Consider the following 288,358-nt stretch of genomic DNA (forward strand, 5'->3'; position numbering starts at 1 on the left):
GTCTGGACTTTCTTAAGTTTATTAGCCAGCCCAACTCCTTTAAAGAATGTATTACTGTTGCCAGCTGATTTTCGCAGTGTTGGGGGGAGGAGCCTATCACCAAAAAGTCGTCTAGATATGATACAATCAGGGTGTTTTGTTCCCTGAGATGAGCCATTATCTCCGCAATCAGTTTCGTGAAAATTCTTGGGGCTATGGCTAGACCAATGGGTAGAGCCGAGAATTGAAAGTGGAGTAATATCCCCCCGATGTGAACTGCCATCCTGAGAAACCTTTGGTGATCTTTGTGAATGGGGACATGGTAATACGCGTCCTTCAGGTCCAGGACTACCATGAAGCATTGAGGAAACAGCCTTTTTATAGATGACTTTATTGTTTCCATTTTGAATGCTTGAATCTCTAGGTAGTTGTTTAGGGTTTTCAAGTTTATGATCGTCCTGTAGGACCCGTCCGGTTTTTTTCTCAGGAATAGAGGGGAATAGTACCATTGCCCTCTTTCTTGTGGGGGAACTTCCAGGAGCACTCCTTTTTCCACTAACCCAATGACTTCGTTCTCCAATGCCAATTGTTCCTCTGCTGAAGACCTTGGAGATGTCATCATAAAGGAGGGACGAGGGTATTTTTGAAACGTCAATTTCAGTCCTGATTCTATTATGATTCTATCAGAATCCAATGACTGGAAGTAATTTTTTCCCAGGCCGAGAGAAAGAGTGACAGTCCCCCCCCCCCCCCCACCTGGGGCCAACCTTCATTGGGAAGGTTTTTTGTTATCGTTGGGATTTTTGTTAAAAATGAATCCCTTGTTCTTGTTTTTCTTATCTTCCCATTTCCCCTGGCCTCTCCCCGGTTTTTTACGGAAAAACCTCTTGCTCCGGAATGGCTTCCTATAAGAGGGGAAACTCAGGGAGGGAAAAAATTTCTTTTTATCCCCTGCTTTTCCCAGGATGTCATCTAGGGTGGACCCGAACAAAAATTCTCCTTCACAGGGGATGGTACACAATTTTGTTTTTGTTTGCAAATCGCCTGGCCAGCATTTAAGCCAGAGTGCGCGCCTAGCCGCGTTCGAGAAGACCGCTGATCTAGCAGCTAATCTGATGGAATCGGCAGAAGCATCAGCCAAGAATGCAGCTGCCCCCCTCATTACAGGCAAGGTGTTCAGGATAGAGTCCCGGGACGAGTTCCCTTTAAGCTGGCCCTCTAGTTGATCTAACCAAATCATTAGGGAGCGGGATGTGCATGCGGCTGCCACTGCCGGTTTTAGACCTCCTCCCGCTGCTTCCCAGGAACTTTTGAGAAAGCCGTCCGCCTTTTTGTCCATAGGGTCCTTTAGGACCCCCATGTCTTTGAAAGGGAGGGAGAATTTCTTTGATGCCTTAGCTATTGCGACATCTAGTTTAGGAGCTTTATCCCAGAAGGAGCAGGATTCGTCCTCGAAGGGGTACTTTCTTTTTGGAGTTAATAGTGACTTTTTTATGGGTTTTTTCCACTCTCTTTTAATTAGTGCCGATATTGCATCATTAAGCGGAAAGGCCCTCTTTTTTTTCTGCTCTAGACACCCGAACATAATGTCCTGAACCGATCTTTTGGGGTGGGAGTCTACTAGCCCCATAGTGCTCCTCACTGCTTTTATGAGGCCATCAGTGTCTTCTATGGGAAAACAACTGTGCCCTCCAGAGGAAGAAGAGGATGATGATGATGAAGAAGAGGAGTTAGAGGAAACTGAGCTCGAACTATCACTATCTGTATTTGATGTCGGGGACCTATGCCTGGTCTTCCTCCGTTTTTCCCCTTTTTTAGGGATCTAAACGTGTCTTCTACCTGATCCTTGATCAGGGTTTTTAGATCGGCTGCGAACCCGGGAAGACTTTCAGATACTGTTTGCTGTATGCATGTATTACACAGTCTCTTTTCCCAGGTAGATGGAAGATCTTCTCTACAAAGGGCACAGATTCTATGCTTAGTTTTTCCTAAGCTTTTCTTCCCCTATAAAAGAGACAAATAATAACCTTACTGCCTCTGACTTTCACGAAGATCACTTACCACCTCAAGGACCCATAAATACCGGTTGGGGATGCTCTGCGTCTGCCTTTTTCCCCGACGCCGTGCTGGACTCCTTGCTATGCTGGGACCTTTGGCGTTCTTTACCGGTAGTATCCTGGTGTCCTTTCTGTTGTCGCCGTTTTTGCTGCTGCGGCGATACAGGTGGTGGTGGTGGTGATTCTGGCAAGGGTGAAGCCGGGTCACTCATACTGCAGTTGGCGCTGCGGCTGGTGCTGCAGATGCTCTGCTGCTGTGGCGGCTGGCGCTGTGGCTTGAGGCTCGTACTGCTGCTCGAGGCTTGTGCTGCGGATAACGCTGCGGTGCCCCTGGTTAGCTGGAGCAGCACCCTTCTTATGTGGGAGATTCCCGCCGCTTTTTTGAACTTGCACCTGCGCAGAAACTTCATAGTGTCGGCGCGAAGTGCCGTTCGCTAGCGCCTGCGCAGACGTACCCCTGTCGGCGCCTGCGCAGATGCGCCCATCGCCTGCGCAGATGCGCCCATCGCCGGCGCCCGTGCAGATGCGCCCATTGCCAGCGCCTGCGCAGATGCGCCCATCGCAGATTCCACTGCCGGCGCCTGCGCAGATGTGCCCACCGCCGGCGCCTGCGCAGAAGCGCCCACCCGGCACCTGCGCAGCTCCAGTGCTCCTGCGCTATCGTGAGATCTGTGAGTCTCGGGCATGCGCCGTAGAGCCAAGATGGCGCCCAGAAAGCACATATGGAGCAGCCTGCCGGTCCTATGCAGCCCCTTAACGCGCAGCTCTGCACGCCGGGTGGCAATGCAGTGTGCAGGCTGATGCTTTTTCAGGGAGGGCCGCGCCGCTCCTCCCGCAACCACAGAGGGACCCCCCTGGATGTTGCCGCTGCTGCATCTTACTCGGGGAGGTGACCGCAAACTCCATGTCACCTCCCCCGCACACCCTAGAGGCCCACTAGCCCCAGCGGTGGCGCTTCGGGTAACCACACCAGCCGAGGCAGAGGGACCCCAGCTGCCTGAGTCGGACTGATTGGCTCCGGAATCCCACGTCGATCTTCTTCTGGTAAGTCCGTAGGTCTCCCATCAAGGACAGGAAACCAACTGATGTGGGAGAGTGGTGCCGCCTTTTTATCTGTAGGTTTCCTGTCCTTGGTGGGCGGATCCCCTCTCCCCGTGGTGCCGTCATGGGCGACAGAGAAAAAATGCTGCGGATCCGCAGGAAATCTGCAACATGTGCACATACCCTCAAGGTGCTAAAAAACACAATCAAGAAGTTTATTAACCATTCTGGAGTTTCACAGGAATTTTTGGAATGTGGAAAAAAATGAACATTTATATTTTTTCACAAGAAAATTACTTCAGATTCAAATGTTTTTATTTTGACAAAGGCAAGGGGAATAAATGGACCCAAAAATTTGTTGTGTAATTTCTCCTGAGCATGCCTATACCCCATATGAGGGACAAAATTACTGTTTGAGAGAACAGCTGAGCTCGGAAGGGAAGGAGCGCCAATTGACTTTTTGAATGCAAAATTTGCTGGAACAATTGGCGAACAACATGTTCCGTTTGGTGAGCCTAGGGGTGCATCTAGGGGGTGCAGTGATCATATTGACACTACGAGTGTGTCACATATTTTTATACCGTTGGGCAGTGAAGAAAAAATAATTACATTTTTAAGAACAAAATTTTGTTTTAGCCCCACATTTTACATTTTCACATAAGTGGGTAAAAATGGCGCGATAATTTGTCCTACAATTTCTACTGAACTTGGCAATACCCCACATGTGGCTGTACAGTACTGCTTAGCCATTCATAAGGTACCGTCACACTCAGCAACTTTGCAAAGAGAACGACAACAATCCGTGACGTTGCAGCGTCCTGGATAGCGATCTCGTTGTGTTTGACACGCAGCAGCGATCTGTGCCATCCCGCTGTGCCATCGCTGGTCGGAGCTAGAAGTCCAGAACTTTATTTCGTCGCCAGGTCGGCGTGTATCGTCATGTTTGACATCAAAAGCAACGACGCCAGCAATGCCAGACATGGAGATATCAACCAGCGAGAACGAGAAGTGAGTCGCTGTTACGTCACTGGATCGCTCCTGCATCGTTCTGGAGCTGCTGTGTTTGACGTCTCTACAGCGACCTAAACAGCGACGCTCCAGCGATCTAGTTTACGTCGGCTCGTTGTCTATAACGCCGCAGCGTCGCTGAGTGTGACGGTACCTTTAGAAACTTGGGTGGAACAGAGCGCAGGTTTTCCTAGAACAGTTTGTGGACTCCATATATAGAGCCCCTAATTGCTAGAAGAGCATGTGAGAGCAGGATTTATATTTCATCTATCCTGACTTAATTTTAGTTTCTTTCTACATAATAATAATCTTTATTTTTATATAGTGCTAACATATACCACAGCGCTTTACAGTTTGCACACATTATCGTCTTTTGGGCTCACAATCTAAATTCCCTATCAGTATGTCTTTGGAATGTGGGAGGAAACCAGAGTACCTGGAGGAAACCCACACAAACACGGAGAGAACATACAAACTCTTTGCAGATGTTCTTAGTAGGGCTTGAACCCAGGACTCCAGCGCTGCAAGGCTGCTGTGCTATCCACTGCGCCACTGTGCTATATATTTCTTTCCTTCCAAGATGGAATCCATGATCAGATAAGGGGGCTCAGGAATGCCTTTGTGTAAAGACATAGAGACCAGAGAAACGAAACTTAAAACCTAGTGTGACCCCTAGACCACAACCTGGATGTTAACAGTGTCAACTTAGCCAATTAGAAGTATGTATGCTAATGGCAGCACATATTTAGAGATAAGATGAGCCAATTGTATTGTTACAATGGATGAATACTAATGACCTATGTAAGATGATGTTATCCTATATAATAATCGCCAGTTGGACTTCCAGCGGCTGTCCCCGAATCCCATAGGGCACCGCGGCAGTGTCACTTGCGCAGGCGCAGTTTGTGGCCGCAAGGACTGCCTGTTCAAGTGACATACATGGTGTCTGGTGGTTGCTTGCCGGTGCTGTGGGTTTCTCCGGTGCCCAGTGGTGCTGTGTGGGTGTCCGGCGCTGCCCAGGGCTCTGCTGACATTTTGCGACAAGCCAGAGCCCCAGGCTCTGAGATTTCGGCGCTGAGATCTCTCGAGATCTTGGTCCCAAGATCACCATCTGCGCATGCTTCGTCCCCGGCAGCCATATTCCCACAGACCACCATACATGGAACCGTGGAAGCCTGGCCTGTCGCAAAATGTCGGCAGAGCCCCGGGCAGCACTGGACATCAACACAGCACCGCTGGGCACCGAAGACACTAGCAGCATCGGCCAGCAACTGCCAGGCACCTGGAGACACCCGGCAGCAGCACAAGAGCCCAGCAGCAGCACGCCACACATCGGAGCCCCCTTCATCCCTGCCTGCGGCCTGCAGCATCACCCCACTCCTGCCTCCTCCAGCAGCAACCCTGGGACCCCACTTCACCGCAGCCACCCCCGGTAAGCAATAAGATGCAACGATTATAAGAAGCACCACCATTTTATTAAAAAATATTTTTTTCTTATTTTTCTCCTCAAAATTTGGGGTGCATCTTATAATCCAAAAAATACGGTATGTTGGAAAGCGCAAACGGTGTGAGACATGTCCGCTGCTCCTGTCAGCACTAGTGATGAGCGAATATACTCGTTACTCGAGATTTCCCGAGCACGCTTGGGTGTCCTCCGAGTATTTTTTAGTGCTCGGAGATTTAGTTTTCATCGCCGCAGCTGAATGATTTACATCTGTTAGCCAGCTTGATTACATGTGGGGATTCCCTAGCAACCAGGCAACCCCCACATGTACTTATGGTGGCTAACAGATGTAAATCATACAGCTGCGGCAAGAAAAACTAAAACTCCGAGCACTAAAAAATACTTGGAGGACACCCGAGCATGCTCGGAAAATCTCGAGTACCGAGTATATTTGCTCATCACTAGTCAGCACCACTAAGCATACACAGATGTTAATTTCACCACACTCCCTATGCGATAGCATCGGGCCTATTTCTAATGAGGTAATAAATGAGAGATCTCCTTTGATTCTAAGGCTATGTTCACACGCTGCTGATTTTGCTGCAGATCCGCAGCGTTTCCGCAGCGGTTTTCCCTGAGTTTACAGTACAATGTAAACCTATGGGAAACGCAATACGCAGTGCACATGCTGTGTAAAAAAACGCACGGAAACGCAGCGATTTACATTCCGCAGCATGTCAATTCTTTGTGCGGATTCCGCAGCGGTTTACACCTGTTCCTCTATTGGAATCCGCAGGTGTAAAACTGCAGAGGAATCCGCAATAAATCCGCAGGAAAACTGCAGTGCATTTTACCTGCGGTTTTCACAAATCCGCTGCGGAAAAATTTCATAAATACGTGTGCACATATCCTTAATGTATTAGGGTGGCTCTTCCATACACGTATTTGAATTTACAGTTTAATTTGGAACAGGCACAACGTCTCAGCAAGTTCCACATAATGTGTTGATGACAAGCAGAATCCCTCCTCAAGTGACCCCATTTTGAAAATTATATTCTTTTGGGAATTTATCTACAGGTGTAGTGCTGACTTTGACTCCATGTGTGTTTTCCAGAAACAAGCAGCAATGAATGTTGCTGAGTGAAAATTGCAAACTGCCGTTGTAGTGACCAGTATGTTGCAGTCTCCAGTACGTTATGCCCAGCCCGTGCTTCTGGAGGCATGCACCTGTAAATTAGTCAGGCTCTCCTCGCTTCAGAAATGCCAAACTGGTGGACGCTATATGTGGTTTAGATACACTGTGGGGCATTTGTATTTGGGAGCACAGAATTTACTGAATTTCTTTTGGCGGGTGAGGAGCCATTTCGCTTTTCTAGAGCCTTTGTGCTACCAGTAACGTGGAAGCCCCCTATATTTCTGTTAACAGATGACAGACCTGAGTGGGGAGTGGGGACTTGCTTTTTTTGTGGACTGAGTTGAAGCTTTTATTGGAAACATTTTACATAACACTTAGGATCACAGTTATCTGGTGCTCTACGCTGAGCACTTACTTTGGGATTTCAATCTGCTCTGAGCATGATCTAGCAACTTTACTAGCTCTGGTGACCCAGATGTCATCATTGCACGACATGGAGTCATCATGGCAACAATGGGAACCCGCGTCACGCTGTGGGGTCTCCGATCCAAGGGCAGAGGGGCTGTCATCCATCTGCCTGCTCACGGAATGCTGCAATCATTTAGGGGGTTAAAGTACCGTGGAGCAGTGCGGGACTGCTCCTGGCAAAAAAAAATTATTACCATTATCATGAAGTACAATATGTCATGAAAAATACCTCAAAACCAGTGGGATCCGTTGAAGTGTTCCAGAGACATTATTGCATAAAGTGACATTGGTCAGAATTATAAAATTTGCCCTTGTCATTAAGGTGGTGAAGGGGTAAGGCTATGTGAACACGTTGCGGATTGGGGTGCAGAATTTTCCGCACAAAATCTGCATCTCCTGGCAGAAAACGCAGGTGCAGATTTGTTGCGGAATTGATGCGGATTTTGCGCGGATTTCTATAATGGAAGGGGTCAGAAACACTGCAGTTCCGCACAAAAGAAGTAGGATGCTACTTCTTTTGATCCGCAGCGGTTTTCATGAGGAATTTTCCGCACCATTGGCACAGCATTTTTTTTCTCTATTGATTTACATTGTACTGCAAATCACTTTGCGGAACTGCAGCGTTTCAGAGCGGAAAAATCCGCTGCAGATCCGCACTAATTCCACATCGTGTGCACAAAGCCTTAGGGTATGTTTCCACGGTCAGTAAACGCTGCTTGTTTGACGCTGCAGCGTCAAACAAGCAGCGTCCAGATGTTCCAGCATAGTGGAGGGGATTTTATGAAATCCCGTCTCCACTATGCGTGGAAACCCGCACGCGGCGGCCCTGCGACTCCGGACATGCTGCGCGTCTTTTCAGATCGCAGCATGTCCGTACACCTTGCGGGGACGCAGAGTCCCCGCAAGGCATATCACAGGGCCCTATGGCGAGGGGTGCGATGATCCCGGATGTGTACTGTACACATCCGGCACCATCGCGTCCCAGAAAGGGGGTGGGGCTTAGCGCCGAGCGGCTTCGCCGCTGCGGCGATACCGCCGCCCCTCCAGACCGTGGAGCCATATCCTTAAAGTGTTGAGAAAGGAGCAAAGTCAAGATGTTAGACTATGTTCACACAATGCGTTTTTTTTTTTTTCTGTAGGCAAAAGCTGCTCTTTTGACTGTAAAGAAGCTGCTTACAAAAAAGCAGGTTTTGCTGCATTATGTGTTGCCTTTTTTTGCTGCTTTTTATCAGGTACATTTCTCTCTTGTGCATGATGATAAAGGTTAGTGCATTAAAAAAAATGATGCAACTTCCTGAGGTTTTTGCACCAAAAATGCAGCATAATCTGATACCTGCATTTTTGCACTTACCCATTACTTTCTGTGGATGAAAAAACGCTGCAAAAACGTTGAAAAAGCACTGAAGGCAGTGATGTGCTGCAGTTTTCAAAATCACAGTTTTCCAATTCAGTAAGAAAAAAACAGTGTGTGTGTATTAGATTTCTGAAATCTCATAGCCTTTGCTGCTATAGTAAAATGCAGCTTAAAATTTGCATTAAAAAAGCAGCAACTGAACGCAACCCCACCAATGCAGCGTCTGAACATCGCCTTAGTGAGGTTATCCAATGGCACCAAACCCCTTAAATGTGGGATTTTTTTTGTTTTTTTCCTCTGAACCATTGATTTTAAACTGCCTGGTAGAAAAAGAAAATGTACGTCACTTCTCGGATGCGTCTCCTGAAGGAAACTTCTCCATAGGCTACTTTCACACTAGCGTCGTTTGCAATACATTGCAATGCGTTGTTCAGGAGAAAAAACGCATCCTGCAAAGCTGTCTGCAGGATGCGTTTTTTCCCCATAGACTAACATTACAGACGCATTGCCACACGTCGCAACCATCATGCGACAGTTGCGTCGTGTTTTGGCGGACCGCCGCCACAAAAAAAGTTAAATGTAACGTTTTTTTGGGCGTCCAGACCGCCATTTTCAACCGCGCATGCGCGGCCGGAACTCCACCCCCTCCTCCCCGGACCTTGCAATGGGGCAGCGGAAGCGTTGCAAGACTGCTTCCGCTGCCCACGGCGGGCATTTATTTCACAGCATGCGTCGGTACGTCGGGCCGACGCTAGTGTGAAAGCAGCCATACACACTGTCGTATAGAAGGCTGCAAAAAGAACAAAAAATAAATCCTCGAGGGAAAGTAAAACTCCCTAACACTGAGGCCGGGGTCACACTAGCGAGTTTTACGGACGTAAGAGCGCAGAAAATACGTCCGTAAAACTCGCCAAACAAACGGCACAATTATTCTCAATGGGGCTGCTCCTATCAGCCGTATATTACGGTTCAGTATTATACGGCTTTCTACGGCCGTACAAAATCGCAGCATGCTGCGTTTGTCAGCGTATTGCGCAAATAATACGCCAATGAAAGTCTATGGGGGCGAGAAAAATACGGATTCCACACGGACCAGCAGTGTGACTTGCGAGAAATACGCAGCGGTGTTAGTGAAAAGTCGGTAATTCAATTGCCGGCTTTTCATTTCTCCTTCACAAACCCGACATGATATGAGACATGGTTTACATACAGTAAACCATCTCATATCCCCTTTTTTTTTGCATATTCCACACTACTAATGTTAGTAGTGTGTATGTGCAAAATGTGGGCGCTGTAGCTGCTAAAATAAAGGGTTAAATGGCGGAAAAAATTGGCGTGGGCTCCCGCGCAATTTTCTCCGCCAGAATGGTAAAGCCAGTGACTGAGGGCAGATATTAATAGCCTAGAGAGGGACCATGGTTATTGCCCCCCCCCCTGGCTAAAAACATCTGCCCCCAGCCACCCCAGAAAAGGCACATTTGGAAGATGCGCCTATTCTGGCACTTGGCCACTGCTCTTCCCACTCCTGTGTAGCGGTGGGATATGGGGTAATGAAGGGTTAATGTCACCTTGCTATTGTAAGGTGACATTAAGCCAGATTAATAATGAGGAGGCGTCAATTATGACACCTATCCATTATTAATCCAATTGTCTGAAAGGGTTAAAAAACACACACACACATTATTAAAAATTATTTTAATGAAATAAACACACAGGTTGTTTTAGTATTTTATTGCTCTCTCAATCCATCAGAAGACCTTCGCTTGGCAAAATAATAAACCCACAAGATACATATCTTCCGATGATCTGTCACGTCCAACGAGGTAATCCATCTGAAGGGGTTGATTATTTTACAGCCATGAACTGCGCTAAAGCACTCGCTCGTGTCTGTAATCCCCGGGTAATGAAAGGAAATCTGAGTGATCTGTACTTACATTGAGTTGCGGTGAGGCGCCCCTGCTGGATGTTCTCATGAACTGCAGGCTTGGAAAAGTTCCCACGCTCGAGTTCATATGAGTTCATCCACCAGAGGGCGCCTCACCGCAACTCAATGTAAGTACAGATCACTCAGATTTCCTTTCATTACCCGGGGATTACAGACACGAGCGAGTGCATTAGCGCAGCTCATGGCTGTAAAATAATTAACCCCTTCAGATGGATTACCTCGTTGGACGTGACAGATCATCGGAAGGTATGTATCTTGTGGGTTTATTATTTTGCCAAGCGAGGGTGTTCTGATGGATTGAGAGAGCAATAAAATACTAAAACAACCCGTGTGTTTATTCCATTAAAATAATTTTTAATAATGTGTGTGTGTTTTTTAACCCTTTCAGACAATTGGATTAATAATGGATAGGTGTCATAATTGACGCCTCTCCATTATTAATCTGGCTTAATGTCACCTTACAATAGCAAGGTGGCATTAACCCTTCATTACCCCATAGCCCACCGCTACACGGGAGTGGGAAGAGAGTGGCCAAGTGCCAGAATAGGCGCATCTTCCAGATGTGCCTTTTCTGGGGTGGCTGGGGGCAGATGTTTTTAGCCAGGGGGGGGGGCCAATAACCATGGTCCCTCTCCTGGCTATTAATATCTGCCGTCAGTCACCGGCTTTACCACTCTGGCAGAGAAAATTGCGCGGGAGCCCACGCCAATTTTTTCCGCCATTTAACCCTTTATTTTAGCAGCTACAACGCTGAAATTTTGCACATACACACTACTAACATTAGTAGTGTGGAATATGCAAAAAAAAAGGGGATATGAGATGGTTTACTGTATGTAAACCATGTCTCATATCCTGTCGGGTTTGGGAAGGAGAAATGAAAAGCCGGCAATTGAATTACCGGCTTTTCACAGATATTGCGCTGAATTAAATATAAATACAGACTATATATATATGTGTCTCAATGACATATATATATATATATATATATATATATATATACTGTATATATGTTTTTCCGAACATTTGAGCACATAAATCCATTAGATGTCGGTTTTGCAAGCCTGCGCGAAAATCTCGCAGTACGGATGCCATACGGATTACATACGGAGGATGCCATGCGCAAAATACGCTGACACACCCTGACTACCGATCACTATTTTGGGAACATTTCTCCGTATTACGGCCGTAAAAAACGGACCGTATTGTCTTACGCTGAGTGTGACTCCAGCCTAAGCGTTTCCTAAAGTCGTTTCCAAACTCGTTTTTAAATTCTCTGAAAACCTCCCAGGTGAACAGAGCCCGGTGCGCACGTAGGCCAGAAGGGAGAAAGTGAATCACCATGCAAACCGCAATATGGCATTGTATACATTTGTGCAATTTGCGCCATGTCTGACACATTGTACGAGAAATCATTTTCAGCAATATGACGCGTTCAGCAGTTAGGGCGCGGTGACCGGACGCCGCCATGTCAGGGTATTTTGGCGCCACTGGCTGCGGCGATCACAGGGCGTGGCCTCTTCCTCAGCGGCGCCTTATAGTGAGTGGGCGGGGCGCTGTGGGAGAAGCGCAGCGGACATTGAGAAGACCGGACGTGTGACGGGAGAGCGGTAATGGCGGCTCTGGGCTGGGGAGGGACACATTGTAGGTGGCCTGCTGGTCTTTATAGGGCTGGGGAGGGACACATTGTAGGTGGCCTGCTGGTCATTATAGGGCTGGGGAGGGACACATTGTAGGCGGCCTGCTGGTTATTATAGGGCTGGGGAGGGACACATTGTAGGTGGCCTGCTGGTCATTATAGGGCTGGGGAGGGACACATTGTAGGCGGCCTGCTGGTCATTATAGGGCTGGGGAGGGACACATTGTAGGCAGCCTGCTGGTTATTATAGGGCTGGGGAGGGACACATTGTAGGCGGCCTGCTGGTTATTATAGTGCTGGGGAGGGACACATTGTAGGCGGCCTGCTGGTCATTATAGGGCTGGGGAGGGATACATTGTAGGCGGCCTGCTGGTCATTATAGGGCTGGGGAGGGACACATTGTAGGTGGCCTGCTGGTTATTATAGGGCTGGGGAGGGACACATTGTAGGCGGCCTGCTGGTTATTATAGGGCTGGGGAGGGACACATTGTAGGCGGCCTGCTGGTCATTATAGGGCTGGGGAGGGACACATTGTAGGCGGCCTGCTGCTTATTACAGGCCTGGGGAGGGACACATTGTAGGTGGCTTGTTGGTCTTTATAGGGCTGGGGAGGGACACATTGTAGGCGGCTTGCTGCTTATTATAGGCCTGGGGAGGGACACATTGTAGGTGGCTTGTTGGTCTTTATAGGGCTGGGGAGGGACACATTGTAGGTGGCCTGATGGTTATTATAGGGCTGGGGAGGGACACATTGTAGGTGGCCTGCTGGTTATTATAGGGCTGGGGAGGGACACATTGTAGGCGGCCTGCTGGTCATTATAGGGCTGGGGAGGGACACATTGTAGGTGGCTTGTTGGTCTTTATAGGGCTGTGGAGGGACACATTGTAGGTGGCCTGCTGGTTATTATAGTGCTGGGGAGGGACACATTGTAGGCGGCCTGCTGGTCTTTATAGGGCTATGGAGGGACACATTGTAGGCGGCCTGCTGGTCTTTATAGGGCTGGGGAGGGATACATTGTAGGTGACCTGCTGGTCATTATAGGGCTGGGGAGGGACACATTGTAGGTGGCCTGCTGGTTATTATAGGGCTGGGGAGGGATACATTGTAGGTGACCTGCTGGTCATTATAAGGCTGGGGTGGGACACATTGTAGGTGGCCTGCTGGTTATTATAGGGCTGGGGGGGTCACAGTGTAGGTGGCCTGCTGGTCTTTATAGGGCTACGGAGGGACACATTGTAGGTGGCCTGCTGGTCATTATGGGGCTGGGGAGGGATACATTGTAGGTGGCCTGCTGGTTATTATAGGGCTGGGGAGGGTCACAGTGTAGGTGGCCTGCTGGTCTTTATAGGGCTATGGAGGGACACATTGTAGGTGGCCTGCTGGTCCTTATAGGGCTGGGGAAGGGATACATTGTAGGTGACCTGCTGGTCATTATAGGGCTGGGGAGGGACACATTGTAGGTGGCCTGCTGGTTATTATAGGGCTGGGGAGGGATACATTGTCGGCAGTCTGCTGGCCGGTATAGGGTGAGAGAGGGCTGTGTAATTTGGTTTTGTCCAGCTATATCCCCCATTAATGGTGCCTCTGGCTGATGACAAGGGGTATTGTGTGGGGGAAAGAGCAGGAGGTCCGTTATGATAGGTGCATGCCTCAGTACTGCTGCAACTCCTCTTTCCTGCCTTCTCCCCATAGAGGAGATGGATATTTTAAATTTCCAATGGTTGATCTTTTTTTTTTTTTATGTAGATAAACCACTCTGAGGAGTCTGGAAGTGGCCCCTTCATAGAGGACATGGTGACTCTCGGCTGTGCTAGGGGGGAGTGAGGGAAGATCTGTCGGCTGGACAATCTTGTGTTTGGTGGTCTAGGCATTGCTTACTCTTGTGCTAGATTATTTCCGTTTTTTTTTTTTGAGAAACCGAAATGGTAATCATGCGTAAAAAGGATCCGATGAGTCCTCCAGTGATAATGGTGTCCATCTGGGTGCTGTTGTGAGACCATCTTTTAGAACCAAAGCACACGCTGCGAGCAGGACTTCTTGCCTAAAATGAATTTCTTTTGTCTGTTTCTAAGAAATGGAATAGAAAAATGTAATCTCAAGTAACCTGAGCCACACTGCTAGGGCTGAGCAAAACCTCATAATAAAATCTTGAATTACTTTTTTTCCTTTTTCTGTACTTGGTCTACATAAGCTTTACATACTAATCGCATTTGTAATTTTAATGCACAATATCCTACACTTCTCACTAAATGTTTTTTTATTTTTTCTCTACTTCACAACCACTGTTTTTTTTTGAGTGGAGTCTCAAACAGGATGTCACAGGAGGCTGGGGATGCACTTAGGCTACGTTCACATTTGCGTTGTGCGCCGCAGCGTCGGCGCCGCAACGCACAACGCAAACAAAAACGCAGAAAAACACATGCACAACGCTGCGTTTTGCGCCGCATGCGTCCTTTTTTTCATTGATTTTGGACGCAGCAAAAATGCAACTTGCTGCGTCCTCTGCGCCCGGACGCGGGCGCCGCAGGGACGCATGCGGCGCAAAACACAAGTGCGACGCATGTCCATGCGCCCCCATGTTAAATATAGGGGCGCATGACGCATGCGGCGACGCTGCGGCGCAGACCGCAAATGTGAACGTAGCCTAACTCCATTCAGCATGTATGTCCCTCCTGGAACAGGATGTCATGGGACAGCACTACAGTTAGTTTTTTCCATTGCCTCCTTCTGAAGATATTGTGGATCCTGGATGATTGGTGCTGTGGGAGATGAGTTCAGCGCCTTTTGGCCAGGATCACACGTGTGAGAAACTTGCATGAGTCTTGCATCTTAATACGTGGCACTGCCGCCGGCACTTGGACCGGAGTGTGCGACTGCATAGAAATACATGCAGCCGCATGCTCCGGTCCAGAGCTCCGCGGCAGTGCCGCCTATTGAGATGCGAGACTCTTGTGAGTTTCTCGCACTTGTGATCCCGGCCTTAGGCTACGTTCACATTTGCGTTGTTGGGCGTTGCGTCGGCGACGCATCAGCGACGCAACGCACAACGCATGCAAAACGCATTGTTTTGTGACGCATGCGTCCTTTTTTGGCATGTTTTTTGACACACAAAAAATGCAACTTGCTGCGTCTTCTGCGCCCTGACGCTTGCGCCAAAAAACGCATGCGTCACAAAACGCAACACAACGCATGACCATGCGCCCCCCATGTTAAATATAGGGGCGCATGATGCATGCGTCGCCGCGGCTGCGCCCGACGCAACGCAAATGTGAACGTAGCCTTACTCTGCTTCTACCGCCGCCATAGCTTCTGTGAAAGAAGATGTTAGTGTGCTTCTAGCACTGCCCTCAAACATGCCGCCATAGCTTCTTTAAGGGTATGAGCACACGTTCAGGAATTTTCACGGTTTTTTGCGATAAAAACGCATACATATGCATCCTATCATTTAGAATGCATTCCGCAATTTTTTTGGCCGCAAAAAAATACATTGCGGTAAAAAAAAAAAGCAGCATGTTCATTAATTTTGCGGATTTTTCGTGTTTTTCCAGCGAAAACTGCAAAAAAAACACATGCGGATTTCTGGCAAAAATGTCCGGTTTTTGTCAGGAAATGTCTGCAAGAAATCCTGAAGTGTGCACATAGCCTTAAAGATGTTGTAGGTTGATGAGACCGTCTTTAATTTAAGAAGACTTTAGTGACGGCTGTGTGGCGTCTGCAGCAGGGGGGGGAAGGCCTGCCTCTAGGACTGAAGAAAGGTATTTTCTGACAAATTACAAAACTGATTATTTCTGTAGTTACAGCACCCAGAACTAAAAGAACCACCTTGTCAGAATGCAGCATTACTGCTGCACAAGGTGGCTCTTTTAGTTTCTAACGCCTGGGGGGGGGGGGGTGACAGGTTCCCTTCAATAGTATTTTGTGTTTCTCAGTTTTTGGGGAGATAATCGATCTTTAGAATTGATTTGGTATGGCTGAAACATGCTTTGCAGAATGCCCTGTACTGCTCATATTTTATATCACATTGACATTGGTTTTCTTTTTGCAGATTGAACCATGGATTACATAACCTGTCCATATAACCCTGAGCACAAAGTCCGTGGGACTGAGCTGGGGATGCATCTTAGAGACTGTGAGGTAGTACTCATTCTTGTTAACACCTTTGTAGGGATGCAGCAAGTTTTAAGGCCCATTTAGATGGGTTCATAATTGGGAGCTAAGTGTTCAGACTCTCGGCCTGTATATCCTGCATTCTGCTGTGAATAGGTGATGTGTTGCCAGTAACCTGATGTGACTTACTCTGGGGTTTTATAGCTGAATCACAGACTTTAAGGGGAACCTGTCACAGTGCCAGGTCGTGGTTACTATTGCCACTTTGAGCGGTGAATAAATCCACACCACTATTGCTGTAAGAGCTCACACTTACCAACGTAAATAAAATGAGTTCGATGTTCCTGAAAAGTAGGGCAAGTGTCATACAGGTTTTAACTTCTCATTCGTATGACATGCATATTCAATGTATTTTTAAAGCGAACCGGTGATCATGATTTTGCTAAGGAAAATACAGGCATTGTCGGGCTGGCGCTGGTACATTAATTAAAATGATACCTGGGATGAAGAAATCAGTCTTGTGGTTTAATGTGTTTGCAGTTTGAGTTAATAAAATTCTTGTTCTGGGCAGGGCTGTGGAGTCGGAGTTAGTTTTGGTTGGAGTTGGTAGAAATGTACCGACTCCAGCTTTAAAAAAAATGTATTATTTCATAATTGAACTTTCATATGAATTTTATAAATGTTACTCAAATATATATGTTCTATCAAACTATGAACAACAGTGATAAGCAGTTCTGCTGGAGATAGAGACATTTCTTACTACTTGTGTGTCAGGCCATGTGCACACGTTCAGTATTTTTCGCTATAAAAACGCGAAAAAAACGCTTACATATGCCTCCTATTATTTACTGTGTATTCCGCATTTCATGTGCAAATGTTGCAATTTTTTCCGCGAAAAAATCGCATTGCGGAAAAAAAAGCAACATGTTCATTAAAATTGCGGGGATTCCGCACACCTAGGAATGCATTGATCTACTTACTTTCCGCATGTGGCTGTGCGCACCATGCGGGAAGTAAGCAGATCATGTGCGGTTGGTACCCAGGGTGGAGGAGAGGAGACTCTCCTCCACGGACTGGGCACCATATAATTGGTAAAAAAAAAAAGAATTAAAATAAAAAATAGTGATATACTCACCTTCGATGGCCCCGGAGTCTTCCCGCCTCTCAGCGGTGCATGCTGCCGCTTCCGTTCCTATAGATGGTGTGTGTGAAGGACCTGCGATGACGTCGCGGTCTTGTGATTGGTCGCGTGACCGCTCACGTGACCGCGGCGTCATCGAAGGTCCTGCACACACACACCATCTATAGGAACGGACGCCGCTGAGGAGATCGGCTGTCTGCAGGTGAGTATAACCATTTTTTAAATTTTTTAATTATTTTTAAACATTCTATCTTTTACTATTGATGCTGCATAGGCTGCATCTATAGTAAAAAGTTGGTCACACTTGTCAAACACTATGTTTGACAAGTGTGACCACCCTGTCAGTCAGTTTTCCAAGCGATGCTAGAGATCGCTTGGAAAACTTAAGCATTCTGCAAGCTAATTTCGCTTGCAAAATGCTAAACACGAAAAAAACCGGAAAAAAAAAATGCAGATTTCTTGCAGAAAATTTCCGGTTTTCTTCAGGAAATTTCTGCAAGAAATCCTGACGTGTGCACATACCCTCACTGTTCTCCACTGCCCTTATCTAATCTTATACTTGGTTAACCTCATGCTGCCCCAACCCCCCTACTTACAATGTATGAAACTGAAAGTGAAAATGTGTTGACAATTCTTAGTAGTAAAGCTCCTCCTCTAGACTAGATGTTTACTAGGTGTGAGTCTTCCAAGCATCTCACAGCTGCTACTCAGAAGAGGAAGACTGTAAGAAGTACTGTATTATCCTTTCAACAAACTTTGCATCAGTTAACTGAGTACATGAGGAATAACAGTATTAGGCTATGTCTCCACGTTCAGGATGGCCAGCGGTATCGCCGCAGCGGCGAAGCTGCTCGGCGCTAAGCCCCGCCCCCTTTCTGGGACTCGATCATGCCGGATGTGTTAACTCTTCACATCCGGGATGATCGCTCTGTCCCATAGGGCCCTGTGATATGCCTTGCGGGGACGCTGCGTCCCTGCAAGGTGTACGGACATGCTGCGATCTGAAAAGACGCGCAGCATGTCCGGAGTCGCAGGGCCGCCGCGTGCGGGTTTCCACGCATAGTGGAGACGGGATTTCATAAAATCCCCTCCACTATGCTGGAACATCTGGACGCTGCTTGTTTGACGCTGCAGCTCTGCGCAGCGTCAAACAAGCAGCGTTTCCTGACCGTGGAAACATACCCTAACTGACCACTATATCAGTTGTGCGACCTGGCAATAATTTTGTACAATTGTTTTTAGGAAAAACAATTGTCATTTCTATTGTGAATGCAGAATTAAAAACCTGAGAATGTCAAAGAAGCGTCACATTAAATCAGCTGTTTTCTCTTCGCCACGACAGCACCCACTTGAGAGAGGGGATCCGCCCCTTAGGAACAGGAAACCCTATGGAGAGAATAAAAGGGGCGGTCCCCCTCGCTCCCACAGTTGATTTCCTGTTCCTAAGGGAACCCATGGAGAAGAGGATACCTAGCCTGGATGCCGCCTGTGCGGTTTACCTGTGAGGACGGCAGGGGCTCCAGTGCTGGAAGCAGCGTCAAGGGTCCTGGTGTCAGTTTCCCCCCTCTGCTGGCAGGCTCCGTGAGGCCAGGGCAGGAGGTCGTATGGTTCACGGGCAGGAGGACGCATCAGCGGGCCTGCGGCAGGTAATTATGCTCCGGAGCGCAACGCCGCTGCAGGCGATATGCGCAGGTGTGTAACTGCCATTCAGCTCCCCTGGAGGTGAGGTGGAAGCGTCCAGGGTGAGAACAGGGCGGAGATGACGCCGGGCAGTGCGCACGAAATCCAAGATGGCCGCGACCCGGAAGTGGTGAGCACTTCCGGGTTCAACAGGAAGAAGATGGCGGCGCCCAGCATTAAAGGATGCCGGCGCTGATTCCTCGGCGTCCAAACATGGCGACGCCACCTCGGGACTCAGCGGTGCCTTCAGAGGACACAGCTAATTTTCCTCACAGCAGCGCAAGCAGCGGACGAAAATCCTCCACAAAGAGCGCAAAAGAGAAGAGATCTAACCGATCTTCATCTCAGCCTGTGCCTGCATCTCCTCCTCTACGGCTGGTACCTTGACCATCTGCTTCACTGGGGTGAGTGTGTACCCTCCCTATTAAGCTAATTATGGCCCCTCTTATTTATATACCATAGGCAAAAAGATCGGAAAAATCAAAGCACATACAATGTGCCTTATGTACCCAGCCCCTCCCGGATAATTATACAAAGAAAATGTGTTATGTCTGTATTGAGAAAACGGTACGGGAGGAAGCCTCTATAAGATCTGATGACATCAGACAGATGATTAGAGATGAGTTACAGGCTTTCCATAGTTCAGAAAGCATTCCTGAATCTAGGAGCAGAATGTGTAATTCGCCAAAGTCAGTTCATTCTTCTGATAAAGATGATACGGATGCCTCCCTGGAAGAGATTTCCTCAGAAGGGGAGCAAGATACGTGTTTTCCTACAGAGAGCATAGATAATCTGGTGAAGGCTGTATGTAACACCATGGGTATTAAAAGCCGTAAAGATCCTAAAACACCACAGGATATTATGTTTGCAGGATTATCTGAAAAGAGGCCTACCTTTCCCCTAATAACTCCAATCAAAGATTTAATTACTAAAGAATGGGAGAGCCAGGGGCAGAAAGGGTTACCGTCTTCATCAAAAAGACGTTATCCCTTTAAGGATGAAGACATGTCTATCTGGGCCAAAGCCCCAAAGGTTGACGCAGCGGTTGCATCCACGTCTAAAAAAATCCTTGCTCCCTGTAGAAGATTCCGGTTCCTTACAAGACCCACTGGATCGTAAGGCCGATACTTTGTTAAAACGGGCATGGGAATCATGTTCTGGGGCATTTAGACCGGCTATATCAGCTACATGCACTGCAAGGTCCATGTTAGTCTGGCTTAATGACCTGGAAGAGGGTTTAATAGGAGGACTATCCAGAGAAAAATTGATCGCTTCCCTACCCCTAATCAGAGGCGCTACAGCATTTTTAGCGGACTCATCTGCTGACTCAATTAGATTGGCGGCCAAATCAGCAGGCCTAACTAACGTGGTTTGTCGGGCCCTGTGGTTAAAAGGCTGGAAGGGGGACGCCCAAACAAAATCAAAATTATGTGGCCTTCCATGCCAGGGTGAGTACCTTTTTGGTACAAAGTTAGACGAGATCCTAACTAAAGCGGGCGAAAGGAAAAAGGGGTTCCCTAATAACTATTTTCCGTCCTATAGGAGAGCCTTCCGGAAGCCCATCTTTAATAAGAGAAGGGATTTCAAAAACCAAGACCACTGGGCAAATAAAGATAACAAACAAAGAGGCTCCTTTTTCGGAAAACGACCATTTAAAAGGGAAGATAAACCGCGTTAATACAGATCCACCAGTGGGTGGTAGACTATCTCATTTCGCCCCACAGTGGCGTGCTGTAACCTCCAACCCTTGGGCTACTAGCCTCGTAACCTCAGGCTTAATATTAAGATTTACCCGAGTCCCTCCGGACTCATTCCTATTGACTTCTGTGAAGTCTCAATCTCAACAACAGTTTTTGGAACAGGAAATAATGAATCTCCTTTCCAAATAGGTATTGGTGGAAGTCCCAGATCATCAGAGGGGGAAGGGGTTTTACTCCCCTTTATTTTTGATCCCAAAACCTGACGGATCATATAGAACTATAATAAATCTTAAAAAGCTAAACATCTTTCTAGAAAACCACACCTTCAAGATGGAATCGGTCAGGTCCGCGATTAAACTTTTATTTCCGGGATGCTTTATGGCAGTCCTCGACTTAAAAGATGCATACTATCATCTGCCAATTTATATCGAACACCAGCAGTATCTGCGTGTGGCGATAATGATTAATGGGCAAATACATCATTTTCAATACACGGCCATGCCCTTCGGACTGTCAATAGCTCCCAGAGTCTTTACTAAATTAATGTCAGAGGTGATGTCGTTTTTAAGATTAAAAGATACCCTTAAGGTACCTTCACACGAAACGACATTATAACGATATCGCTAGCAATCCGTGACGTTGCAGCGTCCTCGCTAGCGATATCGTTTCGTTTGACACGCAGCAGCGATCAGGATCCTGCTGTGATGTCGCTGGTCGCTGAATAAAGTCCAGAACTTTATTTGGTCGTCCGATCGCTGTGTATCGTTGTGTTTGAAAGCAAAAGCAACGATACCAGCGATATTTTACACTGGTAACCAGGGTAAACATCGGGTTACTAAGCGCAGGGCCGCGCTTAGTTACCCGATGTTTACCCTGGTTACTAGCGTAAAATGTAAAAAAAACAAACAGCACATACTCACATTGTGTCCCCTGCAGTCTGCTTCCTCCTCTGACTCAGCGCCGCAAAGTGAAAGTGAAAGCAGCACAGCGGTGACGTCACCGCTCTGCTCTCACTGTACGGCGCTCAGTCAGTCAGGAAGTGGACGCAGGGGGACGTGAATGTAAGTATGTGCTGTTTGTTTTTTTTTAGATTTTACGCTGGTAACCAGGGTAAACATCGGGTTACTAAGCGCGGCCCTGCGCTTAGTTACCCGATGTTTACCCTGGTTACCAGGGGACCTCGGCATAGTTGATCGCTGGAGAGCGGTCTGTGTGACAGCTCTCCAGCGACCAAACAGCGACGCTGCAGCGATCGACATCGTTGTCGCTATCGCTGCAGCGTCGCTTCGTGTGAAGGTACCTTTATAGTTCCATATCTAGATGACCTTCTGGTAGTTGGGAACTCCCCCTCACAATGTAAACAGCGCCTATCTAACACAATCTCATCCCTGCAGAAAATAGGATGGTTGATTAACTGGGAAAAATCCAGATTGTCTCCAACAACCCGTCAGACGCTCTTGGGTCTTATCCTAGACTGAGTGTCAGAGATGTTTTCTTCCTGAATCCAAACAGTCTATAATAATAAAAAAAAGTACAGTCGGTAATTAATAACCCTGTAATCTCCCTTAGAGATGGTATGTCCCTTTTAGGTTCTTTTACGTCGTGCATTCCGGCGGTTCCATGGGCTCAATTCCACACTAGGCGTTTACAGTATTTAATTTTACAGGAGGAGAGTAAATTTCAAAGCCATTTGGGTAGTCGTTTATACCTCCCATTAAACGTAATAGAGTCCCTCTATTGGTGGGTGGAGCTGGATCATCTAGTTGGGGGCAGTCCCTTGGGTAATTAAACCTTCAAAGATAATTTTTACTGACGCCAGTCCTACTGGTTGGGGGGCACATCTAGGGGACCAGATAGTTCAAGGCCAGTGGTCTGTTAATGAGTCAGATGATTCGTCTAATGTAAGGGAACTAAAAGCAGTTTATTATGCCATATGTAAATTCCTTCCGCAGTTACACGGAACTCACACAAGAATACTATCAGACAACATGACTTCTGTGGCATATATAAACCATCAAGGGGGAACGAGATCAGGAGCTCTCATGTCTATATCAAACGACATTCTTTCTTTAGCCGAAAAACATCTCCTTTCATTGTCCGCACTACACGTCAGAGGAGTGGACAACTCAAAGGCAGATTACCTCAGCCGTCACACTCTCCATCAGGGAGAGTGGGTACTCAGTCTGCGTGTCTTCATGATGATAGCCAAGAAGTGGGGCACTCCCGACATAGACCTTTTTTCAACAAGAGACAACAGACAGGTCAAAATTCGCTTCGTTATTCCTCTCCGACAACCCCGATATCCTGGATGCTCTCCAAGTTCCATGGACATTCCGGCAAGCTTACGCCTTTCCTCCATTAATACTCCTTCCAACTGTGATCAGGAAGATAAGAGAGGACACAGCGAACATAATCCTAATAGCACCATTCTGGCCCAGGAGACCATGGTTCTCCTGCCTCAGAGCCATGTCTGTCTCAGATCCGTGGATTCTTCCGGAGACTCAGGACCTTCTCTCTCAGGGTCCCTTCAACCAACCTCATGTGAAGGGCCTGCGGTTGACAGCCTGGTGTTTGAAAGGCAGCTATTAAAACTGAGGGGTTTTTCAGAGAGGTTGATTGATACCCTTTTACTTAGTAGGAAGAGGTCTACAACAACCATATATGTAAAAGTATGGAGAAAATTTCTAACTTTCTACCCTACAGCTCTGTCAGGAGAGATCCCTATTTCTGCTATTTTGGAATTTCTCCAGAAGGGTTGTGACTTAGGCTTATCAGTCAATACGCTAAGAGTACAGGTTTCGGCTCTAGGAGCCCTATATAGTCATAACATTGCGGGAGACAGATGGGTAGCACGATTCATTTCAGCATGTCAAAGGGCAGAACCAATCCAAATTCCCCACATACCACCATGGGATCTTAATCTAGTCCTAGAGGCCCTAAGGGGGAACCATTCGAGCCGATACACTCGGCCCACATAAAGTTTGTTTCTCTTAAGACAGCCCTTCTTGTCGCTTTAGTATCAGCCAGAAGAGTAAGCGATATTCAGGCATTATCGGTAGACCCTCCTTTTCTGTCAATATTCCAGGATAGGATTGTTTTAAAGACAGACCCTTCCTACTTGCCTAAAGTAGGGACTAAATTCCACAGATCCCAAGAAATCTTCCTTCCTTCCTTCTATAGTAACCCCACAAATCAGGAAGAGGAAAAGATACCATTCTTTGGATGTTAAAAGGGCCGTAATAGCTTAACTAGATAGAACTAGTCTCTGGAGGAAGAGCAGGGCTCTTTTTATTTCCTTTCAGGGCCATAACAAAGGTTCTGGTGTAACGAAGAACACGTTATCTCGGTGGATTCGGGATGCGATTTGCTTGGCCTATCTAGCGAAAGGAGAGAATCCTCCTGAGACTGTAAAAGCACACTCTACCCGGGCGATGTCTTCTTCCTGGGCTGAAAGAGCGGAGGTTCCAATAGAACTGATATGTAAGGCCGCAACCTGGTCTTCTCCTACTACTTTCTATACTCACTATAGATTGGACTTGTCTTCCTCATCTGACTTGTCCTTCGGTAGATCAGTTCTTAACACGGTGATCCCTCCCAAATGACTATCTCTGTAAGTCTCTCAAGTGGGTGCTGTCGTGGCGAAGAGAAAACACCGGATTACGTACCGGTAATGCTCTTTTATAGAGCCACGACAGCAGCCCTTCACTTCCCTCCCTAATAATTATTCTTTCATAGATGCACTGATAAGGGTGAATGGTTCTTGTAGTTAGCTATACTTAAGTTAACTAAAGATAAACGTTGATATTGGACTGCCTACTAATACTGGTGGGCGGTTCCTCTCAATCTCTGTAATCCAACTGTGGGAGCGAGGGGGACCGCCCCTTTTATTCTCTCCATAGGGTTTCCTGTTCCTAAGGGGCGGATCCCCTCTCTCAAGTGGGTGCTGTCGTGGCTCTATAAAAGAGCATTACCGGTACGTAATCCGGTGTATTTGAACATTTCACCGTCACTCAAGATAGAAAACATTGTCAGTGTATGACAAATGATCCAGACGAAAACAAATGCTGTGAAGCCAAGATCAGTGCATATTCAGGCAACGGTAAAAATGCTCCTACCAGAGTTTCTAATCTAAAGAGACATTTACAGCTCTTTCTTCGAGAAGTACTGAAAGCAGTGGATGAGAGAGACTGCATCCAAACCAATGAACCAGTGCCCAGCTCTTCCAGCCAAACAAAGGAGCAGAGAACTTTGCAGCCATCAGTTGCAAGATATTTTGTCAGTGACAAAGTTACTGTGACAATGACAGTAGATACATTTAAAAAACAGATCATAGAGCCTGTTGTAAAGGATAGTGTGCCTATTTGATTATTTTCACGACCAGCTTTTATGTGTCTGAATGGGGAAATGGCCCGCAAGCTTGGTGTTTCTCTGGAGAGCGAGTATTAGAAAATTAGTAATCAAAGAAGCTTTTAAACAAAAGGAAGAACTTAAAAAAAACTCTCAAGGGACGCTTTCTGTTTCTTAAAATGGATGCCTGCACACGTTGGAGTGAACTATTTAGCCATCGATGTCCAATTTGTTTGTGACAAAAATGAAATGGTTACCAAGACATTGGCAGTAAGACACCAAAGCTCATCACACCAGTGAGTTTCTCCAGGTCTTGGTGGAAAAGGTTCTGCAAGACTATGAACTTAAAAAAGAGCAAGTTCTTTCTGTCGTAACTGACAATGCTTCAAATATAAGTACTATTAAGCTAATGAATGAGAGTAATGATGGTGACCAGCAGCTAGAAGAACATTCTGGGTCCACAGACACAAATGTTTGAAATAGAGGAACACAGTATTGTAACTGAGGAGCAAACTGAAGTTGCTTCAGATGAACAGCAACATGATAGTTTAGATGATCTTGTTGAAACTGTGTCAATACGTTCTTTCATTCATCACATGCGCTGTGTTGTGCATACGCTACAGCTGGCTATAAGAGACAGTCTGCAAGAAGGACATACTGCTGCACTGATTGGCAAGGTGAGAAAATTGGCTACTGTTGCCAGAACCCCTAAAGTTGACTCAATTTTGAAGAGACGTGCTGGAAAAGGGGCAGTTATTGATCAAGCCACACGATGCGGCAGTACTTAGTGATTCAGCGCTTGGTTGAACTGAAAACCTTTCTTGTAGACATGGCTAACCCTCAACTGACGCTAAATGAAAGTCAGTGGAATCAGGTGACTGAGCTGGAAAAATTGCTAGAGCACCCATTTACAGTGACTAAAAAATTACAAGCAGAGGACTTAACTACAGGTATTTTCTTAAAGGAGTCGAAGAACCTGATGTTTCGCCTGTCCCAAAGAGGAGGGTTAATTGCAAGTGGCATTGCTACATCAATGAAACGGAGAGGAGCTACTATTACAAAATAATATTCTTTTGGCAGCTGTTTATGTAGACCCAATGCATCGGATTCTTCTAGATGATCAACAGCTGACTAAAGGAAAAGAAGCTCTGTTTGAAATGGCAGTAAGGATGAAAGGGTTGCAGAACAGTCAGGAGGAACAAGAAGAATTTGGTCGTCCTGCCACATCTTCACCCTCATCAACTGATGAAGAATTTAATTTCGAAAAATACTTGATCACAAGGACCGTGCAAAGCGTTCCCGCATAGTCATCCTCATCAAAGAACACAGCCAGTACATTTCAGCAGAATTTTTCATGTGCACTAAAGAAATTGAGAAATTTGACCGTTCATCAAAAATAACAGTGCAACAAGCGATTCCTCTGTATCCTGACATTGTCAGAGATGTTGCCCGAGTGGTTACTGCTTTGCCACTAACCCAAGTTAGTGTAGAGAGGTTGTTCTCTGCTCTCAAAATAATTAGATCAGATTTGAGGGCATCCATGAAGGAGGATCTGACAGAGGCAATACTTTTTCTGAGGACAAATGTATAGATTTCTTCTTAACTGCATAACAGTGTTTATTGCATATTTACTTACAAGAGTTTAGAAAAGTTTTATAAAAGTTATTTGCTATATTCTAATTGTATTCTAATAAATATAGTTTTTGCTCTAAGTGGTCTGATTACTTATATGATGGTGAGAAACTGAATAAGCACGATGTTAATATTTTACAACAGTAAATTTATTGTTACGAATTGGCCATTTATGAAGGAGCCGGAGCCGGAACCTGATAAAATCCAGGAGTCTGAGTCGCAACTGTGGCTTACCGACTCCACAGCCCTGGTTCTGGGTTGGACCTGTGGGCTAGGCTTTTTTGTGCTCTGGCCTCATTGTCATCCTTAGTGGCTTAAATGACAGGTCACTGAACGTTCAGTGACCTGCCTCCTACTTTAAATACTACGCCTGCGCATTTAATACTGTGATATAAAAAAAATTGGCTTCAACGAAATGGCTGCACATGTGCGGTAGCATCTATCTGCAAGTAGTTTTTTTTTTTTTCAATCTTCGCATGCGCCACCCGCCAGTGTGGGAGCACGAACAAGAAGAGGAAATTAATGCCTCTGACCATAGCAATGCTCACTCACTGGTCATCAGAAAACAGTGAGCAGTGCATGCACAGATTGAGAGAATTGCTTGCCAATAGATGCCACTGCTTGTGCGCCACGGCGCCATTTTGTTAGAGCTAGATTTTTATTTTTTTTTTTGAATGCCACAGTACTAAATGCGCATGGGCAGTATTTAAAGTAGAAGGCCGGTCACTGAAGGTTGACTGACCAGTCAATTAAGCCCATAGGAATGATAATGAGGCCAGACCACTCAAAAAAAGCACACCCTGAATTATTCTATGCAGTATTTCAAATAGGAGGCAGGACACTGAAGGATTAGTATATGAACATAAGGATGAATGACCTCGGGGAGATCAAAACATCCAACACCGCGGAGACGCAATCACGTGTTTCTCAACGCAGTGATCCAGAACACTGCCCCCATCCCTTATGGGAAATATGCAAATGCATGTAGAAAAGCCACGGAGACACCATCACGTGTTTCTCAACGCAAGCAATGAGTAGCCAGGTCTTTCACCGGGAAGGAACAACCACGGGAAGGGCAGCATCCAATAAAGGAAAACCACCCATGCCAAAACATGGTATCCTTTTCACTAGGCACTACTCTTAATAGCCAGTTTCCTACTCCACACTGATGAGGGGCAAATACCCCGAAACAGCTGTCTGTGGATGGATATCATGTTTTGGCATAGGTGGTTTTCCTTTATTGGATGCTGCCCTTCCCGGTGAAAGACCTGGCTATTCATTGCTTGCGTTGAGAAACACGTGATGGTGTCTCCGCGGCTTTTCTACATACTGAAGGATTAGTAACCTGTCAGGTAAACCCATAAGGATGAATAGCTGAACAGAGCACATAATAAAGCCCGCCTCTGGAGTACGAAAATCTTATTGACTGAAAACTACAAATACAAATTAACCCTTTCACGCTGCAGCCCTTTATGCATTTGTTTTTTGCTTCCCTTCTTCCCAGAGCCATAACTTTTTTATTTTTACATCAATGTGGTCATGTGAGGGCTTGTTTTTAGCAGGACGAGTTTTACTGTTGAACGACACCATTGGTTTTACCATATCGTGTGCTCAAATGGGAAAAAATTCCAAGTGCGGTGAAATTGCAAAAAAGTGCAATTCCACAACTGTTTTTTGGATTTTTTTTACCATGTTCACCAAATGCTAAAACTGAGCTGCCATTATGATTCTCCAGGTCATTATGAGTTGTTAGATACCAAACATGTATAGGTCCTTTGGATTTTTTTACCATGTAAATAAAAAAAAAAGTTTGTTTAACCCCTTAGTGACAGAGCCAATTTGGTACTTAATGACCGAGCCAATTTTTACAATTCTGACCAGTGTCACTTTATGAGGTTATAACTCTGGAACGCTTTATCGGATCCCGCTGATTCTGAGATTGTTTTTTCGTGACATGTTGTACTTCAAGTTAGTGGTAACATTTCTTCGATATTACTTGCGATTATTTATGAAAAAAATGGAAATATGGCGAAAATTTTTAAAATTTTGCAATTTTCAAACTTTGTATTTTTATGCCCTTAAATCAGAGATATGTCACAAAAAATAGTTAATAAATAACATTTCTCACATGTCTACTTTACATCAGCACAATTTTGGAAACAATTTTTTTTTTTGTTAGGGAGTTATAAGGGTTAAAAGTTGACCAGCAATTTCTCATTTTTACAACACCATGTTTTTTTTTAGGGACCACATCACCTTTGAAGTGATTTTGAGGGGTCTATATGATAGAAAATAACCAAGTGTGACACCATTCTAAAAACTGCACCCCTCAAGCTGCTCAAAACCACATTCAAGAAGTTTATTAACCCTTTACGTACTTCACAGGAACTAAAACAATGTGGAAGAAAAAAATGAACATTTTACTTTTTTTTGCAAACCTTTTACTTCAGAACCATTTTTTTTAATTTTCACAAGTGTAAAAACAGAAATTTAACTACAAATTTTGTTGTGCAATTTTTCCTGAGTACACCGATACCCCATATGTGGAGGTAAACCACTGTTTGGGCGCACCGCAGAGCTTGGAAGTGAAGGAGCACCGTTTGACTGTTTCAATGCAGAATTGGCTGGAATTGAGATCGGACGCCATGTCGCGTTTGGAGAGCCCCTAATGTGCCTAAACAGTGGAAACCGCCCACAAGTGACACCATTTTGGAAACTAGACCCCCCAAGGAACTTATCTAGATGTGTGGTGAGCACTTTGAACCCCCAAGTGCTTCACAGAAGTTTATAACGTAGAGCCGTGAAAATAAAAAATCGCATTTGTTTTCACAAAAATGATTTTTTCGCCCACAAATTCTTATTTTCACAAGGGTAACAGGAGAAATTAGACCACAAAAGTTGTTGTGCAATTTCTCCTGAGTACGTCGATACCCCATATGTGGAGGTAAACCACTGTTTGGGCGCACCGCAGAGCTTGGAATTGAAGGAGCACCGTTTGACTTTTTCAATGCAGAATTGGCTGGAATTGAGATCGGATGCCATGTCGCGTTTGGAGAGTCCCTGATGTGCCTAAACAGTGGAAACCCCCCACAAGTGATACCATTTTGGAAACTAGACCCCTTAAGGAACTTATCTAGATGTGTGGTGAGCACTTTGAACCCCAAAGTGCTTCACAGAAGTTTATAACGTAGAGCCGTGAAAATAAAAAATATCATTTTTTCTACAAAAATGATCTTTTTGCCCCAAAATTTTTATTTTCACAAGGGTAACAGGAGAAATTAGACCACAAAAGTTGTTGTGCAATTTCTCCTGAGTACGTCGATACCCCATATATGGGGGTAAACCACTGTTTGGGCGCACCGCAGAGCTTGGAAGAGAAGGAGTGTAGTTTTACTTTTTCAATGTAGAATTGGCTGGAATTGAGATCGGACGCCATGTCACGTTTGGAGAGCCGCTGATGTGCCTAAACAGTAGAGACCCCCCACATATGACACCATTTTGGAAACTAGACCCCTTAAGGAACTTATCTAGATGTGTGGGGAGCACTTTAAACCCCCAGGTGCTTCACAGAAGTTTATAACGTAGAGCCGTGAAAATAAAAAAATCGCATTTTTTCTACAAAAATGATATTTTTGCCTCCAAATTTTTATTTTACCAAGGGTAACAGGAGAAAATGGACCCCAGAAGCTGTTGTACAATTTGTCTTGAGTACGCCGACACCCTATATGTGGGGGTAAACCACTGTTTGGGCGCATGGCTGAGCTCGGAAGCAAAGGAGCGCCATTTGACTTTTCAATGCAAAATTGACTGGAATTGAGATCGGACGCCATGTCGCGTTTGGAGAGCCCCTGATGTGCCTAAACAGCAGAAACCCCCCAAAAGTGACCCCATTTTGGAAACTAGACCCCCCATGGAACTTATCTAGATGTGTAGTGAGAACTTTGAATGCCCAAGTGCATCACAGAAGTTTATAATGCAGAGTCGTGAAAATAAAAAATATTTTTTTTCCCACAAAAAAGATTTTTTTAGCCCCCAAATTTTTATTTTCACAAGGGTAACAAGAGAAATTGGACCCCAAAAGTTGTTGTCCAATTTGTCCTGAGTATGCTGGTACCCCATATGTGGGGGTAAACCACTGTTTGGGCGCACGGCAGAGCTCGGAAGGGAAGGAGCGCCATTTTGGAATGCAGACTTTGATAGAATTGTCTGCGGGCGTTATGTTGCGTTTGCAGACCCCTAATGTACCTAAACAGTAGAAACCCCCACAAGTGACCAAATTTTGGAAACTAGACCCCCTAAGGAACTTATCTAGATATGTGGTGAGAACTTTGAAAGCTCAAGTGCTTCACAGAAATTTATAATGCAGAGTAGTGAAAATAAAAAAATATATTTTTTTCCAACAAAAAAGATTTTTAGCCCCCAAGTTTTTATTTTCACAAGGGTAACAGGAGAAATTGGACCCCAAAAGTTGTTGTCCAATTTATCCCGAGTACGCTGATGCCCCATATGTGGGGGTAAACCACTGTTTGGGCGCACGGCAGAGCTCAGAAGGGAGGGAGTACCATTTGACTTTTTTAGCGCAAAATTGGCTGTCGTGTTTGGAGACCCCCTGATGTACCTAAACAGTGGAAACCCCCCAATTCTAACTCCAACCCTAACCCCAACACAGCCCTAACCCTAATCTCAACCCGATCCATAATCCTAATCACAACCCTAACGATAATCACAACCCTAACCCCAAAACAGCCCTAATCTCAACCCTAACCATAACCCTAATCAAAACCCTAAATCCAACACACCCCTAACCCTAATCCCAACCCTAATCCCAAACGTAACACTAATCCCAACCCTAATCCAAACGCTAACCCTAATCCCAACTCTAACCCTAACTTTAGCCCCAACCCTAACTTTAGCCCTAACCCTAACTCTAACCCTAACTCTAACCCTAACCCTAATTTTAGCCCCAACTTGTCTTCTCCTGCCGGCCGGCAGATGGCAGCAGATGGCGGGCGCACTGCGCATGCGCCCGCCATGATGAAAAAGCCGGCTGGCAGGAGAAGACAGAAGAGGACCCAGGGACCCCGGGTGAGTATGATAGGGTCCCCGAATCCCCCTATTTCTCTGTCCTCTGATGTGCGATCACATCAGAGGACAGAGAAATAACTGATCGCTTTTTTTTTTTTTTGCGGTCGCCGGTAAACTGTTAATTACCGGCGATCGCAAAGCAGGGGTCGGTGCAAACCGACCCCGATCATGTTCTTTGGGGTCTCGGCTACCCCCGGCAGCCGAGACCCCAAAGAACATCCGGGTGGCGGGCGCACTGCGCGTGCGCCCGCCATTTTTTCCCGGAAAAAAGATGGCGGCGCACATGGGGAGACACGAGGAGCACCGGGGGAGGTAGGTAAGTATTGGGGGGCTATTGGGGGCCATCGGGGACCACATTTCTCTGTCCTCCGATGTGCGATCACATCGGAGGACAGAGAAATTAAACGGCAAATCGCGTTTTTTTTTTTTGTTGCGACCGCCGGTAAACGGTTAATTACCGGCGATCGCAACTCGGGGGTCGGTAAAAACCCCCCGAATCATGTTCTCTGGGGTCTCGGCTACCCTCGGCAACCGAGACCCCAGAGAAAATCCGACTCTGGGGGGCGCTATTCACTTTTTCCACAGCGCCGTTAATTAACGGCGCTGTGGATTAAGTACCCTTAGCGGCCGCCGTTAAAAGGCGTATCGGCGGTCGTTAAGGGGTTAAAGAAAAAAAAATTGCGTTATTTTCCGGGAACTCTTATTTTTTGTGATCTGGGGCTGGGTGAGGACTTATTTTTTGGGTGCTGAGCTGATCACTATTCCACCCGCAGCTGTTAGGGGCAGATGTCAGCTGTTCAATGCCCGAGCCCACATCAAAGGGAGGGACACATGCGGCGTATGTCATGAAGGGGTTAAACAACCACAAGATGGATTTAATCATCCAAGGTATCATTTTAATCAGTGTAGTGGCGCCAATCTGGCGAAGCCTGTAGTTTACTTTGCAAAATCCTGATGACAGGTTCTCTTTAAATATTAGCTCACATCTGTCTACTTGGCCTTTACTGGTTATTAACAAGGAGTGACTACCCCCTCCAAAAAAAAAAACAGCAAAAAAACGATGTGGGGTCCCCCGTAACTAATAACCAGCAAAGGCTAGGCTGGCAGCTGCGGGCTGATATAATCAAAAGGTCCATGGATATTGACCCGCTCCTAGACTAAGAACATCGGCAGTCCGCTGCCCCAAAAATTGCCTGACCTTTGCGCTTGGCCTCCACTATTCCCACTTACCCTGAGACGGTGGCAAGTGGGGTAATAGTATTGGGGTTGATGTCAACTTTGGAATGTCAGCTAAGATCAAACCCAGATTTGGGATTCTAAATAAAACAAATGAAAAATACACATTTAATATCGCAACGTTCAGAAAACACCCAATCTATCAATATATAAAAATAGATCAGAAAACGACGTAACGAGAAACTAAAACGACAGTATTACGTTTTGTTTTATTGGTCGCTGCAACATTGCAATAAATTGTAACAATGGGCAAGCAAAAGATCATATCTACACCAAAATTACATCAATAAAATTGTCAGCTTGGCACACACAAAGTAAGCCCTCACCCAGCCCCAGAACATGAAAAAATGGAGCCGCTACGGGTCTTGGGAAAAAAATATCGCAAATTTTTTTGGGGGAACAAACTTAATTTTTTTTCCCACTATTTAAATAAAAAGCCTATACATGTTTGGTTTATATATGAACTCATAGTGACCTGGAGAATCATAATGGCAGGACAGTTTTGGCATTTGGTGAACATGGTAAAAACAAAACCCCAAGAAACAATTGTGGAATTATACTTTTCTGTCGCTTTATTTGGGGGACACAGGAAACCATGGTGTTATGCTGCTGCCACTAGGAAGCTGACACAATGTACACAAAAGTTATCTCCTCAGCAATGTTGGCTCATAGCAGATAAGCATTTTTGTTACAGAGCGGGGCCACAGTCCTGCAATGTGTAACACAAGGAATCAAGATCGCTGAAGAAAAGTTGTTAAAAATATCAAACAATATAAAAGTTCAAATCGCCCCCCCATTTTGCCCCATTGAAAAAAATACACATTTTGTATCGCTGCGTTCAGAATCGCCCGATCAATGTATAAAAATAAGTAATCTCATCGGTAAATCGTGTAATGAGAAAAAAATCAAAACACCAGAATTAAATTTTTTTTTTATGGTCGCTGAAATGATCAGGCGATAAAATCATATCTATCCCAAAATGGTATAAATAAAAACGTTGGCTCAGAGCGCAAAAAAATAAATCCTCGCCTAGCCCTAAATCGTGAGACGCAACTTTTTTTTTTTTATACACAAACTTCGGATTTTTTTTTTTTTCACCGCTAAAAAAAAAACTAACAAAAAACCCTATACATGTTTGGCATCTATGGACGTGTAATGACGTGGAAAATCACAATGGCTAGTCAGTTTTAGAATTTAGTGAATAAAAAACAATTGTGGAATTGCACTTTTTTTTTTTTTTTTTTTTTTTTTTTTTTGCAATTTCACCGCACTTAATTTTTTTTTACTGTTTTCCAGTACACTGTATGGTAAAAGCAATGGTGATGTTCAAAAGTAAAACTCGTACTGCAAAGAACAAGCCCTCACACAGACATAGTGCAGGAAAAATAAAGGCTCTGGGAAGGGGAGCAAAAAACGTAAATACCCCTTTAAGTACTTAAGAGCCTGTTTGAACACATGAACCAGAGCATCACTAGTTATCAGCAGCACATGTTCTGTTTACACAACACGATGTGCTGATGAACTATATTTTCTAAGTTTGCTTAGAAATAATTGCACCCAATGAGCATTTTGCTCCTACATGGTGTTTTGTGGTCTGTTTTGTAAAGCAATTAATGCCTACACAAGAGCTGTCTGGCGTTTGACCACAAGTATGCGATTTGCAGGCATGCAGTCAAGTGATGACTAGAAGTGTGCAGCCTCTCTGAATATAAGTGTATTGAGCAAGGTCTTATGCGTCTAGTTAAAATGTGACAGGAAATATGCAAATCACATACCTGTAGTCACATGACTGTCTGCTTCCAGCAGTGGAGAATCTTCACAATGCGCACTGTGAGGATGCACAAGTCTGCAGTCACTTAGTGACTGTGGACTTGTACCCATATTCCAGACAGCCCCGAATATTTAACAGGATGGCTAGTGTTCCCAATGATTGTCAGAAGCAATATTCAAGTTGTGACCATTCATTTCTTTTCCAAGTTTTGTATTTTTTGTCATTTTGCAGTTGCATTAAAGAATAAGTTATATATTGGTCAAGATTGCTTCTGCTGTAGATATTTAGTTTCAGTATCTTTATTTTAGAGCTTTGTAACCGTAAAGTCTGCAAATAATCGGCAAACCAAACAGAAGACAAAATGGGTTGCCATTTCTTTGAAAAGGGAAAAAGAGGAGGAACAAAGGAGGTTGGAACGGGATATAGAATCATTTGGTAAGTCTCCACAGGAAGTGAGTTTTGATTCACACTTGTATTGGACTACAGGTTTTTTTTTATTTCAGCTTTCTTTTTTTTTTTTAATTTTGCTTTAGAAATATTTAGTGTTATGACTATATCTAGTGTACCATTTTTTTTTCTTTATCTCTACTACATAAAATTCAAGAGAGGAAGGTGCACGTCAGCCAACAGAGTACCCCTGTTCATTCATTTCACCTTCACATAGAAGCACAACTTTCCTTCTGGCTAGTCTGTGACCTGTGCTGATTGCAGAAGTCTGCACACCCCACGGGAGCTTCCAACTCACAATATGAGTGTTCCCCCCCACCCCACACTGGGCTGTAGTGCTCTTGTTGGTGGCTGAGCTTCCAAAGGTGTTCCAGTCTCTAATGTCATGAAGCGTCTGCCTATTATTCTACATCTGGTACTTCTGACCACTTCATATGGGAAATTCAGACTCGCCAGCCACCCCACTTCAACATGGCTGATTGCATTCACTCTTTACCTCTCCCGTATGGATTCTGTTTTGTTCCATCTGGTCTGAAACCCCAGCCGGTGCGAGAACCAGACCTTTGCCAGACTTGAATTTGTACTCTGTCCAAGTTGTGAACTGCTTCCTGATACCTTGAACCCGTTGGACAACTTTTTTTTTTTTTTTTCCTTCCTTAAGCCTACTTCCCTTTTTTATTCAGGCATCATTGTACTCACTGCCCCTGAGAAGCACTTCAAGGGTTTTCATTCAAATCTATTTTTGTACTCCATTATGGCTTGGTCCAGCTTTTCCAGAACAAACCTGCTTAACAAGCAGATCTGACTCATTCTGGAAGGAGTCCCTTCTGTCATCACTTTCTTGTATCGTGGAGAATTTTTTCCTGTGGATATTCAGGATGCTTATCCCCTCATCTCAATTTTTCCTACTCATCAGAAGTTTTGCAGTCCACCAGTATTACTTTCATCTTGTGGCTCCTCCCTTTGGGCTAACTGCAATATTTTTTTTTTTTTTTATCCAGGCCACTTTCTGTTCAGAGAAATCTGGTAAGTCTACAGATCTCACTTTGGATGGAGAATCTATAAACCAAAGTCTTACCAGATTCCTACTTGGCTCTTAATTTTTTCTGGAGATGTTCGATACTGCCTAGGCAATAGTCCTTAAGACTATTTCATCCAGCCTCTCTCCATTTCTGCATGAAAGTACAAGGCAAGAGGGCAGTCCCCTTTGCTCATTTTCATACCAGGATACCAGGCCACCACCTCCAACAGTCTTTTATCTAGTGGCTGACTTCCCCCTCAAGTGTGCCAAAGCCTCTTTTCTTCACATTTATTGGCATATTGTGCTGACAGATGGCAGCTTCCAAAGCTAAAAAATGGCTTTCTGGCAGTTCTACGTAAAGGGCTATTGTGTGATCCATGTAGGGTTACTGCCCATCAGAGTGCTGGAGTCTATCCTTTTCATCACTGGCAGGACAATCTGTTGGGTCTTCCCATTTTGATCTAGATGGAAGATGCCACTGCCGTGGCATACATTACCTTTCAGGGTGGAACTAAAGATTTCAAGGTATCAAGAGTTTTGCCTGGGCAAAAAGTATTCCAATTTTCCAGGACGTCCCTCCTGACAGCACCATGGAGGATCTCCTCTTCCTCCTCCGCCTCCGCCTCGGTCACAGAGGCACTGCAGTACTTTGCTCTGCCCTCAACAGGGCAAAGTACGCCGGAGCCGCGGCGTAAAGACCCGAAGAGGACGTCATGGAATGAAGATGGGAGGTGCCGGAGCAGACCGGAGACACCCATCCGACCTGACCGCCCCTGGGTGAGTATAATCTAACGTCTTTTTCTCCCCTTTCAGGTAACATCGGGGGCTTATCTACAGCATTACAGAATGCTGTAGATGAGCCCCTGATGCCAGTGAGCTTACCTCACCAGCCATTTTGGGGGTGACAGGTTCCCTTTAAAGAGCCAGGTGGGAAATAGAGCTAAGCTCAGATGAGGATTCCTATCTTTAGGGATCTGAGCAGGAGGAGGGCGACGTAATTTCAGAGGAACAGGAGCGAGGTAGAAGATACTTGATCCTGTCGGAAGATACAGCCAACCTAGTCCGAGCTGTAAATAAAACAATGCAGGTCGGGGAGGTTCCAGAACCACAGTCTAGACAGGACTTAATGTTTGGGGGGCCTTGGGGCACAAAAGCTACGGGTGTTCCCAGTGAGTGACCACGTGCAGGCACTGGTCCTGAAAGAGTGGGAAGAGACTGAGAAGTGCCTTCTGATAATCCCTGGACTATAAGAAGCGGCTGCCGTTTTGATCCAAAGGAAATTAAGATATGGAAAGAGGTGCCCAAGAGTGATGTACCAGTGGCTAAGGTGGCCAGAAAGACTTCCATTCCCTTTGAGGATTCTTCTAGTTTAAAAGACTCTATGGATAGGAAGGCAAATAATCTGCTAAGACGAGCCTGGGAGTCATCAGCGGCCTTAAGACAAATATAGCCGCTACTTCAGTTGCTAGATCTATGTTTTTATGGATGGGGCAACTGGAGGAGCACTTGTCTAACAAAACCCCAATGGAGGGTATCTTAGCTTCCATTCCTCTCATGAAGTCGGCTACAGCCTTCTTGGCCTTTGCATCTGCTTAATTGGTAAGATTCTCGGCCAGAAATGGCTTGCTTTCCAACGTCTCGCAGAGCTCTGGTTAAAAACCTGGTCCGGGGATGGTGCTTCAAAAAACAAGCTCTGCTCTCTTCCCTTCTCAGGGTTAAGAGTATTCGGCCCTGCACTAGATGATTTTCTACAAAAGTCGGCTGACAAAAAGAAGGGGTTCCCGGAAGACAAAGAAGGGAGCAGCCCTTTCGTAGGCCGGGCATCTATATATAAAAAAAGAGTACAGGAACCAGGGAAACTCTTATAGGGGTCCCTACAGTAGTTCCCACTCTAGAGGCGGAAAGAGTAGAGGTCCAGGAAACAATGACGCTGTCTGGATTGGGGGGGGGGGGGGGGGGGCGATTCAAGCAGATCTCGGGTCACTCAGAATCAGTGGGTCATAAAGACCATATCAGAGGGCTATCAAATAGAATTTGCACCCCTCCCCGCCAGCGAGTCATTGCTCCCCTTACGGTAAAATCAGACTCCCAATTACGGTCAGACTTGGTAGATATAGCAAACTCAGCAGTTAGTGCCAGTCCTCTGGGCAGAAATAGGCTTGGGGCACTACTCCTCTCTGTTTTCCATCATAAAAGCACCAGGAGAGTTTCGCACAATTATGAACTTAAAACCCCTAAACGCCTGGGTCTCTTACATTCCGGATGGAGTCGGTCAGGTCCACCTAATAAAAACGCCCTAATGTGCAAAATAGACTTGAGAAACACCTACTATCAGGTTCCTATCCACCTGGCATCCCAAAGGTTCCTGAAATTTACGGTGAGGCTGCCAGATCGGACCTGCCACTTTCAGTTTCAGTGTTTTCCATTTGGCCTATCGTCAGCTCCTCTAATTTTCACCAAGCTAGTCTCAGATGGTAGCTTTTCTAAGAAACCTGGCAATAATCATCATACCATACCTGGATGACTTCCTAGTGGCGAACTCATCGGAAGAACTCCCAACACAGAAAAATCCATAGCGGTTATGGAATCCCTCGGCTGGATCATGAACAGAAATAAATCAGACCTAACAAAGGTGTGTGTGTGTGTGTGTTTTTTATTTTTTTTTTTTTTATAAATTTTCTTGGGAGTCCTGCTGTATTCCAGTCGCAGAACTTCCTCTTTGCCCCTGGAGAAACAAAGGACCTTGCGGAGCAGAGTAAAGGAGCTTATGAAAGGTTGTATCTCTATCAGGACAGTGATGCGAGTTTTGGGCCTCATGATTGCCTGTATCCCTTGCGTTCGCTGGGCTCTGTTTCATTCGAGAGTTTTACAGAGGGAGATCCTGGCTGTCTGGGATCGTCGCCAATCCTCCCTCGACGAGAAAATATTCTTATCCCCGTCAGGCAAGAAGTTTCTACTATGGTGGATTCAATTAAGAAACCTAAAGGAGGGTGTTCCTTGGATTACTTATCCAGAAGTCACAATCGCCACAGATGCCAGCAAGTGGGGATGGGGGTGCACCTGGAGGGAAGAATTCTTCAAGGAGAGTGGCCCATAAGCATACAATCCAGCTGCTCCAATTACAGGGAACTTTACGGAAAGCTCTAAGATAGTCAGGCCCAGCTGAGGCGTCGACGCATCAAAATCCTCACGGACAATATGACAGCGGTATGCTCCTTGCACCATCAGGGAGGTACCAGGCATAGAAGACTCCAGGAACTATCAGGGAAGATATTTTCCTGGGCGGAAAGAACAGTCTTATCGATAACATCCCAAAAGACTTTTCTTTTGGTATGTATCTTTTCCATCGGGTTCAGTGGAATTAGGACGTGCATCCACATATCTGTTGTGCTGTCGGCTATCTTCTAACACACTTATCGATTCCATCCATCTACAGGGATCCCGGAACATCGTCGCAGACTACCTAAGCAGATGAAAGATCTGGACAACCGAATGGGAGCTAAACGGGGAGATGTTCCAGGATTTTTTGCCATCGTTGGGGCAGGCCGCAGATAGATCTGTTCGCAACCAGAAAGAAGGCGGACAGGTTTTTCTCTGAACCCGTCAGGCCAGAGGGTGTAGATGCGCTGAGTCAGAATTGGGGAAGATCCCTCTTATGCTTTTCCTCCGATACCTCTCATTCCAACCATCCTCAGGAAGATTGAGCAAGAGTACTTCTTATTGTGCCCTATTGGTCAAGAAGGAGTTGGTTTCCGCTTCTAGGGATTATGGCAGAGAAACACCCGGTGCTGCTGCCACAGAGGGAAGATCTTATCCACCAAGGTCCAGTCTTTCACCAGAAAATGGGGAGGCTTCATCTGTCGGCTTGGATCCTGAGCGGGACATCCTGAGGGCTCGGGGATTATTGGACCAGGTGATATCCACAATCCAATCCAACCAAAAACCAGTTACAGCCGCAATCTACTTAAAAATCTGGAAGAGGTTCTGTCTGGGGGGTGGCAGGTCTGGCCTTTCTGGAAGATAGCCGGATATTCCAAGGGTCTCAGATTTTCTGCAGGCAGGCTTTAATAAGGGGCTTAGACCCGGTACCCTAAAAGTCCAGATCTCAGCCTTAAGTACCTTCCTCGACTATTCCCTGGCTTCTCATCCATGGGTAATAAGATTAGTCAGGGCAATTCAGTGTCTGTGCCCCACGATCAGGCAATCAGTTCCCCCTTGGGACTTAAATCTAGTTCTTCGGTTCCTATTCTGAGACCGTCATTTCTGGGGGTCAGATATCCCATCTTGCATCTAACATGAAGGTGACATTAGTGGCTATCACCTCAGCAAAACGGATAGGGGAAATTCAGGCCTTGTCCATTCGAGACCCATACCTCCAAATTTGGGATGACCGGATAATCGTGAAGTTAGACCCCTCCTTCCCACCAAAGTCCAGTCAGAATTTAAATCGGGAGATTGTACTTCATTCTGCGAAAACCCCTTGAACGAAAAAGAACGGGCCCTACATAACTTAGATGTTAGACAGGCGATCATTGACTACATTGAGGCCCACACGCAAGTGGAGGCAGGATCAGAGTTTTTGTTCTGTTTGGGTGGAAAAATTAAAGGAAAAAAAGCCTCCAAGTTCACCATCGCTTCAGTGATCTCCCTAGCGTATCAGTCGCTGGGCATTAGTTCTCCTGTAGGATTAACAGCCCGCTCAACTCTAGCGTTATCAACTTCCTGGGCAGAGCGAGCAGGAGCATCAGTAAGCCAAACTTTGTAGGCCCGCAGCCTGGTTCAGGCTAGACACGTTTTGTAAACCCTACAAACTGGACGTATTATCTAGCCAACAAACAGCTTTCAGGAGAATGGTTCTCCAAGCTGTGATCCCACCCTGAAGTTTCTTTGGTATTCTCCATGGTGCTGTCAGGAGGGACGTCCTTGAAAAAAGGATTAGACCTACTGGTAATTGTTTCCAGGAGTCCATCCTGACAGCACGGTTAGTTCCCTCCCTGATTATGTATGTCATATGTCTTATTATGATATGTTTAGGGCCTGTTTCACACGTCAGTGGCTCCGGTACGTGTGGTGAGTTTCCTCACGTACCGGAGACACTGACTCACGTAGACACATTAAAATAAATGTCTCTGCACATGTCAGCGTGTTTTCACGGACCGTGTGTCCGTTTGCAAAACACGGAGACATGTCAGTGTTCGTGGGAGCGCACGGATCACACGGACACATTAAAGTCAATGGGTCCATGTAAACACGTACCGCACACGGATGCTGTCCGTGTGCCGACTGAGGACCACACGGACCGTGCAGGAGACAGCGCTGTCCCCCCCTGCGTGTGGTGCTGAAGCCGGCATTCATTCCTTCTCCCCAGCAGCGTTCGCTGGAGAGAAGGAATGAAAAATCAAGGGGGTTTTTTGCGTTTAAAATAAAGTTCCGTAGGGGTGGAGCCGCATATTCATCCCTGTAATGAGCGGCACCACGTGACCGCTCACACAGGACAAGCTGCCGGCGCTGAGAGGAAGCATCGCGGGAGCTGGGTGAGTATTTTAATGCCAGCGGGCGGGCGCACAGGGGGTGGGAGGCGAGAGGTGACCAGGAACTTTATTTTAAACACACAAAAAATAAAAAAAACCTTGATTTTTCATTCCTTCTCTCCAGCGAACGCTGCTGGGGAGAAGGAATGAATGCCGGCTTCAGCACCACACGCACGGGGGACAGCGCTTAACTCTAGCGCTGTCTCCTGCACGGTCCGTGTGGTCCTCAGTCGGCACACGGGCGGCACATGGCTGTCGCACGTGAGCACACTGACACGGATAACTCCGGAACCAGAATTATCTGGACGTGTGAGACTGGCCCAATAAATGTGTTACGTTGCATCATCCATGGTGTTACTTGTTTAAAAGGGAATGAGGGTGGGGAGTGGCCTTTTAACCTCTTGTGTGCTTCCTGTGCCTGCAAGGAGGAGGAAGTCCTCCATAGTGCTGTAATAAATGGACTCCTGGAAACCTAATTATACCGGTAGGTCTAATCCCTTTTATTTCAGCTGTCAACATACCGGGAGTTATATAATTAACCCTTTCCAGCTTAGAAAGTGGCTTATCACTGGGAGAGTGGTACCTTCATGTAGAGGTCTATAGCTAGATTTGTTCTCTGTGAGACACTCTGGACATTAATTTGATAGCATTCAGACTGAACCACAATGTTCCAGAGCTCATGTCCAGATCCTGCGTCTCTTCCTCTGATGTGCTGGCTTTCCCATGGTCCCCCTTTCCCACCCTTATTCAGTCACTCAGTTTAAAAGCTTGGCCTTTGAGGCCACGGTTGTTGTGATGGCTTTGGGCCTCTTATCAGGTCATTCAGAATTAGTGTGCATAAACCTACCTTGTTGCATATCTTATCTGCATACCTGGTAGGCTTTTTTTTTAATCCAACAAAATGTTCCTATGTCGTTTTCCCTTTTGGTTGTTATCTCCTTACTGCTCTGTGACTACAAGGGCCCATCTGACTTGTTTGTTCTCTTCCAGAGGAACCTGGATGACTTTAAGCCCTTAATGGCCACCAAAATGTCTTTTTTTACTGACCTGAGATATAACAAAATAGCATCCACATACAGGTGACAATCCAGCAGCTGTCTTCTGAACACTATAGCTGACAACTTGCTGCATCAGCCACGATCATTGTTGGCACCGTCCATATCGGGTTAACCCCTTAGATGCTGCTGTCAATAGTGACTATATCATATAAATGGTTAACAGAGTGCAGGGGCTCCCTCTTTATCCCCATCGGCACCCTGAGATCATGATTGTGTGGTCCTGATATTTGCCATGGCAATTCACGACCAAATAACGGCCTTAGTCTGCCGGCTGTTGTAACCTGTTAAGATGTTAGCGACGTTTAGGTGGTAAAAATCAGCTTTTTCATTCCTGTCATGTCACTTTGCATTAATTACTGAAAATCACCTGAAGGGTTAATAAACTACCTGACAGCCGTTTTCAATATGTCCAAGGGTGCTGTTTTAAAAAGGGTATTTTAGAGGTTTACAATATATAGGATCCCCAAAGTTGCTTCAAACCTGTACAGGTCCCTAAATATTTTTTTGTAAATTTCCTTGACAAAAATGAATTACTACTACATTTTGAAACCCCTTCTTTCTTCTCTCTTCTTTCTCGCTTCATTGGGGGACACAGGTTACCATGGGTGTATGCTGCTGTCGCTAGGAGGCTGACACTATGCAAATAAGGAAAAAATAGCTCCTCGGCGGTATACACCTTCCGACAGGCACAGCGCTCCAGTTTGGCCTGGCATCTGCTCTTGGGGTCTTCACAAACGTCATGGTGGCGGTCATGGCCATCCTTCGATCAAAAGGGATTCTCATAATCCCTTATCTCGATGATCTCCTGGTCAAGGGCCCGTCTTGCTGAGACTGCGACCAGAGCCTCCAGATCACTCTGGACACGCTGATCAGTCTCTGTTGGATAATCAAGTCGACCCTAATTTCAACTCAGCGTCTCGTGTTCCTGGGCATGGAATTCGACACCATCCAAAACCAAGTTTTTCTTCCAAAGGAGAAGTTCTTATCTCTCCGGCAGGGAGTCAAAGCCCTAAAGTGCCCTGTCCCTTTTCCCCTGTTGCTCTGCATGAGAGTACTGGGGAAGATGCTTGCCTCCATGGAAGCAGTACCTTATGCTTAGTTCCAGTTCCCTCTCTAGTTGACCCTCCTGTCTACCTGGGACAGGAGCTCTTTTCCTGGATCATCCAGTTCGCCTACCCGCACAATATGAGGCAGTCTCTTACTTGGACGCTATCCGCCTCTGTCCTGCCCTGGAGGTCATTTCTTCCTCTCCAATGGCAGGTCATCACCACCGATGCCAGTCTTCAGGGTTGGGGAGCGGTCTTCCTTCATCTCACAGCGCACGGTTGCTGAAATGTTCAGGAAGCCCTCCTCCCAATCAATCTCTTGGAGATCAGGGCAATCCTTCTTGCCCTCCTCCGCTGGCAGTCCCTCCTCGTGGGCAAACCGGTCCGCATTTAGTCGGATAACGCCACAGCCGTGGCCTACATAAACAACCAAGTCGGAACTCGCAGCAAGTATGTCATGATAGAGGTGGCAAAGATTCTGTGTTGGGCGGAGAGCCATGTTCCCGCCTTATCAGCTGTCCACATTCCAGGGGTGGACAAATAGGAAGCAGATTTTCTGAGTTGTCAGGGGCTCGTGTCAGGCCAATGGTCTCTCCACCCCTCCGTCTTCAACCAAATTTGTCAGAGGTGGGGCGCTCTGAATGCCGACCTAATGGCTTCTCGAACAAATCACAAGGTTCCCCAGTACGTAGCCAGGTCCCGGGATGGCCGTCGGTTGCAAAGCACTTGTGGTCAGTTTCAGATGCCTTATCTATTTCCACCTCTTCCCTTGATACCAAGGATCGTAAAAAAGATAAAGGCTACTTTCACACTAGCGTTGGGCTCGGCCCGTCGCAGTGCGTCGGGCCGAGGTCACCGACGCTAGCGTTGTCTCCGCCGCACAACGGGGGCAGCGGATGCATTTTTCCAGCGCATCCGCTGCCCCATTGTGAGGTGCGGGGAGGTGGGGGCGGAGTTCCGGCCGCGCATGCGCGGTCGGAAAAAGCGGACCGTCGGGAGCAAAAACGTCACATGTAACGTTTTTTGCTCCCGACGGTCCGCCACAACACGGCGCAACCGTTGCACGACGGTTGCGTCGTGTCAATGCGTCGCAAATGCGTCGCTAATGTTAGTCAATGCAGAAAAAACGCATCCTGCAAGCACTTTTGCAGGATGCGTTTTTTCGGCAAAATGACGCATTGCGACGTATTGCAGTTAACGCTAGTGTGAAAGTAGCCTTATCTATTTCCACCTCTTCCCTTGATACCAAGGATCGTAAAAAAGGTAAAGGCACAGGGGGTCCCCGTTCTGTTAGTAGCTCCAGATTGGCCTCTGAGAGCCTGGTATGCGGAGCTAGTGAACATGGTATCGGACGTCCCCTGGAGGCTTCCAGACCGTCCAGATCTTCTATCACAAGGGCCCCTCTTCCACCCGAATTCTTGGTCTCTGAACTTGAATGTATGGCTGTTTGAGGCTGCAGTCCTAAGGGACGCAGATTTTTTTTCTTACAGCGTCATACAGACAATGATTAAGGCAAGAAAACCGGTATCTTCATGCATCTATCATAGGTGTTAGAAAACCTTCTTCCGATGGTGTGAAGACAAGTTTGTTTCCTTTGACATTTTCCCTTCCCTCAGTTCTTGGTTTTCTTCAAACGGGTCTCGACTCGGGCCTTTACCTAAGTACCTTTAAAGGGTCAGGTGCCCACTCTGTCCGTGCTCTTCCAAAGGGATCTGGCTTCCCTTCCCCAGGTGAAGACCTTCCTTTAGAACGTCGCTCACATAACGCCCCCTTACCATTCTCCTGTTGATCCATGGGATCTCAACCTTGTCCTGGGCGCCCTCCAGCGTGCGCCTTCTGAACCAATTCAGGACATTTCTTTCTCCCTCCTTTCATGGAAAGTGGCCTTGGTCGTCATCACCCCTATTAGGAGAGTCTGAGTTGGCAGCATTGTCCTACGGTTCTTCTTTCCTCAATCTGCACAAGGATAAGGTGGTCCTCTGGCCTGTTCCTTTCTGCCAAAGGTAGTTTAGGCCTTTCACATCAACGAGGACATCGTCCTTCCTTCTGCCCTTCTCCAGTTCATCCCTTGGAAAGATCTCTCCACAAGCTGGATTTGGTCAGGGATTTTAGTCTTATCTTTCTAGGACTGCTTCTTTTCGTCAGTCCAATTGTCTGTCGTCTATGAAAATCGTCGAAAGGGGCTCCCCACTTCTAAATCCACAATCGCTCGTTAGATTCGTTCAGCGGTTCTGGAGGCATACCGCGTTCAGGACAAACGGCCTCCTTCAGGGGTGAGGGCTCACTCTACCCGGGCTGTGGGATCTTCCTGGGCCATTTGTCACCAGGCTTCGGTTTTGCAGGTTTGCAAGGCCACAACCTGGTTGTCCCTTCACACTTTCGTGAGGTTTTACAAGGTGCACACACTCATGCCTCTGCTGACGCAGGCCTGGGTAGGAAGATACTGCAGGCGGTGATTTCCCACCGGCCGACCTAATTTCTCTTCTCTGCATACTTTTCCTATGGGACTGCTTTTGGATGTCCCATGGTAACCTGTGTCCCCCAATGAAGGGAGAAAGGGATTTTTGGTACTTGCTGTAAAATCTTTCTTGGAGCCTTCATTGGGGGACACAGCACCCTCCCTTAATGTTGTACCGTGTTGGCCAATGTGCTGTTGTTTTGGGTTGGTACATGGGTTGAGTTTGTTCATACTTGCTTCTACTACTGCTTTAGCACCAAATGAGTTGGCTTGTGCCTGTCGGAAGATGTATACTGCTGAGGAGGAGCTATTTTTTTCCTTATTTGCATAATGTCAGCCTCCTAGCAACAGTAGCATACACCCATGGTAACCTGTGTCCCCCAATGAAGTCTCCAAGAAAGAGATTTTACGGTAAATACCAAAAATCCATCTTTTACAAATGGTGCTGATTTTAAAGCAGACATGAGGGAAATGTCTCTATCGCTTGATTGGGGACACAGCAAACCATGGGTGTATGCTGCTGCTGCCGCCACTAGGAGGCTGACACTATGCACAAAAAAGTTAGCTCCTCCTCTGCAGTGTACACCCCACCAACTGGCACTAGGATAATCAATTTAACTTGGTGTCAGTAGGAGGTGGACATCGGTCTTTCACTAGACCCATATGTACCTCTGTTTTTGGCGTTTTCCAGTGACATCTTTTTCAGGTGGATCTTCTCCTTTACTACTAGAGGGGATACAGTGTGAACAGTCACAACTGTACTCCCACATAGAGACTGAGTACGGCGTGTACTGCCACTGTGTATCCTCATGTCTAGCCGGCAGGACCCAACTCCTAACACAGAATTGTTTTAAGTGATCCGTTTTTGGTCCTGGTCCATGTCTCCTACCCCCTCGCCCTCCAGAGCCTGTCAGTTTAAGGAAGCATGGACGTCCCTCATACTCCATTTCTTGGATGTCTTCAGGATGGAGAGGTACATTTACCTTTCTCTTTCTCCACCAGATTCCAGTCCAGAGCTGTCAGAGAAGATTCGAATAATGAAGAAAGAGGATAAAGATGATGAAGCTAAGACCTAGAGGAAGATGGAGGAAAACAGAAGAGGATAGATGGGTCTTGCCTTCCCTCCTCCCTCTTACCAAAATTTTTATTCAGTTTTCTACTCTATATGGGACCTTTTCCGCCTTTTTCTGGAGGTTACCTGACGTGTGATGTTTGACTTTGTCCTCAGTACTGGATCTTCGCTTCCCTGTCTGCCGGGTACCTTTTTCTGTACTTTCATAGCTAGCAAAGGCTATATCCGGGCCTCTGCGACTAATTAAGGCCCCGACTTCAGCGCGACCTAGTCCCGGTGTTTGGCCCTGCCCCCTTCCCAGTGTCGTCGGGTGGGCTTTACTCCCGCCCGGTGATTATGATCCTCTTCTTGGGCCCGTCGACTAGCTCCTACCACTCCATTGAGAGGTTTTCTCTGCCTCTTTGCCCCGGCGGTTTGCCACTCCTACTGCTCCATTGAGAGGTTTTCTCTGCCTCTTTGCTCCGGCGGTTTGCCCTGCCCCTCCTTCCGGCCTCAGTGAGCTGGCTTTTCATCCATCCATCTTTCTCTTTCTCTCTCCTCTCTTTTCTCTTCTCTCTCTCTCTCATATCTTAGTTGGACCTGCATCCTTGCTTGTTTCTCTTGGTCTAAAGCCTGGGAGCAGTTCTTCAGGACCTGCCATTTCCTGTGAGTATCTCTGCTCTGCAGACTGACACTCCTCAGCTCTCTGTTCCCTAACCTTCTGGCACCATCAGTTAGTGGGTCTGCTTCTTATGGCCATCTCTAAAGGAGAGCGCTCTCGCCCTCCTGCTTCCTCTTCTTCTGCTCTTGTCAGGGGTCATTCCATATCAAGTGATCCAAATATGAATATTTTTTTTACCTGACATCTTTAGATTTTTTTTATTTTTTGTTTTTATGAAGTACAACTTTAGTTAATTACAAATTAAAAGTTTAGAATTTTTTCCTTCATCAGTTAATTTTTGGCCTGGTATGGCTTTACACTTTTTATCATATCTCGGGCTAGAATTAAGATAGAGGTGGGAGAGGCATCATTTTTCTCAGAACGGTACCGGCTTTCATTTGATATGTCACAAGACTGTTTCTTTATATTTTGTTTTGGTGAAATCAAATTAAACATTTTGATGCGCAATTCTGAAAAAAACGTATGTTTTAAAATTGTGAAAACATGCATGTGTTATTTGTGTCCTTGTTTATATTTGTACAGGGATTCAACTTGGGACCTATCACATTTGTATTTTTTTTTAAGCCTTGAAACATCTGATTTTATGTTTGTGTGAGTTTCTTCCCTTTTTCTTTTCAAATTACAACTTGCTGCATTCAACATTTATATGTAACAATAAAGAAACACAAAAAATAAATACATCTTAATCATCATAACAACTTGCTCAGCATTTTCAACCTGAATGCATTGAACAAGCCAAAAGAAAAAACGTGATCATATCCTCAAGTGTGATTTTCTAAATACAGTCTGATCCTAATTATATGTTAAAAACAAGATTAAAAGAACCAATATTTTTACCACCTATTTATACATGGAACATTTTTTTTTTTCTACTATATCACTAAACATGTCATTTCTGAAGTGTTTAAGAAGAATAGTCCAGTAGTTAAATCCTCGTACTATAAAATATGAACTAATCAAACAATTAATAGTAGGTTTTTACACTGGCCTGTTATCATCAATGTGTCCCTTCTAGTGGGTGAAATGTCATCTTGTCCATAAGCGCTCACTAGCAATGGCCGTTTCCTTCTGTGTCAGAGTATGTGCGGCTGTCACGGTGCTCTGCTCCACCTGAGTTAATATCTGATTTTTGTAACTTTACAATGTCTGGTTTTCTTGGATACACAAAGGATGGCGCTGGACCAGAAGGTGCAGAAAAGTCACTTCTACGTCTTCATTTTCACAATCTTTGGAGAGTCCAATAGCCGCCAGCGCTGATCATATTCACAGGTCACATCACCAGTTGTCATCCATTGCCGATCTTGTGCTGCCTTCTACCACGTCATGGACGTCACTGTCTTTATTTCCACTACATGGGATGACAGTGCGGTATTGCTGAGTCCCTGTGATGGGTTCTGCTTCCTGTAACCGATGTTTTCACAAACTCTCCTCCTCCTCTTCGTAGTCCTGGTTTGTACAATACATGAACTGGATGTTGAGAATATTTTTCTCCCTCCATTTGAGGAGTTGCATCGGTGTTAAGATTTGGTGTGAATATGGCCTCTGGAGGCTGGAGCTGCCGGCCTGTCATCTGCTCTGCAGTCACTGTCTACCCCTGCTCATTCTCAGGTTGGGCCCTAACAAAGCTCCTCCTCTGTCCTCTCCTGCTTCTAAGCTCTAACATAATAAAATAATACCGTAATATCTAGCAATCATGGATTATTTGGTAAATCTAGACCCCACACTGTTAGACCACAGGCTGAACAGATCTGAGATCAAGATTTTTGAACTGACACTGTAATAGTTTTATTTTTTAAAATATGATCCCATCACGATCCCAGCTTTGTATTTTGGTGCAGAAGTGGCTAGGAGAATAACAGGCACATGTGAAGTTTTTGAATTTTTTAAATTAAATAGTTTTTTTCGGAAATGCGTTTTAAAGTTTTGCGCTTGCGTTCGCATAGGTAAAATATTATCAAAGATACTATTGTGACATATCTGGTGAAAGCCTGTACAGTTCTGAGTAGAATGGTGTTTATTTTGTTTCTCTATCTCTTTTCTAGCCTGAGTTATGGGGAGAAATGTAAAGTCAGGCAACACCGAAATTCGCACTTTTTCCGAACTTTGAAAATCAAAAAAAAAATATCTAGTTTTTTTTTTTTCTTCACATTTTGCATTCTCTGACACACTATTACCAAATAACAAAATCTCAAAAGACTAGTTTGGACCAAACGGCAAGTTGGTTACCAGTACACGATTTACGATTTGTTTACCTCAGTTCAATACTGAAAATCTCACAAGAATTAAAAATAGTGGTAAAAATCATTGGTTCAGTTGACATGGAATGACCCTCAGGCACTTTCTGCTCTTCATGTAAATGCAAACTCTCTTCAGGTCAGTCCTCTCCCCTCTGTCAGGACTGCGGCAGTCCCCCCGTTCCTGCTACACAGGAGTCCCCCTACTTCCCCAGTTGAGTGGTGTCCCTATCCGTGTGGGCTACCTCTGTCACAATCTGTTATGGACCTCACCAGGGTGTCCCAGACGCTGGTGTACATTCTTGACAGATCCTCTTCCTACTTCTGCCGTTACTAGCGGATCGCAGGACTCTCCGGCTGTGCCTACCAGAAAGGGCCGTAATAGATCTAGGCAGGGGCATCGTTCTACTTCTTTCTCCCGTTCCCTTTCTCCCCACGGTCTCTGCTGACGGACATCATTTTCCGACCCTCTTCCCCAGAGTCAGCCGTGGTCGTTTTGGATGTACTGTCTGAGGATTACTCAAATCTGGATTCTCATTGCACCTCTAATAGGAGAGACATGGTTCAGAGCCTCATCGTGGCAGTCAACCATACCTTTAACGCTGAAAAGGTGGTTTCGTTTAGACAGAATTTGAGTAGCTATTTTCCACCGAATGGGACAACCTGACCAGCCGCTTCCTGAGAGGGAAGCGCCTCGGTATTTTATCACTTTTCTCTCCTGAGCTCACTGGGAACTGGACCACTTCTCCGACTGTGGACCCTCCGGTTTCCAGACTTTCTACCAATATGGTCCTTTATCTCCCAGACAGAGCATCCCTCAAGGATACCAGCGACAGGCTCATGGAGTCCTTGGCAAGGTCAGCCTTTTGAAGCGGCCGCCGCTACATTGTGCCCTGCTTTTGCCTCCACCTGGGTGGCAAAGTCTATAGCCGCATGTGCATTCTTTCTGGAGCCCGACCGGAGGAATTGGCCGACCTCACGGACCAAATTACTCTTGCAGGGAAGTACATGGTGTCTGCCTCCCTTGACACCACTGCATGTGCTGCTCGGGTGTCCAGCAATATTGTGGCCATCCATAGAACCATTTGGCTTAAGTCTTGGCAGAGAAGTCCCTTACAGACTTGCCTTTCCATGATTCCCATCTGTTTGGCTCAGAGTTGGACCAAATTATTAGGGAGGCCACCAAAGGGACGAGCTCTCTCCTACCACTGGCCAAACCTCGTCATTGTCCTTTTGTTTCAGCACTTTTAACGTTTCTCCTTCGTTGGAGGAGTTCTCCCGCCAAGAGAAGTCACATGCTCCCAGAGTTAGGAAAAAGGTTTCCTTTAAATCATCTTCCGGGCATTTCTGTGACACGAGGGATAGATCCCCGAGGAACAGTCCTGGTGGATTTTCCTCCACGTGACACTTCGTGGATCTAAGATTGCTTAACAGAGGAGTTCCATTTTTGTCTTTTCAGGATGGAGTCTCTTCGTTCAGTAATTTCTTCCTCGGAACCGCAGTTTTTTTTTGTTCCATGGAAGCCTTTATCCATGTCCTTATTTCTTCAGGGCATCAGAGATTCCTGCGTTTTGCGAAGGACGGGTCCATTTTCATTTTGCAGTCTTTCCTTTTGGGTTATCGACCACAGAGTCTTGCTGAGACTGTGACAGCGGTTCTGCCCATTCTGTGGATCACGGGTTCAGTGCTCTTTCCCTACCTTGCCAGTGTTCTCATTATGGTTCTGTCCGTCATTATTGATTCCCTTCCATTCGTCCGGCTTGGACTCCTCCTTTGTAGCGCTCTCATCAGATCTGGTCAGGGCGACATGCATCTATCCGGCTAAGGCTGAAAGCCCCCCCTGCCTGCACCTCGGAACACGGGCTCGTGTGTATAGAGGCCTTTCAGCCTCCATGTGAACGATTGCTCACTGGATCCGGAGGGCAGTTGGAGGCTTACCGGGTCAGTGCTGAGCGCCCTCTCCTGGGTTTAAGGCACTCTCTACCTGGGCAGTGAGCGCCTCCTGGCGGTACACCTAGGATATCCGCTCTGCAGAGCGTTAATCGGTCCTCCATCCACTTGTTCGCAAAATATTTTTCAGAGTCCATGCCTAGGTCCATGCCTACACTTTAGCGGGTTCCAGCTTGGGTAGGAAAGACCTTGCAGGCGGTGCTGTGTTCTCCGACCTGATTGGAGAGGTCTGCTGTTCCCTCCCCTTGGGTACCGCTTTGGGACGTTCCATGATTTCCTGTGTCCCCCAATGAAGCGATAGAGAACTAGATTTTTGGTTGCTTACCGTAAAGTCTGTTTCTCGGAGCCTTCGTTGGGGGACACGGCACCCTCCCAAGTTTAACAGCTCTGTTTATTGTATTGTTACAGTTTGAGTTTGTTATCTTTCTTTTACATGTTGCTTCTACGGCTTTCTCACTGATTATCCTAGTGCCGATTTGTGGGGTGTACACTGCGGAGGAGGAGCTAACCTTTTTTTGTGCATAGTGTCAGCAGCATACATGCATGGTTTCCTGTGTCCCTCAATGAAGGCTCCGAGAAACAGATTTTACGGTAAGACTACTTTCTCACTAGCGTCGTTCGACGCACGTCGCAATGCGTCGTTTTGGAGGAAAAAACGCATCCTGCAAAGTTGCCCGCAGGATGCGTTTTTTCTCCATAGACTTTCATTAGTGACGCATAGTGACGGATTGCGTACGTCGCATCCGTCGTGCGACGGATGCTTCGTGTTTTGGCGGACCGTAGGCACAAAAAACTTTCCATGTAACGTTTTTTTGTCGAGTCCGCCATTTTCGACTGCTCTTGCGCAGCTGAAACTCCGCCCCCTCCTCCCCGGAACTCACAATGGGCAGCGGATGCGTTGTGAAACTGCATCCGCTGCCCACGTTGTGCTACATTAACACACTGTCCGTCGGGCCGACTGTTTGCGACGGCCCCTACCAACGGACTAGTGTGAAAGTAGCCTTAGCAACCAAAATTCCTGTTTTACGAATTTGTTTTTCTATGGTATGACTATCTGGATTAAAGGGATGATAACTCAGTTTGATATGTTTTGTGAAATTTTTTTTTTTTTTTTTAAATAAAATTGACCTAAATTTACCATTGTCACTAATGTTAATGTGCCATCTCAGAATCATTGGGATTTGTTGAGCATTCCAGAGTTACCACTTAGTGACACTAGTCAGACTTAAAAAATTTGGACTGGTCACTAAGGGGTTAAGGAAGCTGTGCACTCTGCTCCACACCCTTTCCTCTCCTGTGTCTCTGGTACCTTAACTTGTTTTTGGGCTCTTCAACCTTTTTTTGAGCCAATTAAGGACCTATCTCTGCTACTTCTCTCATTTTTAAAGAGGCTTTTCTCCTAGCAATCACATCCATCAGTTGAGTCTTTGAGCTGATGGCTTTTTTTAATGTCTCTTTCCCTTCCTTGTCCTTAACTTGGACAAGGTGGTTTTGCAGCAAGTTCCCAACACAGATGCCTTGCTTTTTTCATTCCTGAATGGTGCTCCACAGGCAGCTAGTTTCTTCTAGACAACCATAGCTTTGTTTAAGCTCCCATTCTGGAATCTTACTGTGCCAAGTGTAAAGTGGCCCAGCTCGCTATACCCCGATTGGTAAGGGTTTTTCTCGGCCTTAGGCCATCAGCTCTCTAACCGGCAACTGTTTAAGGCGGTCACTTGGTGTTTCATCCACTTTTCTCTAAAACTCAGACGCCTTAAAGTGTGCAGACAAGAGTCTTGACAGAATAATGCTGCAAGTGTACTGATTGCGGATTATTTTTGAATCTTTGTTCTAACGTTATCCCACACCTGGGACTACTGTGGGAATGTCACATGGTTTCCACATCCCCCCCCCCCCCCATCACATTGAGGTGTCCAAGAAATGTGAATTTTTGGTTTTGTCTAAAGATACACGGACCTGAACAATAAAGTTCGGTGTCCATACCGAACACCTGCTCGGGCACTGACACTGACTTCATCAGGAAGTCTGTGTTACTGTTCAGGTGTGGCCCCCTCAAACATTGGGTGTGTTGTGCTGTTATGTGCATGAGTGTGGGAAACACTGCTTCTGATTGTTAGTACAGTCAATCCCGCCAGTCAGACATCCGCGGTCCCCACAACTACTGCTCCCATCAGCCTGCTTCTGCTTCTAACAGTGAGGGCAGGTGGCGGCCAATGGAAGTATTCATCAGCCGGCGTCTGCGCTGTAAATTTTAAAAAGTGTGGGTCCCCCACCCCCCTTTTTTTGACAACCAGCCAAGCTAAAGCAGACTGGGGGGGGGCGCTGGTATTCTGAGGCTGTTGAGTGGCCATCTATAATTCTTCTTCCTCACCCCCCCCCCCCCCCCCTTACCTAATAGCAGCCCACAGCCGCCAAGAGAAGACACCTCTATTAGATGGACCATTTCTATGCCTGGCTCCTCCCACTTGCCCTGTAATGGTGGCAAGTGGGGTTCATATTTGTGGGGTTGAGGTCAACTTTGTATAGTCAGGTGGCATCAAGCTCACTTATTAGTAATGGATAGGCGTCTATAAGACACCTATCCATTACTAATTCTATAGTTTTGTAAATAAACACACCGCCAGAATAAAGTCTCTTATTTGAAATAAAACAAAACACACTGTTTACTTTTAAATAAAGTAAGTTATACTCGCCTAACGGCCATTCCATTGAATCCCTAGTCTCCAGTAATAAAACAAAAATAAAAGTAATAACCTTCACCTGTCTGTCGTTATGTCCCACGCCATGTTTGGGGGATAAACAGATAACAGTAAGATGCAACCGTCCAGGCTGAGAACCACTGGGGAATGAGCTGCTGCAAGCGCGGCATCCGTGATTAGCTGTGATGTCATCTAGGTTACCACCGGTCATTGAGACCGCATTCAAATCTGGGCAAATGAACTGCGGTAACCTCGGTGAGATCACCGCTAGCACAGTGAGAAAGTCTCATGTTGTATCGCTGAGCTCAGACTTTACCGATTTCTCACAGTGAACAGTGACACCACATTGTTTTTTTTTAAAATTTATTAAAATAATAAAAAAAATAGTAGTAGGGACCCCTCTAATCTTAATAACTAGCCTCGCTGAAGCTGACATCTGAGGATTGCAGCCCCCAGCTGTGAGTTTGGCCTGGCTGGCCGTTTTTCTTTTTTTAATTATTTAACAACTCTGGCTGAATACTCCCATCACCGCCGCCTGCTCTCGCTGATATTAGCAGCATATGTAGGCTCATGGGAGCAGTAGTACCATCAGCTGACGCCAGTGACTGGAGGCAAACTTTTTACCTCTGATTACAGGTGTGGGCTCACTAATGTCATTTGACAGTGTGGGAACCGCTGATATCTGACCGGCGGTAATGATTTTACTGCCGATCAGAAGCAGTGTTTTGCTGTGCTGTCATGCACATGACAGTTTGGAAAACACTGGATGTTCGGGCGCCCCATTCAAGTGATTATGGGGTCCGGGTACTGTTTTGGTACCCAAACGTTTTGTAACTTTTCGGACGGAACATCCAGTGGTCCACCCATTTCTAGTTTTGTCACTTCTTCTACTTTGTTACTGAATAGTTTGGTGCCAGTACGTGAGTCTAGCATGCTGAGGGCGGAATAAACTTTTTTTTTTTTTAATGTTGGTGTCTTCAGATAACATCCATGGTTTCCCTTGTCCCCCAGTGAAGGCTATAAGGCTATGTGCACACGTAGGGAATGGGGTGCAGAATTTTCTGCACAAAATCCGCATCTCCTGGCAGAATCTGCAGCTGCGGATTTTTTGCAGATTTGCCTCGGAATTGATGCAGATTTTTCCCACTGCTGATTTCTATTATGGAAGGGTGCAGAAACGCTGCAGATCCGCCCAAAGAAAGTGACATGCACTTCTTTAAAATCCGCAGCATTTCCGCACTGATTTTTCTGTACCATCTGCACAGCTTTTTATTTTATTTTTTATATTGATTTACATTGTACTGTAAATCACAGTGCGGATCTGCAGCGTTTCTGCTCGGAAAAATCCGCTTTGGATCAGCACTAAATCCTCATTGTGTGCACACAGCCTAAGAAAGAATTCAGGGAAAGTTCCAGAAATCCTCTTACTGTTGCTGCCCCTATTTTTACTGAAAGGCTGCAGCAGTAATGTGATGACTACAGGTTACTGACTACAGCTTATGTAACCTCTGCATCCAATCACTTGGTTTAGCAGTCATGCCTACACTACATCAGTGATGTGAACAATGTCTCATCTTTTCTTTCTTTTCTTTTTTTAAATACTGTAGACCCACAGGATCCTGAGAGACTACTGCAATGCCCGTATGATTCCAATCACCAAATAAGAGCTTGTCGTTTTCCTTATCACCTGATAAAGTGCAGAAAGGTCAGTGCATTTTAGAGACACAAAAATAATGTATCTAGAAGATCAGAAGTGCTGGGAGGTGGACCCATTTCACACAGCTATTTTTTTTTTTTTAATTTAGTTTACTTTTATGTACGTTATGGCTTGTAAGTATGTAACAAAAGGTTTTCTTCTAGAATCACGGTGGCGTTGCCAATCAGCTTGTCACCTGCCCTTTTAATGCCCGTCATGTGTTACCTAGAGGACAGCTGAGTTTCCACATTTCCAGATGCGATGACAAAGGCTGCATTGAACAGGACATTGGCAAGTCAAGCATTTATATAATTAGTTATGGATTTTCCCTTGAACAAAGTTCATTTTAATCAATAGATTTTAGAATAATAATTTCTACAATCGGATGTGTTTTTAAATTGAAAAAAAAAAAATAAGGTTCCTGTGCTGAGAATCTCTTATAAATGTGCCCATGCTGTGTACTGTGTAATGGCTGAGGCTTCTTTCACATTTCCGTCGGTACGGGGCTGTCACAAACAGTCTTACGACGTATCCGCTTCCCATTGTGAGTTCCGGGGAGGAGGGGGCGGAGTTCCGGCCGCGCATGCGCGGTCGGAAATGGCGGATTAGACGGACGGAAAAACGTTGCATTGAAAGTTTTTTCGTCTCGACGGACCGCAAAATCACGACGCATCCGTCGCATGACGGATGCAACGTGTGTCCATCTGTCGCAATCTGTCGTTAGTTCAAGTCAATGGCAAAAAAAAGGATCCTGAGGGCACATTTGCAGGATACGTTTTTTTGCCATAACCACGGATTGCGACGGCCCCCCGATGACGGAGATGTGAAAGAAGCCTTAGGCTACTTTCACACATCAGGTTTTTGCCATCAGGCACAATCAGTCAAATCTTGAAAAAAAAAAAAAAACAGATCCGTCGCAGATTGTGAAAAACTGATGCGACTGATCCGTTTTTTCGACAGATCCAACTAGCATATCCAGATAATTGGATTAAAAAAAAAAATTGGAGCATGCTCAGTTTAAAAATAAAAATGGAATCCAACTCCGGAATCTGACATTTTCCAGATCCGGCACCTTCCGGCTCCCATAGGCTTCCATTCTAGCAAAACGCTTAAATACTTCTGTATGGTTTCTGTGATGCCACTTTCCTGGAGACTTTAGTAAACCGGAGTCAAATGTCTGCTGTAAGGATGAAAATTGTATTTAACATTGTTTTATCCCTTTGTGTTAGGCTACTTTCACACTAGCGTTTTTCGGTGGACGTCGCAATGCGTCGTTTAGGAGAAAAAACGCATCCTGCAAAGTTTTCTGCAGGATGCGTTTTTTTCCCCATAGACTTACATTACCGACGCATTGCGACGTATCGCCACACGTCGCAACCGTCGTGCGACGGTTGCGTCGTGCTTTGGCACACCGCCGCCACAAAAAAAGTTACATGTAACTTTTTTGTGCGTCGAGACCGCCATTTTCGACCGTGCATGCGTGGCCGAAACACCGCCCCCTCCTCCCCGGACCTTACAATGAAGCAGCGGAAGCGTCTTAAGACTGCTTCCGCTGCCAACGTCGGGCATTTTTTTGCACAGTATGCATCGGTGGGACGGCCCCGTAACGACGGTAGTGTGAAAGCAGCCTTAGTTTGCAACATTTGCTGGGCCTTTTTTCGGTTAACACATGGCACTGTAAATGTTTGTTTTCACTTTCACCTCTATAATCCTTCACTTTCTGTCAACTCCCCTAATCCCTACACCTAGTGAGGAACTGTTCATCTCTTCCTCAATTCTCCCCATCCATCTCACCACCTCCTCAGAACTGTTCCTCAACATACAATCTTCTGTCTCCAACCACAGACAGCCACCTAATGCCCTCTCCTGCTCCCACCTGCTAACACTTTCTCTGCTCCTTCTCACTGCTGGTGATCTCTCCAAATCCTGGTCCTCCTCACCACATCCCCAGTCAGTTCTACCTCCCATCCACGCTCTATCGCAAATTTCCATAACCTCTCTAACCTTATACCCATTCGCCCAGCCCCCACTTCCCCAGTCCCACTAACGGGAGCTCTATGGAACGCTCGCTCTGTCTGCAACAAGCTTTCCTACATCCATGATCTTTTTATTACTCACAAACTTTCCTTCCTCGCCATCACCGAAACCTGGCTCACCCCTTCTGAAACAGCCTCTCCTGCTGCACTTTTGTATGGTGGCTTCCACTTTTCTCACACACCCCGCCCCAGCAGCAAGCATGGCGGAGGAGTTGGTTTTCTCCTGTCAGTTTACTGCTCCTTCACCCCAATCCTACTGCCACACTCTGTAACCCTCCCCTCCTTTGAGGTGCACTCTGTGCGCATCTACTCCCCCTCCAACTGGCTGTCATTTACTGCCCTCCAGGGCCAGCCACCATCTCCTTTGACCACTTCACCACCTGGCTACTTAATTTCCTTTCTGCGGACATCCCCACTATCCTCATGAGCGACTTCAACATATACCCATTGACACTTCCCTCTCGGCTGCCACTAAACTTCTATCTCTCGCTTCCTCCTTCGGCCTCACTTAATGGTCTTCTGCAGCCACTCACAAAGATGGTCACACACTGGACCTCATCTTCACCCGCCTCTGCTCCCTATCTAACCTCTCTAACTCACCTCTTCCTCTTTATGACCACAATCTACTCACATTCTCTTCCCTCTCCACTCCTTGTCTACAATCCCCACCCCACAAACTTGCACACCCTCGCAGAGATCTTGAACACCTCGATCTACATTCACTTTCTGAATCCCTCCTCCCTCTCACAGACATAAGTTCCCTACACAATGCGGATGATGCTGCCGCTCTATATAACACCACAATAGCTGTAGCTTTGGAATCTCTTGCTCCTCTCACACATACCAAAGCTCGCAAAATCAACAGACAGCCCTGGCACACCAGCCTAACCAAAGAACTGAGGCGAGCTTCCAGGGCTGCTGAGCGGAGATGGAAAAGATCCCACTCCAACGAGCATTCAAACAGTCCCTCACTACTTTCAAGACCACACTCGCCACAGCAAAACAAACCTACTCCTCCCTCCCTACTCATCTCAGCTGAAGACTGTGCCTCATTTTTCAAGCAGAAGATTGAGAACATCAGAGAGTTTTAGTCGACAACCCCCAGAGCCCTTCCTCCCAACTACCCAGCCTTCCACCTCCAAAACCAACTTCTCCACCATTACGATGGTTGACTCTCCACTCTACTCTCAAGATCGCATCTCACCACCTGTGCACTTGACCTTGATCTCTTCCCACTTCATCCCAACCCTAACCCATCTGTTCAACCTATCACTAACTGGTGTTTTCCCCTCAAGCTTTAAACATGCCTCAATCACACCTATCCTCAAAAAGCCCTCTCTTGACCCATCCTTTGTATCGAGCTATCGCCCTATATCACTTCTCCCCTATGCCTCAAAACTACTGGAACACGTCCATCTTGAACTGTCCTCCCATCTATCTTCCTGCTCCCTCTTCGACCGCTTACAATCAGGCTTCCGGTCACACCACTCCACTGAAACTGCCCTAACTAAGGTCACCAATTACCTATTAACCGCCAAGAGCAAGCGACACTGCTCTGTCCTCCTCCTCCGACCCCCGACCGGACATTCAGTGTCTCCCACTCAAACATCGCCTCACCTCGCCACCTATCTGTCGGAGTCCCGCAAGGCTCAATTCTAGGGCCCCTGCTCTTCTCCATTTACACTTTTGGCCTGGGACAGCTCATACAATCTCACAGTTCTCAGTATCATCTCTATGCTGACGACACACAGATGTACATCTCTGGACCAGATATCACCACCCTACTAACCAGAATATCCCTCAATGTCTATCCGCTATTTCATCCTTTTTCTCCGCTAGATTTCTAAAACTTAATATGGACAAAACAGAATTCATCATCTTTCCCCCATCTCACGCGACCCCCCCCCCCTTCCCCCCAACGAACCTATCCATTATTGTAAACGGCTGCCCAGTCCCACAAGCTCGCTGTCTCGGGGTAATCCTTGACACGGATTTCTCCTTCAAACCACATATCCAAGCCCTTTCCACTTCCTGCCGACTTCAACTCAAAAATATTTCACGGATCCGTACATTCCTAAACAATCTGCAAAAACCCTATTCCATGCCCTCATCTCCTGCCTCGACTACTGTAACCACCTGCTCTGTGGCCTCCCCTCTAACACTCTCGCACCCCTCCAATCTATTCTAAACTCTGCTGCCCACCTGTCCCCCCGCTATTCCCCAGCCTCTCCCCACTGTCAATCCCTTCACTGGCTCCCCATTACCCAGAGACTCCAGTTCTAAAGCCTAACCATGACATGCAAAGCCATCCACAACCTGTGTCCTCCATATTTCTGTGACCTCGTCTCCCGGTACTTACCTGCACGCACCCTCCGATCCTCACAAGATCTCCTTCTCTACTCCCCTCTTAGGCTACGTTCACATTTGCGGTCAGCGCCGCAGCGTCGGGCGCCGCAGCGGCGCCGCATGCGTCATGCGCCCCTATATTTAACATGGGGGCGCATGGACATGCGTTGTGCTGCGTTTTGCGCCGCATGGCCGCAAGCGTTGGACGCAAGAAACGCTTCAAGTTGCATTTTTTTTGCGTCCAACTTTCGGCCAAAAAGGACGCATGCGGCGCAAAACGCAGCGTTTTAGCATGCGTTTTGCCGCGTTTTTGTTTGCGTTGTGCGCTGCGGCGCCGACGCTGCGGCGCACAACGCAAATGTGAACGTAGCCTAATCTCCTCTTCCCACAATCGCATACAAGATTTCTCTCGCGCATCACCCCTACTCTGGAACTCTCTATGGCAACATATCAGACTCTCACCTACCATTGAAACCTTCAAAAAGAACCTGAAGACCTATCTCTTCCGGTACAACCTGCAGTAACCACCGATCGACCAAACCACTGCACGATCAGCTCTATCCTCACCTAAAGTATCCTCACCCATCCCTTGTAGATTGTGAGCTCTCGCGGGCAGGGTCCTCTCTCCTCCTGTACCAGTTGTGACTTGTATTGTTCAAGATTATTGTACTTGTTTTTATTATGTATACTTCTCCTCACATGTAAAGCGCCATGAAATAAATGGTGCTATAATAATAAAAAATAATAATGACACATTTATCGCCAGATGTCAGGAAGGTTATTCTGAGTGTGAAGTCAGGCAAAAGCCAGCTATGGAATTCAACTGCTCTGAGTCAAGTGTCACTTAAGATAAAGAACCAGGAAACTGACCTCACAACAACCAGACAGAAGTAATCAGTTTAAAGAATTAAAAAAAAAAAAAAAATGGAAAACCTTTTCGTCATCTAGATGTTTGAGCAATTACTGCTTCTGGACAGGTCCACTAAAGTTGACTAATTACCACTATTACAACTCTTGGAAGTTGCCGTGTTTTCATAAATTTGCGTTTAACTTATTTTTACAGCTGATGAAAAGAGTATGTACAAGAGGGATGTGAGCCCGAGTCGATGGAACTCTCCTCCCTGCAATGAGGACTGGGATAATGGTATGCAAAATAACCTTCATTCTGATTCTAGGGGGTGGGACACATAAAAACTCACTGAAAATGGTAATTTCGTAAGTTGGTTTGATTGACATTATAGGCCCGAGCCTCATTTTTTTTTCAAATTTGCCAGCGTCTTTGTGTACTTTAAAACGCTTCAACATATCCCAGTGATTCTGAGATTGTTTGGTTTTTCGGGACATGTTGTATTTCATGCTGGTGGTAAATTTTGATCAATATTTGTTTATGAAAATATTGAAGATATGACAATTAGAAAATGTCACACCTTTCATCAAATATTGATTTTCTATTCCCTTAACCACTTAATGAACATTCCAAATTTCTCCTTCGCCTCATTGGGGGACACAGACCATGGGTTGTATGCTGCTTACTACAAGGAGGCTGACACTAAGTTAACACAAAAACAGTTAGCTCCTCTGCAGCATACACACTCTTGCTGGCTCCCAGAGAACCAGTTCTTGCTTATTGTCCATAGGAGGCTCACGGAAGGGTCTGTATTCAGACCAAAAACTCTTCATTATTTTTTATTTTTACATTTTTTAATTTTATTTTACAATGGACGAAGGGGTGACGGATCCTTTCAAGTCTCCGTTCTCCCCGAACAATCAACATGCGAGCACTGAGAGTGTTGCCTCTCTGTATCCTCTCCTGCGACGTAGGATGCCACGCCTGAGCTGATTCTTAGGGTTGACGGGTCCCTTCAAGGGCACCGATCTTGCCACACCTTCAACGGACGACCACATGGAGTGTCGCCTCCATGTACCCTCTTCCACAGACAGGCCTATTGCTAGACATTCAGCCCTGTCCCATCCTAGGGGATTAACTCCTTGATGTACAGTGGCCCATACGTGGCGTCCGAGCTGCCCCCACTGTTAAAGCGGATGGCACAAGGAGGCGGACGGTACCTCGCCACATCCATATTATGGGATGGTGGATTGAGGTTTTCTTTATTGCTTCTTGGGGGACACCTAACCGTGGGTGTATGTTGCTGCTGCTAGGAGGCTAACACTATGCAAAAAAGGAGAAAGAATAGCTCCTCCCGGCAGTATACACCCACCGACAGGCACAAAGTACCTCAGTTTGTGCTTAGTGTCTGTAGGAGGCGGACTTGGATCTATCCCAGATCCGCATCTAATCCCTTTTTTCCTTACAGGTTTGTGTTTTATTAACTCTTCTTTTGTTTTTCAGATTCAGTTCTGGGAAACGGTGTTAGTTTCACTCTGCCTTCCCATCATAGGCGGCTGAGCGAGCAACTCAGGCTCGCTGGCAGGACAATATCCCCTGCTACCTTCAGGGTGCTCCAGGGCTGATTCGGTGGCTAGTCCTTTCCATTTCCCTCCTCACCCCTCTCCTCGGAGAGGGCTGAGAGGAAGATGGTGGTTGCCAGTGGCGACCTCCCTAGGGGGTTGATGCTGTCTTCTACACGGTCTGGAGACTGTACGGGAAGAAGGATCTTGGTATCCAGCGATCCTCCCACCCTTGGGCCCCTGGGCGATCCTCATCGATTATGGGACCGGACTTCTACCAGGTACAGGGGAACTGCAGAAGCCCTCTTAACTTTCAAATTTCGCACCTCTTTTTACCGCTATTCTCTCATCCCAGTGCAGGCCTTTCTTAACGCGCCTGACCTTATTCTGTCAGGGCGCACTCCCTGGCATTTTTACTTTTGCTCGCCCAAGTTAGCCACGCCCCCTCCTTGTGCGCGCTTTCTTGGCGTCTCCTCGGGCCAATCAGATGTCGTTCTTTACAAGGACATGCGCCCCCCTTGCCGCTCGTCCTATCTCATTGGCTTTATGACTAGGCCACCTTTCCCTCCTTCACACGAGGTCTCCTGCGTTCCTCCATCTTGGAAGCTGCAGCATCGCGTGCATCGCTCTGCCTGGATGGATTTTTCAGCTCGGGCGACATGGTAACCTGTCGCTGCGATCGCTGGACAGGGTAGGCTCTTGTTCTCGCTTTTTTCTATGGCCCTGGGTTTTCAGCTAGCCTCTCCTCCACAGTATCTCCAGAGACTCCTCTGGCAGATAGCACAACAGGCTCTACATACTTGTATGTCCAACTCTGCAGGGGCTTCCATCTCTAAGCCCACTATAATTCATTACTTAGATTATTAATTAAGAAAACTAAACGCTCTCATAAGGCATTTGCTATTCACCCTAAATTTAGAGCCATAGTTAATAGGCACAGAGTGCCCAGATAAATGCTTCACAGGACAAAGGCCTCTTGAAGCCAGGTATCCTTTTTCAGCTGATCTGAAAAAAGATCGGCCTAAATCTCTGTCCGTTAAATAGAAAGCTTGGCCCGCTCTGTTTTCGAGGCCTCAGGTTCGGCTCTCTATGGCTATAGTTTTCTGGTCAGAGACCTTGGCTAATTCACTTCAGAACAGCAACCTTCCTCCTGAGGCAGCGCACCTTGCCAACCAAATTTCCCGGGCAGGCGATTACCTGGTACATGCATCCTTGGATGGCTGCTGGTTGTGCTGCTCAGTCAGCAGCCAATGCCATCACTATATGGCCATGTTCACACATTCAGTATTTGTTCCACTCCTGGTTTTGGCTTACAAATACTGATGTAAAATACAGACCAAATACTTACTGTGTGAACGTGGCCTAATAAGGTCCTTATTGCTGAGAATGGAAGGCAGACTGCATCAAAAGTCTCAAACCTCCCTTCCTTATCAAAGCGGTCGCTTACTTGGAGAAAAGCTTGATCAGCTTATGTCCGATGCTACAGGAGGGAAGAGTAAATTCCTTCCCCCAGCAGAGACTTGGGCTTTCCTTTCGTTCCTCTCCAAGCTGGGCCACTACTTCGTTCGGTTCAGGACGTTCTCCATGAAGAGATGGGTGGAATTCGGGTCTCGTACAGACCTAACCAGCACTGGAAATCTTGACCCAAACAGTCGAGGCCTAAAGGACCTAAGTTAGCGTGAAGAAAATCTCTGGGACTATCGGCGCTATCCGGTTGACACCGGCAGGGTAGGCGGCCACCTACTTATCATTTGTCAGTAAATAATAGAGTTGTGGCATACATGTTACACACATGGAAGACAGAATTACAGTACATAAAAATAAGTACACCAATCAATATCACATGTGTGCATGTTAGGACATAATGGGGACAACTGCAAAAACAGAAATTCGAAACTCCACAAAAGCACCACAGTCAATAAGTCCTATAGAAGACTACCTTCATTAAATATGGATTAAAAACTTGTACAGTGGAAAAGTGTATATATGGGGGCAATGAAACACCATATGGCAGTACCAGTAATACACATAGGGCTACAAGGTGCCACCCACCGCACAAACACACCACACAATGCTATATAGATGACTAAGTCAGGCTGATAAGTAAGAAATATAGTTAATGCAAATGCCAATCAAAATATTAGAAATCAGCCACTATTCAAGATGATACCAAATAAAGAAATACATAATACCTGGCGTGCAAGGACGGTGAGGGGCCCGGAGCCCACCCCGACGCGCGTTTCGGAGTGCACAAGGGCTCCTTCCTCAGGGGGTGAGGAAGGAGCCCTTGTGAGCTCCGAAACGCGCGTTGGGGTGGGCCCGGGGCCCCTCACCGTCCTTGCACACCAGGTATTAGGTATTTCTTTATTTGGTATCATCTTGAAAAGTGGCTGATTTCTAATGTTTTGATTACCATTTGCATTAACCCCCCAAGGAATTTATCTAGATGTGTAGTGAGCACTTAGAACCCTCTAGTGCTTCATAGAAGTATACAACGCAGAGCCGTGAAAATAAAAAATAATTTTTCATTCCTCAAAAATTGTTTTAGCAAGCAATTTGTGGGGGTAAACCACGGTTTGGGCACACGTCGGGGCTCGGAAGGGAGGGAGCACCATTTGACTTTTTGAACGCAAGATTGGCTGGAATCAATGGTGGCGCCATGTTGCGTTTGGAGACCCCTGATGTGCCTAAACAGTGGAAACCCCTCAATTCTAACTCCAACACTAACCCCAACACACCCCTAATCCCAACTCTAGCCATAACACTAATCACAACCCTAACCCCCAACACACCCCTAACCACAACCCTAACCACAACTTTAACCCCAACACACCCCTAACCATAACCCTAACCACAAGCCTATTCTTAACCCTATTTCCAACCCTAGCCTTAATTCCAACCCTAAGGCTATGTGCCCACGTTGCGGATTCGTGTGAGATTTTTCTGCACCATTTTTGAAAAATCCGCAGGTAAAAGGCACTGCGTTTTACCTGGGGATTTACCTCGGATTTCCAGTGTTTTTTATGCGGATTTCACCTGCGGATTCCTATTGAGGAACAGGTGTAAAACGCTGCGAAATCCGCACAAAGAATTGACATGCTGCGGAAAATACAACGCAGCATTTCTGCACGGTATTTTCCGCACCATGGGTACAGCGGATTTGGTTTTCCATAGGTTTACATGGTACTGTAAACCTGATGGAACACTGCTACGAATCCGCAGCGGCCAATCCGCTGCGGATCCGCAGCCAAATCCGCACCGTGTGCACATAGAATTAGGCTAACGCTAACCCTAATTCTAACCCTAACCCTAGTTCTAACCCTAGTTCTAACCCTAGTTCTAACCCTAGTTCTAACCCTAGTTCTAACCCTAGTTCTAACCCTAGTTCTAACCCAAATATTTTCTTTATTTTATTATTGTCCCTACCTATGGGGGTGATAAAGGGGGGGGTTCATTTACTATTTTTTTTATTTTGATCACTGTGATAGGTTTTATCACAGTGATCAAAATGTACATGGAACGAATCTGCCGGCCGGCAGATTTGGCGGGCGCACTGCGCATGCGCCCGCCATTTTGGAAGATGGCGGCGCCCATGGAGAAGACGGACGGACTCCGGGAGGATCGGTAAGTATGAGGGGGTGGGGGGGGGGGTGGATCGGAGCACGGGGGAAGCGGACAGGAGGACGGGGGAGCGGACAGGAGGATGGAGGGGAGTACGGGACCGAACGGAGGACTGGGGAGGAGATCGGTGGCGGTGGGGGGGCAGATCTGGATTTCCAGCCATGGCTGATATTACAGCATCGGCCATGGCTGGATTGCAATATTTCACTATTTTCATAGGTGAAATATTGCAAATTGCTCTGATTGGCTGTTGAAAGTGCAACAGCCAATCAGAGCGATCGTAGCCACGTGGGGGCAAAGCCACCCCCCCTGGGCTAAAGTACAACTTCCCCTGTCCCTGCAGATCGGGTGAAATTGGAGTTAACCCTTTCACCCGATCTGCAGGGACGTGATCATTCTGTGACACAGCATATGCGTCACAGGTCGGATTGGCACCGACTTTCATGACGCATACATTGTGTAACAGGTCGCGAGGGGGTTAACATACCTTTTGCAAATCACTAATATTCACTCTCAGGCTTCAGCGGATGAGAGTCTGGGCAGAAGAATTCTGCAGGCAGCGGTGGCGCACATTTAGGCAGTTGTTGCATGAAGCCTAATCCCTTGTGTGTTTTCCCACCCAGGGACTGCTTTGGGAAGTCCCATGGTCTGTCCCCCAATGAGGCAAAAGACAAACAGGGATTTTTGTGTACTCACCATAAAATCCTTATCTTCGAGTCACTCATTGGGCACCCACCCTGTTAGCCTATGGCTTATATGGTTTTTTTGCCTGTTCTTTTAAGTTGACTTGCTGTCCTCTTCTATGTTTTTACTATTTGTTCCTACGGCTTTTGCACCGAACTGGCTCTCTGGGAGCCAACAAGAGGGTGTATTCTGCAGAGGAGGAGCTAACTTTTTTGTTACCTTGGTGTCCGCCTCCTAGTGGCAAGCAGCATACAACCCATGGTCTGTCCCCCAATGAGTGACTCGGAGAAAAGGATTTTACGGTGAGTACACAAAAATCCCTGTTTCTCGGTCTCCCATGACAGCACTACGGAGAGAGGGGATCCGCCCTTCGGGGACAGGAAACCTACAGATACATAAGGGCGGTACCTCTCCCTCGCATCAGTTGGTTTCCTGTCCCTGAACGGGGAACCTCCTTTCGGCGGTACCTGCAAGGAAGACGTCGTATCCACGGACCGGGACCGGACAGTCGAGTTCTGGCAGCGAGGAGGCTCCTGCCGCGGCTGGTCCGGCACCCGAAGCCGCCACCGCTGAGACCGATGGGGTTTTCAGGGTGAGCGGGGGAGAGGCCGCCGCCAGACTCCGACGGACGAAGGGGCGCTGGTCACCCGGAGCTCCTGTGCCGGCTGCTGCACGGGCCGGGTGTAGTAAGATGGCCGCCGCTCCGGAAATGCGGCATCAACTTCCGGGTCATCCCCGCGCGCATGCGCGGCAAGGTCTCCTCTCCCAGGGATGTGGCAGGACCGGAAGTGACGGAAAACGCCGGAGCTGGCGCCGGATTTAAAAAGGGAGATGGTGCACACATGATTGTCGCACTATCTCCCTTTCACTATGGAGGACAGCGATTCACAGCAGCTGCAGCCAAGGCAGCAGCATCATAAGAAAAATGACCCAAAGAGCTCCAGAAGTGGATCAAGCAGTCGATCCACACAGCGCAGCAGATCTGCTGCAAGGACTAACTCTCCTCCTCAAGAGGCTTCACTTCCAGATCCCGGCCCTCCTCCAGAACCGGTACCTGCCTCCACATCTGAATGGTGAGTGATCTCCGTGAAACTACACATTTCCTATAATAGGGCTCCCTCTTCTCCCTTACTAGGGTAAGAAGAGCCTGGAGAAAAAGAAAAATAGAGTTTGCCCCACATGTAACAAAGCTTTGCCGGCAACCTGGGGAAAAAAGCTTTGTAAATCTTGTATCCAGCGTTTGTTATGTGAAGAAACCCCTGACTTCGCTTCCGAACTTAAAACCATAATTAGATCGGAAGTTCAGAATGCCCTATTATCCTCCAAAAAAGGGAAGGAAAAGGTGAAGGAGACGGTATATGCTCACTCTGTCCGATCCTCATCTGAGGATGCGGACTCTGATGATTCCAAATCCTCCCTATCTTCCTCTGGCGAAGATTCGGGCCGTCACTGCTTCCCATTAGAGGAAGTGGACGCTTTGGTTAAAGCCGTCAGGGCCACCATGGGGGTTGAGGATCCCAGACCCGATAAAACGGCTCAAGACATTATGTTCGGAGGTCTGACACAAAAAAAGCGGAGAGCTTTTCCATTAAACTCCAATGTCCAGACACTAATCAAAAAAGAATGGGAGAAACCGGACAGGAGAAATTCTTCAGTACCCTCGCTAAAAAGAAAGTATCCCTTCGATGATGAGGCGTCCACTTCTTGGGACAAGGCACCCAAATTGGACGTAGCAGTAGCTAAAGCTTCAAAAAAATTTGCGCTCCCATTTGAGGATATGGGTACCCTCAAAGACCCCTTAGACAAAAAAGCAGATACCTTTCTCAAAGGGGCTTGGGAATCGGCTGGAGGTAGCCTGAGACCTGCAGTCGCAGCGACCTGCACCTCCAGGTCTTTGATGGTGTGGGTTGACCAGCTGGAAAGCCAGATCAAGGACGGATCACCCAGAAGTAAATTGTTAGACTCAATTCCTGCAATTAGAGCAGCAGCAGCTTTTCTAGCAGACTCCTCAGCGGACTCAGTACGTCTAACATCCAAGGCCGCTGCTCTCTCCAATGCGGCCAGAAGGACCCTATGGCTTAAAAGCTGGCCAGGGGATCTCCAAACCAAATTAAAGCTGTGTTCTATTCCATGCGAGGGAAACTTCTTATTCGGGGAAACCTTGGATGACATCCTCCAGAAAGCGGGAGACAAAAAGAAGGGGTTTCCAAATCTGGGACCAGCCCCATTTAAACAGTCCTTTCGGAATAGAAATTTTTTTCGTCGAAGACCTCCTAGAGACCAAAATAAATGGGAAGAAGGTAGAAGGCGAGATAGAGGCTACCTCTTTGGCAACACCTCCCGCGACAAAAAACCCACCAAATGACATTGTCCCTGCGGTGGGGGGAAGAGTCACCGCATTTCTTCCTGCTTGGAAGAAAATATCCAACAACACCTGGATTCTAAGACTCATACAATTTGGCCTAAAAATAGATTTCCTTTCCCTCCCCCCTCGAAATTATGTAATAACAAAAATGAGGTCTTCGTCGGTAGAGCAAGCGGCACTAGAGAAAGAGATTATCTCCCTACTGAAGAAAGCTGTAATTCAGGAGATTCCTCCTCAAGAAATGGGGGAGGGGTTTTTCTCCCCTCTGTTTCTAGTACCAAAACCCGACGGGTCCTTTTGGACAATTATAAACTTAAGAAACCTAAACAATTATGTAAGGAATCACAAATTCAAAATGGAGACAATAAAATCTACAATAAAAATTCTCTTTCCAAATTGCTACATGGTTGTGATAGATCTAACCGACGCATATTACCATGTGCCCATCCACGAGAATTCTCAAAAGTTTCTCAGGATGGCGGTATCCATAAAAGGGAAAATAAGAAACTTCCAGTACAGGGCCCTCCCGTTCGGGATTTCTATAGCTCCGCGGATATTTACAAAAATAGTAGCGGAGATGATGGCCCACATAAGGGAACAGAACATTATCATAGTCCCTTACTTGGACGACTTTCTTATTGCCAGCGACTCGGCTCAAAATTGCAGACATCAGAGAGACCGGGTAATGACTACTCTGACGGAATTAGGTTGGCTCATAAATATAAAAAAATCAAAGTTGGAGCCCTCTCAGGTACAGGAGTTCCTAGGGTTGACGTTAGACTCCCGGGTTCAAGAATGCCGGCTCCCGGGCCCCAAAAAAGACAAAATTTTGGCCATGATAGCACAAACACTGCAAAACCCCTCCATGACTCTAAGGAGGGCAATGTCTCTACTGGGGTCTCTATCCTCATGCCTGCCGGCGATACCCTTTGCACAATTCCACACAAGGGAGCTTCAGTGGCACATACTAGAATGGCAGGAAATTTTAAAAAACAATTTTTAAAGCAGGGTCACTCTAAATTCCTCCGTTATTCATTCCCTCCTCTGGTGGGGAAAGAGCCAGAATATTTCAAAAGGGATTCCTTGGGTACCCAAAATATCTCGGGTAATAACAACCGATGCGAGTCCCAGGGGGTGGGGGGCCCACATGGGAAACAGAGTGACTCAGGGCAACTGGTCAATTCAGGAACTATCAGCATCCTCAAATCAAAAAGAACTCTGGGCGGTGTATCAGGCTCTCCTGTCGTTTCTTCCCTACATACGAGGACATCATGTCCGAATTTTCTCGGACAATATAGTGACAGTAGCTTACATAAATCACCAGGGGGGAACAAGGTCTTGGTCACTGATGAATTCCTCCGCCAAAATTCTCCGCCTTGCAGAAACGAATTTACTTTCCCTTTCCGCACTACATATTCTAGGTTCAAAAAACGAGAAAGCGGATTACCTGAGTCGAACTCAGTTGAGACAAGGCGAATGGTCCCTGAATCAGTCTGTCTACAACCAGATCACGAAAATGTGGGGAACCCCAACAATAGACCTGTTCGCCAATCACAAAAACAAAAAAGTAAACAAATTTTGTTCTCTAAGCCCAGAAGGGAATCCCCAGGCTCTGGATGCTTTTCTCATTCCATGGACACACAAACTAACTTACGCTTTTCCACCAACCATTCTAATTCCGGCGGTCATCCGCAAGGTCAGAGAGGACAAAACAAAGATGATCCTTATTGCCCCATTCTGGCCAAAAAGGACATGGTTTTCCTGGCTAAGGATGCTATCGGTCTCAGACCCATGGGTTCTACCGAATCTGCCAGACCTATTACAGCAAGGACCGATCCTCCACACCCACAGGAGACGAACTTGCATTTGACAGCCTGGCTTTTGAACGGGAACTGTTAATAAAAAGAGGCTTTTCAGACAACTTGGTTGCAACATTATTAAAATGTAGAAAACCTATTACTACCAAAATATATGGCAAAACATGGAAAAAATTCTTGTCTGTATCCAAAGTCAAAATCCAGGACGGACCTTCAATTAATAAGATACTTGAGTTCCTACAAAAAGGACTGGAACAAGGATTAGCGGTTAGTACTCTTAAGGTGCAGATAGCAGCCCTGGGTGCTCTCTATAACCAGAATATAGCAGCCAACCCATGGATAATAAGATTCGTTAAAGCGGTAACAAGATCAAAACCTGTAGTTACCCAAAAGATGCCCTCATGGGACCTAAATTTAGTCCTTTCTGCATTATCTGGTCCACCATTCGAACCTATAGACACGATTTCCATAAAAACACTGTCACTAAAAACCATTCTTCTAGTAGCCTTAACATCGGCGCGCAGAATAAGCGATATTCAAGCCCTATCCTCTAACCCTCCTTTTACAAAAATATTGGATGATAGAGTTACTCTTAGACCTGACCCGGCCTATCTGCCAAAAGTGGCGTCTAAATTCCATAGGTCACAGGAGATATCCCTTCCGTCCTTCTGCCCGAACCCTAGAAATAGGAAAGAACAGAAGTTCCATAATTTAGATGTCAAAAGATGCCTAGTCCAATACCTAGATTCCACCAGGGAGTATAGGAAGGAAGGCTCTCTGTTTGTTTGTTTCCAGGGTCCCAGAAAAGGATTCCGGGCATCTAAAGGCACGTTGGCAAGGTGGATAAAAGAGGCAATAGCATTGGCATATTCATCTACGGGAAATGCGATCCCGGACGGTATAAGAGCGCACTCCACAAGAGCAGTTGCTACCTCATGGGCTGAGAGGTCAGAGGTTTCAATAGAACAGATCTGTAAGGCGGCCACCTGGTCATCACCGTCAACCTTTTTTAGACACTATAGACTAAATCTAGCCTCTACGTCTGACCTAACCTTCGGTCGAAGGGTTCTTGAGGCGGTGGTCCCTCCCTAAGCTTAGTCTCTGCAATTCTCTCCGTAGTGCTGTCATGGGAGACCGAGAAAGTCATAGTTACTCACCGATAACGGTGTTTCTCGGAGCCCATGACAGCACTCGCTTATTTCCCTCCCATCATGAGTGCGGTGAGCACCTTTAATTACATATGATTTATATAATGTATATATTACAATTTAGGCACGGGGTTCCTTTTTTTTGTTAAGAAATGTTATAATATGGTATTTTCTCTGTTGTAAACTAACCTGGAGGTCCTCCGATGCTCTGTAAACCAACTGATGCGAGGGAGAGGTACCGCCCTTATGTATCTGTAGGTTTCCTGTCCCCGAAGGGCGGATCCCCTCTCTCCGTAGTGCTGTCATGGGCTCCGAGAAACACCGTTATCGGTGAGTAACTATGACTTTTTAACCCCTTCCCGACATGTGACGGTATAGTACGTCACATGTCGGGACCCCCGCTTTGATGTGCGCTCCGGCGGTAAGCGCACATCAAAGTCGCGACATGTCAGCTGTTTTTTACAGCTGACATGTGCGCGCAATAGCGGCGGGTGAAATCGCGATCACCCGCCGCTATTAACTAGTTAAATGCCGCTGTCAAACGCAGACAGCGGCATTTAACTACCGCATCCGGCCGTGCGGCCGGATATGAGCGCATCGCCGACCCCTGTCACATGATCGGGGGTCGGCGATGCTTGTACATTGTAACCATAGAGGTCCTGGAGACCTCTATGGTTACTGATCGGCGGTGGCTGTGAGCGCCACCCTGTGGTCGGCGCTCACAGCACACCTGCATTTTAGCTACATAACAGCGATCTGATGATCGCTGTTATGTAGCAGAGCCGATCGGGCTGTGCCTGCTTCTAGCCTCCCATGGAGGCTATAGAAGCATGGTAAAAGTTAAAAAAAAAAGTAAAAAAAAATGTGAAAAAAATAAAAAAAATATAAAAGTTTAAATCACCCCCCTTTCGCCCCAATCAAAATAAATCAATTAAAAAAAACCCCCAACCTACACATATTTGGTATCGCCGCGTTCAGAATCGCCCGATCTATCAATAAAAAAAAAAAGCATTAACCTGATCGCTAAACGGCATAATGAGAAAAAAAATCGAAACGCCAGATTTACGTTTTTTTGGTCGCCACGACATTGCATTAAAATGCAATAACGGGCGATCAAAAGAACGTATCTGCACCAAAATGCTATCATTAAAAATGCCAGCTCGGCACGCAAAAAATAAGCCCTCACCTGACCCCAGATCACGAAAAATGGAGACGCTACGAGTATCGGAAAATGGCGCAATTTTGTTTTGTTTTGTTTTTTGCAAAGTTTGGAATTTTTTTTCCCCACTTAGGTGAAAAATAACCTAGTCATGTTAGGTGTCTATGAACTCGTACTGACCTGGAGAATCATAATGGTAGGTCAGTTTTAGCATTTAGTGAACCTAGCAAAATAGGCAAGCAAAAAACAAGTGTGGGATTGCACTTTTTTTTGCAATTTCACTGCACTTGGAATTTTTTTCCCGTTTTCTAGTACACGACATGGTAAAACCAATGATGTCGTTCAAAAGTACAACTCGTCCCGCAAAAAATAAGCCCTCACATGGCCAAATTGACGGAAAAATAAAAAAGTTATGGCTCTGGGAAGGAGGGGAGACGAAAACGGAAAAATGGAAAAAGCTCCGGGGGTGAAGGGGTTAAAATCTGACCATTGTCACTTTATGTAGCAATAAGGCTACGTTCACATTTGCGGTCAGCGCCGCAGCGTCGGGCGCCGCAGCGGCGCCGCATGCGTCATGCGCCCCTATACTTAACATGGGGGCGCATGGACATGCGTTGTGCTGCGTTTTGCGCCGCATGGCCGCAAGCGTTGGACGCAAGAAACGCTTCAAGTTGCATTTTTTTTTGCGTCCAACTTGCGGGCAAAAACGACGCATACGGCGCAAAACGCAGCGTTTTAGCGTGCGTTTTGCCGCGTTTTTGTTTGCGTTGTGCGCTGCGGCGCCGACGCTGCGGCGCACAACGCAAATGTGAACGTAGCCTAACTCTGGAATGCTTCAACATATCTCAGATTTTGAGACTGGTTTTTCATGACACTTTATGATAATGGTAATTTTAGGTTGATATGTTTTCTGTTCATAAAAATATCAGAAATTTGACAAATTTAAAAATTGGCAATTTTAAAACTTAGATTATCCCTTTAAGCCAAATAATCATACAACACAAAAACAGTAAATGCCATTTTCCCCATGCATGCTTTATATCAGCATCACTTTAAAAAGTTTTTATTTTAAAAATGTAGCGGTAATTTTTCAGTTTTGAAATGACTTTGGGGGTCCTATATATTAGAATCCCCAAAAGTAATACCATTTTAAAAACTGTACCCCTCAACATATTCAAAATTGCTTTCAGGTAGTTAATTAACCTTTCAGGTGCTTTTCAGTAGTTAATGCAAAATGACACGACAAACAGGTGGTAAAAATACATTTTTTCATTTCTAACTTGAGAAAAGGCCGATATAGCTGGAAGACTTTAAAGGGTATTCCCATCTCCAAGATCCTATCCCAATCTGTAGGAGGGGTAATAATATAAGCAAATACCTCCAAGTAGAAATATGGTATAATTTTTTTTTTCTAATTAGCTGTGTCTTTTCTCATGTGCAGGCATTGCAGGAACTTTAGATATTCATGGTTATGTCCACTGATATAGTGACAGCTAGTTGTTAGTGGTCGTATCCATGGATACCTTAAGGTCCTGCAATGCATGCGCATGGGGAAAGACATGGCGATTTAGAATAATTATACTACATTTCTAATTGGAGGTATTTGCTTATATTATTACACTACATATTGGGTTAAGAGAGATGGCAATACCCCTTTTAAGGCTGTTATTTGGCCATAAATTGCTATCACAAACAAGAGGACCACACAATCCCCGCACTGTTATCCATCTAGATGCTGTAGTCACTATCTACAGCAGTATTTAAAGGGTTCCTACGTTTGTCAAGGCTGATGCAGCAAGTTGTCAGGTACGGTATACAGCTGACAACTGCTGGATTGTCACATCTCGGAGGAAGCTATTCTCTTATACTGCAGGTCAGTTTTAAGTTGTATTGGTGGTCATTAACCCCTTAATCCTATTGGACGTACATCCCGTCAAGGTGACCTGGGACTTAATTCCTAGTGATGGGATAGTACGTCCAGTACGATCAGGCGTGCTCACAGGGGGAGTGCGGCCGATCGCGGCTGGGTGTCAGCTGACTATCGCAGCTGACATCCGGCACTATGTGCCAGGAGCGGTCACGGACCGCCCCTCAGCACATTAACCCCCGGCACACTGCTATCAAACATGATCGCAGTGCTCCGGCGGTATAGGGAAGCATCGCGCAGGGAGGGGGCTGCCTGCGTGCTTCCCTGAGACCCTTGGAGCAACACGATGTGATCGCGTTGCTCCGAGGGTCTCTTACCTCCTCCCTGCAGGCCCGGATCCAAAATGGCCACGGGGCTGCATCCGTGTCCTGCAGGGAGGTGGCAAAACAGCGCCTGCTCGGAGCAGGCGCCGGCAAGCCTCCCTGCTGTGCCCGTGTGATCACTGATCTTACACGATGCACAGCAAAGTGTCAGATCAGAGATCTGTCAATATAATGTGATGCCCCCCCTACCCCCCCCCACAAAGTGTGTGTGTGTGTGTATATATGTATATATATAATATATATCTTATTAATAATATTTTACATGATTTATTCACTCACCCTCAGATATCATGTGGATCCATGGAGGACGCCATACATATAAGTCGGCGTTCACCGCTGCTCAATGCGCATGTCACGAGCGCATCATCACAGCGTAATGGCCAATAGGGCGCTCTGTGTGGCATTTTCCACTTGGCGCATGCGCAGTAGCCCTAGGGACCGCCATATTTGTAGTGGCTACTTTACTTAGTATCTATATTGTCTGCGCTTGCGCAATAGCGCAAACTAAAGGCATTATAATAGCACCACTCATACCTTCGCTACATTAACCCCTTCCCGACCTGTGACACAGCGTATGCGTCATGAAAGTCGGTGCCAATCCGACCTGTGACGCATATGCTGTGTCACAGAATGATCGCGTCCCTGCAGATCGGGTGAAGGGGTTAACTCCCATTTTACCCGATCTGCAGAGACAGGGGGAGTGGTACTTTAGCCCAGGGGGGGTGGCTTCACCCCCCCGTGGCTACGATCGCTCTGATTGGCTGTTGAAAGTGAAACTGCCAATCAGCGATTTGTAATATTTCACCTATGAAAATGGTGAAATATTACAATCCAGCCATGGCCGATGCTGCAATAGCATCTGCCATGGCTGGAGACCCCGATCTGCCCCCACCCCACCCCACCGATCGCCTCCCCAGTCGTCCTTTTTGCCCCGATCTCCGTTCCGCTCCCCTCCTCCCTCCTGTCGGCTCCCCCGGTCCTCCTGTCCGCTCCCCAGGTCCTCCGATCCCCCCCGTGTTCCGGTCCCACCCCCCCATACTTACCTAGCTCCGATGTCCCTCCTGGTGTCCGGCCGTCTTCTTCATGGGCGCCGCCATCTTGGAAAATGGCGGGCGCATGCGCAGTGCGCCCGCCGAATCTGCCAGCCGGCAGATTCGTTCCTGCACATTTTGGTCGCTGTGATAAGTTCTATCACAGCTATCAAAATAAAAAAAATAGTAAATAAATCCCCCCCTTTATCACCCCCATAGGTAGGGACAATAATAAAATACAGAAAATATAATTATTTTTGTTTTTCGGTTAGGGGTACGGTTAGGGGTACGGTTAGGGGTACGGTTAGGGGTACGGTTAGGGGTACGGTTAGGGGTACGGTTAGGGGTACGGTTAGGGGTACGGTTAGGGGTACGGTTAGGGGTACGGTTAGGGTTGCACTTAGGGTTGCACTTAGGGTTGCACTTAGGGTTGCACTTAGGGTTGCACTTAGGGTTGCACTTAGGGTTGCACTTAGGGTTGCACTTAGGGCTAGGGTTGCACTTAGGGCTAGGGTTAGAATTAGGGTTAGAATTAGGGTTGCAATTAGGGTTAGGGTTGGAATTAGGGTTAGAATTAGGCTATGTGCACACGGTGCGGATTTGGCTGCGGTTCCGCAGCGGATTGGTCGCTGCGGATTCGTATCAGTTTTCCATCACGTTTACAGTACCACGTAAACCTATGGAAAACCAAATCCGCTGTGCCCATGGTGCGGAAAATACAGTGCGGAAATGCTGCGTTGTATTTTCCGCAGCATGTCAATTCATTGTGCAATTCCGCAGCGTTTTACACCTGCTCCATAATAGGAATCCGCAAGTGAAATCCACACAAAAAACACTGGAAATCTGCGGTAAACCCGCAGGTAAAGCGCAGTGCGTTTTACCTGCAGATTTTTCAAAAACTGCGGAAAAATCCACACAAATCCGCAACGTGAGCACATAGCCTTAGGTTTAGGGTTGGAATTAGGGGTAAGACTAGGGTTAGGGGTGTGTTGGGGTTAGGGTTGTGGTTAGGGTTGGGATTAGAGTTAGGGGTGTGTTGGGGTTAGTGTTGGAGTTAGAATTGAGGGGTTTCCACTTTTTAGGCACATCAGGGGGTCTCCAAACGCGCCACGGCGCCACTATTGATTCCAGCCAATCTTGCGTTGAAAAAGTAAAATGGTGCTCTCTGCCTTCCGAGCCCCGACGTGTGCCCAAACAGTGGTTTACCCCCACATATGGGGTACCAGCGTACTCAGGAGAAACTGAGCAACAACTTTTGCGGTCCAATTTCTCCTGTAACCCTTGGGAAAATAAAAAATTGCGGGCTAAAAAATTATTTTTGAGGACAGAAAAATGATTTTTTATTTTCACGGCTCTGCGTTATAAACTTCTGTGAAGCACTTGGGGGTTCAAAGTGCTCACCACACATCTAGATAAGTTCCCTTGGGGGTTTAGTTTCCAAAATGGGGTCACTTGTGGGAGGTTTCTACTGTTTAGGCACATCAGGGGCTCTGCAAACGCAACGTGATGCCCGCAGAGCATTCCATCAAAGTCTGCATTTCAAAACGTCACTACTTCACTTCCGAGCTCCGGCATGTGCCCAAACAGTGGTTTACCCCGACATATGGGGTATCACCGTACTCAGGAGAAACTGGACAACAACTCTTGGGGTCAAATTTCTCCTGTTACCCTTGGGAAAATAAAAAATTCAGGGCTAAAAAAAAATTTTTGAGAAAAGAAAAATTATTTTTTATTTTCATGGCTCTGCGTTATAAACTTCTGTGAAGCACTTGGGGGTTCAAAGTGCTCACCACACATCTAGATTAGTTCCTTGGGAGGTCTAGTTTCCAAAATGGGGTCACTTATGGGGAAGCTCCAATGTTTAGGCACACAGGGGCTCTCCAAACGCGACATGGTGTCCGCTAATGATTGGAGCCAATTTTTCATTCAAAAAGTCAAATGGCGCTCCTTCCCTTCCGAGTTCTGCCGTGCGCCCAAACAGTGGTTTACCCCCACATATGAGGTATCAGCGTACTCAGAACAAATTGGACAACAACTTTCGTGGTCCAGTTTCTCCTTTTACCCTTGGGAAAATAAAAAAATTGTTGCTAAAAGATCATTTTTGTGACTAAAAAGTTAAATGTTCATTTTTTACTTCCATGTTGCTTCTGCTGCTGTGAAACACCTGAAGGGTTAATAAACTTCTTGAATGTGGTTTTGAGCACCTTGAGGGGTGCAGTTTTTAGAATGGTGTCACTTTTGGGTATTTTCAGCCATATAGAACCTTCAAATTGACTTCAAATGTGAGGTGGTCCCTAAAAAAAATGGTTTTGTAAATTTTGTTGTAAAAATGAGATCACTGGTCAAATTTTAACCCTTATAACTTCCTAGCAAAAAAAAAAAATGTTGTTTCCAAAATTGTGCTGATGTAAAGTAGACATGTGGGAAATGTTATTTATTAACTATTTTGTGTCACATAACTCTTTGGTTTAACAGAATAAAAATTCAAAATGTGAAAATTGCAAATTTTCAAAATTTTCGCCAAATTTTTTTTCACAAATAAACGCAGAAATTATCGACCTAAATTTACCACTAACATGAAGCCCAATATGTCACGAAAAAACAATCTCAGAATCGCTAGGATCCGTTGAAGCGTTCCTGAGTTATTACCTCATAAAGGGACACTGGTCAGAATTGCAAAAAACGGCAAGGTCATTAAGGCCAAAATAGGCTGGGTCATGAAGGGGTTAAGGTTTCAAGATTACGATTTTTCGGCTACAGATAGTTTTTATTCATTTAAAGCAGAATGGATTTATCACAGAACCAACATACTAAAAAGATTTATTAGTGTGATATATTTTAATGCGGACATTCATGGACTATATACGATGCATTAATGTATCTTGGCTCCACGGATGATAGCGTATTATAGCCATCACCGTGAGCCAATAGTCATTCTGCCCCACCATTTTCCCTCCGGACTAAAGTGTTGCAGTCATGGCATCTATATGATACTGGCATCTATGTCCTGGTCCTTTTATTACATATCTAATGAACACTAGAAACTTTTACTCCTTTTTAATTCCTTTATTTTATTTTAATTCAATGAACAATCCACTCTGGTTATAGTAAGCCAATAGCCAAAAAAAATTTTTTATATTGTGGAGAAAATACTAATAAATAATGCAAAATGATAAAGAAATTCAAATCTTATTCCTCCATGGTGCCACATTCTCTCCGGAGAAAGTTTTTTCACAGAGAATACAATCTGAGGGGCAAAAAAGATACAATAAAATTACTGATATATAATCTATCCAATTTAAAACATCAAAGTCCCAATTATACATAGAGGGCAAGGTCAGTACATACCCCCTTATAACACCGTATGAATTTTAAAATCCACGTTTAGACCTTTTGGTTTGAGTGTGTTGAGCTCATAGATCCACCTGAGCTCCTTCTTTTTTAGAATCTGTTCCCTGTCACCACCCCTCCTCTGGACTGGGACCACATCTATTATCCTGCATTTCAGATCTTTCTCATGGTGATTACTTTCCACAAAATGTTTGGGGACTGGGAGGTCCACTCTTTTCTTCCTAATAGTATATCTATGCTGGTTCATCCGAACTTTAAATGCACATATTGTTTCCCCAACGTATAGAAGATTACATGGGCAGGTCAAAAGATATACTACATGATCTGTATCGCATGTCAGGAACTCCTTTATTTGATAAATTTTTCCTGATTCAGGATGCTCAAATGTAGGGCCTTTTATCATGTAGGTACAGTTGACACAGGACAAACAGGGGAAACAACCCCTTTTCTTTTTGCCCGTTAAAGTCAATTGGGGGTTCCTTACCAATGGCCCTATATCCGATTTCACCAGGTAATCCCTATGTTTTTACTTCTTTTATATGAGTACAAAGGTGGCACTGTAAACTCATTTATTTCTGGGAGACATCTACCCAGCATTCCCCAATGCTTTGAAATAATATTCTTCACCTCCCTACTTTCCTCCACATATGTACTAACAAAGGGGACCCTGTTTATCTGTTTTTTATTTGTTTTTTTTGTAATCAATGTTCTCCTATCTCTCCCTTTTACCTCTTCCTTAACAGACCTCAAAAGTTTCCTTGGATGCCCTCTCACTGTAAATTTTCTTATGAGTGACTCCAATGCTTCATCTACATCTTCCTCTCTTTTGACTATTCGTCGCACTCTTAACAATTGGCTCAGTGGTATTGACTCGATCATTTTACGTGGATGTTGACTGTCATATATTAACAAGTTATTCCTATCTGTTTTTTTGACAAAGTTTTGTGATCAGTTCATTATCCTTTTGTTGGACCAATACATCAAGGAATTGCATTTCTTTTGTTGAGGAGACTAATGTAAACTTTATAGTCTCGTCTATGGTATTGAGATATTGGTGAAACTCATCTAACATTTTTTGTTTCTGTCCATAGGAGGAGGAAGACGTCGTCTATGTACCTCCACCACACATTAACATACTGGAAGTGGTGGGATACATAGACGAAGCCCTCCTCCAGGACCTCCATAACCAGATTAGCATATGATGCTAAATCCAATTTTTTTCTTATTGCATTTAGACCTCTTTCATGCTCGATAGAAGTGTAAAGAGACTACGTCAAATGACGCCATAATTACCTCCCCTTGCAATTCTATATCTTCTAGTCTCCTTAAAAAGTCTGTAGTGTCTTTTATATACGATTTGCCTTGATTCACAATGGGGTTGAAAATTTTATCCAGAAATATACCCATTTTATTGAAAATAGAGCCCACCCCCGAAATTATGGGGCGCCCCGGTGGGTTATCTAGCGTTTTATGTATTTTGGGGATTATATATAGCATAGGTGTCGTAGGTGTTTCAACCCATAAATATTCAAACAATTGTTGATCTATGATATACATATTCAATGCTTCCTTAAGACAAATTTCAATTTCTTTACTGATGTTAAACTTTGGAACTCCATCCATCCTACAATATACGTCCGTATCGGCTAGCTGTTCACGTACCTCTGTCATATACATACACCTGTCCATGACGACGACAGCACCCCCCTTATCAGCGGGTTTAATGATGTCGCCGTTATGGACAAGCTCCTGCAAAGCCAAAAATTCATCCTTTAGAATATTAGGGTGTCTATATGTTCCCACCCTATTATTCTTTAATGTTTCAACCTCCATTGTGATCACTTTTTCAAATGCATATATATATATATATATATATATATATATATATATATATATATATATATATATATATATATATATATATATATATATATATATATATACACACACACACACACTCACCGGCCACTTTATTAGGTACACCATGCTAGTAACGGGTTGGACCCCCTTTTGCCTTCAGAACTGCCTCAATTCTTCGTGGCATAGATTCAACAAGGTGCTGGAAGCATTCCTCAGAGATTTTGGTCCATATTGACATGATGGCATCACACAGTTGCCGCAGATTTGTCGGCTGCACATCCCAAAGATGCTCCATACAAGGCAGGATGGATCCATGCTTTCATGTTTACGCCAAATTCTGACCCTACCATCCGAATGTCGCAGCAGAAATCGAGACTCATCAGACCAAGCAACGTTTTTCCAATCTTCTACTGTCCAATTTCGATGAGCTTGTACAAATTGTAGCCTCAGTTTCCTGTTCTTAGCTGAAAGGAGTGGTACCCGGTGTGGTCTTCTGCTGCTGTAGCCCATCTGCCTCAAAGTTCGACGCACTGTGCGTTCAGAGATGCTCTTAGGCCTACCTTGGTTGTAACGGGTGGCGATTTGAGTCACTGTTGCCTTTCTATCAGCTCGAACCAGTCTGCCCATTCTCCTCTGACCTCTGGCATCAACAAGGCATTTCCGCCCACAGAACTGCCGCTCACTGGATTTTTTTTCTTTTTCGGACCATTCTCTGTAAACCCTAGAGATGGTTGTGCGTGAAAATCCCAGTAGATCAGCAGTTTCTGAAATACTCAGACCAGCCCTTCTGGCACCAACAACCATGCCACATTCAAAGGCACTCAAATCACCTTTCTTCCCCATACTGATGCTCGGTTTGAACTGCAGGAGATTGTCTTGACCATGTCTACATGCCTAAATGCACTGAGTTGCCGCCATGTGATTGGCTGATTAGAAATTAAGTGTTAACAAGAAGTTGGACAGGTGTACCTAATAAAGTGGCCGGTGAGTGTGTGTGTGTGTGTATATATATATATATATATATATATATATATATATATATATATATATATATATATATATATATATATATATATATATATATATATATATATATATATTCCAATAAATACATTGTTATCTAAATAAAAAAAACTAAGTACACATATTTAGGATCGCCGCGTCCATAACGACCCGACCTATAAAACGGTCCCACTAGTTAACCCCTTCAGTGAACACGGTAAAAAAGAGGCAAAAAACAACCCTTTATGATCATACCGCCGAACAAAAAGTGGAATAGCACACTATCAAAAAGACAGATATAAATAACCATGGTACCGATGAAAAGGTCATCTTGTCCCGCAAAAAAAGAGCCGCCATACAGCGTCATCTGTGAAAAAATAAGTCATAGTCCTCAGAATAAAGCGATGCAAAATTTTTTATTTTTTTTTTCAATAAAATATCTAATCTAAATGAGGTACTGCTGTAATCGTACGGACCCGAAGAATAAAACTGCTTTATCCATTTTACCAAACGCGGAACTGTATAAACGCCCCCCCAAAAATCCATGAATAGCTGGTTTTTGGTCATACTGCCTCAAAAAAATCGGAATAAAAATCGATCAAAAAATGTCACTTGCCTGAAAATGTTACCAATAAAAACGTCAACTCGTCCCGCAAAAAAACAAGACCTCACATGACTCTGTGGACCAAAATATGGAAATTATAGCTCTCAAAATGTGGTAACGCAAAAAAATATTTTTTGCAATAAAAAGCATCTTTTAGTGTGTGACAGCTGCCAATCATAAAAAACCCGCTATAAAAGTAAATCAAACCCCCCTTCATCACCCCCTTAGTTAGGGAAAAATAAAAAAATGTGTTTATTTCCCATTAGGGTGGGGGCTAGGTTTGGGAATTGGATTACATTTACGGTTGGGGTTAGGGGTTTCAGTTAGAATTGGGGGTTTCCATTGTTTAGGCACATCAGGGGCTCTCCAAACACGACATGGCATTCGATCTCAATTCCAGCCAATTCTGCATTGAAAAAGTAAAACGGTGCTCCTTCCCTTCCGAGCTCTCCCGTGCGCCCAAACTGGTTTACCCCAACATATCGGGTATCGGCGTACTCAGGACAAATTGGACAACAACTTCTGGGTTCCAATTTCTCTTGTTACCCTTCGGAAAATTAAATATTTGGGGGACTAAAAAACATTTTTGTGGGCCAAAATTATTATTATTTTTTGTTTTCACGGCTCTGCGTTATTAACTGTAGTGAAATACTTGGGGTGTTCAAAGTTCTCACAACACATCTAGATAAATTCCTTGGGGGGTCTAGGTTCCAATATGGGGTCACTTGTGGGGGGATTCTACTGTTTAGGTACATCAGGGGCTCTGCAAATGCAACGCGATGCCTGCAGACCAATCCATCTAAGTCTGCATTCCAAATGGCGCTCCTTCCCTTCCAAGCCCCGACATGTGCCCAAACGGTGGTTACCCCCCACATATGGGGTATCGGCGTACTCAGGACAAATTGCACAACAACGTTTGGGGTCCAATTTCTCCTGTTACCCTTGGGAAAATACAAAACTGGGGGCTAAAAAATAATTTTTGTGGAGAAGGAAAAAAATTTTTTTTTTAATTTTTACCCTTCGCCACGACCGCACCCCACATGAGAGAGAGAGAGAGATCCGCCCATATGAACAGGAAACCTACAGAATAAAGAGGCAGTCTCCTCTCCCCAGTTTAGGTTTCCTGTTCCTATAGGAATCCCTGTTTACCATGCAACCCGCCTGCGCCGGTTCTGTGGAAACGGCAGGGGATGCGGTTCCAGAAGCAGCGGCGGGGGAGCCCCTGCTTGCAGCCTCCCCCCCTCGTCTGTCACACATCCAGGGTCCGGTCACCGCTGGTCCGCCCGGCTCCATGAGGATGCGCACGCTGCAGCGGCCGGCTTAACACCTCCGGCCGCCGCATGGTGACAGAGGCACGCGTCTAACCTGGAAGTCGCCGGAGCACTTCCAGGTTAGGTCCGGGGAGGCAGGCAATTCGGTGCCAGATTTAAAAAGCGGCGCTGGCGTCGGACCGGTGTGTGTGAGATGGCTTCACCGGCCGATGAAGCGCACCTGCCTGCAGCAGAACAGCGTTCTCCCAGCAAAGAGAGAAGCGCTAGGAGCAGCACTTAAAGTGGTAGTCGACCTCCAGAAAAGAGATCTACCACCAAGCAGAAGGATCACTTGCCAAAAAATCCGCCTACAGAACCGTTACCTGTCAGCTTGACTGGGTGAGTTTTTAAAAAAAGCCTCTTCCTATATGCTGATATGTTCCTCCTGTATACCCTTTCTCTAGACTAAGAGGACTCACAAGTCCAAGCACAAGGAATGTGCCTTATGTACGCAGCCCCTTCCGGATTCGTATGCTAAAAAGTTGTGCTCAGAATGTATCATGTTAACCTTACGGCAGGAGAATATAATGACTCCATCTGATGTTAGAGCCATAATCTGGGAAGAAATGCAGGGTTTGGCACATACAAGTAGCACCAGTACCCGCCAACCAAGCAGATCCCGATCTCCAGCAAGTTCAGAATCAGAGGATGTGCATAGATCCTCAGACGAATCTGGATCCCAGATGAGTTCATCCGAGAATGAAGGGGGGCTTTGCCTACCTAACATCAGTAATAATAATAAATAATAATAATTTTTATTTATATAGCCCCAACATATTCCGCAGCGCTTTAAAACTTATAGCAGCAGTATAGACAACTTAGTAAAATCTGTCAGAAGCACGATGGGGTGCCCAGACGAGAAAGGAAAAAAATCAGCTCAAGACATCATGTTTGCGGGGTTAGGACAGAAACCGTAGATCCTTCCCCGTCATACCCACTATTAAAGAACTAATTAAAAAAGAATGGGATAAGCAGAATACAAGAGGTTTCCTACCATCATCCTCTAAGAGACGCTATCCCTTCAGCGACGAGGAACTAAATTCCTGGTCAAAGGTGCCAAAGGTTGATGCCACAGTTGCTTCAACTTCTAAACAATCGGTCTTACCAGTTGAAGATTTGGGGGTCCTAACAGACCCGTTAGACCGTAAAGCAGAAGCCTTACTAAAAAGATCGTGGGAAGCTAACACGGGGGCATTCAGGCCAGCTATCTCTAGTACCTGCACCGCAAGGTCACTACTAGTGTGGATGGAACAGCTGGAGGAACAAATTAGAGGTAGAACTTCGAGAGAATCAATCTTACCGAAAATCCCTCTAATAAAAGAAGCAATAGCATTCCTGGCAGATGCCTCTGTGGATTCGCTACGCCTAGCAGCCAGATCATCCGGCCTAGTAAACACAGCCCGGCGAGTACTCTGGTTAAAAAACTGGAAAGAGGACGCACAGGCAAAGGCAAAACTTTGTGCGATCCCTTGCCAGGGTGAGTTCCTTTTTGGGAAAACATTGGATGAATTCTTAAATAAAGCGGGAGAGAAAGAAAGGCTTCCCTAATCAATCTCTTCCATCTTACAGGAGAGCCTTCAGAAGACGCCCCTTTACCAGAAACAAACCGTCTGAGACTCAAAGGGAGCGCTGGGAGACAAAGGATCCAAAATAAAAAGGTGCTCTGATTAGCGGATCCTATAATACGAAGTGTAGCCGCTGACCATGAAGTGGGCGGCAGATTAAAATTTTTCTTTCCTAAATGGAAACAAATAACATCTAGCCAATGGATTCTGGACATTATTCAATACGGGTTAAAATTGGAGTATGATCGAATCCCTTGAGATTCTTTTGTAGTAACATCACTAAAAGGACGGGAACAACAAAGGTCTCTAGAATCAGAGATCCTATCTCTATCTAAAAGAGTCTTGATAGAGGTTCCCCAAGGGAAGGGGTTCTATTCCCCTTTATTTTTGATCAATAAACCAGATGATTAATTCAGAACCATCATAAATCTCAAAAAATTAAATTTCTTTTTGCGTAATCATACTTTTAAAATGGAATCCATTAGTTCTACCATCAAGCTTTTGTTCCCTAGATGTGTCATGGCCGGGATAGACCTAAAAGATGTCTACTGTCATCTTCCCATACATGCCGAACACCAGCAGTACCTAAGGGTAGCAGTCATCCTGGCAGGACAGGTTCGTCACTTTCAATACGTAGCAATGCCCTTTGGGCATTCTATGGCTCCCCGCATCTTCACAAAAGTGATATTAGAAATGATGGCTCATCTACGCCAACGGGACACTTTGATAATACCCTACCTAGATGATTTTCTAGTAGTAGGAAATTCTATGCCTCAATGTAAGATTAGATTATCTAATACGATCTCGTCCCTACAGGAGTTAGGTTGGATCGTCAACTTCGAAAAGTCCAGGCTGAATCCAAAAACCGTTCAAATATTTCTAGGAATCCAGCTAGACTCCGTAAGTCAGAAACAGTTCCCTCCCGCAGTGAAAAAGACTGACTATACAATCAAGAGTGTCAGAGGCAATGGAAAACCCACACAGGACACTAAGGAAAGCTATGTCCTTACTGGGATCATTATCCTCCTGTATTCCAGCTGTGCCGTGGGCTCAATTTCATACCCGTCAATTACAGTATTAAGTATTGTCGGTTCAGGGAAAAGGACATCTGGAAAATAAACTAACACTTTCCAGAGATGTCATAGAATCCCTATCCTGGTGGCTAGATATGGAGCACCTTTCAAAAGGTGTACCATGGATAATAGACCTATCTAAGATAATTACCACTGACGCCAGCCCTATGGGGTGGGGTGCACATATGGAGGGTAGTCTGGCCCAAGATACCTGGGATCAGGCAGAATTAACATGTTCTTCCAATTGGAAAGAATTAAGAGCGGTAGAATACGCCTTAAATCATTTTCCACAGATTTAAGGAGCGCATGTAAGGGTTTTCTCGGACAATTCCACCACAGTGGCATATGTGAACCGTCAAGGTGGTACACGGTCAGGAAGTCTGATGACCATAGCAGCAGACATCTTCTAGCTAGCAGAGACTCATCTCGCATCCCTAACAGCCCTACACATCAGAGGTGTAGAAAACATCAAAGCAGACTACCTCAGTCGAAACATGTTACGCCAGGGGGAATGGACCTTAAACAGAACCATATTCCGAATGATAACAAGAACATGGGGTATACCACAAATAGATCCGTTTGCCACAAGAGACAAAGAAAAAGTAAAAAGGTTCGCTTCCCTGAACTTCATGGATCATCCAGACATGTTGGACTCTCTTCACCACCCTTAGAAGTTCAAACTGGCATACGCCTTTCCTCCGATGTCTCTGATTCCACTAGTGATCGGAAAAATCAGGAGGGAATGAGCAAGAGTAATCCTCATTGCACCTTTTTGGCCAAGGAGACCATGGTTCTCTTGTCTCCAGACCATGTGTCTGTGACCCATGGATTCTTTCATCAGACAAGGAGCTGCTGTTCCATGGCCCCTTTTTCCACCCGCAAGTGAAAGGTCTTCACTTGACGGTGTGGAATTTGAGGCAACTATAAGTTCAAGGGGGGTTTTCAGTGGAACTAGTAAACACCCTTTTACTAAGTAGAAAAAGATCTACCACCCTAATATACAGTAGGGTATGGAATAAATTCTTAAACTTTTATACAGTACCGTTCACTAAGCAAGTTCCGGTAACACCTATTCTAGAGTTCTTACAAAAGGGCCGAGAATTAGGGTTATCGGTAAACACCTTAAGAGTTCAGGTCTCAGCATTAGGAGCCCTATATGGATGCAATATAGCAGCTAATAGATGGATCTCCAGATTTATAAAGTCTTGTGAACGTAGTAACCCGGTCCATATTCCCAGTCTACCTCCGTGGGATTTAAATCTAGTACTGGAGGCATTAACCGGCTCCCCATTTGAGCCACTAGATTCCATACCTCTAAATGTCCGAACATATAAAGTAGCCCTATTGGTAGCCCTAACCTCAGCTAAAAGGGTTAGGCTACTTTCACACTTGCGTTTGGAGCCGCTGCGGAGGGCTGTAGACTTCCTCCGTGAAGCCCCGCCCCCCCCGCCGCTAGCTCCGCCTATTTCTGCATGCGGCCTGTGTACCTATATTTAACATTAGGTACGCAGGTCGTGCGGCTGTATGCAGATGCTGCCGTATGCGTTGTTTTGACGATGCGGAGACCAGCGTAGGACGCAGCTCGTAGCAATTTTTTTTTTCCGCATCGTCAAAACGACGCATGCGGCAGCATCTGCATACAGCCGCATGACCTGCGTACCTAATGTTAAATATAGGTACACAGGCCGCATGCCGGCCGCATGCAGAAATAGGCGGAGCTAGCGGCGGGGGGCGCGGCTTCACGGAGGAAGTCCACAGCCCTCCGTAGCGGCTCCAAACGCAAGTGTGAAAGTAGCCTTAGCGACATCCAGGCCCTATCAGTAGACCCACCTTTCTTACTAATATTTCAAGATTGGATAGTCCTATAACCAGACCCCTCATACCTCCCTAAGGTGGCATCCGCCTACCACAGATCACAGGAAATTTTTCTCCCTTCCTTTTTTGATTCACCTGTAACTCCAGAACAATATAAATTCCACACCTTAGATGTCAGAAGAGCCATCCTGACCTATATAGAAAGGTCTCAGACATGGAGGCAGAGTAGGGCTCTGTTTGTCTCCTTTCAGGGCCACGAGAAAGGACATGGGGTCACAAAAGCTACCATATCTCGGTGGATCAGAGAAGCTATCTGCTTCGCCTATGTATCAAAAGGCGAAAGTCCTCCAGTGGGTATAAAAGCACATTCAACACGAGCCATGGCTTCCTCCTTGGCGGAACAAGCAGATGTACCAATCCATTTAATATGTAAGGCCGCAACCTGGTCAACACCTTCTACTTTTTACAACCATTTTTAGACTTGATCTATCTACATCTTCTGACCTGACCTTTGGTAGAGCTGTTCTTAGTACAGTAATCCCACCCAGATAATGACTCTGAAAATCTCTCATGTGGGGTGCTGTCGTGGCGAAGGGTAAAAAGCCGGATTACTTACCGGTAATGCACTTTTAATGAGTCCACGACAGCACCCATTTACTACCCTCCCAAATTTTGCACAATTTCCTCCTTTTAAGCTCACAAATAATGGTTGTATAGAATTTAAGATAATTGTAATTGCTGATTGAGTTAATACTAAAACTTTGCGGTTCCCTTTATACTCTGAAAACTAAACTGAGGAGGAGAGGGGACCGCCTCCTTTTATTCTGTAGGTTTCCTATGGGCGGATCCCTCTCTCTCATGTGGGGTGCTGTCATGGACTCACTAAAAGAGCATTACCGGTAAGTAACCCGGCTTTTTATTTTCACTGCTCTGCGTCATAAACTGTAGTGAAACACTTGGGGGTTCAAAGCTCTCACAGCATATTTAGATAAGATCCTTAGGGGGTCTACTTTCCAAAATGGTGTCACTTGTAGGGGGTTTCAATTTTTAGGCACATCAGGAGCTCTCCAAATGCAGCATGGCGTCCCATCTTAATTCCAGCCAATTTTGCATTGAAAAGTCAAATGGCGCTCCTTCCCTTCCGACCTCTGCCATGCGCCCAAACAGTGGTTTATCCCCACATATGGACTATCGTCGTACTCAGGACAAATTGTACAACAACTTTTGGGGTCCATTTTCTCCTGTTACCCTTTGTAAAATAAAACAAATTGGAGCTGAAGTAAATTTTTTGTGAAAAAAAAATTAAATGTTCATTTTTTTAAAAAATTCCAAAAATTCCTGTGAAGCACCAGAAGGGTTAATAAACTTCTTGAATGTGGTTTTGAGCACATTGAGGGTGCAGTTTTTAGAAAATACCCAAGTGTGACACCATTCTATCATATAGACCCCTCAAAATGACTTCAAATGTGATGTGGTCCCTAAAAAAAAGAAAATGGTGTTGTAAAAATGAGAAATTGCTGGTCAAATTTTAACCCTTATAACTCCCTAACAAAAAAAAAATTTGTTTCCAAAATTGTGCTGATGTAAAGTAGACATGTGGGAAATGTTACTTATAAAGTATTTTGTGTGACACATCTCTGATTTAAGGGCATAAAAATTGAAAGTTGGAAAATTGCGAAATTTTCACAATTTTCGCCAAATTTCCGTTTTTTTCACAAACGCAGGTGATATCAAAGACATGTTACCACTATCATGAACTACAATATGTCTCGAGAAAACAGTGTCAGAATCACCGGGATCCATTGAAGCGTTCCAGAGTTATAACCTCATAAAGGGACAGTGGTCTGAGTTGTAAAAATTGGCCTGGTCATTAACGTGCAAACCACCCTCGGGGGTTAAGGAGATAAATCAGATGGTTAGATCACACAAAATTAATATTTCCAATAGGTCTACTGTACATCACAAACCTTTTTTAAACCTGTTTTTTGTTAGGAAATTTTGGCTCCAAATGTTTCATTTTCACAGGGTTAACGGGAGAAAATGGACTTCTCCGGAGTTCTTCCATACCACATTTGTGGTGGAAAACTACTGTTTGGGTTCATGGCTTGACTCTGAAGGGAAGGAACACCATTTGACTTTTTTAGCTCAAAATTGTCTGGCATAGTATTTTTTCCAGAGCCCCTGATGTGACTAAACAGTGGAAATGGCCTGCAAATGAGGCAATTTTGGAAACTACGCCTCTCGAGGAACTTGTCTAAAGATGTTGTGATAGCAGATTGGCTCATACACTGTCCCACAGTCTAGGGGTCCCAAACTATCCCTGTCACTAAGTTTACCCCTGATGGTGGGGGACGCCTGGGTCTAGTTCCCCACTTTGAGCCTGTGTAGCGCTAGTCTGTTAACCCCTTCATGACCCAGCCTATTTTGGCCTTAATGACCTTGCCGTTTTTTGCAATTCTGACCAGTGTCCCTTTATGAGGTAATAACTCAGGAACGCTTCAACGGATCCTAGCGATTCTGAGATTGTTTTTTCGTGACATATTGGGCTTCATGTTAGTGGTAAATTTAGGTCGATAATTTCTGCGTTTATTTGTGAAAAAAAACGGAAATTTGGCGAAAATTTTGAAAATTTCGCAATTTTCACATTTTGAATTTTTATTCTGTTAAACCAGAGAGTTATGTGACACAAAATAGTTAATAAATAACGTTTCCCACATGTCTACTTTACATCAGCACAATTTTGGAAACAATTTTTTTTTTTGCTAGGAAGTTATAAGGGTTAAAATTTGACCAGTGATTTCTCATTTTTACAACAAAATTTACAAAACCATTTTTTTTAGGGACCACCTCACATTTGAAGTCAGTTTGGGGGTTCTATATGGCTGAAAATACCCAAAAGTGACACCATTCTAAAAACTGCACCCCTCAAGGTGCTCAAAACCACATTCAAGAAGTTTATTAACCCTTCAGGTGTTTCACAGCAGCAGAAGCAACATGGAAGTAAAAAATGAACATTTAACTTTTTAGTCACAAAAATGATCTTTTAGCAACAATTTTTTTATTTTCCCAAGGGTAAAAGGAGAAACTGGACCACGGACGTTGTTGTCCAATTTGTCCTGAGTACGCTGAAACCTCATATGTGGGGGTAAACCACTGTTTGGGCGCACGGCAGAACTCGGAAGGGAAGGAGCGCCATTTGACTTTTTGAATGAAAAATTGGCTCCAATCTTTAGCGGACACCATGTCGCGTTTGGAGAGCCCCCGTGTGCCTAAACATTGGAGCTCCCCCACAAGTGACCACATTTTGGAAACTAGACCCCCCAAGGAACTTATCTAGAAGCATAGTGAGCACTTTAAACCCCCAGGTGCTTCACAAATTGATCCGTAAAAATGAAAAAGTACTTTTTTTTCACAAAAAAATTATTTTAGCCTCAATTTTTTCATTTTCACATGGGCAACAGGATAAAATGGATCCTAAAATTTGTTGGGCAATTTCTCCTGAGTATGCCGATACCTCATATGTGGGGGTAAACCACTGTTTGGATGCACGGCAAGGCTCGGAAGGGGAGGCGTGCCATTTGACTTTTTGAATGGAAAATTAGCTCCAATCGTTAGCGGACACCATGTCGCGTTTGGAGAGCCCCTGTGTGCCTAAACATTGGAGCTCCCCTACAAGTGACCCCATTTTGGAAACTAGACCCCCCAAGGAACTTATCTAGATGCATAGTGAGCACTTATAACCCCCAGGTGCTTCACAGAAGTTTATAACGCAGAGCCGTGAAAATAAAAAAATAATTTTTCTTTCCTCAAAAATGATTCTTAGCCCAGAATTTTTTATTTTCCCAAGGGTAATGGGAGAAATTGGACCCCAAATGTGGTTGTCCAGTTTGTCCTGAGTACGATGATACCCCATATGTGGGGGTAAACCACTGTTTGGGCGCACGGCAGGGCTCGGAAGGGAAGGCACGCCATTTGGCTTTTTGAATGGAAAATTAGCTCCAATCATTAGCGGACACCATGTCGCGTTTGGAGAGCCCCTGTGTGCCTAAACATTGGAGCTCCCGCACAAGTGACCCCATTTTGGAAACTAGACCTCCCAAGGAACTAATCTAGATGTGTGGTGAGCACTTTGAACCCCCAAGTGCTTCACAGAAGTTTATAACGCAGAGCCGTGAAAATAAAAAATCATTTTGCTTTCCTCAAAAAAGATGTTTTAGCCCACAATTTTTTATTTTCCCAAAGGTAACAGGAGAATTTGGACCCCAATATTTGTTGCCCAGTTTGTTGTGAGTACGCTGATACCCCATATGTGGGGGTAAACCACTGTTTGGGCACACGTCAGGGCTCGGAAGGGAAGTAGTGACATTTGAAATGCAGACTTTGATGGAATGGTCTGCGGGCGTCACATTGCATTTGCAGAGCCCCTGATGTGCCTAAACAGTAGAAACACCCCACAAGTGACCCCATTTTGGAAACTAGACCCCCGAAGGAACTTATCTAGATGTGTGGTGAGCACTTTCAACCCCCAAGTGCTTCACAGAAGTTTATAACGCAGAGCCGTGAAAATAAAAAATAATTGTTCTTTCCTCAAAAATTATGTTTTAGCAAGTAATTTTTTATTTTTGCAAGGGTAACAGGAGAAATTGGACACCAATGGTTGTTGCCCAGTTTGTCCTGAGTACGCTGGTACCCCAAATGTGGGGGTAAACCACTGTTTGGGCGCACGTCGGGGCTTGGAAGGGCGGGAGCACCATTTGACTTTTTGAACGCAAGATTGGCTGGAATCAATGGTGGCGCCATGTTGCGTTTGGAGACCCCTGATGTGCCCAAACAGTGGAATCCCCTCAATTCTAACTTCAACACTAACCCCAACACACCCCTAATCCTAATCCCAACTGTAGCCATAACCCTAACCACAACCCTAACCGCAACACACCCGTAACCCTAATTCCAACCCTAATCCTAACCCTAATCCCAACCGTAACCCTAATCCCAACCCTAACCACAACTGTAACCCCAACACACCCCTAACCCTATCCGTAACCCTAACCACAAGCCTAATCTTAACCCTATTTCAAACCCTAGCCCTAATTCCAACCCTAACCCTAAGGCTGTGTGCCCACGTTGCGGATTCGTGTGAGATTTTTCCGCACGATTTTTGAAAAATCTGCAGGTAAAAGGCACTGCGTTTTACCTGCGGATTTACAGCAGATTTCCAGTGTTTTTTTGTGCGGATTTCACCTGCGGATTCCTATTGAGGAACAGGTGTAAAACGCTGCGGAATCCGCACAAAGAATTGACATGCTGCGGAAAATACAACTTAGCGTTTCTGCACGGAATTTTCCGCACCATGGGCACAGCGGATTTGGTTTTCCTTAGGTGTACATGGTACTGTAAACCTGATGGAAAACTGCTTCGAATTCGCAGCGGCCAATCCGCTGCGGATCCGCAGCCAATCCGCTGCGGATCCGCGACCAATCCGCTGCGCATCCGCGACCGATCCGCTGCGGATCCGCGGCCGATCCGCTCTGTGTGCACATGCCATAACCCTAACCCTACCCGTAACCCTACCCCTAACCCTACCCCTAACCCTACCCCTAACCCTACCCCTAGTTCTAACCCTAACCCTAGTGGAAAAAGAAAAAAAAATATTTTCTTTATTTTATTATTGTCCCTACCTATGGGGGTGATAAAGGGGGGGGGTTTATTTATTATTTTTTTATTTTGATCGCTGTGATAGAACCTACCACAGCGATCAAAATGTACTTGTAATGAATCTGCCGGCTGGCAGATTCGGCGGGCGCACTGCGCATGCGCCCGCCATTTTCCAAGATGGCGGCGCCCATGGAGAAGACGGCCGGACACCGGGAGGGACATGGAAGCTAGGTAAGTATGGGGGGGTGGGATCGGAACACGGGGGGGGGGGGGGATCGGAGGACCGGGGGAGCGGACAAGAGGGCCGGGGGAGCGGACAGGAGGGAGGGGAGCGGACAGGAGATCGGGGCAGAAAGGACGACTGGGGGGGCGATCGGTGGGGGGGGGGCAGATCGGGGTCTCCAGCCATGGCCGATGCTATTGCAGCATCGGCCATGGCTGGATTGTAATATTTCACCATTTTCATAGGTGAAATATTACAAATCGCTCTGATTGGCTGTTTCACTTTCAACAGCCAATCGGAGCGATCGTAGCCACGGGGGGGTGAAGCCACCCCCCCTGGGCTGAAGTACAACTCCCCCTCTCCCTGCAGATCGGGTAAAATAGGAGTTAACCCTTTCACCCGATCTGCAGGGATGCGATCTTTCCATGACGCCACATAGGCGTCATAGGTCGGATTGGCACGGGTTTTCATGACGCCTACGTGGCGTCAAAGGTCGGGAAGGGGTTAACTGTATGGGGAAAACATAAACTAGAGACTGGGCAAAACAGATGCACAATAACACAGCACTCTCAGAGGCAAAAACACTAAGGTGCAAAAGTGTAGAGCCTGTGAGGTAACAAAAGCAACCACCAATGGAAAAGGAGAGGTTTCTTAACCCCTTCAGTTGCGGCCCTTTTTCGTTTTTGCGTTTTCGTTTTTCACTCCCCTCCTTCCCAGAGCCATAACTTTTTTTTATTTTTCCGTCAATATGGCCATGTGAGGGCTTATTTTTTGCGGGACGAGTTGTACTTTTGAACGACACCATTGGTTTTACAATGTCTTTTACTAGAAAACGGGAAAAAAATTCCAAGTGCGGTGAAATTGCAAAAAAAGTGCAAACCCACACTTTTATTTTGTTTGGCTTTTTTGCTAGGTTCACTAAATGCTAAAACTAACCTGCCATTGTGATTCTCGTCTAGGTCATTACGAGTTCATAGACACCTAATATGTCTAGGTTATTTTTTTTATCCAAGTGGTGAAAAAAAAATTCAAAACTTTGCTTAAAAAAAAAAAAAAAAAAAAAGTGCCATTTTCCGATACCCGAAGCGTCTCCATTTTTCTGATCTGGGGTCGGGTGAGGGCTTATTTTTTGAGTGCCGAGCTGACGTTTTTAATATCACTTTTGTGCAGATACGTTCTTTTGATCGCCCGTTATTGTATTTTAATGCAATGTCGCGGCGACCAAAAAACGTAATTCTGGCGTTTTGAATTTTTTTTCTCGCTGTTTAGCGATCAGGTTAATGCTTTTTTTTTTATTGATCGGGCGATTCTGAACGCGGCGATACCAAATACGTGTAGGTTTGGTTTTTTTGTTTTGTTTTATTTAGGATGGGGCGAAAGGGGGGTGATTTAAACTTTTATGTTTTTTACATTTTTTTTTCATATTTTTAAACTTTTTTTTTTTTACCTGTGCCATGCTTCAATAGCCTCCATGGGAGGCTAGAAGCTGGCACAACTCGATCGACTCAGCTACATAGCAGCGATCATCAGATCGCTGCTATGTAGCTGAAATGCAGGTGTGCTGTGAGCGCCGACCACAACAGTGGGGCGCTCACAGCAGGCCGGCATCAGTAACCATAGAGGTCTCAAGGACCTCTATGGTTACTGTCCTGACACATCGCCGACCCCCGATCATGTGACAGGGGTCGGCGATGACGTCATTTCCGGCTGGAAGCTTTAGTTAAATGCCGCTGTCTGCGTTTGACAGCTGCATTTAACAGGTTAATAGCGGCGGGTGAATCGCGATTTCACCCGCCGCTATTGCGCGCACATGTCTGCTGTACAAAACAGCTGACATGTTGCGACTTTGATGTGGGCTCAGCGCCGGAGCCCACATCAAAGGGGGATTCACGGCATGCGCAGTACATGTACGGCGCATGTCGTGAAAGGGTTAAACAGCATTCACAACATTTGTGGGATAACCACCAGTTATCCAGGAAGTGTCCACCTCCCCAGCCCAGGATAGACAAGCTATAGCTAGCATTACCTGCATAGTAAAGCAATCTTAAACAGGAGAACAGACATGACTGGTTCTTCTACAGCATATGACTAAAAGGATTAACAAGCTTGGCTCAGCAAAGATTTAACACTTGCTAAACTGCCTATGAGCTGCAGCTCTTAGGGTACCGTCACACAGTGCCATTTTCATCGCTACGACGGCACGATCCGTGACGTCGCGGCGTCGTATGATTATCGCTCCAGCGTCGTAGACTGCGGTCACACTTTGCAATCACGGCGCTGGAGCGAGGCCGAAGTTCCCGGGTAACCAGGGTAAACATCGGGTTACTAAGCGCAGGGCTGCGCTTAGTAACCCGATGTTTACCCTGGTTACCAGCGTAAACGTAAAAAAACAAACAGTACATACTTACATTCCGGTGTCTGTCCCCCGGCGTTCTGCTTCTCTGCACTGTGTAAGCACCATAGCCGGAAAGCAGAGCGGTGACGTCACCGCTGTGCTCGCTTTCCGGCCGGCAGGCGCTCACAGTGCAGAGAAGCTGAGACGCCGGAGGACAGACACCGGAATGTGAGTATGTACTGTTTGGTTTTTTTACGTTTACGCTGGTAACCAGGGTAAACATCGGGTTACTAAGCGCGGCCCTGCGCTTAGTTACCCGATGTTTACCCTGGTTACAAGCGAACACATCGCTGGATTGGTGTCACACACAACGATCCAGCCATGTCAGCAGGTGATCAAGCGACGAAAGAAAGTTCCAAACGATCTGCTACGACGTACGATTCTCAGCAGGGTCCCTGATCGCTGCTGCGTGTCAGACACTGCGATATCGTATGGATATCGCTAGAACATCACGAATCGTAGCGATGAAAATGGCACTGTGTGACGGTACCCTAAGTCACCACCCGAATCACTGCGCTGATTATAGTCATCAATGGAGAAGTGTCTGAATCTGTGGAGGATTGCACAGATACTGACGATGCCAGATACTTGCAAAAACCTGATTTTTCACAAGGGAAGAAAATTAACCACATCATTTGTTGTGTTCAAATATGTGGTCAAAGACTGTTGTTTGGGCACAAGGGGCAAGAGTGCCATTTTTGCTAGAATAGATTGTGGATGCCATATCACTTTGGCAGAGCCTCTGACCTGCTAAAACAGTAGAAACCCCCCACAAGTGACCCCATTTTGCATACTACCTCTCAAAGAATTACTCTAGAGGTGTAGCTAGCATTTTAAGCCCATTTTTCTCCACCAAGTTTGTAATTTTTAGAAGTACTAATAGGAGAAAATGGACCGTACAATTTGTTGTGCAATTTCTCCTGAATTTGCAGATGCCGCATATGTTTGTGGCTGGGAACTATTTTTCAGGCACAGTGCATAGCTTAGAAGGTAGAAAGCGCCGTATTATGGGGCAGATTGTGCTGGAATGGTTTGAGGATGCCATAGTACATTGGCAGAGCCCCTGGTGTTTCAGGATAGCAAGACCCTCTAAGTGACACCTTTTTACAAACTTCCCCTTAATGAAATCATCTAGCGAGATGAGCACTAAAGAAAAAACATATATATTCCCTCTAAAATATTATTTTTACACTTTCACAAGGAGAAATGGGTAGTAATGACCTCATTTGTTACACAATTAATATTGAATGTGGCAATTCCACATATGTGGCTGTACAGTACAGCTTGGCAACACTGAGATTCTGGAGAGACAGTGCGCTAGTTGCCTCCTGGAGCGCAGATTTTCCTTGAATCGTTTGCAGACTCTATATACAGAGCCCCTAAGTGATAGAAGAGTAGAAAACTCCCTCGATAGAGCCCAATTTGGATATTTATACCCCTCTGGGAATGTATCTACAGGCGTAGTGTAGTGGAGTTTGACTCAGTGTTTTCCAGAAATGACCAGCAATGCATGCCTCCCTCTGTCTTAGGCTACTTTCACACTAGCGTCGGCACCTCCCTCTGTCTTAGGCTATTTTCACACTAGCGTCGGCACGGGGCCGGGGCATACTGTGAAGAAAATGCCCGACATTGGCAGCGGAAGCAGACAAGACGCTTCCGCTGCTTCATTGTAAGGTACGGGGAGGAGGGGGTGGAGTTTCGGCCACGCATGCGCGGTCGAAAATGGCGGTCCCGATGCACAAAAAAGTTACATGTAACGTTTTTTTTGTGACGTGTAGCACTGCGTCGCAATGCGTCGCTAATAAGTCTATGGAGAAAAAACACATTCTGCAGACAAGTTTGCAGGATGCGTTTTTTTATCCACAACGACGCATTGCAACGTGCAGTGCACGACGCTAGTGTGAAAGAGGCCTTAGGGAATCTTCTGCCGGGGTTTCCATCTGAATTGTGTATTTTTTTTAATTATTTTTTTTAAAAAAGGGTTTTGCATCGCCATATTTTAAGAACAATTTTTCTGTATTTCTGCCGAGTTGTGTCAGGGATTGTTTTTTGCGGGATGAGTCTTAAGTTTGTACTGGTACCGTTTTCAGGGCATTTTTTTTTTTGATTGCTTACTATTTCAATTATTAGGAGGCAGAATGTACAATTACCAGCAATTCAATTGCCATTCACTGTGTAAAAGTTTTAAAAACTGCTTTATTCTTCAGGTAAGTCCTATTACAGCGGTACCACATGTATAGAATTTTTAGGGTTGTGTTTTTTTACCATTTTTTTAAACCATTTTTTAGTTTGAGAGCTGGAGCAGTATGGCAAGTTATTTTTCACGGAACAAGATGCTTGCTTTCAGCGATGCCATTTTTTAGTTTCGTCTTTAGTCATTCTATCTTTTTTTTTTTTTACGGTATGATGAAAAAGCATAGTGAGTTCTAATTTTTGCAGTTTTTTTTCCTTACATTTTCTCAGCCTTTTTATGGGATTTTAATTTGTCTGTTCACTGGTCTCATGGTACTGCAATCCATGAGATCTGTCTGATTACACACTGGCCCTGGCTGTTACTGCAAGAGCTCTGATTCTGATGTAATCAACGCCAAGCTCCCGTATGTGATCGTGCAGGGAAAATGCTGATATTTCAGCACCTTCTGCAGATCACTTGCTGTGACCGTTTATCAGATTGACTGTACACCGCAGGAAGAGAGCAGGTCCCTGCATCTCTAGCTGTGGCTGTCAGTGCAGAGCTGTCGCTGTGTATTTTCCCGCTGTGATAGTTTAACCCCTTCCCGACATGTGACGGTATAGTACGTCACATGTCGGGACCCCCGCTTTGATGTGCGCTCCGGCGGTGAGCGCACATCAAAGTCGCGACATGTCAGCTGTTTTTTACAGCTGACATGTGCGCGCAATAGCGGCGGGTGAAATCGCGATCACCCGCCGCTATTAACTAGTTAAATGCCGCTGTCAAGCGCAGACAGCGGCATTTAACTACCGCATCCGGCCGTGCGGCCGGATATGAGCGCATCGCCGACCCCTGTCACATGATCGGGGGTCGGCGATGCTCCTCCATTGTAACCATAGAGGTCCTTGAGACCTCTATGGTTACTGATTGCCGGTGGCTGTGAGCGCCCCCCTGTGGTCGGCGCTCACAGCACACCTGCATTTTAGCTACATAACAGCGATCTGATGATCGCTGTTATGTAGCAGAGCCGATCGGGCTGTGCCTGCTTCTAGCCTCCCATGGAGGCTATAGAAGCATGGCAAAAGTAAAAAAAAAAAGTTTTTAAAAATGTGAAAAAAATAATAAAAACATAAAAGTTTAAATCACCCCCCTTTCGCCCCAATCAAAATAAATCAATAAAAAAAACCAAAAACCTACACATATTTGGTATCGCCGCGTTCAGAATCGCCCGATCTATCAATTAAAAAAAAGCATTAACCTGATCGCTAAATGGCGTAATGAGAAAAAAATTCGAAACGCCAGATTTACGTTTTTTTGGTCGCCACGACATTGCATTAAAATGCAATAACGGGCGATCAAAAGAACGTATCTACACCAAAATGCTATCATTAAAAACGCCAGCTCGGCACGCAAAAAATAAGCCCTCACCTGACCCCAGATCACGAAAAATGGAGACGCTACGAGTATCGGAAAATGGCGCAATTTTGTTTTGTTTTGTTTTTTGCAAAGTTTGGAATTTTTTTTCACCACTTAGGTGAAAAATAACCTAGTCATGTTAGGTGTCTATGAACTCGTAGTGACCTGGAGAATCATAATGGCAGGTCAGTTTTAGCATTTAGTGAACCTAGCAAAATAGGCAAGCAAAAAACAAGTGTGGGATTGCACTTTTTTTGCAATTTCACTGCACTTGGAATTTTTTTCCCGTTTTCTAGTACACGACATGCTAAAACCAATGATGTCGTTCAAAAGTACAACTCGTCCCGCAAAAAATAAGCCCTCACATGGCCAAATTGACGGAAAAATAAAAAAGTTATGGCTCTGGGAAGGAGGGGAGCGAAAAACGAAAACGGAAAAACGGAAAAAGCTCCGGGGGTGAAGGGGTTAAATCCATGACTGGTACAGTAGCATGTAAAATTACTGTTATTGTGAATGGTTAAGCAAGTTAAATATTCAATTATCTGCAATTTAAAGATGACACCTTTTGTATTTTAAGCAACAAATAGTCATTTTTTTGCATTTTAAAAATTACAAAAAAGAAAATGGGCTGATGCAAAAGTTTACGCACCCTGCATGGTTGGTAACTAGTAGCACACGCTTTTGAAAGAATCGCTGCTTGTAAATGCTTTTTATAACCAGCCAAGAGTCTTTCAATTCTTGTTTAAGGGATTTTCATCCCTCCTTCGGAAAATTCTTAGTTCTGTGAGATTCCTGGGTCATCTGGCATGCACTGCTATTCTGAGGTCTAGTCACAGATTTTCAATGATGTTCACATCAGTTGGCTATGAGGGCCATTGTAAAACCTCCAGCTGGCTCCTTTTGAGGTGGTCTATTGTGTATTTCCAGGACGTCCCCCTGACAACACTCTGGAGGACGTCCCCCCTCCTCCTTGCAGGGACAGGAAAAACAACACGAGAGCTTAAAAGGTCCCACTCTGCCCCCTTTCCTTCAGTGTTTTTCCTGTTCCTGCATGGAGGGACACACGAGAGTTAGCAGAAGCTTACCGGACCGGAGGGCTCGGGGGGATCGTGCAGCTGATCCAATATCTTTCCCCCTCGTCGGTAGCCCAGGGCAGAAACTTCCCGGGTGGGAGTGCCTCTGCCACAGAGACCAGTCGAGCGGATGGGCTCCTGGGTGAGCCGCTTCCTCCCAGGGGGGGGCTCTTGGCTCAGGCGCCATGTTGAAGAGGCACCGGCGCCAGGAAGGAGAGGCGCAGGAACCCACATGTTCACACACGAGCATGGAGGGGTCAGCACTTCCGGAGGCAGCCGACCAGCGTGTGTTCCACTGCGTGGAACGCAGAAGTAAGTGGTTATAGTAGCTGAAGCGTCACTTCCGGTGACGTCAGCGGACGTCATTTCCGGTGACGTCGGCGGCCTAACAGGCGTTCCACGTTGTGGAACGTGGAAATAAGCATAATCGAGCGCCGATCCTTGTGCAGCGCATATCTGTCCAGCGTTCCACAAGCTGGAAGAGCGGCGGGCGCCAGATTTGAATTAAGTCGCGACCACAGGGATCCGCGGTAACTCAGTCCAGAGTCACGAGGTGGCGCAGGGACTGGAGCAGAGGTTCTGCAGTTCCGGAGACAAGGGGTGAGTGCAGCGGTGCTGCTATATCCTTCTGTCAGGGGATGTCACATTTACTGAGGCCTGATTGTTTCTTTTTGAACAGAGGATATGGAACTCAGGAGTGAGGAGGCCGGGGGTAAGTGCGCATAGCGCAGATGTACCTACTCACATGCTTGTAGACGCTAAGCAGTACCCATTCTTATGATTAGGATAAGGAGGTCCCGCAAACAACCCTCCCAACAACAAAAAAATCAGGCAAGGCCTTGGCAAAGTCTAGATGGTGCTCCATATGTCATGTAAAGCTGCCAGAAGCATATAAGAAAGATCTTTGCAAATCCTGTATCTAAAGTTGTAAGAGAGAAACAACCAACATTCTTATCAGAGATGAGGAGTCTAATTCGGGAGGAGGTACAAAGCTCGATAGCTACCATGGCACAGCAGTATCCTTCCAGCCCAAGTCCGAGTCGCAAGAGACCACGGATGGACCCAGAACAAGGGGATATGGATATTTCTTCTAAAGAAGAATCAGACTTTAGGAGTCTGGATCAGGAAGGAGAGCTGCCTCTAGGAGAACAGGATCAGGGAAGGAAGTTTCTCTTTCCTGTAGAAGACACAGAAGAATTAGTTCAAGCGGTGAGAAATACGATGCAGATGAAGGAAGAACCGCGTTCAAAGTCCAGACAGGATTTGATGTTTGGAGGTCTTGCATCTCAAAGACTACACTGTGTTCCCAGTGAGCGAACACATCAGACTTATGATACTGCAAGAATGGAAGGATGCAGAACGTAGACTGGTGATGTCCCGAGAATTTAAAGGCCGTCTACCGTTTGACCCAGAGGATATCAAAGCATGGGAAGAGATCCCGAAAGTCCGACGTACCTGTGGCCAAGGTTACAAAGAAAACGGCTATTCCCTTTGAGGATTCGTCAAGCCTCAGAGATGCCATGGACCGCAAGGCAGATATTCTCTTGCGTTGAGCTTGGGAAACATCGGCAGCCCTGATAAAGGCTAACATAGCTGCCACGTCAGTGGCCAGGTTCATGTATTTGTGGATGGGACAGTTAGAGGAACATTTGATTAATAAGACCCCGCGGGCTGATATAATTTCTTCCCTACCCATCATAAAATCTGCCACGGCCTTCATGGCTGATATGTCAGCGGAATCAGTGAGATTTGCAGCCAGAAATAGTTTATCTAATGCAACCCATAGAGCTATATGGCTTAGATCTTGGTCAGGAGATAATGCCTTTAAAAATAAGTTACCGTATATACTCTAGTATAAGCCGACCCGAGTATAAGCCGACCCCCCCTAATTTTGCCACAAAAAACTGGGAAAACTTATTGACTCGAGTATAAGCCTGGGGTGGAAAATGCAGCAGCTACCGGTGAATTTCAAAATTAAAAATAGATGCTCCATACCGTTAATTATGGCCCCATAGATGCTCCACATAAAGCTGTGCCACATATAATGCTCTGCACCGTTCATTATGGCCCCATAGATGCTCCACATAAAGCTGCCCCATATAGAATGCTCTGCACAGTTCATTATGGCCCCATAGATGCTCCATAGAAAGCTGTGCCATATACAATGCTCTGCACCTTTGATTATGGCCCCATAGATGCTCCATAGAAAGCTGTGCCATATACAATGCTCTGCACCTTTGATTATGGCCCCATAGATGCTCCATAGAAAGCTGTGCCATATACAATGCTCTGCACCTTTGATTATGGCCCCATAGATGCTCCATAGAAAGCTGTGCCATATACAATGCTCTGCACCTTTGATTATGGCTCCATAGAAAGCTGTGCCATATAAAATGCTCTGCACCTTTGATTATGGCCCCATAGAAAGCTGTGCCATATACAATGCTCTGCACCTTTGATTATGGCCCCATAGAAAGCTGTGCCATATACAATGCTCTGCACCTTTGATTATGTCCCCATAGATAGCTGTGCCATATACAATGCTCTGCACCTTTGATTATGGTCCCATAGATAGCTGTGCCATATATAATGCTCTGCACCTTTGATTATGGCCCCATAGATAGCTGTGCCATATACAATGCTCTGCACCTTTGATTATGGCCCCATAGATAGCTGTGCCATATACAATGCTCTGCACCTTTGATTATGGCCCCATAGATAGCTGTGCCATATATAATGCCCTACACCTTTGATTATGGCCCCATAGATAGCTGTGCCATATACAATGCTCTGTACCTTTGATTATGGCCCCATAGATAGCTGTGCCATATACAATGCTCTGCACCTTTGATTATGGCTCCATAGATAGCTGTGCCATATACAATGCTCGGCACCTTTGATTATGGCCCCATAGATAGCTGTGCCATATATAATGCCCTGCACCTTTGATTATGGCCCCATAGATAGCTGTGCTATATATAATGCCCTGCACCTTTGATTATGGCCCCATAGATAGCTGTGCCATATATAATGCTCTGCACCTTTGATTATGGGCCCATAGATGCTCCACATAAAGCTGTGCCATATATATAATGCTCTGCACCATTGCCCCATAGATACTCCACATAAATCTGTGCAATATACAATGCTGCTGCAAAAAACACATACTCACCTCTTGCTTGCAGCTCCTCAGCGTCCCGTCTCGGCGTCTCTCCGCACTGACTGTTCAGGCAGAGGGTGGCGCGCACACTAGTACGTCATCGCGCCCTCTGACCTGAACAGTCAGAACAAGAGGACGCAAAGACAGCGGCGCCCGGCGTGTGGAACGTGGACAAGTGACTAAGACATACTTACCTGCTCCCGGCGTCCCTGGCTCCTTCTCCCGGACAGCTGGTCTCCGGGAGCCGCAGCCTCTTCCTCTGTCAGCGGTCACCGTTACCGCTGATTAGATGAATGAATATGCGGCTCCACCCCTATGGGAGTGGAGTCCATATTCATTTCTCTAATGAGCGGTCCCACGTGACCGCTGAACAGGGGACGAGCTGCGGCACCGAAGACCGTGGGACGGGCAGGGGGAGCGTCGGGACTAGGTGAGTATGCGACACACTCTCTCCCCCTCACCCGTCGACCGTGACTCGAGTATAAGCCGAGAGGGGCACTTTCAGCCCAAAAACTTGGGCTGAAAATCTCGGCTTATACTCGAGTATATACGGTATGTGCCATCCCCTTTTCAGGATCCAGGCTTTTTGGACAGGCATTAGATGACATTTTAGAGTTCGCGTCGGATAATAAAAAAGGTTTTCCTGAGGGTAAACCTAAGAAATTTCAGCCCTTTCGGAAAAGACCCCCACCTCGCAAACAACCTGACTATAGAGAACAGTGGAGATCCAGCAGAGGTGCCTATAGAGGATCCTATGCTCAGAACAGAAGGGGAAGAAATTCCCTTTTTGGGTCGAGCTCTAGATCTAGGAGACTGACGCCATAGGTATAGGGGGCAGGCTCAGTCTTTTTCTGAACAACTGGAGACGGATCACAAAGAACTCTTATGTCCTCAATATAATATCCGAGGGCTACAAGATAGACCTTACACCTCTGTGGTGCGGGAGATATATCTCACCGACAATTGTGGCAAACAATTCTCCAATGTTCTCAGACCTTCAGAGACTGTTCAGCTCTCAGGTCATAGTATGGGTTCCCATATCTGAAATAGGCAGAGGTCACTACTCTTCCCTATTCTCAATCCCAAAACCGTCAGGAGAAACACGCACGATAATAAACCTAAAACCTTTAAACGTATGCGTCAAATACAAGAGGTTCAAGGATCTGCTGATACTGAGAGGAATCCATGCGTCCCTCAACTTTAACAAGATTCCCGATGCGGCATTGGCCACACAGCCCCAAAGCATGATGGAACCTCCACCAAATTTTACTGTGGGTAGCAAGTGTTTTTCTTGGAATGCTGTGTTTTTTTGCCGCCATGCATAACGGCTTTTTGTATGACCAAACTCCTCAATCTTGGTTTCATCAGTCCACAGGACCTTCTTCCAAAAAGAATTTGGCTTCTCCAAATGTGCTTTTGCATACCTCAGCCGACTCTGTTTGTGGCATGCTTGCAGAAACTGCTTCTTTCGCATCACTCTCCCATACAGCTTCTCCTTGTGCAAAGTGCGTTGTATAGTTGACCGATGCACAGTGACACCATCTGCAGCAAGTTGATGCTGCAGCTCTCTGGAGGTGGTCTGAGGATTGTTTTGACTGATCTCACCATTCTTCTTCTCTGCCTTTCTGATGTTTTTCTTGGCCTGCCACTTCTGGCCTTAACAAGAACTGTACCTGTTCTTCCATTTCCTTACTATGTTCCTCACAGTGGAAATTGACAGGTTAAATCTGAGACAGCTTTTTGTATCCTTCCCCTGAACAACTATGTTGAATAATCTTTTGTTTTCAGATCATTTGACAGTTGTTTTGAGGAGCCCATGATGCCACTCTTCAGAGGAGATTAAAACAGGAGAACAACTTGCAAGTGGCCACTTTAAGTAGCTTTTCTCATGATTGCATACACCTGGCTATGAAGTTCAAAGCTCAATGAGGTTACAAAACCAAAAAAAGTGCTTTAGTCAGTAAAAAGTAGGTAGGAGTATTTTAAAACAAGAAAATAAGGGTGCCCATACTTATGCACCTGTCAAATTTAGTTTGAATGCAGATTGCACATTTTCTGTTAGTACAATAAACCTCATTTCAAGGCAGAAACATTACTGTGTCCAACAGTTATTAGATATGAAACTGAAATAGCTGTTGCAAAAAAAAACTATTTTTATAAAACATTAAGCTTAAGATTAATAGGGGTGCCCAAACTTTATCATATAACTGTATGTATCGCCACATCCAGAGGGAACTGACCTATAACTGTCCCACTAGTTAACCCATTTAGTGAACACCATAAAAACACAATGCGTTGGAATAAAATGCGATCAAAAAGACTCAAACATGGTTCCACTGAAAACTTCATCTTGTCCCGCAAAAAAATAAAGCCGTCCTACAGCTCACCGCTCCACCAGTGGAAAAATAATTTTCAGCTCTGATTAGTGATGAAAAAATATTTTTTTTCTTTAAAATGCTTTGTGTAAAAGCGCCAAAACATTAAACTATATAAATGAGGTAGCACTAATCTTACTGACCCAAAGAATAAAACTCCCTTATCAATGTTTCCACACTTGAAATGACATTCCCACCCCCCCCTCCCCAATAAGAGAAATTCCCGAATTGCTGGTTTGTTCATTCTGCCTCCCAAAAATGGGAATAGTGATCAAAACATGTCTGAAAATGTTACCAATAAAACGTCAACTCGTCCCACAAAAATAAGCCCTCACATGACACTGGACCGAAATATGGAGAAATTCCAGCTGTCTGCATGTGGCTGCAACTACTAGTTTATGCAATAATGTGTCTCTAAGTGTGACAGCAGCCAAACATGAAAAATAATATAAGTACGGTATCGCTGCAGTCGCACCGTTCCAAAGAATAAAGTAGCCATATCGCTTATACCACACAAGGAATGGCATAACAAAAAAATAAAACAAATTCAACAGGAGGTGAAGATTTGTTCATTCTGCCTCCCAAAGATCACAGTAAGGCTCAGCACACATTTATCCTGCGCCGAGTGCTTACACTGGGGTTTCCGTGTAAATCTCTGAAATACGTGACTCTGACAGAACCCCCATCTGAAGATTTCCTATCACGAGGCAGATACCCGTCTTTTTAGGCTTGCTAAACTCCTTTGCCCACAGTTTTGTGCACTTCTGAGAAGGACACCTCTGAACAGAGGCCAGACTGACTCCAGAGTAACTCTGCCATAGTGACTGGATCCTTTGGGGGTTTTATCTGAATCCCATCACTCAGAAATTTAGATGGAATCCCTGATGTAAGTGCCCAGTGTAGAGCGCAGGATAAAAAAAAATTGTGAACTCAAACATTATGTAAAATGTTCCAAACAAAACCTCCATCTCAATCCAAAAAAGGCAATTTCCCACTCAGGTCTGTCATCTGTTAACGGAATTATTGGGGCTTCCACTTTACTGGTATACAAAGTCTCTGAAAAAGCAAAATGGCTCCTCGCCCCTCAAAAAAATTCTGAAAATTATGTGCTCCCAAAATCAAATGCCGCTCTCCCTTCTGAACCCCACACTTTACCTAAACCGCATATAGCGTCCACGTGTTTGGCATTTCTGAAGCAATGAGAGCCCGCCTAACTTACAGGTGCATGAGCTGAGCATAACATACTGGTCTCTACAGCGGCAGTTTGCAAATTTCACTCCGCAGCATTTGCTTGTTTCTGGAAAACACCCATGGAGTCAAAATTGCCACTACACCTGTAGATAAATTCCCAAAGGGATAGCATTTCAAAAATGGGGTCACTTGAGTGAGGGATTCTGCTCTTCTAGCAGTTAGGGACTTTGTATATGGAGTCAGCAAACTACTCTAGGAAAATGTGCGCTCCAGGAGGCAAATAGCACTCTGTCCCTCCATATGGCTAAGAGTGCTGTACAGCTACGTATGGTGTATTGCCACGTTCAGTAGAAATTAAGGGACAAATTATGGTGGCATTTTTACCTACTTGTGTAAAAATGTAAAATCTGGGGCTAAAATAAAATTTTTGTGGTAAAAAGTAGTTATTTTTTCTTCATTGCCCAATGGTATAAGATTCTGTGACGCACCCGGGGTGTCAATATGATCACTGCACCCCTATATGAATTCGTTGAGAGGTGTAGTTTGTAAAATGGGGTCACTTATGGATATTCTTCCTGTTCTGGCAACTCAGGGACTCTCCCAGTGGATCATGGCACCCGCAAATCCACTTTTTTTTTTTTTTTTGCGAGCCATTTCTCCATTAAGAGCTGTAAAAGCTGGTCGTGCAAATAATAATGGTACACAGTCCTTCACAACAAGCTCGATGAGCTGTCTTTTAAACACATCTGCTGTCATTGTTACAGTACTGCTGTCACTTACAAGATATTTTGTAACTGAAGTTTGAGGCACTCTTTGCATGGTGGGAAGTGCTGGTCTCTGGTTTCTTGGTGCTTCTGTGATTTTTTTTTTTTTTGTCACTCTTTGTAAACTTCTGGGTGTCAGCGTTGTAAATGTCCTTTTAGATTGGAAGCTCTTGAAGGAGCATTTTTTACCACTAACTGATTATGCACTCATTTTGTCATCACAGCATTTGTTTTCATGTGGGTCGCTTATACACTGACACACAAAATGTTTATTATCTTGAGTCACTGTGAAATGCTCAAATACAGCTGACTTCATAAGATGCTTCTTGGACATTTTGTAATTATGTAAAGTCGCTCTCAAAAGAATTTTTTCCTGTAAAAAAATAAAGTGTGTTGTAGTTTTTGCAAGAATAGGGAATCTTTGCATAAATCAATAGGACAGATAAGTATAAAGTTTGTAAAATGTGTTTTACTCTGATCTTTCAATGTCAAGGCTTGTCTCGGCAGGGTACAAGCTCACTAAATGCTTCACATCGTATTTCTTCAGTCTATGAAGAGGGGAGGAGGGAGGGAGCATGTTTCTGTTGAATCATATTCCAGAACACACACACACACACGTCCTCATCGATCATGCTAATTTTTTTTTTAATTTGAGATGTTAGAAAACATTTTTCCCCTTATATTCTATGTATAGTGTATATATGTAATCCGAGCAGCTAATTTTTCCAAACGTGCGCTAAGAGGAAAAACAAACTAAAACATCAAGCACACAGACAGCATGTACTGGACTATTGATTAAGGCACAGTTTATTGACAGTTTAGATATACTTGCCTTCCTTAATCCTGCTTTCCTGTTCACTCCAGAAATTCTGAGATGAATGTAGGCTTTCCTTCCCTGTTATTTTTTCCCCTTATCTGTAGAAGCGGAGCTTCACTACTTATCATGAACATTAACTGCAGCACAGATTCATTTCGGCTAAGTCTAGACCTTGGATCAGGAATAGAACAGACATTGATAGGACATTTTGTAACTTTCCCAAATTCTTATGAAAAAAATATTCCCCACAAATTGCATTGAACTACTGTACCCAATTTATTTTATACACTGCTCAAAAGAAATAAAGGGAACACTAAAATTCCACATCTTAGATATCACTGAATGAAATATTCCAGTTGTGAATCTTTATTCATTACATAGTGGAATGTGTTTAGAACAATAAACCTAAAAATGATCAACGTAAATCACAACTAATGATGCTCAAAATCAAAGAGGAAAATAGTTATAGTCTGATCCGATCCAACTTCAGTGGAAATGCCTCAAGACAAGGAAATTATGCTCAGTAGTGTGTGTGGCCTCCATGTGCCTGTATGATCTCCCTACAACACCTGGGCCTGCTCCTGATGAGGTGGCGGATGGTCTTCTGGGGAATCTCTTCCCAGATCTGGACTAAAGCATCCGCCAACTCCTGGACAGTCTGTGGTGCAACGTGACGTTGGTGGATGGTGCGAGACATGATGTCCCAGATGTGTTCATCAGGTCTGGGGAAAGGGGGGGCCAGTCCATAGCTTCAATGCCTTCATCTTGCAGGAACTGCTGACACACTCCAGCCACATGAGGTCTGGCATTGTCCTGCATTAGGAGGAACCCAGGGCCAGCCGCACCAGCATATGGTCTCACAAGGGGTCTGAGGATCTCATCTCGGTACCTAATGGTAGTCAGGCTACCTCTGGCGCGAGCACATGAAGGGCTGTGCGGCCCTCCAAAGAAATGCCACCCCACACCATTACTGACGCACTGCCAAACTGGTAATGCTGAATGATGGTGCAGGCAGCAGATCGCTCTCCACGGGGTCTCCAGACTCTCACGTCTGTCACATATGCTCAGTGTGAACCTGCTTTCATCTGTGAAGCGCACAGGGCCCCAGTGGCGAATTTGCCAATACTGGTGTTCTGTGGCAAATGCCAAGCGTCCTGCAGTGTTGGGCTGTGAGCACAACCCCCATCTGTGGACGTCGGGCACTCAAGCCATCCTCATGGAGTCGGGTTTCTAACCGTTTATGCAGACACATGCACATTTGTAGCCTGCTGGATGTCATTTTCCAGGGCTCTGGCAGTGCTCCTCCTGTTCCTCCTTGCACAAAGGCTGAGGTAGCGGTCCTGCTGCCTGGTTGTTGCCCTCCTACGGGCCCCTCCACATCTCCTGGTGTACTGGCCTGTCTCCTGGTAGCGCCTCCAGCCTCTGCACACTACGCTGACACACAGCAAACCTCCTTGCCACAGCTCGCATTGATGTGCCATCCTGGATGAGCTGCACTACCTGAGCCCCTTATGTGGGTTGTAGAGTCCGTCTCATGCTACCACAAGTGTGAAAGCACAACCAACATTCAAAAGTGACCAAAACATCAGTCTGAAAGCATTGGTGCTGAGATGTGGTCTGTGGTCCCCACCTGCAGAACCACTCCTTTATTTAGTGTCTTGATAATTGCCAATAATTTCCATCTGTTGTCTATTCCATTTGCACAACAGCATGTGAAATTGATTGTCAAACAGTGTTGCTTCCTAAGTGGACAGTTTCATTTCACAGAAGTTTGATTTACTTTGAGTTATATTCTGTTTGTGTTCCCTTTTTTTGAGCAGTGTATTTGAAGAGTCTGAGTTGGGTCCATTTTATACCGACTCTGACTCCGACAATCCGACTCCAAAGCCCTGCTTTGAGGGGTGCAGTTTTTAGAATGGTGTAACTTTTGGGTATTTTCAGACATATACAGTGGTCCCTTAAAAGAAAAAAAATGGTTTTGTAAATTGTTGGAAAAATGAGAAATCACAGGGCAACATTTAACCCTTATAATTTACTTAAAAAAAAAAAAAAAGTAGACATGTGGGAAATGCTGTTTAACTATTTTGTGTGATATGACTCTTGATTTTAAGAGCATAAGAATTCAAAGTGTAACAATTGCAAAATATAAAAAATTTTCACCTAATTTCCGTTTTCCGTTTTTCACAAATGCAAGTTATATCGAAGAAATGTTACAACAATCGTGAAGTACAATATGTTGAGAAAACCGTCTCAGAATCTGGGATCCATTGAAGTGTTCCAGAGGTATTGCCTCATAAAGTGACAGTAATCATAATTTTAAAAAGTGGCCTGGTCATTAACGTGCAAAGGAGTTAAAATTAAAAAAAAAAATTTAAAAAAATGCTTTTTCTTTGTATTTTAGGTAAGAAAAAAAAAAAAAAGCTTTTAAAGATCATTTCATCTCCAACTTGCTTAACTATTCACAATATTAGTCATTTTGACCAGCGGCGCCCAAACGTCTACATGCTATTTAGTATGTCATGATGCAGGAACGGATACCTCATGATGTGCTATGCTGGTCAGAAGGGTCTTAGTTGTCTCTTTGGTCATTTTATGTGGCTTTTTTTTTTTTTTTGACAGTCTGCTCTTTTAGCTGCTTCAAAGATTTGGAAGCGCTAAATGAGGTTATATAAGTCAATATATTCACAAGTGACATTGCAGTGCAAATTATAATTCCTGTTTTGTGTTTTTAGCTCTTTCATGCGAGTTCCAGGCAGAAAATACCTGAAAGACACCTCGTCTTACACAGGATCTCTACTCAAACATATAGCCAACGTTTTTCATTGCATTTTATGCAATAAAATAAACAAAAATGCAGAAGCTAATGCAAAAGGGGTGATGTTTTTTGTCCACTTTCATGGGTAGACAAGTACCAGATTTTAGTAGCCACTTGTGTTCTTGTTTGTATATTTGGAAAACACTCAAGAGATTTCAATACAAGACAATTTTCTTTCTGGCAATGTTTGTCCTAAAGGGAATAATTGAATCTTGGACCCAAAATTTGTGATATGGCATACATAAACCTATACTGCCCATCGTTCACTAAAGATTCTATACTTAACCCATTTCAGAAGTCATGTCATATATCTAGATAGTTATAAAGCAAAATGAGCGTTTACCCTATAGCAAGCAAATAATAATTGTACATGTAAATAACATGGGGTACTTATTTAATGCTATTTTGATCAAAAGGGCATAAAAGCCATCCTGCCATGGTAAGGTGTACCCATCACTGTCTCTAGGGTATTGTCAAATGACCTCAGTGTGAATAAGGGCAGGACAGGGTCCTAACTGAGACACCTATCCATAGGAAACTTTTCAGATGAAATACATAGCTCAGAAAGGGAAGACTTGCCCCCCTGTTTGTACAATGTATAAGATTACAGCAGAATCTAAAAACTGAGCTGGACTAGAAACTTGTATACGTGCAAAGTGTAAGGGCGTGATCACACTGTGGCCAATTCAGACCAACCCAAAGATGCAAAACAAAATGAGCATAGACACTACAAATAAGTACATAAATAGTGATAGTATATGTAAGTAGCATAGGTTACTTAGTTAACAATATTTTGGTCCAAAAAAGCATGTAGACTACATGTGTGCAGATGAGCATGTGCTCAGTGATTGGCTGCAGCACTGTTAACGTAATGTTACCGCTGGGGCTGGACTTGGCGAAGGTAAGCAAGTTTCTTTAAAACGAACTGGTCATTCAGCAGACTCTTCTCATACCTTTTAAGACTTCTTTTATTTTTTTTTAAACTGGTGATTGAATAATTAGAAAGCGCTTCTGAAGCTTCATAGTGAGAGAACACTGTAATATTCTATTCACCAGAGCTGCTTATTGAAGTTTGTCTATTGTGTAATGGCCATGAGTGTTTCTGGGCAATGCGCCTGCAGTGCACATCACCCCTTGTTGTTTTTTTATACAGAATTAGGCCCCTTTCACACATCAGTTTTTTGCCAACGGTTACAATCCGTTGGCTCGACAAATCCGTCTGATTGTGAAAAACTGAGGTGACAGATTCGTTTTTTCGATGGATCCGACTAGCGGATCTAGCTAATTGGATCGGAGCATGCTCAGTTTATAAAAAAAAGAAAAGGAATCAGTCGCCAGATTCCATCAATTGATGGATCTGGCGCTATAGGCTTCCATTCTAGCAAACCATGGACGCCGACTGATCCGTCGCTGTCCGTTTTTTCGACGGACACCAAAAACGTTACTATGTCCGTTGTCTCCCCCCGAGGAAGCCCACCCGAAACGTGCGTCGGGGCTGTCTGCTCCTGACCCTGAGTGAAAACTATGGGTAAGAATTTTGAACTGTAGTGTAGTGTTGTGGCAGCAAACCATTTGATGACTACTCTGCAGTGATATACTTGCTTTCTAGTGTAGATGCCAATAAGTGTGAGACTGCAATGTGAGTAGCTAGTATATATCTATCTATGTAGTGATTATTAAACACTGCAGAGGGACATTGAATGAATGATTAGATTAGGCACTAGCACTTTATTTCTATTGCTGCTAACCCTATGGCTCTACCCATCCACCGTATATATACTGTAATATGTAAAAAAAAAAAGGGACAGGTACTTCACTAGTGTTCCACATTATCCAGCTTTTGTCATTTATTATGTTTTGTAGTTTTTACAGATGTGTTAAATAAAGTTTGTTACCATTTTGGACAAATAGTCTCTCGTTTTTCCTTTTGTTGGTATTCTTTGAGATAATGGAGTGTCCTTTTAAGATTTGACCCTTCGTGCCACTTGGTATAGGGTTATGTTCATATGAGTATGTATTCTGTTCTATGGTTTCTGTTTTCTATGTCCGTTGACAAACCATTTTCGACGGATCCAGCGAACGATGGATAAAATGTGAGGCCATCCGTCGCAATCGTCGCTAATACGAGTCTGAGATAAAAACTGATCGTTTTTTTTTTTTCAAACTCGACGGATTGTGACTGATGGAAAAAAACTGATGTGTGAAAGGGGCCTTAACTTATTGCTAAGTAAGGGATACAAGTACTGTGTTTTTATCGCACAATGGCTTCTCTCTAACTTGCCTTAGTCTTTTCTGTTTTTAAATTGCTCGTATGTACAGTTAAGATGTGTGCATGTGTGTGTGTGTATACATACATTAATTTCTACCAATGTGTAAGACGCTTATGGAAATGCTTATTGTGTTTTAGATTTACAGAGTGAGGAAAAGGCCACATTCATTTGGGGTACACCTTCTTATGCAGGACCGAGGTAAGTGAAAGTGATGTATTTACTAGTTTTCGGTGCTCACTTTTGTACTTATAGCATGGACATCTCTCCACTATGCTGCACAAAGGAAAATAAAGAGAGCGAGCGACAAGCGCACACAGGGTGAGAGTATAAGTTGTCAGGGGAAGCTGAGAGTTGCTAACCTGACTAGACTGTGAATGGCACAGCTCCATTGTATGCCTGTAGAGTATACAGCTGCTGCAGTTGCGCTAACGGGTAGGAGATAATCCATCTGATTTATTTAGAGGAGATAATGTTTCTTGTTGACCGCACTGCTGTTTGAAAAGTAGTCATGCCACACGGGTAGTATCCAATAATGGCTTTTATGTGTTTCAAGTTAGTACCGAACACTCTTTTAAAAAATAGACTGCTCCTCAAAATATGCTGACACAGAAATAAATTTGTCATAACGCTACTTTTTTTATTTTTTTTATTTTTTTTTTTAAATAATTATACATTTTTATAGCGCCATTTATTCCATGGTGCTTTACATGTGAACGGGGCAAATATAGACAAGTATAGTAAACATGAGTAAAACAAGGCACACAAGTACAGGAGGAGAGGACCCTGCCCGTGAGGGCTAACAGTCTACAGGGGGGGGGGTGATTATACATTAGGAGAGGGTAGAGCAGGTAATGCAGCGGTTCAGCAGACAGGATCACTGCAGGTTGTAAGCTTGTCGGAAGAGTTGGGTCTTCAGGTTCCTTTTGAAGGTTTCTGTGGTAGGTGAGAGCCTCATGTGTTGGGGTAGAGAGTTCCAGAGCGTAGGGGGAAGCACGGGAGAAGTCTCGTATGCGGTTGTGGGAGGAAGAGCTGAGAGGAGTAGAGAGGGAGATCAGGAGAGGATCGGAGGTTGCCTTGTAGGTAGGTACTGGGAGACCATGTCACAGATGTATGGAGGAGACAGGTTGTGAATGGCTTTGTATGTCATTGTTAGTGTTTTGAACTGTAGCCTCTGAGCAATAGCAAGCCAGTGAAGGGCCTGTCAGAGAGGAGAGGCTGGGAAATAACTGAGACACAGGTGGATTAGTCGGGCAGCAGAGTTTAGGATGGATTGGAGTGCTGCCGGAGTGCTAGACTGGAGGCCAGAGTAAGAGGTTGCAGTAGTCGAGGCGGACGATAAGGGCATGCCCTAGTTTTTGTGGTTTCATGGTCAAGGAATGCACGGATCCGGGAAATGTTTTTGCGTTGGAATCGGCAGGAGGAGGCAAGGGCTTGGATATGTGGCTTGAAAGAGAGAGAAGAGTCAAGGATCACCCCGAGGCACCGAGCGTGCGGGACTGGGGAAAGTGCCCCTCCACCCGACCTGTCCCTTAATGTCAATGGCTGCTCAGAGTGAGGTGGGGGAAAGATGATGAATTCTGTTTTGTCCATGTTCAGTTTTAGAAAGCAAGCAGAAAAGAAAGCTGAAATAGCAGACACATTGTAGGATTTTGGTCAGTAAGGACGTAAGGTCAGGTCCAGATAGGTAGATCTGCGTGTCATCAGCGTAGAGATGATACTGTAAACCGTGAGCTGTCCCAGGCCGAAGGTGTAGATGGAGAAGAGTAGGGGTCCTAGAACTGAGCCTTGGGGAACACCGACAGACAGGAGGTGAGGAGGTGGTTTTGGAGAAGGAGACGCTGAATATCCTGTCTGTTAAGATATGATGAGATCCAGGATAGGGCCAAGTCTGTGATGCCAAGAGATGAAAGAATTTGTAACCGGAGGGAATGGTCCACAGTGTCAAAGGCAGAAGATAGGTCCAGGAGGAGGAGGAGAACAGAGTAGTATCGCTTGCTCTTGGTGGTTAGTAGGTCGTTGCTCACTTTAGTTAGGGCAGTTTCAGTTGAGCGATGTGGTCGGAAGCCAGATTGTAAACGGTCAAAGAAGGAAGCAGGAGGAGAGATGGGAGGACAGTTCAAAATGGACATGCTGTTCCAGTAGTTTTGAGGCATAAGGGAGAAGGGATATCGGGCGATAGCTGGACACAGAGAATGGGTCGAGGGAGGGTTTTTTTTGAGGATAGGTGTGATTGATACGCGTTTGAAGAATGAGGGGAAGACACAGTTTGTGAGAGAGTGTCTTCTGATTTATTCACATTGCGGGGCTGGGATTCATAGGCAAGGCGGCCGCACAGGCACAGTCAGCTAGACTGCATATGAGAACAGACGGGCAGCGCCCAAGGCAGGAGAAAAGAGCGCAGGCGCCGGCTCATTTCAAAACAGCGGTGAGGAGGCGGCGCCCGGCGCCAAGAAGATTTGAGTGACGGCTGTGTGGCGTCTGCAGCAGGGGGTAAAGGCCTGCCTCCTTGACTGAAGGAAAGGTATTTAGGACAAATTGCAAAACTGATTATTTCGGCAGTTACAGCACTTGAACTAAAAGGGCCACCTTGTCAGAATGCAGCATTACTGCTGCACAAGGTGGCTCCTTTAGTTAAAAATGCCTTGGGTGTGGGGGTGTGTGACAGGTTCCCTTTAAGGATGCTGTTGACTGCAAGATTGATAGTCTACTGAGGAAGTCTTGGGAGGCCTCGGCAACCGTCTTAAGGACAAATGTTGCATTAGCCTGCATCACAAGGGCCTTGTTTCTTTGGTTACAACAGTTGGAAGACAATATTAAGGGAGGTACCCCTAGAGAAGATTTTCTCGCCTCATTCCCCCTCTTGCTGAAAGCAGCAGGATTCCTTGCAGATGCCTCTGCTGAATAGGTCCAGATTCCTGCAAGATCTTCTGTGCTTTCCAACATTACGAGAAGAGTACCGTGGTTAAAGATGTGGAGTGGAGACATCCTATCCAAGTCTAAGAGGTATGCTGTATACTAGTGTTCCCCAACTCTGGTCCTCAAGAGCCACCAACAGGTTGTGTTCTCAGGATTTCCTTAGTATTGCCCAGGTGATCATTGCATTACCTGGAAATGCAAGAATTCCATCACCTGTGCAATACTAAGGAAATCCTGAATACATTACCTGTTGGTGGCTCTTGAGGACCGGACTTGGGGAGCACTGCTCTGTACCTGTCATAGGGGAATACGTGTTTGGTCCTGCCCTGGACGAGTTGTTGGAAAAGGTGACAAACAAAAAGAAAAGTCTTTCTGAACCAGAAAGCAGCCATTTTGCCGCCCACCCCCTACTCAGACGCAAATTCCTCCATACAGAGGAAAAGGTACATTGGGATGTTGGAGCTACCCGAAAAGAGGTAGAGGGAGAAGTATTTTTCAGAACCCATGTTCAGGAAGGCAATGATCCTGAACGGGTAGGGGGCAGGACTTCAAGCTTCTTTCCAAAATGGCGGGAGATAACATCAGACCTGCAAAACCTGGACTCTGTCAGGGGGTGAATAACGATAGTTTTCCTCCTCCCCCCCCCCCCACAGAGGCTAGAAGTAACATTGCCTCCTTCAACAAGGTTACGGGACATCTTAAAAGCAGAGCTCCAACAAATGTTATCCTCAGCTGTGATCTCTCTGGTTCCAGAAGGAGATGGACCTCAGGATGCATATTGCCACGTACCCATTCATCCAAGCTACCATTGATAACTGAGGTTTGCGGTCATACTATGCCAGGAAGTGCATCACTTCCAGTTTAGAGTCCTTCCCTTTGGCATATCTTTTGCTCGCCGAACATTCACAAAGATCATGGCAGAGGTAGTAGCTTTTATCAGGAATGGAAACATTTGCATCGTTTCCTACCTGGATGACTTTCTTATCATGGCTACTTCTATTCTGGTCCTAAGAACACATCTCCAGTCAGTCCTACATACCCTAACATCCTTAGGCTGGATCATAAAGCGGGAAAAATCAGATCTGACCCCATCATTAGACTTTCAGTATCAGAGATCCTCTCTTCCAGTCACCAAACAGTTAAATTTTAAAAAGGGTTTGGATCCTGAAAATACTAAAGGTGTTGCCATGTTGGTCCTAGGACCAATGACAGCCTGTATTCAAACAGTTCCCTGGACCCAGGCTCATATGAGGATCCTCCAAAAAATGTATCCTCTCTTGCTGGGACAAAACTTCAGAAGCACTCAGTACTAGACTCTCCCTTCCTCACCAAGTAAAAATATCGCTCAACTGGTGGCTCAGCCAAGAAAATCTGGCAAAGGGAATATCTTGGATCCAACACCCGGTCTCTTCCGTAACAACGGATGCCAGCAAAAGAGGTTGGAGAGCAGTGACATCGCAAGAAGTTTATCAGGGAACCTGGCCCAAAAAGATGGACGATCGATCCTCTAATTTCAGAGGAAGCAGTGAGAGAAGCAAAGTCGATACTTCAGGGAACCCATGTCCGAATTTACTCCGCCACAGTGGTCATGTTGTCCCATCTACATCAGGGCAGTACAAGATTCGATAGCCTACAACAGGTCTCAGGAAGAATTTTCCTTTCGGGCAGAACATCATCTTCTGTCCTTGTCGGCCCTTCATCTTAGTGGATCCGACAATATCCAGTCAGACTTCCTGAGCAGGATGGATCTAGATCCAGGGGAATGGAGCCTCTGTATGAAAGCTTTCCAGTCAATAACAAAGTGGGGTCACCCAGATATGGACCTGTTCACGAGTCGGCAGAATGCGAAAGTTTTTCTCCATAGGTCCAAACGAAACCCAATCAAGAGTGAATTCTCTCGTCCATGGAATTCCAGGTTGGCCTATGCATTCCCTCCAATTCCGTTATTGCCAAGGACTTTACAAAAGGTCAGAACGGACAGGGTCAAAACCATTCTGATCACCCCTCTCTGGCCAAAGAGGAGCCGGTTTGGGGTTCTGAAACTTGTCAGATCACGATCACCTGCACCAATGTCCGATTTGCCATCTGGCTCCTCACAGCTTACGCTTGGCAGCCTGGCTTCTGAAGCCGCAGTCCTGAAAGCCAGAGGCCTCTCAGATGCCATGATAAATACCTTGCAAAAAGCAGGAAAATGGTCATGAGTGCCATCTACTCCAAGTCATGGAAGACCTTCTCTGCATGGTATGGATCCACTCCCATTGATCCTTTCCACCCTGACATGGCTAAAATACTAGACTTCCTTCCGTATCTAAAGGACGAAGACCTAGTACCTTGAAAGTCGAGGTGTCTGCTCTGAGCTCCTACTTTATCCATCAATGGTCTACCAGGTTTTGATCAAAGAGGTTCACGACAGCAGCCTCTAGAATCCGTCCTTACTCCGCATCTTCCTACATATTTTTAGCACCTTTTGGTTTTCTCTTTTGTTCCTCCATCCCTGTTAGTTTTTATTAACAAATTACATTAAAATATTACCTATAATCTTGGTTGTATCATTTTTAGGTTGTATAATATTCCAGTGGATACACAACACCAGTATTACTGTTTGATTATATGCTAAAGTAAATACTACCAAAATTTCTATGGAAAAAGCTTGTAATTTGTACGAATGTGTAAAAACACTAAAGTGTATAAAAGAGGCTTTTCATCTCTTGTGCTGCTGCGCTCAGTGTAGATAGGGAGGGACAGGATTGTTCAACCAATGCATCATTTATGCAAAACTGTTTGGTTCTGTGCAGCATGTAAGAACTTTAATACCTGGGACAAATATTGTTTGAAGATGGTGTCCATTATCAGATTTGACCTAACTGTAGATCTGCTGCTTCTGGTCACGTCCGTGGTGGAATTGTTGGCTGTAATATGAACCCAAAACTCCCATCACTTTAGTAATGTTCTTCTAAAACGATCCTTTGAGCAGATTGATCCACCACCAATTTGTGTAATGGTGTCTGTCCTGTTTAGTTGTCCTGCCTGTTATAAACTTTGCTAGCTCAAAATCTACACAATACCCATTTTATTCTTTATACATGTTAGGCTTTTTTTTTTTCTTCCATTCATCATACATATATATACTTCACTATTTACATTTCTGCTCACCTCTGTATAGGAACAAATAATAAAAATTAAATGCCTGTGTATTTTCTTATTATGCTAGTGTAGAATAGACCTGCTGGGAGCACGGGGAGCTTGTGAGCATGTTTGATATGAGCCCTGGGAGCTTTACTGTAGCCTAAACCAGAAGTACAAATGTGATTATGAACAGAACCTTCTAGCAAATTGTAATGTAACGCATGTGATTTCTTGCTGTAGAATACCAGTAAAGTGGTGTTTTGTTTCTTTTTTCTTTCAGCACTGGTACTTTGATGGACCCAAAAAATGCTCTTGGTAATAATGTTCGTGCTCCTAAATCTCTCCCCTATGTCCTGCCATGGAAAATGAGTAAGCAACTATTTGTTACATCTAGCGAAGTAGAGCAGAGTCTTGTGGCTGTATACGCGTATGCTTTGGCTTGCAAAAGACTTCACCCTCATGGCATTTCTTTTACTACTTCACAACCTGGAATTTATTTATTTATTTTTTTGAGGGTTTGCATCAGTTCATGTAAAGTACATGCCCACAACTGTGAACATTTTGGTTTTCTTTTTATTGTGAAGCAACAACATAGGACAAAATAACTGAAAACTTAAGTGTGCATAACTGTTCATCCCACTAAGGTCAGTACCGTATTTTTCGTACTAAAATGGGAGGTGCGTCTTATAGTTCAAATGCAGGCTTATTGGCAGAGGTGTGGCAGCGGCAGAGGTGCGGGGATGATGAGGCACGGTATGCGGTATGGCGTGAGCAAGGTCCCTTCCACAGGTGAGACGACGCCGTGGCCCGGTATTAAAGGTGAGCAGCAGAGCTTTGTTTATCACTGGTTTCTCGGTGGCAGCGGCCATCCTCCTGAGGCCGCGCGTGCGCAGATTGAGTGCTCTGCTTCCTGGGGCTTCTCGCTGCTCGCCTTGGATACTGGGCCGCGGCGTCACCTCACCTGAGGTGACCGCACGCCTGCTGCCGCCGCCACAGCACTGCTGCAACCACCCCACCATGGACACCAGGCCGTGGCGTCACCCACCTAAGCAGGAAGGGACCCTGCTCAGGTGCTCGTCATGCCGCCCACCGCGCCTCAGCATCACCATACCTCTGCCGACACCATGCCTCCTGTGACCCCCGCTCTGCCACCGCCAGCCCTCAGGTAAGATACCTTAAATTCGGACAATAAGACAGACCCCCGTCTTATAAAAACAAAAAAAAAGAATTTCTGCAATTTTCACCCCAAATTTGGGATGTGTCTTATAGTCCGAAAATTACGGTACTTTGTAGAGCCTCCTTTTGCAGCAATTACAGCTGCAAGTCGCTTTGGCAAAGTCTGAGCTTTCCACTGGGATTTTTGCCCATTCCTCAATGCAAAACTGCTCCATTCCCTTCAAGTTAGATAATCTGTTTCCTCTGGTGAACAGCAATCTTCTAGTCTGACCACAGATTCTGAATGCGATTAAATGGGTATTCCCATCTCCAAGATCGTATCCCAGTATGTAGTAGGTGTAATAATATAAGCATATACCTCCAATAAAAAATGTAGTATAGTTTTTCTGATTTGCGATGTCTTTACTCATGTGCACGGCATTATAGGACCTTAGGTATCGATGGTTATGACCACTGATACAGTTAGTTACTAGTTGTCATAAACATTGATGACTAAGGTGCTGCAATGCCTGCACATATGAGGAAAGAGACATAGCGAGTCAGAAAATCTACTACGTTTATAGTTGGAGGTATTTGCTAATATTATTACGCCTATTACATATTGGAAAAAGATCCTAGAGATGGGAATGCCCCTTTAAGGTCTGGGCTTCAACTAGGCCACTCCAAAACATTTACATTTTTACCCCTTAGACTACTCGAACGTTGCTTTAGTAGTATTCTGTAGGTCATTCTCATTTGAAGGTGAACCTCCATCCCAGTCTCAAATCACTGACAGACTGAAACAGGTTTTGCTCAAGAATATCCCTGTATTTCACATCGTTTACCTTCCAAACCACCACCCCCCTCCACACCCACTCAGACCATTTTTTATGTTTCTGTTGGTAAAAAAAAAAAAAAAATCGCCACAGCATGATGCTGCCATCACCGTGTTTCACTGTGGGGATGGTGTTCTTGGGGTGATGAGCTGTGTTGTTCTGGCGCCAGACATGGGGTTTACCCTGGTGTGTAAAAAGTTCAATTTTGGTCTCATCTGACCACAGCATACATTTGGGGAGTCTCCCACATGTCTTTTTTGCAAATTTCAAAACAAGCCTTACAATTTTTGTGCAAGTTAAAGGCTTTTTTTTCTGCCCACTTTTCCATAAAGGCCCCCTCTACGGAGTGTATGACTTATTGCGATCATATGGACAGATACTCCATTTTTTGTTTGGGAACTCTGCAGCTCCTTCAGGGTCTGATTAAAGGGGTTTTCCAATGAACAAACGTTAATTTTATTCTCTAGATCGTGGAATGAAAATAAATTCCACAGTATTAAGTGATTGAAATTTAATGTTCCTGTGCTAAGATAATCTTATAAATGTGCCCCTGCTGTGTAATGACTGACTGTACAGGGACATGGTCTGATAATATCACATCTCCATGTTTGCCGCTGTCACACTAAGGCTATGTTGTTGACATGTGTTGTGTGTTTGCTGCGGATTTTTTGGGTAGTAAGAAATTTTCCTCAAAAAAGCAGCTTTCACTTACTGTTGCATTTTTGTCAGGGTACATTTCTCTTGTGCATGCTGATAAAGTTTAGTGGATAAAAAAAATCTGATTCTTGTTCATCAGGTTTTGGCACTAAAAACGCAGCAAAACCTGATACCTGCGTTTTTTCTACCACTTATTGCTTTCAATGTGTGAAAAACGCTCAGTGACATGTACTTGTCAAAAAGAACAAGCTGTGCATGAGGTTTCTGAAAACTCAGACTTTAATGGAACTGTAAAACGCAGCTGAAAATTTGCATAAAAAAAAGCAACGTGAGTTTTCATACCAAAAATTGCATCACCACGTTTTAAGGCTATATGCACACGTTGCGGGTTTGACTGGATTTTTTTTGTGCAGATTATGCATTTCTTGGCAGAAAACGCAGGATTCTGCATTTCTTGGCAGAAAACGCAGGTCAGAATCTGCGCTTTTTTTGTTGTGGTTATGTGGTGGGTTTTTTTTTGTTTTGTTTTTTTGCAGATTTGCTGCGGATTTCTTCCTTTTCTTTTTTTCTTTTTTTTTTTTCTTTTTTTGTACCCCTGCGGTGTTCTATTATGGAATGGATGCAGAAACGCAGCAAATCTGCAAAAAGAATTGACATGGTCCTTCTTTGAATCTGCTGTTTTCCATGCAGATTTTTCCGCACCATTAGCACAGCATTTTTTTAAATTTTTTGTGTCGACAGTCAGGTGAGGGCTTGCTTTTTTGTGGGACAAGTTGACGTTATTGGTACCTTTTTCTGACATGACTTTTTTATCGCTTTCTTTTTTTTAATGCCTTGGCGCGTTTAGTATAATTGATAAGGCAGCTTTATTCTTCAGGTCAGTACGATTACAGCGATACCACATTTATGTTTTGCCGCTTTTACACACTGTTTTGAATTTTTTTTCCCATCGCTTTATTCCTGAGAGCTAGAAGGGTTTTTTTTTTTTGCTTGCCGACTGAGCTGTATGGCGGCTCATTTTTGCGGGACTAGACTACCTTTTCATCAATACCAATTTTATTTACACTCGTTTTTTTATCATGTCTTTTTCCACTCTTTCCAGCAGTATTACGCAAACTTTTTTTTATTTTACATTTTATTTAATTTTTTTGTGTGTTCATTGAAAGGGTTTGCAACTGCGACCGTTTTGTAGATCAGGTGGTTCCAGACGCAGCGATATCAAGTGTATTTTTTTGTTTTGTTTTTTACATAAATATATATTTGTGTAATTTTTTTTTATATTGTTTTAACCCCTTTCTGTCATTGGACGTACTATTCCGTCCATGTGGGGTGGGCCCTACTTCCCAAGGACGGAATAGTACGTCCAGCGCGATCGGCCGCGCTCACGGGGGGAGCGCGGCCGCTCACGGGGGGAGCGCGGCCGGGTGTCAGCTGCCTATCGCAGCTGACATCCGGCGCTATGTGCAAGGAGTGGTCACGGACCGCCCCCTGCACATTAACCCCCGGCACACCGCGATCAAACATGATCGCGGTGTGCCGGCAGTATAGGGAAGCATCGTGCAGGGAGGGGGCTCCCTGCGGGCCTCCCTGAGACCCCCGCAGCAACGCGATGTGATCGCGTTGCTCCGAGGGTCTCCTACCTCCTTCCTCGCTGCAAGTCCTGGATCCAAGATGACCGCGGCATCCGGGTCCTGCAGGGAGGGAGGTGGCTTACAGAGTGCCTGCTCAGAGCAAGCGCTTGGTAAGCCTGCAGTGCTCTGTCAGATCGGTGATCTGACAGAGTGCTGTGCAAACTGTCAGATCACCGATCTGTGATGTCCCCCCTGGGACAAAGTAAAAAAGTTTAAAAAAATTTTCCACATTAAACAGTAAACACCGTAAGAAAGAGGCAAAAAACGCTTTATCATACCGCCGAATAAAAAGTGGAATAAAACGCAATCAAAAAGACTGATATAAATAACCATGGTACCGCTGAAAGTGTCACTTTGTCCCGCAAAAATAGAGCCGCCATACAGCATCATCAGCAAAAAAATATAAAAGTTATAGTCCTCAGAATAAAGCGATTCCAAAATAATTATTTTTTCTATAAAAGTTTTTATCGTATAAAAGCGCCAAAACATAAAAAAATGATATAAATGAGATATCGCTGTAATCGTACTGACCCGAAGAATAAAACTGCTTTATCAATTTTACCAAACGCGGAACGGTATAAACGCCTCCCCCAAAAGAAATTCATGAATAGCTGGTTTTTGGTCATTCTGCCTCGCAAAAATTGGAATAAAAAGCGATCAAAAAATGTCACGTGCCCGTAAATGTTACCAATAAAAACGTCAACTCGTCCCGCAAAAAACAAGACCTCACATGACTCTGTGGTCTCAACTATGGAAAAATTATAGCTCTCAAAATGTGGTAACGCAAAAAATATTTTTTGCAATAAAAAGCGTCTTTCAGTGTGTGACGGCTGCCAATCCTAAAAATCCACTAATAAACCCGCTATAAAAGTAAATCAAACCCCCCTTAGTTAGGGAACAATTAAAAAAACTTATTTATTTCCATTTTCCCATTAGGGTTAGGGTTGGGGCTAGGGTTGGGGCTAGGGTTAGGGCTAGGGTTAGGGTTGGGGCTAGGGTTAAGGCTACAGTTAGGGTTGGGGCTAAAGTTAGGGTTAGGGTTTGGATTACATTTACGGTTGGGAATAGGGTTGGGATTAGGGTTAGGGGTGTGTCTGGGTTAGAGGTGTGGTTAGGGTTACCGTTGGGATTAGTGTTAGGGGGGTGTTTGCATTAGGGTTTCAGTGGAAACCCCCCAATTATAACTGTTTAGGCACATCAGGGGCTCTCCAAACGCGACATGGCGTCCGATCTCAATTCCAGCCAATTCTGCGTTGAAAAAGTAAAACAGTTCTCCTTCCCTTCCGAGCTCTCCCGTGTGCCCACACAGGGGTTTACCCCAACATATGGGGTATCAGCGTACTCAGGACAAATTGGACAACAACTTTTGGGGTCCAAGTTCTCCTGTTACCCTTGGGAAAATACAAAACTGGGGGCTAAAAAATAATTTTTGTGGAGAAAATTTTTTTTTTTTTTTTCACGGCTCTGCGTTATAAACTGTAGTGAAACACTTGGGGGTTCAAAGCTCTCAAAACAGATGTAGATGAGTTCCTTAGGGGGTCTACTTTCCAAAATGGTGTCACTTGTGGGGGATTTCTACTGTTTAGGTACATTAGGGGCTCTGCAAACGCAATGTGACGCCTGCAGACCATTCCATCTAAGTCTGCATTCCAAATGGCGCTCCTTCCCTTCCGAGCCCTCCCATGCGCCCAAACGGTGGTTCCCCCCCACATATGGGGTATCAGCGCACTCAGGACAAATTGGACAACAACTTTGGGGGTCCCATTTCTCCTGTTACCCTCGGAAACATACAAAACTGGGGGCTAAAAAATCATTTTTGTTGGAAAAAATTTTTGTTTTATTTTTAAGGCTCTGCATTATAAACTTCTGTGAAGCCCTTGGTGGGTCAAAGTGCTCACCACACATCTAGATAAGTTCCTTAGGGGGTCTACTTTCCAAAATGGTGTCACTTGTGGGGGGTTTCAATGTTTAGGCACATCAGTGGCTCTCCAAACGCAACATGGCGTCCCATCTCAATTCCTGTCAATTTTGCATTGAAAAGTCAAACGGCGCTCCTTCCCTTCCGAGCTCTCCCATGTGCCCAAACAGTGGTTTACCCCCACATTTGGGGTATCAGCTTACTCAGTACAAATTGTACAACAAATTTTGGTGTCCAATTTCTTCTCTTACCCTTGGGAAAATAAAAAATTGGGGGCGAAAAGATAATTTTTGTGAGAAAAAAAATGATTTTTTATTTTTACGGTTCTGCATTATAAACTTTTGTGAAGCACTTGGTGGGTCAAAGTGCTCACCACACATCTAGATAAGTTCCTTAGGGGGTCTACTTTCCAAAATGGTGTCACTTGTGGGGGGTTTCAATGTTTAGGCACATCAGTGGCTCTCTAATTCAACATTGCGTCCCATCTCAATTCCTGTCAATTTTGCATTGAAAAGTCAAACGGCGCTTCCTCCCTTCCGAGCTCTGCCATGCGCCCAAACAGTGGTTTACCCCCACATATGGGGCATCGGCGTACTCAGGACAAATTGTACAACAGCGTTTGGGGTCCATTTTCTCCTGTTAACCTTGGTAAAATAAAACAAATTGGAGCTGAAGTAAATTTTTTGTGTAAAAAAGTTAAATGTTCATTTTTATTTAAACATTCCAAAAATTCCTGTGAAACACCTGAAGGGTTAATAAACTTCTTGAATGTGGTTTTGAGCACCTTGAGGGGTGCAGTTTTTAGAATGGTGTCACACTTGGGTATTTTCTATCATATAGACACCTCAAAATGACTTAAAATGAGATGTGGTCCCTAAAAAAAAAATGGTGTTGTAAAAATGAGAAATTGCTGGTCAACTTTTAACCCTTATAACTCCCTAACAAAAACAATTTTTGGTTCCAAAATTGTGCTGATGTAAAGTAGACATGTGGGAAATGTTACTTATTAAGTATTTTGTGTGACATATCTCTGTGATTTAATTGCACAAAAATTCAAAGTTGGAAAATTGCGAAATTTTCAAAATTTTTGCCAAATTTCCGTTTTTTTCACAAATAAACGCAGGTAATATCAAAGAAACTTTACCACTATCATGAAGTACAATATGTCACGAGAAAACATTGTCAGAGTCACTGGGATCCGTTGAAGCGTTCCAGAGTTATAACCTCATAAAGGGACAGTGGTCAGAATTGTAAAAATTGGCCCAGTCCATAATGTGCAAACCACCCTTGGGGGTAAAGGGGTTAAAAAACATTTTAACTTTTTTTTTCTTCGCACCTATATGGCACTTTTGTGTGATTACTGGTCTCCTGTACTGCAATACACATGTACTGCAGTTCAGGAACTGTCAATTTTACTGGCATATCACCTGTTAGGCCTCCTTTACACATCAGTGTCCCAGGCAGTACATGTGGTGACAGTTTTCACACATACCAGAGACATTTGCATAGGTAGACCCATACCTGCACAAGGGTCTGTGTATTTCCACTGACCTTGTGTCTGTTGGGAAAACACGCTGACATGTCCAGGTTTATTTAATTTTTTTTCTTTAATATCAGCACGGACCACAAAATGTCATCAGTGTGTAAGTGGATGGGACATCAGTGTGAAATGTACTGGCAAGCAGTACAGTCACTGATATTGTCCCAAAACTTGGGCTACAAACAGATAAGCTTGAAGTGTGGGCAGCAACTAATAGAATATTTAACAGTAAGAAATGCAAGAGTCTATATCTGGGCAAGAAAAATGAAAATTACATCTACAGAATGGGTTGAATAGAATTAAGTATACCCAGGTCTTTTTCACACGTGCTTTTGCTAATAGATCACAGGCTGCACATGAGTCAACCGTGTGAGGCAGCAGCAAAAGCACAGTTCTAGGATATATTAACCCCTTCATGACCCAGCCTATTTTGACCTCAATGACCTGGCCGTTTTTTGCAATTCTGACCAGTGTCCCTTTATGAGGTAATAACTCAAACGCTTCAACGGATCCTAGCGGTTTTGAGATTGTTTTTTCGTGACATATTGGGCGTCATGTTAGTGGTAAATTTAGGTCGATAATTTTTGCGTTTATTTGTGAAAAAAATGGAAATTTGGCGAAAATTTAGAAAATTTTGCAATTTTCAAATTCTGAATTTTTATTCTGTTAAACGAGAGTTATGTGACACAAAACGGTTAATAAATAACATTACCCACATGTCTACTTTACATCAGCACAATTTTGGAAACAAAATGTTGTTTTTGCTAGGAAGTTAACGGTTAAAATTTGACCAGCGATTTCTCATTTTTACAACAAAATTTACAAAACCATTTTTTTAGGGACCACCTCACATTTGAAGTCAGTTTGAGGGTTCTATATGGCTGAAAATACCCAAAAGTGACACCATTCTAAAAACTGCACCCCTCAAGGTACTCAAAACCACATTCAAGAAGTTTAACTTTTAGTTACAAAAATGAAATGATCTTTTAGCAACAATTTTTTTATTTTCCCAAGGGTAAAAAGAGAAACTGGACCCCAAAAGTTATTGTACAATTTGTCCTGAGTACGCCGATACCTCATATGTGGGGGGAACCACTGTTTGGGCACACGACAGGGCTCGGAAGGGAAAGAGCGCCATTTGACTTTTTCAATGAAAAATTGGCTCCAATCTTTAGCGGACACCATGTCGCGTTTGGAGAGCTCCTGTGTGCCTAAATATTGGAGCTCCCCCACAAGTGACCCCATTTTGGAGACTAGACCCCCCAAGGAACTTAAGTAGATGCATAGTGAGCACTTTGAACCCCCAAGTGCTTCACAAATTGATCCGCAAAAATGAAAAAGTACTTTTTTTTTTTCACAAAAAATTTCTTTTAGCCTATATTTGTTCATTTCCACATGGGCAACAGGATGAAATGGATCCTAAAATGCAGAGCGCAATTGGCTCCGTTTTTGCCCTCACAGCAGGCAGCGCCGTAGTGTACGCAGCATCCTTTTCTTATTAGCGCAGGTGTGGTATCGGTTTATTACATTATTTATTTATTTTAGACAGGGTTCAGCAGTCTGTCACCTCACCAGCAGCTTTATCTCCCCCTTCCCCTATTGTTCGGACAGTGCAGCGCCAGTGTTCACCCCCCCTCTTTTCGGATCCTATAATGTGTTGGGCAATTTCTCCTGAGTACACCGATACCTCACATGTGGGGGTAAACCACTGTTTGGGCACATGGCAGGGCTCGGAAGGGAAGGAGCGCCATTTGACTTTTTGAATGAAAAATTAGCTCCAATCGTTAGCAGACACCATGTCGCGTTTGGAGAGCCCCTGTGTGCCTAAACATTGGAGCTCCCCCACATGTGACCCCATTTTGGAAACTAGACCCCCCAAGGAACTAATCTAGATGTGCAGTGACCACTTTAAACCCCCAAGTGCTTCACATAAGTTTATAACGCAGAGCTGTGAAAATAAAAAATCTTTCTTTCCTCAAAAATTATTTTTTAGCCCGCAATTTTTTATTTTCACAAGAGTAACAGGAGAAATTGGACCACAAAAGTTGTTGTCCAGTTTGTCCTGAGTACGCTGATACCCCATATGTGGGGGGGAACCACTGTTTTGGCACACGTCAGGGCTCGGAAGGGAAGTAGTGACGTTTTGGAATGCAGACTTTGATGGAATGGTCTGCGGGCATCATGTTATGTTTGCAGAGCCCCTGATGTGCCTAAACAGTAGAAACCCCCCACAAGTGACCCCATTTTGGAAACTAGACCCCCAAGGAACTTATCTAGATATGTGGTGAGCACTTTGAACCCCCAAGTGCTTCACAGAAGTTTACAACGCAGAGCCGTGAAAATAAAAAATCATTTTTCTTTCCTCAAAAATGATGTTTTAGCAAGCAACTTTTCATTTTCACAAGAGTAAAAGAAGAAATTGGACCCCAATGGTTGTTGCCCAGTTTGTCCTGAGTATGCTGGTACCCCCCATATGTGGGGGTAAACCACTGTTTGGGCGCACGTCGGGGCTCGGAAGCGAGGGAGCACCATTTGACTTTTTGAACGCAAGATTGGCTGGAATCAATGGTGGCGCCATGTTGCGTTTGGAGACCCCTGATGTGCCTAAACAGTGGAAACCCCTCAATTCTAACTCCAACACACCCCTAACCCTAATCCCAACTCTAGCCATAACACTAATCACAACCCTAACCCCAACACACCCCTAACCACAACCCTAACCCCAACACACCCATAACCCTAACCACAAGCCTAATCTTAACCCTATTTCCAACCCTAGCCCTAATTCCAACCCCCTATGTGCCCACGTTGCGGATTCGTGAGATTTTTCCGCACCATTTTTGAAAAATCCGCAGGTAAAAGGCAATGCGTTTTACCTGCGGATTTCCATGTTTTTTGTGCAGATTTCACCTGCGGATTCCTATTAAGGAACAGGTGTAAAACGCTGCGTAATCCGCACAAAGAATTGACATGCTGCGGAAAATACAACGCAGCGTTCCCGCGCTGTATTTTCCGCACCATGGGCACAGCGGATTTGGTTTTCCATAGGTTTAGATGGAACTGTAAACCTGATAAAACACTGCTACGAATCCGCAGCGGCCAATCCACTGCGGATACGCAGCCAAATCCGCACCGTGTGCACAGCCTAATTCTAAGGCTATGTGCACACGCTGCGGAAAACGCGGATCTGCAGTGTTTCCGCAGCTGCGGGTGCGCAGCAGTTTCCCATGAGTTTATAGTTCAATGTAAACCTATGGGAAACAAAAAACGCTGTGGCCATGCTGTGGAAAAAAATGCGCGGAAACGCAGCGATTTACATTCTGCAGCATGTCACTTCTTTCAGCGGTTTTACACCTGCTCCAATAGAAAACCGCAGTTGTAAAACCGCAGTGAAATCCGCAGAAAAACCACGGTGAATCCGCGATAAATCCGCAGCGGTTTTGCACTGTGGATTTATCAGATCCGCTGCTGATAAATCCGCAGAGGACCAGAATACGTGTGCACATACCCTAACTCTAGTTCTAACCCTAACCCTAGTTCTAACCCTAACCCTAGTTCTAACCCTAGTTCTAACCCTAACCCTAGTTCTAACCCTAACCCTAGTTCTAACCCTAACCCTAGTTCTAACCCTAACCCTAGTTCTAACCCTAACCCTAGTTCTAACCCTAACCCTAGTTCTAACCCTAACCCTAGTTCTAACCCTAACCCTAGTTCTAACCCTAACCCTAGTTCTAACCCTAACCCTAGTTCTAACCCTAACCCTAGTTCTAACCCTAACCCTAGTTCTAACCCTAACCCTAGTTCTAACCCTAACCCTAGTTCTAACCCTAACCCTAGTTCTAACCCTAACCCTAGTTCTAACCCTAACCCTAGTTCTAACCCTAACCCTAGTTCTAACCCTAACCCTAGTTCTAACCCTAACCCTAGTTCTAACCCTAACCCTAGTTCTAACCCTAACCCTAGTTCTAACCCTAACCCTAGTTCTAACCCTAACCCTAGTTCTAACCCTAACCCTAGTTCTAACCCTAACCCTAGTTCTAACCCTAACCCTAGTTCTAACCCTAACCCTAGTTCTAACCCTAACCCTAGTTCTAACCCTAACCCTAGTTCTAACCCTAACCCTAGTTCTAACCCTAACCCTAGTTCTAACCCTAACCCTAGTTCTAACCCTAACCCTAGTTCTAACCCTAACCCTAGTTCTAACCCTAACCCTAGTTCTAACCCTAACCCTAGTTCTAACCCTAACCCTAGTTCTAACCCTAACCCTAGTTCTAACCCTAACCCTAGTTCTAACCCTAACCCTAGTTCTAACCCTAACCCTAGTTCTAACCCTAACCCTAGTTCTAACCCTAACCCTAGTTCTAACCCTAACCCTAGTTCTAACCCTAACCCTAGTTCTAACCCTAACCCTAGTTCTAACCCTAACCCTAGTTCTAACCCTAACCCTAGTTCTAACCCTAACCCTAGTTCTAACCCTAACCCTAGTTCTAACCCTAACCCTAGTTCTAACCCTAACCCTAGTTCTAACCCTAACCCTAGTTCTAACCCTAACCCTAGTTCTAACCCTAACCCTAGTTCTAACCCTAACCCTAGTTCTAACCCTAACCCTAGTTCTAACCCTAACCCTAGTTCTAACCCTAACCCTAGTTCTAACCCTAACCCTAGTTCTAACCCTAACCCTAGTTCTAACCCTAACCCTAGTTCTAACCCTAACCCTAGTTCTAACCCTAACCCTAGTTCTAACCCTAACCCTAGTTCTAACCCTAACCCTAGTTCTAACCCTAACCCTAGTTCTAACCCTAACCCTAGTTCTAACCCTAACCCTAGTTCTAACCCTAACCCTAGTTCTAACCCTAACCCTAGTTCTAACCCTAACCCTAGTTCTAACCCTAACCCTAGTTCTAACCCTAACCCTAGTTCTAACCCTAACCCTAGTTCTAACCCTAACCCTAGTTCTAACCCTAACCCTAGTTCTAACCCTAACCCTAGTTCTAACCCTAACCCTAGTTCTAACCCTAACCCTAGTTCTAACCCTAACCCTAGTTCTAACCCTAACCCTAGTTCTAACCCTAACCCTAGTTCTAACCCTAACCCTAGTTCTAACCCTAACCCTAGTTCTAACCCTAACCCTAGTTCTAACCCTAACCCTAGTTCTAACCCTAACCCTAGTTCTAACCCTAACCCTAGTTCTAACCCTAACCCTAGTTCTAACCCTAACCCTAGTTCTAACCCTAACCCTAGTTCTAACCCTAACCCTAGTTCTAACCCTAACCCTAGTTCTAACCCTAACCCTAGTTCTAACCCTAACCCTAGTTCTAACCCTAACCCTAGTTCTAACCCTAACCCTAGTTCTAACCCTAACCCTAGTTCTAACCCTAACCCTAGTTCTAACCCTAACCCTAGTTCTAACCCTAACCCTAGTTCTAACCCTAACCCTAGTTCTAACCCTAACCCTAGTTCTAACCCTAACCCTAGTTCTAACCCTAACCCTAGTTCTAACCCTAACCCTAGTTCTAACCCTAACCCTAGTTCTAACCCTAACCCTAGTTCTAACCCTAACCCTAGTTCTAACCCTAACCCTAGTTCTAACCCTAACCCTAGTTCTAACCCTAACCCTAGTTCTAACCCTAACCCTAGTTCTAACCCTAACCCTAGTTCTAACCCTAACCCTAGTTCTAACCCTAACCCTAGTTCTAACCCTAACCCTAGTTCTAACCCTAACCCTAGTTCTAACCCTAACCCTAGTTCTAACCCTAACCCTAGTTCTAACCCTAACCCTAGTTCTAACCCTAACCCTAGTTCTAACCCTAACCCTAGTTCTAACCCTAACCCTAGTTCTAACCCTAACCCTAGTTCTAACCCTAACCCTAGTTCTAACCCTAACCCTAGTTCTAACCCTAACCCTAGTTCTAACCCTAACCCTAGTTCTAACCCTAACCCTAGTTCTAACCCTAACCCTAGTTCTAACCCTAACCCTAGTTCTAACCCTAACCCTAGTTCTAACCCTAACCCTAGTTCTAACCCTAACCCTAGTTCTAACCCTAACCCTAGTTCTAACCCTAACCCTAGTTCTAACCCTAACCCTAGTTCTAACCCTAACCCTAGTTCTAACCCTAACCCTAGTTCTAACCCTAACCCTAGTTCTAACCCTAACCCTAGTTCTAACCCTAACCCTAGTTCTAACCCTAACCCTAGTTCTAACCCTAACCCTAGTTCTAACCCTAACCCTAGTTCTAACCCTAACCCTAGTTCTAACCCTAACCCTAGTTCTAACCCTAACCCTAGTTCTAACCCTAACCCTAGTTCTAACCCTAACCCTAGTTCTAACCCTAACCCTAGTTCTAACCCTAACCCTAGTTCTAACCCTAACCCTAGTTCTAACCCTAACCCTAGTTCTAACCCTAACCCTAGTTCTAACCCTAACCCTAGTTCTAACCCTAACCCTAGTTCTAACCCTAACCCTAGTTCTAACCCTAACCCTAGTTCTAACCCTAACCCTAGTTCTAACCCTAACCCTAGTTCTAACCCTAACCCTAGTTCTAACCCTAACCCTAGTTCTAACCCTAACCCTAGTTCTAACCCTAACCCTAGTTCTAACCCTAACCCTAGTTCTAACCCTAACCCTAGTTCTAACCCTAACCCTAGTTCTAACCCTAACCCTAGTTCTAACCCTAACCCTAGTTCTAACCCTAACCCTAGTTCTAACCCTAACCCTAGTTCTAACCCTAACCCTAGTTCTAACCCTAACCCTAGTTCTAACCCTAACCCTAGTTCTAACCCTAACCCTAGTTCTAACCCTAACCCTAGTTCTAACCCTAACCCTAGTTCTAACCCTAACCCTAGTTCTAACCCTAACCCTAGTTCTAACCCTAACCCTAGTTCTAACCCTAACCCTAGTTCTAACCCTAACCCTAGTTCTAACCCTAACCCTAGTTCTAACCCTAACCCTAGTTCTAACCCTAACCCTAGTTCTAACCCTAACCCTAGTTCTAACCCTAACCCTAGTTCTAACCCTAACCCTAGTTCTAACCCTAACCCTAGTTCTAACCCTAACCCTAGTTCTAACCCTAACCCTAGTTCTAACCCTAACCCTAGTTCTAACCCTAACCCTAGTTCTAACCCTAACCCTAGTTCTAACCCTAACCCTAGTTCTAACCCTAACCCTAGTTCTAACCCTAACCCTAGTTCTAACCCTAACCCTAGTTCTAACCCTAACCCTAGTTCTAACCCTAACCCTAGTTCTAACCCTAACCCTAGTTCTAACCCTAACCCTAGTTCTAACCCTAACCCTAGTTCTAACCCTAACCCTAGTTCTAACCCTAACCCTAGTTCTAACCCTAACCCTAGTTCTAACCCTAACCCTAGTTCTAACCCTAACCCTAGTTCTAACCCTAACCCTAGTTCTAACCCTAACCCTAGTTCTAACCCTAACCCTAGTTCTAACCCTAACCCTAGTTCTAACCCTAACCCTAGTTCTAACCCTAACCCTAGTTCTAACCCTAACCCTAGTTCTAACCCTAACCCTAGTTCTAACCCTAACCCTAGTTCTAACCCTAACCCTAGTTCTAACCCTAACCCTAGTTCTAACCCTAACCCTAGTTCTAACCCTAACCCTAGTTCTAACCCTAACCCTAGTTCTAACCCTAACCCTAGTTCTAACCCTAACCCTAGTTCTAACCCTAACCCTAGTTCTAACCCTAACCCTAGTTCTAACCCTAACCCTAGTTCTAACCCTAACCCTAGTTCTAACCCTAACCCTAGTTCTAACCCTAACCCTAGTTCTAACCCTAACCCTAGTTCTAACCCTAACCCTAGTTCTAACCCTAACCCTAGTTCTAACCCTAACCCTAGTTCTAACCCTAACCCTAGTTCTAACCCTAACCCTAGTTCTAACCCTAACCCTAGTTCTAACCCTAACCCTAGTTCTAACCCTAACCCTAGTTCTAACCCTAACCCTAGTTCTAACCCTAACCCTAGTTCTAACCCTAACCCTAGTTCTAACCCTAACCCTAGTTCTAACCCTAACCCTAGTTCTAACCCTAACCCTAGTTCTAACCCTAACCCTAGTTCTAACCCTAACCCTAGTTCTAACCCTAACCCTAGTTCTAACCCTAACCCTAGTTCTAACCCTAACCCTAGTTCTAACCCTAACCCTAGTTCTAACCCTAACCCTAGTTCTAACCCTAACCCTAGTTCTAACCCTAACCCTAGTTCTAACCCTAACCCTAGTTCTAACCCTAACCCTAGTTCTAACCCTAACCCTAGTTCTAACCCTAACCCTAGTTCTAACCCTAACCCTAGTTCTAACCCTAACCCTAGTTCTAACCCTAACCCTAGTTCTAACCCTAACCCTAGTTCTAACCCTAACCCTAGTTCTAACCCTAACCCTAGTTCTAACCCTAACCCTAGTTCTAACCCTAACCCTAGTTCTAACCCTAACCCTAGTTCTAACCCTAACCCTAGTTCTAACCCTAACCCTAGTTCTAACCCTAACCCTAGTTCTAACCCTAACCCTAGTTCTAACCCTAGTTCTAACCCTAACCCTAGTTCTAACCCTAACCCTAGTTCTAACCCTAACCCTAGTTCTAACCCTAACCCTAGTTCTAACCCTAACCCTAGTTCTAACCCTAACCCTAGTTCTAACCCTAACCCTAGTTCTAACCCTAACCCTAGTTCTAACCCTAACCCTAGTTCTAACCCTAACCCTAGTTCTAACCCTAACCCTAGTTCTAACCCTAACCCTAGTTCTAACCCTAACCCTAGTTCTAACCCTAACCCTAGTTCTAACCCTAACCCTAGTTCTAACCCTAACCCTAGTTCTAACCCTAACCCTAGTTCTAACTTTAGTGGGGGAAAAGATAAAAAAAAAAAAAAATTCTTTATTTTGTTGTTGTCCCTACCTATGGGGGTGATAAAGAGGGGGGGGGTTAGGGTTTTTTATTTTGATCACTGTGATAGGTTTTATCACAGTGATCAAAATGTACATTGAACGAATCTGCCGGCCGGCCGCAGATTCGGCGGGCGCACTGCGCATGCGCCCGCCATGCCATTTTGGAAGATGGCGGCGCCCAGGGAGAAGACGGATGAAAACCGGGAGTCTCGGTAAGTATGAAGGGAGGGAGATCGGAGCACGGGGGGGAATCGGAGCACGGGGGGTGGATCGCAGCACGGGGGAGCGGACAGGAGGACGGAGGGGAGCGGACCACCGAACGGAGGACTGGGGAGTAGATCGTGGGGGGGGGGGGGGGGGCAGACCAGTATTTCCAGCCATGGCCGATGATATTGCAGCATCGGCCATGGCTGGATTGTAATATTTCACCATTTTTATAGGTGAAATATTACAAATTGCTCTGATTGGCTGTTGCACTTTCAACAGCCAATCAGAGCAATCGTAGCCACGTGGGGGCAAAGCCACCCCCCGGGCTAAAGTACCACTCCCCCTGTCCCTGCAGATCGGGTGAAATTGGAGTTAACCCTTTCACCCGATCTGCAGGGACGCGATCATTCTGTGACACAGCATATGCGTCACAGGTCGGATTGGCACCGACTTTCATGACGCATACATTGTGTCACAGGTCGGGAAGGGGTTAAAAGAAGCAGTCTAGATCATGTGAAGTAATTATCCCCCTCTACTCCTCCTTGGTTGGATTTCATCTGTAATACTGTGTCCAGTTCTGGCCACCACATTAAAAAAAAAAATTGAAATACTGGAGCAAGTTCAAAGAAGGTCTACCAGGATGGTGACCACATACTGCTGAGTATGTCCTATGAGGAACGGTTACAAGATATGGGAACGTTTAGCTTGCAAAAAAGAAGGCTAAGAGGAGACTTGATAGTTGCATACAAATACCTGTAGGTATGTCAATGTAGAGGGGTCACTTTATTCTCTTTTGCATATGGAAACCAGAGAAGCAATGGGATGAAACTAAAAGAGGGAAGATACAGATTAGATGTTAGAAAGGGTGAGGGTGATGAATGAGTGGAACAGGCTGCTGCGAAAGCTTGTGAGTTCTCCTTCAATGAAAGTTCTCAGACTGGACAGACATCTGTCTCAGATGGTTTATTGCGTCCTGCACTGTTGAGCAGTGAGTTGTTCACGATGACCCTTGAGGTCCATTCCTACTCTTAACATTCTATGATCAGCCCTCAGCCATCCAAGAAATGGCACATCCATAAGATGCGCTTGGCCTCGTTCTTCCCACTTTCCCTGGTGTGGTGGCAAGTGGGGGAATAGGATTGGGGTGGATGGCAGCTTTGTATTGTCAACTGTAATGAAGTGGTGTCTATAAGATAAATCCATTACTAACCCCACAGCCATATGATAAAAAATGCACAGGAAGAATAAAGCCCTTTTTAATTGAAAGACCGTTATTTGACAAACTCCCCACCGTCTTTTTACCATTTATTACTGTAAAAATTAAAATAGAGCTCATTCCTCACCTGTCAGACAATCCATTTGTCCCACGAACGTCCAGCTCTGCTACATCTGGAATGCATGACTGAGCAGTGGCATGATATGACCACTCAGCCATGAATCCAGAACACTGAGCTGAGCTTGGGACTTGGCTTCAGTGATGAGTAGTAACCTCATAGAGGTTACTGCAGATCACAGCCAGCTGTTCCCACGCTCAGTTCAGTGTGATCCGGCCAATGAACTGCGGTAACCTTCATTACTTCACCACTGGCAGCGTGAGAAAATTGTGATGTGGCACATGGATGTCACATTTATGTAACACATGGGACAGCGCTGGTACTGGTTTCTCCAGTACCAGAAATATCAGGCCAAGTGTTGAGCGAATGTGCTTGGATACGGTGTTATCCGTACATGCCCGGTGGCTAACACGATCTTAAACGTTCTCGATTACTATGTTCTAGTCGATGCAGCTGCATGTCTTGCAGCTGTTGTAAAGCCACATAAGGGGTATATCTGCATTCAGCGAATTTCAGGGAGAAATTTTGGTGCCATTTTCCCAGTGTAAAAATGTAAAATCTGGGGCAAAAATTTAATTTTTGTGGTTAACCTCAATTAACTCATCTACCGTATATACTCGAGTATAAGCCGACCCGAGACCCTAATTTTGCCACAAAAAACTGGGAAAACTTAATGACTCGAGTATAAGCCTAGGGTGGAAAATGCAGCTGCTACCGGTAAATGTCAAAAATAAAAATAGATACCAATAAAAGTAAAATTGAGACAGCAGTAGGTTGAGTGTTTTTGAATATCCATATTGAATCAGGAGCCCCATATAATGTTCCATACAGTTAATGATGGGCCCCATATAATGCTCCATATTAAAATATGCCCCATATAATGCTGCACAAATGTTGATTATGACCCCATAAGATGCTCCATAGACATTTGCCCCATACAATGCTGCACATGGCCCCATAAGATGCTCCATATAGATAATTGCCCCATATGCTGTTGCTACGATAAAAAAATCACATACTCTCCTCTCGTCGCTCAGGCCCCTGGCACTTGATATAGTCACCTGTCCTCCGTTCCACCGCTGGCGCCGCTGTGTCTTCCGCATCCTCTGCACTGGCTGTTCAGGCAGAGGGGGCGCTCACACTTTTCGCGTCATCGCGCCCTCTGACCTGAGCGTCATTGCAGAGGACGCGGAAGACGGAGCGGCTCCGACGGTGGAACATGGGACAGGTGAATATGCCCCCGTTATACTCACCTGCTCCCGGCGCGGTCCCTGGTTCTCCGGGCGCCGGCAGCTTCTTCCTGTAATGAGCGGTCACATGGTACCGCTCATTACAGTAATGAATATGCGGCTCCACCCCTATGGGAGTGGAGTGGGGTCCATATTCATTACTGTAATGAGCGGTACCATGTGACCGCTCAATACAGGAAGAAGCTGTCAGCGCCCGGAGAACCAGGGACTGCGCCAGGAGCAGATGAGTATGATTAGACAGCTGCCGCTCCCCCTCCCCTGCCGACCCCTGGGAATAACTCTAGTATAAGCATAGAGGGGGCAATTTCAGCGTAAAAAATGGGCTGAAATTCTCGGCTTATACTCGAATATATACGGTAGTTAAATTTTTGTTTGTAAAATGGGGTCACTTATGGGGGATCCTGCTGTTCTGCCGCCTCAGGGGGTCTCCCAGTGGGTCATGGCACCCTCAAACCATAATGGTAAAATCTGCACAATAATGACTCCTTCCTTTTTGAGCTGTGCACTGTGCTTCAAAAGTAGTTCACGATTACACGCATGGTATTGGTGCACTCAAAATAAATAAATAAATGGACCTCTGTTTGTTGTGCAATTTCTCCTATTAGCCCTTATAAAAATTAATAATTTGTGGCTAAAACATTCTAGTGGACGAATGGTGTAAATTTCTGTGACACACCTGTAGTGTCAATATGATCACTGCATCCTTAAATGAATTCATTGAGAGATGTACTTTGTAAAATGACATAAATTATGGGGGGGTTCTGCTGTTCTGGTACCTCAGTTGCTCTGCTAATGTGACATGGCACCCTCAAACAAGTGCAGCAAAATCTGAACTTAAATATGGTGCCTCTTTACTTCTGAGGCACAGTGCAAAGCACAGAAGGGGTTTCCACCCACATATGGGGTATCTGCGTACTAAAGAGAAATTGCAAGACAACTTTGGGGTCCATTTTCTTCTGTTATCCTTGTGAGAAAAAAAAATCCTAAATAAAATTTGTGAGTTACTGTTCAATTTTTCCTTCCACATTGCTTCAGTTCAGGTGAAGCACCTGAAGGGTTACACTACTTGAATGTGCTTTTGAGGGGTGCAGTTTTTAAAACTGTCACTCACTTGTTGTTTTTCTGTCATATAGGCCCCTCGAAGTCACTTCAAATACGATGTGGTCTCAAAAAAAGTTTTGTAAATTTTAATGGAAAAATAAGAAATTGCTGGTCAACTTTTAACCCTAATAACTTACTAACAAAAAAAAAATTTGCTTAAGAATTGTGCTGATGTGAAGAAGACATGTGGGAAATTTTGTTTAACTATTTTGTGTGACATAACTCTGATTTAAAGGGAACCTGTCACCCCCCAAAATCGAAGGTGCGCTAAGCCCACTGGCATCAGGGGCTTATCTACAGCATTTTGTAATGCTGTAGATAAGCCCCCGATGTATCCTGAAAGATGAGAAAGAGGTTAGATTATACTCACCCAGGGGCAGTCCCGCTGTGGTCCGGTCCCATGGGCGTCGCGGTTCGGAGCCTCCCATCTTCTTATGATGCCGTCCTCTTCTTGTAGTCACGCTGCGGTTCCGGCACAAGCGTACTTTGTCCTGTTGAGGGCAGAGCAAAGTACTGCAGTGCGCAGGCGCCAGGCCTCTGACTTTTCCCGGCGCCTGCGCACTGCAGTACTTTGCTGTGCCATCAACAGGGCAGACAAAGTATGCCGGAGCCGCAGCGTGAAGACAAGAAGAGGACATCATCGTAAGAAGATGGGAGGCCCCGGACCATGACGCCCATCGTACCGGGACCGCCCCTGGGTGAGTATAATCTAACCTCTTTCTCATCTTTCAGGATACATCGGGGGCTTATCTACCTCGTTACAGAATGCTGTAGATAAGCCCCTGATGCTGGTGGACTTGGCTCACCTTTGATTTTGGGCGTGACAGGTTCCCTTTAAGGGCATTATTTATTATTATTATACATTTTTATAGCACCATTTATTCCATGGCGCTTTACATGTGAATACGGGGCAAATATAGACAAATACATTAAACATGATCAACAAACAAAGCACAGAAGTACATAAGGAGGGAGGACCCTGCCGCGAGGGCTCAGTCTGCAGGGGATGGGTGAGGATACACTAGGAGAGAGTAGAGCAGGTTGTGCGGCGGTTCAGCAGGATGAGGATCGCTGCAGGCTGTAGATTTGTCGGAAGAGTTGAGTCTTCAGGTTCTTTTTGAAGGTTTCTATGGTAGGCGAGAGTCTGATGTGTTGGGGTAGAGAGTTCCAGAGTATGGGGGAAGTCTTGGATGCGGTTGTGGGAAGAAGAGATAAGAGGGGAGTAGGGAAGGTCATGAGAGGATCGGAGGTTGCGTGTAGGTAGGTACCGGGAGACCATGTCACAGATGTATGGAGGAGATAGGTTGTGGCTTTGTATGTCATTGTGAGGGTTTTGAACTGGAGTCTCTGGGCGATAGGAAGCCAGTGAAGGGCTTGGCATAGGGGAGAGGCTGGGTAATAGCGGGGAGACAGGTAGATTAGTTGGGCAGCAGAGTGTAGGATGGATTGGAGTGGTGCCAGAGTGCTAGAGGGGAGTCCAGAGAGAAGGAGGTTGCAATAGTCATGGCGGGAGATAAGGGCATGCACTAGTGTTTTTGTGGTGTCGCGGTCAAGGAATGCGCAGATCCGGGAAATATTTTTGAGTTTGAGACGGCAGGAGGAGGCAAGGGCTTGGATATGTGGCTTGAAAGAGGAGGCAGAGTCGAGGATCACCCCGAGGCACCAGGCGTGTGGGACTGGGAAAAGTGAGCAGCCATTGACAATGATGTATAGGTCTGGTGGAGGGGTAGAGTGAGATGGGGGAAAGATGATGAATTCTGTTTTGTCCGTGTTCAGTTGTAGAAAGTGAGCAGAAAAGAAGGCTGAAATAGCAGACAGACAGTGCGGGATTTTGGTAAGTAAGGAGGTGGTCAGGTCCAGATAGGTAGAGATGGTACTGCATACCGTGGGATTTTATGAGCTGTCCAAGGCCGAAGGTGTAGATGGAGAAGAGTAGGGTCCTAGAACAGAGCCTTGAGGAACACCCGACTGACAAGGAACGAAGTGACAATGTTTGGTCTGTGACGATATCCAGGAGGGCCAAGTCTGTGATGCCAAGAGATGAGAGGATCTGTAGCAGAAGGGAGTGGTCCACAGTGTCTAAGGCAGAAGACAGGTCCAGGAGAAGGAGGACAGAGTAGTGTCGCTTGCTCCTGGCAGTTTCGGTTTAGTGATGGGGACGGATGCCAGATTGTAACCGATCAAAGAGGGAGCAGAAGAGGTGAGAGGACAGTTCAAGATGCACGTGTTGCTCCAGTAATTTGGAGGCATAAGGGAGAAGAGATATCGAGCGATAGCTAGACACAGGATGGGTCGAGGGAGGGCTTTTTGAGGATGGGTGTGATCTTGGCATGCTTGAAGGATGAAGGGAAGACACCTGTTGTGAGTGGTTGAAGAGGAGCGTTGGGGTTGGGATGAAGACCATGGAAAGGTTAGGGATGAGGTGGGATGGGAGCGGGTCGAGCGTGCAGGTGGTGAGGTGTGATCTTGACAGGAGGTTGGAGAGCTGATCTTCTGTCATGGTGGAGAAGCTGGTTTTGGAGGAGCAGTGTTGAGCAGCTAAGAGGGGCAGTTGGCGCTGTGGGCCATAGCTTTCTCTGATCGTATCGATCTTCTGTTTAAAGAAAGAGGCAAAGTCTTCAGCAGAAATGAGGGGAGGGAGGGGGTGCAGGGGGACGGAGTAGAGAATTGAAAGTGAGCTGTTTAGGGTTGTGAGACGGAGGATATTTGAGATGAGACATAAGTTTGTTTTGTGGCAGTGAGCACGGACTTGAAGCTGGCGAGGGACTGCTTGTATGCGATGAAGTGCTCGGCAGAGTGGGATCGCATGAAAATTAAGTTTGAAAATTGTGAAATTTGCAAAATATTTTGCTAAATTTGCATTTTTTTCTTCACAAACACAAGGTATATTGAAGAATTTTTACCACTATCCTGAAGTACAATATGTCACGAAAAAACAATCAGTGGCATCCGTTGAAGCGTTCCAGAGTTATTACTTCATAAAGTGACCCTGGTCAGAATTCAAAATTCATAGTAAGAGACCTAGCACTCAACTTTAGGTAAGATGCAGCAGGAAAAATTTATTGCAGCAAATACAGGAAAGCGTTTCGGTCAATTGTGACCTTCATCAGTTACAGGAGGTTATTAAATGAAAGCCGGTAACGGGAATTATAATCGCTCTACGATCATATATCAAAATTAGTTCAGCGTGGTTGTTGTAGGCAAACCTGCTATTTCTCGAGACAAGCGGTGGATGCAGTCGGAGAGCACTGCAGATCCAGGAATCTTCCCATTTGCTCATAGCAGGTTTGCCTACAACAACCACGCTGAACTTATTTTGATATATGATCGTGCAGCGATTATAATTCCCGTTACCGGCTTTCATTTAATAACCTCCTGTAACTGATGAAGGTCACAATTGACCGAAATGTTTTCCTGTATTTACTACAATAAATTTTTCCTGCTGAATCTTACCTAAAGTTGAGTGCTAGGCCTCTTATTATTAATGTATATCGTTTGGGAACCTGTCCTTAGCACCCCTTCTCTAGTAGTGCTCACGGTTAAATTTTCCAGAATTCAAATTTCAGGCCTGGTTATTAATCTACAAAGTGGCTCCTTCTTTAAGCGGTTAATTAAATTAGTGATGCATATGTGTAATATTGGCCTACCAAGGTGTGAGATTGGTCTGCCATTGAGTTGCTCAGGCATTGTTCAAAGTGTGAAAGTAAAGTGTCCTACAAACTTGGGTAAAATATTCCAGACCAGTTCACCTCCCTCAGTTGTTACATTTGTATGTGTATTCTTCTCATGAACATGTGTTGGTGACCTGCGTTCATGCTTATGTGGTGGAAGGAAATCTGAACTTGAGTTCCTGAAAAACGCAACAAAAACTGTTTTTGGTGCTACTACATTTCTGCCAAGAGTGCAGGTTTTGCTGCAGGAAAAAAATGCCTAGTGTTAACATAGCCTAAATGTATTCACATATTTTCCCTGTGTAATTTCACACTATTACTCACAACTTAATTTATGGACATCTATGGATTGATTTCTTTGCCTGTGTGCATTGGGTGGGTTGTTACTGACATCTGGTGAAAATTTTTATATATTTTTATTACATTTCATTCACTGAGGGACTTGAACATTTGTGCTGTATCATTGATGTAATACACTGTACTACTTTTATATTATGCCAGTTATTAAAATGCTGACCAGTCTAAGGCTGGTAATAACCCCTTCACGACCTTGGGGTTTACCAATTTTGCGTTTCCTTTTTTCACTCCCCTTCCCAGAGCCATAACTTTATTTTTCTGACAATATTGCCGTGGGAGGGATTAGTTTTTTGCGGGATGAGTTGTACTGTTGAACGACACCATTGGTTTAACCATATTGTGTGCTGAGAAATGGGGGGGGGAAAATCAAATTGCGATGAAATTGGGGAAAAAAAAGTGTAATTCTAAATGTTCATTAAATGCCAAGTCACATGTCGTTATGATTGTCCAGGTCATTAGGAGTTCAGATACTAAACATAACTTCTTTCTTTTATTTAAGTGGTGGAAAATTCAAAGTTTATAAAGGAAAAGATGGCACAATTTTCCGAAACCCATAGCATCTCCATTTTTTTTTTTTTTATTATTTTTTTTTTATTATTTTGTTCTGGAGCTGGGTGAGGGTTTTTTTTGCACTCTAAGATGAGGTTTTTTTTTATTGATACAATTTTGGTGTAGATATGTTTTGATCATGTTATTGCGTTTTGCAAAAGCATAATTGTGGAGTTTTGATTTTTTTTTTTTTCCTCGTTGCATAGTTTACCGATCAGATTAATTTACGTTATATTTTGATACACCGGGCATTTGTGAACGTGGCGATACCTTTTTTTTATTTTTTTTTTATTTATTACTAGCATCAGTAGTCTCTCTCTATGGGATACAGCAAGCTGTGATTATCGTATCCCTGTGCTACATATAGCAGGGCTTCAGCCCTATGTGTAGCTACAATGATCTGCTATGAGCGCCTGCCAAAGGGTGGTGCTAACAGCTGACCTGCACGGACAACCACAGGGGGTGTCCTATAGATCCCAGCAGGGGCGTAACTACCGCGGTCGCAGCGGTCGCCATTGCGACCGGGCCCCGCAGGTCAGGGGCCCCGGGCCGGCAGGTCTGAGCAGGGCCAGGCTGGCCATCGGGCACTTCTGGCAAATGCCAGAAGAGCCGATGCCAGTAGTGGGCCGCTGCACTGTTCCTCCCCCGGAACCCCCCCCAGTGCCGCCGCCGCATTTAACTATACCGGCGTCTATGACACCGGTATAGTTCAATGCAATGATGGGAGGAGAGAGCGTCATCTGACGCTTCCTCTCCCATCATTCCCCGCTCTGCCTCTGACAGTACATTGCGGGTGCGCGATGACGTCATATCATCGCGCACCTGCAGTGTCCTGGGCAGACTGCAGCCGCCAGGAGCAGCGCGGGCAAAAGGAAAGGTGAGGAGAGGTTTTTTTTTTTTTCTTTTTAACCGGACTGTGGGGCCATTATCGGGGGGGGGGGGGGGGGGAGATGAGATGAGATGTGGGCTGTGCTCTATATATCCCTGTGCGGGCTCTGCTGTATATACCCCTGTGGGGGCTGTGCTGTATATATCCCTGTGCGGGCTCTGCTGTATATACCCCTGTGGGGGCTGTGCTGTATATATCCCTGTGCGGGCTCTGCTGTATATACCACTGTGCGGGCTCTGCTGTATATAACACTGTGCGGGCTGTGCTCTATATACCACTGTGCGGGCTGTGCTCTATATACCACTGTGCGGGCTGTGCTCTATATACCACTGCGGGCTGTGCTGTATATACCACTGTGCGGGCTGTGCTGTATATACCACTGTGCGGGCTGTGCTGTATATACCACTGTGCGGGCTGTGCTGTATATACCACTGTGCGGGCTGTGCTGTATATACCACTGTGCGGGCTGTGCTGGATATACCACTGTGCGGGCTGTGCTCTATATACCACTGTGCGGGCTGTGCTGGATATACCACTGTGCGGGCTGTGCTCTATATACCACTGTGCGGGCTGTGCTGGCACCCAACACCATGTTGCAGTGCAGGAGATTCCTGCAACAGTCCGAGGCGTATCTAGGGGAAGCGGGGCGGGGGAAGGTGGGGGGGTTGCGGAGGCGGGGGAAGGTGGGGGGGGTAGGGGGGGGGCCCCATTTGGAAGTTCGCACCGGGGCCCATAACTTTGTAGTTACGCCACTGGATCCCAGGTTGTCATGCCTTCCCATCGGCACCCCCCAGTCATGTGATATGGGTGGGATTAGTGACGCGCTTCTGTCATGACCATGTTATAAGCCGCTGTTGGAGACTGACAGCGGCATTTAACATGGTAACAGCCACTGGTGAATCGCGATTAAATCAGCTAACGTGTTCTCAGCACCGGAACCTCCATGGAAAGCAGGGACACAGTCTATAACTTGTGTATATATACGTCATAGGTCGTGAAGGGGTTAAGATAATCTACTGTGCCATTGCTTTCTTAGCAACCAAGTGGCACCCCTTTTCCCATGACTGAAATGTATATCGCAACTTGAGAACCGGCACCAGGCTGCCACTTCGTATTCTTGTTACTGTTCAGAAACCAATTAAGATGCTCCAGAATTGATCAATTTTTTGAGGGCCAGAACTAAACGGCAACTAATTTTTATTACTGGTGAGTAACCGATCAGTCATGCTGCTAGATCTCACCTGCCAGAGTGCAATTCAAAGTATTGCTTTTCATCTACATTTCTTTGCATTAAATGTTTTTTCCCACTAGATGGCAGTGTACAAGCTCACATTTTAGATGAGATTTTGTAGTGCTTCTTAGGGTTAACATAAGGAGATTTAAAGGCCATGGAATGGTTCCATGGAAATTAAAAATGCTAATTTTATTCAAAAAAGAAGAGGACTTGAAGTCTAGTGCAGTGTTCCCCAACTCCAGTCCTCAAGAGCCACCAACAGGTCATGTTTTCAGGATTTCCTTAGTATTACACAGGTGATGCAATCATCACCTCTGCAATACTAAGAAAATCCTGAAAACATGACCTGTTGGTGGCTCTTGAGAACCGGAGTTGGGGAACACTGGTCTAATGCCACCTATAGAAAGTTGCAATACGAAGTCTGTCGATTCTTTAACAAGCCTTGCCACATGACTTGGTATAAAAGCCAAACCAAACACTTTATTTGTAGACCTGCTTCAAGGCGATATGCCCCTCATCAGTGCTATGCAAAAGGTTTGATTTGACTTCAAATTTGTGATTATGGAGTTGACTTTATGCTGGAAAAGTAAAACTGTTATCTAATGGACTAGAGCCAGTAAGTAAATGAGATACTGAAGTTTATACTTATAAAAATGGCTGCTGTGTGCTATAAAAAAACAAAAACAAAAAAACCCTGCTTATCCTTGAAGTCTCAACAGTGAAAGCCATGGAGGTTCAATACCAGTCAACTCCTCTGCCTCACTGGTCTCCCACTGATCAGATAAAGGGAACCTGTTACACCCCCCCAGGGCCTATTGAAGTAAAATAGCCACCTTCATCAGCACGAAGGCTGCATTCTGTGAAGGTGGCTCTTGCGTTTATCCTTAGGAATGCTGAAATAATCAGTTGTATAAATTTGGCGTCATACCTCTATTGAGTCAGGGAGGTATAATTTCTCCCTAACTCAAGCTCCTTGAAGCCATCAATTATCCCACCGGGCGCCGTCTCCTCTGTCGTGACGTCACGGCGCCTTCGTGTAGCCGAGACCCCAGATCCCGCCCCGCAGTGTGGTATGATGTATTCACACTGCAGGGCTGGGAATCTGATGCCTGCGCAGTGGAGCAGGTAACTTTGCTCCATTGAAGACTGTGCCGAAGTCTCGCGAGACTTGGGCACTATCTTCAAAGGGGCACGGTGATCCGATCCACTGCGCAGGCGCCAGATTCATAACACACTGCGGGGCGGGATCTGGGGCCTCAGCTACACGAAGGCGCCGTGACACTACGAAAGAGGAGGCCGCACCCGGTGGGGAGGATGATCGGCTGTGAGGGAGAAATCATACCTCCCTGACTCAATAGAGGTATGGCGCTAAATTTATAAAACTGATTATTTCAGCGTTCCTAGGGATGCTAAACGTAAGAGCCACCTTCACAGAATGCAGCCTTAGTGCTGCTGAAGGCGGCTATTTTACTCCTCTAACATAAATGTGCTATTAAATAATTGTATTCTCCGTAATAACATTGCTGGAGCCTTTGTTTCTGTTAGTTATTCCTCTACACTCTTGGAAGTGAGCCATCAGTGGTGATGATGGTACCAGACTGTAAGGACACTCACTGTATTCAGAAGGAATAATACACGGTCACCACGATGCAGCGTTAGATTCTCCACAATAGTTTAGTAAAACAGATGTTGGTAGGGTTGAGGCTTGATTATCAATGTGAAGAACTGTATATTTGTTTATTCTCGCATTTGTTTTCTTTACCAACTAATATAACATCCTGCTTCTTTCAGATAACCAGTTTTGATTCAGTATTATGTAAGTATACTTTGTGAGATCATGTAAACATGACATGAAGCTCCTGTGTCTGGGAATGAATTTTCTTTGCCTCTGCCTTTCTCTTTTGTATTGGTGTTCTTTGATCGTGTATTAGATACACCCAGGCATCTCAAACGCTCCATAGAATCCAGTGATGCCTTAACTTTTGTTCTCATGAAACATAAGAAGTCTGGGTGATGCTCCCATTTTATTCCTGCCCATAAGCTCCTTGGGCCAATTCCTTTTGAAACTTTTGCATCGATGACCTGTCCATACTTACAAGATCCATATTTTGGAACCAATATGAAGTACTTGGATATTGATATCCCATCCTTTAGGTTCTCATCAATATTCCTTTATTGGAGATCTTACACATTGCAGCCCTACCAGTCTGATCCTATTCACTTGTGTAGGGACCGAAATGCAGCACCTGAGGATGGTATGGAGCCATGCTATTTCTGCTCTGCTGCTGGACAACCAACCCTTTTTGCGTAGTCTCTAAAAATAAAAATACTTTCTAAAAATTTGTCATGAAGGGCCTTTTTGAAATGTGTATAAATTGTCTAAAATACTGATGGGTGTGTAATTTTGCTTCAAAGGAGAACCTGATTAAATTTTAAGATGACCAATCTTGTTCTTGTGGAAAATAAGCTGCTGCCTATGGGGTGGCAGTGGACACACACAAGGGGCCCCTATGGAAGAGCAATATGTGGGCTCTTTATCTTCCAGTATGTTTATGCACAACTCCACTTGCTTTGGAGATGGAAGTGGCCCCCATTACCTCTTAGGCCCTGTGCGGCTGCACAGCAATGTTATACTTGCCTTTTCTCTTGGGTCTGGCAGTGACGTATTCATCTTATCCCTTTAACCCCTTTCTTCCATCGGACGTACTATCCCGTTCATGTGACCTGGGACTTAATTCCCATGGACGGGGTAGTACGTCATACACGATCAGCTTATCGCAGCTGACACCCGGCACTTTAACCCCCGGAACACTGCAATCAAACAAGAACTGAGCGTTCCGGTGGCATAGGGAAGCATCGCGCAGGGAGGGGGCTCCCTGCGTGCTTCCCTGAGACCTTCAGAACCCGATATGATCGCGTTGTTCCAAGGGCCTCCTCCCTGCAGGCCCCCGGATCCAAGATGGCCGCGGGGTCATTCTGGGTCCTGCAGGGAGGTGGATTGTCAGTGCCTGCTGAGAGCAGGTGCCGGCAAATCTGCAGCACTGCCTGTCAGATCGCTGATCTCACACAGTGCTCTGCAAAGTGTCAGATCAGCGATCTGACTTTATACAGTTATGTCCCACCCTGGGACAATGTAAAAAAGTTAAATAAAATTAACGTGTAAAAATGTTTGTTTGTTTTTTTTTAATCCTAAATAAAGAAAAATACAATTTTTTTCCAAAAAATTAATTTCTTTCTGTACATAAGAAAAACAATAGTACACATATTTAGTATCACCACGTCCGTAAGGAACGGACCTATAAAACTGTCCCACTAGTTAACTCCTTCAGTGAACACCGTAAAAAAAACGAGGCAAAAAGCAATGCTTTATCATTGCGCTGAACAAAAAATGGAATAACCCGCGATCAAGACGGATGTAAATAAACATGGTAACGCTGAAAACGTCATCTTGTCATGAAAGAAACGACCTGCTATACAGGGTCATCAGCAAAAAATAAGTTACAGCTCTCAGAATAAAGCGATGCAAAAATAATTTTTTTATATAAAATTATTTTTGTTGTATAAAAGCGCCAAAACATAAAGATGTAAATGAGGTATCACTGTAAGGCCGGTTTCACACGTCACTGGCTCCGGTACGTGAGGTGACAGTTTCCTCACGTACCGGAGACACTGACACACGTAGACCCATAAAAATCAATGCATCTGTTCAGATGTCATTGATTTTTTGCGGACCGTGTCTCCGTGTGCCAAACACGGAGACATGTCAGTGTTCGTGGGAGCGCACGGATTACACGGACCCATTAAAGTCAATGGGTCCGTGTAAAACACGGACCTCACACGGACGTTCTCCGCCTGGGGTCCGTGTGCGTGCAGAAGACAGCGCTACAGTAAGCGCTGTCCCCCCCCACGTGGTGCTGAAGCCGCAATTCCTATGTTCCCTGCAGCAGCGTTTGCTGCAGAGAAAATATGAATAATAGATCTTTATTTTAAACACTGTCCGCCGCCCTCCCACCCCCTGTGCGCCCCCCCGCTGTTCAGAAAATACTCACCCGCTCCCACGTTGGCTGTCACTCCTTCCTCTCTGCCCCGCGCCTCCTACTGTATGCGGTCACGTGGGGCCGATCATTTACAATCATGAATAGTCGGCTCCGCCCCTATGGGAGGTGGAGCCACATATTCATGACTGTAAATGATCGGCCCCACGTGACCGCATACAGTGGAAGCCGCGGCCAGACCAGGAAGCAGCGAGGGAGGCGGGTAAGTATTTTCTGAACAGCGGGGGGGCGCACAGGGGGTGGGAGGGCGGCGGACACATAGATCTTTATTTTAAATACTATTATTCATATTTTCTCTGCAGCAAACGCTGCTGCAGGGAACATATGATTCGCGGCTTCAGCACGATGCAGAGTGGGTACCACACGCTCCGTGTGGTACCCACTCGCCAAACGGGCGGCACACGTGTGCCGCACGTATGGCCTACGTGAGTTCCCAGGCACACAGACACGGATAACTCCGGTACCGATTTATTCCGGTACCGGAATTATCTGGACGTGTGGGACAGCCCTAATCGTACTGACCCGAAGAATAAAACTGCTTTATCAATTTTACCACACGTGGGACAGTATAAACACCACCACCCCCCAAAGTTATTCATGAATAGCTGGTTTTTGTTCATTCTGCCTCCAAAAAATTGTAATAAAAAGCAATCAAAAAGTGTCATATGCCCAAAAATGGTACCAAAAAAACAAGAAAAAAAATTATAGTTCTCAAAATGTGGTGATGCAAAAACTATTTCTTGCAATGAAAAGCGTCTTTTGGTGTGTCACCTGCCAAACATAAACCCGCTATAAAAACCCACTATAAATGGTAAATCAAACCCCCTTCATCACCCCTTAGGGAAAAAAAATAAAAAAATTAAAAAAATGTATTTATATTTTCCCGTTAGGTTTGGGGCTAAAGTTAGGGTTGGGGTTAGGGGTGTGGTTATGATTAGGGTTAGGGATGTGTTCTGGTTAAGGTTGGAGTTAGAATTGGGGGGTTTCAATGTTAAGGCACATCAGGGGCTCTCAAAACGCGACATGGCATTCCAGCCAATTTTGCATTGAAAAGTCAAACGGCGCGCCTTCCCTTCTGAGCTCTGCCATGCGCCCAAACACTGGTTTACCCCCACATATTGGGTATCGGCGTACTCATGACAAATTGTACAACAACTTTTGGGGTCAAATTTCTCCTGTTACCCTTGGGAAAATAAAACAAATTGGATCTGAATTAAATTTGTGAAAAAAAAGTAAAAAAATTTTTTAAACATTTCAAAAATTCCTGTGAAACACCTGAAGGGTTAATAAACTTCTTGAATGTGGTTATGAGCACCTTGAGGGGTGCAGTTTCCAGAATGGTGTCACACTTGGGTATTTTCTATCATATAGACCCCTCAAAGTGACTTCAAATGTGATGTGGTCCCTAAAAAAAAAAGTGGTGGTGTAAAAATGAGAAATTGCTGGTCAACTTTTAACCCTTATAACATCCTAACAAAAAAACAAAAAAAATGGTTCCAAAATTGTGCTGATGTAAAGTAGACATGTGGGAAGTGTTACTTATTAAGTATTTTGTGTGACATATCTCTGTGATTTAACCCCTTGCCGACATCGGACGTACTATCCCGTCCGATGGCGGCTCCCCTGCTTTGATGCAGGGCTCCGCGGTGAGCCCGCATCAAAGCTGGGACATGTCAGCTGTTTTGAACAGCTGACATGTGCCCGCAATAGCGGCCGGTGAAATCGCGATTCACCCGCCGCTATTAACTAGTTAAATGCCGCTGTCAAACGCAGACAGCGGCATTTAACTACCGCATCCGGCCGGGCGGCCGGAAATGTCGTCGTCGCCGACCCCCGTCACATGATCGGGGGTCGGCGATGTGTCAGGACAGTAACCATAGAGGTCCTTGAGACCTCTATGGTTACTGATCGCCGGTAGCTGTGAGCGCCACCCTGTGGTCGGCGCTCTCAGCACACCTGATTTTCTACTACATAGCAGCGAACAGCAGATCGCTGCTATGTAGCAGAGGCGATCGAGTGGTGCCTGCTTCTAGCCTCCCATGGAGGCTATTGAAGCATGGCAAAAGTTAAGAAAAAAAAGTAAAAAATGTGAAAAAAATAAGTTTAAATCACCCCCCTTTCGCCCCAATCAAAATCAATAAAAAAAAAAAAAATCAAATCTACACATTTGGTATCGCCACGTTCAGAATCGCCCGATCTATCAATATAAAAAAAGCATTAACCTGATCGCTAAACGGCGTAACGAGAAAAAATATCGAAACGCCAGAATTACCTTTTTTTGGTTGCCGCGACATTGCATTAAAATGCAATAACGGGCGATCAAAAGAACGTATCTGCAACGAATTGGAATCATTAAAAACGCCAGCTCGGCATGCAAAAAATAAGCCCTCAACCGACCCCAGATCATGAAAAATGGAGACGCTACGAGTATCGGAAAATTGCGCAATTTATTTATTTATTTTAGCAAAGTTTGGAATTTTTTTCACCACTTAGGTAAAAAATAACCTAGTCATGTTTGGTGTCTATGAACTCGTAATGACCTGGAGAATCATAATGGCAGGTCAGTTTTAGCATTTAGTGAACCTAGCAAAAAAGCCAAGCAAAAAACAAGTGTGGGATTGCACTTTTTTTTGCAATATCACCGCACTTGGAATTTTTTTCCCGTTTTCTAGTACACGACATGGTAAAACCAGTGATGTCGTTCAAAAGTACAACTCGTCCCGCAAAAAATAAGCCCTCACATGGCCAAATTGACGGAAAAATAAAAAATTTATGGCTCTGGGAAGAAGGGGAGTGAAAAACGAACACGGAAAAACGAAAAATCCCTCGGTCACGAAGGGGTTAAGGGCATAAAAATTAAAAGTTGGAAAATTGCGAAAATTTTTGCCAAATTTCCATTTTTTTCACAAATAAACGCAAGTCATATTTAGGAAATTTTACAACTATCATGAAGTATAATATGTCACGAGAAAACAGTGTCAGAATCACCTGGATCCATTCAAGCATTGTAGTTATAACCTCATAAAGGGACAGTGGTCAGAATTGTAAAAATTGGCCCGTCATGAGCATGCAAACCACCCTTGGAGGTTAAGGGGTTAAAATAAACATGAGTGCAACTCCTCATTAGTGACGGAGGTGGGGATGTGTAAAATCACAGGGCCAAACAGTGCACTAAACCTAGTAGCCACTCCAAGCCTGCACCGAGCATAATAATCCATGTTTAAGTAAAGTCATATCAAAATGTGATGTCACAATAGATACAAGTATTCAGTATATAAAATATAGACTACATTACTGTCATATGGAATATACTTATGAAACTGAGCCACATGGAGCCCAATTTTGTCAAATTGTCTGGGCCACCCAGCTATGACAAGGGACTCTGTGATGTGACCCTTCATGCGCAAAACCTATAACTCTGCCGTTTCTGCTTATTTCCTAGAAAAAAATCAACCACATCCATCAGGATATCTCTGCCCAATCTCCTCAGTGCCTGGCTCCCTTTCCCTGCCGCACCTCAAACTCATTAGACATCTTTGAGCCTGTTTCAGAAGAAGTAGTTTCCAAGCTCCTCACTTCTGCTCGGCCTACAACCTGCAATAGTGACCCCATTCCTTCACTTCTCCTGCAGTCTCTCTCACCAGTGGTCACCACTCACCTGATTAAATATTTAACCTCTTTCTTCAGGTATCTTTCCCACCTCATTTAAACATGCCATCATTACCCCTTTACTTAAAAAGCCATCCCTGGACCAGAACTGCACGGCTAACTACAGACCTGTCTTTAACCTTTCCTTCATCTCTAAACTCCTGGAACGCTTGGTCCACTCCCGTCTGATCCGCTATCTCTCGGATAACTCTCTTCTTGACCCCTTACAATCTGGTTTCCGCTCTTTACACTCCACTGAAACTGCCCTCACTAAAGTCTCTAATGATCTAATAACCGCTAAATCCCAAGGTCATTGCTCTCTGCTGATTCTCCTGGATCTCTCTGCCGCATTTGACACTGTGGATCACCAGCTCCTTCTCCCTATGCTCCGCTCCATAGGCCTCAAGGACACAGCCCTCTCTTGGTTTTCCTCCTACCTCTCTGACCGCTCCTTCACTGTACCTTTTGCCGGCTCCTCTTCCTCTCCTCGTCCCCGGGGTTCCGCAGGGCTCAGTCCTGGGCCCCCTCCTTTTCTCTCTATACACGGCCCCTATTGGACAATCAGCAGATTTGGGTTCCAGTACCATCTCTATGCTGACGACACCCAATTATACACTTCTTCCCCTGTCATCACCCCCACTCTAATTCAAAATACCAAGGATTGTCTGTCTGCTGTCTCTAACATCATGTCCTCCCTCTATCTAAAACTAAATCTCTCCAAAACTGAACTACTTGTGTTTCTCCCTTCTACTAACCTCACTCTTCCCAACATCGAAATTACCCTGGAGGGTTCAACCATAACTCCCAAGCAGCATGCCCGCTGTCTTGGGGTCATATTCGTCACCGAACTTTCCTTTACTCCCTATATCCGATCACTCACTCGATCTTGTCACCTGCATCTCAAAAACATCTCCAGAATCCGACCTTTTCTCACCTTTGAAACTGCTAAGACTCTTACTGTCTCTCTTATTCATTCTCGTCTGGACTACTGCAACTCTTCTGATCGGTCTCCCTCTTTCCAAACTGTCTCCTCTCCAATCCATCTTGAATGCGGCAGCCAGGGTCATATTTCGGTCCAGCCGCTTCACCGATGCCTCCAACTGGTGCCAGTCATTATACTGGCTACCCATTCGCTACAGGGTCCAGTATAAACTCATCTCTCACCCACAAAGCTCTCCACATATTCTGCACCGCCTTATATCTCATCTCTGTCTATCGCCCTACACGTGCCATCCCCCGTAATTCGAACCTCGCACCTCCGTCTCCAAGACTTCTCTCGTGCTGCGCCAGCTCTCTGGAATGCACTTCCCCAGACGATCAGACTGATACCTAGCCCCAACCTTTTCAAGTGCGCTTTAAAAACCCATCTCTTCAAACAAGCCTACCACATCAACTACTCAGTAAACGAACTTTGTCCTGTTCCCTCCTTCCAAATATTATCTGCATGTGAATCTGCACCCTACTATTCATCTGTCCCCACACCCTCCATGCACATGATAACTGCACTTGATACTTGACTATTGCACTTAAACACACGGGCTGATGACCGGATCATGCAGCTTTATATGAAAATCCCTATTTATTATAATTGCTAGACCTGAAATAACAAGCACTTTTCACCTATTGTGTCCCCCCATTTCCTTGTAGATTGTAAGCTTGTGAGCAGGGACCTCACCCCTAATGTCACTGTTTAAATTGTCTTAACCCCTTCATGACCCAGCCTATTTTGGCCTTAATGACCTTGCCGTTTTTTGAAATTCTGACCAGTGTCCCTTTATGAGGTAATAACTCAGGAACGCTTCAACGGATCCTAGCGATTCTGAGATTGTTTTTTCGTGACATATTGGGCTTCATGTTAGTGGTAAATTTAGGTCGATAATTTCTGAGTTTATTTGTGAAAAAAACGGAAATTTGGCAAAAAATTTGAAAATTTCGCAATTTTCACATTTTGAATTTTTATTCTGTTAAACCAGAGAGTTATGTGACACAAAATAGTTAATAAATAACGTTTCCCACATGTCTACTTTACATCAGCACAATTTTGGAAACATTTTTTTTTTTTGCTAGGAAGTTATAAGGGTTAAAATTTGACCAGTGATTTCTTATTTTTACAACAAAATTTACAAAACCATTTTTTTTAGGGACCACCTCACATTTGAAGTCATTTTGAGGGTTCTATATGGCTGAAAATACCCAAAAGTGACACCATTCTAAGAACTGCACCCCTCAAGGTGCTCAAAACCACATTCAAGAAGTTTATTAACCCTTCAGGTGTTTCACAGCAGCAGAAGCAACATGGAAGTAAAAAATGAACATTTAACTTTTTAGTCACAAAAATGATCTTTTAGCAACAATTTTTTTATTTTCCCAGCGGTAAAAGGAGAAACTGGACCACGGACGTTGTTGTCCAATTTGTCCTGAGTACGCTGATACCTCATATGTGGGGGTAAACCACTGTTTGGGCGCACGGCAGGGCTCGGAAGGGAAGGAGCGCCATTTGACTTTTTGAATGAAAAATTGGCTCCAATCTTTAGCCCACACCATGTCACGTTTGGAGAGCCCCCGTGTGCCTAAACATTGGAGCTCCCCCACAAGTGACCCCATTTTGGAAACTAGACCCCCCAAGGAACTTATCTAGAAGCATAGTGAGCACTTTAAACCCCCAGGTGCTTCACAAATTGATCCGTAAAAATGAAAAAGTACTTTTTTTTCACAAAAAAATTATTTTAGCCTCAATTTTTTCATTTTCACATGGGCAACAGGATAAAATGGATCCTAAATTTTGTTGGGCAATTTCTCCTGAGTACACCAATACCTCACATGTGGGGGTAAACCACTGTTTGGGCACATGGTAAGGCTCGGAAGGGAAGGAGCGCCATTTGACTTTTTGAATGAAAAATTATCTCCATCGTTAGCGGACACCATGTCGCGTTTGGAAAGCCCCTGTGTGCCTAAACATTGGAGCTCCTCCACAAGTGACCCCATTTTGGAAACTAGACCCCCCAAGGAACTCATCTAGAGGCATAGTGAGCACTTTAAACCCCCAGGTGCTTCACAAATTGATCCGCAAAAATGAAAAAGTACTTTTTTTTCACACAAAATTTCTTTTAGCCTCAATTCTTTCATTTTCACATGGGCAACAGGATAAAATGGATCCTAAAATTTGTTGGGCAATTTCTCCTGAGTATGCCGATACCTCATATGTGGGGGTAAACCACTGTTTGGGTGCACGGCAAGGCTCGGAAAGGGAGGCGTGCCATTTGACTTTTTGAATGGAAAATTAGCTCCAATCGTTAGCGGACACCATGTCGCGTTTGGAGAGCCCCTGTGTGCCTAAACATTGGAGCTCCCCTACAAGTGACCCCATTTTGGAAACTAGACCCCCCAAGGAACTTATCTAGATGCATAGTGAGCACTTATAACCTCCAGGTGCTTCACAGAAGTTTATAACGCAGAGCCGTGAAAATAAAAAAATAATTTTTCTTTCCTCAAAAATGATTTTTAGCCCAGAATTTTTTATTTTCCCAAGGGTAATAGGAGAAATTGGATCCCAAATGTTGTTGTCCAGTTTGTCCTGAGTACGATGATACCCCATATGTGGGGGTAAACCACTGTTTGGGCGCACGGCAGGGCTCGGAAGGGAAGGCACGCCATTTGGCTTTTTGAATGGAAAATTAGCTGCAATCATTAGCGGACACCATGTCGCGTTTGGAGAGCCCCTGTGTGCCTAAACATTGGAGCTCCCGCACAAGTGACCCCATTTTGGAAACTAGACCTCCCAAGGAACTAATCTAGATGTGTGGTGAGCACTTATAACCCCCAGGTGCTTCACAGAAGTTTATAACGCAGAGCCGTGAAAATAAAAAATGTGTTTCCTTTCCTCAAAAATATTTTTTTAGCCCAGAATTTTTTTATTTTTGCAAGAGTAACAGGAGAAATTGGACCCCAAAAGTTGTTGTCCAGTTTCTCCTGAGTACGCTGATACCCCATATGTGGGGGTAAACCACTGTTTTGGCACACGTCGGGGTTCGGAAGGGAAGTAGTGACGTTTTGAAATGCAGACTGATGGAATGCTCTGCGGGCATCATGTTGCGTTTGCAGAGCCCCTGATGTGCCTAAACAGTAGGAACTCCCCACAAGTGACTCCATTTTGGAAACTAGACCCCCAAGGGAACTTATCTAGATGTGTGGTGAGCACTTTGAACCCCCAAGTGCTTCACAGAAGTTTATAATGCAGAGCCGTGAAAATAATAAATGTGTTTCCTTTCCTCAAAAATATTTTTTTAGCCCAGAATTTTTTATTTTTGCAAGAGTAACAGGAGTAATTGGACCCCAAAAGTTGTTGTCCAGTTTCTCCTGAGTACGCTGATACCCCATATGTGGGGGTAAACCACTGTTTTGGCACACGTCGGGGTTCGGAAGGGAAGTAGTGACGTTTTGAAATGCAGACTTTGATGGAATGCTCTGCGGGCATCATGTTGCGTTTGCAGAGCCCCTGATGTGCCTAAACAGTAGGAACTCCCCACAAGTGACTCCATTTTGGAAACTAGACCCCCAAGGGAACTTATCTAGATGTGTGGTGAGCACTTTGAACCCCCAAGTGCTTCACAGAAGTTTATAATGCAGAGCCGTGAAAATAATAAATGTGTTTCCTTTCCTCAAAAATATATTTTTTTAGCCCAGAATTTTTTATTTTTGCAAGAGTAACAGGAGAAATTGGACCCCAAAAGTTGTTGTCCAGTTTCTCCTGAGTACGCTGATACCCCATATGTGGGGGTAAACCACTGTTTGGGCACATGCCGGGGCTCGGAAGGGAAGTAGTGACGTATTGGAATGCAGACTTTGATGGAATGGTCTGCGGGCATCATGTTACGTTTGCAGAGCCCCTGATATGCCTAAACAGTAGAAACCCCCCACAAGTGACCCCATTTTGGAAACTAGACCCCCCAAGGAACTTATCTAGATGTGTGGTGAGCACGTTCAACCCCCAAGTGCTTCACAGAAGTTTACAACGCAGAGCCGTGAAAATAAAAAATCATTTTTCTTTCCTCAAAAAAGATGTTTTAGCAAGCAATTTTTTATTTTCACAAGGGTAACAGGAGAATTTGGACCCCAATATTTGTTGCCCAGTTTGTTGTGAGTACGCTGATACCCCATATGTGGGGGTAAACCACTGTTTGGGCGCACGTCAGGGCTCGGAAGGGAAGTAGTGACATTTGAAATGCAGACTTTGATGGAATGGTCTGCGGGCGTCACATTGCATTTGCAGAGCCCCTGATGTGCCTAAACAGTAGAAACACCCCACAAGTGACCCCATTTTGGAAACTAGACCCCCGAAGGAACTTATCTAGATGTGTGGTGAGCACTTTCAACCCCCAAGTGCTTCACAGAAGTTTATAACGCAGAGCCGTGAAAATAAAAAATAATTGTTCTTTCCTCAAAAATTATGTTTTAGCAAGTAATTTTTTATTTTTGCAAGGGTAACAGGAGAAATTGGACCCCAACAGTTGTTGCCCAGTTTGTCCTGAGTACGCTGGTACCCCAAATGTGGGGGTAAACCACTGTTTGGGCGCACGTCGGGGCTTGGAAGGGCGGGAGCACCATTTGACTTTTTGAACGCAAGATTGGCTGGAATCAATGGTGGCGCCATGTTGCGTTTGGAGACCCCTGATGTGCCTAAACAGTGGAAACCCCTCAATTCTAACTTCAACACTAACCCCAACACACCCCTAATCCTAATCCCAACTGTAGCCATAACCCTAATCACAACCCTAACCCCAACACACCCCTAACCACAACCCTAACCGCAACAGACCCGTAACCCTAATTCCAACCCTAATCCTAACCCTAATCCCAACCGTAACCCTAATCCCAACCCTAACCACAACTGTAACCCCAACACACCCCTAACCCTATCCGTAACCCTAACCACAAGCCTAATCTTAACCCTATTTCAAACCCTAGCCCTAATTCCAACCCTAACTCTAATTCCAACCCTAACCCTAAGGCTATGTGCCCACGTTGTGGATTCGTGTGAGATTTTTCCGCACGATTTTTGAAAAATCTGCAGGTAAAAGGCACTGCGTTTTACCTGCGGATTTACAGCAGATTTCCAGTGTTTTTTTGTGCGGATTTCACCTGCGGATTCCTATTGAGGAACAGGTGTAAAACGCTGCGGAATCCGCACAAAGAATTGACATGCTGCGGAAAATACAACGCAGCGTTTCTGCACGGAATTTTCCGCACCATGGGCACAGCGGATTTGGTTTTCCTTAGGTGTACATGGTACTGTAAACCTGATGGAAAACTGCTTCAAATTCGCAGCGGCCAATCCGCTGCGGATCCGCGGCCAATCCGCTGCCAATCCGCTGCGGATCCGCGGCCAATCCGCTGCGGATCCGCTGCCAATCCGCTGCGGATCCGCGGCCAATCCGCTGCGGATCCGCGGCCAATCCGCTGCGGATCCGCTGCCGATCCGCGGCCAATCCGCTGCGGGTCCGCTGCCAATCCGCTGCGGGTCCGCTGCCAATCCGCTGCGGATCCGCGGCCAATCCGCTGCGGATCCGCGGCCAATCCGCTGCCGATCCGCTGCGGATCCGCGGCCGATCCGCTCTGTGTGCACATGCCATAACCCTACCCCTAACCCTACCCCTAGTTCTAACCCTAGTTCTAACCCTAACCCTAGTGGAAAAAAAAAAAAAAAAAAATTCTTTATTTTATTATTGTCCCTATGGGGGTGATAAAGGGGGGGGGGGGGGTTATTTATTATTTTTTATATTTTGATCGCTGTGATAGAACCTACCACAGCGATCAAAATGTACCTGTAAGGAATCTGCCGACTGGCAGATTCGGCGGGCGCACTGAGCATGCGCCCGCCATTTTCCAAGATGGCGGCGCCCAGGGAGGAGACGGCCGGACACCGGGAGGATCGGTAAGTATGAAGGGGGGGTGGATCGGAGCACAGGGGGGGTGATCGGAGCACAGGGGGGGGGGATCTGAGCAAGGAGGGAGCGGACAGCAGGACGGGGGAGCCGGCAGGCGGACGGAGGGGACCGGAGGACTAACGGAGCACTGGGGGGGCGATCGGTGGGTGTGGGGGGGGGCACTTTAGTATTTCCAGCCATGGCCGATGTTATTGCAGCATCGGCCATGGCTGGATTGTAATATTTCACCAGTTTTTTAGGTGAAATATTACAAATCGCTCTGATTGGCAGTTTCACTTTCAACAGCCAATCAGAGCGATCGTAGCCACGGGGGGGTGAAGCCACCCCCCCTGGGCTGAAGCACCACTCCCCCTCTCCCTGCAGATCGGGTAAAATAGGAGTTAACCCCTTCACCCGATCTGCAGGGACGCGATCATTCCATGACGCATACGCTGCGTCATAGGTCGTTTTGGCACCGACTTTCATGACGCAGCGTATGCGTCAAAGGTCGTTAAGGGGTTAACTTGTATTGAATTTGTCTGTACTTGTCCCCGCTTAATTGTAAAGTGCTGCGGAATATGTCGGCGCTATATAATTAAAAATTATTATTATTATTATTATTATTAGCTTTTTTCTATCAGATGTACCCCAACTGTGTCAAAAGCCTGCAAATGTAAGTGTGTTAAGACCCAGCATCTTGTTCTGTCTGGAGATGAGGTGTCACTGTAAGAGGGGGAGTATACATTAAAAAGTAAAGGGGTCGTCCACTACTGTACAAACCACTTTACTTTGCAAAAACAGTTCTGTATTAACAGAAAGGCCACCTCCATCCTGCACCCTCCCCATACACATTGGGTAAATGTTTGCCTAAAGAAAGAGCTGTGTAATGTGCATGGTCCGCCTCACTCAGTATTAGGAGATATAACTGGTAACATGATTGGCTGCTTTGCTGTAATACTGATGTAAGATTCAACATCTCATGTTTGATATGTATTTTTTGCGTTTCAGAACCATGGACCCTTGAGGAGAAGGTTGATCTTCATCCGGCTTGTTGCTTTAACATGTGAATTTGTACCTCTAGAACTGTTAAGGTTTTTGTTTTTTAGAGGTATATCTTGTTTTTTTGGGACCACATTGCATTATTGGTGCAGATTTAAATACAGATGGCTAAAGCAATGGAGTCACGTGCACTCCAGATTATACATTTGTAAGTTTGTATGCAAGTCTGTTGTAATATCATTTAGAATTTCCCTAGGAGCATGGTCCTTGCCTCTAATGTATGGCAGTTGCATATGATTTATAGGAGCCGTTCATTTGCTTGCATACCATAACATTTCTGTTCAGATTCTGCCTTTGTTGAACATGTTTGTAAGCTGCCTTGTAGCTCTGCACCTGTATATTTTGGATATGTTAGGCCTAGACTAGAGGGCGACTTTAGCCACTAGTACTGATCGCAGACTGTTATCTGATGCTGCTTGCACATTTACTTCAGTTACTTTTCCATGTTGTAGATGTATGGAGTCGCATATCATTATTTAACAAATACCCAGCCCATAAAGTGTGCAATCAATACCTTTTTTAAAAAAATTTAAGAAACAGAAGGATTTTGTTTTCTACAATTTGGCTCTGTAGTCTTGAAGCCAAAGAAACAAGCATATTTAATCGTGTAGGAACGATTGACCACAATAGCAGGCAGGTCATAGAGCATAAGAGTCGGGTACATTGCACAGACTAACAGATCCTGCCTGCAGGAGTACAGGAAAAGACGTATATGGAAATCACAGGAAGGAATAAGGTTATTTTTCCTGTTTTTGCAGATAATTCTAAAATACCCTGTTAATTCTCCAGGGACTTGTTTGTAATTGTCATGGCCTCAGGAGGCAGGGGTTATCACAAATGCAGGCAATGATTTTTGGTTTGTGATGAGACTTTTGCCTCTATTTAAGGACACATGCGTGATGCAATTTTTTCCTTTTCTGTATGTTAAAACTTTCATTTGATCCTGCCCATTCACAAAGGCTAATGTATACAAGCTCACAGCAGAGGAGGAGATGATTACATGATTTGAATTGTCAAGCTGGTACGTTTTGAGTTTGTCCTAAAAGGTGGCTGAAGCAAAGTCAAAGCCCTTTAAATGAATGCATCTGGAACATGGCCTATAGCTACTAGTATCTGCAGCAGGACGCTCGGTCGCCTAATTCACATAGTGCAGAATGTATACCCAAAACCAGGAGTGGAACATACACAGAGAAGCGTGAGGGGAAGTTTTAATATTTGATACCAGTACAGTGCAAGTTTAGGATATTGTTGTTGGGGTACTAAAGGCTTTTTTTTTTAGAACACCCTCAAGTAAAAAATATATATATTTTTTAGTTTAAATGATGCATTCGCCAATTGTGTTCACTTTCTAATCTAAAAATTGCTAAATTAGTGACCTGTGGGCAGTCTATGCCTCAAGAGTTATTGCTTCTAGGAGCTGCAACAATTCAACATGTCTTGGAGCATGGCAGACTATCTACCTTTTGTATTTTTCCAAAGATTCACATATACGGTAACTACTTTTGGGCACAGATAAGTAATGTAGGAGACGTTATGGTGGCTTTAAATGGCTATATTTCTGCTTCAAGCAGGCTTTTAGTTTACAGCCAAGTACTAAATCATATCTTATTTTACTAATTGGGACACTTTCCTTTTGTTTAAAGCACCACTCCAGCAGTTTTATTTTTTTTTTTTCCCAGCACTGGAATGGCACTTTAAATCTAAGCCCCCCTGCCCCCATTCCTATACTCCTTTTCTGGCAGCTTCCCCTTTTTACAGACGCTGCTCTGGTCCTACGGTGCCATCTTGTGCCCATGACTTCTTATCGTCGAGAAGTTACATTAGAGCTTCCAATTAAAGTCTGAATGTGACATTGAGGCTCTGAGACTTGTATTGAAAAGTCCCCTCTGACACGCTCCAGTAGACACTGTTGCTGCAGACTAATTTAAAGCACCACTCCTGTGGTGCAGTAAAAAAATAAAATCACTGAAGTGGTACTTCACATTTGTCCTGTTAGGCTACGTCCCCACGGTCCGTAATCAGCAGCGCTTTGGATGTAGCACATGTCTGATGTGTCCGAAGCGCTGCCAGCTTTTGAGCACAGGTGGTTCTGCATGTGTTCATTGAACAGTGCAGAATCACCATGCCCAATACATTGTATGGGTGACATCTTGCGGAGACTGAGCGTCTCCACTAGATAAACAGACATGCTGCGGTCTGGAAAGATGTGCTGCATGTCAGTCTCCACAGGGAAGCCGCGGGTGCCAATGCGCGCATAATGGAGATGGGATTTCTTGAATACCCATCCACTATGGTGTAACATCTGAACGCTGCGGATGTACACACCGTCCAACCCGCAGCATTTACTGACCGTGGGAACATATCCTTATAGTACAGGATTTGATCTCTTCACTTCACTTAATGTATATTAAAAAACAAAACTGCAATCTGCAAGCTATACCCCATACATATGGTAAGATGAGCTTGCATAGACATATGTTCATATAGATGTCTATTAAAGGCTAAAAGTCTGCAGTCACTTTGACATCGGTTCACGTTGCGACTAGATGTTCTTGGCCTCACTCAATTTACTTGTATTGAGTGAGGCTGTGCACGTGTAGTTGGACTGTGGTTAAAAATATGCAAATGATCTACTTAGGCTTTATACTTCCCAGTCTTGCTGCTTATACCAGAGAATCTTGACAGCGTGTGGTACTTGGGCTGTGAGGATTCAAAGTCAGCAGTTCCATAGAATGACTGAATTCTTTTAGCAAAAGACTGGACAGCCCCTTCTAAGTTGTAGAGAGTTAGAGAAACATAAATGCTTTCTAAAAGTGAATGTCAGTAGGTTCAACCCTCCCATGCCAGCTATATGGGCATATAAATCATAAGAAGCAAAATAAAATGACACCTTGATATCTGCGATCTGATGCCTTATTCCAGATAATTCCATGTTTTCCTAAATGTAAATGAGCTGTTCTGCGCCATGGCCCATGCACTGATCTCCACGAGAATGTGCCAGTAGAGATTTATTTTGGATGAGTCGGTACCAGTGTGATATGTAATGACTAGGCTTGATCGAATAGCTTCAATAAGAGCTTATCTGAATAGCTATAGCGCTTACCAAATAGCTTCCTCGGGAGTCTGGATACCTGGAGCGCTCCAATAATCATCTGTTCGGTTCTGCAGCTTCATGTGTCGTGGCATGGACAGCCTGTTTGTTGGACTCTCCATGCAAGTGTTGACTGTCACACAGCTGCGACACCGAACAGCTGGTTATTGCGAGCGTTCCAGGTTACCGAGGAAGCTATTCGGTAAGCGCTATAGCTATTGAGAAAAGCTCTTATCCGAAGCTATTCGATCAACACTAATAATGACTGCTCTCCACTCACTGCAGAGCTGTGTGTGGTTGTAACTGACACGTCTGCAGATTTCTCGGCTTCCATCTTACAGGTACATAGGGTTGCAATACAGCAGAGCTGTGAGACCTGCAGCAAATGTGTTTGTAAGGAGACAAAGTATTGTTAAATGTCTTACACTGGTAACGCCCCTTGTATTTAAACTAAGCTTTGGAGGCAAATTCTGAGGCACATCAGTGTCCAGGTCATAGTCCTGAACAACCATTTACATATAAGAAAAATGTGTATTTCTCTGAATAAAATGGTAGCTTGATAACTGATCACAATGTCTTGATTCTAGTCTGCTTCCTATTATCATGCCCACCTAGACTGCTTAAAAGGGTTGATCCTACTGCCAGTTAATCCTATAAAACAAGGCCATGTCTGTCTGCAAGTTTTTTTGTGATTACATTAGTTCTGCCACATTTGCTTCATGGAAAAGTGTACTGCTGTTTCTAGAATAAAGCAGCCCTCTTTGTAATACTGTACAACCACTTGAAAATGTAACCACTGCTCAGAAGTCAAAATTTTAGCAATATATGTATTAGAAAGTTTTAGCAGTACCTTTGCCAGCACTATTGTAGGACATGTTAAAGACAGTCATTTATTTACTGAAATATGTTATTGTGGTTTAGGGACTGTTCAGTTTGCTAGGTTGCTTTTAAATCGTTAATTGCATTACAAGTTGCTGTCTAAAATCTCTAAAAATAAAACCTTTTATTTGATTTATTTTGGTTTTGAGTTTGACTACAGACTTGCTTGCTCCGTATTCCATTCTTAAAACAAATCACATCACTGCTATTGTCTAATCAATATTCACAAGGACTTGAAGCAAATTATTGGAACCTTGGACCACTTTTTTTTCTTTAAACACATTAAAAGATTATATTGTATATTTTAGTTTTGTTATAATAAAGATGGCTATCTGAGCCTGGAAAAACCCAATGTGTAAGCTCACTAGATAAAGCCACCATAGAGCAAAAGGTGTTGTTACCTTGTACATCTTGTGCTGTCATGACTTGCTGCGAGTGAGATTATCAATAAAAAAAAAACAAAAATCTGATTCTAAAACACGAGCAGTTTTCAGTGTCTTGTTGAGGAGGCGTCACTGAGTCACACTCTTGATTTGTTAAAAGGTGCGTGCCTCTTAAGGAATCCGGCACATCTGAAAAATGGCATATCCCTCGCCATAAATCTTACTCTAGTCCAGGGGTCCTCAAACTTTTTTAAATGGAGCCAGTTTGCGGTCCCTCAGACCATTGGCGGGCCCGGAATATAGTTTAAAAAAAAAAAAGCTATGAACAAATTCCTACGCACACTGCACATATCTAGTTTTGAAGTAAAAAAAAAAAACAAACAAAACAGGAACAAATACATTATTTAAAATGAAGAACAAGTAGTTAAATCAACAAACTTTCAGGTATTTCAATGGGAACTATGGGCCTGCTTTTGGCTAATGAGATGGTCAATGTCTGGTTCCATATTTCTCACTGCTAGTCGTAACAAGTGAAGCAGTTGTTCTTTCTTGACATCATGGTTTCCTTGGGATTCCAAATTGCTATTAGTAAAATACCAATATATATAGCGCTACAAAAACAATATACCAGCAATAAAATTGCCCACACAGAGACATACAGACTGCGCTGCCCATCAATGCAGTCTGATCAGTGCCCATCAATGCAGCCTTGCCGGTCAATATCCTTTCAGCCTCACCAGTGCCCATGTTGGTGGAACTCTGCCTTTACCTCAGGCTCAGACTGGTGTGGTCCCGAGAGTCCCCAATAGGCATCATGGTCCCCAATAGGCAGGTAAATGTCCCAATAGGCAGCATAGTCACCAACAGGCAGGTAAATGTCCCCAGTTGGCATGATAGACCGGACCCGGTGTTAAAAATAAAATACCAGTACTCGCTATGTCCCCTGCTGCTCTGAAGACTGCCTTCTCCTGGCGCAGGTGGAGTGATGGCATTCACGTGGTCTGTGCTGCATACGGAGGGTCGCTCTTCGTCATTCTGCCCGGCCCGCAATTACGGGGCCCGCCGCCATTGAACTGTAGTGAAGCTGGATAAATGTCCTCCGCGAGCCGCGTGTAAGCCCCCACATGGCCATATTGACGGAAAAATAAAAGTTATGGCTCTGGAAAGAAGGGGAGGAGAAATGAAAACTAAAAAAGCTACGGGGGTGAAGGGGTTGATCCCATAGAAAACTTATTGAGGAAGTTGAAGCTCCGAGTTGCCAAATGACAGCCTCAAAATGATTTAGAGATGATCTGTAAGAAGTGGACCAAAATTCCTCCTGACGTGCGCAAACCTCATCTACAACTACAAAAAACGTCTGCTGTGTTTGCCAACAAGGGTTTTGCCACAAAGTATTAAGTGTGGTTTAGGATCAAATACTTATTTCTCACTGCAAAATGCAAATTTATAGAATTTATACAATGTGATTTTCTGGATTTTATTTTTGATATTCTATTTCTCAATGTTAAAATTAACCTACCCTTAAAATTAGACTGTTCATGTCTTTGTCAGTGGGCAAACTTACAAAATCAGCAAGGGATCACATACTTATTTCCCCCACTGTATGTAATCAGGCAGTATATAGAATCAAAGATATAGAACAGTGTTTAGAACCAAACTAAAATGTATACATTGTTCAGAGACCATTCATGTGTACTGCAGCTCGGCTCTCATTCACTTCTATAGGAGTTGAATTGCAGTACTGGAGAATGGCCAGTATACAATGTACAGAACTGTATTGTTCCGGTTCTGTACACTATACTTCCAGCAACAACGTGACCTGCTTACAGCTAATAATTGAAGGTGATAGTTGTGGGACCGCCACAGATCTGATATTGATAACTTATCTTAGGGATAGGTCATAAATATCATTGTCTTGAACAACTCCTTTACTTAATAAAATATTGCCACTACTCTTTTGTCCTCAAAGTTCAAGCAAGGGTTTGTATAGTTTGGATAATTTTTCCAAACTGTCTAGTTATTACAGTTTGGCTACCTTTCTACTATGAGCATATCAATATCATGTCAATGCTGTATGCACATTCAAGTACTCCAGTCATCCCAACATGTATATGTGAAAGGGTGGTCCAAGATCTGCTATTTCTCCACCTGGGGACAAGGCTCTGATTGCCTGTCTATTTAAGGACAGCAGGATATAGAATTTGGCTGCTGTCACCATGTGGTTGCTCACTAGCCATTACTTCATAATCTCTTTATAAACAGACAAGAGGTGACAAAAGCTTCCTGTCTTATGTTCAACACACTGTACATCCAATAGTGGAAAGGACGTCTTTCTGTCTTGATTGCAGCAGTGTATGGCTAATATGCTTGAGATTGAGCAGAGCTGTCCCAGTGTGGGTGATTATACTCTGAAGCTTGGCAGGTGTCTGCCACATGAAAGCAATACAGTTCAGACTGTTTAGTAAAAATGTTCTTTATAGAAGTCTGGGGGTTCTGCATTGTGCAACTTATGTTTGCAAGCTTTGTCTAGAGAATGAAAAAGCAGACAAAAATGCGGTAACTGTATTCAGCTCATGGTACAGTTACTGTGGCACGTAAAAATGTGAGCACCTCTGGTCAAATTTACTATTGTGAATAGTTGAGCAAGTTGAAGTCTAAATTATCTCTATATGGATGAGAGTTAAAAATGACACACACTTTCTTTGTATATTTGGACAAAATATATATATTGTAATTTTATTTTTTATTTTAAAAATTACGAAATGAAAAATGGGCTGATGCAAAAGTTTGTGCATCCTGACAGATTTGTGTGCTCAGATAACTTTGACCAAGGTTTCAGATCTTAATTGGACTGTTGGGGTATGTTTCCACGTTCAGGAAACGCTGCGTGTTTGACGCTGCGCAGAGCCGCAGCGTCAAACACGCAGCGTCCAGATGTTACAGCATAGTGGAGGAGATTTTATCAAATCCCGTCTCCACTATGCGTGGTAACACGCACCCGGCGGCCCTGCGATTCCGGACGCGTCTTTTAAGATCACAGCATGTCCGTTTACCTTGAGGCGACGCTGCGCCACCGCAAGGTAAAACACAGGGCCCTATGTGTAGGGTGCAATGATGCCGGATGTGTGCAATGAACACATCCTTCATCATCGCGTCACAGAAGGGGTCGGAGCGGGTTTGCCGCTCTGTCCAAACCGCCGGCCATCCTGAAGGTGGACACATACCCTTAGGGTTATAGCTTGTTCACCATTATTGTTAGAAAGGCCAGGTGATAGGTTAAGATAAGGTTGGAAAACCAAGAAAAACTTCAGTGAGAGCTGCTTGTAGGATTGCTAGAGACGTAAATCGGAACCCTTGCTTGAGTGCAAAAGATTTTCAGAAAGATATACCAGACTCTAGAGTTGTGGTACATTGTTCTACTGTTCAGAGACACAAATATGGCTTCCATGGAAGTCATCAGAAGAGAACCTCTCCTGCATCCTCATCATAAAATTCAGCATCAGAAATATGAAAAAGAACATAACAAGCCTGATGCATTTTGGAAAAAAGTCCTGTGGACCGATGTTAAAATAGAACTCTTTGGCAGCAATAATCAAAGGCATGTGGAGAAAGAAGGGCACATAATTTCAGGAAAAAATATCTCGCCAACCATAAAGCATGGGGGTGAATATCAATCATGCTTTGGAGTTGTTTTGCAGTCAATGCACAAGGAACGTTTCATGGGTAGAGGAAAGAATGGATTCAATAAAATTTCGACAAATTCTTGATGCAAACAAAACCCCATCTGTAAAAAAGCTGAATTTGATAAGAGGGTGGCTTCTACAAATGGATAATGATCCTAAACACAAGTCAAAATCCACAATAGACTACCTCAAAAGCAGGGCCGGTATTAAACAAAGTGGGGCCCTGGGAAAAAGTTTAAAAAGGGGCCCGACCTGCTCACATATTGCACCATCATACAGAAATATTTCAGTTATATTTACATGCGCTGAATTCAGGCCGTTAAGTGAGCATGATCAACAATATTGACACAGTTCGACGCTTATTCCTGAGTTTCTTTACACTGGCTGAGGAAGAACGATGGGGACAGATAGTCCTCGATACAATATAATGCGAGTCCCATCTACTGCATATAGTATAATGCACATGGTATTTGACAGTATACTGCAGCCCCTCCTTAGAATATACTGCAGCACCCCCTCAGAGTATAATCTAGTCCCCTCAGAATATAATGTAGTCCCTCTCAGAGTATAATGCAGCCTCTACATACACCGTATAATGTAGCTCCCTCAGAGTATAATGCAGCCCTTTTATAGAACATAATGTAGTCCCCTCAGAGTATAATGCAGCCACTTAATAGTGTAATGCAGCCCCCCACACAGTATAATGCTGCCCCACACACAAAGTACAATACGCCTTCCACACACCGTATAATACAGCCCCCCCATACACACATAGTATAATACCTTGGCCATACTATTGACTTCCGTTAACCTCGGCCACACATAGTATAATGCATATACAATACCTTACAAAAACCAATAGTTCCCCACGCTGCTCCAGACTCTGCTCTCATCAGCTCCATAGCTGGCACCGCATGATGAATTGACGTCAAAGAGCGGACCTGCTGAATCACAAGCAGGGTGGGAGTGATGGGGGACGGAGTGTCAGAAGACACTCTCCCCCATCATTACTTTCAACTGTATCGGCAACTATGAAGCCGATAAGTTGAATGCGTGATGCAGGAGAGGGAGCGGCGCCAGGCTCCCCTTACGGGCCCCATAGCGGCCGATGGTGTGCCGCTATAAGTCTACGTTCACATTTGCGGTCGGCGCCGCAGCGTCGCCGCATGCGTCATGCGCCCCTATATTTAACATGGGGGCGCATGGACATGCGTTGCACTTGCGTTTTGCGCCGCATGCGTCACTGCGGCGCACGCGTCCGGGCGCAGAGGACGCAGCAAGTTGCATTTTTGCTGCGTCCAAAATCAATCAAAAAAAGGACGCATGCGGCGCAAAACAGCGTTGTGCATGCGTTTTGCTGCGTTTTTGTTTGCGTTGTGCGTTGCGGCGCCGACGCTGCGGCGCACAACGCAAATGTGAACATAGCCTTAGAGGCACGCCACTGGCTGGGGGCCCCTGGAGGAAAGCAGGCCAAAGGCAGCTGCCTGGTCTACCTGCCCCTAAGGCCGGCCCTGCTAAAAAGGCTCAAGCTGAAGGTTTTATAGTGGCCTTCACAGGCCACTTATCTGAACATCATTGAAAATCTGTGGCTAGACCTCAAAATGGCAGCACATGCAAGACAACCCTGGAATCTCACAGAATTGTAATTTTCCAAGGAAGAATGAATGAAAATCAAGTATTGAAAGACTCTTTGCTGGTTACAAAAAGCGTTTTACAAGCTGTGATACTTTCAAAAAAGGGTGCTACTAGGTATTAGCTGCGCAGGGTGCCCAAACTTTTGCATCAGCCAATTTTCCTTTTTGTAGTTTTAAAATGTAAAAGATGAATATATATAAAAAAAATCCGACAAAAATTAAGAGGCCACTGCGGGTATATTTTTGAGTAAAATGTAAGTTGTTCTTTTAGTCTATAAACTTCTGACAACATGTCTCCGAATTTCCAAGCAATACATTTTTTTATTTGACCATTTCTCCTTTTCAGAAAAAAAAAAATACAAAAACCGTGCTTTCAGACCTCAAATAATGCAAAGAAAACAAGTTCATAATCATTTAGAAACAATACTAATGTTTTAACTCAGGAAGAGTTCAGAAATCAATATTCTGTGGAATAACATTGATTTTTATTCACAGCTTTCATGCGTCTTGGCATACTTATTTCATGCAATAAAATGCAATTTAATTATTTAAAAATCATACAATGTGATTTTCTGTTATTTATTTTTAGATTCTGTCTCACAGTTGAAGTGAGCCTACGATAGAAAATACAAAACCCCCCATTCTTTGTCAGTTGTAAAATTTGCTAAATCTGTAGTGTATCAAATAGTCATTCTCCCCAGTGTGTGTGTGTATATTTATATATATTATATTATTTTTTTTAAGATGGCGCTTACTGCATGTGTTGTAGGACACTCGCTTAGCAACTGGATTCAGTCACACAGGCACGATTTTCTCCATTGAACAGTCCATGCGGTTTATTTGCACGTCGTAAACTTTTACACATCACACATATAGTTCATGGTACACAGCTTCTTTCATTGACAGACACTACACCCGCCAGTCCTCCTCTGACGAGTTCCCGGAGGTGTCCATGCACCGTATCAATGTCTCTACTCACATAGCATAACACGACATTAGGTTGCAGTCTCTAAACACACCAGACCATACTCCGTCCAGTTACTGTGGGTGACTGCACATTTCATAAACATCCATGGAACATCATAGGCACTAACAGTCTGTTCCACTGGCAGATACTCGTCTGCCCCTAACCCCCTTTATCTGGAGTTACCTTACAGGAGCTCCTGCTCCACACGCTGACTCATCAGTCCTCTTTCCCATGGAAGCTGCCTAACTGGGATCACCGTCTCGGACCATGCCTTACTCACCAGGTTACCCGACAGTTCCAGACCCACAGGACTGTAGCATCCCCAACACAGTAGCCGTCACAGGCTCTGCCGGACCATGGCCTCACCCCGTGCTCTTCAGGAATCCAGTCCTAGCCCCAGGACATACCAAGACAGAGGCCATCCATGTCTATGGCCTCTCCTTGTGCTATTCAGGAATCCGATCCTACTCCCAGGATCTTCCAACACAGGCCACTCAGGAACGCAGCCTCTCCGTGTGCTATTCAGGGATCCGGTCCACACACAGGACTTCCCAACACACAGGCCTACAGGTCCATGGCTTCTCCATGTGCTCTTCAGGAATCCAGTCCTACTCCCAGGACATTCCAACACAGGCCATCCAGGACCTTACACACTGACCAGACCTCAGTCACATCACTGTAGACACCCCCATAGGTGGGAGGTGTGTGTAGTTAGTTAGACCCGCACAGCTCTCCAACTAACCCTGTAAGCCTCCCTTATAAACTACACAAACACTTGTGGGACTACAGGTCCCAGAACAACATTACTAGCTTAATGCGCAGAGGACTTCCTCTGCGACATACCGGCCATTTACAATAATGCCGGTCACTTTCACCTTCACAGTTACACCTGCGACTGTCATGCACTCCCATGGCCTCAATACACCTCTTGAGAACATACAGCACCCCCTAGCTGTAACGGGGTCACTGCTTCACAATAAATATACTAGATGGAGGCAAGATGCTATCGCATTGGGAGGGTGGTAATGTCACGATAGGGTGGGCTTTGCAGCATTGAGAATCCCCCTCGTGCTCACCCACTTATCAACTCTTTCCCAATGTACTGACTTATCCCGTCTGTGCTCTCTTTTTTGACCTGTCTAGACCATGTGCTAGCCCCCTTGTCTGCTGTCTTTCTCCCTCCTGTGCTGTGTTCTCCCCTCATGTGCTGTCCCATTTGAGGTGTCTCCCCCTGTGCTGTCTCACCCCTGTGCGATTTCGCCTTCCCCATCTGCTGTCTTCTCTCATGTCATCTCTTCTTTGATCTGTGTATTACTGACATTACAGCAGGAGATCACAGAGGATACATTTTGTGAGGTAAAATATTGTTTAAAAACAATCAGTGAAATATTTTACCTGACAAAATTAATCTTCTGTGATCCCCTGCTGTAATGTCAGTATTGTCTTTTGCTTCCTCCCCTGCCCAGGAGATGTGGTATGCTCCATACATGGTCAGACCCAGACAATTTTTAAAATGAACTTTCGTTCGTGGGAAAACCCCTTAAGCCCCAAGGGTGGTTTGCACGTTAATGACCGGGCCAATTTTTACACTTCTGACCACTGTCCCTTTATGAGGTTATAACTCTGGAAGGCTTCAACGGATCTTGGCGATTCTGACATTGTTTTCTCGTGACATATTCTACTTCACGATAGTGGTAAAATGTATTTGATATTACCTGCGTTTATTTGTGAAAAAAAGGAAATTTGTTGAAAATTTAGAAAATTTCGCAATTTTCCAACTTTGAATTTTTATTCCCTTAAATCACAGAGATATGTCACCCAAAATACTTAATAAATAACATTTCCCACAAGTCTACTTTACATCAGAACAATTTTGGAAACAAAATTTTTTTTTTGTTAGGGAGTTATAAGGGTTAAAAGTTGACCAGCAATTTCTCATTTTTACAACAAAATTTACAAAACCATTTTTGTTAAAGACCACCTCACATTTGAAGTCACATTTAGGAGTCTATATAGCAAAAAATACCCAAAAGTTACACCATTCTAAAAACTGCACCCCTCAAGCTGATCAAAACCACATTCAAGAAGTTTATTAACCCTTCAGGTGCTTCATGAGAGCTAAAGCATTGTTGAAGGAAAAAATGAAAATTTAACTTTTTAGTCATGAAAACGATCTTTTAGCAACAATTTTTTTATTTTTCCAAAGGTAACAGGAGAAATTGGACTGCAAAAGTTATCCAATTTGTCCTGAGTACGCTGATACCCCATATGTGGGGGGGCACCACTGTTTGGGTGCATGGCAGGGCTCGGAAGGGAAGGAGCGACGTTTGATTTTTTTTCAACCTAAAATTGGCTGGAATTGCGATTGGACGCCATGTTGCGCTTGACGAGCCCCTGATGTGTTTAAACAGTGAAAACCCCCCACATTTTGGAAACTAGAGCCCCTAAGGAACTTATCTAGATGTGTGATGAGCACTTTGAACCCCCAGGGGCTTCACAGAAGTTTATAACGCCCGGGCGTGAAAATAAAAAAATCATATTTTTTCCACAAACATGATGGTTTAGTCCCCAAGTTTTTATTTTCACGAGGGTAACAGAAGAAATTGGACCACAAAAGTTGTAGTCCAATTTGTCCTGAGTACGCCGATACCCCATATGTGGGGGGGAACCACTGTTTGGGCGCATGGCAGGGCTCAGAAGGGAAGGAGCGCCATTTGACTTTTTCAAGCTAAAATTAGCTGGAATTGAGATTGGACGGCATGTCACGTTTGGTGAGCCCCTGATGTGCCTAAACAATGGAAACCCCCCACAAGTGACCCCATTTTGGAAACTAGACCACCTAAGGAACTTGTCTAGATGTGTGGTGAGAACTTTGAACCCCCAAGTGTTTCACTAAAGTTTATAACGCCCGGGTGTGAAAATAAAAAAAACCTATTTTTTGCCCACAAAAATGATCTTTTAGTCCCCAATTTTTTAATTTCCCAAGGGTAACAGGAGAAATTGGACTTCAAAAGTTGTTGTCCAATTTGTCCTGAGTACGCTGGTACCCCATATGTGGGAAAAAACTCTTTGGGCACACGTTGGGACTCGAAAGGGAAGTACTGAAGTTTTGGAATGCAGACTTTGGTGGAATCGCCTGCGGGCCTCATGTTCCGTTTGCAGAGCCCCTGATGTGCCTAAACAGGAAAAAAAACCCACAAGTGACATTTTGGAACTTGCGTAGATGTGCCTCCTTTGGAATGAATCTGTTTCCTGTAAATTAGTAGTGCATGGAGGTGTGGTACAATTTAAAGCAATCCTTCATACACAGGCTAGGTTTTTCGGGGCAGGTGTTGCATTGATGGATGGAGTCCTTGCATATTCCTCTTTTGTAGCACACTCTGCACCTTTTTTGCGGCTTACCTTTTCTTCCTGTTGGCGGGACCACCCCCGGAAAATGCTGACCTGGTACGATACCTGTACCTTCAGTTCCAGAAGTACTGGGGCCCGCTCCTTCCCTCGTGCCAGACATCAGGGCCTTAACCACTACCTCCTGGAAATGAAGGTACGACGTATCGGTGTTGTGTGCACATCGTGACAGCAGGAAAGCATTGAGCATTGCCATTTGTACAATGTGCACGGACAGCTTTTTGTACCACACCCTGGCCTTTCTCAAAGCACTGTACGGTTGGAGGAGTTGATCAGAGAGATCAACGCCCCCCATGTTTTTGTTGTACCCCAGTACACAAGTCGGTTTGCTGACCTCTGTAGAGGTACCCCTTACAGTGCTGAGGGCGCTGCCATCACTGTGTATGGTGGTCAATAGAAGGACATCCCTTTTGTCCTTGTACTTGACCAGCAGGTGGTCACTACATTGGGCTTTGCTCTCACCTTTTCTGAGAGTCTGCCCAAGTAGCGTCTTCAGGAGGCCTCTCTGATTTTTGCGGACAGAACCGCAGGCTGCGGTACCTCGCGCAGAGAGAGATTTGTAGAGTGGGATGCTGGTGTAAAAGTTATCGGTATAGAGGTGATAACCTTTGTCCAGCAGTGGGTGCACCAAATCCCACACAATTTTCCCACTCACTCCCAGGATAGAAGGACACTCAGGCGGTTCAATCCTGGTGTCCTTCCCTTCGTAAACTCTAAAGCTGTGGGTGTACCCTGAGGTACTCTCACACAGCTTGTAGGGTTTGATTCCGTACCTAGCCCTTTTGCTGGGCAGGTATTGATGGAATTTGAGCCGCCCCTTAAAATGAATTAAGGACTCATACACGCAGATGTCCCTTTGAGGCACGTACACTTCAGCAAACTTTTTGTTGAAGTGTTCGATGACCGGCCGAACTTTGAACAGACGGTCAAAGTTGGGGTCATCTCGTGCGGGACACCGTGCATTATCGTTGTAATGCAGGAACTTATGGATGGCCTCAAAACGCGTCCGGGTCATGACCATTCGGAACACTGGAGTGTTATATAAAATATCAACACTCCAATATTGCCGAAGTTCAGGCTTCTTCAGGATCCCCATGTGGAGGACCAGGCCCCAAAACTGCATCATTTCAACTGCGTCTACAGGAGACCAGTTAGAATATGATGAACCCGAGTTTTGTTCCAAAAATTGCTGAGCATACAATTTAGTTTGCTCCACCATGAGGTTAACGAAAGCCTCAGAGAAAAAGACTTTGAAAAAGTCTAGTTCTGTGAGGCCGGTGGTGTCAAACTTGATTCCTGATTCTGCCACAAAATCAGGAATCAGTGGCTCGTAATTTTCGGGTGGCGAGGTCCATATGGGGTCCACAGTGAGGTGCGCTGGTTCGTCTTCAGCAATGATGGACGCTTCATCAATGATGGGCCTTGCCTCATCTTCTGTCCTGCAGCGTCTGCGTGGCGGTTCCGCAGGGCCGGAGGAGGAAGATGAGTGGGAAGAGGATGAGGAAGAATCTGAAAAATAACGAAAAGTGGGATCCTCTCCCTCGCTATCAGTGTCGGGAGGCAAGGAAAGAATATGCCTCCTCCGCTGAATAGCGCTGTTGGGACGAGCGGGACTTTTTTTTGTAAGTGTGGTGCTTGGGTGTACTTTATTGGTAACTGTGTAAGTGTGGGGGGGATAGTGCTTGGTGAAAACTACTCTGAAAAGAAAAAGCTAAAGGGAAAAAAAAGCAAATAGGGAAAAAAAATACCTGTGAAAGAAAACTCTAAAACAGCAGGCCCTAGCTCTGATAAGTGAACCGCGTCACTTATCAAAGTTCGGCCGCTGCTGGGTGTGCGAACGGGGATGTGAAAAAAAACAGCAGGCACGAGAGCTCTGATAAGTGAACCACGTCATTTATCAAAGTTCAGCGGCTGCTGGGTGTGCGCACGGAGATGTGACGAAAAGAAAAGGAAGGCACGGGTTAGACGCGGCGGCTGGGTGAGCGCAAGGAGATGTGAAAAAGAAAAGGAAGGCACGGGTTAGATGCGGCGGCTGGGTGAGCGCAAGGAGATGTGAAAAAGAAAAGGAAGGCACGGGTTAGACGCGGCGGCTGGGTGAGCGCAAGGAGATGTGAAAAAGAAAAGGAAGGCACGGGTTAGACGCGGCGGCTGGGTGAGCGCAAGGAGATGTGAAAAAGAAAAGGAAGGCACGGGTTAGACGCGGCGGCTGGTTGAGCGCACGGAGATGTAAAAGAAGGAAGGCACGGGTTAGACGCGGCGGCTGGGTGAGCGCAAGGAGATGTGAAAAAAAAAAGGAAGGCACGGGTTAGACTCGGCGGCTGGGTGAGCGCACGGAGATGTGAAAAAAAGAAAAGGAAGGCACGGGTTAGACGCAGCGGCTGGGTGAGCGCATGGAGATGGGAAAAAAAAACACGGCAGGCACTAGAGCTTTGATAAGTGAACCGCGTCACTTATCAAAGTTCGGCGGCTGCTGGGTGTGCGCTCAGGTGTTGTGAAAAAAAAAGGAAGGAAAACGGCAGGCACAAGCTCTGATAAGTGAACTGCGTCACTTATCAAAGTTTGGCGGCTGCGGGATGGGTGTACGGAATTGGGCAAAGGGGGCTGATGAAAAAAAGCGAGCACGAGTGTTGATCGGTGAACTGCGTCACCAATCAACGCTCGGCGGCTGCTAAATGTACGCACGGAGGCGGCGCAAAGAGGGACGGAGTGGGTTAAAAAAGAGGGGGATGGGGGGATTGGGGGGGTGAAGAGAGATCGGGTAGGGGCTGTTAACACTTGTTTGTAGTCTCTTCTTTCTTCGGTTTTCTTTCTTTCGCTCTTTTCTAACGCAGGGGATTGTGGTGTTACAGGCTTCTGTGGCACCACAAGGCCCAGCAAGACAAGATCTGGCTGTGTGACCGCTCTGCAGGAGTCCTCAGCTAGAGTTTGGACCCCTGCAGAGCGGTCAGACAGTTCACCTGCAGGTGACAGACAGGTCACAGAGCGGTCACACCGCTGCTGTGAGCTGTCATTGGTGGGATCGAATTTTAACATCGATCCCACCAATCCCTGCAGGCCCTGGTGACCATGGCAACTGCCTAGGATCCCTCCCATCCCAGCCAGGTCACCAGCAGGGCACACAGCGGTCTCGACGTGAACGCCGCTGTGCCCTGTGATTGGCGCGATCGTCGATAGCATCGATCGCACCAATCAGCTCCTGCTGGGCCGGCACTAGTCTCTGGCCTGCAATCGGTGCGATTGCAGCACTGATCCAGGCTGGTACAGCAGGGTACAGCGCGGTAATACCGCCGCTGTGCCCTGCAATCGATTCGATCGGCGATAGCGCCAATCCGGAGGTCTTTTGCCGGTGCCTGGCATTGCCAGGCACCGGCCCTAGGATCGAGTACATCGGTACTCGATCCTAGCCTGGGACATCATTGTTTCAGCTGCCCCTATTGGCTGAAACAATGAGAAATGTTGTGATTGGCTGTTCAGATTTGAACAGCCAATCACAGCGATTGTGAGGCCTGGGGGGCGGAGCCAGGCCCTGGGATGCCGACGACATCTTCCTGCATGTAAGATGGCACCGGAAATTTAATGCGATCACCGCGACTTAAGTCGCAATGTCGCATTAAACAGTATGACGTACTATCCCGTCACTGGAAGTTAAGTCCCAGGTCACCTTGACGGGATAGTACGTCATATGGGATTAAGGGGTTAATGTGACCGGCTTCCTCTTTTGCTTTGTACGGCGTATGCAGTGTGTGGTGCGATGTTTTCCGCTCATGGTACCGCGCAAGAGGCTAGTACCACCAGCAGTTTCCATATTTAGACACCCATCACTTGGGTGTCCCAATATGGGGTCGGTGAACTTCCGCCGCTTGGAATTCTGGGATCCGGACACATCTGGACAGGATGTGAAGCCATTACAAAGTAAGTGTGCGTATATATACACACACATATACACACACACAACCCATGGCAAAAATTATGGAATCACCGACCTTGGAGAATGATCATTTAGTTGTTTAATTTTTAGAAAAAAAGCAGCACAAAACTAAAGTCATTTCAAATGGCAACTTTCTGGCTTTAAGAAACACTAAACGAAATCAAGAACAAAAAATGTAGTCCGTAATGGTTATTTTTTTTAACCAAGCATAGGGGAAAATTATGGAATCACTCTCCCGGCGTCTTCCTGCTTCACAGCACAGCGCCCATACCGTCCCTGGCATCACTGACCTTCAGCGTTTCACCCTGCGAGTATCTCGCTCTGCCACAACGCTTCATATTGTGCCGCATGCTCTCAGGCGCCTCGCGCTCCCGTTCCCTGGCTAGCATTACACCCAGTGTGTGGTTCACACACACCTCCTATGGTCTCCAGCTTCTACAATTGTATCTGATGAAGGTCTCACTTGTAGAGACCGAAAACGTTTTTATATGTTGAGCTGGATGCACCGAAATAAAAATCTATTTTGAATTTTGCAACGAATTTCTCCTGAGTGCCAAGTATATTTTCAGTTACATTTACGGGTTGGATCCCCAAACTTGTGCACCTCTCAAGAAAACCCTGAGTGCCGTGGTCACCTTTTTCCCTTTCTGACATTAGACGTACTATCCCGTCGTGGTGGGGTGGGCCCGTATGACCACCGACGGGATAGTACGTCATACGCGATCGGCCGCGCTCACGGGGGGAGCGCGGCCGATCGCGGCCGGGTGTCAGCTGCATATCGCAGCTGACATCCGGCACTATGTGCAAGGAGCGGTCACGGACCGCCCCCGGCACATTAACCCCCGGCACACCACGATCAAACATGATCGCGGTGTACCGGCGGTATAGGGAAGCATCGCGCAGGGAGGAGGCTCCCTGCGGGCTTCCCTGAGACCCCCGGAGCAACGCGATGTGATCGCGTTGCTGCGAGGGTCTCCTACCTCCTTCCTCGCTGCAGGTCCCGGATCCAAGATGGCCGCGGCATCCGGGTCCTGCAGGGAGGGAGGTGGCTTACCGAGTGCCTGCTCAGAGCAGGTGCTGGTAAGCCTGCAGCCCTGCACAGCAGATCGTCGATCTGACAGAGTGCTGTGCACACTGTCAGATCAATGATCTGTAATGTCCCCCCCTGGGACAAAGTAAAAAAGTAAAAAAAAAAATCCCCACGTGTGTAAAAAAAAAATATCCTAAATAAAGGAAAAAAAAAAAAAATATTCCCATAAATACATTTCTTTAGCTAAATAAAATTAAAAAAACAATAAAAGTACACATATTTAGTATCGCCGCGTCTGTAACGACCCAACCTATAAAACTGCCGCACTAGTTAACCCCTTCAGTAAACACCGTAAGAAAAAAAAAAACGAGGCAAAAAACAACTCTTTATTATCATACCGCCAAACAAAAAGTGGAATAACACGCGATCAAAAAGACTGATATAAATAACCATGGTACCGCTGAAAACGTCATCTTGTCCCGCAAAAAACGAGCCGCCATACAGCATCATCAGCAAAAAAATAAAAAAGTTATAGTCCTGAGAATAAAGCGGTACCAAAATAATTATTTTTTCTATAAAATAGTTTTTATCGTATAAAAGCGCCAAAACATAAAAAAATGATATAAATGAGATATCGCTGTAATCGTACTGACCCGACGAATAAAACTGCTTTATCAATTTTACCAAACGCGGAACGGTATAAACGCCTCCCCCAAAAGAAATTCATGAATAGCTGGTTTTTGATCACTCTGCCTCACAAAAATCCGAATAAAAAGCGATCAAAAAATGTCACGTGTCCGAAAATGTTACCAATAAAAACGTCAACTCGTCCCGCAAAAAACAAGATCTCACATGACTCTGTGGACTCAAATATGGAAAACTTACAGCTCTCAAAATGTGGTAACGCAAAAAATATTTTTTGCAATGAAAAGCGTCTTTCAGTGTGTGACGGCTGCCAATCATAAAAATCCGCTAAAAAACCCGCTATAAAAGTAAATCAAACCCCCCTTCATCACCCCCTTAGTTAGGGAAAAATAAAAAAATTAAAAAATGTATTTATTTCCATTTTCCCATTAGGGTTAGGGTTAGGGCTAGAGTTAGGACTAAAGTTAGGGCAAGGGTTAGGGCTAGGGTTGGGGTTGGGGCTAGGGTTAGGGCTAGGGTTAGGGCTAGTGTTACGGCTAGTGCTAGGGTTAGGGCTAGGGTTGGGGCTACAGTTAGGGTTGGGGCTAAAGATAGGGTTAGGGTTTGGATTACATTTACGGTTGGGAATAGGGTTGGGTGTGTCTGGGTTAGAGGAGTGGTTAGGGTTACTGTTGGGATTAGGGTAAGGGGTGTGTTTGGATTAGGGTTTCAGTTATAATTGGGGGGTTTCCACTGTTCAGGCATATCAGGGGCTCTCCAAACGGGACATGGCATCCAATCTGAATTCCAGCCAATTCTGCGTTGAAAAAGGAAAACGGTGCTCCTTCCCTTCCGAGCTCTCCCGTGTGCCCAAACAGGGGTTTACCCCAACATATGGGGTATCAGAGTACTCAGGACAAATTGGACATCATCTTTTGGGGTCCAATTTCTCCTGCTACCCTTGGGAAAATACAAAACTGGGGGCCAAAAAATAAGTTTTGTGAAAAAAAGAATTTTTATTTTCACGGCTCTGCGTTATAAACTGTAGTGAAACACTTGGGGGTTCAAAGCTCTCACAACACATCTAGATAAGTTCCTTGGGGGGTCTAGTTTCCAATATGGGGTCACTTGTGGGGGGTTTGTACTGTTTGGGTACATCAGGGGCTCTGCAAATGCAACGTGACGCCTGCAGACCAATCCATTTAAGTCTGCATTCCAAATGGCGCTCCTTCCCTTCCGAGCTCTGTCATGCGCCCAAACAGTGGTTTCCCCCCACATATGGGGTATCAGCGTACTCAGGACAAATTGGACAACAACTTTTGGGGTCCAATTTATCCTGACACCCTTGTGAAAATACAAAACTGGGGGCTAAAAAATCATTTTTGTGAAAAAAAAAAAAAGAATTTTTATTTTCACGGCTCTGCGTTATAAACTGTAGTGAAAAACTTGGGGGTTCAAAGCTCTCAAAACACATCTAGATAAGTTCCTTAGGGGGTCTACTTTCCAAAATGGTGTCACTTGTGGGGGGTTTTAATGTTTAGGCACATCAGGGGCTCTCCAAACGCAACATGGCATCCCATCTTAATTCCAGTGAATTTTGCATTGAAAAGTAAAATAGCGCTCCTTCCCTTCCGAGCTCTGCTATGCACCCAAACAGTGGTTTACCCCCACATATGGGGTATCATCGTACTCAGGACAAATTGCACAACAACTTTTGTGGTCTAATTTCTTCTCTTACCCTTGGGGAAATAAAAAAATGGGGGCGAAAAGATCATTTTTGTGAAAAAATATGATTTTTTTATTTTTACGGCTCTGCATTATAAACTTCTGTGAAGCATTTGTTGGGTCAAAGTGCTCAACACACATCTAGATAAGTTCCTTAGGAGGTCTACTTTCCAAAATGGTGTCAGTTGTGGGGGGTTTCAATGTTTAGGCACATCAGGGGCTCTCCAAACGCAACATGGCGTCCCATCTCAATTCCAGTCAATTTTGCATTGAAAAGTCAAATGGCGCTCCTTCCCTTCCGAGCTCTGCCCTGCGCCCAAACAATGGTTTACCCCCACATATGGGGTATCAGCGTACTCAGGTCAAATTGTACAACAAATTTTGGGGTCTATTTTCTCCTGTTACCCTTGATTAAATAAAACAAATTGGAGCTGAAATAAATTTTGTGTGAAAAAAAGTTAAATGTTCATTTTTATTTAAACATTCCAAAAATTCCTGTGAAACACCTGAAGGGTTAATAAACTTCTTGAAAGTGGTTTTGAGTACCTTGAGGGGTGCAGTTTTTAGAATGGTGTCACACTTGGGTATTTTCTATCATATAGACCCCTCAAAATGACTTCAAATGAGATGTGGTCCCTAAAAAAAATGGTGTTGTAAAAATGAGAAATTGCTGGTCAACTTTTAACCCTTATAACTCCGTCACAAAAAAAAATTTTGGTTCTAAAATTGTGCTGATGTAAAGTAGACATGTGGGAAATGTTACTTATTAAGTATTTTGCGTGACATATGTCTGTGATTTAAGGGCATAAAAATTCAAAGTTGGAAAATTGCGAAATTTTCAAAATTTTCACCAAATATTCGTTTTTTTCACAAATAAACGCAAGTAATATCGAAGAAATTTTACCACTATCATGAAGTACAATATGTCACGAGAAAACGATGTCAGAATCGCCAAGATCCGTTGAAGCGTTCCAGAGTTATAACCTCGTAAAGGGACAGTGGTCAGAATTGTAAAAATTGGCCCGGTCATTAACGTGCAAACCACCCTTGGGGGTGAAGGGGTTAAGAAATGAAGTTCAGTCAGTCTGAAAAAATGGGCAAACTTTGAACGTGTTAATATAAAATATGTACACTGGCGCCTATTCACCTGAAAGGGCAGAGTAGAGTGCTTTTTCGGGAGCTGCAGGTGGTTGCAACAGGTTCTGTGCCAACCCTGTTAAAAAGAACAACCAAGTAGTGAAAGATAATTTGAACCACTGCGCTACCCACGAAAAGAGCAAAAAACCTGACTTACTTGGTAAGGAATCAGTTATTGAATATAAGAGCTACTTGTTCCGTTAGAAGAGGGATAAAACCTGATTGTAGTATATTACTGAAAGGGATATCATAAGGTCAATGAAATAGATGTAAATATGATAGTACAAATAGATAATAGAGGATGTTGTATATACACCCTTACTTGTAGTGTAAAGCTGTTATGTGCTATACTGAGAGGTGTTCCTGTGTGGATACTAATATTAATCCTTCCATAGGCTTAGGAGATATTTCTGAAAAGAAATAGTATATAGCGTATTATAGAACATAAATATACAACCTCAACTAAATATTAGTATAAATATCGATTCAGACTACTCACTGCTTATGTAGGGCTCTGGCGGCTGCACCTGTAGTGCTTGCTTGCCGCAGTGTGGTAAACCGGTGCTAATAGGGAGAGGGATAGAATGGCGATGTAAACGATCTATCGTGATGTGAACAATCTGTCCTAGAGCTTAGAGAGAACTAGCGATGTCCAAGGATTTAGATAGTCTGTTCACTCACCATATACTTGCTGGAGTCAGCGCTTGTATGTGTAGTTGGTAGCGCTGATAGCGTCCGGCAATTGGTGGTGCAGGGTGATACCAAGGGTTTCCTGCAGAGGCGCGTCCTAGCGAGAGCGCAGGAGAGCACCAGCGCCTCGCGTGCCCCGGCCGGAAGCAACGCTGAGGATGCGGTGGTGAATTGGGGGCGGAGCTGAGGTGACGTCACACAGAGTAAGGACCGGAGCGTGGTGGAGACAAGCTGCCTACGCGTTTCGAGGGTTAACTTCCCTCTTCGTCAGGGCTATGTCTCCACTATAGGGATCCGTCCTTAAATAGTCGCCTAATTGCTAGATAAGCGCCCTTTGGAACCCCTGATTGATGATTGGCACCATGATTAGAGCTAATTGCTCGCATTTAGTGATCCCTGATTACCAATTAACCTGATGGTTTGAGCTAAAACTGCCGGATAGTGGGTTATTATTGATTGCTATTAATCCATAGTTATGGGATAAAATGGTAGAAGGAACCCAGGGCTCTATATAATCATAAACGATAAATACTCCTACATATACCATTAGGTGTTTATATAAATACTAAAAAGACTTTTATTGATTTATAGATTAAAAACTGCTATGCTTGGAGTAGATGTGAATTATGTAAAAGTTAAAATTAATTTTTAACCTTTTAAAATGATAACAGACCAAAAATATATAAAAATAGTATATAATAGATGATAGAGATAACCGAATATCACATCTAGCCATCCCCTATATTTATTAGAGCCTAAGGGGATTAGCAAGATTTGAATATGGATAAAAAATATTTTTTGTAGTCCTGACGATAATCATGTAGATAACTCATGAAGAAGTCGTGTAAAAATATACTTATGATGTATAACTAAAAATGTATGATAGTAATAACCTCTAATCACACAACCCGCTTGCATATCTCCGCTAATATGTATAATGAGGTTATAGGGGAGGGGGGGAATCCCAACAGGTTTAGGGATTCATTGTGGTACTTTATGTGATCCAATACGACAATACCACCCCCCTTATCCGCCGGGCGGATTATAATATTGTTGTTCTCCTGTAATTGGATAATAGCATTTCTTTCGCTAGCGTTTAAGTTATGTGGAGCATATTTGGATTTCTTTTTGTACATTTTTTTAATATCTGTAGTTACCATGGTTTCAAAGGCCCGAAATGAGTTAGAGTACTCATTAAGGGGATTGAACATGGATGGACAAGCTAAATTGGTATGGACATACTCCGTGGGTAGCTGATTTAGGGTAGAAGTGGCGGTCCCTGGGTGGTTATTACTCTTTTTGAGAAAGTATTTTTTAAGAGCTAGATTTCGTAGGAATTTTTTTATGCTTATATATAAGTTGAAGAGTTTGGCTTTAGCCGTCGGTGCGAACTTTAAACCTTTTTGTAAGAGTGTTTGTTCATTCTGTGTCAATATATATGAACTAAGGTTGAAGATCTTGAAGAATTGGATCACATAAAGTACCACAATGAATCCCTAAACCTGTTGGGCGACACAGTAACATATAAAAAAATGACTTTTGATCCCACATCAAAATTTATGAAAGAACTTAATACATTGGCTGTAAAAGGGAAAACTTTAGGTGTCTTAAATAAAAAAAAAATACCAATTTATAAACAACAGAACCCCCTCTACAGCCATATTTTATCATATTCCTAAAATACACAAGAGTATAGATAATCCACCAGGAAAGACCCATCATATCGGGTATAAACTGTTTAACAGCCAACCTATCCAGGTACGTGGACACCCATCTACAAAAGTGTATGTCACTACTACCTGCATACTTAAAGGACACCACACACACTCTACAGATTTTGGAAACAATAGAATGGAGAAGCGGCCTTATCTTGGGAACTCTGGACATCAAGTCCCTTTATACTGTAATTGATCCATTAAAGGGTTGTCAATCGGCAGAATTTTTTCTGAACAATCTAGGTACCTTTAAGAATACACAAATCCAGTTCATAATTGAGGGCAATGAGTTCATTCTAAAACATAACTATTTTCTATATGAAAAACAGTATTATCTGCAAACTCATGGGACCGCTATGGGTACGCGGTTCGCGCCTAGTTTCGCAAACCTATATGTAGGAAAGTGGGAGCTCGAGTTCATCTATAAGAACGGTCATCTCCGAAAAGGCCTTCAAATTTGGCACCGCTTCATAGATGACATCCTCTTTATCTGGAATGGTTCACTAATGGACTTACAAATTTTTATTTCCAGTCTCAACTCCAATAACTATGGCCTGGAGTTCACGCCCACCATTAGTCATACTAGCTTTAATTTTTTGGATCTAACTATTTGTGTAGAACAGAACAAATTAATCACTAAGGGCTTCCACAAGCAAGTGGATTCAAACAGCTACATCCATGTTAGCAGTTGCCACTTGCCAGTATGGCTTTCTAATATCCCAAAAAAGCCAATTTCTGAGAATCAGAAGAAATTGTACAGAAGTTGAGGATTATCGTAGGGAAAGTGACTACTTGGTAGCACAATTTGAGGAAAAAGGTTATGATATATCCACTCTTAATAAAACAAGAACAGAAGTAGAAACCATGCCAAGGGATTCCTTAATTCACAAAACCACAACCACTTGCTATCCCCCTACTATACAAGAACAAATAGGGCAAGTCCCAATAATAACGCAATTTCATTCAGGCCATAGACGTTTCATAAACATTATCCACAAGCACTGGCCCATTTTGAAAGGGGACAAGTGTATTGGTGATCTGTTACCTACAAAACCCAAGTTTGTTTATACCAAAGCACAAAACTTGGGACTCTTATTTGCATCAACCACGAAATCTGTACTTCCCATCAAAAATCTTAATAACAAAAGGCAGACATGTCTAACTGATCCCAAAGTGAAACTACAAGGTTTCATGCCATGTGGAAAATGCACATGCTGTAGACGAGTCTCTAATAAGAAAGAGATCCGCACCAGTTTTAAGGATGCTAACGAAATGAATGAATATCCCATCCATGACTATATTACTTGCCAGACCACAGGGGTTATTTATATATTAAAATGCCCGTGTGGAAAGATCTATGTAGGCCATACAAAAAGAAGACTAATGGATAGGATTAATGAACATTTCAATAACATCAGTAAGGGGTTCATAGGACATCCATTATCTCGACATTTTTTGGAACAACATAATCATTCCATCTATGGAACATCCTTTTGGGGCATTCAAGTGGTCCCACGCAATTCTCGAGGGGGTGACTATATTAAAGCCATGTCTCGTGTGGAGTCCAGATGGATATTCACCTTAGATAGTCTGGCTCCGACTGGCTTAAACCAAGAAATAGAACTATATGCCTTTTAAATTCCCCCCCCCCCTCCCCTATAACCTCATTATACATATTAGCGGAGATATGCAAGCGGGTTGTGTGATTGGAGGTTATTACTATCATACATTTTTAGTTATACATCATAAGTATATTTTTACACTACTTCTTCATGAGTCATCTACATGATTATCGTCAGGACTACAAAAAATATTTTTTATCCATATTCAAATCTTGCTAATCCCCTTAGGCTCTAATAAATATAGGGGATGGCTAGATGTGATATTCGGTTATCTCTATCGTCTATTATATACTATTTTTATATATTTTTGGTCTGTTCTTATCATTTTAAAAGATTAAAAATTAATTTTAACTTTTACATAATTCACATCTACTCCAAGCATAGCAGTTTTTAATCTATAAATCAATAAAAGTCTTTTTAGTATTTATATAAACACCTAATGGTATATGTAGGAGTATTTATCGTTTATGATTATATAGAGCCCTGGGTTCCTTCTACCATTTTATCCCATAACTATGGATTAATAGCAATCAATAATAACCCACTGTCCGGCAGTTTTAGCTCAAACCATCAGGTTAATTGGTAATCAGGGATCACTAAATGCGAGCAATTAGCTCTAATCATGGTGCCAATCATCAATCAGGGGTTCCAAAGGGCGCTTATCTAGCAATTAGGCGACTATTTAAGGACGGATCCCTATAGTGGAGACATAGCCCTGACGAAGAGGGAAGTTAACCCTCGAAACACGTAGGCAGCTTGTCTCCACCACGCTCCGGTCCTTACTCTGTGTGACGTCACATCAGCTCCGCCCCCAATTCACCACTGCGTCCTCAGCGTTGCTTCCGGCCGGGGCACGCGAGGCGCTGGTGCTCTCCTGCGCTCTCGCTAGGACGCGCCTCTGCAGGAAACCCTTGGTATCACCCTGCACCACCAATTGCCGGACGCTATCAGCGCTACCAAATTACACATACAAGCGCTGACTCCAGCAAGTATATGGTGAGTGAACAGACAATCTAAATCCTTGGACATCGCTAGTTCTCTCTAAGCTCTAGGACAGATTGTTCACATCACGATAGATCGTTTACATCGCCATTCTATCCCTCTCCCTATTAGCACCGGTTTACCACACTGCGGCAAGCAAGCACTACAGGTGCAGCCGCCAGAGCCCTACATAAGCAGTGAGTAGTCTGAATCGATATTTATACTAATATTTAGTTGAGGTTGTATATTTATGTTCTATAATACGCTATATACTATTTCTTCTCAGAAATATCTCCTAAGCCTATGGAAGGATTAATATTAGTATCCACACAGGAACACCTCTCAGTATAGCACATACACACTTACTTGTTGTGTAAAGCTGTTAGTACAAATAGATAATAGAGGATGTTGTATATATCTTATTTACATCTATTTCATTGACCTTATGATATCCCTTTCAGTAATATACTACAATCAGGTTTTATCCCTCTTCTAACGGAACAAGTGGCCCTTATATTCAATAACTGATTCCTTACCAAGTAAGTCAAGTTTTTTGCTCTTTTCGTGGGTAGCGCAGTGGTTCAAATTATCTTTCAAAACTTTGAACGTGTCCCCAAGTGCAGTGGCAAAAACCATCAAGCGCTACAAAGAAACTGGCTCACATGAGGACCGCCTCAGGAAAAGAAGACCAAGAGTCCCCTCTGCGTTTGAGGATAAGTTTATCCGAGTCACCAGTCTCAGAAATCGCAGGTTAACATCAGCTCAGATTAGAGACCAGGTCAATGCCACACAGAGTTCTAGCAGCAGACACATCTCTACAACAACTGTTAAGAGGAGACTTTGTGCAGCAGGCCTTCATGGTAAAATAGCTGCTAGGAAACCACTGCTAAGGACAGGCAACAAGCAGAAGAGACTTGTTTGGGCTAAAGAACACAAGGAATGGACATTAGACCAGTGGAAATCTGTGCTTTCGTCTGATGAGTCCAAATTTGAGATCTTTGGTTCCAACCACCATGTCTTTGTGTGGCGCAGAAAAGGTGAACGGATGGACTCTACATGCCTGGTTCCTACCGTGAAGCATGGAGGAGGAGGTGTGATGGTGTGGGGGTGCTTTGCTGGTGACACTGTTGGGGATTTATTAAAAATTGAAGGCATACTGAACCAGCATGGCATGCTATTCCATCCGGTTTGGTTTAGTTGGACCATCATTTATTTTTCAACAGGACAATGACCCCAAACACACCTCCAGGCTGTGTAAGGGCTATTTCACCAAGAAGAAGAGTGATGGGGTGCTATGCCAGATGACCTGCCCTCCACAGTCACCAGACCTGAAACCAATCAAGGTGGTTTGGGGTGAGCTGGACTGCAGAGAGAAAGCCAAAGGGCCATCAAGTGCTAAGCATCTCTGGGAACTCCTTCCCGGACCATTCCCGGTGACTACTTCTTGAAGCTCATCAAGAGAATGCCAAGAGTGTGCAAAGCAGTCTTCAAAGCAAAAGGTAGCCGGCTACTTTGAAGAACCTAGAATATAAGACATAATTTCAGTTGTTTCACACTTTTTTGCTAAGTGTATAATTCCACATGTGTTAATTCATAGCTTTGATGCCTTCAGTGTGAATGGACAATTTTCATAGTCATGAAAATACAGAAAAATCTTTAAATAAGAAGGTGTGTCCAAACTTTTGGTCTGTACTGTGTGTATATATATATATATAGATAGATAGATAGATATAGATAGATAGATATAGATAGATAGATAGATATATATATATATATATATATATATATATATATATATATATATTACACACACTGCTCAAAAGAATAAAGAGAACACTAAAATCCTACATCCTAAATATCATTGAATTAAATATTCCAGTTGTAAATCTGTATTCATTACATGTTGGAATGTGTTGAGAACAATAAAACCTAGAACTGTTCAACGTAAATCACAACTAATATTCAGTGGAGTTCTGGAGTTGGAATGATGCTCAAAATCGAAGTGTAAAATGAAGTTACAGGCTGATCCAACTTCAGTGGAAGTGACTCAAGACAAGGAAATGATACTCAAGTAGGTATGTGTGGCCTCCACGTGCCTGTATGATCTCCCTACAATGCCTGGGCATGCTCCTGATGAGGCGGCGGATAGTCTCCTGAGGGATCTCCCAGACCTGGACTAAAGCATCCGCCAACTCCTTGACAGTCTGTGGTGCAACGTGACATTGGTGGATGGTGCGAGACTTGATGTCCCTGATTTGTTCAATCGGATTCAGGTCTGGGGAATGGGCGGGCCAGTCCATAGCTTCAATGCCTTCATCTTGCAGGAACTGCTGACACACTCCAGCCACATGAGGTCTGGCATTGTCCTGCATTAGGAGGAACCCAGGGCCAACCGCACCAGCATATCGTCTCAGAAGGGGTCTGAGGATCTCATCTCGGTAACTAATGGCAGTCAGGCTACCTCTGGCGAGCACATGGAGGGCTGTGCGGCCCTCCAAAGAAATGCCACCCCACACCATTACTGACCCACTGCCAATCTGATCCTGCTGAAGGATGTTGCAGGCAGCAGATTGCTCTCCACGGCATCTCCAGACTCTCATGTCTGTCACATGTTCTCAGTGTGAACCTGCTTTCATCTGTGAAGAGCACAGGGCGCCAGTGGTGACTTTGCCAATCCTAATGTTCTGTGACAAATGCCAAGCGTCCTGCACGGTGTTGGGCTGTGAGCAAAACCCCCATCTGTGGCTGTCGGGCACTCTGACCAACCTCATGGATTCGGTTTCTAACCATTTGTACAGACACATGCACATTTGTAGCCTGCTGGAGGTCATTTTGCAGGGCTTTGGCAGTGCTCCTCCTGTTCCTCCTTGCACAAAGGCTGAGGTAGTGGTCCTGCTGCTGCTGGGTTGTTGCCCCCCTACGGCCCCCTCCACATCTCCTGGTGTACTGGCCTGTTTCCTGGTAGCACCTCCAGCCTCTGGACACTACACTGACAGACACAACAAACCTTGCCACAGCTTGCATTGATATGCCATCCTGGATGAGCTGCACTACCTGAGCCACTTGTGTGGGTTGTAGAGTCCATCTCATGCTACGAGTGTGAAAGCACAGCCAACATTCAGAAGTGACCAAAACATCAGCCAGAAAGCATTGGTACGGAGATGTGGTCTGTGATCCCCACCTGCAGAATCACTCCTTTATTGAGTGTGTCTTGATAATTGCTAATAATTTTCATCTGTTGTCTACTCCATTTGCACAACAGCATGTGAAATTGATTGTCAAACAGTGTTGCTTTCTAAGTGGACAGTTTGATTTCAAAGAAGTTTGATTTACTTGGAGTTATATTCTGTTTGTGTTCCCTTTATTTTTTGAGCAGTGTATCTATCTTTTCTAAGTATGTAATCTAATGAATGCTGTTGGAGGAAATAGCGCAAAAATGGGGAATAAAAACCACATTTATTAAATACATTTGGACCTTCAGTGATTCAGCAGCGCAGAACAAAACCACTCTTTCTCCCATTACTTCTAAGTATGTAATCTATGCTTTCCTGTTGGGTCCCGCTGTGATTTTACTGTACATGTTTTGAAGAATATTTCCTTTGAAAACTGTGTAAAAATGATAGAATTGCTCTATGTAAAAAGCTCATGTTAAAATCGAATAGTAATCGCTCTGCATTCAGATGAAAATCTGATGCTAGGTGTTAAAAATCAGATTGTACTCGCATGAAAACATGACACTCGTCCAACTTTGCAGGAACAAAATCGGACCGATTTTAACACCTTAAAGACCAGAGGTATTTTTGGTTTTGCATTTTAATTTTTTGCTCCCCTTATTCCCAGAGCCATAACTTTTATTTTTTGGGGTCAAAATGGGCATATGAGGGCTTGTTTTTTTGCGGGACGAGTTGTACTTTTGAACAATACCATTGTTTTTACCGGACGAGTTGTACCAGAAAATGGGAAAAAAAATTCCAAGTGCGGTAAAATTGCAAAAAAAGGGCAATCCCACACTTGTTTTGGCTTGTTTGGCTTTTTTGCTAGGTTCACTAAATGCTAAAAATGGCTGTTATGATTCTCCAGGTCATTACGAGTTCATAGACCCCAAACATATTTAGGTTCACTTTTATCTAGGTGGTAAAAAAAAATTGCGTAATTTTCTGATAACGGTAGTGTCTCCATTTTTCGTGATCTGGGGTCGGGTGAGGGCTTATTTTTTGCGTGACGAGCTGACGTTTTTTCTTTTCCCCATGACTGCACCTCACATGAGAGATGGTATCCACCCCCAGGAACAGGAAACCTATAGCAGAGATAAAATAAGGGGGCGGCACCTCTCTCCTCAGTTTTGGTTTCCTGTTCCTGCAGGCAGATGCCTGTAGCAAGCTCCATACCTTCAGGGGGATCTCCCTCTGACGAAACCGGTCCAGAGGCCTAGGTTCATAGTGGGGGGAGAAGCAGCTGGGCGCGGTGGTGCACGCCTGCAATCCCAGCCGAAGGGCGCTGTCAGATGTCGCGCTCATCCGCTCACTGGACTCCCCGGAGGCCGCTCTTGTCGGAAGGATGGGCCGGGAGGAGGCGTGCCCATCACAACGCTTGCGCCAACTGAATGGGTGACGACTTCCGGTTGTGCCAGAAGTGATGTCACACGCCAGAGTGAGAGGGTGTGCTGGATGCTTCCGGGAGGGAGTCATTCTAGGGGCACGCACACCGCTCCTACTCTAAATAAAAGGGCAGCGCGCAGTACATACAGCGGCAAAAAGCCTCAGGAGACATGGCAGAAGTACGCACACCGGAGGATGAAAGAAACCCGCAGGCTACCGTGGTATCCAGGGGGTTTGGTGGGTGAGTGCCTTTGTAAGGCAAAAATCACTGGTAGTGATGGCCCTATAGCATGTTTTGTATTTTGTAGGGTAAAAAAGCCACGTCAAAACAGAAAAATAGGGCATGTGCTTTATGCAGGGAAACCCTCCCTAGAACATATGATAAATGGATCTGTCACTCCTGTATTGATAAGACAGTAGCCGAGGAATCACTATCCAAAGTATAAAAACCATCATTCGAGATGATGTGAAGATAACAGGGAGGGAGCAGTTAATGGAGCAAGCGGCATTCAGCTCTGAAAAGCCCACCCCTCCCCGATACTTCTAAAAAAACAAAGTCCTGATATAGATTCAGAGGAAGAACCAGGAGAATTAACTCCCTCTCAGGTGTCAGACCTGGACTCCTCGGATGAGGAGTATGGCCACCCTTATTTTTTGTCTGAAAATATCGGGGAATTAGTTAAGCTGGTCAGGTCCACTATGGGGGTCGAAGCGCCCAGAGAACAACGCACGGTACAATATTCCATGTTTAGTAACTTAGAATGGAAAAATCGCAAGGTTTTCCCTTTTCATGACAACCTGCTACATTTAATTAAAAGGGAATAGAAAAAGCCTAACACGCCTCAGACGCTTTAACGTAAATACCCATTTGATGAAGAGGTCTGTGAAAAACAGGAAAAAGCTTCTAGACTGGATGCGGCTATCGCCAGTACATCTAGAGGAATATCCCTACCGTTTAAAGACATAGGTGCTTTAAAAGACCCCCTTGACAAAAAAGCAGATGCCTTTTTAAAATCCGCTTGGGAGGGGTCAGCATGGTCATTTAAACCTGGGGTTGCTGCCACTTGCACATCTCGTGCTATGGTCAAGTGGCTTGAAGAATTAAGTGAACAGATAAAAAACAAATGCCCAAGAGAGAGGCTATTGGAGGCAATACCCTCCTTACAGAAGGCGGCAGGATTCCTAGCGGATGCATCTGTTGACTCCGTTCGATGTGCCGCCCGTACGTACGCCATATCTAATTCAGGGCGCAGAGCACTATGGCTAAAAAACTGGGCTGCAGATTTTCAGTCAAAAGTAAAGCTCCGTTCAGTCCCTTGTAAAGGTCAGTACCTCTTTGGGAAGGCGTTAGACCAACTTTTGGAGAAAGCGTCGGATAAGAAGAAACTTTCCACCACCACCCTTCTCTAGGCGCTGTTGGGGTGATACTCGCTTGTCCTTTCGAGGATCAGAGAATAGAGGTGGCGAGGGACGCTCTCAGACGACAGGTCCATGCGAGGAAAACCCTGGAGGAAAGATAGGGGATTCCTCTTCAATAAGCCTCCCCCTAAATCACACTTCAAACCTCAATGACGCCAAAAATCCAGTGAGGGAAAACTCTGACATTTTCTCCACCAATGGTCAGCATTACCGGCCTCACAGTGGATAACCAATTTGTTATCCGACTAAGTTTCCTCAGACCCCCGCCGCGGAGGATGATAATCACTCGAGTGGCCAAGAAAAACCAAGCCACACTAGAAAAAGAAGTTCAAATCATCCTACAGAAAGAAGTGCTGATAAAGGTACCAAATACGAGAGGGGTTCTACAGCACCCTTTTTCTTACACCAAAACCAGACGACTCAATGAGGTTAATATTCAACTTAAAAGCATTAAACCGATATATCCGGGTGGAGAGTTTCAAAATGGAAACTTTAAAGTCAGCAGTAAAGCTACTCAATCCCGGCTGCTACATGGTGGTAATAGATCTAACCAACGCTTATTACCATGTACCAGTCTGCAGAGAACACCAGCAGTACCTAAAGTTGGTAGTGGAGATTGCACAAATTCCCACTCACCTACAATATCAGTGTCTTCCCTTCGGGGTCTCGGTAGCCCCTCGTATATTTACAAAAATAATCTCCGAAATGGCGTCCTACGTGAGGAAGGAAGATATACTGCTGGTACCCTATTTGGACAACTTTCTTGTTATGGCAGACGACAAACAAAAATGTGCAAAGGCAGTCACAAGAGTGCTAGAAGTACTGACCAGTCTAGGCTGGATAATGAATTTCAAAAAGTCAAGACTAAATCCAACTCAGATACAGGAATTCCTGGGGATCCGACTGGATTCAATCAAGCAAGAATGTGTCCTCCCAGAGAGAAAGATCTGGACCATTCAACAAAAGATATGGCAGGTACAGTCGGGTCAACCCATCTCAGTAAGATCGGCAATGTCACTCTTGGGCGTCCTAACAGCGACAATCCCAGCAGTCCAGTGGGCACAAGCCCATACAAGGGAGTTACAATGGCAGATCCTGTCCGAACAGGCAGCGGATCCATACAACTTAAATCGAAAGATTCTCCTATCGCCATGGGTGCAAAAATCATTTAAGTGGTGGCTGAGCATCAAAAACTTAAGCAACGCTCTACCTTGGTCAATTCAAAACCTGGTAGTATTAACTACAGATGCAAGTCCGTTAGGTTGGGGAGCACACCTGTGAGGCCAAATTCTGCAGGGTCCATGGGAACCCTCAATGAGAGCGGCATCCTCCAACCTAAAAGAGTTAACAACTGTAAGGCAAGCACTTCTTCATGCAGGGAAAGAAGTCCAAGGGAGACATGTCACTATACACATATCCAAGCCCTTTCCACTTCCTGCCAACTTCAACTCAAAAATATTTCACGAATCCGTTCATTCCTCAACCAAGAATCTGCAAAAACCCTAGTCCATGCCCTCATCATCTCTCGCCTTGACTACTGCAACCTCCTGCTCTGTGGCCTCCCCTCGAACACTCTCGCACCCCTCCAATCTATTCTAAACTCTGCTGCCCGACTAATCCACCTGTCCCCCCGCTATTCCCCTGCCTCTCCCCTCTGTCAATCCCTTCACTGGCTCCCCATTGCCCAGAGACTCCAGTACAAAACCCTAACCATGACGTACAAAGCCATCCACAACCTGTCTCCTCCATATATCTGTGACCTCGTCTCCCGGTACTTACCTACACGCAACCTCCGATCCTCACAAGATCTCCTTCTCTACTCCCCTCTTATCTCCTCTTCCCACAATCGCATACAAGATTTCTCTCGCGTATCACCCCTACTCTGGAACCCTCTACCACAACACATCAGACTCTCGCCTACCATCGAAATCTTCAAAAAGAACCTGAAGACCCACCTCTTCCGACAAGCCTACAACCTGCAGTAACCACCGATCAACCAAACCGCTGCATGACCAGCTCTATCCTCACCTACTATATTCTCACCCATCCCTTGTAGATTGTGAGCCTTCGCGGGCAGGGTCCTCACTCCTCCTGTACCAGTTATGACATGTATTGTTTAAGATTATTGTACTTGTTTTTATTATGTATACCCCTCCTCACATGTAAAGCGCCATGGAATAAATGGCGCTATAACAATAAATAATAATAATAATAATACTGTACAATATATATAGCTTATATAAAACGACAAGGAGGTACAAGATCAACATCCCTGATGGCGGAAGCCAAAGAGCTGTTCAGATGGGCAGAAAACAACTTGTTGTCCTTATCAGGTACGCACTTGAGAGGAACGGACAATTTTGTGGCGGATTTTTTAAGGATTTTTTAAGGATTTACAGCTAGTAGCCAGGCTGAGTACATGTGGGGGTTGCCTGGTTGCTAGGGAATCATCACATGTAATCAAGCTGTCTAGTAGCTGTAAATCATTCAGCTGAGGCGATGAAAACTTAATCTCCGAACACTAACAAATACAACGAGCGTGTTCAGGAAAACCCGAGCAACTAGTACACTCGCTCATCACTAGTCGTCACGTATTACGCCAGGGAGAGTGGTCCCTGAATCAAGAAATATTTGGGAAAGTCTGTGCCATCTGGGGCATGCCAGATGTGGATATGTTCTCCACAAAGGAAAATCAGAAGGTAAACAGATTCTACTCCCTAAATCCAAATGAACACCCGGAAGGAGTGGATGCACTGCTGCACCACTGGAAGTTTCACCTGGGGTACGCATTTCCCCCCCCAATTCTATTGATCCCGATAGTCCAAAAGAAGATTTGGGAAGACAAGGCGCGAATAATCCTTGTTGCGTCCTTTTGGCCAAGAAGGGCATAGTTCATATGGCTCAGACGCATGTCTATCTCGGACCCATTGATCCTCCTGGATATCCCAAATCTGCACCAGGGCCCAGTACTACATCCTCAAGTGCAGGCTCAGACTGGCCCTCCGGAGAACCGGAGGATTCTCCGGTGGGCCCAGGCACTGACACCTGCTGGCATACTGGCCAGCAGCTGCCTAGGGCCCCCACTGCTACAGGGGCCCCTTGTCAGTGGCTATAGGGCCCCTGAGTCAAGGGGGCCCACCCTGTGCCAGTAGCAGCAGCTGGAGACAGGATCCTGTGCCCGCTGCTAAAGTCAAATGAATATTCACTCTTCCCCATGCCCCTATGGGCGTGGAGAGGCGTGAATACCATTTCTCTTTAATAGCGGGCAGCGTTAGCCGCAGGGTGCAGCTAACACTGTCCGCATGTAAAGCGGACCACACACACACACTCACAAACTACCGCGCACACACACACGCAGGCACACAGAGCAGCTCACCTCCCGGCGTCCTGCTTTCTGTCTGAGACAGCCCAGCTGGATGATGTCATCATCCAGCGTGCTGCTGTCTCAGTCAGAAAGCTTCCAGGAATCCAGCGAGGAAGAGGCTGCTGCTAGAATGAGCTGCTGCTGCAGGGAGGTGAGCTGTGCTGTGTGCCTGCGTGTGTGTGTGAGTGTGTGTGTGAGAGAGTGTGTGAGGGTGTGTGTGTGTGATGAGCTGCTGCTGCAGTGAGCTGTGTGTGTGTGTGTGTGGTGAAGGACAGTGATATTGGTGGGGGAGACAATGATGGAGGTGATGGGCAATGATGGTGGTGGGAGGAGACGGTGATGGGCAATGATGGTGGGAGGGAAGACAATGATGGAGGTGATGGGCAATGATAGTGGTGGGGAGGAGGCAATGATGGAGGTGAGGGGAGGCAATGATGGAAGTGATGGGCAATGATGGTGGGAGAGACAATGATGGAGGCAATGGGCAATCATGATGAGGGAAGGAATGATGGAGGTGATGGGCAATGAGGGTGAGGGGAGGCAATGATGGAGGTGATAGGTAATGATGGTATGGGAGGCAATGATGGAGGTGATAGGCAATGATGGTGGGGAGGCAATGATGGAGGTGATGGGCAATGATAGTGGTGGGGGGAGGCAATGATGCAGGTGATAGGCAATGATGGTGGTGGGGGGAGGCAATGATGCAGGTGATGAAATGGGCAATGGTGGTGGGAGGCAATGATGGAGGTGATGGGCAATGATGGTGGTGGGGGAGAGGCAATGATGGAGGTGATGGGCAATGGTGGTGGGAGGCAGTGATGGAGGTGATGAAATGGGCAATGATGGTGGTGGGGGGAGGCAATGATGGAAGTGATGGGCAATGATGGTGGTGGTGGATGCAATGATGGAGGCGATGGGCAATGATGGTGGTTTGGGGAGGCAATGATGGAGGTGATGAATTGGACAATGATGGTGGGGGAGGGGCAAAGATGCAGGTGGTGGAATGGGCAGTGATGGAGGTGGTTGGGGAGAATGATAGGGGTGGTGGGGGAGACGGCAATGATGGAGATGGTGATGAGAACAATGATGGGGGTGTAGAGGGGCTGCATTATACTTTATGAGGGGGCTACATTATATTCTGTGGGGGGACTGCATAATTCTCGGGACTACATTATATATTATGGGGGCTACATCATACTATGTGAGGGAGCTACAGTAAACCCTATGGGGGGGCTGCATTCTCACAGTTGACTACATTATATTCTGTGATGGCTGCATTATACCCTATCAGGGTGCTACATTATATTCTATGGTGGGGGACTGTGTTATACCTGAGGGGGTTGCATTATATTTTGTGGGGTGCTGCCTTATATTCTATGAGAGGGGACTGCTTTATATTTTATGAGGGGGCTAAATTATATTCTGTGAGGGGGCTACCCCAACCCTTGCTACATAATTAAGATGTGAATTACCTTATTTTATACCCTATTAGTGCTTTTTACCGCACAATTGGTGGTCTTGTATCTATTTCTATGTAGCTACATAGTGGACCCCAAGAATGATATTCTCTGGTGGGCCCAAGGTGCTCCAGTCCGACGCTGCTCAAGTGCACAGACTCCATCTCACCGCCTGGACCTTGAGAGGAGACTTTTACTAGCAAGAGGTCTTTCAAACCCTTTGGTAACCACTTTGCTCGCTAGCATAAAGAAGATAACAGTGGACAAGTACCAAAAAATATGGGAAAAATTCCTGGAGTTTTCGGGACCACAGTTGTCCAATTCGAGTCAGAAAGTCCCGGTAAAGGAAATTCTAGAGTTCCTTCAAAAAGAGCTGGAAATGGGGTTATCTACTAACACCCTAAAAGTGCAAGTCTCTGCCCTGGGTGCATTGTTTGACCGAAAACTTGAGGATCACCCTTGGTTCTACAGGTTCATCCCAGCCTCCTTTGCAGCCAGACCCTCAAAATCACTACCCAAGGTAGCTCCCTGGGATCTAAATTTAGTTTTAAATGCCTTAACTTCTTCTCCTTTCGAGCGTCTTACTTCTATTGCAGTAAATGCCTTGACATTCAAAACAGTGCTACTGGTTGCCCTGACGTCAGCTCGGCGTATCTGCGAGCTGCAAGATATCTCTGTAAATCCCCCATATTTCTGGAGGACAGAGTAATCATAAGAACTGACCCGGCCTTCCTTCCAAAGGTCAATTCAAAATTTCACAGGGACCAGGAAATAATTCTGCCCTCAGTTTGTGTCAACCCAAAATTCCAGGGAGAAAAACCTCCTATTGTCTAGATGTCAAGACATTGCCTACTCCAATATCTAGAAATCTCGAAACCATGGCGCCCTTTATGTCTCCATCCAGAGGACAAACGGGGAAAAAAGCTTCAAAATCAACTATCGCACGGTGGCTTTGTATGGCTATTTCACTGTCTTATTCTTCCTGAGGTCAGACTCCTCCACTAGGTGTAACGGCTCACTCTACAAGGGCCATAGCCATGTCCTGGGCTGAAAGGGCGAATGCGTCTGTAGAACAGATTTGCAGAGCAGCAGTATGGTCTTCACCCTCCACTTTCTTCCGCCACTATAGGCTAGATCTAGGGCTCTCAAATCTAGCCTTTGGAAGAAAGGTGTTATCTGCTGTTGTCCCACCCTTGTAGTCGTTTCTATTTCTTCCTTTCATGTGCGGTGTCATGGTGAAGGCAATAAATTATAATTACTTACCAGTAATTTGATTTTCCAGAGCCACGACAGCACCGCGTAAATTCTCGCCCTATCTAGGTGATGGTTGTGTGATGCATGAGGAAAAAAAGAAAAAGGGGGTAAAACTTTTTATTAAACATGGTGAATAAGAGTGACTTTGTTTGTTAGGTGTCAAGTTCCCGCCTCTGCACAGGGAGAATCTCGAACCATCTCCACTGCAGTCTCCCATTCTTCTCCAGCCACAGTGGAGTCTGCTCAGCGGAGACATCGGTCCCAGTGTCTAACTCAGGCTAATACTGGATGACTGGTTACTACTGCCTTTCCAGACTCTGCCATTGTAGCCTGTACTGATCAGCGGCGAGCAGACGTCTCTGGGACTTAAGGTACCTTCACACTAAACAACTTTACAACGAGAACGACAACTATCCGTGACGTTGCAGCGTCCTGGATAGCGATCTCGTTGTGTTTGACACGCAGCAGCGATCTGGATCCCGCTGTGATATCGCTGGTCGGAGCTAGAAGTCCAGAACTTTATTTGGTCGTCAGGTCAGCGTGTATCGTCGTGTTTGACAGCAAAAGCAACGATGTCAGCAATGTTTTACATGGAGCTAACGACCTGTGAGAACGATAAGTGAGTCACCGCTACGTCACAGGATCGCTGCTGCATCGTTCTGGAGCTGCTGTGTTTGACATCTCTACAGCGACCTAAACAGCGACGCTGCAGCGATCGGCTCGTTGTCTATATCGCTGCAGCGTCGCTGAGTGTGACGGTACCTTAACTCCTGCTTATTCCATTCTGAGCTGCCCAAAGGAAGACCTCTCAGTGGAGGTCTGGGGTCACATGCTCAGGTACTGCAGCAGCTCCTATTGATCCTCTAGGAAGGTCCTGAAGTTGCTCAGTTACTGTAGCAGTTCTCATTGGTCCTCTAGGAAGGTCCTGAACTTGCTGCAGCTATAAAAGGTTTGCATGGCCGCACGGCCATGCGCTAGTATACACTTGTAAATGTGTGTGTGTTGATGTGTGAAAGTCGTTCATTAATTATCCCCTCCCTTGTGTATGACTGCTCGCGTATGGTGGATGATTGCTATCTAGCGCCCGACTTGCTATCAGCACGTGACACACAAAACAGCGTCAAATTGCTGTGTCTGCCAGTGCGGCGCCGTGCGATTTCACAGCGCTTTCCTTGCCCAAGCCTTGGTGAATAGTGGCGTCCGCCAGAGCGGCACCGCACGCACTCCCGTGCATTTAAATTATTATTTCAGTTACGCTGACACCCCAGTTGCGGTGTCGAGCGCAAGAGGTCTAGTTGTACTCTAATCTCGAGTCTAGGGGTAGAGTTCTGTGACTCCTTGCTTGCGCTCTTTGTGCGGTACGGTGGCCCTGTGATGTAACAGGGTTCGCTTTCTTCATACTGGGTGAAGGTAACCCGTGTGTGAATCCGTATTGTACCGCCATATAGTCCGTCATTACTTAGCAGCAGGTTCCATCTCTGCACGGTGGACCCCGGGCTGCAAACACACCTTATTCTATCTTTCTAATTATTTGGTGCGTTCCGCTAGCCCTAACATTATACTAGCGCCAGGGTCTGGCTAGTGATGACGGACAAACAGCAATCCTTGCCGTACATCCAGCAGCTGGAGGGTAGGTTGGTGGCTCTCGAGCGCACAACCTCAGCTGTGGATGCAGTTGCTGTTCAGGCTGCTAGTGTGGCTGCAGCAACCTTGTCCACTGCCACCCCTGTCCCGACTCTATCTCGCCTCCCGCTGCCCTTCTGGTGACAGTAAATCTTGTAGGGGTTTCGTGACCCAGTGCTCTATACATCTCAAGCTTCTGGCCGCACGTTTCCCCACAGAGCGGGCTAAGGTGGGATTTATTGTGTCTCTCCTGTCGGACAGGGCGTTGGAGTGGGCTACTTCTGTGGGAGCGTGGCGATCATGTAGTGCAGAGTGCTCCGTTGTTCCTGAGCACTCTAAAACAGGTCTTTTTAGGACCTCGTGTCACCCATGATACGGCGCTCCAACTGTTGGCTTTGACTCAGGGCTCGTCCTTGGTCAGCCATTTTGCTGTCCACTTTCACACCCTAGCATCTGAGCTGGAGTGGTCGAATAAAGCCCTTATTCCGATATTTTGGAGGGGGCTGGCTGACCACGTGAAGGATGCTCTGGCCACTAGGGAGATTCCCGCCACACTGGAAGAGTTAATAGCTGTCTCCACTCGTATTGATCTCCATTTTCACGAGCGGAGGTTAGAGCGGGTCCAGTGTAGGCAGAGGTTTCGGCTGGCTCCTACCTTCACCAAACCTTTGGAATCTCGAGTCCAGGCCCCTGAGTCACATGAGGCTTTGGTAGTGTCATAAGCGGGATCTAAGTCCCGGACCGCTCGTGCACTCCAGGTTTGTCATGTTTGCCAGCAGTCAGGACATCTTGCCATCAGATGTTCCCAGCGGTCGAGGAAACGTCAGCGTCTAGTGGTAGTAGGTGGAGGTACACTAGACACGGCGACGTTTGCCTCCAAATTGTCCTTTAACCCTTTCGCGACATGCGCCGTACATATACTGCGCATGTCGGGTCCCCTGCTTTGATGTGCGCTCCGGCGGTGAGCGCACATCAAAGTCACGACATGTCAGCTGTTTTGTACAGCTGACATATGCGCGAAATAGCGGCGGGTGAAATCGCTATTCACCCGCCGCTATTAACCTGTTAAATGCCGCTGTCAAATGCAGACAGCGGCACTTAACTACCGCATCCGGCCGGGCGGCCAGAAATGACGTAATCGCCGACCCCGTCACATGATCGGGGGTCGGCGATGCATCAGGATGGTAACCATAGAGGTCCTTGAGACCTCTATGGTTACTGATGCCGGCCTGCTGTGAGTGCCCCCCTGTGGTCGGCGCTCACAGCACACCTGCATTTCTGCTGCATAGCAGCGATCTGATGATCGCTGTTATGTAGCAGAGCCGATCGGGCTGTGCCCGCTTCTAGCCTCCCATGGAGGCTATTGAAGCATGGCAAAAGTGAAAAAAAAAAGTTTTTAAAAATGTGAAAAAAATATTAAAAATATAAAAGTTTAAATCACCCCCCTTTCGCCCCATCCTAAATAAAACAATAAAAAAAAAAACCTACAGATATTTGGTATCGCCGCGTTCAGAATCGCCCGATCTATCAATTAAAAAAAAGCATTAACCTGATCGCTAAACAGCGTAGCGAGAAAAAAATCCGAAACGCCAGAATTACGTTATTTTGGTCGCCGCGACATTGCGTTAAAATGCAATAACGGGCGATCAAAAGAACGCATCTGCGCCGAAATAGTATCATTAAAAACATCAGCTTGGCACGCAAAAAATAAGCCCTCACCCGACCCCAGATCACGAAAATTGGAGACGCTACGAGTATCGGAAAATGGCACTTTTTTTTTTTTTTAAGCAAAGTTTGGAATTTTTTTTCACCACTTGGATAAAAAATAACCTAGTCATGTTAGGTGTCTATGAACTCGTAATGACCTAGAGAATCATAATGGCAGGTTAGTTTTAGCATTTAGTGAACCTAGCAAAAAAGCCAAACAAAAAACAAGTGTGGGATTGCACTTTTTTTGCAATTTCACCGCACTTGGAATTTTTTTCCCGTTTTCTAGTACACGACATGGTAAAACCAATGTTGTCGTTCAAAAGTACAACTCGTCCCGCAAAAAATAAGCCCTCACATGGCCATATTGACGGAAAAATAAAAAAGTTATGGCTCTGGGAAGGAGGGGAGCGAAAAACGAAAACACAAAAACGAAAAAGGGCCGCGGCATGAAGGGGTTAAGGGGACAATTACTATAGGCTCATTTACCCACTCGGTAGAGCTCTGTGTGGAGGGCAATTTTATGTCTTCTGCCTTCGCCCAACATCACGCAATTCCCCTGGTAATGTTAGCTCAACCAGTAATCGTACGAGTGGTAAATGGGTCAACATTGCCCTCACAGATAACACACCAGACCATCCCTTTTTCTCTGTCCATGTCACCATCTCATCAGGAAATTATATCTCTGCTCGTCATTTCTGAGGGAATTGATGAGTTCCTGTTAGGAATACCTTGGCTACGGTATCACTCTCCTCATATTGAGTGGTCCACAGGCAGAATTTTGGGATGCGGTGAATCTTGGGGGGGTAGATGTCAGGGAATGTGTTCAGGTTGCTACTACTGAGGTACCCGCAGATCTATCCTCTCTCCCCAAGCAATATTGGCCCTATACGGACGTGTTCTCCAAAAGAGCTGCGGAGACCCTTCCGCCTCACCGCCCCTATGACTGTCCTATTGACCTCTTGCCTGGTGCTGAGCCTCCCCAGGGTCGAGTCTATCCATTATCTCTCCCAGAGATGGAGGCAATGTCACAGTACATCCAGTTAAAGCTGGCAAGAGGATTCATTAGGAAGTCAGTGTCACCTGCAGGGGCTGGGTTCTTCTTCATGCAGAAGAAGAACGGGGAACTACGTCCATGCATAGATTACAGGGGTCTTAACGCCATCACTGTTAAGAATAAGTATCCTCTGCCCCTGATATCTGAGCTCGTTGATAGGCTTCGGGGAGCAAAGGTATTTACAAAATTAGATCTGCGGGGTGCTTACAACCTGATTCGCATCCGTGAGGGGGACGAATGGATGACGGCTTTTAACACCAGGGATGGGCACTATGAATATCTGGTGATGCCCTTTGGGCTCTGTAATGCCACAGCCGTTTTCCAAGACTTTGTGAACAACATCTTCCAGGATATGCTCTCCACCTCGGTCGTGGTCTATCTGGATGATATTCTCATCTACTCTCCAGATATTGACTCCCACCGGAGAGATGTTTGCAGAGTCTTCGACCTCTTACGGGCAAATTCCTTCTACGCAAAGTTGGAGAAATGTGTGTTTGAGCAGGAGTCCTTGCCTTTCCTGGGCTATATTATCTCCGCCCAGGGATTGGCTATGTATCTTGCCAAACTACAGGCTGTGATGGACTGGCAGGAACCCCATTCTCTTGAAGCGGTGCACCGCTTTATGGGGTTCATTAATTACTATCACCAGTTCATTCCACACTTCTCAACTTTGGTAACTCCCTTGGTTGCCCTCACCAAGAAAGGAGCAAATCCCAAATTGTGGTCTGAGGAGGTCTCCAAGGCCTTTCACTCCATTAAGTCACACTTCGCTAGCGCTCCCATCCTACATCGCCCCGATGTAGATACGCCATTTATAATGGAGGTGGATGCCTCATCCATTGGTGCTGGAGCAGTCCTTTCCCAAAAGGATGCTGAAGGTTGGAAGCATCCTTGCTTCTTCTTTTCTAAGACCTTCTCACCAGCGGAGAGGAATTATTCCATCGGGGACAGGGAGTTGCTAGCCATGAAGTTGGCCTTCTCAGAGTGGAGACATCTCTTGGAGGGGGCTCATTTTCCCTTCCAAGTCTTCACAGACCACAAGAATTTGGTGTACTTGCAGACAGCCCAGTGGTTAAATTCTCGCAAGGCCAGATGGTCCTTGTTCTTCTCCCAGTTTCATTTCACCCTCCATTTTCTGTCCGGGGAGAAGAACATTTGTGTTGACGCTCTCTCTCGCTCTGTTGTATCATCTGAGGAGGAGGAAGAGAAGCCTCGGCTTATTGTCCCCACTGAGAGCCTGAGAACTGTGGCCCCAGTTTCGCTAGAGCCTGTGCCTCTGGGCAAGACTTTTGTACCATCCAGCCTGTGTCCGGAGGTTCTCTCTTGGGCTCAATCATCCAGGGTGGGTGGACATTTTGGGTCCAAAAGGACATCTGAGCTACTGGTGAGGACATACTGGTGGCCGCATATGGCTCGTGACATCGCAGACTATGTTCGGGCGTGTGTCTCTTGCGCCAAGAACAAGTCTCCTCGGCAATGGCCAGCTGGGTTGCTTTACCCCCTGCCAGTAGCGGACAGGCCCTGGGAGATGGTCAGGATGGATTTTGTGGTGGGCTTACTCAAGTCTCGTAGTTGCACCATTATCTGGGTGATCACTGACCATTTTTACAAAATGGTGCACTTGGTGCCTCTTCCATGGCTACCTTCTGCACTGGCTCTGGCAGTGTTGTTCATCAAGCATATCTTTCGCCTACACGGTATGCCGGACAAAATTGTCAGTGACCGGGGTCCCCAGTTTGCATTGACTTGAATCTCTCCTCGGCATATCATCCTGAGACAAATGGGTTGGTTGAGAGGGCCAACCAGACCCTGGTCACATATTTACGACATTTTGTTTCTGCCAGACAGGATGACTGGGCATCCTTGCTACCATGGGCAGAGTTTGCGCTTAACAACGCCGTAGCCGACTCCACCGGTCAGACTCCATTCCTCCTGAATTACAGCCAGCATCTGTGTGTCCCTGTGCCCATGCCCGTGTCTTCTGCCGACTCCAGGGTGGCAGACTGGGCTGTGGATGCACGGGACATTTGGTACCGCACTCAGGATGCCATTCGGGCCTCCAAGGAGAGAATGAGGACCTCCGCCGATGCACATCGGTGCCCCGCTCCAACCTTTGCTCCTGGCAACTTGGTGTGGCTCTCCGCCCGTAACATCAGGCTGCGAGTTGAGTCCACTAAGTTTGCACCTCGCTACTTGGGTGCCTTCATGGTCCTCGAACAGATTAACCCTGTTGTCTACAGTCTGGCCCTTCATCAACGCCTAGGTATCACCGACACCTTTCATGTGTCCCTCTTGAAGCCCGTATACATGTCCCGGTTTTCCGTGTCATCTGCCGGGGCATCAGGTAAGTCTACGGACGACTGCGAGGTGAACGATATTTTGGGGTGCAAGGTGGTACGTGGCAAAAAGTTCTATTTGGTGGATTGGAAGGGTTATGGTCCAGAGAACAGGTCCTGGGAGCCTGCTGAGCACGTTCGGGCTCCACAGCTGCCTTCGAGCGTAGAGAGGTCCAAGGATGGGGGGGTATGTTAGGTGTCGAGTTCCCACCTCTGCACAGGGGAGACCTCAAACCATCTCCGCTACAGTCTCCCATTTTTCTCCAGCCGCAGTGGAGTCTGCTCAGCGGAGACATCGGTCCCAGCGTCTAGCTCAGGCTGATACTGGACGACTGGTTACTACTGCCTTTCCAGGCTCTGCCATAGTAACCTGTACTGATCAGCGGTGAGCAGACATCTCTGGGACTAAGTCCTGCTTTTTCCCTTCTGAGCATGCCCAAAGGAAGACCTCTCAGTGGAGGTCTGGGGTCACATGCTCAGGTACTGCAGCAGCTCCTATTGGTCCTCTAGGAAGGTCCTGAAGTTGCTCAGTTACTGTAGCAGTTCTCATTGGTCCTCTAGGAAGGTCCTGAACTTGCTGCAGCTATAAAAGGTTTGCATGGCCGCACGGCCATGCGCTAGTATACACTTGTAAACATGTGTGTTGATGTGTGAAAGTCGCTCATTAATTATCCCCTCCTTTGTGTATGACTGCTCGCATAAGGTGGATGATTGCTATCTAGCGCCCGACTTGCTATCAGCACGTGACACACAAAACAGCGTCAAATTGCTGTGTCTGCCAGTGCAGTGTCTTTCCTTGCCCAAGCCTGGGTGGTTAGTGGCGTCCGCCAGAGCGGCACCGCATGCACTCTTGTGCATTTAAATTATTATTTCAGTTACGCTGACACCCCAGTTGCGGCGTCAAGCGCAAGAGGTCTAGTTGTATTCTAATCCCAAGTCTAGGGGTGGAGTTCTGTGACTCCTTGCTTGCGCTCTTTGTGCGGTACCGTGGCCCTGTGACTTAACAGGGTTTGCTTTCTTCATACTGGGTGAAGTTAACCCGTGTGTGAATCCATATTGTACCGCCATATTGTCCGTTATTACATAGCAGCAGGTTCCATCTCTGCACGGTGGACCCCGAGCTGTGAACGCACCTTATTCTATCTTTCCAATTATTTGGTGCGTTCCGCTGACCCTAACATTGTTAAAATGAATATACATGTGAACTAATTAGGCAGTTACCTTGCATACTCTGAAACAAACTGAGGAGAGATGTGCCGCCCCCTTCTTTTATCTGTGCTACAGGTTTCCTGTTCCTGGGGGCAGATACCATCTCTCATGTGCGGTGCTGTCATGGCTCTGGAAAATGAAATTACCGGTAAGTAATTATAATTTTTGCTTGCCGAGGTGACGTTTTAATGATACCATTTTGGTGCAGATACCTTCTGTTGATCGCCCGTTATTGCATTTTAATGCAATGTCGCAGCGACCAAAAAACATAATTTTCGCGTTTTTAATTTTTTTTATATCTGCGCCATTTAGCGATCAGTTTAATCCTTTTTTTTATTGATAGATTGGGCGATTCTGAACACGGCGATACCAAATATGTGTAGGTTTCATTTTTTGATTGTTTTATTTTGATTGGAGCGAAAGGGGGGTGATTTGACCTTTTATATTTTTTTAATTTTGTTTATATATTTAAACACTTTTTTAATTTTGGCATGCTTCAATAGCCTCCATGGGAGGCTAGAAGCATGCACAACTCGATAGCCTCTGCTACATAGAGGTAATGCACAGATCACCTCTATGCAGCAGAACTGCAGGCTTGCTATGAGCGCCGACCACAGGGTGGCGCTGTGAAGGGGTGTACGGCAGAGCAAGAAAGGACAACAGGCCAAGAGATGATTCAACAGATTTATTACCAAGAACACTGGAACAACACATGCAGGTAGATCTACAGAGTCCACAATTAGTCCAACGGAACAGGTTCGGGGCACCTCCCGATAATCCTTGTGCCAGCTAACAAAGCAATAGTCCACACGAGTCCAAGGGATCCCAAAACAATCCCACGAACGACGAGATATGTCCTCAGCTCAAGTCTCGCCCCGTTCGCCTCCGCAGTCACAGATGGACATGGGGTCTTGCCTCAGCTAAGAATCCCCACTCCTTCTCCTTCAAAGGTCAACTCACATCTGATCTCAAAAATAAGAATGAATTGTCTCCTGGAATCAGCCCAGGAAGGGGGTAGGGGTCACACCTTCTATTCAATGGTTGGGTCCACCAGAAGATTCTAGACTGGTAGGCTCCACTTAGGGTACCATTACACAAAACAATTTACCAACGATCACGACCAGCGATACGACCTGGCCGTGATCGTTGGTAAGTCGTTGTGTGGTCGCTGGGGAGCTGTCACACAGACAGCTCTCCAGCGACCAACGATGCCGAAGTCCCCGGGTAACCAGGGTAAACATCGGGTTACTAAGCACAGGGCCGCGCTTAGTAACCCAATGTTTACCCTGGTTACCATCGTAAATGTAAAAAAAACAAACCGTACATACTCACATTCCGGTGACGTCACCGCTGTGCTCTGCTTTTACTTTCCGGCCGGCAGTCAGTCAGTGCGGGAAGCAGACGGCTAGGGACCTGACGGACACCGGAATGTGAGTATGTACGGTTTTTTTTTTTTTACATTTACGATGGTAACCAGGGTAAACATCGGGTTACTAAGCGCGGCCCTGCACTTAGTAACCCGATGTTTACCCTGGTTACAAGCAAACGCATCGCTGGATCGGTGTCATACACACCGATCCAGCAATGACAGCGGGAGATCCAGCGACGAAATAAAGTTCCAAACGATCTGCTACGACGTACGATTCTCAGCAGGGTCCCTGATCGCTGCTGCGTGTCAGACACAGCGATATCGTATGGATATCGCTGGAACATCATGGATCGTGCCGTCGTAGCAACAAAAGTGCCACTGTGAGGCGGTACCCTAAGTCTATCCAGTATGTGCATTTGACTAGCCACCTGCTGTGAGGAAGAATGGCTATTCCTTCACTAGTGGTGTTGACAAAGCTTAATTACATTATAGCTTAGGGCTGCAAGTATTGGGGGAAGGAGACAGGTTAAGTTACATACATCCCATGGCATTGCAAAGTGTACAGTAAATACAACCAAAGAGAAGTCGCACCACATCATGACATATTATACAAAATACAGGACAAGGAAAAAAGTACATATCATGACAGGCGCTCATAGCAATCTGCCATCAACAACCTTAGAGGTCTCAAGGAGACCTCTGGTTGTGATGGCAACGCACCGATGACCCCCGATCACGTGACGGGGTCAGCGATGCGAGTACGATCGGCCGCGCAGCCGGGAGCGCTTGTTAGATGCCACTGTCAAACTCTAACTAGTTAATTGGCGAGGGCAGATTGCGATTCTGCTGTTGAAAGCAGCTGACATGTCGCGGCTTTGAGGTGGGCTCACCGCCGGAGCCCACCTCAAAGCACGGGATACTGCCAGCTCACGTACTATTCCGTCAGCTGGCAGAAAGAGGTTAAGGTCTGGAGACTGGCTAGGCCACTCCATGACCTTATTGTGCTTCTTTTTGAGTCACTCCTTTGTTGCCTTGGCTGTATGTTTTGGGTCATTGTCTTGCTAGAAGACCTAGCCATGACCCATTTTTAATCTCCTGGCGGAGGGAAGGAGGTTGTCACTCAGGATTTTACAGTACATGGCTTCATCCATTCTCCCATTGATGTGGTGAGGTAGTCATATGCCCTTAGCAGAGAAACACCCTCAAAGCATAATGTTTCCACCTCCATGCTTGACAGTGGGGACGGTGTTCTTTGGGTCAGAGGCAGCATTTCTCTTCCTCCAAACACGGCGAGTTGAGTTAATGCCAAAGAGGTCAACTTTTGTCTCATCTGACCACAGCACCTTCTCCCAATCACTCACAGAATCATCCAGGCGTTCATTGGCAAAACTTCAGACGGGCCTGCATATGTGCTTTCTTGAGCAGGGGAATCTTGCGGGTGCTGCAGGATTTTAAACCGTTTTGGCGTAATGTGTTACCAATGTTTTCTTGGTGACTGTGGTCCCTGCTTTCCTTGAGATCATTAACAAGTTCCCCTCGTGTAGTTTTGGGCTGATCTCTCACCTTCCTCAAGATCAAGGATGCCCCGCGAGGTGAAATTTTGCATAGTGCTCCAGATTGATGTTGATTGACAGTCATTTTGTTTTTCTTCCTTTGCACCAACAGTTGTCTCCTCACAAGCATCTTACTTATGGTTTTGTAGCGAATTCCAGCTTTTGCAGTTCTATGATCTTGTCCCGGACATCCTTAGGAAGCTCGTTGGTCTTGCCCATGTAGAGGTTAGAGTCTGACTGATTAATTGAGTCTGTGGACAGGAGTCTTTTTTAAAGGTGACTATGTAAGACAGCCGACTTTATTGCAGGTAACAAGTTGATTAGGAGCGTCTAACTGGTCTGTAGGAACCAGAACTCTTAATGGTTGGTAGAGGATCAAATACTTATTTCTCACTGCAAAATTCAAATAAATTTATATAATTTATACAATGTGATTTTCTGGATTTTATTTTTGATATTCTCTCTTTCAATATCAAAATTAACCTACCCTTAAAATTGTAGACTATTCATGTCTTTGTCAGTGGGCAAATTTCCAAAACAGCAAAGGATCAAATACTTATTTCCCCCACTGTACAAAAGGACTCTCTGTTGGCATATGTTAGAGAAAAGCAGCACAATGAATATTCTCGGATTATGCGTTTAGGATGCTAAATTATTATTATTATTATTTATGTTAGAGAAAAGCAGCATTTAGGATGCTAAATTATTATTATTTATTTACATAGCACCATTAATTCCATGGTGTTGTACATGAGAAGGGGTTACATACAAATTTATAGATATCGTTTACAGTGAATAAATTTACGATGACAGACTGGTGTAGAGGGGAGAGGACCCTGTCCTTGCGGACTTACATTCTATGGGATAATGGGGAAGAGACAGAAGGTCGGGGGTGCACCAACTTCGGGGGTATGAGGCGGCAGCTCGGGTGGTGGTGAGGCGGCAGAATGGTTATTGCAGGCTGTAGGCTTTCCTGAAGAGATGGGTTTTCAGGTTCCGTCTGAAGGATCCGAGGGTGGTGGATAATCGGATGTGTTGAGGCATGGAATTCCGGAGTATGGAGGATACTCGGGAAAAATCTTGGAGGCGGTTGTGTGAGGAATGAATAAGTGTGGAGGAGGGTAGGAGGTCTTGTGAGGATTGAAGATTATGTGAGGGAAGATATTGGGAGATTAGTTCAGAGATATAGGAAGGGGACAGGTTGTGGATGGCTTTGTAGGTCAGGGTTAGTAGAGCCAAACCTGATTTCTCAGGTTTTATACATACATGCCAACATACATAGATAGCATTATAAATGTCTGAGTAGATTCATATATTTCATATTCTTCCAGGCAAATTATCAACACAAAAAAGTGTGTTCAGTTGCTGAGACAGGTTCCATTAAGAGAAATTAAATATCAGGTACTCTGCTAAAGATATCATCCTTGTACAGGGTATATTAGTTACACGGAATATACTGAAAGAGAGCAGATTAGGTGGTTTATCGCACATGGCCGACAGGGTGCGGAAATAAGAGTGTCTAGAGAGAATGAGGTCATGTTTTCCATACAAGTATAAAATCTTAGCTCATAGAGGTTGAGGGTAGGGTTGAGCGAAACGGGTCGATCATTTTCAAAAGTCGCCGACTTTTGGCTAAGTCGGCGTCTCATGAAACCCGATCCGACCCCTGTGCTTGTCGGCCATGCGGTACGCGACTTTCGCGCCAAAGTCGCGTTTCAATGACGCGAAAAGCGCCATTTCTCAGCCAATGAAGGTGAACGCAGAGTGTGGGCAGCGTGATGACATAGATCCTGGTCCCCACCATCTTAGAGAAGGGCATTGCAGTGATTGGCTTGCTGTCTGCGGCGTCACAGGGGCTATAAAGGGGCGTTCCCGCCGACCGCCATCTTACTGCTGCTGATCTGAGCTTAGGGACAGGTTGCTGCCGCTTCGTCAGAAGCAGGGAGAGCGTTAGGCAGGGTCCACTAACCACCAAACCGCTTGTGCTGCAGCGATTTGCACTGTCCAACACCACCTTCGGTGTGCAGGGACTGTGGAAGCTATTTTTTTTTTTTTTTCCCCTCAGCGCTGTAGCTCATTGGGCTGCCCTAGAAGGCTCCGTGATAGCTGTATTGCTGTGTGTACGCCACTGTGGAAACCAACTGCTTTTTTCAAAGCACATATCCTCTTGTTCCTTTCTGCACAGCTATCTTTTTTGTTTGTCCACACTTTTTATTTAATTTGTGCATCAGTCCACTCCTATTGCTGCCTGCCATACCTGGCTTAGATTACTGCAGGGAGATAGTAATTGTAGGACAGTCCCTGTTTTTTTTTTGTTTTTTTTGTGGGAGATTAAGATTGGCATTTCTGCTACAGTGCCATCCCTGTGTGTGCCATCTCTCACTGAGTGGGCCATAGAAAGCCTATTTATTTTTTCCGTGATTTGTGTTCTAAATTCTACCTCAACACAAAAACACTACATCAATCAGTGGGAGAAAAATATTGGCCTCAGTCAGGGCTTGTGTGCCACTGCTGTGTGTGCTATCTCTCATTCAGTGGGCTATAGAAAGCCTATTTTTTTTTTTTTTTTTTTTTTAATATTATTTGGTTTCTAAAGTCTCCCTGAAAAAAAAAAAAAAACCTAAAAAAACAGTGGGAGAGTAATATTGCCCTTTCAGCTTGTGTGCCAGTCTTGACTCCTGGGTGTGCCACCTCTCTCTCTCATTCAGTGGGCCATAGAAAGGCTATTTTTTTTTTTTGTTTTTTTAATATTATTTGGTTTCTAAAGTCTCCCTGAAAAAAAAAAAAAAAACATAAAAAAACAGTGGGAGAGTAATATTGCCCTTTCAGCTTGTGTGCCAGTCTTGACTCCTGGGTGTGCCACCTCTCTCCCTCTCATTCAGTGGGCCATAGAAAGCCTATTTATTTATTTTTTTTAAATATTATTGGGTTTCTAAAGTCTCCCTTAAAAAACAAAAAATACATAAAAAAACAGTGGGAGAGTAATATTGCCCTTTCAGCTTGTGTGCCAGGCTTGACTCCTGGGTGTGCCACCTCTCTCCCTCTCATTCAGTGGGCCATAGAAAGCCTATTTATTTATTTTTTTAAATATTATTGGGTTTCTAAAGTCTCCCTTAAAAAACAAAAAATACATAAAAAAACAGTGGGAGAGTAATATTGCCCTTTCAGCTTGTGTGCCAGTCTTGACTCCTGGGTGTGCCACCTCTCTCTCATTCAGTGGGCCATAGAAAGCATTTTTTTTTTTTTTCCTTGATTTGTGTTCTAAAATCTACCTCAACACAAAAACACTACATCAATCAGTGGGAGAAAAATATTGGCCTCAGTCAGGGCTTGTGTGCCACTGCTGTGTGTGCTATCTCTCATTCAGTGGGCTATAGAAAGCCTATTTATTTATTTATTTTTTTTCTTATTATTTGGTTTCTAAAGTCTCCCTGAAAAAAAAAAAAAAAACATAAAAAAACAGTGGGAGAGTAATATTGCCCTTTCAGCTTGTGTGCCAGTCTTGACTCCTGGGTGTGCCACCTCTCTCCCTCTCATTCAGTGGGCCATAGAAAGCCTATTTATTTATTTTTTTAAATATTATTGGGTTTCTAAAGTCTCCCTTAAAAAACAAAAAATACATAAAAAAACAGTGGGAGAGTAATATTGCCCTTTCAGCTTGTGTGCCAGTCTTGACTCCTGGGTGTGCCACCTCTCTCTCTCATTCAGTGGGCCATAGAAAGGCTATTTTTTTTTTTTGTTTTTTTAATATTATTTGGTTTCTAAAGTCTCCCTTAAAAAACAAAAAATACATAAAAAAACAGTGGGAGAGTAATATTGCCCTTTCAGCTTGTGTGCCAGGCTTGACTCCTGGGTGTGCCACCTCTCTCCCTCTCATTCAGTGGGCCATAGAAAGCCTATTTATTTTTTTTTTTAAATATTATTGGGTTTCTAAAGTCTCCCTTAAAAAACAAAAAATACATAAAAAAACAGTGGGAGAGTAATATTGCCCTTTCAGCTTGTGTGCCAGTCTTGACTCCTGGGTGTGCCACCTCTCTCTCATTCAGTGGGCCATAGAAAGCATTTTTTTTTTTTTTCCTTGATTTGTGTTCTAAAATCTACCTCAACACAAAAACACTACATCAATCAGTGGGAGAAAAATATTGGCCTCAGTCAGGGCTTGTGTGCCACTGCTGTGTGTGCTATCTCTCATTCAGTGGGCTATAGAAAGCCTATTTATTTATTTATTTTTTTTCTTATTATTTGGTTTCTAAAGTCTCCCTGAAAAAAAAAAAAAACATAAAAAAACAGTGGGAGAGTAATATTGCCCTTTCAGCTTGTGTGCCAGTCTTGACTCCTGGGTGTGCCACCTCTCTCCCTCTCATTCAGTGGGCCATAGAAAGCCTATTTATTTATTTTTTTTAAATATTATTGGGTTTCTAAAGTCTCCCTTAAAAAACAAAAAATACATAAAAAAACAGTGGGAGAGTAATATTGCCCTTTCAGCTTGTGTGCCAGTCTTGACTCCTGGGTGTGCCACCTCTCTCTCTCATTCAGTGGGCCATAGAAAGGCTATTTTTTTTTTTGGTTTTTTTAATATTATTTGGTTTCTAAAGTCTCCCTGAAAAAAAAAAAAAAACATAAAAAAACAGTGGGAGAGTAATATTGCCCTTTCAGCTTGTGTGCCAGTCTTGACTCCTGGGTGTGCCACCTCTCTCCCTCTCATTCAGTGGGCCATAGAAAGCCTATTTATTTATTTTTTTAAATATTATTGGGTTTCTAAAGTCTCCCTTAAAAAACAAAAAATACATAAAAAAACAGTGGGAGAGTAATATTGCCCTTTCAGCTTGTGTGCCAGTCTTGACTCCTGGGTGTGCCACCTCTCTCTCATTCAGTGGGCCATAGAAAGCATTTTTTTTTTTTTTTCCTTGATTTGTGTTCTAAAATCTACCTCAACACAAAAACACTACATCAATCAGTGGGAGAAAAATATTGGCCTCAGTCAGGGCTTGTGTGCCACTGCTGTGTGTGCTATCTCTCATTCAGTGGGCTATAGAAAGCCTATTTTTTTTTTTTCTTATTATTTGGTTTCTAAAGTCTCCCTGAAAAAAAAAACAAAAACATAAAAAAACAGTGGGAGAGTAATATTGCCCTTTCAGCTTGTGTGCCAGTCTTGACTCCTGGGTGTGCCACCTCTCTCTCTCATTCAGTGGGCTATAGAAAGCCTATTTTTTTTTTTTTTTTTTTAATATTATTTGGTTTCTAAAGTCTCCCTGAAATAAAAAAAAAACTTAAAAAAACAGTGGGAGAGTAATATTGCCCTTTCAGCTTGTGCGCCAGTCTTGACTCCTGGGTGTGCCACCTCTCTCTCTCTAATTGTGGGCCATAGAAAGCCTTTTTTTTTTTTTTTTTTTTAATATTATTTGGTTTCTAAAGTCTCCCTGAGAAAAAAAAAAAAATAAATTAGGTGGGAGATTAATATTGACATTAGTGCTTGAGTGACAGTCCTGCGTGTGTGTCATCTCTGTGATTTTGTGCCACAGAAAACAGAGTGTGTAACATTGTGCCTGATTTTCCTTGTGGTCTCACCAACCTGTTAAGGGATATTGAAATCATACTGAAGTTATAGCTCACCATGTAAGTTGTTTGACAGCAACAAATAAAGTTACTTTGGTTAAGATTTTAAAATAATGAGGAAGTCTGGTGCAAGAGGTCGTCGTGGGCGTTCATTGTCAGCTGGTAATGATGGTAGTGGTAGTGGAGCATCAGGTGGTCGTGGGGATAAAAATATTCCACCTAAGTCTGGAGCTGTGGAGCCAGTTTCGTCGTCAGGCTACACAAGGCCTCGAACGCTCTCTTTTCTGGGAGTAGGAAAACCGCTTTTAAAGGCGGAGCAGCAACAGCAAGTTTTGGCTTACATTGCAGACTCAGCCTCTAGCTCTTTTGCCTCCTCTTCTGAAACTGGTAAATGTAAAAGCAGCGCGTCGCTTGTGGATGTTCACGGTCAGGGACAAGTCGCTTCCTTGTCCTCCTCAGCAAAAACTACAACAAGAGAGAAGGATGCAGCAGGCGACACAACGGGTCACTCCATGGAGCTCTTTACACATACCGTCCCTGGCTTAGAAAGTGAAACATTTAACAGGCCATGCCCATTACAAGTATATTCTGACATGGAGTGCACTGATGCACAGCCACAGCCAGAGTACTATGCTGCTCCTTTGACTCAGACCACCACATTGCCCTCTCAGGGTACAGATCCACAATCAGACCCTGATGAGACTATGTTGCCCCGCCACGAACGCTATACCACCGACCGACACAGTGACACAGACGAAGTTGCACACGAGCTCGAAGAGGAGGTAATAGATGACCCAGTTATTGACCCCGATTGGCAGCCATTGGGGGAACAGGGTGCAGGCGGCAGTAGTTCAGAAGCGGAGGTGGAGGAGGGGCCGCAGCAGGCATCAACATCGCAACAGGTTCCATCTGCCGGGCCCGTATCTGGCCCAAAACGCGTGTCAAAGCCAAAACCTGTTGGAGCACAGCGTTGCCATCCGGTTAAAGCTCAGTCTGCAATCCCTGAAAAGGGATCCGAGTCTAGGAAGAGTGCAGTCTGGCATTTTTTTAAACAACATCCAACTGATCAGCGCAAAGTCATCTGTCAAAAATGTTCAACTAGCTTAAGCAGAGGTCAGAATCTGAAAAGTCTAAATACTAGTTGCATGCATAGACACTTAACCACCATGCATTTTCAAGCCTGGACTAACTACCAAACGTCCCTCAAGGTTGTAGCACCCTCGGCCAATGAAGCTAGTCAGCAACGCAACATCCCTTCCGTCACTGTAAGGCCACCATTTTCCGCACCACCGGCAGTATCTGTGCAGGTTTCTTTGCCAGCCAAAAGCAGTCAGGGTCAGGGAATCACCAGTTTTGTAGGAGGAAATATTGCATCTAGGGCACCGGCGGAAACAATACCGTCTCCAACCGTCTCTCAGTCTGCCATGTACACCGGCACACCCGAAAGTTCCACGATCTCCAGCTCTCCAGTCCAGCTCACCCTACATGAGACTCTGGTTAGAAAAAGGAAGTACTTATCCTCGCATCCGCGTACACAGTGTTTTAACGCCCACATAGCTAGACTAATCTCGTTAGAGATGATGCCCTACCGGTTAGTTGAAAGCGAAGCTTTCAAAGCCCTGATGGAGTACGCTGAACCACGATACGAGCTACCCAGTCGACACTTTTTTTCCAGAAAAGCCATCCCAGCCCTGCACCAGCATGTTAAACAGCGCATCGTCCATGCACTCAGGCAATCTGTGAGTACAAAGGTGCACCTGACTACAGATGCATGGACCAGTAGGCATGGCCAGGGACGTTATGTGTCCATCACGGCACACTGGGTGAATGTGGTGGATGCAGGGTCCACAGGCGACATCAATTTAGGGACAGTTGTGCCTAGCCCACGGTCTAGGAAACAGTTGGCTGTAGGCGTTCGCACCCCCTCCTCCTCCTCCTCCTCGTCCTCCTGCAGAAGCTACAGCTCTTCCACAGAACGCAGTCTGCCAACCACTCCATCGGCAGATGACACTGTTGCACACCAGTTGTCCCATTATGGGCCAGCTACTGCCAAGCGTCAGCAGGCTGTATTGGCTATGAAGTGCTTGGGCGACAACAGACACACCGCGGAAGTTCTGTCCGAGTTCTTGCAACAAGAAACGCAGTCGTGGCTGGGCACAGTAGATCTTGAGGCAGGCAAGGTAGTGAGTGATAACGGAAGGAATTTCATGGCTGCCATCTCCCTTTCCCAACTGAAACACATTCCTTGCCTGGCTCACACCTTAAACCTGGTGGTGCAGTGCTTATTGAAAACTTATCCTGGGTTCTCCGACCTGCTCCTCAAAGTGCGTGCACTTTGCTCACATATCCGACGTTCGCCTGTACACGCCAGCCGTATGCAGACCTATCAGCGGTCTTTGAACCTTCCCCAGCATCGCCTAATCATAGACGTTGCAACAAGGTGGAACTCAACACTGCACATGCTTCAGAGACTGTGCGAACAGAGGCGTGCTGTTATTTATTTGTGGGAGGATACACGGGCAGGCAGTAGGATGGCAGACATGGAGTTGTCAGGTGTGCAGTGGTCTAAGATACAAGACATGTGTCAAGTCCTTCAGTGTTTTGAGGAATGCACACGGCTGGTTAGTGCAGACAACGCCGTAATAAGCATGAGCATCCCCCTAATGCGTCTGCTGATGCAAAGTTTGACGCACATAAAGGAGCAGGCGTCTGCACCAGAGGAAGAGGAAAGCCTTGATGACAGTCAGCCATTGTCTGGTCAGGGCAGTGTACAGGACGAGGTAGCGGACGAGGAGGATGATGGGGATGAGTATATTTTTAATGCCGAACCTTTCCCGGGGGCACAGGAAATTGGTTGCGTGTCACGGCCGGGTTCTGGTTTTTTGAGGGACACAAGTGACGTAGATTTGCCTGCAACTGCCCCTCAACCAATCACAACCGGAGATTTGACAACTGGAACTTTGGCCCACATGGCGGATTATGCCTTACGTATCCTAAAAAGGGACACACGCATTACGAAAATGATGAACGATGACGATTACTGGTTGGCCTGCCTCCTTGATCCACGCTATAAAGGCAAATTGCAAAATATTATGCCACATGAGAACTTGGAACTAATATTAGCAACCAAACAATCAACTCTTGTTGACCGTTTGCTTCAGGCATTCCCAGCACACAGCGCACGTGATCGTTCTCACACGAGCTCCAGGGGGCAGCAGACTAGGAGTGTTAGGGGTGCACACATCAGAAGTGGCGTTGGACAGAGGGGTTTTCTGACCAGGTTGTGGAGTGATTTTGCTATGACCGCAGACAGGACAGGTACTGCTGCATCAATTGAAAGTGACAGGAGACAACATTTGTCCAGTATGGTTACTAACTATTTTTCATCCCTTATCGATGTTCTCCCTCAACCGTCATTCCCATTTGATTACTGGGCCTCCAAATTAGACACCTGGCCAGAATTGGCAGAATATGCATTGCAGGAGTTTGCTTGCCCGGCAGCAAGTGTCCTATCAGAAAGAGTATTCAGTGCTGCAGGTTCAATATTAACCGAAAAAAGGACTCGTCTGGCTACCCAAAATGTTGACGATCTAACATTCATTAAAATGAACCACAACTGGATTTCGAAATCTTTTGCCCCACCTTGCCCGGCCGACACCTAGCTTTCCTATGAAAGGCTCTTGCCTGTGAATTACTTTTCTAATGTCTAATTTGCTGCAGCTGATTGTACAGCATACGACATGTTTACACCTCCCTAAATGGCCAAACTCCCCACACGGGGCCATGGTATCGCGACTTGGCGCAAGCACCCGTGAGACTGCTGTTTGTCTGAAGAGGTGGGTGTGCTCGCTTTTGGTTGACGGCATTGCTACTGGGTCCCTCATAGTACAATGTAGTGTCTCTGGCGGTGGTGGTGCGCACCCAACGTCAGACACACCGTTGTAACATGAGGGGCCCTGGGGCGGTCCCGCCGGCCTCTAGAGAGTTCCCCCCTACCCCAGCTCAAAATGTGCTCTACCACATGCAAAATTATGTCGCACAGCTCCACCAATCTTTAGTCTATTCGCTGACATCATTCAATGTCTGGCACTGACAATACAAATTTGTAGACATCTATGATGCAACTTAAAGTAGTCTGTGTCTGTGTCCTATATTGGCACCATTAAATAGTTACTGCCAAATTACTATGTCAGAAACTCAGCAGATGAGCCCACCCCTGTACCTAAGTATGCCACCTTTTTTTTTGTTTTGGTTGTTTTGCGAGACATTAACATCTATTTATATTTTGGGAGTACTGGGACAGACACTCCTTGCACTACTCCTCCACTCACCACCAAGCTGCCCGTGTATCCATGTAACCGCTGTAAAACTGCCATGAGCCTATTGTTTGTTATTTTAGGCCTTTGAAGCCTGTCTGCGGTCCCTCCTTCCACTAGTCCTCCACTGACCAGACCACTGCTGCCCGTGTACCCCTGGAACCAATTATAAAGTGCCTACAGCCAGCCCATTTTTTTATGTTAGGCCTTTGAAGCCTGTCTGCGGTCCCTCCTTCCACTAGTCCTCCACTGGCCAGACCACTGCTGCCCGTGTACCCCTGGAACCAATTATAAAGTGCCTACAGCCAGCCCATTTTCTTATGTTAGGCCTTTGAAGCCTGTCTGCGGTCCCTACTTTAAATACTCCTCCACTGACCACCAAGCTGCCTGCCCGTGTATCCATGTAACCGCTGTAAAACTGCCATGAGCCTATTGTTTGTTATTTTAGGCCTTTGAAGCCTGTCTGCGGTCCCTCCTTCCACTAGTCCTCCACTGACCAGACCACTGCTGCCCGTGTACCCCTGGAACCAATTATAAAGTGCCTACAGCCAGCCCATTTTTTTATGTTAGGCCTTTGAAGCCTGTCTGCGGTCCCTCCTTCCACTAGTCCTCCACTGGCCAGACCACTGCTGCCCGTGTACCCCTGGAACCAATTATAAAGTGCCTACAGCCAGCCCATTTTCTTATGTTAGGCCTTTGAAGCCTGTCTGCGGTCCCTCCTTCCACTAGTCCTCCACTGACCAGACCACTGCTGCCCGTGTACCCCTGGAACCAATTATAAAGTGCCTACAGCCAGCCCATTTTTTTATGTTAGGCCTTTGAAGCCTGTCTGCGGTCCCTCCTTCCACTAGTCCTCCACTGGCCAGACCACTGCTGCCCGTGTACCCCTGGAACCAATTATAAAGTGCCTACAGCCAGCCCATTTTCTTATGTTAGGCCTTTGAAGCCTGTCTGCGGTCCCTACTTTAAATACTCCTCCACTGACCACCAAGCTGCCTGCCCGTGTATCCATGTAACCGCTGTAAAACTGCCATGAGCCTATTGTTTGTTATTTTAGGCCTTTGAAGCCTGTCTGCGGTCCCTCCTTCCACTAGTCCTCCACTGACCAGACCACTGCTGCCCGTGTACCCCTGGAACCAATTATAAAGTGCCTACAGCCAGCCCATTTTTTTATGTTAGGCCTTTGAAGCCTGTCTGCGGTCCCTCCTTCCACTAGTCCTCCACTGGCCAGACCACTGCTGCCCGTGTACCCCTGGAACCAATTATAAAGTGCCTACAGCCAGCCCATTTTTTTATGTTAGGCCTTTGAAGCCTGTCTGCGGTCCCTCCTTCCACTAGTCCTCCACTGGCCAGACCACTGCTGCCCGTGTACCCCTGGAACCAATTATAAAGTGCCTACAGCCAGCCCATTTTCTTATGTTAGGCCTTTGAAGCCTGTCTGCGGTCCCTACTTTAAATACTCCTCCACTGACCACCAAGCTGCCTGCCCGTGTATCCATGTAACCGCTGTAAAACTGCCATGAGCCTATTGTTTGTTATGTTAGGCCTTTGATAGCCTGTCTGCGGTCCCTACTTTAAATACTCCTCCACTCACCACCAAGCTGCCTGCCCGTCTATCCATGTAACCGCTGTAAGGGTATGTGCACACGTTGCGGATTTCTTGCAGAAAATTCCTGAAGAAAACCGGAAATTTTCTGCAAGAAATCCGCATTTTTTTTTTTGCGTTTTTTTTCCGTTTTTTTCGCGTTTTTTTAGCATTCTGCAAGCGTAATTAGCTTGCAGAATGCTAAAGTTTTCCCTGCGATCTGTAGCATCGCTTGGAAAACTGACTGACAGGTTGGTCACACTTGTCAAACATAGCGTTTGACAAGTGTGACCAACTTTTTACTATAGATGCAGCTTATGCAGCATCTATAGTAAAAGATAGAATGTTTAAAAATAATAAAAAAAATAAAAAAATGCTTATACTCACCCAGACATCTCACCGGCGTCCGTTGCGTATAGCTGGTCTGTGCGCACAGGACCTCCCGTGACGTCACGGTCACGTGAGCGGTCACATGACCGCTCACGACCAATCACAGGACAGTGACGTCATTCGGCGAGGTCCTTCAGCGCACACCAGGTACAGAAACCGAACGGCAGCGTGCGAGGAGGCGGCAAGACATCGAGGGTGAGTATAGGACTGTTTATTATTTTATTTCTTATTTTTTGACCACTTATATGGTGCCCAGTGCGTGGAGGAGAGTCTCCTCTCCTCCACCCTGGGTACCAACCGCATATAATCTGCTTACTTCCCGCATGGTGTGCACAGCCCCGTGCGGGAAGTAAGCAGATCAATGGACCCCTAGGTGTGCGGAATCCCTGCAATTCCGCATTTTTAATGAACATGTTGCTTTTTTTTCCGCTATGCGATTTTTTCGCGGAAAAAATCGCAACATTTGCACCAAAAATGCGGAATACCCTGTAAATAATAGGAGGCTTATGTAAGCGTTTTTTTTCGCGTTTTTATCACGTTTTTATAGCGAAAAAACGCGAAAAAAACGCTAACAATCCTGAACGTGTGCACATGGCCTAAAACTGCAATGAGCCTATTGTTTGTTATTTTAGGCCTTTGATAGCCTGTCTGCGGCCCCTACTTGCAATACTCCTCCACTGACCACAATGCTGCCTGGAGTGCCTGCCTGTGTATCCATGTAACCGATGTAAAACTGCCATGACTGCCTACTGTTTGTTATTTTAGGCCTTTGATAGCCTGTCTGCGGCCCCTACTTGCAATACTCCTCCACTGACCACAATGCTGCCTGGAGTGCCTGCCTGTGTATCCATGTAACCGATGTAAAACTGCCATGACTGCCTACTGTTTGTTATTTTAGGCCTTTGATAGCCTGTCTGCGGCCCCTACTTGCAATACTCCTCCACTGACCACAATGCTGCCTGGAGTGCCTGCCTGTGTATCCATGTAACCGATGTAAAACTGCCATGACTGCCTACTGTTTGTTATTTTAGGCCTTTGATAGCCTGTCTGCGGCCCCTACTTGCAATACTCCTCCACTGACCACAATGCTGCCTGGAGTGCCTGCCTGTGTATCCATGTAACCGATGTAAAACTGCCATGACTGCCTACTGTTTGTTATTTTAGGCCTTTGATAGCCTGTCTGCGGCCCCTACTTGCAATACTCCTCCACTGACCACAATGCTGCCTGGAGTGCCTGCCTGTGTATCCATGTAACCGATGTAAAACTGCCATGACTGCCTACTGTTTGTTATTTTAGGCCTTTGATAGCCTGTCTGCGGCCCCTACTTGCAATACTCCTCCACTGACCACAATGCTGCCTGGAGTGCCTGCCTGTGTATCCATGTAACCGATGTAAAACTGCCATGACTGCCTACTGTTTGTTATTTTAGGCCTTTGATAGCCTGTCTGCAGCCCCTACTTGCAATACTCCTCCACTGACCACACCAATGCTGCCCGTGTACCCCTGGAACCTATTTAAAAGTTCATAGAGCCTAGTTATATATTTTATTTACTATTAATAAGGCCATGATGGACTATGCTGTACCACGCTACAAGCTAACCAGTCGACACTTCTTTTGCGAGAAAAGCCATCCCAACCCTCCACCAGCATGTAGAAGACCGCATTGTCCATGCACTCTGGCAATCTGTGAGTACAAAGGTGCACCTGACAACAGACGCATGGACCTGTAGGCATGGCCACGGAAGATTACGTGTCCATTACGGCGCAATGGGTTAATGTGGTGGATGCATGGTCCACAGGGGACAGCCTACTAAGTCTGTCTGCAGTCCCTAATTCAAATTGTCCTCCACTGTCTAAATCGGAGCTTCCACCTTCTGGCTTTCGGCCTATAGTATCAGAAATTAAACTGCATTTGGCCTTCAACTTTGGTTAGGGCCTACTAACGGCTTCTGCCCCTCCCTGGTGTTGCCCTCAACTAAATAAAGCTGAGCTTCAACCTTCTGCTCCAAATTACCATTTTAAAAAATGCAATAGGCTTTTCCGGCCTACTAAAGGTGTCTGTCTGTGTGCCCCTGCCTGGTGTTGTCCTCAACTAAATAAAGCTGAGCTTCAACCTTCTGCTCCAAATTACCATTTTAAAAAATGCAATAGGCTTTTCCGGCCTACTAAAGGTGTGTGTCTGTGTGCCCCTGCCTGGTGTTGTCCTCAACTAAATAAAGCTGAGCTTCAACCTTCTGCTCCAAATTACCATTTTAAAAAATGCAATAGGCTTTTCCGGCCTACTAAAGGTGTCTGTCTGTGTGCCCCTGCCTGGTGTTGTCCTCAACTAAATAAAGCTGAGCTTCAACCTTCCGGCTCTCATTAAGTGGTTTTAAAAAAAAAAAAAATGGTGGTTAGGGCCTACTAACGGCTTCTGCCCCTCCCTGGTGTTGCCCTCAACTAAATAAAGCTGAGCTTCAACCTTCTGCTCCAAATTACCATTTTAAAAAATGCAATAGGCTTTTCCGGCCTACTAAAGGTGTCTGTCTGTGTGCCCCTGCCTGGTGTTGTCCTCAACTAAATAAAGCTGAGCTTCAACCTTCCGGCTCTCATTAAGTGGTTTTTAAAAAAAAAAATGGTGGTTAGGGCCTACTAACGGCTTCTGCCCCTCCCTGGTGTTGCCCTCAACTAAATAAAGCTGAGCTTCAACCTTCTGCTCCAAATTACCATTTTAAAAAATGCAATAGGCTTTTCCGGCCTACTAAAGGTGTCTGTCTGTGTGCCCCTGCCTGGTGTTGTCCTCAACTAAATAAAGCTGAGCTTCAACCTTCCGGCTCTCATTAAGTGGTTTTTAAAAAAAAAAATGGTGGTTAGGGCCTACTAACGGCTTCTGCCCCTCCCTGGTGTTGCCCTCAACTAAATAAAGCTGAGCTTCAACCTTCTGCTCCAAATTACCATTTTAAAAAATGCAATAGGCTTTTCCGGCCTACTAAAGGTGTCTGTCTGTGTGCCCCTGCCTGGTGTTGTCCTCAACTAAATAAAGCTGAGCTTCAACCTTCTGCTCCAAATTACCATTTTAACCCCTTCCCGACATTTGACGTACTATCCCGTCGAGGTGGGGTGGGCCCGTATGACCGCCGACGGGATAGTACGTCATAGCCGATCGGCCGCGCTCACGGGGGGAGCGTGGCCGATCGCGGCCGGGTGTCAGCTGCATATCGCAGCTGACATCCGGCACTATGTGCCAGGAGCGGTCACGGACCGCCCCCGGCACATTAACCCCCGGCACACCGCGATCAAACATGATCGCGATGTGCCGGCGATGCAGGGAAGCATCGCGCAGGGAGAGGGCTCCCTGCGGGCTTCCCTGAGCCCCCCGCAGCAACGCGATGTGATCGCGTTGCTGCGAGGGTCTTACCTCCCTCCCTGCCTGCTCCAGACCCGGATCCAAGATGGCCGCGGATCCGGGTCCTGCAGGGAGGGAGGTGGCTTCACAGAAGCCTGCTCAGAGCAGGCACTGTGAAGCAGCCTGCACTTCTCTCAGATCGGTGATCTGTCAGAGTGCTATGAAAACTGGCAGATCACCGATCTGTATTGTCCCCCCTGGGGCAAAGTAAAAAAGTAAAAAAAAAAATTTCCAAATGTGTAAAAAAAAATAAAAAAAAATATTCCAAAATAATGAAAAAAAAATAAATATATTATTCCCATAAATACATTTCTTTATCTAAATTAAAAAAAAAAACAATAAAAGTACACATATTTAGTATCGCCACGTCCGTAACGACCCAACCTATAAAACTGCCACACTAGTTAACCCCTTCAGTAAACACCGTAAGAAAAAAAAAAAAAAAACGAGGCAAAAAACAACGCTTTATTACCATACCGCCGAACAAAAAGTGGAATAACACGCGATCAAAAAGACTGATATAAATATCCATGGTACCGCTGAAAACGTCATCTTGTCCCGCAAAAAACAAGTCGCCATACAGCATCATCAGCAAAAAAATAAAAAAGTTATAGTCCTGAGAATAAAGCGATACCAAAATAATTATTTTTTCTATAAAATAGTTTTTATCGTATAAAAGCGCCAAAACATAAAAAAATGATATAAATGAGATATCGCTGTAATCGTACTGACCCGACGAATAAAACTGCTTTATCAATTTTACCAAACCCGGAACGGTATAAACGCCTCTCCCAAAAGAAATTCATGAATAGCAGGTTTTTGGTCATTCTGCCTCACAAAAATCGGAATAAAAAGTGATCAAAAACGGTCACGTGTCCGAAAATTTTACCAATAAAAACGTCAACTCGTCCCGCAAAAAACAAGACCTCACATGACTCTGTGGAGCAAATGTGGAAAAATTATAGGTCTCAAAATGTGGAGACGCAAAAACTTTTTTGCTATAAAAAGCGTCGCTGGTTTCACACTTGCGTTTTTGTCTGCAGCGTTTTTTGCACAAAAAAACGCATGCGTTTTTTCCCTATATTTAACATTGAAAACGCATGCGGTTTTTTTGTACGCGTTTGGTCGCGTTTTCAAACGCATGCGGTTTTTTTCTGCATGCGTTCATTTTCAGAAATACAACCTGCAGTATTTTCTTGCGTTTTTAAGCACATGCGTTTGTTTGCGTTAAAAACGCATGCATTTTTATCGAAAAAAACAGAAAACACACTGAAAAGCCACCCACCACCATCAAGGTGATAGAGATCCAAACCCTAACCCTAACTCTACCCCTAACCTCACCCCTAACCGTTTAATGAACATTTTCTGACAGTCATAGTGCCACGTATTTCAGTGCCACGTATTTCAGTGCCACGTATTTCAGTGCCATGTATTTCAGTGCCACGTATCACGTATTTCAGTGCCACGTGTTTCAGTGCCACGTATTTCAGTGCCACGTATCACGTATTTCAGTGCCACATATTTTAGTACCACGTATTTCAGTTGCACGTATTTCAGTGCCACGTGTTTCAGTGCCACGTATTTAAGTGCCACGTATCACATATTTCAGTGCCACGTATTTCAGTGCCACGTATTTCAGTGCCACGTATTTAAGTGCCACATATCACATATTTCAGTGCCACTTATTTAAGTGCCACGTATTTCAGTGCCACGTATTTCAGTGCCACGTATTTCAGTGCCACGTATTTCAGTGCCACGTATTTCAGTGCCACATATTTCAGTGCCACGTATCACGTATTTCAGTGCCACGTATTTCAGTGCCACGTATTTCAGTGCCACGTATTTCAGTGCCACGTATTTAAGTGCCACATATCACATATTTCAGTGCCACTTATTTAAGTGCCACGTATTTCAGTGCCACGTATTTCAGTGCCACGTATTTCAGTGCCACGTATTTCAGTGCCACGTATTTCAGTGCCACGTATTTCAGTGCCACGTGTTTCAGTGCCACGTATTTAAGTGCCACGTATCACGTATTTCAGTGCCACGTATTTCAGTGCCACGTATTTCAGTCACGTTTAGGGTTAGGGTTAGGGGTAGGGTTAGGGTTAGGGCTAGGGTTGGAGGTAAAGTTAGGGTTGGGGCTAAAGTTAGGGTTGGGGCTAAAGTTAGGGTTAGGGTTTGGATTACATTTACGTTTGGATTAGGGTTGGGATTAGAATTATGGGTGTGTCAGGGCTAGGGGTGTGGTTAGGGTTACCGTTGGGATTAGGGTTAGGGGTGTGTTTGGGTTAGGGTTTCAGGTAGAATTGGGGGGTTTCCACTGTCCAGGCACATCAGGGGCTCTCCAAGCGCGACATGGCGTCCAATCTCAATTACAGCCAATTCTGCGTTGAAAAAGTAAAACAGTGCTCCTTCCCTTCCGAGCTCTCCCGTGCGCCCAAAAAGGGGTTTACCCCAACATATGTGTTATCAGCGTACTCGGGACAAATTGAACAACAACTTCTGGGGTCCAAGTTCTCTTGTTATCCTTAGGAAAATAAAAATTTGGGGGGCTAAAAATCATTTTTGTGGGAAAAAAAAGATGTTTTATTTTCACGGCTCTGCATTATAAACTGTAGTGAAACACTTGGGGGTTCAAAGTTCTCACAACACATCTAGATAAGTTCCTTGGGAGGTCTAGTTTCCAATATGGGGTCACTTGTGGGGGGTTTGTACTGTTTGGGTACATCAGGGGCTCTGCAAATGCAACGTGACGCCTGCAGACCAATCCATTTAAGGCTGCATTCCAAATGGCGCTCCTTCCCTTCCGAGCTCTGTCATGCGCCCAAACAGTGGTTCCCCCCGACATATGGGGTATCAGCGTACTCAGGACAAATTGGACAACAACTTTTGGGGTCTAATTTATCCTGTTACCCTTGTGAAAATACAAAACTGGGGGCTAAAAAATCATTTTTGTGAAAAAAAAAAAAGAATTTTTATTTTCACGGCTTTGCGCTATAAACTTTAGTGAAACACTTGGGGGTTCAAAGTTCTCAAAACACATCTAGATAAGTTCCTTGGGAGGTCTAGTTTCCAATATGGGGTCACTTGTGGGGGGTTTGTACTGTTTGGGTACATCAGGGGCTCTGCAAATGCAACGTGACGGCTGCTGACCAATCCATTTAAGTCTGCATTCCAAATGGCGCTCCTTCCCTTCCGAGCTCTGTCATGCGCCCAAACAGTGGTTCCCCCCCACATATGGGGTATCAGCGTACTCAGGACAAATTGGAAAACAAATTTTGGGGTCCAATTTATTCTGTTACCCTTGTAAAAATACAAAGCTGGGGGCTAAAAAATCATTTTTGAGAAAAAAAAAAAAAATTATTTTCACGGCTCTGCGTTATAATCTGTAGTGAAACACTTGGGGGTTCAAAGCTCTCAAAACACATCTAGATAAGTTCCTTAGGGGGTCTACTTTCCAAAATGGTGTCACTTGTAGGGAGTTTCAATGTTTAGGCACATCAGGGGCTCTCCAAACGCAACATGGCGTCCCATCTCAATTCCAGTCAATTTTGCATTGAAAAGTCAAATGGCGCTCCTTCCCTTCCAAGCTCTGCCATGCGCCCAAACAATGGTTTACACCCACATATGGGGTATCAGCGTACTCAGGACAAATTGCACAACATTTTTTGGGGTCCAATTTCTTCTCTTACCCTTGGGAAAATAAAAAATTGGGGGCAAAAAGATCATTTTTGTGAAAAAATATGATTTTTTATTTTTACGGCTCTGCATTATAAACTTCTGTGAAGCACTTGTTGGGTCAAAGTGCTCACCACACATCTAGATAAGTTCCTTAGGGGGTCTACTTTCCAAAATGGTGTCACTTGTAGGGAGTTTCAATGTTTAGGCACATCAGGGGCTCTCCAAACGCAACATGGCGTCCCATCTCAATTCCAGTCAATTTTGCATTGAAAAGTCAAATGGCGCTCCTTCCCTTCCAAGCTCTGCCATGCGCCCAAACAATGGTTTACACCCACATATGGGGTATCAGCGTACTCAGGACAAATTGCACAACATTTTTTGGGGTCCAATTTCTTCTCTTACCCTTGGGAAAATAAAAAATTGGGGGCGAAAAGATCATTTTTGTGAAAAAATATGATTTTTTATTTTTACGGCTCTGCATTATAAACTTCTGTGAAGCACTTGGTGGGTCAAAGTGCTCACCACACATCTAGATAAGTTCCTTAGGGGGTCTACTTTCCAAAATGGTGTCACTTGTAGGGAGTTTCAATGTTTAGGCACATCAGGGGCTCTCCAAACGCAACATGGCGTCCCATCTCAATTCCAGTCAATTTTGCATTGAAAAGTCAAATGGCGCTCCTTCCCTTCCAAGCTCTGCCATGCGCCCAAACAATGGTTTACACCCACATATGGGGTATCAGCGTACTCAGGACAAATTGCACAACATTTTTTGGGGTCCAATTTCTTCTCTTACCCTTGGGAAAATAAAAAATTGGGGGCGAAAAGATCATTTTTGTGAAAAAATATGATTTTTTATTTTTACGGCTCTGCATTATAAACTTCTGTGAAGCACTTAGTGGGTCAAAGTGCTCACCACACATCTAGATAAGTTCCTTAGGGGGTCTACTTTCCAAAATGGTGTCACTTGTAGGGAGTTTCAATGTTTAGGCACATCAGGGGCTCTCCAAACGCAACATGGCGTCCCATCTCAATTCCAGTCAATTTTGCATTGAAAAGTCAAATGGCGCTCCTTCCCTTCCAAGCTCTGCCATGCGCCTAAACAATGGTTTACACCCACATATGGGGTATCATCGTACTCAGGACAAATTGTACAACAACTTTGGGGGTCCATTTTCTCCTGTTACCCTTGGTAAAATAAAACAAATTGGAGCTGAAATAAATTTTGTGTGAAAAAAAGTTAAATGTTCATTTTTATTTAAACATTCCAAAAATTCCTGTGAAACACCTGAAGGGTTAATAAACTTCTTGAATGTGGTTTTGAGCACCTTGAGGGGTGCAGTTTTTAGAATGGTGTCACACTTGAGTATTTTCTATCATATAGACCCCTCAAAATGACTTCAAATGAGATGTGGTCCCTAAAAAAAAATGGTGTTGTAAAAATGAGAAATTGCTGGTCAACTTTTAACCCTTATAACTCCGTCACAAAAAAAAATTTTGGTTCCAAAATTGTACTGATGTAAAGTAGACATGTGGGAAATGTTACTTATTAAGTATTTTGCGTGACATATGTCTGTGATTTAAAGGCACAAAAATTCAAAGTTGGAAAATTGCAAAATTTTCAAAATTTTCGCCAAATTTCCATTTTTTTCACAAATAAACGCAAGTTATATCGAATAAATTTTACCTTTAACATGAAGTACAATATGTCACGAGAAAACAGTGTCAGAATCGCCAAGATCCGTCAAAGCGTTCCAGAGTTATAGCCTCATAAAGGGACAGTGGTCAGAATTGTAAAAATTGGCCCGGTCATTAACGTGCAAACCACCCTTGGGGGTGAAGGGGTTAAAAAATGCAATAGGCTTTTCCGGCCTACTAAAGGTGTCTGCCCCTCCCTGGTGTTGTCCTCAACTGAACAAAGCTGAGCTTCCACATTCTGGCTTTCGCCCTATACTATCAGATATTAAACTGCATTTGGCCTACTAGTGTGGTTAGGCCCTTGAAACAGTGTCTGCTGCTCTTGGGTTTGCTACTCCACTGAACAAAGCAATGCCGCCTGTTTAGTCCTGTTACCAATTTTGAACTGCATGTAGCCTACTTTATTCTTTGGCCCTATATCTGTTTCCTCCTCATCCTGCCCATTGCCCAGCCACTGCTAAATGAGTCTGCTGGTACATTGACCTAGACCACTACATTCCCCTTGTACTCTACACAGCCAGAATCTGACCCTGCTGAAAGTAAGGTTCCCCTTCCCGCATGTTATACCACCTTACACAGGGACAAAGAGGAAGGTGCAGATGAAAGTGCAGGTTCCTTCATCAGGTGGGGGGGCATACTCATTGGCGACGTCACTGGCACAGGGCCCCTCAGAGTACGCAAAAGTGTCGCTGCTGGTGGGAGGCGCCCCCGCCATGCAAACACACCGCCGTACTTTGAGGGGCCCTGTGCCAGTGGCAATGCGAACGAGTGGGCCCCCCCCTGCTTGCTCAGGATCACAGCACTTGCAACTTTTAAATACTTACCTTTCCCTGCAACACCGCCGTGACGTAGTCCGCATTTCCTGGGCCCACGAAAAACTTGAGCCAGCCCTACTCCCCCCACAACTTTCCCCCAATTCCCTATGCCCAACTATTATTATACAGTTAATTAAGATTGGCAAGCTTCAGAAACAAGAATGGATGTTTTTGGCATTAAAATGGGCACTGTAGGTGTTTTCCTGGCCTCCACTCACTGCCGACTATGCTTCCCCATTGACTTGCATTGGGTTTCGTGTTTCGGTCGATCCCCGACTTTTAGCGATAATCGGCCGACTGCACTCGACTCGACTCTGGACAAAATCGGGTTTCCCAAAACCCTACTCGATCTTAAAAAAATGAAAGTCGCTCAACCCTAGTTGAGGGTACATGCAAACCTAAACAGAGGGAGAAGGAAAGACAAAGGCATGAGGCGGAGGGTTAGAGGTCGAAAGTTTAGAAATATAAAAGTACAACTCTATTCCTGTGTTCTTTTTGGAAACTTTCACCAGCTAAACCTTTTCTACCATTTTTATAGCATGCTGTATATTGGTAAAGAAATCTGTTAACTAAAAGTGTACATAATAAAAATAAAGTTTGACTAAGATAACCAAAAGAATATGTAATGATGAATATTCTTGTGTCAAAAAAAGACAAAGAAGTTTAAAGGAGTGATAGAGAGCCGCGGAAGATCGACTTTAAGTCCCTTCAGGTCCCTGCAAATTTGACTGATTTAAACAATCTACGATTTGACTCGTGAGGATCACCTAAAAAAAATCCTCAGCGCCATGTCACATATTGCTGAAGACTCAAAGAGAGGCATCCCCGTGATACTTTGCAGCTAACACATAGCATGGTCTAGCCCAGCCAACTAGGGTGTACAAATGCAGCCAGTATAAGATCGGGGCTGACCAAACAGCATTATTTTAAGCTTTTACAGTGTATAGATAGCGGTCAAAGCAAACCACTCATTCCACATAGGGAGAGAAAAAGGCGTACTCTGGTGGTGTACTACTGCAGGGCTGAAGAACATTGAAAATAGCAGTCATAGTCTCAGTTTGTGAATAATAATCCAAATATTGAAGTGACATATATAAGGAAGTGCTGTACCTGCATAATCTTTAAGGCCATGTGCACACGTTAAGTATTTTTCGCGTTTTTTCCGCGTTTTTTCGCTATAAAAACGTGATACAAACGCGAAAAAAATGCTTACATATGCCTCCTATTATTTTTAGTGTATTCCGCATTTTTTGTGCAAATGTAGCCTTTTTTTCCACGAAAAAATCGCATCGCGGAAAAAAAAGCAACATGTTCATTAAAATGCGGAATTGCAGGGGATTCCGCACACCTAGGGGTCCATTGATCTGCTTACTTCCCACACGGGGCTGTGCCCACGATGCGGGAAGTAAGCAGATTATGTGCGGTTGGTACCCAGGGTGGAGGAGAGGAGACTCTCCTCCACGGACTGGGCACCATATAAGTGGTCAAAAAATAAGAACTAAAATAAAAAATAGTCCTATACTCACCCTCGATGTCTTCCCGCCTCCACTGCATGCTGTCGCTTCGGTTCCTGTAGCTGGTGTGCGGTGAAAGACCTGCCGATGACGTCACTGTCCTGTGATTGGTCGTGAGCGGTCATGTGACCGCTCACGTGACCGTGACGTCACGGAAGGTCCTGTGCGCACACACCAGCTATAGGAAGAGGAACGGACGCCACTGAGGAGATGTCTGGGTGAGTATAAGCATTTTTTTATTTTTTTTATTATTTTTAAACATTCTATCTTTTACTATAGATGCTGCAAAAGCAGCATCTATAGTAAAAAGTTGGTCACACTTGTCAAACGCTATGTTTGACAAGTGTGACCAACCTGTCAGTCAGTTTTCCAAGCGATGCTACAGATCGCTTGGAAAACTTTAGCATTCTGCAAGCTAATTACGCTTGCAGAATGCTAAAAAAACGCGAAAAAAACGCAAAAAAAAAAATGCGGATTTCTTGCAGAAAATTTCCGGTTTTCTTCAGGAAATTTCTGCAAGAAATCCTGAACGTGTGCACATACCCTAAGTGTGACTGTGAACCTTAATATCCACATCACATTTTTTTAAATTCTTCACACACTGCAAAAAAGAGGCCATTATTAAGCCCCTCAGCGCTAAAATTTGGTTGCTTAACCATAATCATGAAATCATAGCTTGTGTGTCACAAAAAGCATGTTTTCTATATTGAGAGAGGGGCTAGCCATATTTTTTAAGCCTAAAAAAAATCTCCACAATCCATAAGGGTATGTGCACACGTAGAATGGACCTCTGCGGATTTTTCTGCAGCGGATTTTAGAAATCCGGCACTGCGTTTAGAAAAGGCACTGCGTTTTACCGCAGTTTTTGTGCGGATTCCACTGCGGTTTTACACCTGCGGATTCCTATTGAGGAGCAGGTGTAAACCGCTGTGGAATCCGCACAAAGATTTGACATGCTGCAGAATGTAAACCGCTGCATTTCCGTGCTTTTTTTTCCGCAGCATGGGTACAGAGTTTTCTGTTTTCCATAGGTTTACATTGTACTGTAAACTCATGGGAAACTGCAGCAAAATCCACAACGTGTGCACATAGCCTTAATGTAGACAAACTGTCTACAACACAAAGTATGCTCATTGTAAAACAGATATGTATTTTTTTTGCACCTTTATTTGTATAATAGTCCATTGATAAACCCATAAATGCCACGCAAACCGCTGTTGGTTACCACTATAGATGATCGGGTGATCGGCGGATGTTTGAGTTTGCCGAATATACAGTAAAAAGTTCCGTTTGGGTCCGAATTTGACCTCAACCTTAACCACAGACCTGAACCCAATAGAAGTTAATGGGGACCCGAACTTCGGTGGTTTAAAATGGCTGCAAATGGTCATAGTCAGGGCTTTGGGACTGCAATAGAAAGCTAAATGGGAGCAGGACGATTGCTCTGCAAGCAAATGTGGATAAGGAGATGACTTAAAATAACAAAGATAAAAAAAAAAAGAATAATCTTGAGGTCCAAGTGGAAAAGGAAGTGGACGAGGCAGGGGAGTAGGTAGACAAGGCATTGGAGGAGGTATCCAACACTGTTTTGTGGGGTATTTTTTGTTTTTGTTAGAGAACTGACGAACTAAGTATTTAAGCTGAAATCTCACTGATCCCATTCATACAGGGAAATTTGGGACCCTCAAATTTGGGATCGGACACTCAGGGATCATATGACTATTATCTCTCATGTTATTTATGGGACAACTGATTAATTAATCTGCAAGAAATCATCGTTGATTTTGTTAACAAGAAACTTATCCTACGTCAGAGCTGCAGAAAGTGAATGTTTTTTTTCCATGATCTGAAGTTCCCGCATGACAAGCAACAAAGAAACAAGCTCAGCAGTCATGGTCAGAATAATCTTCGGTCTCTTATGTCCTGACACCCTGTGTCCTGTCGCCACTCACTTCTCACTTTCCTCTCTTTAGTCTTATAGCAGTGGGATGACCTAATCAGTTTCTCTGTTCCAACCTGTCTTGCATCTATTTCACACATCTCTAATTCTGTTTCCTATGTCCTCCCACTGTCCGGACTCAATCTCCACCTGCCGTTTGCACTGCCTGATGTAACCCTTCCTCACCTTCATTATTTTGGTATTCGTCATCCATTTATCCCATGCATCTAACTTGACCCTATGTACTATAAAAAAAGGAATATTCAACCTTCGGACTTGTGATTCTTATTACGGAGGAGGAATAATTCTACAGAATGACTGACTGCTATTTGATCTGCCTTCTGTCTTATATAGCATCGCTCTCCATATTAGGAGGCATGTTCCATGCTGCCCCTAACACCGTATTTGGCTTTTGAAGTATAAATCCTCTATCCAAGTAACCAGCCAAGTATTACTAAATCGCAGAAATAACGTTCTGCAGAAACTTGGCTTGCATCGAGCTTGAATCATCCTGACTCTGCGAAGTGTTCTTGAGAAATTGTAAGGGATATTTTGTAAATGAAAACATATATGGTAATTTGTCTTTAATTTACTGCTTAGTATATGCATGTATTTAGTTTAAAGAGTAACAGGCATTTTATACATTGTTTTTTTTCCATTAAACAATAGTACACGTCAAAATAAGACATTTTGTAATTTATCTTATCCCAGAAATCTGCATCTTTCTCCTCCTGGTCTGATCTTTCACTTTGTACAGTCTGTATTCAATGAATACACTTTATCATATTCGTGAGATAGATGGCATTCAGTGCTTGTAAGATTCTATGGAGAACTGTAACTGTCCTTTCAGGAGAACTTGCAGCAGAATGTGTCGGCCTCTAGCTCCTCCTGCTCCTCTTCTCATAGAATTTTAAAGCACCAACTTCCATCTTCTATCTCAGTAATGGTAAAATCTGTCTTCACTGAATACAGATTTTAAAAATTTTACCAATCAATTGAGTGAATGATCAGTCCAGAAGGAAAAAGAAGGAAATTTCTCTTAGAAGATATAATACAAGGTTGCTTATTTTCGTGTTATATTGATTCATTAAATAAAAATTAAAATGACGGAGATTCTTTTTTGTTAAACAGATCAGACATGTTATTAATTGCGACTGATCAAAATTGCACTATGTACAACCTATTTCAGTTGTAAGAATTGGGGAGGATGTATTAAATAATATGAATGCAAGGGATTGGTGGGGAAGTAAGGGCAGGTTTAAAAATAATAAACGATTTCTGCTCAACAGTTATCATGCTGAATTTTTGACAAACTGAAACCCTAGACTTGGCACCAATAGAGCTTACATTGCCCTTTACGTACTCCTATTGATGTTTATGCAAAAAAACACCAAATGTAAAAACAGATTTTGTCTATTTGTTTTCAGTGGATAAAAAGTTATTTTATATATTTTACACTGAGCAAAATTGGATAATGCATGGGAAATCGGACATGATTGATGGCAACTTTAATCCTTCAGCTTCTCACTGATCGGTGACTTGTTGCTAAACGATAATATTGGAACATACGATAAGTCAAGAATAAGCAGCAAGTGCAAGCATTTTTTGTAAATAGAGTAAAAAAAATGAACAAAAATTATGATATTCAAATCGCTATATTTCTCGTATTTAAGTTTGACTATATCAGTCAAGAAGCTCAGATCAATTCTAGTCATTTTTAAAAGGAAGTCTTATGTAAATAGATCTTACACATTGACATAAATTTCATATTGAAAACCTATAACAGGTTATAGAATAATCAAGTTAAGGGGAACTACTCTTGGTGAGGGTATAGGCCATATAGGCAAGATTGCTGATGTATGTAACACGCTGTGGAAACTCAAGGTGCTATTTAACCCCTTCATGACCTTGGATGGCTAGGAATGAATTCCCGGCTTTGCACATACTGAGTATGTCCTGGCGATTTTGCATGCACAGGAGCTGTGGATGAGCGATCGCAGCCACTCCCAGCAGTTTGACCCCCTAAATGCTGCAATCAATATCAATTGCAGCATTTTGAAGGCAAAGCTATCTGCCCTCTAATCGACGCTGCCACAAAGTCATCGTGGGGGCTCAATCGTTACCATGATGTTCCGATATCGTCATGATGACATCCGGGTCACCAGGCACTAGCAAGCTAGTGTGAGAGCAGACTGACAGTTGTAATGCATTGCAATACTGGTGAATTGCAATGCATTATAACAGCAATTGGACTGCTGAAAGTGAAAGTCCCATAGAGGGACTAATTTAAAAAAAATTGTAAAAAATACTTTTTTAAAAATCACAAAATATTAATAAAAAAATGGGGAAAAAAAATTTCAGTAAACCCCATAAAAAAAATAAAAATGGGGCAAAAACAATGCTTTTTCATCATACCGCTGAACAAAAAGTAGAAAAAACACGATCAAAAAGACAAATGTAAATAAAAATGGGATCTCTGAAAATGTTATCTTGTCGCAAAAAACAAGACGCTATACAGTGCAAAAATAAAAAAAGCTAAAGCTCTCAGAATACAGCGCATGAGGAACTCCGTAAAAAATAAAACCAGTTCTTGACCTGCTGTTGATTTGTTCATTCTGGCAAAGATCACAGTATGGCTCCGCTCACACCTATCCTGCGCTCGCCGCTTACACCAGGTTTTCCACATAAATCTCTGAAATACGTTATTCAAACGGAATCCCCAACGGAAGATTCACTACAATAAGGCAGATGGGGAAATTGTGCACGCCGTCTGGCCTATGATTCTCCAGTATCTGTCTAAGTGTGCATAAAACTGCTGTCTGCCACAGTTTTGTGCACTTCTGAAAAGGACAATGTTGAATAGAGGCCAGATGGAGTTCAGATTGACCCTGCTGCCTTATTATATTAATAATAATCTTTATTTTTATATAGCGCTAACATATTTTGCAGCGCTTTACAGTTTGCACACATTATCATTGCTGTTCCCGATGGGGCTCACAATCTACATTCCCTATCATTATGTCTTTGGAATGTGGGAGGAAACCCTTGCAGATGTTGTCCTTGGTGGGATTTGAATCCAGGACTCCAGCACTGCAAGGGGTACTGCCCACATTATATTGAATGGAATGTAAATGGATAGCGTAGAGCGCAGGATAAATGTGAAACAAAGTGTTATGTAAAATGTACCCAACAAAAGCTTCAAATCCATTCACAAAAACATAGCCCCCACTCCGGTCCATCATCTGTTAATGAAGGAACAGATGAATGACCTCGGAGAGACCAAAACATCCAACACTGCGGAGACACCATCACGTGTTTCTCAACGCAGTGATCCAGAACACTGCCCCCATCCCTTATGGGAAATATGCAAACGCATGTAACGTAAGCTGCGGAGACACCATCACGTGTTTCTAATCATCTGTTAATGGAAATATAGGGGGCCTGCACATTACTGGTAGTACATAGGCTCTGAAAAAGCGCTATTGCTCCTCAGCCCCCCAAAAGAAATTCAGCAAATTCTACGCTCCTAAATCCAAATGCCCCATCCCTTCTGAAAACCAGAGTGCCAAAACCACATTTAACATCCACATGCTTGGCATTTCTGGAGTGATGAGAGCCCACCTAATTTACAGTTGCGTATCTCCAGAAGCACGAGCTTGGCACTACAATGTACTGGGTACTACAATGGCAGTTTGCAATTTTCACTACTGCTGCTTGTTTCTTGAAAACACCAGTGGAATAAAAATCATCACTACACCTGTAGATAAATTCCCAAAGGGATATAATTTCCAAAATGGGATCACTAAAGGGGGGATTCTGCTCTTCTAGCACTTAGGAGCTCTGTATATGGAGTCTGCACATGTCAAATATGGGACAAAAATGTTGGTGGTAAAAATGTAATTATTTTTTCTTCACTGCCCAATGGTATAAAATTCTGTCACACACGCGTGGTGTCAATGTGATCACTGCACGCCTATTTGAATTCATTGAGAGGTGTAGTTTTTAAAATGGAGTAATTTGTTTGGAGGGAATTCTGCCGTTCTGGCACTTCATGAGCTCTGCCAATGTGACATGGCACCCTCAAACCATTCCAGAAAAATCTAAACTCCAATATGTCATTTCTTCCTTTCTGAGCTTTGCACTGTGCGACGAAAATAGTTTTAGACTACAAACGGAGTGTCAGTGTACTCAGGGGAAATTGAATAACACATTTTGGTGTGTATTTTCGCCTGCTATCCTTGTCAAAATGAGAAAAATTGCGGCTGAACATTTTTTGTGAGAAAAATAAATTTCATTTTTGCATATCAACGTTGTAAAATTCTGTAAAGCATCTGTTACATTCCTTGAGGGGTCTAGTTTGCAAAATGGGGTCACTTGTGGGGGTTTCCACTGTTTGGGCACTTCAGGAGCTCCCTAAACAAGACGTGGCATCTGCTTTTGATTCCAGCAAATTTTACATTAAAAAGTCAAATGGCACTCCTTCCCTTCCAAGCCCTGCCATACACCCAAACAGTAGTTTTCCTCCACATATTGAGTTTCAGCGTACTCAGGAGCAATTGCACAACAAATTGTAAGGTGAATTTTCTCCAATTATTCTTGTGAAAATGCAAAATTTGGGGATAAACGAATATTTTTCTTGGAACAATATGATTTTTTATTTTCACAGCTCTGCGTTATAAACTTCTGTGAAGCACCTGGGGGTTGAAGGTGTTAACACATTAAGATATACAGTATTCCTTGAGGGGTCTAGTTTCCAAAATGGGGTCACTTGTGGGGGGGGGGTTTCTACTGTTTAGGCACATTAGGGCCCAAACGTAACATGGCATCCGCTAATGATTCCTGCAAATTTTCCGTTCAAAAAAATCAAATGATACTCCTTCCCTTCAGAACCCTACCATGTGCCCAAACAATAGTTTTCTCCCACATATGGGGTATTGGTGATGTGTAGACACAGCATTTTATCTTAATTAACCAGACATCTATTTTCAGCAAGCCAGGAATAGCCTGTTATCTATATGTTGACTTTTGAATTTGTGTTTCTTTCTGGTTGGTCAAGAAACCAGACTTTTGCTTGTGTAAGCCTTTAATATTGACTTGTAAGTAGACAATTTGTTGTAATATACTGTGCTCTTATTTTATCCTGCATGACTAGTGATAAAGGGTCATGGAACAGTGATGTTTGCTAATATGTTGATTACACATTGTCCAGGTCAGCTAATTTGTTGACTTTAAACTAGAGAAGGAAAAACTATACAAATAGATTAAATAATCAAATAATGCGACAAAGTCTCATCACCATTCTCCCCCTTTACCTGTGAATACTGAAAAAAGGACACTTGTTAACTCTAAAAATAGGTTATATGCCTCTGTATGATGAGACAGAGATTCAGCCAAGACATCCAAAAATCCAAAGGACCAGAGACTCTTTATAGGACAGCTGTCAAGACATCATGGCTCCATCACGAGGGACACAGATTTGTCATTCTACAGGATGCCAGCTTAGGTGACCATGGCTCCGGCTGGAAGAATACAGATCTGCTCCATTGAGCATTGCTGAACCATGAATATGTTTATGAAAGCCAGGTTGTGACCCTCCAGTCATCTGGCCTTGTACCTCAATGGATGTCATCTTCTTAAGTTTGTCGTTACCTTCTCTCTGTGTGTGTGCCACAGGTGGGGTAGTCAGCAATGAAAGCTGAAGCCAGATTGTGACCCTTCGGTCAACTGGCCTTGTACCTGATTTGACTGTCATCTTCCTAAGCTAGTCGTTACCTCCTCACTGTGCATGCCACAGTTGAGTAAGTCGGTCCTGGAAGCTCGGAAGTAACAGCTGCTCTTGGTGAGTCAGCGTAAGGGTGAGATGCTGTAATGTGCACCATCTTGGGTATTTTGCTTGGACTGTTCTACATGTTATCTGACTGTTTTGTGCTTCAAGAAAGCATTGCCACACTGTTTTACCCGTACCATGTGTTGTCTGTAGCATTACGATCACGTTAGAAAGAGAGCAGGTGTTCAGTGGGATGATCCCTGGTCTATGAGGTTTCAGCTAGTGGACAAGGGCGCCTGCTGAACCCTCCGAGTTATGTGTGCGGGCTGAGTGTTACTCTGATGGGCATTGAGAATCTGGAATTCAGCCACTGCCCTCTGCTGCTCACTAAGACTTGTCAACATATGAAAGGTCGAATTCCCCCATGTGGGCAGGTCACAAAAAGGTCGGTGATGAGGCAAATTAAAGCGCTGCTGCTTTGAAGCCAGAAAGGTGAAAGCCTGAGATAACTTTCAGAAATGGGTGCTGACATGGCGTACCTTGGCAAGTAGGTCAGGCAAGTCGGTATGTTTTTAAAAACCGCTGTACAACCAAGTTCAGCAGCAACATGCTGCCACTTTGCCAAGGCAGTGCTGCAGAGCTGCCACTTGGGAGTGATGGGGAGGCTAGTTAAGCTGAGGATGAGAGACAGGAACTGAAATATGAGGAGACTGAAACCTTGTTGGAAGTTGGGCCTGCTATTCTTGGTGTGGGTAAGACGAGTGATTTTCCAGACTCCACCAGGTTCACCCAGTGTGAGGTTTGGGAAACGTAGCATCCCAGTCCACAAGAGCTTGTCTACATGTCTGTGGTTAGGTGGACCTTCCCTGTGATTGCATTGGCAGAGCATGGCTGATATTGTGTAACACGTGCTTATGTAACACTGAGATGGTACACCAGGAAAAAAAGTGGCAGCTTGGGATCGAGTACTGTGGGGCTGCCACCGCCAAGAGGTTGCCTAAAGACTCAGTTCCCACAAGCAGAAATGGCAACATTTGCAGGGCTAGCAATCTGGCAATGTGGATGTTTGGCATTTGGGCCTGTGGGTGCATATTTCTGCTTCCTGTGAAATGTATGGGGCATGGACAACTGAACGCTGTGCTGGGAAAATGACCTGGACCTACTGTGGTGCTTGGCTGCCATGTGCTTCTGCATGCTGATGGTGCTCTGGTTAGCAATGTTCTTGCCCCTTTTCAGCTTGGTATGGCAGATGCTGCAAATTACAGTTGTTTTTTCTGAAGGACTTTCAGAAAAAAAACTTCCATACCGGGGAACAATGCACCCTTGGCCTGTTATCTAGCTGAGTGAGGGGCTCTGTCGAACAGTTGTATATAATTTATACAATGTGATTTTCTGGATTTTATTTTTGATAATCTATCTCTCAATGTTAAAATTAACCTACCCTTAAAATTATAGACTGTTCATGTCTTTATCAGTGGCCAAACTTACCAATTCAGCAAGGGATCAAATACTTATTTCTCCCACTGTATGTCATTTGTTGCGCTTAGGTAGTGCTCTCTTGTGTTTTTCCCCTTTTTCTCAGCCTCCTGCAAAATTTTCTTGCACCATATTGCGCTATATAAATAAAAATTATTATTATTATTATTGATAGATACAAGGAATTTGTACATTACACCTCTGTGAGTTTACTTGTGAAAAATAAAGCCAGGTTTTTTAATTTAATAAGCATTTTATTAAATTAAAAAACCTGGCTTTATTTTTCACAAGTAAACTCACAGAGGTGTAATGTACAAATTCCTTGTATCTATCAATAATAATAATAATAATTTTTATTTATATAGCGCCAACATATTCCGCAGCGCTTTACAACTTATAGAGGGGTATATAAATAAGCGGAGCTCCTGGATAGGGCTGTAACCCTGATGAAGAAGGGCGCTTTCCCTTCGAAACGCGTCGGTCAGCTTTTTTGGTCCTAGTGAGGCTCCGTTGGTCAGTGACGTCACACGCTGCTTGTCAGCGGCGGCCATTTTTTTCTTTCAGTACAACCAGGGACGTCTTCGGCCGGGACGTTCCCTGGCTCTGCACTGAACAATTACACCTGGCATCTATCCAGGCGGCACGAACAGCCGTGCACCTATTCTCAAGGTGCCACCCACAGGTTATCCTACCTATACACCTACCGCGTGCAGCGGTGAGGCGCCGCACACCATTTCCGGTATCCACTACGAACAGCGAGGTGAAAGCCTGGTAATACAGCCATCATCCCATAACTACATCTCCATATGGTAAGAACCAGTATCTCTTGTAGTTATTGTAGCACACAAATGTCATTAATCTATTAGTATACGGACATTTTTGGTTACTCTTGCGGGAGTGTATATACATACCGGTGCACATGCATTTTTTGTGAGTGAGCAAGCAGCTTGACAGTATGAGTAGTTTTCTATTCGGCTTGTGATAAAATACAGTGGATAGTTTTGTTCTTTGTTGTACATTTTCTTAGTCTGGCTACACTTTTACATTTAGGGGTAGTTCTCCCCTTTCCCCCCCCCCCCCCCTCCCTCCTGATCTGTTCCCAAGCGCGGTATCAGTTGTTATATGTTATAGAGGGGACTTGTACAGACAATAGACATTACAGCATAACAGAAGTCACAGTTCAAAACAGATACCAGGAGGAATGAGGGCCCTGCTCGCAAGCTTATGTGTAGGTAATTTTTTTTAGCTATCAGCTTTCTTACATACGGCTACAGCAGACTCAGGAAAATTACTGGTAAATAGTGAAGTTTGCGTATATCAGCAAGCTTTGTGCCAGTTGCAAAACTGCTAGATAAATATAGCTCTGGCAAAAATTAAGAGACCATTGCAAAATTTTCAGTTTGTCTTATTTTTCTCTTTTTGAGTAAAATGTAAATTGTTCTTTTATTCTATAAACTATTGACAACTTGTCTCCGAAGTTCCAAGCAATAAATTTTGTATTTATTTTCTGAAAATGAGAAATGGTCAAAATAACAAAAAAAATGCATTGCGAGCAGACCTCAAATAATGCAAAAAAAAAAAAAGTAGTTAATAATCATTTAGAAACAACAATACTAATCTTTTAACTCAGGAAGAGTTCAGAAGTCAATATTTTGTGGAATAACCTTGATTTTTAATCACAGCTTTCATGCGACTTGGCATGCTTTCCACCAGTCTTTCACACTGCTTTTGGGTGACCTTATGCCACTCTTGGTACAAAAATTTAAGCAGTTCTTTGTTTCATGGCTTGTGACTATCCATCTTCCTCTTTATTACATTCCAGAGGTTTTCAATGGGCTTCAGGTCTGGAGATTGGGCTGGCCTTGACAGGGATTTGATGTGGTGGTCCTTCATCCACACCTTGATTGACCTAGCTGTGTGGCATGGCACATTGTCCTGCTGGAAAAAAACAGTCCTCGGAGTTGGGGAACATTGCAAAGCATACCACATCATCTGTAAAACACGGTGGAGGCAGTGTGATGGCTTGGGCATGCATGGCTGCCAGTGGCACTGGGTCACTAGTGTTTATTGATGATGTGACACAGGACAGAAGCAGCCGAATGAATTCTGAGGTATTCAGAGACATACTGTGTGCTCAGATCCAGCCAAATGCAGCCAAACTGATTGGTCGTCGTTTCATACTACAGATGGACAATGACCCAAAACATAAAGCCAAAGCAACCCAGGAGTTTATTAAAGCAAAGAAGTGGAATATTCTTTAATGGCCAGGTCAGTCACCTAATCTCAACCCAATTGAGCATGTATTTCACTTGTTAAAGACTAAATTTCAATGGCTGCACTCAACTGTACTAAAGCGAGGAAATGTGCGATACATGAAATGTGAATAGCATAATGGCTTGTGAAATCTATGAAAAAAACACATGAGATGCTTATCACAAGATTTGGCAAAAAAATGTGAGCCCATCCACCAAACGTCAAGGTAATCTCAAAACGGATGGGTACCTGACCTGTCTGCCTAGTGTGAACACTTACCTCTGGCTAATAACATGGTAAAGCCTGCATTTATAGGAAGGTCGGAACCAACTGTGTTTGGATGTAATTAAAATCAAAGCATGGTGAAGGGCGGGGGCGTTCAAGTCAGAAAAAATAGTATATAGTAAATATAGGTAAACCGACTGAACAGCAATCTAGTCTGAACTGGTGCATAACCAAAAAAGACTTACATAGCAAATAGATCAATGGCTGCACTCAACTGTACTAAAGCAAGGAAATGTGCGATACATGAAATGTGAATAGCATAATGGCTTGTGATATCTATGAAAAAACACATGAGATGCTTAGCACAAGATTTGGCCAAAAAATGTGAGCCCATCCACCAAACGTCAAGGTAATCTCAGATTGGATTGGTAAACTTCAGACAGAAAAGACCACAAACAAACAGCAACTCAAAACCACCGCAGTGAAGGCCTGGCAGAGCATCAAAAAGGAGGAAACACAGCGTCTGGTGATGTCCATGAGTTTGTGACTTCAGGCAGTCATTGCCAACAAAGGGTTTTCAACCAAGTACTAGAAATGAACATTTTATTTAAAATTATTGAATCTGTCCAATTACTTTTGGTCCCTTTAAAACAGGGTGGCACATGTTAAGGAGCTGAAACTCCTAAACCCTTCATCCAATTTTAATGTGGATACCCTCAAATGAAAGCTGAAAGTCTGAACTTCAACTGCATCTGAATTGTTTTGTTTAAAATTCATTGTGGTAATGTCTATAACCAAAATTAGAAAAATGTTGTCTCTGTCCAAGTAAATATGGACCTAACTGTATGGTTAGCAGGGCAAACGTCAAAAGTACACCTACAAGAATGCTATTGACATTGATGCACTGCTGCTTCAGGGAACAGTTGTTCCCTTTTCATTGCTCTTCATTGTGACATGTGTAAGTGCATACAGTGAGAGTGTAGAAGCTATGTAGCTTAAAGGGAACATCAAGGCAAAACGAGAGTCCTTAAATAAAAAGGTCAACATTTTTAAGCCTAGTCTCCATGACCATCAGCTTACAGCTCTATAACATGGATGCTAGTAGCATTACAAGGGTAAATAAAAATATCTGTTCTCCCCCTCAAAAAAATCCCCAATGCAAATATACACAGTATATTAAAGATATCTTCTGGTACGGCCCGCAGCTACTTTGCCCGTTTTTTTTGCCGCGGGATCTTTAAGGGTATGTTCAACCCTTAAAGATCTGCAGCGTCCAACCCACAGCGGCCAGGTGTTACCACTATGCGTGCATGGACACCTTCGGCTTACCTACGGAGATGGACGTGCGGCACATCTTTCCAGACTGCAGCATGTCAATTTATGTAGCTGAAACACTCGGTCTCCGTTGTGTAAATTACCCATACACTTTCATTAGATGCGGTAAAACCGCATTATCTTCCTAGTCACATGTGTATTAAGTGCTTATTATGCATGTGTACTAATTTAAATAATGGTGTACCTTGTTTTAGCCGAAAGTACACGTATGCACTGCAGTTCTCGCAATCAGCTGATCGCAAGAACTGCAGTGCATGTCACCGTCAGGGACTGAGCTATCTCCAGTCATCAACTTCAAGCTCAGCTGTGTTCTGGCATAATGCCACCGTTCAGCCAAAGGCATCCAGATGTAGCAGAGCTGAACTCGTCATGGGACAGTATGTATATCTTCTCGTTGGTCTTCCCCCACCTACATTGACATATTCTAACTAAAGGATAGGACCATCCCGTTTGGGGTACACTTTATCCTGATGGAATGGCTTTTATAATTTTTTTGATCAAAAACTGTTTACTAAGTATCCTATGTTCGTTATATGTATTATTACTACTTACTTGCCTAATGCAGGGTACATGCTAATTTTTTCTATCTTACGTTATTTCTATTAAATGGCCACAGTGTAAACATTCTCTTTTACATTGCATGTATGCCAACTTGTGCTCAAACTCATGTCTTTGGTTTTAATTTACAAGGGGGCAGTATCAAATATGTGTGCATCTTCACAAGATTCTTTTAGTTCTGTACATTCTGAGAGCATACATTTGTGTTGGGAATTCATGGCTCTTTACAAGTTGTTAAGAATTAAGACATATACGGAGCAGCCTATCAGTAAACAGAAAATATTTTTGTTACTAGAAGACCATCATGCTGTCTCATGCAGCTACCACAAATGTCCATCACAAATGGAAACATTTGGATCTTTCAATAGGGTCATATATGCATTTGCATTGGTAAAACTAGAGAACAGGTGTTGGGAGGCATAGGCACAGCTTCAGTTGTCCATTTTGGCTTGTGGTATATGGAAAAAACCTGAAATGACTGAACATCTGCATCTCAATATTGATACCCTACATTAGCTAGCATTCAAGCTTTCATAGTGATGACAGCATTGTATATATCTGTAAAATTCTTTTATAACTCAAAAAAATAATAATTTCCTGAATGTGGGTCTCCTAGAGACAAGGAATCCTTGAGGAGTATAAAGAAGCAGCTTTGAGAATTGCAATGTCTGATAAGCTTCACAGACAATAATTATTCTTTCCTCCGGGAACCATATATGTTTTAAGCATTTTCATCAACACTAGACAATTCTACAGATCATTGCTCCTTTAAACAAATGTTGGCATTCTGCTGCAGACAGCAGCCCGGAACAGCACTGTTTATCCAGCATGTCTTGTGTATAAACCCAGCTACATCTGTTCGGGCTCTGTGTCTGTGGGTCTCTTTGGCCCTGTCCAAACTGACATCTGTTAGGCTGCATTAACAGAGCTGAAACATTCCTTGAAAGCTTTGACCACCTGCAAGCTAAGGCTCCCTATGACCATTATTTAGAACATCTCTTCTATATTATTGGGCCACCATGCCTCAAAAATCAATGCTAGAAGTCCCATCACTATTAAAGTCAAGAAATATATAAAAGCAAATATTTTTACTTAAGATACCTTGCATAAATTAAGTATGAACAATTCGGCTTAATAATTCGAATGTACTTTAGTTTATGCTGAGTACAGACGGATCAGCTGGTAATACGTGCAATTCCTGAAGAAAAAGATGTAGCACAAAATAAAACTCAACCAAGGAACTATAGACTTACTTATAAAGAACAGAAGGTACACGGCATTCTTAGAACGTGTGATGAGGTGCCCAAGTTGGGTATCCTGCCCGTATCATACAGTATTAAACAAACTTGGCACTCAAAAAGCCACAGCGATGCGCTCTCACCCTCCACACGCTGATTCACACGTGTTCCTGCTTCCCCTCAGCATTCAGTTCTGATGAAGGTCCCCAGCAGGACCGAAAACGTTTAACATCTGTAAATGCACAATAAAAGGAACTTTTTTGTCCTCACAAAAATACTGCTTTTTGAGTGCCAAGTTTGATTAATGCTATAGACTTCCTTACGTTATATTCACGTATGACATGCATTCACAACAACCCCATACAAAATCTACTTTAATTTACCCTAAATATCCTCCCTATCGACAACACCACTTTTTATTATCTCAGCGCAATGAGTATTTTCCTTAAGGCTCTCCTCAAACAACATTTTAACCTATATATCAGAAGCACATTGACCAGACATATGCCAAAAGAGGGTTAGTAAAGATAACCTTCAACTTTTTTTAAAGGGAATATGTCAGGAGGGTTTTGCTATTTCATCTGAGAGCAACATAACATAGAAGATGAGAGCCTGATTCCAATGATGTGTCACTTGCTCAGCAGTTTCCTGTTGTTTCAATACAATCAGTGTTTTGTCAGCAGGAAATTGTCACTAGATCTCACATGCAGACCAGTCAGGCTGATCTGTGTAACCCTGCCCCTGCCATTGATTGGTAGCTTGCTGACAATTTACAGTGTACACCAGAAGCTGACAATTAGGGGTGTGGGTGTGGTTATATAGAGCTCAACATTCTGAGAACTGCTACATCTACTGCAGAGAAAGCAATCATTCCAAACAAACTGCACAAATCATCCAAGTAAGTGACACATAGCTGGAATCAGGCTCTTTGCCCCTACTTCATGCTACTGTCAGATTCCATAGCAAAAACCTGCTAACAGATTCCCTTCAAAGGAAAACCAACAGCTGTACTGTACAATGACTATATAGAGATAAAGCTGCTCATGCCTGGGGGCATTGAGCAAATATTTACACCAAACTTTGGGAGAAAAAGTAAATTCTTTGGGAATTTTCATAATAGTCCTGAAGTTTAAAGATTTTTCTGTATTTTCATGACTATGAAAATTGTACATTCACACTGAAGGCATCAAAACTATGAATTAACACATGTGGAATTATATACTTAACAAAAAAGTGTGAAACAACTGAAATTATGTCTTATATTCTAGGTTCTTCAAAGTAGCCACCTTTTGCTTTGATGACTGCTTTGCACACTCTTGGCATTCTCTTGATGAGTTTCAAGATGTAGTCACCGGGAATGGTCTTCCAACAATCTTGAAGGAGTTCCCAGAGATGCTTAGCACTTGTTGGCTCTTTTGCTTTCACTCTGCGGTCCAGCTCACCCCAAACCATCTCGATTGGGTTCAGGTCTGGTGACTGTGGAGGCCAGGTCATCTGGCGTAGCACCCCATCACTCTCCTTCTTGGTCAAATAGCCCTTACACAGCCTGGAGGTGTGTTTGGGGTCATTGTCCTCTTGAAAAATAAATGATGGTCCAAATAAACGCAAACCGGATGGAATAGCATGCCGCTGCAAGCTGATGTGGTAGCCATGCTGGTTCAGTATGCCTTCAATTTTGAATAAATCCCCAACAGTGTCACCAGCAAAGCACCCCCACACCATCACACCTCCTCCTCCATGCTTCACAGTGGGAACCAGGCATGTAGAGTCCATCTGTTCACCTTTTCTGCGTCGCACAAAGACACGGTGGTTGGAACCAAAGATCTCAAATTTGGACTCATCAGACCAAAGCACAGATTTCCACTGGTCTAATGTCCATTCCTTGTGTTCTTTAGCCCAAACAAGTCTCTTCTGCTTGTTGCCTGTCCTTAGCAGTGGTTTCCTAGCAGCTATTTTACCATGAAGGCCTGCTGCACAAAGTCTCCTCTTAACAGTTGTAGAGATGTGTCTGCTGCTAGAACTCTGTGTGGCATTGACCTGGTCTCTAATCTGAGCTGCTGTTAACCTGCGATTTCTGAGGCTGGTGAGTCGGATAAACTTATATGTATGTATATATGAATATATATATATATACTAGATGGTGGCCCGATTCTAATGCATCGGGTATTCTAGAATATGCATGTCCACGTAGTATATTGCCCAGTCACGTAGTATATTGCCCAGTCATGTAGTATTTTGCCCAGTCACGTAGTATATTGCACAGCAACGGAGTATACAGCTCAGAGCCACGTAGTATACAGACTTAAAATAAAAAATAAACATATACTCACCTTCCAAAGGCCCCTTGAAGTCCTGGCCCTGTGTGCGGTGCACGCGGCAGCTTCCGGTCCAAGGGTTAGTATGAGTGCAGGACCTGTGATGACGTCGCGGTCACATGACCGTGACGTCATGGCAGGTCCTTCTCGCATACCATCCTTGCCACCGGAACCTGCTGCTTGCATGGAGCGGTCACCGGAGCGTCGCGAGTAGCGGGAAATTCGGCGGATGGGGAGTATAGCAGGTTTTTTTCTTTTTATTATTTTTAACATGACATTTTTACTATTGATGCTGCATAGGCAGCATCAATAGTAAATACCGTATATACTCGAGTATAAGCCAACCCGAGTATAACCCGACCCCCCTAATTTTGCAACAAAAAACTGGGAAAACTTATTGACTCGAGTATAAGCCTAGGGTGGAAAATGCAGCAGCTACTGGTAAATAAAAAAAAAAAAATAGATACCAATAAAAGTAAAATTAATTGCGACATCAGTAGGTTAAGTGTTTTTGAATATCCATATTGAATCAGGAGCCCCATATAATGCTCCATGCAGTTTATTATGGCCCCATAGATGCCCCATATAATACTCCATGCAGTTCTTTATGGCCCCATAGATGCCCCATATAATGCTCCATGCAGTTATGGCCCCATAGATGCTCCATATAATGCTCCATGCAGTTATGGCCCCATAGATGCTCCATATAATGCTCCATGCAGTTATGCCCCATAGATGCCCCATATTATGCTCCATGCAGTTATGGCCCCATAGATGCTCCATATAATGCTCCATGCAGTTATGGCCCCATATATGCCCCATATAATGCTCCATGCAGTTATGGCCCCATAGATGCTCGATATAATGCTCCATGCAGTTATGGCCCCATAGATGCCCCATATAATGTCCCATATAATGCTCCATGCAGTTATGGCTCCATAGATGCCCCATATAATGCTCCATGCAGTTATGGCCCCATAGATGCTCCATATAATGCTCCAGGCAGCTATGGCCCCATAGATGTCCCATATAATGATCCATGCAGTTATGGCCCCATAGATGTCCCATATAATGCTCCATGCAGTTATGGCCCCATAGATGTTCCATATAATGCTCCATGCAGTTATGGTCCCATAGATGCTCCATATAATGCTCCAGGCAGTTATGGCCCCATAGATGTCCCATATAATGCTCCATGCAGTTATGGCCCCATAGATGCCCCATATAATGCTCCATGCAGTTCTTTATGGCCCCATAGATGCCCCATATAATGCTCCATGCAGTTATGGCCCCATAGATGCTCTATATAATGCTCCATGCAGTTATGGCCCCATAGATGCCCCATATAATGCTCCATGCAGTTATGGCCCCATAGATGCCCCATATAATGCTCCATGCAGTTCTTTATGGCCCCATAGATGCCCCATATAATGCTCCATGCAGTTATGGCCCCATAGATGCTCTATATAATGCTCCATGCAGTTATGGCCCCATAGATGCCCCATATAATGCTCCATGCAGTTATGGCCCCATAGATGCCCCATATAATGCTCCATGCAGTTCTTTATGGCCCCATAGATGCTCCATACAGCATTGTGCCACATGTAATGCTGCTGCTGCAATAATAAAAAAAAAAATCACATACTCACCTCTCGTCGCTGCTCCTCAGCATCCCGTCTCTCCGCACTGACTGTTCAGGCAGAGGGCGGCGCACACACTAATACGTCATCACTCCCTCTGACCTGCACAGACACTGCAAGAGGACGGGAAGACGGAGCGGCGCCCGGCAGATGGAACGCGGACAGGTGAGTATGAAATACTCACCTGCTCCTGGCGCTCCTGACGCTGTCCCTGCCTGTCCCATGGTACTGCAGCTTCTTCCTGTAATGAGTGGTCACTGGTACTGCTCATTACAGTAATGAATATGCGGCTCCACCCCTATGGGAGTAGAGTCCATATTCATTACTTTAATGAGCGGTACCACGTGACCGCTGAATAGAGGAAGAGCTGCAGTTGTGTTGTGCAGAAGTCTGGTGGATACACAGCAGATAGTCCTACTGAATAGTCTGTTAGAATTTGTATTATGGCAAGAAAAAAGCAGCTAAGTAAAGAAAAACAAGTGGCCATCATTACTTTAAGAAATGAAGGTCAGTCAGTCCGAAAAATTGGGAAAACTTTGACAGTGTCCTCAAGTGCAGTGGCAAAAACCATCAAGCACTACAAAGAAACTGTCTCACATGAGGACCACCCCAGGAAAGGAAGACCAAGAGTCAACTCTGCTTCACCAGACTTCTGCACAACACAACTGATGGTCCCAACACCATTTATAAGGCCAGAAATCTGAATTATTAAACCTGACAGGGCACACCTGTGAAGTGAAAACCATTCCCGGAGACCACCTCTTGAAGCTTATCAAGAGAATGCCAAGCGTGTGCAAAGCAGTCATCAAAGCAAAAGGTGGCTACTTTTAAGAACCTAGAATATAAGACATAATTTCAGTTGTTTCACGCTTTTTTGTTAAGTATATAATTCGACATGTGTTAATTCATAGTTTTGATGCCTTCAGTGTGAATGTACAATTTTCTCAGTCATGAAAATACAGAAAAATCTTTAAATGAGGTGTGTCCAAACTTTTGGTCTGTACTGTATATACAGTATATATATATATATATATATATATATATATATATATATATATATATATATCTGTGTGTGTGCAGTGACCTTATGTATAGGTATTGTGTGACTAGGAACATCTGTCCTGAAGGCTGCAGGTTCGCACCCAGGTGTTAATATGTATTTTCCAGGGACAAGTAGAATTCTGTCTCCAATCTCACCAGGGGGTCCTGCTGGAAGCCAAGAATAAAAGTGACATTTGACACCTCCTATTTCTTGGAAGAGAGATGTTAATTACAGCCTGATAGCATCTCTGTGAGAGCTGTTACACAAAGGATCTCAAGAGAAAATAATATATTCATTGGGGCGCTTGGCCGTGGTCCAATCAAAAACCAAGCAATTATGATATTAACCTGAGGGGCTGGTCTAGAAACCTGACCTCCCGAACAAAGCTATAAATTAGACCTGTATACAGAGAAATGTGTTCACATAATGGGGGCAGCCGAGCTGGTGTGATCCAATCTACATTCATCCTACCCTCAGGGAGCAGAAAGCAGACTACCAAGTTAGATGATTTCTGTAAGTTTTCTCCTGTTATTTTATACTGTTTTGCATAAGTTGTATGTCTTTTTATTATCATATTATTATAACTTTTTCTTACTGTAAGCATTGAACCTTTTTGTATTAAAGTATAAAACTTTAACAAGTTGAACCTTGAATGTTCTTAAAGAATCCATAGCCTAAGGTGTGTGAGCCTTATGAGTGGTAGACATTATTAGTATTAATATTTCCAGGACTCATCGCCCGTGTGTTCGATGAGTGGTGGCAGCGTGTATGAGCGGGTGTGTGGCCTGGGTCGGTGTGTGATTTATGCTCCCATTATAGCATAGGACAGAGGTTGAATGCTGGACTGAGAGAGGGGAGATAGATTAACCCTTTTAGGCACAACCCAAGTCACGTGCTGAGAGCGGGCACGTGACAAATTAGTTACACCATGGAGTAGGGATCCGTGACAGGTAGTTTTAGAGAAGTTCTCTTTTCTTGAAGTATTTTGAACAGTTTTTGAAGTGTTTTAGAAGATTTTTTTTCTTAAAGCTTTCGCACCATTTGATTGAATTGTGCCTAGTTTGCAGCAGATTCCATTAGTAACCACTTGAAATATTGTGGCATTCACTCCCTTATTTTCCATCAGGTGTTTGAAATCTTAAGCTGGGACATGTGCCTAAAGCACTGAACATACATAAAAACATTTCTAAGCAATTTTTTTGGCATTTTTTGGACTAAGCCTGCTCTAAAAACCTCAGTGTGCTCATAACCTATGGGTGTGTTCACATTGAGATTTTTGCTGAGTTTATGGAGCAGAAACTTTCCAACTCTCCAATCAAAACTTCAAACACTCAACAAACAAACTCAGTGTGAACACACCATTAGAATCCATACATCATCTGGACTTCCTCAATGAGAATCATAATAATACCCTCTCAGAGCTATTTGAGAGGTGTAAATTGATTATGGTATTCCATTTGTAATATTGGTTTATTCATCTGTGGGATAGCCACTAATGGGCCCATGACAGGCTTGGGTTGCTACCCCTAAATCAACAATCGCTACAACCATAACTACTGTTTTGGAGTCAAAGTAATAAAAGATTTTGAAGACTCTTTATAATACTTCTCTATCCTTAACTTTTCTCTGGCTAGCACCCCTATGGGGTAACATTTAATTACTCACAGGGTTTGAATCCCCTCTGACGTTCTACACATGGATTGTAGAAGGTGTCACTAGTTCTCAACACAAATTTAACGTAGATGGCGTTATTCCTTTTCCTTTTTCCCACTCTTCAGGATAATTTCCATCTCCTTTCCAAAGAAGTGTTCTGATTCCTACAGCTTAAGCATTTTATAACCTCTCTGTTAAAGAGTACAATCGCGCCATACTCTCTTACCCCATTTAGATAATGAGGTCGCATAAACCCCCATTCATCAGGCTCAATCTTACTCCTCTATACCCACCTAAATCACACTATCCATAGACATCACCTTACCTATACTTCCCGCTGGGAATCCAATATTGGCTGCAGGAGACAAAGCCGTACTATATATTAGCATTTCAGAAACAAATATACGTGGCTGTGCTTGTACAGTCAGTGGCTGATACATCTTGCTCACAGTTTGGCAGCATGTATCAGCTGACAGTTTCCCTTTAAATAGGACTTTTTTTTATCTCTTAGGAACACTTACCTTTCACCTCACCCCTTTCCCTCCCCTTCCTTTAGTTCTCCCTTTAAAGTCCTTCTGCATTTTTTGTCATTTTGTAATGCTACACCATTATTTGTTATAAAACTTTAAATAATAAGTAACAGTTAAAAAAGAAAGTTTCCCAACAAACAGGTTTCCTTATCCAAGACAACGGCAATCTCATGTATTTAATAGCGGCTGATAAATCCTCGAGCCTTCTGACTCACGCTTTAATATTCAGTATGATATTATTATTATTATTATTATTTATTGTTATAGCGCCATTTATTCCATGGCGCTTTACAAGTGAGGAGGGGTATACATAATAAAAACAAGTACAATAGTCTTGAACAATACAAGTCATAACTGGTACAGGAGGAGTGAGGACCCTGCCCGCGAGGGCTCACAATCTACAAGGATGGAACAATGTATCAACAGCCAGAAAACAGTTCACCATAACAAAATGTAACATGTCTCACCGGGATTACCTATTATGTACAACAGCCTGCAATGTCCTAGGCAACAGGTCACGGTAAAGTACCAAGGTGTCCTTAATTGGAAGCCTGGTAGGAATGCGTCCAAAGAAACTTGTTTATGCAGATACCAATCACTGTGATTAAGTACAGACTATCATGTTAGTTCTATTTGACAGCAATGCCTTGATCAATGAAGGATAACCTAATAATGTTTGTAATACCCGAGGACAGTCCAACGATATCTGAGTCATATAAATCAGGCAGATATAGCCAAGTCCTTAACCATTTAAGGGGTTTTTCTGTTTTATGCAAGTCATGACACATCACTGTATAATCACAGGGTACACAGCTTGTAAATCTTCATAACCACTATGATTTATGTTTACTGTCAGTAAATTGCACATTTTTTTTCCACCAAGTGGCATAAAGCACCACTTCACCTTGTATCACTGCCGAAGCTCCCGTTGATTTGCCGGATCCCTCCAGTGTTGATGGAGTGAATTTTCAAGGGTGTCAGATTCCCTTTAGTAGTATCTCTATATATAATTGTCTAAGGGTTTTTCCGTCTGTCTGTCTGTCTGTCCTGGAAATCCCGCGTCTGGCGGCCTCGACCAATCAGCGACGGGCACAGCATGGCGACGATGATGTCATAATGGAAATCCCGCGTCTCTGATTGGTCGAGGCCCCCAGGCCTCGACCAATCAGCGACGGGCACAGTATCGACGTAGATGTCATAATGGTTGCCATGGCGACGATGATGTCATAAAGGTTGCCTCGACCAATCAGCGACGGGCACAGTCTGCCGCGAATTCTGGAATCATCATTGTCCAAATACTACGGGGACATGCATATTCTAGAATACCCGATGCGTTAGAATCGGGCCACAATCTAGTCTATATATAATTGTCTAAGGGTTTTTCTGTCTGTCCTGGAAATCCCGCGTCTCTGATTGGTCGAGGCCGCCTGGGCCTCGACCAATCAGCGACGGGCACAGTATCGACGTAGATGTCATAATGGTTGCCATTGCGACGATGATGTCATAAAGGTTGCCTCGACCAATCAGCGACGGGCACAGTCTGCCGCGAATTCTGGAATCATCATTGTCCATATACTACGGGGACATGCATATTCTAGAATACCCGATGCGTTAGAATCGGGCCACAATCTAGTTCTTTTTATACACATTGATAGCATATTCTTAGGAATGGCCTTCTCTATTGAAGTCTGTATAAACTTGGTTTATAGTTAAACTTGTATTGCAGATAGGTGCAGGAGCTGCTTTTTATTTAATAGACTATTCTGCACTAGCACATTGGCTAAAATAGGTCCGTTTGCTGTCGATATACTCTTGCACTCGGAAGCCCCATATAATGAAAACATAGTGACCTAAAAGATCCTTAAGAGCTGACCAAACTGAGCTGACGTAAAGGTTTCCCCATTTACTAATTTACTGATACTGTAAAACTGGGCAAATGGTAACCCACAGATCGCTGGAGGTTTGATCTCTGGGTCCATGATGAGGGTTCTGAAATGCTGTTAGAATGGAGTTGTTGCTGCCGGTTCAACCACGATGAATCCTCATCACAGTCGGAGGCAGATGAGTTTCCCCTGTGTCTCCTTCGTGGTGATGAGGATGAGATGGTAACCAATAAGACCAGGACTTCTCAATTGTAGGTTTTTGGGGGTAATTTGAGGACTGTACAATGGGCATTTGACAATGTGACTGTAATAAATGGGGTCTTTCAAGAGCCAGGGGCAGACACTAGATTTCTTATTTGGCTTTAAATGAGGAGCTGCTATATCAGGTCACTAAAATGAGAGAGGAAGTGATAGAACACTTGTTAGTACCAGGTTCCTATAGACGTAAGGTATTAGACCTGGCCCATTCAAATGTCTTGGGTGGGCATCTGGGAGTAGACAAAACTCAAGAGCGGGTGTTCCAGAGGTTCTACTGGCCTGGATGTCACAGAGATTGTAAAGTACGGCTGGTCCTGACCCACCCATCAGCTAACTGTTCCCGTATCCCACTTCTGGAGTCCCCTAGTGCCATTGCCTATGATAGATGTCCCATTTAACCAGATTGCTATGGACCTTGCCCTTAGTTAAGTCCACCAGTGGGCACCAATATATCCTGGTGGTGATGGAGTTTGCAACCTGGTACCTGGAGGTGGTACCACTGAGAAACTCCTCTGCCAGGAGTATAGCCCAAGGGCTAGTCCATATTTCCTCCCGGACAGGCGTGCCAAAGTAGATCCTGACAGACCAAGGAACTCCTTTTATGTCCAAGATGAAGGAGTTGTGTAAGGCTCTCCAGATTACACAACTGAGGACGTCAGTGTACAAGCCACAGATGGACTGCCTGGTGGAGAGGTTCAACAAGATCCTAAAGTCAGAAGGCTTCAGAAGGTCATGGAGAAGGATAGCCGAAACTTGGACTGGGATTGCATACTCCTGTACTTGTTATTCTCTATAAGGGAAGTTTCACAGGCCTCTTTGGGGTTTTCACCATTCAAGCTGCTATACAGACAGCACCCTCGGGGCTTCTGGATATTACAAAGGAGACCTGGGAAGCAGAGGTTACTCCCCACCGAAGCATCATTGAGCATGTGGTCTTTAAAGCACAAGAGGCCTAGGCAAGGGTCTGCAATAGGGCAGCAAGGCTTAGACAGTTTAGCCCTGAAGACTGGGTGTTGGTGTTGGTACCCACAGTCGAAAGTAAATTTCTGGCCGAGTGGCAGGGGCTATTATTATTATTATTATTATTTATTTATTTATATAGCACCATTAATTCCATGGTGCTGTACATGAGAAGGGGTTACATCAAAATACAAATATATCTTACAGTAAACAAAACTAACAATGACAGACTGGTACAAAGTGAAGAGGACCCTGCCCTTGCGGGCTTACATTCTACAGGATTATGGGGAAGGAGACAGTAGGTCGAGGGTTGCAGTAGCTCCAATGGTGTTGAGGTGGCCGTGTGGTCTTTGCAGGCTGTAAGCTTCTTTGAAGAGGTGGGTTTTCAGGTTTCTTTTGAAGGATCCAAAAGTAGTGGATAACCGGATGTGTTGGGGCACTGAATTCCAGAGGATGGGTGATATTCGGGAGAAGTCTTGGAGGCGATTGGGTGAGGAGCGAATAAGCGTGGAGGAGAGGAGGAGGTCTTGGGAGGACCAGAGATTAGTGTGGAAATATATGGAGGAAAAAGGTTATGGATGGCTTTGTAGGTCAGTGTTAGTAATTTAAACTGGATACGCTGGGAAATTGGGATCCAGTGAAGGGATTTGCAAAGAGGGGAAGCAGGAGTGTAGCGAGGAGAGATTAATTAGTCGGGCAGCACAGTTAAGGGAGGGGTGCGAGAGTGTTAGAAGGTAGGCCACAGAGGAGTATGTTGCAGTAGTCGAGGCGGGAGATGATTAGGGCATGCACGAGCATTTTGGTAGAGTGTGAGTTGAAGAAAGGACGGACTCTGGAAATATTTTTGAGCTGGAGGCGACAGGAGGTGGCGAGAGCTTCGATGTGCGGTTTGAAGGACAGGGCAGAGTCAAGGGTTACTCCGAGGTGGCGGATTTTGGGGACAGGGGAAAGTGTGATTTCATTTATTTTGATAGATCAGGTAGGGAAGATATGCGTGATGGAGGAAAGATAATGAGTTCAGATTTGTCCACATTGAGCTTGAGGAAGCGAGAGGAGAAGAAGGAGGATATGGCTGATAGACACTCTGGGATTCTGGAGAGCAGAGAGGTGACATCTGGGCCAGAGAGGTAGATCTGAGTGTCATCGGCATATAGATGGTACTGGAAGCCATGGGACCTTATGAGTTGTCACAGGCTGAGTGTATAGCTTGAGAAGAGTAAGGGTCCTAGGACAGAGCCTTGGGGGACTCCAACAGAGAGGGGCCGAGATGAAGAGGTAGTATGGGAGTAGGAAAAGCTAAATGTGCGGTTGGCACATATATATAAGGTAGTTGAAAAATTGAGTGACGTAAACTACAAGGTTTACCAGCCAGGGAGAAAAAAGTCATGCCAAGTGTACCACATCAACCTGCTTAAACTGTGGCATGACAGGGAATCAATGGAAGCTACATGTTTGAGGTCCAGTCCTGAAGCCAAGGTCAATGATGTCACAGTGGCAGAAACGACAGTGCTGAAAACCGTTTCAGCGGAACCGAGACCTGTTTTCAGAGTTTCCAGGAAGTACGCGCATTGTTGAGCGTGAGGTCATGACGAAACCACATATGCGGGTGAACCAAAAGCCATATCGAATCCCCAAAGCCCCCAGCAAAGTGATTTTGAAGTAGGTGAAGAGAATGTTGAGCTTTCGCGTCATTGAAGATTCAAAGACCGGCTGATCCAGCCCCATTGTCCTTGTGCGGAAGCCGGATGGAGAGTGTCCTTTCTGTAATGACTACAGGAAGCTACATGAGGTGTTCAAATTCGTATACAATGCCCCATGTCAATTAACTCATTGAGAGGCTGGGGTCAGCCAGATACAGCACAACTCTGAACCGAACGAAAGGCTACTGGCAAATTATCCTGTCCCAAAGTGCGAAGAGGAAGACGGCCTTCTTTACACCTGATGGGTGCTTCCAGTATACCAGGATGCTGTTTGGGCTACAGGGCGCAGCAGCTACCTTCGCGAGGGTCATGGACCGGATCCTAGCCTCTCACATAAAGTACACCACAGCTTACCTGGACGACATTGTGTTATTCTGCCAGGATTGTAGAAGTCACCTGCAGAAGGTCCAGGCAGTACCTGGATGTGCTGAGGAAGTCAGGGTTTACCATAGCACACGTCTTTGGGTTTATCTGGAAATAAGAGGCAAAATACTTGTGCTACATTGTTGAAAGGGGTGAAATAAAGCTGCAAGTGAAAAAGATGGCGACAATCCAAAATTGCTTTATTGTTTTGCCCGAAGGGCCGTGTTTATTTTTACTTTTATGCCACATGTATATAATACACCAGTGGAAGATTTAAAGGGACAATGTTCTTGTGTCTACCTCCGTGTGCAGCCGAATAAGCAGATCTACCACAATAGTTACGAACAAAATACATCAGCACACTGCACTTAAAGCATGCATGAATTCTACTATTCCTATAGACATAAAAACATGAGGTGGTTTATTTACTGTGGTTATCAAAAAGTGTATAAGCCATCAACCAACCACAAGGTGACTCATGGATGGACACTAACTCTAGTGATTCACCTGTTGGGGAAGGGATAAGATCAGGCTTGGCTTTAACCCCTTTCTGACATCAGACATACTATCCCATCGAGGTGACCAGGGCCCATTTGACCATCGACGGGATAGTACGTCATAGTCGATCAGCCGCTCTCACGGGGGGCGCGCGGCCGATCGTGGCCCGGTGTCAGCTGATTATCACAGCTGACACCCGACACTATGTTATTTTTACGGCTCTACATTATAAACTTCTGTGAAGCACTTGGGGTTCAAAGTGCTCACCACACATCTAGATAAGTTCCGTAGGGGGTCTATTTTCAAAAATGGTGTCACTTGAGGGGGTTTCCACTGTTTAGGCACATCAGGGGCTCTCCAAACGCGACATGGCGTCCTATCTCAATTCCAGCTAATTTTGCATTGAAAAGTCAAACGGCGCTCCTTCCCTTCCGAGCTCTGCCATGCGCCCAAACAGTGGTTTACCCCCACATATGGGGTATCAGCGTACTTATGACAAATCATACAACAACTTTTGGGGTCCAATTTCTCCTGTTACCCTTGGTAAAATAAAACAAATTGGATCTGAAGTACATTTTTTGTGAAAAAAAAGTTAAATGTTCATTTTTATTAAAAAAACATTCCAAAAATTCCTGTGAAACACCTGAAGGGTTAATAGACTTCTTGAATGAGGTTTTGAGCACCTTGAGGGGTGCATTTTTTTTAGAATGGTAACACTTTTTGGTATATTCTATCATATAGACCCCTCAAAGTGACTTCAAATGTGATGTGGTCCCTAAAAAAAATGGTGTTGTAAAAATGAGAAATCGCTGGTCAAATTTTAACCCTTATAACTTCCTAACAAAAAAAATGTATGGTTCCAAAATTGTGCTGATGTAAGGTAGACATGTGGGAGATGTTACTTATTAAGTATTTTGTGTGACATATCTCTGTGATTTAAGGGCATGAAAATTCAAATTTGGAAAATTGCAAAATTTTCTAAATTTTCACCAAATTTCCATTTTTTTCACAAATAAACGCAAGTCATATCAAAGAAATTTTACCACTATCATGAAGTACAATATGTCATGAGTCAGTGGGATCCATGGAAGATTTCCAGAGTTATTACCTCATAAAGAGACAGTGGTCAGAATTGTAAAAATTGTCCCGGTCATTAACATGCAAACCACCCTTGGGGGTTAAGGGATTAATTAAAACTTGTCTGAGAAATATATGTGGATATGGGTGCTCCACCTGGTTTGGGTCCACAACACCCAGTGTGCAATGCAAAAAAATATTTACAATACCAACAAACATATGATATTAACCCCTTTCTGCCATTAGACGTACTATTCCGTCCATGTGGGGTGGGCCCTAGTTCCCAAGGACGGAATAGTACGTCATGCCCTTTAATGCGACACAGCGACTTAAGTCGCATTAAAATTCCGACGCCATCTTACCTGGAGGAAGGTGGTGTTGGCATCCTAGGGCCTGTCTCCGCTGTGAGCTCCGATCATAGGCTGGTGCCTAGCAACACCGGCGTCACCAGGGCCTCCTCTGATTGGTGGGATCGATGTGATCATCGATCCCACCAATTACAGGTCACAGCAGCGGTGTGACCGCTCTGTGACCTGTCTCACCTGCCCCTGACCTGTCTAACTGCTCTGAAGGAATCCTCACACTTGGTGAGGATTCCTTCAGAGCGGTCACGCCGAGAGATCCCCTCCTGTGCTGAGACTTGTGGTGCCACAGTAGCCTGTGACACCACAATTCTTGCTAAAGAAAAAAGAAAGAAGACAGAAGAAAGAAGAGAGAAGAAAAAAGAGAGCCTACAACCGTAAGTGTTGATACCCCAATCCCGGCCCGATCACTTCATCCCCCCATCCCCCCTTCCCCCCATCCCCCCTTGCCCCCTCCACCCCCACATTGCGCCATATCTATGCCCAAATTTAGCAGCCGCTTAGCGTTGATTGGTGACGCAGTTCACCTATCAACACTCCTGCTCACTTTTTTTTTCCCCATCCCCGTGCGCTCCCCCAGCCGCAGCGTCTAATCCGTGCCTTCCCTTTTCTTTTTTTTTTCCCCATCCCCTTGCGCTCCCCCAGCCACCGCATCTAATCCGTGCCTTCCCTTTTCTTTTTTTTTCCCCATCCCTGTGCGCTCCCCCAGCCACCGCGTCTAATCCGTGCCTTCCCTTTTCTTTTTTTTTTTCCCCCATCCCCTTGCGCTCCCCCAGCTGCCGCGTCTAATCCGTGCCATCCCTTTTCTTTTTTTTTTCCCCATCCCCTTGCACTCCCCCAGCCGCCGCGTCTAATCTGTGCCTTCCTTTTTCTTTTTTTTTCCCCATCCCCTTGCGCTCCCCCAGCCGCCGCGTCTAATCTGTGACTTCCCTTTTCTTTTTTTTTTCCCCATCCCCGTGCGCTCACCCAGCCGCCAAGTCTAATCCGTGCCATCCCTTTTTTTTTTTTCCCCCATCCCCTTGCGCTCCCCCAGCCGCCGCGTCTAATCTGTGCCTTCCCTTTTCGATTTTTTTTCCACATCCCCGTTAGCACACCCAGCAGCCGCCAAACTCTGATAAGTGACACGGTTCACTTAACAGAGCTCTCGTGCCTGCCGTTTTTTCCACATCCCCGTTCGCACACCCAGCAGCCGCCGAAATTTGATGTGACGCGGTTCACTTATCAGAGCTAGGGCCTGCTGTTTTAGACTTTTCCTTTCACAGGTATTTTTTTCTCCCCATTTGCTTTTTTTTCCCTTTAGCTTTTTCTTTTCAGAATAGTTTGCACCAAACACTTCCCCCCCCACACGTACACATAGTTACCAATAAAGTACACCCAAGCACCATACTCACAAAAAAAATGTCCCGTTCGTCCCAACAGCGCTATTCAGCGGAGGAGGCATATTCTTTCCTTGCCTCCGACACTGATAGCGAGGGAGAGGATCCCACTTTTCTTTATTTTTCTGATTCTTCCTCATCCTCTTCCTCATTCTCTTCCGACTCCTCATCTTCCTCCTCCGGCCCTGCGGAACCGCCACGCAGACGCCGCAGGAAAGAAGCAGTGCCCATCATTCATGAAGATGAAGATGAGGCAGGGCCCACTCCTGAAGATGAACCAGCGTGCCCCTCTTCGGACCCCGTATGGACCTCGCCCCCCGAAAATTACGAGCCACTGATTCCTGATTTTGTGGCAGAATCAGGAATCAGGTTTGACACCATCGGCCTCACAGAAATAGACTTTTTAAAAGTCTTTTTCTCTGAGGATTTTGTTAACCTCATGGTGGAGCAAACTAATTTGTATGCTTGTCAATTTTTGGAGCAAAACACCGGTTTATCATATTCTAACTGGTCTCCTGTAGACGCAGTTGAAATGATGCAGTTTTGGGGCCTGATGCTTCATATGGGGCTCCTGAAGAAGCCAGAAATTCGGCAATATTGGAGTGTTGATATTTTATACAACACTCCAGTGTTCCGAATGGTCATGGTCCAAACGCGTTATGACTGGCCATCCATAAGTTCCTGCATTATTCCGATAATGCACAGTGTCCCGCACGAGATGACCCCAACTTTGACCGTCTGTTCAAAGTTCGGCCGGTCATCGAACACTTCAACAAAAAGTTTGGTGAAGTGTACGTGCCCAAAAGGGACATCTGCGTGGATGAGTCCTTGGTTCATTTTAAGGGGTGGCTCAGATTCCATCAATACCTGCCCAGCAAGAGGGCCAGGTACGGAATCAAACTCTACAAGCTGTGTGAGAGTACCTCAGGGCACACCTACAGCTTTAGAGTCTACGAAGGGAAGGACACCAGGATTGAACCACCTGAGTGTCCCCCTGTCCTGGGAGTGAGTGTGAAAATTGTGTGGGATTTGGTGCATCCACTGCTGGATAAAGGTTAGCACCTCTACACTGATAACTTTTATTCCAGCATCCCACTCTACAAATCCCTCTCTGCGCGAGGTACCGCAGCCTGCGGTACTATGTGCAAAAATCAGAGAGGCCTCCCAAAGACGCTACTTGGGCAGATGCTCAGAAAAGGTGAGAGCAGAGCCCAATGTAGCGACCACCTGCTGGTGGTCAAGTACGACAAGAGGGATGTCCTTCTCTTGACCACCATACACGGTGATGGCAGTACCCTCAGCACTGTACGGGGTACCTCTACACAGGTCAGCAAACCTGACTGTGTACTGGGGTACAACAAAAACATGGGGGGCGTTGATCTCTCTGATCAACTCCTCCAACCGTACAGTGCTTTGAGAAAGGCCAAGGTGTGGTACAAAAAGCTGTCCGTGAACATCGTACAAATGGCAATGCTCAACGCTTTCCTGCTATCACCATGTGCACGCCACACCGATACGTCGTACCTTCAGTTCCAGGAGGTAGTGGTTAAGGCCCTGATATTTGGCACGAGGGAAGGAGCGGGCCCCAGTACTTCCGGAACTGAAGGTGCTCATATCGTACCAGGTCACCATTTCCCAGGGGAGGTCCCGCAAACTGGAAAAAGAGGTAAGTAGCAAAAACGGTGCCGAGTGTGTTACAAAAGGGGAATACGCAAGGACACCATTTATCAATGCGACACCTGCCCCGAAAAACCTGGCCTGTGTATGAAGGATTGCTTCAAATTGTACCACACCTCCATGCACTACTAATTATCTTTATTTTTATATAGCGCTAACATATTCCGCAGCGCTTTACAGTTTGCACACATTATCATCACTGTCCCCGACAGGGCTCACAATCTAAATTCCCTATCAGTATGTCTTTGGAATGTGGGAGGAAACTGGAGAACCCGGAGGAAACCCACGCAAACACGGAGAGAACATACAAACTGTTTGCACATGTTGTCCTCGGTGGGGTTTGAACCCAGGACTCCAGCGCTGCAAGGCTGCAGTGCTAACCACTGCGCCACCGTGCTGCCCACTACTAATTTACTTTACAGGAAACAGTAGATTAGTTCCAAAAAGGGGGCACATCTACACTCACCGGCCACTTTATTAGGTACACCATGCTAGTAACGGGTTGGACCCCCTTTTGCCTTCAGAACTGCCTCAATTCTTCGTGGCATAGATTCAACAAGGTGCTGGAAGCATTCCTCAGAGATTTTGGTCCATATTGACATGATGGCATCACACAGTTGCCGCAGATTTGTCGGCTGCACATCCCAAAGATGCTCCATACAAGGCAGGATGGATCCATGCTTTCATGTTGTTTACGCCAAATTCTGACCCTACCATCCGAATGTCGCAGCAGAAATCGAGACTCATCAGACCAAGCAACGTTTTTCCAATCTTCTACTGTCCAATTTCGATGAGCTTGTACAAATTGTAGCCTCAGTTTCCTGTTCTTAGCTGAAAGGAGTGGTACCCGGTGTGGTCTTCTGCTGCTGTAGCCCATCTGCCTCAAAGTTCGACGCACTGTGCGTTCAGAGATGCTCTTAGGCCTACCTTGGTTGTAACGGGTGGCGATTTGAGTCACTGTTGCCTTTCTATCAGCTCGAACCAGTCTGCCCATTCTCCTCTGACCTCTGGCATCAACAAGGCATTTCCGCCCACAGAACTGCCGCTCACTGGATTTTTTTTCTTTTTCGGACCATTCTCTGTAAACCCTAGAGATGGTTGTGCGTGAAAATCCCAGTAGATCAGCAGTTTCTGAAATACTCAGACCAGCCCTTCTGGCACCAACAACCATGCCACGTTCAAAGGCACTCAAATCACCTTTCTTCCCCATACTGATGCTCGGTTTGAACTGCAGGAGATTGTCTTGACCATGTCTACATGCCTAAATGCACTGAGTTGCCGCCATGTGATTGGCTGATTAGAAATTAAGTGTTAACAAGAAGTTGGACAGGTGTACCTAATAAAGTGGCCGGTGAGTGTATGTAAGTTCATTGGGGGTCTAGTTTACAAAATGTCACTTGTGTTTTTTTTTTACTGTTTAGGCACATCAGGGGCTCTGCAAACGGAACATGACGCCTGCAGACCATTCCATCAAAGTCTGCTTTCCAAAACGTCACCACATCCCTTCTGAGCCCCGACGTGTGCCCAAACAGTATTTGTTCCCACATGTGGGGTATCAGCATTCTCAGGACAAATTGGACAACAACTTTTGGGGTCCAATTTCTCCTGTTACCCTTGGGAAAATTAAAAATTGGGGACTAAAAGATAATTTTTGTAGGAAAAAATAGGATATTTTATTTTCACGCCCGGGCGTTATAAATTTAAGTGAAACACTTGGGGGTTCAAAATTCTCACCAAACACCTAGATAAGTTCCCAATTAGGTCTAGTTTCCAAAATGGGGTCACTTGTGGGGGATTTCTACTGTTCAGGCACATCAGGGGCTCTGCAAACGGAACATGATGCCCGCGTACCATTCCATCAAAGTCTGCTTTTCAAAACGTCACTACTTCCCTTCCGAGCCCTGAAGTGTACCCAAACAGTAGTTTTCTCCCACATGTTGGGTATCAGCATACTCAGGAAAAATTGGACAACAACTTTTGGGGTCCAATTTCTCCTGTTACACTGGGGAAAATGAAAAATTGGGGACTAAATGATCATTTTTTGGGGAAAAAATAGGATTTTTTTTTTCACGCCCGGGCGTTATAAACTTCTGTGAAGCACTTGGGGGATAAAAGTGCTCAACACACACCTAGATAAGTTCCTTAGTGAGTCTAGTTTCCAAAATGGGGTCAATTGTGGGGGGTTTCCACTGTTTAGGCACATCAGGGGCTCGCCAAACGCGACTGATCTCAATTCCAGCCAATTTTAGATTGAAAATGTCAAATGGCGCTCCTTTCCTTCTGAGCCCTGCCATGCACCCAAACAGTGGTTCCCCCCCACATATGGGGTATCAGCGTACTCAGGACAAATTGGACAACAAAGTTTGGGGTCCAATTTACCTGGTTACCCTTGAGAAAAAAAAAATTGGGGACTAAACTATCATGTTTGTGGAAAAAATAGGATTTTTTATTTTCACGCCCGGGCATTATAATCTTTTGTGAAGCACTTGGGGGATAAAAGTGCTCCCGACACATCTAGAGAAGTTCCTTAGGGGGTACAGTTTCCAAAATGGGGTCACTTGTGGGGGGTTTCCACTGTTTAGGCACATCAGGGGCTCACCAAACACGGCATGGCGTCCGATCTCAAGTCCAGCCAATTTTAGATTGAAAATGTAAAACGGCGCTCCTTTCCTTCTGAGCCCTGCCATGAGCCCAAGCAGTGGTTCCCCCCAGATATGGGGTATGAGCATACTCAGGACAAATTGGACAACAACTTTTGGGGTCCAATTTCTCTTGTTACCCTTGAGAAAATAAAAAATTGGGGACTAAACGATCATGTTTGTGGAAAAAATAGGATTTTTTATTTTCACGCCCGGGCGTTATAAACTTTTGTGAAGCACTTGGGGGATAAAAGTGCTCACGACACATCTAGATAAGTTCCTTAGGGGGTCTAGCTTCCAAAATGGGGTCACTTGTGATGGGTTTCCACTGTTTAGGCACATCAGGGGCTCGCCAAACGCGACATGGCGTCCGATCTCAATTCCAGCCAATTTTAGCTTGAAAATGTCAAACGACGCTCCTTTCCTTCTGAGCCCTGCCATGTGCCCAAAAAGTGGTTTCCCCTCACATGTGGGGTATCAGCATACTCAGGACAAATTGAACAACAACTTTTGAGGTCCATTTTCTCTTTTTACCCTTGGCAAATGAAAAAAATTATTGCTGAAAGATCATTTTTGTGACTAAAAAGTAAAATGATAATTTTTTCCTTCCATGTTGCTTCTGCTGCTGTGAAACACCTGAAGGTTTAATAAACTTCTTGAATGTGGTTTTGAGGACCTTGAGTGGTGAAGTTTTCAGAATGGTGTCACTTTTGGGTATTTTCTGCCATATAGACCCCTCAAAGTGACTTCAAATGTGAGGTGGCCCCTAAAAAAATGGTTTTGTAAATTTTGTTGTACAAATGAGAAATTGCTGGTCAACTTTTAACCCTTATAACTTCCTAGAAAAAAAAATGTTGTTTCCAAAATTGTGCTGATGTAAAGTAGACATGTGGGAAATGTTATTTATTAACTATTTCGTGTCACATAACTCCCTGGTTTAACAGAATAAAAATTCAAAATTTGAAAATTGTGAAATTTTCAAAATTTTTTGCCAAATTTCCGTTTTTTTCACAAATAAACGCAAGTTATATCAAAGAAATGTTACCACTACCATGAAGTACAATATGTCACCAGAAAACAATGTCATAATCGCCAAGATCCGTTGAAGCGTTTCGGAGTTATAACCTCATAAAGAGACAGTGGTCAGAAATGTAAAAATTGGCCTGGTCATTAACGTGCAAACCACCCTTGGGGGTAAAGGGGTTAAATTATCTTATAATATTTAATGAATTGAACAAAGACCAATGTACAGTCACATATACTATCAAGCTGCATAAGCACACTGCAATTAATGCATACTTAGATTCCCTTATGGCTCCACACAAAGAAATGGATAGACGATAACTTGTCCAGTTAGGAAAAACACTTAGCATGTCTCCCAACAAATCTACAGCAAACTGTTTTATTACAGTAAAACTACCGTAACACTGCAATTAACTGATAAAATGAAAAATGAATGCAACAGAAATGCTTAATTTTTAGCAGGCTGATCAGAAATGACCAGCATCTTCATGTGATTGGAAGTGTGTTTCTTTTTTCCTGTTTAACCTTTATGTTAAGCGATAAAAGGATGTTATATATATGATGTATCTGCAGATTAAGCACCTGGGGGTCTCTCCATAAGCTCTATTCTGACACTAGTATGCACAAGACACTACTATAAAAGGAATGGTAAGTGAAGTCTACTTTTGCTCCAGCTCCATCCTGTGATGCAGAAGGAAACTCTTTATCTGCTTTCCTCTTTTTTTTTTAACCATAATTAGAATACAAACCGTTTTATATGATGATAACAATACCATTGGATACAAAATAATTTGCTGTCACGTTGAAGACTTGAACAGATATTTGTAACTGTTACCCTTGGCCAGATGCCTGGAGAAAGAAAACAGAAGAGCAGTGGACCTCTTAAGATATGTTCATCTCCCAGGGTGAAGAGAAATGTTTTGTCATCCCGGTTTGAAATCAAAACTTTACCTACTTTTGAACTAAGGAAAACACTCGTTATCCAGATATTCAAACCAAGACAGACCAACAGCATCCAATTTACAGTTCCTAAAATCACCATCAATACTTGGCCACTACTTTTTTATTGATGGCCTATTCATAGGAAAGGGCGGACATCAATCTCATTGGTGGAGTTCCAACAACCAGCACCACTGCCGATAAGTTGCTAACACACAGCAGCTCCATCAAAACAATAGTGGTCATGGCCGAGTAGTGCAGATCCACATCCTATTAATTTAAATTGGGGGAAGATCTGCAATACCCAGCAGCTGGCACTATAGAAACTATGGAGCTGCTGTGTTCCAGAGGCTTCTGAGAACTTACAGGCAGTGCTGACGCCAGTAACAGCAGATCGGCAGGAGTGTCGGGTGTCGTCCCTACAAAGTATGTTGGGAATCAACTGTTAGGGTATGTGTCCACGTTCAGGATGGCCGGCGCTTTGGATGGAGCGGAAAACCTGCTCCGCCCAAAGTTCCGCCTCCTTCTGTAGACGCGATGATGCCAGATGTGTTCATTGCACACATCCGAAATCATCGCACCCCACACATAGGGCCCTGTGTTTTACGGTAAACGGACATGCTGCAATCTAAAAAGACACGCCGCATGTCCAGAATTGCAGGGCCGCCGGATGCGTGTTACCACGCATAGTGGAGACGGGATTTCATAAAATCCCCTCCACTATGCTGTAACATCTGGTCGCTGCGTGTTTGATGCTGTGGCTCTACGCAGCGTCAAACACGCAGTGTTTCCTGAACGTGGAAACATACCTTTAGAGGTGGCAGATAGAGTTGAGCGACTTTCATTTTTTTAAGATCGAGTCGGGTTTTGTGAAACCCGATTTTGTCCAGAGTCGAGTCGAGTGCAGTCGGCCGATTATCGCTAAAAGTCGGGGATCGACCGAAACACGAAACCCAATGCAAGTCAATGGGGAAGCATAGTCGGCAGTGAGTGGAGGCCAGGAAAACACCTACAGTGCCCATTTTAATGCCAAAAACATCCATTCTTGTTTCTGAAGCTTGTCAATCTTAATTAACTTTATAATAATAGTTGGGCATAGGGAATTGGGGGTCATTTGGCAAAAGTTGTGGGGGGAGTAGGGCTGGCTCAAGTTTTTCGTGGGCCCAGGAAATGCGGACTACGTCACGGCGGTGTTGCAGGGAAAGGTAAGTATTTCAACGTTGCAAGTGCTGTGATCCTGAGCAAGCAGGGGGGGCCCACTCGTTCGCATTGGCACTGGCACAGGGCCCCTCAAAGTACGGCGGTGTGTTTGCATGGCGGGGGCGCCTCCCACCAGCAGCAACACTTTTGCGTACTCTGAGGGGCCCTGTGCCAGTGACGTCGCCAACGAGTATGCCCCCCCACCTGATGAAGGAACCTGCACTTTCATCTGCACCTTCCTCTCTGTCCCTGTGTAAGGTGGTATAACATGCGGGAAGGGGAACCTTACTTTCAGCAGGGTCAGATTCTGGCTGTGTAGAGTATAAGGGGAATGTAGTGGTCTAGGTCAATGTACCAGCAGACTCATCTAGCAGTGGCTGGGCAATGGGCAGGATGAGGAGGAAACAGATATAGGGCCAAAGAATAAAGTAGGCTAAATGCAGTTCAAAATTGGTAACAGGACTAAACAGGCGGCATTGCTTTGTTCAGTGGAGTAGCAAACACAAGAGCAGCAGACACTGTTTCAAGGGCCTAACCACACTAGTAGGCCAAATGCAGTTTAATATCTGATAGTATAGGGCGAAAGCCAGAATGTGGAAGCTCAGCTTTGTTCAGTTGAGGACAACACCAGGCAGGGGCAGACAGACACCTTTAGTAGGCCGGAACAGCCAATTGCATTTTTAAAAATGGTAATTTGGAACAGAAGGTTGAAGCACAGCTTTATTCAGTTGAGGACAACACCAGGCAGGGGCAGACAGACACCTTTAGTAGGCCGGAACAGCCAATTGCATTTTTAAAAATGGTAATTTGGAACAGAAGGTTGAAGCACAGCTTTATTCAGTTGCAGCTTCTTGGCAATAATATAAAGAAGACGAGACAGGACAACATTCGTTGGATGCCATATCTGTGTTTTCACTGGAAAAAAAACTGTCAGTTAACTACTTGTAGGAGAAAGTTTTTGTAGCTGGAGGCCACTTTTTGTATTGTACCAGTTTTTTGTTGTATGTTTGGAACTGAAGGTTGAAGCTCAGCTTTATTCAGTTGAGGACAACACCAGGCAGGGGCAGACAGACATCATTAGTAGGCTGGAACAGCCAATTGCATTTTTAAAAATGGTAATTTGGAACTGAAGGTTGAAGCTCAGCTTTATTCAGTTGAGGACAACACCAGGCAGGGGCAGACAGACATCTTTAGTAGGCCGGAACAGCCAATTGCATTTTTAAAAATGGTAATTTGGAACAGAAGGTTGAAGCACAGCTTTATTCAGTTGCAGCTTCTTGGCAATAATATAAAGAAGACGAGACAGGACAACACTCGTTGGATGCCATATCTGTGTTTTCACTGGAAAAAAAACTGTCAGTTAACTACTTGTAGGAGAATGTTTTTGTAGCTGGAGGCCACTTTTTGTATTGTACCAGTTTTTTGTTGTATGTTTGGAACTGAAGGTTGAAGCTCAGCTTTATTCAGTTGAGGACAACACCAGGCAGGGGCAGACAGACATCATTAGTAGGCCGGAACAGCCAATTGCATTTTTAAAAATGGTAATTTGGAACTGAAGGTTGAAGCTCAGCTTTATTCAGTTGAGGACAACACCAGGCAGGGGCAGACAGACATCTTTAGTAGGCCGGAACAGCCAATTGCATTTTTAAAAATGGTAATTTGGAACAGAAGGTTGAAGCACAGCTTTATTCAGTTGCAGCTTCTTGGCAATAATCTAAGAAGACGAGACAGGACAACACTCGTTGGATGCCATATCTGTGTTTTCACTGGAAAAAAAACTGTCAGTTAACTACTTGTAGGAGAAAGTTTTTGTAGCTGGAGGCCACTTTTTGTATTGTACTAGTTTTTTGTTGTATGTTTGGAACTGAAGGTTGAAGCTCAGCTTTATTCAGTTGAGGACAACACCAGGCAGGGGCAGACAGACATCATTAGTAGGCCGGAACAGCCAATTGCATTTTTAAAAATGGTAATTTGGAACTGAAGGTTGAAGCTCAGCTTTATTCAGTTGCAGCTTCTTGGCAATAATATAAAGAAGACGAGACAGGACAACACTCGTTGGATGCCATATCTGTGTTTTCACTGGAAAAAAACTGTCAGTTAACTACTTGTGGGAGAAAGTTTTTGTAGCTGGAGGCCACTTTTTGTATTGTACCAGTTTTTTGTTGTATGTTTGGAACTGAAGGTTGAAGCTCAGCTTTATTCAGTTGAGGACAACACCAGGCAGGGGCAGACCCCTTTAGTAGGCCGGAACAGCCAATTGCATTTTTAAAAATGGTAATTTGGAACAGAAGGTTGAAGCACAGCTTTATTCAGTTGCAGCTTCTTGGCAATAATATAAAGAAGACGAGACAGGACAACACTCGTTGGATGCCATATCTGTGTTTTCACTGGAAAAAAAACTGTCAGTTAACTACTTGTAGGAGAAAGTTTTTGTAGCTGGAGGCCACTTTTTGTATTGTACCAGTTTTTTGTTGTATGTTTGGAACTGAAGGTTGAAGCACAGCTTTATTCAGTTGAGGACAACACCAGGCAGGGGCAGACAGACACCTTTAGTAGGCCGGAACAGCCAATTGCATTTTTAAAAATGGTAATTTGGAACAGAAGGTTGAAGCACAGCTTTATTCAGTTGCAGCTTCTTGGCAATAATATAAAGAAGACGAGACAGGACAACACTCGTTGGATGCCATATCTGTGTTTTCACTGGAAAAAAAACTGTCAGTTAACTACTTGTAGGAGAAAGTTTTTGTAGCTGGAGGCCACTTTTTGTATTGTACCAGTTTTTTGTTGTATGTTTGGAACTGAAGGTTGAAGCTCAGCTTTATTCAGTTGAGGACAACACCAGGCAGGGGCAGACACCTTTAGAAGGACGGAAAAGCCAATTTTTTTAAAAACAGCAGTTAATCAGAGCCAGAAGGTAGAAGCTCAGCTTTATTCAGTTGAGGCCAACTTGAATTAGGGACTGCAGACAGACTTTGCAGGCTGTCCCCTGTGTGGACCATGCATCCAATACATTAACCCATTGAGCCACAAAGGACACGTAACCTTCCGTGGCCAGGCCTACAGGTCCATGTGTCTGTTGTCAGGTATACCTTTGGACTGACAAATTGACAGAATGCAAGGACAATGCGGTCTTTAACATGCAGGTGGAGGGGTGAGATGGCTTTTCTCGCAAAAGAATTGTCAACTGGGTAGCTCATAGCGTGGTATATCGTAGTTCATCCTGGCTTTATTAATATTAAATTAAATTAAAAAATAGGCTCTATGCACTTTATAATTGGTTCCAGGGGTACACGGGCAGCAGTGGTCTGGTCAGTGGAGGCCTAGTGGAAGGAGGGAGCGCAGAAAGGCTTCGAAGGCCTAACATAATTAAATTGGGCTGGCTGTAGGCACTTTATTATTAGTTACAGGGGTACACGGGCAGCAGTGGTCTGGTCAGTGGAGGCCTAGTGGAAGGAGGGACCGCAGACAGGCTTCAAAGGCCTAACATAATTAAATTGGGCTGGCTGTAGGCACTTTATTATTAGTTACAGGGGTACACGGGCAGCAGTGGTCTGGTCAGTGGAGGCCTAGTGGAAGGAGGGACCGCAGACAGGCTTCGAAGGCCTAATATAAATAAATTGGGCTGGCTGTAGGCACTTTATTATTAGTTACAGGGGTACACGGGCAGCAGTGGTCTGGTCAGTGGAGGCCTAGTGGATGGAGGGACCGCAGACAGGCTTCGAAGGCCTAACATAATTAAATTGGGCTGGCTGTAGGCACTTTATTATTAGTTACAGGGGTACACGGGCAGCAGTGGTCTGGTCAGTGGAGGCCTAGTGGAAGGAGGGACCGCAGACAGGCTTCGAAGGCCTAATATAATTAAATTGGGCTGGCTGTAGGCACTTTATTATTAGTTACAGGGGTACACGGGCAGCAGTGGTCTGGTCAGTGGAGGCCTAGTGGAAGGAGGGACCGCAGACAGGCTTCAAAGGCCTAACATAATTAAATTGGGCTGGCTGTAGGCACTTTATTATTAGTTACAGGGGTACACGGGCAGCAGTGGTCTGGTCAGTGGAGGCCTAGTGGAAGGAGGGACCGCAGACAGGCTTCGAAGGCCTAATATAAATAAATTGGGCTGGCTGTAGGCACTTTATTATTAGTTACAGGGGTACACGGGCAGCAGTGGTCTGGTCAGTGGAGGCCTAGTGGATGGAGGGACCGCAGACAGGCTTCGAAGGCCTAACATAATTAAATTGGGCTGGCTGTAGGCACTTTATTATTAGTTACAGGGGTACACGGGCAGCAGTGGTCTGGTCAGTGGAGGCCTAGTGGAAGGAGGGACCGCAGACAGGCTTCGAAGGCCTAACATAATTAAATTGGGCTGGCTGTAGGCACTTTATTATTAGTTACAGGGGTACACGGGCAGCAGTGGTCTGGTCAGTGGAGGCCTAGTGGAAGGAGGGACCGCAGACAGGCTTCGAAGGCCTAATATAATTAAATTGGGCTGGCTGTAGGCACTTTATTATTAGTTACAGGGGTACATGGGCAGCAGTGGTCTGGTCAACGGAGGCCGATTGTAATGAGTGTCTGCCAGTTAGTAGTCCAAAACAACAACTAAATGTGAATGTCTCGCATTAAAACAAAACAAAAACACTAAAGGGTGCAATCATTAGGTTCAGGGGTGGGATCCTCTGCGTTGTTTCAGACCTACTAATTTTGCGCAAAGTATTTACTGTGGTAAATAGAGGACACTGCCCCTGACTATGTTAAGTACCATCATACATGTCAACACAATGGTATTGTCAGTGGCAGGTATGGAAGGATGTCAGCGCATAGACTTAACATTGGTGGAAGTGTGAGAGATAACTGTGGAAGTGGTAGAGCAATGTTTGACCTGGGGGTGGGTGAACTCTCTTGTGGCCGGCGTTACAGGCCCAAGGCCCCTCATGTTACAACAGTGTGTCTGACGTTGGGTGCGCACCACCACCGCCAGAGACACTTTATTGTACTATGAGGAACCCAGTAGCAATGCCGTCGACCAAAAGCGAGTACACCCACCTCTTCAGACAAACAGCAGTCTCACGGGTGCTTGCGCCAAGTCGCGATACCACGGCCCCGTGTGGGGAGTTTGGCCATTTAGGGAGGTGTAAACATGTCGTATGCTGGACAATCAGCTGCAGCAAATTAGACATTAGAAAAGTAATTCACAGTAGTCCACAGGCAAGAGCTTTTCATAGGAAAGCTAGGTGTCGGCCGGGCAAGGTGGGGCAAAAGATTTCGAAATCCAGTTGTGGTTCATTTTAATGAATGTTAGATCGTCAACATTTTGGGTAGCCAGACGAGTCCTTTTTTCGGTTAATATTGAACCTGCAGCACTGAATACTCTTTCTGATAGGACACTTGCTGCCGGGCAAGCAAGCTCCTGCAATGCATATTCTGCCAATTCTGGCCAGGTGTCTAATTTTGATGCCCAGTAATCAAATGGGAATGACGGTTGAGGGAGAACATCGATAAGGGATGAAAAATAGTTAGTAACCATACTGGACAAATGTTGTCTCCTGTCACTTTCAATTGATGCAGCAGTACCTGTCCTGTCTGCGGTCATAGCAAAATCACTCCACAACCTGGTCAGAAAACCCCTCTGTCCAACGCCACTTCTGATGTGTGCACCCCTAACACTCCTAGTCTGTTGCCCCCTTGAGCTCGTGTGAGAACGATCACGTGCGCTGTGTGCTGGGAATGCCTGAAGCAAACGGTCAACAAGAGTTGATTGTTTGGTTGCTAATATTAGTTCCAAGTTCTCATGTGGCATAATATTTTGCAATTTGCCTTTATAGCGTGGATCAAGGAGGCAGGCCAACCAGTAATCGTCATCGTTCATCATTTTCGTAATGCGTGTGTCCCTTTTTAGGATACGTAAGGCATAATCCGCCATGTGGGCCAAAGTTCCAGTTGTCAAATCTCCGGTTGTGATTGGGTGAGGGGCAGTTGCAGGCAAATCTACGTCACTTGTGTCCCTCAAAAAACCAGAACCCGGCCTTGACACGCAACCAATTTCCAGTGCCCCCGGGAAAGGTTCCGCATTAAAAATATACTCATCCCCATCATCCTCCTCGTCCTCCACCTCCTCTTCGCCCGCTACCTCGTCCTGTACACTGCCCTGACCAGACAATGGCTGACTGTCATCAAGGCTTTCCTCTTCCTCTGGTGCAGACGCCTGCTCCTTTATGTGCGTCAAACTTTGCATCAGCAGACGCATTAGGGGGATGCTCATGCTTATTACGGCGTTGTCTGCACTAACCAGCCATGTGCATTCCTCAAAACACTGAAGGACTTGACACATGTCTTGTATCTTCGACCACTGCACACCTGACAACTCCATGTCTGCCATCCTACTGCCTGCCCGTGTATGTGTATCCTCCCACAAAAACATAACAGCCCGCCTCTGTTGGCACAGTCTCTGAAGCATGTGCAGTGTTGAGTTCCACCTTGTTGCAACGTCTATGATTAGGTGATGCTGGGGAAGGTTCAAAGACCGCTGATAGGTCTGCATACGGCTGGCGTGTACAGGCGAACGTCGGATATGTGAGCAAAGTCCACGCACTTTGAGGAGCAGGTCGGAGAACCCAGGATAAGTTTTCAATAAGCACTGCACCACCAGGTTTAAGGTGTGAGCCAGGCAAGGAATGTGTTTCAGTTGGGAAAGGGAGATGGCAGCCATGAAATTCCTTCCGTTATCACTAACTACCTTGCCTGCCTCAAGATCTACTGTGCCCAGCCACGACTGCGTTTCTTGTTGCAAGAACTCGGACAGAACTTCTGCGGTGTGTCTGTTGTCGCCCAAACACTTCATAGCCAATACAGCCTGCTGACGCTTGCCAGTAGCTGGCCCATAATGGGACAACTGGTGTGCAACAGTGTCATCTGCCGATGGAGTGGTTGGCCGACTGCGGTCTGTGGAAGAGCTGTAGCTTCTTCAGGAGGAGGAGGAGGAGGAGGGGGTGCGAACGCCTACAGCCAACTGTTTCCTAGACCGTGGGCTAGGCACAACTGTCCCTAAATTGATGTCCCCTGTGGACCCTGCATCCACCACATTCACCCAGTGTGCCGTGATGGACACATAACGTCCCTGGCCATGCCTACTGGTCCATGCATCTGTAGTCAGGTGCACCTTTGTACTCACAGATTGCCTGAGTGCATGGACGATGCGCTGTTTAACATGCTGGTGCAGGGCTGGGATGGCTTTTCTGGAAAAAAAGTGTCGACTGGGTAGCTCGTATCGTGGTTCAGCGTACTCCATCAGGGCTTTGAAAGCTTCGCTTTCAACTAACCGGTAGGGCATCATCTCTAACGAGATTAGTCTAGCTATGTGGGCGTTAAAACCCTGTGTACGCGGATGTGAGGATAAGTACTTCCTTTTTCTAACCAGAGTCTCATGTAGTGTGAGCTGAACTGGAGAGATGGAGATTGTGGAACTTGCGGGTGTGCCGGTGGACATGGCAGACTGAGAGACGGTTGGAGACGGTATTGTTTCCGCTGGTGCCCTAGATGCAATATTTCCGCCTACAAAACTGGTGATTCCCTGACCCTGACTGCTTTTGGCTGGCAAAGAAACCTGCACAGATACTGCCGGTGGTGCGGAAAATGGTGGCCTTACAGTGACGGAAGGGATGTTGCGTTGATGACTAGCTTCATTGGCCGAGGGTGCTACAACCTTAAGGGACGTTTGGTAGTTAGTCCAGGCTTGAAAATGCATGGTGGTTAAGTGTCTATGCATGCAACTAGTATTGAGACTTTTCAGATTCTGACCTCTGCTTAAGCTAGTAGAACATTTTTGACAGATGACTTTGCGCTGATCAATTGGATGTTGTTTAAAAAAATGCCAGACTGCACTCTTCCTAGCATCGGATCCCTTTTCAGGGATTGCAGACTGAGCTTTAACCGGATGGCAACGCTGTGCTCCAACAGGTTTTGGCTTTGACACGCGTTTTGGGCCAGATAGGGGCCCGGCAGATGGAACCTGTTGCGATGTTGATGCCTGCTGCGGCCCCTCCTCCACCTCCGCTTCTGAACTACTGCTGCCTGCACCCTGTTCCCCCAATGGCTGCCAATCGGGGTCAACAACCGGGTCATCTATTACCTCCTCTTCGAGCTCGTGTGCAACTTCGTCTGTGTCACTGTGTCGGTCTGTGGTATAGCGTTCGTGGCGGGGCAACATAGTCTCATCAGGGTCTGATTGTGGATCTGTACCCTGAGAGGGCAATGTGGTGGTCTGAGTCAAAGGAGCAGCATAGTACTCTGGCTGTGGCTGTGCATCAGTGCACTCCATGTCAGAATCTACTTGTAATGGGCATGGCCTGTTAAGTGTTTCACTTTCTAAGCCAGGGACGGTATGTGTAAAGAGCTCCATGGAGTGACCCGTTGTGTCGCCTGCTGCATCCTTCTCTCTTGTTGTAGTTTTTGCTGAGGAGGACAGGGAAGCGACTTGTCCCTGACCGTGAACATCCACAAGCGACGCACTGCTTTTACATTTACCAGTTTCAGAAGAGGAGGCAAAAGAGCTAGAGGCTGAGTCTGCAATGTAAGCCAAAACTTGCTGTTGCTGCTCCGGCTTTAAAAGCGTTTTTCCTACTCCCAGAAAAGAGAGCGTTCGAGGCCTTGTGTAGCCAGACGACGAAACTGGCTCCACAGCTCCAGACTTAGGTGGAATATTTTTATCCCCACGACCACCTGATGCTCCACTACCACTACGATCATTACCAGCTGACAATGAACGCCCACGGCCACGACCTCTTGCACCAGACTTCCTCATTGTTTTAAAAAATTAACCAAAGTAACTTTATTTGTTGCTGTCAAACAACTTACACGGTGAGCTATAACTTCAGTATGATTTCTATATCCCTTAACAGGTTGGTGAGACCACAAGGAAAATCAGGCACAATGTTACACACTCTGTTTTCTGTGGCACAAAATCACAGAGATGACACACACGCAGGACTGTCACTCAAGCACTAATGTCAATATTATTCTCCCACCTAATTTTTTTTTTTTTTTCTCAGGGAGACTTTAGAAACCAAATAAGATAAAATGTTTTTTTCAGGGACAATTTAGAAACCAAATACTAATTAAAAAAAAAATAAAAAAAAAAAATAGCCTTTCTATGGCCCACAATTAGAGAGAGAGAGAGGTGGCACACCCAGGAGTCAAGACTGGCACACAAGCTGAAAGGGCAATATTACTCTCCCACTGTTTTTTTTTTTTTTTTTCAGGGAGACTTTAGAAACCCAATAATATTAAAAAAAACAAAAAAATAAATAGGCTTTGTATGGCCCACTGAATGAGAGATGGCACACACAGGAGTGGCACACAAGCCCTGACTGAGGCCAATATTTTTCTCCCACTGATTGATGTAGTGTTTTTGTGTTGAGGTAGATTTTAGAACACAAATCTAGGAAAAAAATAAATAGGCTTTCTATGGCCCACAATTAGAGAGAGAGAGGTGGCACACCCAGGAGTCAAGACTGGCACACAAGCTGAAAGGGCAATATTACTCTCCCACTGTTTTTTTATGTATTTTTTTTTTTCAGGGAGACTTTAGAATCCAAATAATATTAAAAAAAGCAAAAAAATAAATAGGCTTTCTATGGCCCACAATTAGAGAGAGAGAGGTGGCACACCCAGGAGTCAAGACTGGCACACAAGCTGAAAGGGCAATATTACTCTCCCACTGTTTTTTTATGTATTTTTTTTTTTTCAGGGAGACTTTAGAAACCCAATAATATAAAAAAAAACAAAAAAATAAATAGGCTTTGTATGGCCCACTGAATGAGAGATGGCACACACAGGAGTGGCACACAAGCCCTGACTGAGGCCAATATTTTTCTCCCACTGATTGATGTAGTGTTTTTGTGTTGAGGTAGATTTTAGAACACAAATCTAGGAAAAAAATAAATAGGCTTTCTATGGCCCACAATTAGAGAGAGAGAGGTGGCACACCCAGGAGTCAAGACTGGCACACAAGCTGAAAGGGCAATATTACTCTCCCACTGTTTTTTTATGTATTTTTTTTTTTCAGGGAGACTTTAGAAACCAAACAATATTAAAAAAAGCAAAAAAATAAATAGGCTTTCTATGGCCCACAATTAGAGAGAGAGAGGTGGCACACCCAGGAGTCAAGACTGGCACACAAGCTGAAAGGGCAATATTACTCTCCCACTGTTTTTTTATGTATTTTTTTTTTTTCACGGAGACTTTAGAAAACCAATAATATTAAAAAAACAAAAAAATAAATAGGCTTTCTATGGCCCACAATTAGAGAGAGAGAGGTGGCACACCCAGGAGTCAAGACTGGCACACAAGCTGAAAGGGCAATATTACTCTCCCACTGTTTTTTTATGTATTTTTTTTTTTTCAGGGAGACTTTAGAAACCCAATAATATTAAAAAAAGCAAAAAAATAAATAGGCTTTCTATGGCCCACAATTAGAGAGAGAGAGGTGGCACACCCAGGAGTCAAGACTGGCACACAAGCTGAAAGGGCAATATTACTCTCCCACTGTTTTTTTATGTTTTTTTTTTTTTTTCAGGGAGACTTTAGAAACCCAATAATATTAAAAAAAACAAAAAAATAAATAGGCTTTGTATGGCCCACTGAATGAGAGATGGCACACACAGGAGTGGCACACAAGCCCTGACTGAGGCCAATATTTTTCTCCCACTGATTGATGTAGTGTTTTTGTGTTGAGGTAGATTTTAGAACACAAATCTAGGAAAAAAATAAATAGGCTTTCTATGGCCCACAATGAGAGAGAGAGAGGTGGCACACCCAGGAGTCAAGACTGGCACACAAGCTGAAAGGGCAATATTACTCTCCCACTGTTTTTTTATGTATTTTTTTTTTTTCAGGGAGACTTTAGAAACCAAATAATATTAAAAAAAGCAAAAAAATAAATAGGCTTTCTATGGCCCACAATTAGAGAGAGAGAGGTGGCACACCCAGGAGTCAAGACTGGCACACAAGCTGAAAGGGCAATATTACTCTCCCACTGTTTTTTTATGTATTTTTTTTTTTTCAGGGAGACTTTAGAATCCAAATAATATTAAAAAAAGCAAAAAAATAAATAGGCTTTCTATGGCCCACAATTAGAGAGAGAGAGGTGGCACACCCAGGAGTCAAGACTGGCACACAAGCTGAAAGGGCAATATTACTCTCCCACTGTTTTTTTATGTATTTTTTTTTTTTTTCAGGGAGACTTTAGAAACCCAATAATATTAAAAAAAACAAAAAAATAAATAGGCTTTGTATGGCCCACTGAATGAGAGATGGCACACACAGGAGTGGCACACAAGCCCTGACTGAGGCCAATATTTTTCTCCCACTGATTGATGTAGTGTTTTTGTGTTGAGGTAGATTTTAGAACACAAATCTAGGAAAAAAATAAATAGGCTTTCTATGGCCCACAATTAGAGAGAGAGAGGTGGCACACCCAGGAGTCAAGACTGGCACACAAGCTGAAAGGGCAATATTACTCTCCCACTGTTTTTTTATGTTTTTTTTTTTTTTTTCAGGAAGACTTTAGAAACCCAATAATATTAAAAAAAACAAAAAAATAAATAGGCTTTCTATGGCCCACTGAATGAGAGAGAGAGAGGTGGCACACCCAGGAGTCAAGACTGGCACACAAGCTGAAAGGGCAATATTACTCTCCCAC

General features: G+C 44.8%; 1 protein-coding gene across 4 annotated transcripts; it reads left to right on the forward strand.

The window, feature by feature from the left end:
- The first annotated feature begins 11,928 nt into the window (after positions 1 to 11,928).
- On the forward strand, positions 11,929 to 169,465 carry LOC143816926 (gametocyte-specific factor 1-like). 4 transcript variants are annotated; one of them, XM_077297917.1, is made up of 10 exons: positions 11,929 to 12,038; positions 16,114 to 16,202; positions 35,076 to 35,202; positions 56,552 to 56,649; positions 56,805 to 56,931; positions 62,086 to 62,166; positions 116,551 to 116,611; positions 122,736 to 122,824; positions 151,466 to 151,490; positions 165,309 to 169,465. In XM_077297917.1, exons 2-9 carry the CDS (start codon positions 16,122 to 16,124, stop codon positions 151,477 to 151,479), a joined length of 678 nt encoding a protein of 225 aa, XP_077154032.1. In that variant the 5' UTR covers positions 11,929 to 12,038; positions 16,114 to 16,121; the 3' UTR covers positions 151,480 to 151,490; positions 165,309 to 169,465. The 4 variants fall into 4 exon arrangements, with proteins under 4 accessions (XP_077154032.1, XP_077154031.1, XP_077154035.1 ...); XM_077297916.1 differs by lacking the exon at positions 151,466 to 151,490; XM_077297920.1 differs by lacking the exon at positions 62,086 to 62,166.
- The last annotated feature ends 118,893 nt before the right edge of the window (positions 169,466 to 288,358 follow it).

The sequence above is a fragment of the Ranitomeya variabilis genome, chromosome 3, assembly GCF_051348905.1.
Source record: "Ranitomeya variabilis isolate aRanVar5 chromosome 3, aRanVar5.hap1, whole genome shotgun sequence".
NCBI classification, from domain to species: domain Eukaryota; kingdom Metazoa; phylum Chordata; class Amphibia; order Anura; family Dendrobatidae; genus Ranitomeya; species Ranitomeya variabilis.

Excerpts from the sequence above, each read along its gene's own strand:
- LOC143816926 (XM_077297916.1), top strand. The coding sequence starts at position 16,122 with ATGGATTACATAACCTGTCCATATAACCCTGAGCACAAAGTCCGTGGG. Across the intron at positions 16,203-35,075 it reads TGCATCTTAGAGACTGTGAG|AGCTTTGTAACCGTAAAGTC; the intron begins GTAGTACTCATT and ends TCTTTATTTTAG. Across the intron at positions 122,825-165,308 it reads TGTCCTGCCATGGAAAATGA|AACCATGGACCCTTGAGGAG; the intron begins GTAAGCAACTAT and ends TTTGCGTTTCAG.